At 38.7% G+C, this 226,409-nt stretch overlaps 5 protein-coding genes across 7 annotated transcripts; 4 read left to right on the top strand and 1 right to left on the bottom strand.

The window, feature by feature from the left end:
• The first annotated feature begins 45,311 nt into the window (after nt 1–45,311).
• On the top strand, nt 45,312–52,836 carry lfng (LFNG O-fucosylpeptide 3-beta-N-acetylglucosaminyltransferase). The gene is made up of 8 exons (XM_055190819.2): nt 45,312–45,839; nt 49,973–50,021; nt 50,253–50,355; nt 50,460–50,613; nt 50,704–50,789; nt 50,880–51,045; nt 51,127–51,212; nt 51,305–52,836. Exons 1-8 carry the CDS (start codon nt 45,438–45,440, stop codon nt 51,369–51,371), a joined length of 1,113 nt encoding a protein of 370 aa, XP_055046794.2. The 5' UTR covers nt 45,312–45,437; the 3' UTR covers nt 51,372–52,836.
• An 11,009-nt stretch (nt 52,837–63,845) lies between these two features.
• Nucleotides 63,846–130,041, bottom strand: ttyh3a (tweety family member 3a). 3 transcript variants are annotated; one of them, XM_073857049.1, is made up of 14 exons: nt 129,189–130,041; nt 113,734–113,903; nt 100,942–101,053; nt 98,698–98,918; nt 94,515–94,601; nt 91,497–91,578; nt 89,254–89,329; nt 86,179–86,234; nt 84,191–84,283; nt 81,849–81,941; nt 80,629–80,765; nt 77,546–77,714; nt 72,232–72,312; nt 63,846–66,480 (listed from the first exon to the last, which is right to left on the bottom strand). In XM_073857049.1, the coding sequence occupies exons 1-14, from the start codon at nt 129,312–129,314 to the stop codon at nt 66,406–66,408; spliced, it is 1,578 nt and encodes a 525-aa protein (XP_073713150.1). In that variant the 5' UTR covers nt 129,315–130,041; the 3' UTR covers nt 63,846–66,405. The 3 variants fall into 3 exon arrangements, with proteins under 3 accessions (XP_073713150.1, XP_073713149.1, XP_073713152.1); XM_073857048.1 differs by lacking the exon at nt 63,846–66,480 and adding an exon at nt 71,466–71,561; XM_073857051.1 differs by lacking the exons at nt 63,846–66,480; nt 72,232–72,312 and adding an exon at nt 76,827–77,160 and having other exon boundaries at nt 77,541–77,714.
• Nucleotides 130,042–131,743: 1,702 nt separating this feature from the next.
• Nucleotides 131,744–142,889, top strand: LOC141350831 (E3 ubiquitin-protein ligase rnf213-alpha-like). The gene is made up of 7 exons (XM_073856639.1): nt 131,744–131,916; nt 134,543–134,666; nt 134,926–135,080; nt 137,728–138,324; nt 142,096–142,211; nt 142,576–142,645; nt 142,755–142,889. Exons 2-7 carry the CDS (start codon nt 134,564–134,566, stop codon nt 142,887–142,889), a joined length of 1,176 nt encoding a protein of 391 aa, XP_073712740.1. The 5' UTR covers nt 131,744–131,916; nt 134,543–134,563.
• A 337-nt stretch (nt 142,890–143,226) lies between these two features.
• Nucleotides 143,227–146,714, top strand: LOC141350830 (E3 ubiquitin-protein ligase rnf213-alpha-like). Its single transcript, XM_073856638.1, has 4 exons — nt 143,227–143,467; nt 143,576–143,865; nt 144,237–144,496; nt 146,492–146,714. The coding sequence occupies exons 1-4, from the start codon at nt 143,242–143,244 to the stop codon at nt 146,712–146,714; spliced, it is 999 nt and encodes a 332-aa protein (XP_073712739.1). The 5' UTR covers nt 143,227–143,241.
• A 77-nt stretch (nt 146,715–146,791) lies between these two features.
• LOC129432378 (E3 ubiquitin-protein ligase rnf213-alpha) lies at nt 146,792–192,982 on the top strand. Its single transcript, XM_073856637.1, has 57 exons — nt 146,792–146,980; nt 149,456–149,511; nt 150,785–150,944; nt 151,063–151,227; nt 151,324–151,422; nt 153,127–153,249; nt 153,539–153,731; nt 153,828–154,001; nt 154,099–154,251; nt 154,342–154,973; nt 155,067–155,226; nt 155,306–155,523; nt 155,905–156,042; nt 157,547–157,711; nt 157,807–159,061; nt 159,189–159,370; nt 159,512–159,667; nt 160,925–164,506; nt 166,896–167,020; nt 167,102–167,197; nt 167,296–167,417; nt 167,564–167,686; nt 167,773–167,837; nt 168,357–168,492; nt 168,588–168,723; nt 171,782–171,973; nt 172,046–172,176; nt 172,252–172,409; nt 172,490–172,699; nt 173,114–173,301; nt 174,178–174,298; nt 174,377–174,477; nt 174,573–174,755; nt 174,847–175,013; nt 175,090–175,195; nt 175,546–175,660; nt 177,018–177,222; nt 178,161–178,357; nt 178,434–178,556; nt 179,104–179,214; nt 179,342–179,584; nt 179,669–179,744; nt 179,866–179,900; nt 180,007–180,107; nt 180,325–180,481; nt 181,176–181,347; nt 181,451–181,545; nt 182,461–182,712; nt 182,804–182,936; nt 184,781–184,864; nt 184,957–185,137; nt 185,374–185,575; nt 185,659–185,736; nt 185,845–186,042; nt 188,840–188,929; nt 189,029–189,207; nt 192,248–192,982. Exons 1-57 carry the CDS (start codon nt 146,792–146,794, stop codon nt 192,399–192,401), a joined length of 13,341 nt encoding a protein of 4,446 aa, XP_073712738.1. The 3' UTR covers nt 192,402–192,982.
• The last annotated feature ends 33,427 nt before the right edge of the window (nt 192,983–226,409 follow it).

The raw sequence follows: 226,409 nt of genomic DNA, 5'->3' as shown, positions 1-226,409 counted from the left end.
TGACAGGTCTTGGGCCTCATTTATAAAATGCTGCGTAAAAACCATCCTACATTTGATCTTACGATCATTTATCAAAAATGCGTACGTGTGATTCATAAACCAAACGTACGCGCAGAAAACGCGCGTACCCCTTTCAAATCTATAAATCGCAAATGAACTTGAACTTATGCGCACAGCCGAGCAGTTTCAGATCTCCGCCTTTAAACGATGCGCAATTAATGTCAGACATATAAAAGAGCGCTTATCAATGTTTAAACACAAATTCAAACTGCAAGAATGGCTAATATTTCCAAAAACCTGCAGCAATCAGACAAGCAAAAGTGCGTACGTCTGCTCAGACCCTGACGTGCATGGCGCTAAACACTTTTCGACGTCAAATACAGTTTTTATAAATATGGACTTTGCCGTGGATTTTTGCCTACGCACACTTTACGATCAAATCTGTGCGTACACACGCTTTATAAATGAGGCCCCAGGTGTGCATTTTACAAAAAAATAATCAACACCCATGACACATTTCTCAACCAATCAAAATAAAGCATTCAACAGCCCAGTTTCTCTAATCACTATGTGTGGCACAGTGTTTGTGACATTTCACACTTGTCGAGTCGTTGTGTCGCCCGACCCTCTATTTCTAGCACTTTGATAAGATTTGGGCTCTTAAAGCTGACAGGTGGTCTTGTACTACATCAGAAAACACTGCATGTTTGTCCGCTGCTGTCTGAAGCCTTGTCTCCTCAGTCATTTCCCATAGCCACCCCCAAGCCATTAGAATCAGTCAGTGGTTATATGTAATTGTTGAATATAAAAAATGTAAATGAATTTTATTTTTTTATTTGTATTTCATTTTATTATTGTTAGTAATCTGAATAAACAATAAATAATCAGTATGTTGTTTTTGCTACACAACAATGTAGCAGTTTGGTGTGGTTATGTGTATATTTACATTTATGCATAATGGCTTTGAATGTCTCTCATTAAATCAGAATTTAGAATCAAAACTATACATTTTAAATGTATGTACTAGCTGCTTACAGTAAATGCATAAATGTGTTTTAGCCCATTTTAACTCTTTTTGTTTATCAGACGAGCATAAATCTTAACGATTATGTCTACTGGGGCATAGGGAGGTGTCAAGGGTCAGAGTGAGGTCATCTGCTAAAATCATTAGATGTACACAAGCACATTTACTGTTCACAACAAATCAGATCTAGCGTGCTTATCCAATCCCCCCATCAATACAGGGCAGCAGAAATACCAACCAGGCCTCGAATCCCCCCGTTAGACATGTTAGCAAGATAAATGAATGGAAAAAAGCTAAACACACCTAAAGATATATGGCGACATGGTTCATATGGGTGATATGTTGATAATTAGTATTTCTAAGCATGTTAGCCGGGGTGCAGAGGTCACAGCTCATGGTCTGAGGTGTCTGTTACTGATGAATATACCATATGTGAATGCATGAGGCGAGTTGCTTTAATAATTTTTGAATGCTTTCCCAGATGCATCCAAAATTCTGCTGCCGTGTTTGTTTTGCAGAAATGCCGCTTACAGGACGTCTGCAATTTGGGGATGTTTATAAAACAGGCTGGGAACTAGAAAAAATGTGCATTGCTTGTTGAAAGTCAAAACAGGTAAAAGCACTTACGACTGCTATGCAAAATCTTAAAAGGGTACAAAAACTACGACACATCAGAAAATACAGCTGCCGCATGACCTACAAGCCCCAAGGGTTTAACTGTTTTGAAGATTATAAACATCTTTCATGCAAATTTCCTCTATTGTGATTGTACACACACGGAGATATTGAGCCTCTTGCTCTGAAGCCTGCAGGCCAGACACAAGCCTTAATTCAATATCGCTGATGTTCTTCTTGTGTGTTGTCATGTCTGGAGTGATGGTCCACACGTGTGTTAGAGGAATCATCGCTGGTTTGACACCTTGGCCTCAGATCAAAGGGTGGCCAGGATTACAGGTCTGTGTACAAAGCACTGAAAGATTCACGCTTTCACCAGCCGTTCTACCTTATAACTCGGATTCCCAGAAAAAGCTTGTGAGGATCCTCCACAAATCATTTTGAGTCATACTCCAGATTTGGACATGATAACCATTTTTCTTTATTTGAGGCTGTCCGGTCAGCCTTATCGCTCATTAAAATCTTCTAATCTTTTCTTTCTCCCTAAACATATAGCTGCACTAACTTTCCATTAAATATTTGCACAAAAGTTTGTGTTATTTTCTAAATGTCGACAAGTTTTTATTTTGCTATAAGTAATTCAAAAACTATGGGCAACGGGTGCGCAGACCGACGAGTGGACGATATCAAAATACAGTGAGAGTGATACTAGGAGTCGAATTTTACTGTATTTTGATGTCATGCGTTTGATTCTTATGACGCCACATGAAGTCAAACACACCTCCTCTGTCTTGTCCTCTAACCTAACACACCGCCCCATATTTAAAGAATGATCATGTGACTTTTAAGCATGTCAAGTGACCGGTTAATGCGAAAAAAACCTGCCTTGTTTTCATTGCAGCTTTGCGATTTATTCCTTTTTCGAATTGCCTTAAAAACCAAATCATCTAAGTGTAAAAACTTTTTTGAGACATATGGGTTTTATTCGAAATTTCCATTGGGCGCATTTTCAATTCACTATTTTGGGTTGCTCAAATTTAAGGGTAATGGAAACACAGCTACAGTCTGACTTTATTATTTTTTTGGTAGATATTTTTTCTTACTAAATAATTTCTATATAGATGAATGCATGTTTGAGACTTATTTTTAGTACAAAAATAACTGCTATAACTGTAAAAAAAATATTATTCGTTTCTCTTTTCTATCTAGATTTATCGGTTAACATTACATTAAACTGTCATTAAAATGTCATTAAGTCGTACTCTGTCAAATAATTTCTTCAAAATGCCACAGACAGATTATACTTATATGCACAACACACACAGGGGGTTCTAAAATTTTCTGAAGAAAAACTAACAAAATATTTAATTAATTTAATTAATTAATTTAATGTAATTAACTGTTTTTACAGCGATATGAAACCTACACTGTAAAAAAATTCCGTAGAAATTGCAGCTGGGTTGCCGGTAATTTACAGTAGATTTAAATTTATGTTATTTACTGGCAAGAGTTTGTTCAAAGTTAAATACATTTTAAATATTAAAAAGTCTTTATCTTTACAGAATAAAACCATACAATAACAGCCTCATGCAAAGCATTCTGGGAACCAGAAATCATCATTAACCTTTTTCTGTTTTTGCTTCAGATTTTGTTTTTCAGAATGTTTTGCTCGATACTGTTTTTTAGTTTTACTCTGTTAAGACAAAGAAAAAAATATTTAATGTTCATTTAACTATGAACAAAATGTTGCCAGTAAATAACATAAATTTAAATCTACGGTAAGTTACCGGCAACCCAGCTGCAATAACATTGTAATTTCTACGGAATTTTTTTACAGTGTACACTGCATATCTTAACCCAACATTGTAGTTGTTTTCATTTAATTTTAGGTGAATCGGTTTCCAAATGCAATAAAATATGATTTTATCAATTTTAATTATGATTTTTAACTTTTATTTTTTAAAATAATATTATTATTATTATTATTATTATTATTATTATTATTAAATCATTGATTTTATTTGTTAAACACTTGGAGGAAACTTAAAAATATATAAACTAAATAATATTAATGACATTGTTATTAAACTATTTGACAGAGTATTAACACTTAATGATATTTTAATGACAAATTATATTTGTACCACTGTAGTTGAGGTCAAGAAAAATATTCATGACGCTGTTATAAAACTATATGATATAGTATTAACACTTAATGACATTTTTATTACAAATTCAATTTTATCACTGTTAAAAGTGGTCATTTATATTGTCTTTGTAATGTCAAGTGGTCATGACAAGTTATGATGTATGAGTTAATGTCAAGTTGTCATAACAAAGACATCTCAAACATTGTCATCATTGCATTAAAAATGACATGATTGAACGAATAACACATAATGACAGATGTCATAAATGTCCATAAAGTCTCCTTCATGTTCATGGCATGCACGCGTCATATTATGATTATGAAGGTGTTATGTCAGTCTTATGAACACCCATTCAAGTAAAGTGTTATCCAACGATATTTTAAGATGTTGTGTTTACACTGTTGTGTAACTTTATCGGGGTAGTGTGAGGATATAGACAAACACTCTATGATTCTTCATTGCTTTTCCTATAAAAGAGTCACAAAGAGAACAACTGCAGAAACGGGTCAAACCTCAATACGACTCTTTATGTGGTGCTATCACTTTCAGCTTCCTTTGTCATTTGCTTTACTGCTTTTGCTTTTGTCATGTGAATGACAGCATTTGTCTTGAAAACAAAAATCATAAAAGATAGGCTGCGTTCAAGAAAGGGTGAGGTTTTGGAGACCCAGGTGTGTTTGGATACAGGAGAACAATCTCACAAACCTCTCATTTACCATCTCAATCATCATATTAACACAACAGGTGAATAACACAAAGGTCAATAAACAAATCCTTTTGTCCAAAGTGATCTATAAAACGGTGATTGTGGTTATACATCACGCTCAGAACGCCGTGTCCGAAGAGAGAGAGAAAAGTGAGGTAGGAAAAGAGAGCAATGCCAGATGGTTGGGCAGAACCCCTGGGGCCAAGAGCAATGCTATACCCTGGGACCAGGATACCTAATAACGCCCTGTTGAGCTTCCCACCTGCGGCTCACTAGCAGACAATGTTATCTCATCTCACTGACCTATTGTGCATCTCATTGGCTGTAATGATGGTGGAGAGACCCACACTACAATCCAGAGCGATCCCTGGAGAGAGGAACCCTGGGAACAGTACTGTAATCGATGCAGTCTCCCGATTACATCTAAACAGTGTTTGCAAGAGATCTCGATTGATCTGATGCTAAATCTGAGAGTTAATGCTCGGCCTGTGATTTATATTGATGTGCAATTGCATATTTCTACCCTTTTTAATTTAAATGTGTATGGATAGCAATGCACACATTTTATGGGCAGCCATATAGTATCCCTTTGTTCTCAACATTTCATGCTTTATTTTGAACTTTGTCTTGTTATTTGGAAGTGACAGGAAACAATGGGGGAAGATCAGGAAATGACCGAAGATGAGAAGGACACATGCTTTTAGAAAGACTGTATAATGCATATGAAAATAGTAAAACTATAAAACGGGGTTTTAAATGAATCCCAGTGAAGCGGATTGATCCACCAGTGCCTTTTTCACACAAGATAGATCAAACAGAAGAGATATGATTCAGACAGACACATCTTGGCCCAACACCCCCACTTCTTATCAGCTCTGATAGAGGCACTGTCCCAAATCAAATCCACTGACTTAAATCCTCTCATGGAATGTGAATGACCTGACCTGGAACGAGCCAAAATCATGCCCCTGTGGATATTAGCACTCCAAAAATGAATATATTTGACCTTTTGTTTAATTGGGTCTATCTTGAGGTATTTACAGTGTCATCTTATGCAGCATTGATATGGTGGGAGAATGATTTTCATGAAGCTTCTGTGGGAGTGTAAAGAGCCACGCTGATAACACTGCTAATCAGTGTGTGAGTCCTTAATCTGTAATGTAAGTTTGCTGTACAAAGACAGGCATTGTTCTTCAACAAGAAGGAGCTGCTAAGAGGAAACAAAGTGCTTCAAATGCTTCTGCTGTGCTGAGGGGATTTTGAGAGCACCTGGGTCACAGTACCATCACTGAGGATGAATGAATCATGAAGGGTGAGACGAAAAAGAAATCCCTACACTACCAGCGTTGAGTACCTCTTAAAGATGAACGGACTGTAAAAGAGAACGTTTGAAGAGAGAAAGTCTTTATATTTCACCTACTCACTTTACAGCAACTCTGAAACAAACGTCCATACAGTACAGTCTGAAACCAAATCTGAAACCATAGTCATTGACTGACACAAATTGGGAGTCATAATTTGCTATCAGGCAAATTGTTACACAATAAACCATTTTAAAATTAAACTTTTACTTAAATTATTGTACTAACAATATCATATACAGCGGGGAAAACAAGTAAGCATTTTTATCAGTAAGGGGATTCCTAAGTGGGCTATTGACACAAATTTCCACCAGATGTAGTCATCAAGCCAAATATTTAATTCATACAAAGAAATCGGAACATTTAAGTATACAAGTTGAGTCATAATAAATAAAGTAAAAGTACACAGGGAAGAAGTATTGAACACATGAAGAGAACAAGGTGCAAAATGGCATAGAAAGCCAGGAGATCACCTGAAATCTGTCAGTATTGAGAGAGAAACCCTAGCCTGGCTCCGCCCTCCTACGTGCTTCCGCTTAATTGTCATTTCGCTTCAGTACTACGTCTGGGACTGCTGCTTAGAGTTTCGTTTTCTCCTGCAATAATCTGCAGGTCCAATCAGTGATCAGATGGTGGTGGCTAAGAACGATGATGTTCAGTTTGAGTTGTAGTTCAGTAATGGCAGCGGAGAAAGACGTGAGGAAAGTTATTCGGTCCGTTGTTGCAAAACTGCCGAATATACAGGAGTTAAAGCCGGAGCAAGAACCAGGTTTGCTAAGTTTTGTTGTTCTGATTATTCTGACTTGTTGTTTCCGGACGTTTCGGCGCATGATATACATCACGACCACACGTTAGCGATTGGCTATGGCAGATCCTGAGTGACTCTGGGCAGATCCAATAGTTTTAAACTTCAACAGAGGACCCTCTTTAACAGAAGTAACGCTTTGCAATGGAGCGTGGCCAGACTCTCTGTACAAATGAAATGAATGTACGAGAGTCTGGTTGGACCAGGCTAGAGAAACCCTGCCCCCTATTCTGATAAAATCCCCTTACTGATAAAAATGCTGATGTGTCAAATACTTATTTTCCCTGCTGTATTTGGACTGATAAAACAAAGGGGTATCAAATAATGTTTTTTTTTATTGTTTTTTTTTTAAGAATTTTTACTAGTGATCTCAAAAATGTGGACCTGTTGTTTTTTCTGAACTAGAATAAAACTTGGTAACTGCATTTATTCTATGCTGTTAGCAGCATATGCATGCATCTCCCATACATATCTGTTCTTTCATTGGTTTTACTCCTCATTTCCCAAATGATCGAAATATTTACTGCATATCTTTATGGCACATTCCAATGAACATGCATAAGCTAAACTAAAACACAACACACCGCCTCATGAAATCCAATCTAAGTGCATAAAGAAGGAAGGTTCTCAGGAAACCAAAGCTTTGTGCTTTATCTTATCAGTAAAACTCAAGACACGACCCTTTCCTGTAGCATTCTCGCCTAACATTGTTTTAGTTTAAAATCATCCTCCCTGTTTAAAGAGCAATCGCTCACACTTCCCATATCAGGCGAATCAAATGCTCATTATGCATCACAATTGATTTGTAAATGAGCTTTTATCTTATTTACATTGTATCCAATCTACATAACATTCGGTTTGCTAAAGAGCAACATTTATGCAGCACTCATTTATATTTACAAGGAACATTCTCCTTTTGTTCTGTTAATGAATGGTGGTCTATTAAATGTAGGCCTATTATCTGCATTGGGAATTGAAGGGTAAATTGGTTTGTTAGCTCTTAATTAGTTTACCAAAGCCTTATTTACACCAAGGGTGAATGCTTGGTACAAACCAGACTTCTAAAAAGCATTCAAATCTAAAATCTAATCTTAAAAATCATACACTAAAAATGGCAGCATGAAGTTTAAACAACATAATTATGCAATTCAACCAAATTTTTATTTTTGACTTGACGAAAAAATTAAAATTGTTTAACTTAATTTGTTTAGTTAAACATTTAGTTAAGTAACATAAACATATATGTTGGTATGATATAATTTTTACAGTGTATCAAAAATTATAAGGGCAGTGGAGTGAATCTAAAGTGATATTTACATTTAATTGTTTTTGAATGTTTTTGTTTAAAGTGCATTCTAGCTATACATTTTAGCAGTATGGTTATGATACACTGTCAGAAAACAATATAAGTGTTTCTAAGCCACTTTGACAGGATCCTTTCAAAAAGTACACATTTGCACCTAAAAGGTTTACATCAGAGGTACATATGGTGCATTTTACTACCTGAAATGCCAATATTTTTACCAAATGTATACATATACCTAAATGGTACATATAGGGACCTTTTATAGAGTACTGCCCCAGTGATAACTTGGGATCACTTTTTGACCATTTTTCTGACAGTTTGAGGAACAAAAATATGCTCTGCAACCAGAAGTGATAACGCTTGTGCCTTTGTACCAAACTATCCTGGTGGTGACAGCCAGACATTAATCTTCTTCCCGCCACATTGTGTAGACAAAAACAAACTGTGAGTGCTCATGCCAAACTTGCTTGAAAGAGCAAACAAAGGTTTGCTCTTTTCTGATGTCAAAACAAACATCTCTCCCTCTTATCTTCAGATGATAACATCTACAGTCAAATTAACTTCAACAGTGGAATAAATTGGTTCATAGTATCTTCATGCAGTATTTGAGCGCTGATGGGAAACTAGAGATTATATCAACCCTACTAGTCTGTCCATCTTCGGCTGAAACTTAAAAAATATCAATATATAAAAAATATATCTCTTTAAAATCTCAAATGTTGAGTGATGGCATTAAACGGCTGCTTAAATTTTACTCCTGGGAAACAAACCATAATATAACATCCTATATAATAAAAACACCACATGTTTCAGAAGAGAGCTCAACAATGTCCCAAATTGTGCTCACACTTCGAGTCTGCATTTATAGGTAAATTAAACATAACTCACAACCACACAAAGTCGTCTAAGTTGTGATAAAGACACTGAGAAATCATAATTCATTTGGGATGTCATATCAAATATTTAAATAACCTTATATAGACTGTCTGACTGTAGAAGCCATGTGCATGAAGTACACCACGGTCCTAGTGAAAGTGCAGCCATTCACAGGAAAAGGAAAAAATAATATACAGGGCAGTAAAACTGATGAGCGTAGGCTTTAGGACAGGAAGCTGGTTTCTCTGCTCTTATCTGGTTCAGACCAGAGATGCTTATACACCCTGAGCGGAGACAGAGGTCAACACATGCCTTCAGCCATAGCATGTCTTTGTTTACATGCTCATACTGTCACAATGTCAATCAGGTATGATCTTAAGACCTTGGTCTATGAGGCTAAATACGCTGTTTAAAAGCATGTGACAAGTTTAAATACGGGAAATATTATTCTTTCAACAAAACACACCTTTTCTACAAACTGATCATAATGAAAATCATTAATTAATTGATAAAATTAACAAAGCCTTATTATTGCTTGGATATACAGTATATGTGCAGTAAAGTTCTGCAAAGTATGACACTGCAACCTGGATAAGTTTGTTACTTTATTAGCAGAAGCAACACAGAATATACATCAGTAGATGCCATTTGTATCTGGTAAATTATCAGGCCGGGAAAAATTATTCTTAGCCCCCCTAAACATTTTGTACAGTATGTTAGCTCCATAAACTTTACAGGAATTCGTGATAGCTTCAGTCCCCGTTAAATTTCTTTTGAAATTTAAATCCATCTACGCAGACCATCTATGCAATACAGTGGAATACTCCAATAAGGTGGCGGAGTTAGAGCGGTGTCTGGGATGTCCAAATTGAATGCGCTACTTTCATTCCCTGAAATTAATTTCTTGTTAATTGACGTGTTTTTTTTCCGACGTGCTGCAGCACCGCACATTGTTAAAAACAAATATTAAGAAAACATTAACGTACGTTGCAAATTTTACATAAGCCGTTTCTCAATATGCGTTCTTGTCTGTACTTGCGTTCTTGTGGACTTGTGAAACGTCATCAGTCGCGGCCCAAGTACTGTTCCAATTCAAAGTTCGCATCAAGCCCAAGTTCACATAAAATTATCGAGGATGCATCAGAGGAGACTTGTGTGGACTTATGACAGCGAAGTTTCCCAGAATGCATTTTGCGTCAGGAGTTCATTCTTCCGAGTCTAAACTTGCAAGTTCGAACTACGAAGGACACAAGTCCGAGTTTGGCGTACTTGGTATTGGGAAACGGCTATAATGATTTTATTGTAGGCTGGAGGAGGGTTCATAGTATTTGTCTTTCTGTGGACTGAATGAAGCAACATGATCTCATGGAAAGTCGTGTTATAGCAATGCAAAATGTGATTAATTTATTCATGTCCACCTGCACAAATTTCTATAAATAGTTTTTTGTGTCGGTGACACGACTTTCTTTTTCGTGTCATTTTATGTTTTTTGCCTATTTTTAAATCATTGTCGCTTGGGGTTAGAGTTGGGGTTTGGGTTAGGATGTCTAAAAATGTAACAGAAAGTGATTCTAACCCCAACCCCAAGCGACAATGGTAAGAAAATAGGAAAAAACTATGAGAAAACAGTACATAATATGAAACTAAAAATAAAGTTGTTCAATGGACACAAATTTTTTTATAGAAATGCGTGAGGGTGACACGAAAAAAACATTTGTGTTCAAGGCATGAAAAAAAGCTGAATTTTGTGCCATGGACACGAATAAATGTATCAAATTTTGCGTGACTTTAACACAACTTTCCGTGTGATCATGTGTCTACGCTTATAGATTGGGCATTCTTTTTCTCTTTGTACTGTTTTACAACAGAACTCGACATTTTTTATTCTTGAAGTGATCTTTTTACTGTGTTGATGAGATTAACTGTGTTGGACTGGACTGCTGCCTTGAACTTGAAAACGCATAAGCTTTTTCTAAATGTCAAGGATGCTTCCTTGGCAGGACTGGTCCTTCCAAGTCACGTCCTTTAGAGGATAGGCGATGCTCCTCTTTAGCATTCGGAGAACACATAAATGGAACAGGCTAGCGAGTGCACTTCATTGCGTCATTACGTCAGTGAAAATGTGTGCTTTCAGCCCTGTGCGCATTGGCTTGATGGCGATTTCAGAGTGCGAAGGCTACACATATGCATCCTTTTCTATGGGATATTTCTCCACCAAAGGACTCAGTCCTTGGTTGACATTCCGAGGATCCTTCCTTGACATTGAGAAACGCCTAGATAGTGTGCACACAATTTTTGATAAGACATGCACATTTATTTTGTTGGCAGCCAGCCATCAATCATTAATGTGTAGCCTATTTAAAACAACGGCAAGTATGGTGCTGAGAAAATATTTGTGCTTGGTAGGCTTGAAAATATTTTCACCCAGCGGGGTTAAGGGCTCGTCATAGTCGTGCGTAGGTCCTACGGCGTAGCCGCGACGGCGTAGGTTCCGCGTCGGTTTTCATTTGCGGCGTCGTCCGCGTCGACGTGCAAACATGCGCGAAGGCCGCTGGTGGGCAGTAACCACAGTAGCAGCGTGAAAGCCAAAGAAGAAGAAGTTTTGCAAGTTAAGCCACAAACGAAGAAGAAACAGCAACTTGTTGTGTATAATTTGGGAAGACCAGCAATGATGGATGTAAATAAACAGCGACTTTTGTTGCAGTTTGAGTTAAATCACTCCTCAACTTGGCCATTCTTTGTTTTCAACATCGCAAACAGAAATACCTATGACGCAGTTTTTTTACCTGACGGGAGGGGTTCTGGTGGACCAATCACAGCGCTTGCGGTCCGCGTAGAACTGACGCGCTTGTTAAAAATTTTGCGAGGTGCGCGTCAGGCTACGCAGGGCTATGCACAGGCTACGGATAGGCTACGCACAGGATACGTAGCTATGGCGTAGAACCTACGCACGACTATAAATCGGCCTTTAGTTGTAACACTGTGTTACAATTAAACCTGCTGGGGGAAAATATTTTCAATCCTACCAAAAAAGTTGCAAAGAGCCGCAGACATATTTCAAAACGATGCTATGTTGTAGTCAACAAGACACCGATTAAGATGACACAACATTGGTTTTGGTATCTTCCACACCCAACACAGAAACCGAAAACAACATATGATGAAAAAATTACTGTACGACTCCACCCCTATAACCTTGGATCCAAAATAATTCAATGTCTGTCTCACAATGGCACATAAGATTCCAAGTTTACTGGAGATCCTTCAAGCAACAAACTCAAGCACGCACTCGAGTCCTTTTGCATTTTGTCCTTCGGATCAGCTCGACTACACACAAGAAAAGTAGCTTTCAATGAGGCGTGGAAACCAGTGGAAACACATAAAAATCCCCTGATGTTCAACAACAGCACATCCTGTGCTCTGTGGATATCTTTGTCCAGCCGCACTGATCTGTTTGCTTAGTGGCTATCGAGTGGAAAAACTGATTCATGGTGTGACTCCGGGAGCCCATGGATGCTATTGGCCTGTTGAGCTGCTCCCAACATAAACACAGATTCATTCTGCAGCCCTGTGTCAATTTTCCACTATGTGCATGGATGCAAACACATTTCCTGCTGGGGGAACATTAAATTCCTTGCATTTATTCCGAGTGCTGCTTCAAACAAATAGAGCTGGTGGGAAGTCATAATTACAGGGCCGAATAAAGGTTATGTGCGCTGAGAAATGAGCCCTTCAGTCATAAATGTTGGAAGCATTTCGGTTGAATCCAAACACTCATCTTGCCATGGGTGCTTCGGTAATGCATACTTAAAAATATCATACCAACAACAGGGACAAAACAAGTTTGTTTATCTAAAAATGCTTTCTTTATTTAGAAGATTGCTAAGTATGTTGGAGCACAGATGAGCACTAACAGCTCGACACCACTTTTTAATCAATGCTTTGAAGTATTCTGATCATTTTTCATTTCCTGTCCTAAGAGACAGATGTATATCTGATATGGCACAAGCCCAATTGAAACAAACAGTATCTACAGTATGACGGCCGATAGGATCTTCGACCCGACTCCACGCCACTCGCCGCGCAGGCCCTACCCAGAGATGTCAGAGGTTACGGTTTGTGTGATTGGAGGAACAATGGCAATGTTTTGTGTGAGAGATGATGTGTACGGTCCTCCGTAGCCTCAAGGGAGTCCCACCCATGGAGAGAGGAGAGAGGAGGAGGTTGGTCAGACTCACAGAACTCACTCTGTTCATTCGCTCCTCTGTGAGAGACAGACACTGAGACTTTATTGGATCGAATCTCACGCTAATAAACTTAAGCCATGTTCCCACACAAAACCACAGCTTGCCAAACAAGTCAAAAAACAAGCGAGATGAACTCAGTGTTGCAGAAAACAAGGGAGATGAACTCAGACTGCATTCAGTGGTATAGATGCTTTGCACTATAATGGTGCAAAGCATCAATGATGCACATGTAATTACTTATCAACAACCAGTTGTTCAGTTTGGTTCTGTACACACTACTCAAAGTTTCTGTAAATGCGGTTGTCATTACCAGTATTTTGCGGGAGTTAATTTGGTAGTAGAATGCAGATCACTCCCGTAAGTGACTGAACGTGTGTGTTCAGAAAAGGATTAAACATTAAAAGTGAAGTGATAAACGAATTTAGCCGCAGTGTGTACAGGGCCATTATCTCTTTAAGTTTAAAATCTGAAATAATTTGCATAATTTCTTCAACAAATGCAAGAAAACATACAGTATTTATCTGGAGAAAACTACAGTGTTTGAAAACTAACTAGTGCAACATAAAAAGTTAATAAATAAAAGTTCTTATTTTAAAATTACACTTATGTGCTTGGAGTGATGTGAGCAAGCAGATCTGCAAAGCAGATGCCAAATTTGGAACACAATTTACATTTTATTTAAACTTTTTCATATAAAAAAATTATAATGACTTTAATATCAAGATGTTTTTTTTCTGTAAAAATAACTTGCTGAGATGCTGCAACCCAGTCTCACGTAGATGCGTATAAATAGCACGAATTGTAAAAATTGTGCAATACATACGCCAAATTCCACTTTGGCGTGCATATCATAAGCCAGTTCTCCCCATTCACTTAAACGGCGCATCTTTTTTTGACATTTTATTTATTGGTTTCTCAATTTTTTCTGCTTTTCTAAACCACTTTCTCTTGGGTTTAGGGTTAGATTTCAGATTTGCTTAAGGAGGTTATGTAATATACTGGTTTCTCCATGTTTTTGTCCATATTTAAGCCATGGTCACTTGGAGTTGGGGTTAGAGTTGGGGTTTGGGTTAGGATGTCATTTTTATATAACAAAAAGTTGTTCTAACCCTAAACCCAAGCGAAAATGGTAAAAAAATAGCAAAAAAAATTGAGAAACCAATAAATAAAATGACAAAAATGATGCACCGTTTAAGTGAATGGGAAGGACTTGCGTATCATATGCACGCCAAAGTGGAATTTGGCGTATGTATTGCACGATTTTTACACTTCGTGCTATTTATACGCAACTCTGTTGTCACGTTAATAAAAGAGGTGATTGAAGATGTAAGCCGCCATGCTTAGTGTTTTGTTTTTCATTAGTATGGTCTGTTAAAAAATGTGATGATAACAACAGCCAGCTAGCTGGCTCCTATGAGGTTTCATGTATTGCCAGGATTTATGGTCCATGCAGACAAATTAAAGTGTAAGTGAGCCAAGAGACAGCAGAGATGATGAATAATTCTTATACCAGTCCATTTAAATCTGTGGACAAATGTGAGAATCTGCAGAGCAGACAATGAAGCTCTTATGTAAATGCAACTGCCCACATGATCTCTAAAATGCTTTGAAAGTGTCTGTCTCTGCTAAAGATACCTACTATTGTTATTGTTGACCTGTAGGAAGCACATGAGGAATGTTTCTTTGACATCAGGAACCTCCAGGTCCATGTCCTGGCTAAAGAAGGAAACCCGGGGTGGAATCCAGACAAACGGCTGGGTGTTTTTGTGATCAGGGGTCGTCCTGGAAATGTAAACACATTTACATTCCTCGGGTCGGAGGAGCAGTGGGCTAGGTTGATATGAAAACACAGAGCTTCCTGTGGACATCCTAACCTGTGATTGTTGATGAACAACCCACCCCATGTGAAAATGTGTTCTTCTGAAAAAATATGACAAGATGTCAAAGGAGAGTGATGTTGCACTCCCCGTGCCTGGACCCTTGTTCTGTGATAAGGCCGTCATGTTTATGTTGGCTTACAGTAAAAATAGGGGTAAACTGGATTAATTCTCATATCCTGGCTTATCTACTAGACTGGATTATGCAGACAGTTTATGAATGAGTGAACTGTGATCCCTCACAATCTTTTTAAATCCATCACATAAAATAGGGATTGGTCTCCTTAAACCTTGAAATGGTTTCACAAGCGCTCAGCATGTTTGGTTAAGTCTGTGGTTTATAATTAAAACAGAGATACAAGACTTTTTCTAAAATTTGTCTTTCAGTTCTAAAATTATGTTGAAATAATTGAATCTGCACAAATATTAGTTCATTAAATGTTGTTCTTCCTAAAAAAAAAAAACACACCTATTTTTGTATTACTGAAATATTTATTTGCTTATTTAAAGAAAATATTTTTTTTCAGTCATCTATTTATCAAATAGATTGTATGGCATTAAAGATTTGAAAAGTACTACTAACATTGTATTCAGGCTTTGTCAAACCAAAATGAAAGTTCGTTTATTACAAACATTACTCAGATTAAAAATATGTACACTGTAAAAAATACTTTGCTGCCTTAAAAAGTCATGTCAACAGAGATGAGTTGTCACAACTTATAAAATATAGTTAAGAAAAGTCAACTTAATTTTATAAGTTATAAAAACTCACCTGTAGTTATAACAACTCATCTCTAGTCAAGATAAATAATAGTAAATTGAAATTACTTGTAAATCCGAGTTGATTCAACAAAATTTTTTAAGGCATCACAGTATTTTTACAGTGTAGATAAAAAATATCAGAATACTGTATTTAATTTCTTATTTACATGGCAAATTAATAATTTGCATTGTCTAATGGTATGAGTTTGGGGTGGGGCAATTTGTTCACCCCAGCTTGATCTCACGAGAATTCATACATATTTTATGAGTTGGCTAATTCGTATGAATTTGTACAAAGTTAATCGCTTGAAAACATACGATTTTCATAAAAAACAATAACGAAACCCCACCCCTAACCCCAAAGTCACAGGTATCAAGGCACATCATACAAAAATGTATAAATGTGGTTGTACAAATTAATTCGATCTAGCCACCTCGTAAAATACGTATGAATTGCCATGAGATCGTGTTGGTTGATCAAAATAACTAAAGGTGAGGAAACTAGTTTGTAAAGGACACTGTTTTTGCAGACAAAACTATCTATCTATCTATCTATATATAACACAGTACTTGTAAGGATATAACAAGAAATGAACCCAAGTGCAAACGTTGACACAAAAATGAATAATTTATTATACGAAACAGGGGAAAACAAAACCCACGAGGGGGCAAAACAAGACAAGATGAACGCAACACTAAACTAACACTAAACTAAACATAAACCATCAATAAACTCTTCACTACATATAACAGACTAGACTAGATATTCTTAAATACTCACAGATTATAAACACATGAACACGACAAGGAATGCAACAAGACGATCGCGCACAGTACATCAAACACAAGGACAATAAATAGAGAGAACTAATGAGGAGCTGAAATCAATGACAAGTAAGGGAGTGGGTAAAAAGTGACGAGACCCGGGAAATGCGTGGTCAGATAAATTCAATACTAAAACCACGCATCTCCCACATAAAACATGGTACTGACAGGACCCCGAACGCAAAGACTAGATCTAATTTAACACATGATTCTGACGGGTCCTGACAGTACTGTGCAAAAGTCTTAGGCCAAAACCACCAGACTTGTTGTTTTAGAAGTTTGAATGTCCATCCATATTTATTTTTCAATCTATATCATTAATATACAAACAGAAAATACATATAAATAAATATATAAACAAAAACATACAATTATCATAAAAAAATGAAACCCCACTCCTATCCCCACCCCAACGTCACAGGGACAAAAACAAATCGGACGAAAAAATGGATCCGTAAAATACATCTGATTCGCCATAAGATACAGTAGTGTTGTATAATCATCCGTTTTTAATTGTGCATCTACACAATTTTGATTTTCCACTGTCAGTCTGGATGATTTAGATTACAGCACATGTAAGCATGCTCCCAATAAAGTAGGGTGAGGTTCATAAAACTGTCCTGAAGCGTGTCAGATATCAGAGCCACTGGCTACAGCTGCCACTTGCAGCATGTAAAATCGGCCCTTCTGACCTCTGGCTAACTCGCACTTTCAGCTACATCAACATCCATAGACCAACATTTGAAAAATGCTGCCGTTGAGTTCAGTTTGACCTCGGGCTGATGTTGGCCTTTAGAAACCCAACCCCTCAATTCAGTTGCATACAATCACACTGTGAGAGTTGAGGATGAAAATCGAAAGTTAATCTAGTCTTGATATATATCTCCCTTTCACGCTAAAAGACAAAAATAGTTGATTTTCTTAATTAGCATTAATTTCCTGAAATACAAATAAGCATTGCTTTGTGAATTCAAAGCATGTATCATTTATTCCCTGTTAAAGGCCATAGTGTGCCGAGGGCAATAGCTTATTGGCTCCAGCAGAGAACAAAGAAAGAATTTATCTTTTAAGATCTCTTAATCCACGCAGAGCTCTCAGACCACCACGAGAACCAGAATGGCCCACATCTATGACTTTGCATGTTAAAAATCTTACCGCTTAAATAACAAAAGCAGATTTCGGATTCGTCAAACAGGATGAAGTTGTTTAAGTCCATCAGAAAGTTCTGGGTTCAGAACAAGGACTATGTTTTCATGCTTTCTTTTTTAGATACCGCATGGATTTGAAGTGGTATTGAAAGCACCAGATGAACACATGACTACAGCGTGAAGGTTCATTCAAGGCAAAAAAATCTGACCTGACCTGATCCTTTCCTTCAGTGGTTGAAGTTCATGCTCAATGCATTCATCTGAGCGATGCTTTTCTTCACTCTTTGACCTGAGTCTGAAGGGCTTAGCTAACATCATGCATCATCAGACTGACAGATGCGATACAAATGGTCACTCCGGGCCGCCGAGAACCACGTGCACCATCAGTAAGGCCTAAGAGAACAAACCAAACAATAGCATTTGTTGAGCAGTCACGCAAATAAAGAAATATAGTCAGTTACTGCCTTCCTGAGCCTGTCATGACCCTGTCCTGATGTCTTTTTCCTGTACCATAAAAATGTACAACATTAAAATTGAAAGTACACTCTTGAGAGAAGAGAGCTCCACCAACAAATTAAAGGATTTATCATTTTGACTTTCAATGTTTTAATGCAGTCATATTACACTGCAATATTTTTTTATAGTGCTCCAGTAATTAGTGTATCCTAATAAACTTGTACTCTTTGGCTTTGTTTCATGCGCTGCTATTCAGCCGCCCTGTAATGTTTCTCCTCTGATTGAAGAATTTTCCCATAAAGTTCCCATTCTCCTCACACGTTACAATTTTTAATTACAGGCATGATTAATAAACTAATTAAATCCATCCTTCGCCCCATTTCCCTTTCTTCCAAGCACTTAGTTCTCCAAATGACTTTCTCCTATGATTTGTGTAAATGCCATCCCGCCAAAAACCTCTTTGCGTGTTAGACTTTGATTTGATTATGTAGTTTTATATTTACCGAGGTCACTCTAAGCAATTTTTGCTCTTTCTGTTTGTTTATTGGCTATGAATGATGACATTTGGCATTGAGCTATGGAATTTACTGGTTCCTCTGGGAATGGTGATTGTTGTAATCATGTAAATCAAAGTCTCTTTGATGAAGTCTGTAAAAGTGGAGGAACATGCAGTCAGTAGCTCTTGGCCTTGGGTTGCCAAATACACACACAAAAAATATTCCTAAAAAGTTTTTTTAGGCTGTAAGGAACCTTTACCATCCACAAAATCTTGCATCATTGTGAAGAACTCTTTTAAGCACCTTTAACTTTGAAACTACATTTACACGACAATGACGAATTAAAAACTGAAACTTTTTTCCTTCGCACCCTTACGTACAGATGACAACCTTGTTAAAACTATCCTCATTCACACAGATCTGTAAAAACAACTTAAACGGTGTATTAGGCTCTCCAGAGACCAGTAGTTGGACGGTCATTTGCATGATGTCACAGTTTACACAAATTTACTTTTGTGTTTACAAAAACATTTAAATTTTCAGGACTCTAAAATACCTTTGTTGTGTAAATGAATGGCCAAAATGAAGTAAAAAAAATAAAACTAGTATGTGGACCTATTCTCACATAATCAAGTTTGATACGCATATTGGATGTTTATTAATATTACAAACACAACTGAGCAAGCTAATCAAGTGCTGAATCCCAATTCGCATACTATCCATCCTAAATAGAATTCGAAACTAGAATTAGTAGGTCCCAAATCGTAGTATGTTGAAATGAGTATCCCAAAGATACACGGATGGTCTACTATTTCCGGTTAGAATTCGAAGTGCAGATCAATGCACACTCTAACGGCTAATATTGCCCACAACCCATTGCGTGCAGGAGGAAGGAGCTTAACCACACTGACTTTGCAGTAATAAGGCTTGTTCGACTTCATGCGGCGCCGCAAGAACTGACAGCCGGATCACGTCGAAGTACCGCGAGAGCTAGACAAAATTAGACTTCGTATGATTGGTACTTTGACGTCATCCGGCTGTCGGTTCTTGCGGCGCCGCATGAAGTCGTACACACCTATACTATGGCTGTACAAATGTTAACTTTATTAGTCCAACGAAAGAAACATGGTTACTACACTTTTACTATAGTCATTTTCATCTGGGTATTTTTGAGTTATATACGTATAAAATTAAGTATAAAATACGTTAAACAATAGTTATACTCTAAACTTTAAATATTTTGATTTTAAAATAAGTAGCTTTCCTTACATACATTGCACATGAATGTCAGAACCAGCTGCCTCACAAACGACCTGCGTTTGGTTCTACAATGACGCTCTGCTTCACTCCTCAACTTGGTAGAACACATTGTAAAATGTATTGGGAAAAAAACGATGAGAAAAAAAGATGGGAATAGTAAATAAAATTATACTGGACATAAGTTATAAGAATGAATGAAATATTGTTAACAGTCGTGGTGTGCGTAACTAGGCAACCATGTTTTTGTTCACGTTGCATGACGTCATCGAAGTACGTCCCAGAACGTGCATACTCTTTTGCTACACACTCAAAAGTATGTACGTTTTCCTCACAAAAACAGTACATACTTTTAGGTCATAGTATAAGTAGGCGAATTGGGACTCAGCAAAGGTCTTCACGATCACTAGAAAATCACAGGTGGCTAAGTTTGATAAGGGTTAGCGCTAAACTCTGCTCCGGACCTCCAGGGTAAGATTTGAAGAACCCTGTGATATATGAATGAAGGTAATTTACTTGTTATCAGAAATAAACTAATGTAAAAGGACTTTTGTTATTATTGATTCTATGTGGAAGTCTACTGGAAGTTGCGTTTAGTCCACAAAAGCAGCGTTCATGTTGCTGCTAAAATGTCTATAAATCCCACTAAAGAGATTATGAGAGTAAAGGGGGTCGCACACCGGACGAGAAGCGCAGAGCCGCATCGCTTTGCGTCTAGGACAACTTGGAATTATTGTACACCGGAAGTGCACATAAAACAGCGCGAGCTTAGTCAGACAGCGTCTACTTCAAAATGCAAAATATACATTAGTAGCCAATGTTAATCGCTAATGATTTGAGACAAATACTGTATGATGTTATTTAATGTTAAACTGTGAGTGGCGCGACAGGGATTTGAGCAGTGTCCAGAGTCACAGCGGAGAGCCGCCAGTGTGTGTACATTCGTGGCGCTATGTGGCGCGGCACTTCTCGTCCTGTGTGCGACCCCCTTAAGACTGTATGTTCATGCCACAACATTACAACAAGCCCCTAACAACAAGCTGTGCTTTAAATCCTTATCTTGTGCTAGCAGCTCCCAACAGCTTTGGAGGTATAAGTATCCAATGATGGAATTGCCTGTCACCAATAAATCCCAAAGCCCCCTGTGTTAAGCAGCGCCAGAGACTTCACAAGATGAGCTGTCTATTGTAGACCACCAATTGAGCTTTGTCTCCTTCCAGAATAACTTGTAGTTTGCCATAAATGAAATAAGCCCATTGTGGCACTTCAGCTCCTAAACAGCTCCTCCAGCAATTTTGGCATACCTACTTAGAAATCCTAAAGAAGGTTTCCAGAAATTTTAGTATTTCGTAAGAATAATTTAATACCCAACCCACTAAGAAACCATCACTGTTAATCAGCCATGCAGTTGAAACACTGAACGCATAATAGATAATAATTTTGACACACTGTAGGGTGTAGTTTAAACTATTAACATGTAAAAGTATGTAGGACTGCAAAGACCAACAGGGTTTTGCTCCAAAAGCATTCACTGCTGTCGCCATGGAGACGGGCCTGTTTGTGTAGTGTGGTTTTGTGAGAGTCTTTCTCTATTGTATGAATGCCCTCTATAGCGACACACTTTCCCTTGGGGCATTCCCCATACAACATCTGCCCCCGTCGACTCCCCGCCCCTCATGCTCTGTGGGCTGGAGGAGGCGCCTCTCCCATGAAAGCCTGGTCACTGACACCTGCTGTGAGGGTCACAGGTCATACTGCAAGCATGCACGCATTACTGGGTCTTTGCTTGACTGCAGCACGCCATCATCCAATCACAACTCCGGGGTTTGACATTGTCTCCTTGTTAGAAGAGAATTTTCCACCAGGCACGCAAAACCCATCAGGTTTTTGCATTTGGCAAAGCGACTTACAGTGCATTCAAGCTGTACATTTTTATGACCATGTGTGTTCCATGGGAATCAATCCTATGACCTTTTTGTGCCGCTAACGCAATGCTTTTGAGCTACAGGGACTGTAAAACTCACCTAATTTTACAAAGCAGGGTCATTCAGTCTAAGAGACAGTTTATTTGAAACATTTGGCAGGCACCAAGTATTCAATGTGTGCTCTTATTTCTAAACCAAGCACCAAAGTACCAAAATCTCCAAAATAAATCTTAAAAATGACTTATGACTTTAAGACGGCTAGCTTTGATCTACGATATTAGAGGTCTATTTCACAGTGAACCAGAAAACTAATCCACATTCCTTGTGTTAATGATAAATCTTGGGAGCAATGCCATAACGAAGCAGAAGAAAAGGAAGCATACATGTGCTGGGTACACATTGAGGAACCCAGGATGCAGATATGGAGGACACATCTGCTGTATGGAAAGGGCCTGACCCCTGTTGCTCATACTGACGTCCCTGTAGGAATCACCCATGCAGACCCTCTTCATTCTGCCTTAACATTCCACTAGCCTGGACAATAGCAGCTCTCACTGACTCTGGCAGATGGCTTGCCTCGGGCTCTCCAAGCCAAGCCTCTTTTGTTCAGCCTTGAGCTGGATGCAAACCCTATCAGTCATCCTTTTCACTGTTTCTCCGTCACTCTGAGCAGCACACCAGGAGATGAGCCATAGATCTTATCTTGGTGGTTGTTTGTCATACAAAAAGCAGAGACTCTCATAGGTGCCGCTTGTCACTGTGGTGGGCAATTGAAGAGTGAAACATTCCAGCAGTGGCAGGGAGCCATTGGTGCTTTTCAGTTATATTTAGTACTGAGAATAAGATGCTTGTTAATGGAGGATTAGATTCATGCAGGTTCTAATGGAAAAACTATGCGAAATACTGAATTCTAATTATATTTATTTACATATTAATATCTTGTAGTGAATGTGAAATACATAATTCACCTTTGTTATTAACAGTAGTTCTGTATACTGTGTTTCTGTATAACTGTTCACGTTCCCTTTAAATGTTTAGAATGCGTGATGACGCATGACGCGCGCCTTTTGGAGTTCCTTCTGTTGTTTACCTTTAAAATAAATGACACACGCATTCGTGTGCTCAAAGTGAGAAGTTGTCTCTTGCAAATTCCACAATCTTATCCAAGTTTTTGTTTAACATAATTATTATTACACGGCACTCTAAAACAACATGATCTTACGGAAAGTCGTGTTAAAGTCACAAAATATTTAATTCATTTATTTGTGTCCATGGCACGAAATTCAGCTTTTTTCATGCCTTGAGCACAAATGTCTTTTCCGTGTGACTCAGCACGAATTTCTATAAATTGTTTTTCGTGTCCATGGCACGAGTTTTTTTTCATGTCACGTTACGTATTATTTTCTCATTTTTTCCTATTTTTAAATCATTGTCGTTAGATTTGGGTTTGGATTAGGATGTACTTCTATGTATTGGTTTCTACATGTTTTTCTTCCACTTTTAAAACTTTTCTCACCTGGAGTTGGGCTTAGAGTTGGGGTTTGGATTTATAAAAATGTAACAGAAAGTAATTCTAACCCCAACCCCAAGCGACAATGGTAAGAAAATAGGAAAAAACAATGAGAAAATAATACATAAAATGACACGAAAGCGAAAGTCGTGCCACGGCCACAAAAACTTTTTATAGAAATTCGCGCAAGTGACAAGAAAAAGACATTCGTGCTCAAGGCACGAAAAAAAGCAGAATTTTGTGCATTGGACACGAATAAATTAATCAAATTTTTCATGACTATAACACAACGTTCCGTGAGATCAGTCTGCACTAAAATGCTTGATTCTGATTGGCCAGTCGCGACAATCCAAAATATGTTATTCCAAGATATCAACCGCTTATAAATAATAATACACGGTAACCTGGATGCTACAAATAATTTTGACAGGTACAGTTTAAGTAAGCAATAAGGTACGAGAGGCTGTGCTGTATCGTGAATAAGTAACGGCTGAAGGGCGTTGTTAGGCACGACGCGAAGCTAGAAAAAATAGTCCCTGACTGCGAACAACAACATGAAAGCTCAAATAAAAACAACAAACTGTTCTCAGACTTTGTCTCATTATATGTTTATGTGTTGCTAAGGGTGTTGCTAAGGGCGCAGTGATATTAAATAGAACCGTTGGGTGAAGCGGTCTTAGCAGTGTTTTATTGTGAATAAAGCACACATATTGACCAATCAGAATCAAGGATTGGAACTAACCGTTTTATAATATTACACAAAAAATTCATATAAATTTATCTTTTAATAACGTGTATGCATTATATTTAAACCAAAAATTGTGTTCATGACATTTGTACATCGTGTCTTCCTCGTGGGTTTTCCTCAGGAAACATCTGCATTTGTAAAAAAAAATTGGCTAATAAAATATTTCAAGTCAATATTTAATGTTTCTTACTTTACTCATGATTTTAAAGGTGCAGTGTGTAATTTTTAGAAGGATCTCTTGACAGAAATGCAAAATAATATACAAAACTATATGATCAGGGGTGTACAAAGACCTTTCATAATGAACCGTTACGTGTTTATTACCTTAGAAAGAGACCTTTTTATCTACATACAAAGAGGGTCCCCTTACATGGAAGTCGCCATTTTGTGCCGCCATTTTTCTACAGAAGCCCTTAACGGACACTTTTTTTTACTAAGTTGTTTCCGACAATGACATGTTTGTACGATGACAGCTGCTGTAGCTTCTCTATGTGTTTCAAAAGCAAGGGATGAGCAGTAGACTACGCCGTTGGTTGCAATTCGCAACCTCACCACTAGATGCCGCTAAAATGTACACACTGCACCTTTAATAGCCACGTAATTAGCGGGATAACATACAGGAACTTGGTTGTTATCACAAAATAAGCACCTCACTGCCTATGCATTGTTTCTTACTTTAGGTAGAGGGTAGAGAGAGGGGTACAGGACCATCAAATGACATTAAGCCAGGAATCAAACTCTGGTTGTTGGAAACGTGTTAAAGCACTGCCCACTACAACATTATAAATGTAGACGAAATGGTTTATTGGGAACCAAAAATAGTTCTTCTATGACATCATTGTAAAGACCATTTCGTAGCACATATAGTTTTAAAAGTGCATTTCAAGTTGCTTTGAAACAATGCACAATGTGGAAAGTGCTATATGAATAGAAGAGAGTTTAAATGAACTACAGTACATCCAACAGAAAACAAAACAAAATCAATAAACAGTTACAATAGTAGTATTTTAATTGCACTGTAAAGAATACACAGATGTTTTTGGTTACTATGTGCATTGTGCTGTATTCCTTCATTTCAGCTGATGGTCTAATGAAATCAGACACGTGAACAGTTTAGCTGAGAATGGCGTCAATTCCCTATCCAGCTTTATTGGTGCATAAAAACTGTTGGTGCCAGTTTGCTGCTTAAGCGCGAGGGGAAAATTAGTCACTGCGGTTGAATTGGGTGCGCCGACCACAGGCCTAAAATTCAGAAGTTCTCTATCCGTCTGCCTGGAAATGAACCTAATATAAAGCTGCTTTAAGAGAAAGAAAGAAAGCTTCTTCAAAGTTCGTAGCGGCAAGCCGGTCTTTCTTTGACACATCTGTTGTGCATGCGTGCCCGTGCAGCTCACCGACAGGTTTGTTGACAGCATCTCTTTTCTTCTGGCCTGAATGGATCCTTCTCAAACCCTGATAGATAGCCTTCATTTAAATCAAAATAGCCTCCCCACCGAAATAAGAGAAAGGACGAGCACCACTCCATCGCCCTTGTGTAAAGCCCCCTAAAAGCCGCCTTCATTCTAAATAGGAGGAGGCCTCTTAAACAGGCTGACGCTGGAGCTAATCACATACAGCGTAAAGAAAAGATCTTTGTACGCCCTCTTAAAGCCGAGATCCTCTCCATTAACATCTCTACCATGACACACTGTAAACAACCACAATAAAAAGTGTTATGAGAAGAGAACTAAATATCTAAATCCAGGCCATGTTGTAAACAGCTTTGTTCTTCCCACAAGCAATTATGCAGCAGTAATGTTAATTATAAATTAATTTTTAAAGCTGTCCACAAAGAGAGCTTATATAAACACGAGATAACAACGCGATCTTACCAGGCTCATGCATAAATAGGAAAAATTATGTAAGGCAGCTGGGAATCAGAGCCAGTGAAGTGTCAGTTCAAATCACGGATACAGATCCAAGATCATTGCTTATGAGTTATTCTAACGGGAGAAGGACCAAGAAAAACAACAACAAAAAAAATGATATACTCCAATTATAAAACTTCTTATCAAACATCTGTCTTATGTCAGACGTCAACCTGAATACATGGGTTGCACATGAGGTGCATGTTTCCAAGATCTAACTCGCAAAGGAAAACATGTCTGTCTTTCTTCAGTCGTTTTATGGTTGCTACCCTTACAATAAAGTTGGTAGTAAATAAAGAATAGATCTATGGTTGTGGGTGGAACAGGATGTTTTTGTCTGAAAAAAACCCATTCATTTTTAGGATGGCCCTTAAGAATGCTTAACAAGATTTCAAAATAACACCTACATTTTCTTTGTAATACAAAATGATTTATTTACATTATTTACAAATTAATTCATCAATGATTGCATATGAGGAGCTTAGATGCAAAAGCTGCTAAATGTTACCTTCATCAAAAATTACATAATGATATTAAAGGGGTGCGTTCACATCTTCCGCTATAGAGGCGTCAAGCGCAAGTGATTTCAATGTTAAGTCAATATAAAGCTGTGTTTACGCGCTTTTGTAGGTCTCGCAGCGTGAATGAGGCGTTTAGCATGGCATGGTAGATGCGAATTGGCCTCATTTGCATGTCTGACGCGAATTGAGCGTTGCTGCCGGAAACGCACCAGTTAAAAAATCTGCGCCGTGTTAACCAATCAGGAGCTTGCTCTAGTAGCGACGTGATTACAGGAAGCAAGCGGAGTCGCAAAAGCCCCTTCCATGAAGCAAATTTCCGCGTGAATGTTTTGAATGACTAGAATTTCACGCACGGGTTTTATGTGCGAATGAAGCGAGTAAACTAAAAATGTTCAAGGGTCCAACTATGTGGGAATACCGTGTTTTTGCCGCCTCTACCGTGTTTGGTGTGAATCCAGCATTTTGATTGACAATGCTTAAAAGAACATTATTTTGTGTATTTGGTGTAATGCAATGTCTGCATTATCTGCAATATAAAAATCTGTCCAGTGCATTGTGATTGACCGAACACCTTAAGTGTGTGAAGGAAATTTTACGCCCCTTACCAAAACACACCAAGTTACGCAAGTTTGTTTTTAAGGGTTTTTTTGTTTATACATTTGGGCGGTGCTATGCAAATCTTTTTTCACAATGATGTAGATATGTAGGGGTGTGTTTCAATAGGGGTTCAGCTACGGCCACATCTCGCAAGATGTTGGGTTTAGGATCAGGTTTGGGAGTAGGATTAGAATGAAAACAGAACTCATCAGGCGAGATTTCACAAGATTTTGGCTGTAGCTGTATCCCTTCTAGCCACAATCGCGTTTTAGGAAGGCATGGATAAGACTTTACCTTTAGAAAGAATATTTCTTTGGGTTTGAGACTTTAATCATTGTGACTTTACAGATCTTCTATACGGACGTATTATACGTTCATCAAATACTTTCACTTCAAAAAGAAACAATGCTTTGTTGGCAGAATTTATCCAAATAGTAATTTACAAGAAAACATGTCAGACGCACCCAAGGTGTTTTGCATCAGAGTTCTTCATATACAAAACATTTCATTAGTTCTCAGGTAACATTTATAAATAGCTCCAGCATCCATCTGAACTTGTTTGCACTCATACATGTGTTGAACTGGCTATCAAAACAATGAATGAGCTTTGTCTTGTTTCCTTTAGAAATTAAGATTGAAAATGAAAATGTGAGGTCAGAGAGCGGCCTAGCATTTATCAGACCTCAGATCTGCGCAAACAGTCTATAGGCTCTGACTGTCAAAATAACATGATTATACAAACCGCATTTGACAGTGTAAAACAAACAGAGCGAGTTTACAAATGATGAAAAGCAAATCAAGTTTTCTCAAACACAATAACATCAACAACTGCCATACCGGAGTCATGCTAATTTAAAAAACAATCAGTCTTAACACGAAGAAAAACATTCTGTGTGGAAAGTTTCATGAGTATCAGTGTGGGAGCTTGTTTATCATATTTCATACATTCCATATATATCATAAAATCTAACTACACACACTGTAAAAACGGTTCCTATAGCTGTTACTGGGGTGGTACCATTTTAAAACGTACACATGTGCACCTCAAGAGTTCACATTTGTATCTCAATGTAGGTTTTGTCAGTTGATCAGGTGTGTAGATCAGCTGACCATTATAAACAGAGATATTATTGAATATAGTCAAGGCTGGAGGGTCTGTGCCTTGCAGCCTTAACTATATCCACAATATAACACAGCGTCTTTGAGTTTATTTCCAAACACATGGACCATCCTCTCCTGTGATCATTAGGACGTCTCCTCAGGACTCAAGCCAAACTTCTTGCATTGTCTCTCTGTTGGAGCCCCGTTCAAAATTAGAATGGACATATCTGGAGCAACACAATAGTGCTCATTGTTGGGTCCTGAAAGGCGAGCATGTGCTTTGCTAATGCTGCAATCACGGCAGCCAACCTCCAGGACAACTTCTACATTCAGCCTTTGATTAAGGAGGCACATTTAGGCATGGATGACTTCCTCTGAGGTGCCCGGGGGTTGTGGGAAAGAGGCATGAAGAAAGTGTGGCCGCTGCCGCCCGGGATGAATGGAATCAGGGGTTATTAATACTGGGTTTGTGTGCTATGAAGTACCACGAGGACCGTGTGGTTACCCCAGTTGGGACAGGAGGTGTTTGAAGCGGTTTATTTGAGGTTGAGAGATCTTAAATAAGGTCTCATAACTCATCGTTAGATCAAGTGATCTCACCAACCCGAGGACCGCAAGGAATGTGGGTGCATGGTAAAACCAACAGGTGGTGCTTGGCTAGTAAACATGTTCTTGAGGATTAAAGGGCATGTGTTTGGCATTGAGCCATAACTTCTGTCAGTATTACCAGATTCTTATCACCCTTGCCTTGAGCATCTTCACTGGCTCCTGGACAAGGACTCTTGTTGTGGCCATAACGCAGACAAGATCAGGCTTTCGGGACACATCACATTAACCCTTTGAAATTTCAATGGGACCAAAAAACGATGACTAGGACATAGACAAAGATGATTCAGAGTTACGGGCACTCATTTTGTATGTTTTACTTTCCAGCCACATTCCAGGCCAACAGTTTTATGATCAGCGTTCTGGCTGATACTCGTATGAAGGGCTCCAGACAGACATTAAATCACCGTCTACACTGCTAAACAAACCAGTATGAACTCCCAGGCTAGTTTATGCTGGTTACTGGTGGTGTGTGTTGGTGGTCCGATATAGCCATACAGGCGGTCAACCAGGGGTGCGTTTCCCAAAAGCATCGTTAGCCAATGAACATCATAAGTTTCCATCGTTACTAACATCGTTCAACGATTTGGTGTTTCCCGAAACCATTGTTCAAATGAACATTTGCAAACTGCAAAGCTAACTTGTGTCATTGGAACGACAGCTCTTCACCTGTCGTTAGAAGCATCATTCCTTGTTATTATCGTGTAGACTTACATTGATCGTGCTTTTGAACAAAATAAGCAAAAAACATGTAGTACAGTCTATATGCATCATTCTAAATATATTACAATTTTATTTTATGTCTTTAACAAAATCAGTCTTCCGATGCAATATATGTTATTTACAGCAATAATCTGACATTAAATCGATTTGCACAGATTAATTAGTACTTCACCTCCCACGTGACATCATCAATTAATTTGATTAAACTTACATGGTTAAAACGACGAATGTGCGACAAAGTTACTATGCTTTCGGGAAACAGTGGTGACAAGGTAGTTCGTTTCTCCAACGATGCATCGTACTATGGTCGTTCAGCAACAAGTTACGTCATTGTTTGGGAAACGCACTCCAGCATGATCTTACTGGTAAAGTTGGTTAATATTTGTACACCACTATCCAAGACATGGTACACTGCAAAAAATGACTTTCAAGAAAAATTTTACTTAGTATTTTTGTCTTGTTTTCAGTAAAAATATCCAAAAATTCCTAAATTAAGATGTATTTTCTTGATGAGCAAAACGACCCAAGAAAACAAGTCTAAATAAGTGATTTTGTGGATAAAACAAGTAACAAATATCTGCCAATGGGGTAAGCAATTTTTTCTTGAATTTTTCTTGAATTTAGAGTTTAAGAAAATTTTCAAGATTTTTTTTGCTTACCCCATTGGGAGATTTTTTGCAGTGTATGCTGGTCTTTCTAACACCTTAACAGCTTTGTCGTTTTCCCATCCAAACCTATATGTGGTCTCTTCACATGACATCCCTGATGTTTTTCTTCAAATATTTGTGGTAAAATAAGAGTTTTATATGCAGCACATGAAAAGCTCACCAGCTGACCTACAGATGTACATTTCAGTGATCTACAACAGAAAGAAAATAGGGGAAAAACTGAAACATCATAACTGAATTGCGCATCAGTCACAGGAAAAAATGAATTCATTTTGCCCTTCTGAGCAATGAGTAATCATAGTTGTGATGACTATCAGAGAAGATTGAACCCTTTTTACAGTTCATTTGAGTACTGTTCATTTATTTAATGGTCCCATATGCTTACAGCAGTTGTTGCAAATGGCCCAAATGTGGCGAGAGTTAACCTGCTCCTCTGTGATCCCTCTCATGGGAAATCAGGATTTCTGTAACCTGTGGTAATACAGCCTTTTCCCACGCTCACTGTACAAGCTTAGAAATCTCACATACATAAGAGTCGACCAACCTTTACTGACTGTGTAAGACTTCTTTATATGTGCTTAAGAACATTAACACCAGTTAAATCTAATTAGGCAGGCTTGACAAAGCCTTAATCCTACCTTCCTAATCCTCAAGACTACATTTTTCCAGCTTTGAAGTTATAATCATTAAATCCTTACAGCCTTTCAACCATTTATCTAAACTTATCCAACCAAATCTCAAAGTGTTTAAACTACATTAGGCCTGTGCAACTGTAAAAACTTTCAAACCCAGGTTTTTCCAATTCATGACAAACCGTTCATTTTAGGTTAAATAACCTCACTCCATTACCACAGATTAAGTGCAAGATAATTTAATGCTTTTAGGAGAAGAGTAAAAGCATTCGGCACAAGTCATTTCCATCTGATGCTGTCTTATGAAGATGGGGGACGGCAGTGTTAAGTGGCCAAAACCTAAACATAAGAGGTCCTGTTTAACTAACTTAAGGGGCCGGGTCGTGCCTGCTCTGCCTCATTCTGGCTAAAAATGGCTTTACTAAAAGCTGTCAGGTCTTATTGAGCAGCTTCAATGCTGGGACGACTGCTGCTGTCCACCCACCAGAAGATAACAGGTCTATGACCCAGTAGGTGGATACATGGGCTGGCATGTTTACTACTGACCCTGGGAATGAGCCAGTCTCCAGACCTGAGTGCCAAATAGAGCGTAAGATACAGTCAGCCGACCAGAGCAGCAGGTCTAGAGAGAGCAGACGGCTGCCTGTGAATGTGTGTTTGTGTATGTAATGAGAGGAGTGCAGCTGATGCTAGACAGACTAAATCTGTGCCCAACAGGTGGTCTCTGTATCACTATATGTTGTTTATTGCCTCATGCACACGACCTGACTTACTAAAGACGTAAGGCTTCGAGTAAAATTAATTTGGGAAGGATAATACACTGCAAAAAAAATGACTTTCTTAGTTAGTAATTTTATCCTGTTTTAGTAGTAATTTCCAAAAATGCTCAAATCAAGACGAAAGAAAACACCTTTTTCCCACCTTTTTTTGTCTTGTTTTCAGTAGAGATGGCTACAATTTTTTAAATTAAAGGTATAGCGGAGGATTTTCTCGAATTTTAGAAAAGAACCGCCTTCTCCCCTTTTAAAGGTGCAGTGTGTAAATTTTAGTGGCATCTAGTGGTGAGGTTGCGAACTGCAACCAACAGCTAAGTCCACTGCTCATCTATCGCTTTTGAAACACATAGAAAAGCTACGGTAGCCGCCACCGGACAAACATGTCATCGTTGGAGACAACTTATTAAAAAAGTATGTCCATTAAGGGCTTCTGTATGAACATGGCGGCACAAAATGGCGGCTTTCATGTAAGGGGACCACCGTGTATGTAGATAAAAACGTCTCATTCTTAGATAATAAACACATAATTGTTCATTATAAAAGGTCTTTATACACCCCTGATAATACAGTTTTATATATTATTTTGCATTTCTGTCAACAGATCCTTCTAAAACTTACACACTGCACCTTTAAAAAAATGCAATTGCAAAACACTCCTGATTGACAACTAGGAGGACCAAATAGTCTTGATGATCCACCCGGAAACAGAAAATCCTCAGCAATACCTTTAAGATGATTTTTCTTGATAAGCAAAATGGCCTAAGACAAAATATAGTTTTTAGACAAAAATATACAATTTAAGGCAATTTGTGCATATAACAATCAAAAATATCTGCCAATTGGGTGACAAAATATTTCTTGTATTAAATGTTTAAGAAATTTATTTTTTTTCTTACCTCATTGGCAGATATTTTTGCTTGTTTTAAGCATAAATTGACTTAAATTGTATATTTTTTGTAAACGAAATTCTTTTTCTTAAGTTATTTTGCTCATCAAGAAAAAACATCTTAATTTAAGAATTTGTAGATATTTGTACTGAAAACAAGACAAAATACTAAGTAAGAAAGTCATTTTTTGCAGTTTTTTTATTTCAGACAGCAACAAGAGTAAAATATAAAACAAATAGACATGTTTTTTGAAAAAAAAAAATTTCTTTAGAGTTTAAAAGAGATCTTAAAAAATTCTCACATTAATGAGCTCAGATTTGCCAAAATACCCAAGTCTGTGATCAAAATGACAAAAACTATACAATTTAAGTGCTTTTGTGCTTAAAACATGCAAAAATACCTGGCAATGGGGTGAGAAAATATTGCTTGAATTATGAATTATTAGATTTTTTTCTCACCCCATTGGCATATATTTTTGCTTGTTTTAAGCACAAATTCACATCAATTGTATATTTTATGTCTTAGACCTAGACTGTCTTTTTGCTTATCAAGAAAAAATATTTTTACATATTTCTACTAAAAACAGGGAAAAAATTTTTTTTTTGCAGTGTATTATTTCTCAAAATACATTTCTTAGTTATTTAGGTCTTGTTTTCCTGTACAAATATCTTTGATTAGATTTACTTGAAAAGCAAAATGACATAGGATATTTGTTTTTTTTATTTTATTCTAAATTACACTGTAAAAAATATGCAGCACAAACTTAAACCAACTTGGTTTTGCAAGACTATTCAACCTAATATTTTAAGTTTTGGCTTAAAGTTAACATAACTTATAAATTCAAGTTGAATTTGTTGAACTTAATTTTTTCATTAAAGTAACAAAAAATAAGTGTTGATTTGACAAAAATGGTGCAAATTTTTTACAGTGTGAGGTTGCTCACACAAAATCTGCCAATGGTGTAAGAAAAATAAACTTGAATAGTTTAAACCAGAAGTTTTACATATTTATGTTTTTTTTTCTTGTTTTAAACATGAATTCTGGTAAATTATAGAAGAAACATATAAACATATTTTCAAATATCATATATAATCATTGTAAAACAAACAAAAAAAAATTTATATGGTTGATGACCAGTAATGTAATGCCATTTTAAAGCCAGACGCCAGGAAGGAAATTACCCTAAAAAGCCCCATAATGTGCTAATGTCATTGCATTAAGTTCCTGTGATGAAAGAATGTTGAGTAAATAAACTGAAGACATACACTATTAAAAATAAAGACGCTTCACAATGCCAATGAAGAACCTTTCTGTTTAAAATGATTCTTCAGATTATAAAAAGAAATGGTTGACTAAATGGTTCTTTGTGGGACTAAAAAGGAACCCTTTAAGCACTTTTATTTTTAAGAGTACAGAAACTCATGTTAAAGCAGGCTACAGTTTGTCTTTGGTGATTATCTTGGCCTGGTTTTCTTTGTGTCATGTACTCAGCGTATGTCACACATGGTTGTAAAGTCATTCAACAAGCTCACATCTGCTTCACATAGAAAGGATGCAATTCCTTTGGCCCCCCATGGATCACCACATAAAAGCCACCCTACTCCTTTCCATCCTCAAAGAAGGGTTTTCCAAAAATCTTGGTGCTCACAATTTTGACATTATTTGAAGATCGCTTTACAAGACACAGAGGGGATGGTTATCATACGGACACTGCAGAAACCATGCGTCTTGTTTCATTAATGTTTTCGCTTTATTTTTTCCTAAGTGAATTATGCACATTACAGTCAAACTACAATAAATCAAATGCCCAAACGTTGACAAAGTTACCACAGGGGACTGAAATGTGAGAAGCTGGCTGTGAAGTGGGAAATAAGGCAGCCAGAACTGTAAAATCTAAAATGGATTACACGAGAAGTGTATTATTACAGATTGCGTACATTACTGACCTTAAATGGCCACTCCATCTGTCATGCTTGCTCTCTCTGTGGGTACAGAAGACACAGTGATGGAACACCAGTAGGGTTTAGGGCCCACATGTTTGGGCCCCTCTTGATGGGGTAAATTAGTCAACCTGGCTTCAAAAGCCAGCGGTTACTGTACCAAAGACAGATTGACTCCATGGGGCCACTGGTTTGTCCCAAGCCCTCGAGGGAAGGGAAGTCAGGGGGTCGTAAAGGCGGGTTCACTGGGAGGCAGATCAGGTATCGGGGTAGTGCAAGGCTCAGACCTTTATGAGCTCTGGGGGACTCAAAGAGGTCATGGTGGTGACATTGAGGCGCGTGAGACTGGTTCTGGTACTTTTTACCTGCAGAGAACAGCAACACAAGGAGTGAGACAAAGGCAAAAACGGAGAAGCAGACAGGCCTGGTTGAACAGAGCTGATTTTGGCCCCTCGTAACAAATTTGATTATATCGCAAAGTGAAATCTTGAATTTAAATGAAAACAAAACATGACTATGAAGGAGACTGTCTGCATTCATTTGTCTAATATTTCCTCCAAAGTGACTTTGTAATAATAATTAAAACACTAAAACTCATTTTTGTCATATATGCTTTCATTCTTTTGGCATATTCTGTTAAAGATAACAAAAATATTTCTTCTTGATAGAAATGTTTGGTTTTGTGCTACAACATACACAACCTCAGTCAAACCACACATCCAAACTTCCAATTGGTTATACTAGGGTAACCATTTTTCTGGGACGCGTCCTGGCCAGGATTTTGGGTGCGTCTTCCAAAAGTCGTATTTGTAAACCGCATACGTCATTGAGGTTTATTATTTCAGAAAAGCAATCGATACATTTTACAGTAAGAATGAAACTACAATGATTGTATATGTTTTTAACTGAAATGTGAGAACCTCAATGACGTATGCGGTCGACAAATACGACTTCCGAAAGACCCAAGTTATACACAGTGGATTAGTTCATCAAACTTAAAAGTATTAGTTGACTCAAAAAAAATTTGACTATAACATTTTTAGTTAAATTTAGTCAAAAATGTCCAAACTGATATCACAAATTTCCGTGGTATAGTCACAGAATGTTTTGCTCATTTATCCGTGTCATTGTCATGGTTCTCCACATTTTTCCGTGTCCGTACTTTTAGTTTCACGTATTGGTTACTCAATTGTTTTTCCTATTTTTAAACCATTGTCGCTTGGGTTTGGGTTAGATTTGGGGTTTGGGTTAAGATGTCACTTTACCTATTGGTTTATACTATATTTTACCAGATTTTTAAACAATTGTCACCGTGACGTTAGGGAGTTGGGTTTTGGTTAGGATGTCATTTTATGTAACAGAAAGTCGTTCTAACCCCAAACCCAAGCGACAATGGTAAGAATATAGGAAAAACAATTGAGTAACCAATACGATACGTGAAACTGACACGGAAAAGAAAGTCTTTTGTGCGGACACGGAAAAATGCGGCGATCCGTGACAATGACATGAATAAATGAGCAAAATATTTCCGTGACTACAACACGGAAATTCGTGAGATCAGGCTGACCTACTTTTAAGTTGAACAACCTTTTTTGTTACATTGGATTGACAATTCAAAACTTACATTTGGGGACTTCAATATAAACATAATTTTTTTTAAACATTTTCTGGCCAAGCATATGTATAAAAATAACTTTTTACATTAAATTGTTTTAGAAATTGACATTTTCGCTTATAAATAAATATAATGCACAAATTGTTTAAAATAAAATGTTAGAATCTATGACACACCAGTGCAAATGGTCTTGGGTTTGATCCCATTGAACACACATATTGATAAAATGTACCTTGCAATGCACGTGTAATGTTTTATCAATTTAAGGCTAAAAATAGCACTGTACACCGTGTGTTCATGTCAGAAGTCAGAAAAGACGTAAAACATGTGTTCAGTACTCCTGTGGCTATTCGAACACATTCAACCACATGTGCGTTTACACTACAAAAGTACTCCGATCAAAAGGGTTTTCGACTACCTCTGAATGTGGTTAAAAGTGGTTGAAAGTGGAAAACGTTTTGAACACCGTTTACTGTACACCTGGCATTAACGTCATCCACTTGTGATCCGATCGACGAAAACGCATATTAATGCCAAGTGTAAACAGCCTCTAAGTTGCTTTGGATAAAATCATCTGCCAAATGCATAAAGGTAAACATAATAGGACTTAAATAAAGTTGAAAATACTCAAAATATTTTATTAATAATTTAGTAATGCAATCAGTGTGCTGTTGAATCAGTGATGTAAACTTGGCAAACCTCACGTTATGTAACCTTAAAAGCATCCGCTGCTTTTCATAGTCTGAAGAGACATTAAATCTGGTAATCTTAGCAGTGAGCTTATTGAACAGTTTTATCAGTTTTTCCCACATCTAACGCCTTTCCCTCTGTGATAACTCATCACACACACAAAGAGACTCTCAGCGTTGTCCCAGTACATTCCCTCTCTTTCCAGCTCAGCACTTTATATGAGACGTCCCCCGTGAGATTCGCTGTCATTCTACCCCTTTAGGGCCACTCCGGTTCTCTTTGTCTTATATTATATTCGACTAAAGTATCGTTTCCCAATGGTTTCATTCTTGTGCCTCAGAAGATTGCGTCCCATGTGACCGCACGGATACTTCACATCACAAAGCCCTTCCGAAACCAAACATCGGTGAGACAAAAAGAAAAGATGTGAGCCAAATGAATCAAAGGGAAACAACCAGAACGGATCTCTGGTTCTCTATAGTGTTAATTGGTACTGTCTGGTGCACTGATTCCCACTGTTGTGGCCCTCTGTGTCCTCTAATGGAAATTCAGACCCATTTATATATACACAGTGTCTTCCCTTGTCTCATAAGGCTGCAAGACAGTCACTTAGGGTAACATGTCTGGGTCAAAGTTATGGGAAGGCAGTAGAAAAGGGTGATGGGTGGAATTAGGACAGTAATTGGGGGTTGAACGCAGAGACAGTTATGCAAATGTGCTAGTCCAAATTGCAAAACATTACTGACACCAATTACTGCAGTGAGGTCAGGCTCAACCTATTGTGTGCTGCATTTATGGACTAAGCAATAAAGGGGGCCATTAACAAGCAAAAACATCAAGACCGACATGTCTGTTTTGTCCAGGAATCCAGAGTTTTAGAAACTAGCTTGACTTGGGCAACATGTGGTTCTTGTTAGGGGAAAGCAAACGTGAAAACAAACAGATCAAGAATTCATTTAGGAGCTTGTTGCCGTTAATGAGAGCCTGCAAGGGTTTCATGTTTGAAGTTGCCGACTACTTAACAGCGCTGAGGTTTTTAACACTTCAGACAATGACTTTCGCGCTTGCACGTTCGACTCGCGTCGCCTTCATCATCAACTTGAAATGGACTTTTACGATGTTTAACTTCCACACGCTTGTGCCACACACCAACAGTCGGGTTTAGCGCGATTCCTCCACACCCTAAACCCTATGCTGAGCTTTCACACCCGACAGCAGATTCGCACCATCTTCAACAACACTCATCAAAACATGCTTTCATTGCAAAGCTAACCTTGTTAGGGAAACACACTTAAATACTCGATTCCCCTGTGTGCTCTTTATTAAGATTAACATTTGGATATCAACAGTTGCTTATCTCTCTATTAGTGACCATTGTGAGCACTGGGAGATCTGCATAATGGGAACTCTGATGATGATCTCCCAGCGGAGCCATCTCAGCATTCCCAAATGTCATTTAGCATACAAATAAGCGGAATGGGCTGGAGAAAAGGTAATTCACCTCAACAGTAGCAACCCCACCCAAACCCCATAGCTGCAATATCCCATTGTATTCAATGAAACAAAGGAAACTATTCAACATTTCTTATTGCCTGGTACCACAGGCTACTTTAAATCTACACTGTCAGAAATAAAAGGTACAAACGTTGTCACAAGGACGGTATCCTTTAAAAAGGTCTAATATGCACCCTTTAGGTGCAAATGTGTACTTTTTGAAAGGGTACCACCTCAGTGACAACTTTTGAACCTTTAGGTTTGTTACAATATGACTATACCCGGGTAATAGAACATTTTTGTAGGTCGACCCAAAAGTTAGGGGGACACTGGTTGTCTTGACAAACAGCCAAGTCATTTTCCTCTACAAAGTCTGTAGTCCCATGTTGCAACCACTCTTTTTAAGTCACGATAAAGCTTTAAAAAGTCACAAGTGAAGGGTATCACTGGTGTGTTTTAGGTCGTAGAATAAAACTTGAAAATATCTTGGGTTTCTCTTAACCCAAGATGTTATTTAAGGCACTTAACCAAACTTCCATTCGAAAAACACATTGACTTTGGGACGATGGAACCAGAAGTGCAAAATTGCTAACTCGCTTCTGGGTTTTGCCTACAAAAATATATCATCCCTGCAGCACTCTTTTAAGGGTTTGGCTGTACGGTAATGATCAGATAGAGTTGTAAATGTGGTTACTATGACAACAACATCTTTACCAGTATAGAAAATACATTATATTTATTTATTTGACAGAAGCTCTTATCCAAAGAGACTTATAGTGCATAATTTTTAGTTGTTTCCTGTGAATCGAACCCGCAACTCTTTTGCTGCTAATGCAATGCCCTACCGATTAAGCTACAGGAAGATTATAAAATGAGTTCAGATAACTTCAAAGCAAATCAATAGGGTTACATCATAACAACTGGCAATGTTTTCAGAACCAGAGTTTAAAAAATACCAGTTGACTTGTACCAGCTCTTATTTGTGGCTGGTATGCGATGGGTGCTTCAAGCAATGGGCCTATTGGCATGCGGCGAACTATTATAATAACAATAGAAGCCTGATGAGTGAGACCTACAGTAAAGCTTTAGAGTTTAATGGGCTCCAGGCAGCACCGAAACATGGCTCAGTTTTCAATTGCTGGCTCATTGTCCTGCTCAGCAAGGTAGTGGCAGGCTACAAAAGAGAAGGGTATAGGTTGAAGAGAAGTCTTTCAGAGAGGCTGAGTGATCCAGAGCCCGATTCATTCACAAACAGCAGCGTCCTTGTCCAAGCTTCACTGTTCCAACTCTATACAAAAAGAGCCAAACGGTTTCTTTCCCATCGTTTCACCTCCCACTTCTTCCTCAAACTGTAGTTGGCCACAGAACGTTACTGTTGACAGGCTGGAGAGATCATTTGCTTCTTGTATGTAAATCTTTCATATGGTTCCAGTGCTGCTCTTACACGTTTGAACAGACAGATATCAGCTGTTGTAGATGGCTATATTGTAAATCGTGGAGATGAATGACAATTTATCTCTTTTTCTGTTTCACAAAAGTTTTTTGTAGTGGACAACTGTTCAACAAATAATACAAATATAAGAAAGAAATGCTTGCCATACATGTTTCTAAAGAGGAAAAGACCACACTGATCTCACAAAATTTATATGTATTGTACAAGTTGGCAAATTCGCATAAATTCATAAGAAGCGAATCAGACAAAAACAAATGCTTATCCACCACTAACCCCAACGTCACAGGTGTGAAACCAAATCATCCAAAAAATAGTTAGCTGGTTGTCTTAAAATTTGTGTTCATTCAACTTAGTTGACTTTAAAAAATAATTGTGTAGAAATTGTGTCAACTAACCAGACTGATCTCATGGAAAGTTGTGTTATAGTCACGCAAAATTTGATCAATTTATTCGTGTCCATGGCATGAAATTCAGATTTTTACGTGCCTTGAGCACGAATGTCTTTTTCGTGACACTTGCACAAATTTCTATTAATAGTTTTTCATGTGACTTTCTTATTCATGTCATTTTATGTATTGTTTTCTCATTGTTTTTCCGACTTTTGCTTGGGGTTAGAATCACTTTCTGTTACATTTTTAGACACTCTAACCCAAACTCCAGGCGAGAATAGTTTTAAAAGCAGAAGAAAAACATGTAGATACATAAAACCTCCTCCTAACCCAAACCCCAAATCTCACCCAACCCCAAGGGACAAAGATTTAAAAATCAGGGGAGAAAACAATACATAAAGTGACTCGAAAAAGAAAGTCGTGCCACGGACATGTCACATTGAATATAACACGACTTTTCATGAGATCATGTTGCATTTTTTAACATTTTTAAGTTGAATGAACTCAAAATATTAAGAAAACCAGCTAACTTATTCTTTTTAAGTTAAACCAACTTTTTTGTTGTATGAATTAATATGAATTAGCCAGCTTGTAAAATGCATTGCCATTAGATTGCGGTAATCCCATATGTTTTCTCTAGTTTCTAAAGAGATCTCAACTTTCACAGTTTCCCTTACAATTCTGCCTAGATACTCTTAATAGAATATTTTAATAGGAACTTTCTAAATCAAATGACCTGAACTATGCTATCCACATTTGAATCTCAAGAACTATAAAAAAGTAACATCTGATCAATAAACGTTTAATCTGGATGGGTGCACCTAATGCTGCATATTGCCATACATTGGACAATTTGATGTACTGTAGTTGAAGACATGCCCAGACAAGCCAAGGGTGCAATCTGACCCCCAACCGCCACAGAAATACCCTTTAATCCATTGCTAAATTTCCCCTAATCCATTTGACATGGTGGAAACAAAGCACAAGTTACAGCAACTGCAACGGTCACTGCAGTACAAGCACTGGCAGCCAACATTGCAATAACTGACACTCAAACTACCCACAATTCAACGAAATGATGTCATGGTATTCGTATCCCCTCAGAAGAATGTTAAGATCTGATGGCGAGTCAAAGACTTGGAAGAGCTCTGAGAAAACGAGACATGTTTATTTGTCAAAGTTGTAGAAAAACAGAGGCGCAAACCCATGTCATCCAAAAGTATTTTCTCATTCATGTCTATTTAATCCAGGGTTGCATTGCTCTGTGTGAGAGAGGAACATAGTTTTAAAAGGGCAGTGGCAGAAGCCAATAGCTCTGTTTATTCTCTCAGCATGGCTGTGCTAGGATTGATAGGATTACAGGTCACACCAGAAGTGAGAGCCAGGGGACACCGCGGCCCCTCAGAAGCCGCTTTCTGTTTCTCTGTTTGGGACACAACTTTCTCTGCAGGACTTATCGTTTAAGAGATACACTACAAAGACAAATACAGAATGTTTTTCCCTCCATCTGGATCTAGCTTAGATGCATTTTCCATCGACTGAAATAGATTTTACCCAGATGGGATGAAAATTGTTTCATTGTGCACTATAACGTCTGAATCTGAATTCATCCTCTGTGCCTGTGTTTCAGGACTGATATCCAGGACCGTTGCTGTCTGGAATCTATGCTGTCATCCAAGAGCTTTGGAGAAAGAAACAGTGGACACAAAGACATTACATTTGGCAGGATGTGGTGCTTACATAATTCAATTGAAGATTTTACAGACAAGATCCAATTTAAAATGTCAAACGGCCATGACATCTAAAAAAGTAGGACTTTTTTTTAATGAGTTAAAGAATGAGATGACTGTGCATCATTTAATGCATTCAATATCGAAAAGTTTTTAGCGTTTCGGGGAAGCTACTTTCCAAGCTTCTCGTCATTTGAAAGATACACTGGAACCTTTGATTCTTACTACAAAAGCAACTCTGTTTTGAGTTACCCAAAATGTAGTTAATGGTAGTTAGCTAGTTACTCCCCAAAATCCATTTTCTAGTAGTTCAACAGGAACAAAAATCACACAAACCACAAAAAAGGTCCTACAGATTAAATGAACACGAGACTCAAGATGAATGAAATACATCTAAATGATTCATTATGTGGAATAATAAACAGGAGACTGTAGACTGATAGACAACCGCTAACCGACTGTGCGCGGGTCATATACACATTGCACAATGGATGCAGTGCAGACGCAGCTGTTGTGAATTTAACCTTCATCTTCAAAGAATCGCTCAGATGGTCAAAGCAAAAGAAAAAGATGAAAAAATAAATATGGTATGGATGAGGGAAGGAAGTACTCTTATTGACATGATGCCTTTTTACCGCTATGAACAGACTGCTTTCATTACCTATGTTTAAACTTGTGGCGCATTGTGGGTATTAAGATCAAAGCGACTTCATTTGCATCAAGAGGACTTGCCAAATCGAATAGTCAGATAGGACGACCCTCTCTGCAAACACAGCTAACTTGCTAAGATTGCTTTGTTTACCTTGTGCAAACATTCAGAACAAACAGCTGCGGCAAGCCTTGAAAGTTTGTGTTTTGGCAGGCGGGAAAAGGGGATATTCACTAGACCCATGCAGTTTCATTTATCCATCCAGAGGATGCCCACCACATGCAAAGAAATGCTGTACCTCTCATTTGTGCATTACACATAAAAGTGACTATAAATAGTTTGCCGATGATTATTCCTCTGAAGGTCTCCCTCATTTATCCTGCAGGATACTTGGAATGGATTGCAAGGACGTCATGTTTATTAACAAGATCACTGGGCATTCTTGTGGGGAAGTGGGTTGTGCCTGAATAGGATATTTCGTTTAATTGGAATTCAGCGGTAAGTTCTTCTGAGGGGGAAGAATCTGGGATGTGGTGTGGAGGGCAGATGGAGGGAGATTTTGGGGGGGGGAATAAAGGAAAGGATTGAAGAAGAAAAAAAAGTTCCCCTTTTTGTTATCCATCAGTTAAGGAGGGGGAAGGGGGTGTGACTGGCATGAATCTGGGATACAAGCGGAACTTTCACATTGTGTGGTTTAGTCCTGCTTTTTATTGCACAGATTGTCTGAGGAGTCCGACAAGGAGTTCGACCAAAGAATTCCACCATCCCAGAGTAAAAAAGATGCAGGTTCACAAAGGAATGGGGGCCAGGGGGAGTATGACCCCTCTGCCTGGTTTCTTATCCTTGTTTTAACACATTTGTTGTGGGCTGCATCAAAAGATGGACAAAAGAAGCTGTCTATCTGTTAGCAGCTCTGGAATCTTGACCTCAATGTAAAAATGTGTACAAATTCTAATTTTAAATTAATAGTAAACTCAATAAAACTATAAAATTACACAATTAATATAATAATGGGAATTATGGTGAGACAAAAAACCCTAACCCATTAGTAGTAACCCATTTAAAAAAAGCAGATGCTTTTATCCATTTGTCAATTTGTCAAAAGAAAGCATACACAGAAAATAACAACTGTAAATATACTTGTCTTTTTATCAGACAACTTCTTGATGATTCCCCCTTTGATGCCCTTTAAGCATTGACGTTCCCACCTGTTATGGGCTCTTGCTGGCTGCTGTAGCTCTTCATTATTCAGTCCAAGTAATGCATTTAAAAAAAGCATATTTTTTTATAAATGCAGTTTTTGTTTTATAATAAACTGTAATGATAATAAAAAATTGTGTTGCAACTCAACATTTAATAAACTTTTCTGATAAAATATCTAAAGCATCTCAGCTGTTGAGAGTAAGGAATACATGTTGTTGTGTCTGACTGTTGCTTATGTTTGGCTAAATAGCTGTTGAGAGTGCTAGAAGCAAGATCCAAAGCGTTTAAGTCTGTCACCAGCAGTTGCCGAGCTGTCAGCTGGCAGTCATGGCCATGGGCGCACACTTTACTCCACAGGCTCTTCACCGCCATTTAAAAAGTAAACAGTGGGGAGCATGCGGTTGTTTGAAGGCCTCACAAGGTCACCCTTTAAAGGATCGGAGCACACCATCATTATGAGACTGACTTGAATTTGTGGACATTGAGAAATGGCTATACTTCGTGTGATTCAACATGCCTATTGATGATATTCCCAGATGATATAATGGCATGAAAACAAGGTAAATAGTTTTGTAAACACCCTTAAGATTCTCATCAACCGGAATAATACACTGCAAAATCACCGGTGTTAAATGTACACTGCTTTCAGTAATTTCATTTATTCTTCATTTAAATTATGCACAAATATTTGTATTATTTGCTTTTAATTTTGGAGGTAAAAATTACCCCACAATGCATAATGCATTAAATGTTGGAAATGCATTAAAAAGATCATTATAACGTGGTATTTTCACACAAATAGTCTGCATTTGCACTTAATACAACATTAAATTTTACTAAAAGTTTATTTTGTTACTACTTATTAGTTTAAGGGGCAGTGTCCCAGACAGGGCTAGTCCCAGACTAAAAGGCACGTTTGAGTTGCCTTAATTTAAAAACATCTTGCACAGACATATCTTAACATATATCAGTGCCAGTGATTCAGATCAGTATTGTTTTTTGTAAGGATTGTTTGTAAAAACTACCTAAATGTCCCAATATAACTAAGGCCTAGTCCTGGATTAACATAAACCCTGTCCGGGAAACTGCCCCTATAAGTTTAACTTTATTACTTTACATTGAAATAACTATGTTTAAGGGGGCAGACATACAGATGTTTTACTTATTTAGACATGCATGCTTTAAATAGTATTCACTATGATTTACTATAGTAAATGTAATACATTTAGTATACTGTATTGTAATTAATTACTACATGTTGTTAATGTAAAGCATATAGTAATTTGATAATCTGTAGCAAATACTGTACTTTAATATTTACCATGATAAGCTTCAAAACACTAAAGTAGGGTTAACTGTAAATATACCACATAGTATGTTTTCATGTGCGTGCAGATAGTGATAATTGAAGTATGCAGATAACAGTGATTATATTAAATACAGACTCTGTTATCTAGAATATTAATTCAGTTTCATCCTCCCCCCACTGTGTCCCTCTCCTGCTGTTCTTCTGTCCCGCGTTCCCTCATTGACAGTCTCTCTCTCTCTTTCTCTGCGGTTCCCACACCACAATAGAAGCTCACGCCCCGCCCACTGGGCGTGACCGACGCTTGGGTAGTTTATAAAAGCCCCTCCGAGTTACGATGAGGGACTCTCATTGTTACAGATGAACAGTTAGGACGAATGACACTGAAGTGTTTTAGTTTAGTCTTTCGGAGGGAGGTTTAATGCAGTGCACACAAGACTACAGAGTTTAAAAACATGTCGAAAACGTACAGCAGAAAAACGCTGCTTTGCATCGCGGGCGCGAGCGTCACCTGCCTGGCGCTGCTGTTGGTTGTATCGCAGCATCAGCGCGTTCACGCGGACGGGATGCAGAACGGGAGTGAGATCGGTTTGCGCTCGCTTCAGAGCCTCGGGGAACCAGAGGCCGATGACGGAGAGCAGAAGGGAAAGAAAGGATTTTCCACTTATTTCTCCAAGCTGACGCGCAGCAGAAGAGAGGCGGATAAACCCGGCGACGCGTCCGGAGCGACAGACGCGACGCCCGCGGAGGACATCAGCCCCGATGACATCTTCATCGCGGTGAAGACCACAAAGAAGTTTCACCGGTCCAGACTGGACCTGCTGCTGGACACATGGATCTCCAGAAACATGCAACAGGTACCACAATATATGCTTACGCTTAGTGTTGCACTTTGTTACAGTGTAGCAGGTTGTAGCCTATCATCAGCCGGAAACGGGGGATTTTTTTTGTTGATATTATTTGTGGACACGAAACAGCGTTGGTGTGAATGTTCCGTTTATATTTTAAGAGCCTAGGCTTTTTATATTTACTTATATGCATTTGGCGACGCTTTTTCCAAAGTGTCTTACAATGCATTCAATCTATAGCCTACGTTTTATTGGTGTGTGCATTCTGTGGGATCGAACTCGTGCCCTTTACGTTACTTACACAATGCGCTACCAATGAGCTACAGGAGTACAGCATATAGAAAACAAATATTTATTCTATATTTAGCAATGTTTATCTTGTTTATAAACATTTAAAATAACATCCACTTTACACATAATTTAAACAGTTTATCCAAAAGAAATCCATACACATAGTTTAAAAATCTTTTTACTTTACATGTGACTGACTCATGTGAAACAGTGTAGAAATGGCTGTATTACTGACAGAGTGATGGGTGGCTGTAAGTCCCCCCTTCTCCCCCCACTTCACTCCAGCCTCATTGTTTGGTGGTGTCCCTGTGAAAGCGCCTGGACTTCAGGATGCATCACACTAGCAGAAGCTGTCCCCCTCTCGGCACTAACAAAGCGTCTTTCTGAAAGGGGAAAACCTTCGCCAGCCCCTTGTCTCCCACTCTTCATGGGAAGCCGGGATCTTGAGCGGAGGCTGGGTCAAGATACCCAAGCGGTGGGAAAAGGGAGTCTTGGTTATGGAGATGCTGGAGGCACAAAGGAATGGCATCTATAGGCAGGGAAAGCTTTTGAGCAGCACGCCGAGTGGCTCACGGCTTGAAAATACTGCTCTGAGAAACGGGCCTCTTTTGTAGCCCTCACAAAAAGCGCTATGGGCACCTCGGACGCAGAGCAGTCAAAGAAATTTTATCCACCATCTAGAGTAGTCGCTCATACATTTTACAAAAGTTTTATTTGCCGTAGGGCTTTGTCACGATCAATTCCCCTCAGGCCTTTGACAAGTAGGGGTTTCATGTTGCTGAAACAGACATGTTTATGTAAAACATTACGTTTCACGAATATTTAAGTATATGTAATTTAAAATTTTGACCGCACAGATTTTAGGGAAGATTTGAACATTATAACCTTGTGAGTTTGTGCAGTAGAGGAGATGATATAAGTTAACCCACAGTAGAAAGAGTTAACAGCAGGGATTAATAGCAGCAGCTGGTAGGAGGCAGCCGAGACATAAAAGACCAACACAGCCCAGAACACAAGGGGGAGTTCTCGGTGAATGGGTGCCAGGTGGCTGGGGCTTAAAGAACAAAAGACCGCTCCAATGCCAGATATACACATCCTCGCATTTTCAGCATATGTGTATGGCACACCGACCTATCAAGTTATCTCAACCTTCACCCATGCAACACCTGAGTACATGAAATTCACAGTTATTGTCATCTTAACGGATGGGGATTATCCCAAGGACTCCGGTGTGCCGCTTGGCCACTTGCCACAATGGCTGGCACCAGACAAGTGTTCAGTGGGGAGGCCGGTATTGTTAGACCCGCAGCATGGGGACTGTCACATATGTTGACTCAGAAGATGCGTGACTAGCATTGCGAGCATGCTCATAGGGGTCGAAATAAACTTACGTGATGAACTCATCTTTCCAAACCTCTCAAGCTGCTTCAGGTGCTGCTTTGACAGGTGATTAATAGCTCACTGTTTAGGTCTGTGTACATGTAAACACCGAGTGCAGATCCAATCTGTGCTTGCTGTTGACACGTATTGCAGCCTGCAACTCTTCTTACTGAGAAACTTTTGTCTTTGTTTAGAGTTAGTCAAGGTCAGCTAGAAACTCTGCAACCCTTTTTTCAACACACTGGAATTATCAGTACTTTCCAAAAACAGAATGTTTTTTTTTATCTATGATTATTAATGTTAACTAGATGAGTCAGGTCTCTTGAATTGAATTAATCTCTTTAGTCGTATCTGCTCCACTCTGTATTGTTCACGCTGCAGCTTCTGGTTTCCGGCGTTTCTCTAAATTTCCCCCCTGGAACAATGCGGCTTCCCCAGTGAGAGAAATTCACAACAATGAGAGAACAGCCTGTGCCGTGGCTGTGATATCCGGTGTCCTGTTACACGGACAGATCCCAAATGCCTTTAAGATCAACTGCTTTACTTTCTCAATGAAGTAGATGATGTACAATAAACATCATCATTAATTTAGTCCGAAACTGGGCAAACTGGGATTTTAACTGGGTAAATACTCAGAATCTCCAGTTTAGGAGAATGCTATGAGTCTATAGACTACAATTATAGTAAAGCAGTGCGGATCTGTTGTGGCATGAGTCTAGTAGTTATATTGGCACAGGTATAGAGCTAACTGGGCTAAGTGGTGTTTAATAGAGGGAGTGACATCTTTCTCCTTCCTTCCTGGGCAGATGGAGACAGACAGACAGGCTCCAGGCTTACCCTGCCCCATGCCAGACCTTGCTTCGGTGGGGTCGGAAGCCCAAACAAACTGCCCGCTCATCAGAGCACCACACGAAATCAAATGAAAACCCTCATCCGTATTTTATCAGTGTGCAGAACAAACAACTTTTTAAAGAAAATGCATTAAAGTGAATCTAAATGAGTGTGACTCACCAGGTCATTTTGGCTCACGATATCTTTTCATCACTCAATAAATGGGTAATCAGAAAACAAAGCGTGAGCCGCGAGAGGCCTCCCTTTAGTTAACCACTGCAGCTGTATGCAAATTCAAGCAAACATCTTTGGGATTTTTCCAGTGCCGGCTTTATCCAGCCTGAAAACACTCCTCATTGTCTTGTTGCAAAGGGATAGTTGGGGTAGGGGTGAATAGCCACACACACATACCTTGTAATACACTAATCAGCCCTGAGGTTTTTCTCCTCTGTCAGTGCCCAGCTAGTGTTTGGCAGCTGCCTGTGTGATTAGTCCGCTTTTCAGCGTAACTCTGCGCAAACATCGCCAGCCTCTGATCCTTTACCACCCCAACCGTCAGCCCTCCCTTAAACAAACAGCGGCCTTGGGCCTTGGCCTCAGTGTGCCGTGCTAAACATCTGCTCAGAGTTTGTTCTGTAAACCAATCAAACGTTATCTGGTATAGCTGATCGTTCCAAAAAATGTAACTGTGGAAAGAGTAGGCACGTCCGCGCGCGTGCTGGCATTCGAAAACACCAAAATAGCTAAAAGCGAAATCTGCCGTTAAGATAAAGAACAATAAACATAGCCTTATCATATAATAAAAGCGTAAGGTTTTCTAGCAAAGGCGCGCGTTTTCAAGGACAGTGGTGCGTGGGCAGGTCGACTTGTTCAGACACGTGGCCGTGATAAGGCGGCGGGCGGCAGGTGCTGTCTCACCTGAGGTAAAAAGCAAACAGGTTAACAACAGTGCACTGCCTACCTTTTGATAAGTCTGTTTAAAGCGTGTGGCGGCTTTTGCTCAATAGCTCCTTTGAGCCCGGGCTGCCGCCTTGCACCTGCTCGGTCTTATCTTCCACAATGAGCTTCTAAATCTCACCCTCCGTCCTACACCGCCCATCTATTCTGATGTTAACAAAACCCTAAGGGGTCAGACGTCAGTCCAAGGTGAATGTATATTCATCAGTTGGAGTATGTCTGGAAAGTTTAGGGAGAATGCGACCTGATGCTCTCTCTTTATTCTTCTGAATGATCTTTACAATGCATCTTGGGGCATTTTTAACAAGTGGATGGATGAGGAATGGAGAGACAAGGGAGGTGTTTTGGGGGGCAGTTGTATGGGGGGTGAGTCCTGTGGGTGGTGGGGGTAAGTAGGGCAGTCTGCTCCCCGCTTTGTTCTGGGTCTGGGATGCTTTGGGGTGCAGAGCAGTTTCCATGGAGAGACTGACAACTAGAACAAGGGGCCTTTATTTTTGGGGGTAGGGTTTGGCTTGTTTAACTTGCTAAGTTTTCCATGGCGTAAAACCCAGACAATGGTTCCTAATCAGGCCGGTTGGGATAAATAGCACTCAAAGACGCATGATTTCAGATTGGAACTCACCAATTCCTCTTTCGTCTTTGCTCTGGTGATTCATTGCGTGACTTTGTGTTTGTGTTCGCAGACTTACATCTTCACAGACGGCGAAGACGAGGAACTGAAGAAGAAAATCGGTAAGTGCAGTTAAAAAAGTCACATCGGCAGAAAGAAGCAAATATGACTGCATAGTTTGGACTCACTAGAAGCAGACATTTAATCCTTGTTATAAAATCTTGTGCTTTGCTTAAGGGGTACAGGGTTGTTGGGGGGGGGGGGGGTAGCATGTAGGCTCTTAGATAATGGGTTTTCTCAAGTGACAGTTTAACATCAGCACTCACAAAGTATCCGTTATCTCATCCACACAGGAAGTCACGCCATCAACACCAACTGTTCTTCTGCTCACAGTCGACAAGCTCTGTCCTGCAAGATGGCAGTTGAGTACGACAAGTTCATCGAGTCTGGCAAAAAGTGTGCATTGAAGGATTATTATTGTTCCATAATTACTTAAAAACTCTTTTGGTGTCGAACTGAACCCTACTAGTTGTTCTAATGATGTCTCTCCTCTGATTTAGGTGGTTTTGTCATGTGGATGATGATAACTATGTGAATGTGAAGACGCTGGTGAAGTTGCTTTCCAACTACCCTCATACTCAAGACATGTACATTGGCAAACCCAGTCTGGATAGACCCATTGAGGCAACAGAAAGACTCGGTGACAACAAGATGGTAGGTTTTCCAAATTGTCTTAATTTCTGTAATATTTTTGCCAATGTCAAGACTTGAACTTCTCTAATGATTTTCGTTTCTCTTTTCCAGAGACCTGTTAATTTCTGGTTCGCTACCGGAGGTGCAGGCTTCTGCGTCAGCCGTGGTCTGGCTTTGAAGATGAGCCCGTGGGCAAGGTGAATAAAACCTCTCAAGCTATCTTAATATGGAACATCTTAAATGTTACTAGACTTTGTTTTGACTCGAATCCTCACCTTTTTTTACAGTGGTGGCCATTTTATGAACACTGCTGAGAAGATCCGTCTCCCTGATGATTGCACCATTGGGTACATCATCGAGTCGGTTCTAGGTGTCCCGCTGACCCGAAGCAGCTTGTTCCACTCCCACCTGGAGAACCTGCAACAGGTGTCCAAATCAGAAGTACACAAACAGGTGAGATTTAAAGAAAGCTGGCTTTCAATGAAAGCATATATACACTGGAGGTTTGTTAACATATCGTTTCTTGTCATTTAGATTACATTAAGTTATGGAATGTTTGAGAACAAGAGGAACATCATCAACATGAAGGGGGCTTTCTCTGTCGAGGAGGACCCATCCAGGTAAAAACATACTTCAATACCAGTTTCAGTTTTGTTTGGATGTCATTTTACCCAAATCTTACATACCTCTACCGTTACGCTTTCCTCAACAGATTCAAGTCAGTTCACTGTCTGCTGTATCCAGACACTCCGTGGTGTCCTCCTCAGGTTGCCTATTAAGGTGACCGGCACCTCTCTTGTATCCTCGTCCCTAATTGCCTCGGTATCTGAAAGGCATGAGGGACCAGTGTGGTATTAGGCCGTGCGACCGCTGCGTTTACTCTGCAGTGGCGTGCGGCTTTTCGTGGTTATACTGGGCTGCTGTGCGGCCCGCCGTTAAACATTATCTTCTCGCGTGGTGCCTGAACTTCCCGTCCAACCCGGACCAGACAGAGGGCCGGCCGAAGGAGGCTTCAGCGCCAAGCTTTGCAGGCAATCAACTGTGCTTTATGTCATTACCATTGCTTGTACCCATTTGCAATTCTCATAGAATGTATGTTGTTAGAATACTCGAGCCTTTGCCAGCTTTATACGCTTAGTTTAAAATTCTTATTAGCAAATTAGTTTGTATTTTATATTTTCTTCTCTCCAAATATCATCCAGGATGATCCTTCCCTCAGGTTTGATTTGATTTTACTAGTCTTTGTTTTGATTTATTCGAATCGTAATGAAAGTTAAACAGGTGCTTTAATATTGTAAAGGACTCCGGACAAAATTAATGACATGAAGGTCCATTTTATTATCAGTTTATTTTTGTTAACGTCAGTGTTATTCGTTTTTTATGATGTTGTGCTGGCAAAAGGCAATTTTCCAAATATGTCCTCAGGTTATCTTAATCTGTGACGTATGAGGATTAAGCACTTTTATCCCTAAATTCTCTGGAAAATGTTTGATGATGAGAACTTAAAGCTGTGTAAAAATGCCCCAAATCTTTAGATGTTTATATTATTTAATGCCAATGCATTTAAGCAATCTTGGCAGATAGATATCAGATTTTTGGCATGATTTAGCTCTGTTCAGAAAACTGATGTGAAAATTGCACAGCTTGGTTTTATAAACTGTTTGTTGCTCATGCAAAGTGTCTCTCTGAGCAATGGCTTATTGACACTTACTCTCAGCTATGTACATTATTAAAACAGATGGCAGCTAAAGTTTAAGACGTGCTTATAGGATGAACCAAGTTCTCAGATCCCAGTGAGGTCTGGCTTACAGCCACAGTTCTTCTCATTCTTTCAAAAGTTTGGCCGACAGTCGGACATCACTATGCCTGCTATACAAAACGCGTTGATTGAGAGCTTTACATGAGCAACTGCAGTAATCCTAACAGATTTTTTTATTCTCTGTGGGAATAACCCATATTGGGTGAGCCTGTATATGTTAGTTTAAAGCGGTATTTATGTACTGTGACATTTTAAAACAAGTGAGTTTGTACAAAAATGTTCAGATATTTGGATCAGACATAGCTCTGGTATGTTCTAGTTTTGTAATGCTTTGAATTTTGCTATTGGCTGTAAGTTATATTCCAGTATCTGGATTTTCCGATGGTTCAAATGGTTTCCGCTCAGGGATCACAGTCCTGATATTGTTACCATGGCATGCCTTGGTAAAGGCTTTTGAATAAAACAGCATATTCGCAAAGAAACTATACTGTGCATTATCTCTTTTTCTTGCTGAAACACTATTCAGGCTTAATGAGATTTCTTGCATTTCTTCTGAAATTTGGGTGGGACACATCAAAGGGATTTAGTTACACAGCCATGAACAATGATATCTTGCTAGTCAGTGTAGAGGGTTTTGGGGGAGGGATATATTCTTATACTAGGGAGCATTTGATTGGACAAAGTCATTCATTTATTTGTATTTCATGGATTTTAAATGCAAAGATTTACATTCGTTAGCTTTTAAGAGTAATACATTAGCATACAAATGGCTACAAAGCTAATAGATTGAGACTGAAAGCCACAAATCCCAAAATTTGATTTCATGGGGGTCTAAAACATCTAAAACAAACAGAGAAAATGACACACTTAGTATAGCACAACATAGACAACTTCCATTAATCATTTCGAGGAAAATCATTTCCAGACCACGGAGGTTCAGAGGCCAATGTCTCGTACTCGCTCAGAACTGTTGTGAAGCATGCAAAGCAAACAAGCTCAGCCCCTCGTGGTTACAAACGCTGGCACTGACCCGTTACATGTCGCTTGTTGAATTAATGAAACGCACTTAAAAGTTTTGTGCGACTCACACGTAATTTATTATTTTACAACAATAGCCATGGGAAACAGCATTGCCTCACTACCGGCCCTTTCAACACCCTAAACAGTTATGGCATTTATAGTCTTAAAAATATATACAGTGGATAAATGAAATGGACAGAGGCTGCACAGGCATTTACATTAGGTAATGCATTAGGCATCTTAAAGTTTTTTACAGCATTTATGAATCTGGGTACCATTAATACACTAATGCTTATATTACAAATTAATTCTGTTTAAATTCCTGTTAGGTGTATGAACAAATATTCATATGTACACCATTGAAGTATTACAGAAAATGAAGTATAGGCTAAATATATAATGTAGTAAAGTGTCCAAATGATAATGAAAAAAATGCAAGTCTTTTATCCATTATTTCACCCAAATCCCTCAGGCACAAATGGCCTGTCAACAACGGAGATTATTTTAAGATTTAAATTCTTTCATCCTTTAAATTTTCATAATAAGCTTATTTTGACAATTCAACCACAAATGTCAATTCCACATCCTGATGTTACTATTTATTACACTTTGAACCCGCAAATCTTTTACATTCCAGTCAGAATCAAAAAGATCTTATTACAAACATAATCATGTTTTTATTAAGTCACATCTGTGTCTGTTTTAATGGTGTGAGAGTTTATGTTCTTGAGCCATGACTGCCTGTTTTCCCATGAGTCTCGGGGCAGAGATGAGATTTCTACATTCTTTAGGGTAAAAGTATATGAGGCACACATCGTCCCAAAATCTGTAAAGACTTCCTCAATTAGCCTGGAGCTGTTTTGTTTGGATGAACGATGAGAAATTTTTAATACTACAAGTGAACCCGGACTATAAAATGCCACTTTTTAAAACTTTTTGGACAAGCATTAATAAATTTTATAGTTATAAACGCTACAAGAGTTATTTACTCTAAAAGTATCTTGAGCAGCACAAAAGCAAGTCCTGTAGGTCGCCACTTTTGTTTTGGGTACTCACGCTTTCATATAGACAAACTGTAGTAAATACTGTAGTAACTTTAAAGGTGTAACGTGCAGTGTTGGAGATAAAGCATTACAAGTAACGTGCATAATATTACTTTTCTGAAGTAAAGAGTAAAGTAACAAATTACTTTTTAAATGTACACATTAATATTTGGAGTTACTTTTTTGTTTCATTAATTTGATTTAAAAAAATATGTACTGAATTAAACTAAACGTAGTCACATTATGTACTCAATGCGAACACGCCTGTGTGGGAACAGTTTGATAAATGCAATTTCTGATTTCAGAACTTTTCAGTCGTAAAAAACACCTGCAAGGCCTGAAAGAGATCAAGCCTCAGCCAAGAAAACGTAGCGCAACTAAAAAGTAAACTAAGCATTACTTTCCATGAACAGTAACTAAGTAACGAAATTAGTTACTTTTTTGGGAGTAACTTTATATATATTTATAATATTGTAATGCATTACTTTTAAAAGTAACTTCCCCAACACTGATAATGTGTATTTTTTAGCTTCATCTAGAGGTGAGATTGTGAATTGCAAACAACCTCAATTTCGAAACGCAATGAGGAGCTACGATAGCTGCCACAGGACAAACATGTCGTCTTCTGAGATGTAACGTAAGGATGAAACAAGTTCTTATCCATTTAGGGCTACTGTAGAAACATGACGGTGACTTGTAAGAAGACTTGCGGTGCATTGTAAATATACCTTGTTGCACGTAAATGTTTATGTTTAAACAGCTTGAATTAATAAGTAATTTTAACTTTTTTTGACAAGTTACAGACAACGTAGGGAAAAACACGCTCTGAAGAACAGTTTGTCCATTCAGGGCTACTGTAGAAACATGAACAGCGACTTCCATTAAGCACCGTGGTGTATGGAGAAAAAAACGACTCATTTTTGGGTAATAAAAATAAAATTTGTTTAAACTTAAAAATGTAAGTGCAACAAGGATTTTTTACAGTGTACAAACTCTTCTTTTTAGTACACCGTTAACCCAGATATTTTCTTTACTTAAACAATGAATACATTACTTAATTGGGCGGTTTCCTGGACAGGGACTAGTCCTAGACTAAAATAAATGTAAAAGCTGTCCAATTTGAAAACAACTTGCACTGACATATCTTAAAACACAGCAGTGCCCTTTGTTTTGCCTCAAAATGCACACAAGTAAGGGTTTTAGTAAGCCACATTTGTTAAAACAAGTTATATGTTCTAATTAAACTAAGCCCTAGTCCTGGTTTAAGATAATCCCTGTCCGGGAAACCACCCCAATATTTTGTGTTTTGGACCTTTGTTTAAAAATTTTAGTTCATTACATTTTAAGCGTACAAAATTAATTAAACTAAAACATTTAAGCAAAGTGAACTTAAAATGCTCAGTATGATGTTGTAATTATGTTTTAAGGAATACCTATAACGCTTTTAGCCTGAATATTTGAATTATTTATGCTTTATCACAGAATAAGAACTGAAACTTTAAATACCTGAAAATTTGTTATCAAAATGTCATATTGGATCAAGCTATTATGTTGTTTTGTTGTAAATGATAATTTTGTGAAGTCACCATTCAGGTGATCAGTGTTTACTTCAGCACATTTTTATTGTATTTCTCTTCACAGGACTGACAATTCATGTCAAAAATTCAGTTTTTGTGTGCGTTTCTGTGGAGAATCAAGTTTATTTAGTGATTCACTCAGTCAGTCATGAATTTTGTGTTATAATACCATTTATAACACCAAAAGTAATGTAAAATAATTAAAAATAGAAAATCTTTTAACTTAATTAGCTAAGTGAAGATGTTGGACAGAGCAATTGATATTACAAATTAAATCAACTTAAACTTAAGAAATGTATATTTCTAAATCTTATGTAAATTATGCTTTTTAATTTAGACTACTAATGGCAACTTGATTTGTCTGCTACACCCACTAAAAGTTCTATGTTAATACAACTAACCCCGTTTAGTTTTACCCTGTGTAAAAACTTAAATGATTTAGTGCAACGGTATTCCGCACAATTTTCTAGTAAAGTTAATTCGGGTTAAGAGTGTATAGTTTCTGGTTCAGGTGAGAGCACATAATGTCCAAATCCAAGTACTGACAAATGAACCGCTGAATGAATTATTGTTTAACTTTCGGGACACCCAGGAGACATCACTCAGCAGGCAGTTACATTTCAGTTTGATAACCCTCCATAAAAATCCCCAAAACAGAGATTTTTGCTCTGTGATGTAAAGCCACTTTGGCTGATGATAGCTGGATTAGGAGACAGTCACTCAGCTCCATTCAGCACATTCATAGAGGTTACAGCTCCGGCCAGCAACTGGGGGGGCCTGGAAATGTGCCATGATACTGGGAACGCTTGTTCCTTGGCGGTTAATGGGATCCGTTCAGGAGACAGGGTGCTAGTTACTGCTGTCAGATTAATCGTCTGCAGCATGCACCTTTATATGAACTCACAATGAAGTTAAAAGCAATGAATTATCCTTTCAGATCAGTCACAAAAAAATCTTTCAAAATGTGCTTTGTAAAGATCTTCTACTACCGCTTTTAGTGATCAGATGTACCTTCTTGGAAATAATGTATATAGGTACACAGTATTTAGATGAAGCAAATAAAGTTGTGAAAGTGGAAGTAACATTTCTGCATTGCCACAGAATCAACAGGAATTGAGAGCATCTGATCACTATCTCACATCAGCTTTCATGATGACTTTAATGTGAGAGTGAAAATTTAAGTATGGTTTGATATGAATGTCAGTTGAATAAAAATACAGGCAGTTTATGGCCAATGATCTATTTCGAAAGTTCAAAAGGTTTTAGTAAGTAAAGATGCAAGGCCCCCGGGCCCTCTGACTCATAACAGAAACGTAGGCATCTTCTTTTAAAGAAACTCGCAACCGTCGCTTTGCTTGTGCAACCATTTGTGTGTTCGGTAAACCACCATGTGGTCTATGGCTTGAGGCTTTCACATTTGTTTGGTTCCCTATATGGTTAAACTGGCATAAGAAAATGTCAAGGTCAACAAGTGTCTAAAAGACCCATATGAAAAAGTTTTTGAACCTTGTAAATATATAAGGTGCAATGTGGAACTTTTAGAAGAATCTCTTGATAGAAATGCAATATAATGTACATAACTATTATCAGTGATGTACCTTACATAATGCCTCTGAATGTTCCCTAAACCTGACTTTATGGAATTTTTTATGATATTTGATTTTCGACAGGAAAACTGAAAATCCCCTTTGGTTATAAAAATAAAACTTTCTCAAGTCAAAACTTAAACAAGTTGTAGGACTGAGCCAAGATGGTGGATGTAGCTGGAAAACTTCAAGAGCTACAGCGAGACATTTTAGTCATGGTGGTTTAGGGATCTTAAGTAAAATTGAGGTTTGTAGAAAAACAGCCAACAACTGACACAAAAATTAGATGAAATTTTTTACAGATAAAAGCTGTGCGTTGGATTTCACTTTTGGACACTGTCATTTCCTGGAATATTTTCTGTCATAAAGGTGCTACATGATGCCACAGATAAACCTCTGTTTTTCTTATGGAAGAAACTATTGCATAAGCAGCGTTGAATCATTTTGGAAGGTACAATCTTGCATTTTTAAGTAATCTTGAAAAATGTCTTCATAAATTCACATCCCCGCTGCTGTCAAATCAAATAATCACTTCTGTAATACTGGTACCACATACATTTACATAATCTATATATAATCAAGGATGGGCAGGGCTAATAGGGAACAGCACAGTTACATAACTCAATAAGTACAATATAAAACAATTTTAGTTACAGTAGTCTAAACTGTGATACAGTATGGCTAACAAATGTACTTAATGACTTATTAACAGTACTTATTTTGTAAATATGTGGTATTGCATTTTATTTAAAGGTTTTGCAAACTTGATTAACTTGTACTGCTTTATACTTTTAGGGGGGAATCTATTCCTCTCCCTGAATCTGACTGGGAAATCTAGCTTTCCTAAGGCTGGTTGATGACTAAAGGAAAGTGATCGGTTGGCCAATATATTTAAAAAGGATGCAAATAAGCAGCAAATGAGTTACAGATTTTTCCCAGGGTTTAAAGGATGCACCATGACTGTCTAACATGTTTATGTTGACAGTTACCAGACTAATAGTGGATCTTTGCAGACATCTATACCATTACAAACACCATCTTTCTTCCGTTGAGCAATTCAGATATCGGATTGCTTAACATTATGCAACTAGGTGACATGACATAGTAAATATTATTAACAGACAAACGGTTAAGCTTATAAGTGACGAGTAAAACAACAACTTCAGGCTTCTCAATTGAAGCAAAATCTATCCTATGGAATCCTATTCAAAATGTTTTGCCTGACTGAGGCTATAAGTATTGTAGAGGCTTAAACATCTCTGAGTTGTAGGGCATTGCATTAGCAGTACAAAAGTCATGGGTTCCAACCTATGTAACATACATACTGATACAAATATATATCTTGTACTGTGTAAAAATGTACAAGTAAAATGAAGATGCTGGGTTCTTCGTAGTGATGCCATAGAGGAGAACCATCTCTGGTCCGGTAGTTTCACATAAAAGATCTATACTTTATCACCTTTTTACAGTCTGCATGACCTTTATCCGCTACAAAGCACATTTAAAGTAAAACAATGTGTGGTTTTAACTAGCTCTCCTCCTTCTTCACACAAAATAAACTAAAATAACCTCCTGGACAGCAATCAGTCTGGCTTCAAGAGCGGTCACTACACTAAGACTGTGCTGCTTTCAGTCATTGAAGCCCTAAGGCAGGCAAGGGCAGCCTCCAAGTCATCTGTACTGATCCTACTGGATCTGTCTGCTGCTTTTTACCCTGTCGACCCCCGAGGCTATGGGTGTCTCTGGAACGGCACTACTATAGTCCAAGTCTTACTTCTCAGGCAGATCATTTTGAGTATCCTGGATAGGTGACTTTTCAATGCCGGGGTACCTCAAGGCTCAGTGCTAGGACCACTGCTCTTTCCTATATACATGACATCCCTGGGTTCTGTAATTAAAAAATGGCTTTATCTACCAATGCTATGTGGATGACACACAACTCCACTTGTCATTCCAGCCTGACGATCTCACTCTGGATGAAGGATCATCATCTCCAGCTGAACCTTGCAAAGACAGAACTGCTTGTGATATCGACTGACCCTAAGATTCATCACAATCTTTCTATATAACAAGGTTCTTCAACCATTACACCTTCCAGGACAGCCAGAAACCTGGGAGGGGTAATGATAAGCTTGTAGCTTCAAGGATCATGTTGCCAGCACCACCCGCTCTTGTAGATTCATTCTTTACATTAGGAAAATTAGACCTTTCCTATCTGAGCATGCACAAACAAACCCCTACAGATCATCCAGAATGCAGTGGCAAGACTGGTCTTCTATGAGCCAAAGAGGGCGCACGTCACTCATCTATTTGTCAGGTTACACTTGCTTCCTACAGTCGCTCGCATTAAATGTAAAGCTCTGCTCCAGGCCTTTAAAACCACAACAGAGTCAGCACCCCCTTACCTTTACTCGCTTATACAGACTTACCCTTTAGATCCCTGCGCTCTGCCACCGAGCATATGCTTGTGGTGCCATCCCAAAAACGGAAAAAAACACCACCACTAATCGCATACCTTCTCTGGATTTGTTCCTTATCTGTGGAATGATCTGCCAGTTGCGACAAGATCTGCTGATTCTTTAAAAATCGTCTCAACACCCATCTCTTCCGCGAACACCTCACTTACTAATACAGAGCTTAATATATTTTTCTATTATTGTATATTTATCTTTTCTGTCTTGAAAAAATTAACCCATGGCTATATATCTTGTGTTAGACTTGATGAGACTTGTGTATTACTGTTCTTGTGTTGCTCTAATTGCTTCTATTGTTAACCTCATTTGTAAGCGGCTTTGGACAAAAATTTCCGCTTAATGACTAAATGTAATGTAAAGTTTCTTTATGCAAACAAAAGAGTACATTTTATGCAGAAAACAGTAAGTCACAAAAATGATCATCGAGCCTCCTTTTAAAGAAATAACTCATTTTAGGTTTTAAAGAATTCTGGTGTCCTGCCCTTCACCACAATGACAGTTTTCGTGTAGAGACTGCCTTTATGTTGTTATTCATTCTTGAGGAATTCTGCTGTATTCAGGGGCAGCGTAGTGCACTAATGTAGGTTATACCTTGTTAACTCTCTCTTGTCTCCGTGCTGTGGTGGGAAAGAGGACCGAGGTATATAAATCGCAACAGTGCGGGGGAAAGCTGACAAAATGGGTAAGAAAAGGATGTAGGGTTCAGAATAAGCAGCTTTAGATGTTTGTGAATGGTGGGGTATTAAAGAAGAGCAAGGGGAGGAGTCAGAGAAGTTAACTGACAGCGGTGGAAAAATGGCCGGTTTCTCCACACCGCTCCTCAATAAAAGGCAGGAGACAACAGGATTGAGCCATTCAAAGTGGCCTGCTCCTTCCTGCTGGTGGAGAATTATGTTAAAAAGAGCCACTGGTGTGTGAGGAATGTGCATGCAGACTCAGTGAATACAGACGGCCCTTTGCATTGTCCTAGGCAACTCACCTCGCCACCACGACTCAAAATCTTGCCCTTTAGTATGCTTAAAGGCCTCACGCACGTAAGCACCGTCTCAGCCGAATCACACATGACAACAGAGCTGCTAAGAAAGTCCCAAAAAGTTTCCACATCATTTTTTAAGCTGGTGGTTAAAACAATCAGAAACTCACACCTACACCTACGATCATACAACACATTGATCTGTTTGGAAAGTGGTCACACTCAGATGTTCCTGTTAGATAAAAAAGGTCGCAAAGCAAACCCACATGACACTGGCACCAAGCCCTGCTTGATGAAAGACAAACGGCAGGGGGTCACAGAAGCCCGGCATCACCCCCAATTCCATTCACTTCACTGCACTCGCTGTGCATTCCACAAGACAACAATAGGGGCCAAACTCAATTTCCCAAAAAACTTGGCTGCACAGAATTTCATTAAAGATCATATAGTAAAAAAACCTGTGATGTTTTCTATTAGAGCAAAGAGGCCTTTGATTCATGTTCATTCAGCCTTTCCAAAAATAAACGCTTAAAATTTCCATAGACAATGCCTGGAATGAGACAAGCAGAGTGTGCTATGTGTAGAGATCTTTCCAATTTGTGCTTGTGGGTGCAATTTGTTTCACAAGAAAAGAAATCCACACTCTTCCCCTCCACACGCACGCACACACGACCAGACAGACAGAACACAGACCTCAGCGAAGCGGCAGCTGCCCCGCGGCTGACAGGAAAGGCGTTATGGCGCGTCTCTGTCCTGTTTGTGACACTGACCCCTTGTCTGCCGTCACACCAACGAGGTCACATACACAACCCTGTGATTTTTATTTTCCCCTGACAGCACTTACTGCATCCGACCCATTAAATACTCATTAAAATATATGCAAAATACTAAGCATTAATGAGAAGAGCAACTATTAAATAACCTAGTTACATTATATGCGTAACTATACTTGGATGCTTATTATTCACATCAGCACAACAAAAGGAAACAGCAGAGTAATGATTTATGACACTAAAGGTTCAAAATCTTGGCCTGTTAGTTAGGAAAATGTTTTGCTGAAATTACAGGGAATCTTTTAGTAGCATTAAAACGGCTCAAAACTTTTCCACATTCAGGGAAAAATAAACAACTAGGAATTTGTTGAAAAGCTAAGTTTGATGTCAAATCGGTAAAGTCTTAACAGATTCAAACATCAAAATCAGTATTCCGTTTCATGTTTACATTATTTATCAATATCAAGGACAAGTTATGTTATTTCAATCAGGATGTATGCTTTTTTAAATAATTTATAACAATGTAATTATAATTGTTATAAAATAATTTGGAACTATACTCATATTTGTAAGGTATTGTTGAAACAATTTTGATCATTATAAAGGAATATTAATGGAACCACATGTGATCTGAGACTGTGATTGAAATACCAATGAAAACAAAAATGTATCTTAAATATAAAAAAATATATATAAAATAAAAAAATTCAAGTGTATAATTGAACCTTTTGGATGAGCAAAAAAGTGTGTCTGCTATGAGTGGGTTAAATCTGAACTTTTAGAAAGTTACAACAGTGCCTTCTAGTGTCTCTACTTAGGAACTGACTTAAAAAAAAGAGCTTTGTATGAGCTGGGGATGCGTGAGACTTGAAGAAAAAATAGATTTAGAGGAATAGAAAAAAAAATGTATGCGATTAATGTTACTTACCTTACTCCGGATCTTTAACAAAATAATGTCTTGAACACTATTTACATAACACTGCCATTGATCTGATGCACAGTACTGTGCAAAAGTCTTAGGCCACCACCACCAGACTTGTTGCTTTAGAAGTTTTAATGTCCATCCATATTTATTTTTCAATCTATTTTATTAAGATACAAACAGAAAATACAGGAAATATGTACAAAAAAAAAAAAAATAGGAGTAAATGTCTTTAGGCATCGTCGGTGTTTAGTGTGACCTCTCTTTGCACTAAACACATTTGAGCGTTTTTGAGCAGAATGAAGTAAAAAGACTAACTTTTAAAAAAAATTAGAAATAAGGATTTAATTTTTATTTAGGTTTAAGAGATCCTGCAGCTGCCTGCTATTGCTCAAGTGGAAGTGGAGTTTACCGTAAAAACTTAGCACATCAGTTTACATTTTTATACAGTTTGTACTATATATACAGTTACTATATACACATTCCATATATTTTCTAGATGTATTCTATTAAAGAGACTGAGAAATATATATTTGATCACTATAACATTGCAAAAACAACAAATCTAATTCTGGCATGGTGGCCTAAGACTTTTGCACAGTACTGTATATAATGCAATGAAACGGTATTAAAAAATGTGTATGTGTATGTATGTATGTATGTATGTATGCACTGCAAAAAATGTTTTTCAAGAAAACATTTTTTTGTAGTATTTTTGTCTTGTTTTCAGTAAAAATATCGAATATTTCTTATTTGCTTTGTTTAAAATTTGCTTACCACATTAGCAGATTTTTTTGCTTGTTTTAGGCACAAAATTACTTAAATTTGATATTTTTGATCAAAAAACTATACTTATTTTCTTGGGTCGTTTTGCTCATAAACAAAAAGCATCTTCATTAAAGAATTTTTAGATATTTTTACGGAAAACAAGACAAAAATACTAAGAAAATCTTTTCTTGAAAATCGTTTTTTTGCAGTGTGTATGTCTATGTCTTATTAAAATTGGATTACTTAAAATTATTGTATAAAATGTATACTAGCATTTATGCTAATATGAACAATCACCAAAGTTTCTGCTACACTGCATATAAAAGAATAATCTCACACAGCTGTACACAAGACACCATCCGTTAATGTTTAGTTTAATCTGAAAACACTGAGATCAAGCTCATTGAAACCACAGGTTTTTACATGTACAATATATTAGTAACTGCAAATAAAAGAAAACAGGTTGTCCTACAGTAAAGTCATATCAAAACATCTCAATAAAAGACAAAAAATCATTTGCAAGAAAAAGACAAAATTTCTTTGTGCTTGCTAACATTTCTAAAAATATGCCACATGGACTATGATTTAAAAAGAACCACATTTTTTTGTACTATATTACAAATAATGTCCTTTTCAGAGGCCATTTTCTTGTTTTGTGCATGTATCAGTGTATCAATATGACATCATCCAAGTGAATGTCGACATAAAAACAGGCTGCATCATCACAAGCATGGTCATTTACAGAAAAAAAACATCTTTTCAGCCGTCTCATTTGGTTGTTCAGGCAAAGCAGAGCTCTTAAGAAATAGGTGAACATTTAAAAGATCCAAGGAAGGTTGTGGGTCATTGGCACATTCGAGGATACAAACCTCATCATTGATCACAAAGCAAACCAATGCAAGCGTCAGTAGCACACAATATGACTCCACTCCTCATTTTAAACTTGAGATAAAAAAGCTTCAGATTGATCTTTCCAAAGATTTTTTGCAGTTCATCTCCATGAAGTTCTTGCTTGCTTCCACAAAAGCCTTGCAGTCTCTGGGACCTCAGGAGCACCGGTTTGTCCCATTGGCATTTGTTATTAGTTCCATGTCTGCATGCATGCATCCATAAGTAAACTGAATATCTGTGTCCACAGTTTTTATTAAAATAAAAAAATGTTGTGACATGATCGATTCAGGTCTTCCGTATTCGACTCTCTTGCAGTATATATTTTGGAAACATAGGAGGAGGCACCCCTGAGGTGTGAAGGAAGGCGAAATGTTTGACTTGGAACAGTATGAGAACCTTGGCACTTCCATATGAGGTCCGGAGCAGAGACACGAGCTCATACAAAATCTAATAGAGGTCTTTTCAGGAGAACACTCCTTGATCCAGCTGAAAAACTGATCAGATGCCAGCTGTTGGCTTTGTCTCCGGTACTTTCAACAAGAAGAAATATTCCAAGTGACAGCGCATCACTTTCTGACTACTTGTGGGAAGGGGAAACTTTCCCCTTATTTTGGGAAATAAAGCAATTTGTGGCAAAAAGCAACCAGCCCAGGAAATTGTGGCATTTTTGAAGTCACACTCAATCACGTCTTGAGGTTAAGTCATCATATGTCTCCAAAAGCAAAATGAAGGTACATATGTCCAGTTTAGATTGTGTACAGTACAATAAAATCTTCATCACTTAGCACAATAGTGGCAATCGTGAGCAGTCACATATATTCGTGCAACATCAATGAAACAGATAAGAATAAAAAAAGAGAAAAAAATCAAAGCCTGTCCCAGTGGCACATGGTTCAGATAAAATCCCAGCATCAGATGAAGCAGACTGCTTCGGCTTTCAGATTCAGATTTCATGGGTAGAAACACATGGATGCAAACAGTAGTTTAAGGATGTCCATATCATCATCATCATCATCATCATGGTTTTCCAGTATTGGCAGTTGATGTAAATTTGAGGCTTACTGCAGTCATTAAGTGATTTGTGTTATCCATGTGTAATAATAAAAACCAGAATAGCTGCAAATCATTATTCAGCCATTGCTTCACACACCTACGACACAAACCTGTAAATGAGACATCTGAATCCGATTAGCCTCATTGAAGGCAATTTATGCTACAGGTTAAAAGCTAAAAATACCCTACTCGAGTCATTTTGTGCTAAAATGCAATTCATAAAGCAACGTGTTGTGCACAAATGCCACAATAATGCAAGTATGCATGTTTGGCATGTACATGTCCAAACATTTACGTCAGCATACTTCCACAGAGTATGTTTCCGTTACGTCCCTTATATTTATCAGCACGGGTCATTTTCATTATTTACAAAACAAACCGGAGGCGCCTGACGACTGCATTTCTCACACTATTTAGATTAGATAGGTTCCTTCATGGATACATTACAGTAGATGAGTCCAGATGATAGGGCTGGCAGTGTGTCCTGCATACGAAGAGGGTCACATTATTTCAAATCACCAGAGGACAGAGGCCACGCAGGAATGTAAAGTGAAGGGCATTACACCCCGGTCCGGTTCTGGAGTCCTCTGAACCTCTGGCAAGAGCACCACAAATGAGCAAGGTCAGCATGGACAGACGCACATGACTCAGGGTATATCAGGGTAATGGGAAGTTCACACTCATAACCTTCTGCTGCCGCCCGATGAACTAGCTGCCTGACCTCGAAGCCGGCCCATCTGGAAATTGCGTGAGAGGCTTCTGAAACGTTCACGTGACAGTAGTATTTACATGATGCAATGGTGTCCTTTATTAGTTGGAGAGCTTAAAAAACTTCAAAATCACTTGCTCTTCACTTGAAGCATCTGGATGGTGGGCCTGGAGGTGAATTTTTTTTGGTCTGTGGGAACAAGATGTGCGTGTGTGTGCATGTGTGCGATTTGTTGACCACCGGAGGAAGTGAACATAGGGTCCTTTTAGTTTGCAGAGGAGCTGCTGTTGGGGTCGGGTCGGGCGTTGGCTAGGTACTTGGCCCTCATGCTTGATGTGTACTGTGGGGAGACAATCATAAAGAACAATATATGTAATGACAAGATTGATTAGTAGCACCTAATTTAATATAATGTGAAAATGGTGTCTACAACATTATAATGTCCCGTTTACACCTAGTATTAAAGGGACTTTCCACTTTTTAAAAAAATATATTCATTTTCCAGCTTCGCTAGAGTTAAACATTTAATTTTTACCGTTTTGGAATCCATTCAGCTGATCTCTGGGTCTGGCGCTAGCACTTTTAGCATAGCTTAGCGCAATCCATTGAATCTGATTAGACCATTAGCATCGTGCTCAAAATAGACCAAAGAGTTTCAATATTTTTCCTATTTAAAACTTTGACTCTTCTGTAGTTACATCATCTACTAAGACAGACAGAAAATTAAAAGTTGTGATTTTCTAGGCAGATATGGCTAGGAACTATCACTGATTATTACGCCAGAATGAGATTATAGTTCTTAGCCATATCTGCCTAGAAAATCACAACTTTTAATTTTCTGTCGGTCTTAGTAGGCGATGTAACTAAAGAAGAGTCTTAGTTTTAAATAGGAAAAATATTGAAACTCTTTGGTTATTTTTTAGCGCAATGCTAATTGTCTAATCAGATTCAATGGATTATGCAAGCTATGCTAAAAGTGCTAGCGCCAGACCCAGAGATCAGCTGAATGGATTCCAAAACGGTAAAAATCAAATGTTTAACTCTAAGGGAGCTGGAAAATGGGTATATTTTTTAAAAAAAGTGGAGTGTCCCTTTAACAAATAACATCAATCAGTTGCTATTTCAATGTTGATTGCCATTTGAAACAAAATGAAGGTTTGATTTGTTTTTTAATGTGTGGTTTCACATTTATAGATGGACAAGTTCACAAGATGGACCAGACTGCGTTCACACCTGGGCTGTGTTAGAAATAACCCCCATACCATCTCTAATGCATTAGTCCAATAATATAGTCCACTTGAATGAGTTAAGTAAAGTCAGACACAGTGCAGGAAGTGCTGTGGGCGCCATCTTGTGTTGAGATGTGGAAATTCATTCAGAATTAAGTTTAATAAAGTTTTCAATGCTCAATTAGTGAACAGTGATTATTTACTTATTATTGCGGTGCATCATGGGATTGAACGAGTGCATTCGCTAATGTCCAATATGATTTTGGACACCACTACACACCACAAATGACTCTTTCCTCACATAGTGCACTATTTAAGGGTATAAGAGGGTTATTTTGGAAACATCTCTGTATTAGCTGTCCACTTATGATCACCCATAATGAAGATTGAAACCAGGTGTAAACAGGACCTTTAGTAATGAGTAAAATAGATAACATAAATCACATGGCGATGGCATAGCAAACACAGAATCATTTAGACAGCCTTTATGTTTTAGATACATAAATTGTGTGTCAAGTCCATACATTTGTCTTGTATAGATTGCAATTACATAAAGATATATTTTGCAGAATTGAATAACCGCAGAGCACTGCGATATACTGTAAAAATCGATGGCAAGCCCCTCAATACCATACTAACTATCTTTGAATTTCCTTAAATACACATCGCTAACATAACTTGGGATACATAAAGAGGATCAACTGGACAAAATGATTTATACCACTATTAATGTAAAAGCATGCTAGGACAAGGTTTTGGTTGTAGAAACATTCAATAATTGTTTAATAAGTGGTTCATGCAGTTCATTAAGTGTGTTAAAGATGCAGTGATCATAGTTTCCCACACACTGTCCTGAACTGTACATAACCTCAGCAGATGTTCCACTGAACCCTGACCCTTCTCCTCAAAGACACATGAACAGGCCTGTATGTGTGTTTAATGTGTGTCGGGCCATTCTGATAAGCCCCAATGACTAGCATACAGTGTGAATGGCAAAACCATTTCCGTTCAGGAAAACAAGACGAGATGAAGTCCAGCAAGGGACTAAAAATAATGAAAAGAAGTTTGAAAAGAACAGATTAGTGTATCTTCATCGCACCCGATGGTATCTTTATTAAATTTTCAAGGGAAATTATAGATTTGAATGAGATCATTTAAATTGTTCTGCTGGCGCTGTGGTCAACTAAAATCAATGCTACAATCTCCTTAAAACAGTTTGTGCCACAGGGAATCAGGAGCCTAACCCTAACTATGTATCCCTAATAGGAACACTTTGTAGCATGGTTAAATTGTTGGGCGTACCAATTTATCAGCAACTGAATCAAGAAATAAATATCAAGTCAGAAATAATACAAAAATATTGAAAAACTACATGTCAATTCTCGCTATCTGTTAACTAAGAAACTACAGGACATATGTCAGTCTATAGGGAATACAGCAGGGAATATGGCACTTTATAGGGAACATGGCATTCTACAGGAAATATGGCAGTCTATAGGGAATATGGCAGTCTATGAGGAATATGATATTCTTTAGGGAATATGGCAGGGAACATGACATTATATAGGGAATATGACAGTCTATATGGAATATGGCAGGGAACATTACATTCTATAGGGAATATGGCAGGGAACATGACATTATATTGGGAAAATGGCAGTCTATAGGGGTTACGGCAGTCTATAGGGAATATGACAGTCTATATGTCAGTCTATAGGGGATATGCCAGTCTATAGGGGATATGTCAGCCTTAGGGCATACGGCAGTCTATAGGGCAGGGGTCTCCAACCTTTCTTCATTGGAGAGCTACTTTCTAAAAAATAAAAGTGGTCGAGAGCTACTTGTGTCACTTTATACCTAAATAAGGGAGTTAATAGACATCGGTCTATTAACTCACTGTGATTTGAACTCTTTCCCCGCCAGCATTTTTTTTTTAAGTTGCCAGCAAGTGCATGCATTTTTTTATTTTTTACAAAATTGTAATACCCTTCAGAAAATGCTTTTCTTTAAACATAAACATACGATACATCAAATGAAAGAACAGATCCTACAACAACAACAAAAAAAACTTTCATGTTGTCTTTATTTAAACTTTTTTATCACCTCTTATATGGGTAGGATTCGTCCAAAAATACCACATTTTGAATAAAAAAAATCTATTATTAAAGATCAAATTTAGAAAGATGATCCAAACATAGAGTATTTACTGCTTTTGGATTCATAAAAGGGATGTGCATGTATGTCACGTATGGCTCTCTGGTATCTCTTGACATTTGATGTTTAAATATATATATAAGATGATAACCCATTGAACTTGTGACGACGACTGTATTTTCGTTTTATCCTAAATTAATCCGAAAATGATGACATCCATTTTAACCATAGTGCCTCGACTCGAGATGTGCGCGGATCGTCCGGTTGCCACGGCGCGAGCTTCACAGCGTTGCGCAGATCGTCCGATTGCCGGCTTCACAATTATTTGTTTGTTGTTGAATCATACATGATGTCATATGATACGCCGGTCTACACAGCTCAACGCAACGTCAAACATGTACCCAGTCTTTACTACCACAGGCGCTTGTAACACTAACCAGACATCCAAATGTGCCATAACCACAGAAAAGAAATAAAAAAATAAACCCACGAGCGAGCTACCTGCAATTAAGACACGAGCTACTAGTAGCTCGCGAGCGACGTGTCGGAGACCCCTGCTTGAGGGGATATGACAGTCTATAGGGGATATGAAAGTCTGTAGGAAATATAGCAGTCTATATGTCAGTCTATATGGAATATGACAGTCTATTGGAAGCATATTATCCATATGTCAGACCCCATTTCGCATATTGATGTGCTAAACATTTTTTTGGTAAATTTGCGTGTGGCTCCGCATCCAATAACAACCGTCATGATTTGCATATTAGTTACCATCCCCCGGATGTGCCCCGACAAATAAACTGTAAGTCTGTGGAAAACACTGTAGTATACAGGGAATGTTGTGGGCTTTAAGGAATATGCCGGTCTATAGGAAATAGTTAGTAAGTTACATTATTTATCCCTGTGGTGAGTTTGCAGCATATACACAATCACATTATTAATAAATTAAAGGAATAGTCTACCCTTTTGCCACATTAAACTATGTTATTACCTCAACCTAGACGAATTAATACATACCTATCTTTTTTCAGTGCATGCACTGTGCAGCGCGTTATGAATGTGTTGGCATTTGGCCTAGCCCAATTCATTCCTATGGTACCAAAAAGTTTTATTTTGTGGCACCATACTTACTGGTATAACTCCTCATGTAACAGTCTTTAAATAGGGAAAACACGGAAGTGTTTGGTGGCTTCCCTGTTTGGTACCATAGGAATGGGTGGGGCTGGGCTGAGTGCTAACACATTCACGACGCGCTGTACAGTGCACGCATTGAAAAAAGATAGATATGTATTAATTCGTCTAAGTTGAGGTAATAACTCAAATAGACTATTCCTTTAAATAAAACTAAAATTTAAAAATAAACTCGCTTGAGGTATAAAAAATGATTTTTGTGTAGCTGTTGTGTAGTTAAGTGTAGAGCATTACGTTAGCAGCACAAAAAGGTTATGGTATTCGAACCCAGGGAACACACATATTGCTAAAAACGTGCAGGCTACCTTGTAATGTACTGTATGTCGCTTTGGAAATAAGCATCTACCAAATGCATAAATGCAATGTATAGTTAGTCCGGTTTGTCATACAATGAAGAACACAGTACAGATGGCAGTATATCAAAAAACGAGGATGCAACATGCCATTTTATAAGGAATATACTAGTCTAAATATAGTCAGTCTATAGGGAATATGTTAGTATATAGGAAGAATATGTCTGCCTATAAAGGCGCATGTACCTTATGCATAGCGTAAGTAAGCTCTAAGGAACATTTTATTTTCTTAGTCTTAAGTGGTATGTGCTAGCTAGTGGATAGAGAACAAGACCAAGAAAGGATACAACAAAAACACTAAGGGTCAGAACGAGGGTAGTTTAGGGGGGAATGAGAAATATTATTCTTTTTTTAGGAAGGGGGCAGGCCAACATATGGAAGTAGGGCAATCGAGTACCTGTTAGCAGAGGCTGTTACCAAAAGGAGCGGGAACTCTCCGATGGCTTTAAATGCCAGCTGTGACGACTGTTACTGCCCGATGAAGTCAAATACAACTGTGTGGGTTTGCAAAAAAGAAAACGACAAGAAAGTGTAGAGCAGAGATACATGACTGACTCAAGCTGATGAAAAACACACAGGCACCACCATCCAGACACACAGAGGCAAAGGTGTGCATTTGTGGAGAAGGGACGAGCTGGTGAGGGGAAATTTACAGTGCGTGCAGGGTTCACTTACATAACCATGCCCAGACAATCTATACCTGCCCAATTTTACATCAACCTCTTTTACATAAGCAAAAGCATAAGGATTGGGAGTTTAGCAGTAACCAGTGACAGTTGTGTCATACCTAGTTTTAAGTTTGCAGCTAGCCCAAAATCTAAACTAAAGTCAAAAATTTCCCACTTTAATACTTATTAATATAAAACAATTTTTATCTGATCACAGTTGGCTGGAGCAGTCTTCAGTGTTCCCACACAACCAGCCACAATCTAATAGAAACTCTCTGTATTGACTTGTTATATACAGTGATTAAACTACAGTGGGGCGGATCAATGATTCACACAAGCAAAATAAAATAAATTGTGTTATTTGAGGTGAATATCTAAACATTCAGGCTGTCTAAATGACTCTGTGGTTTGTGTGTTAGCGTGTTTCTTATCGTCACGTGCATACGAGGGGTGTTTATGTGTGTCATATACATTAAGGAGTAACATAGATACTTACAGAAGGTGGGGGTGATTCTCTCCCAATGAGAGGAGTGTTCTCACAGCGAGGGTTTGGGAAGTTTGCATTCTGAGTCATGTAAATGACAGATACGGCAAACACAGATATACAATTTATACTGCTGCATCCATATTAATAATACATGTATTGTATATGGTTATTTGAGTCTTAATTAAAATAAGCTTTATAACGTAATCCCTGTACACAGCATAACATGAACATTGTTTCAATGCCATTTTCTGTGTGCTCCGCTGGACCTTCTTTCAGAGCCACAGCTAGAAAGGGGCAAAAGTTTTATCCTAGCAGACTTTATATCCTCATCATTGAGTCAAGACATTGCACATATGGTGGAGTCCGTGTCCAGCTGTTAAAAACATCCAGCTGATCTCAGTACACCAACATCATTCTGTCCAGCTCATGTGGAGCAGATTTAGATCGAAAGACAGTGAAGTGATCGGCTTGTGTCTGTGATTTCAATTTTAAGATACAAGACTTAACGTTATCTTGTTTATACAACCTACGCAATTACATTTTTAGGGTTTAAGTGTTAACTATTTTAAATGTACAAGAACCAATACAAAGAATAAAAAATGGTTTAAATTCAAATCATTTTGACTTAATAATACATTTCGCCAAATGTATTATTATTATAAAAAGACTAATAAAACATGATATGCATTGATAATATCCTAATAATAATAACAACAACATTAACATTAAAAAGCCATTGTGTTTATGCAATTTATATTTGTTTTGGGCCTTGTAATGATAAGCTTGAAGGCCCTAATAAATCTTCATTAAATTGTCATTTAGTCCATGTCTCAACTGCATAGACACTGTATTGGTTGTTGATTGTGTGTCGCTTTCAAAAGCCAAAAGGGTCAGAATTAATGGGATTTTTGCCACTGTATTAATATTAAAATGCAATTTTCTTAAGACCAGCATACATTAAAAATAAAACCATGTGGCATATATATTTGCTCATCTACATAGCCATCCTCTACTTAGTTTGAGGACTATATGGCAAGTTGTTCAAAAAAATGGTGCTCTAATATTAATATAGTGGCCAAAGGCACACAAAATCTGACTGTTCTGGCCAGGGCCGGCCCTTGGCATTGGTGAGATAAGCGGTTGCCAAGCCCTAGGGTGTAAAATCACTAAAGAGTATAAAATCACTAAAGGGCACCTCACAAAAGTTTTTTTTTGTCAGAAGTGTACCCTTCCGTGAACAGTGTATATTGCTGTATTTAGTATTGGCGCCGATCCCCGATTTGATGAATTTGAGTCATGAAGTGTTGCGCAGACCGACTGGCTCATGACATTAAAGGCAGGATAGGCAGGAATTATCTAAAAAAACTCTTTATATACCAATACATAATTAAAATGTAAGTACTCTGAAAAAGAGAGTATAAAACTTCGGGACGAAACAAATGATTGGCTTGCGCGACTATCACTTTCTCTCGCGACCATGGCACCACCCCTGTTGCTACGGGATCTGCCGACACATGCGCACACCGATTGATTTGAACGTGCATTAGGCACTCTAGGAAGAGCAAAAGTACGACAGAGAAAAAGCATTCAGAACTCACAGTATCTGCATATGCAGTCAGCGAAGGCAAAAAAAAGAATAAACGGAGAAATCAAACGAGAGTAAATTTCGCATGGCTTTTCCTCGAGTCAACGATGCGGTATTGTCTCTGGAGTGTAGTCCTCATCAGAGTCAACAATGCTTTCATAACGGAAACTCTTCCATGCAAAACACCTTATATGTTATGAATCTTCCACGAAATTCACCTTCATCACAGTGTAACTTGTATCAATGCAACCTGTTTTTAGCTTTGTCTTATAAATTTAACTAGCTTGTTTGTTACCAAATCAAACTAAATATATTATAAACTTTACCAGTATCGTATTTGTTTATATTCATAGTGATAAAGTTGGGTGTATTATTACATGTGATTCTGACATGATGTTACTACATGCACCGCGCTCCTTCCTCTCCGTTCGTCTGAGGTAAATGCTTCTCCCAGCAGAGCCGGTCAGAGTCGCGCATTCATGTGTTTTGGGGCATGGCTTTCGAAGAAACCCAGAAGGGAGGGGGTGGAGTGAATGGAAAAATTAGCTGCGTGAGAGGTCTACAGACACTCGATTTTTATACTCTCTTTTTCAGAGTACTTACATTTTACTTATGTATTGGTATATAAAGAAAGTTTAAACAAATTTGGAAAAAGTGTTTTAGACTTTTTTTAGACTTAAACCTGCCTACTCTGACTTTAAAATACCCAGAGAGCATTTCGAAAGCATTCAGGGGTGCGTTTCCCGAAAGCAACTATGGTCACAAGTTCTGTCATTACCAACAGAGTTCAATGGTAACAACGACCATAGTTAGCTAACAATGCTTTTGGGAAACGCACCCGAGAGCAGTCTGATCTTGAATGGCTTGTGTTACATTGATGTCGTACTCCGATTGGTCTGCGCAGCACTGCATGAGTCAAACACACCATAACCAATCAGATGCGTTTTGACTCATAAAGCGTGATGCTTTTTGAGGGACCCAAAAACGTTTTTGAGGAATGATCGAGTTGGCTATTATTGCATCTGTCAACAGTGAAGGTCTATAAAACATAACTTTAAAAAACTTCTAAAAACTAAAAAAGTCCTTTGCAACTCACGATTTGAAAATCTGGAACTTGAATCTTTGCCAAATATAAGACTATTTATTCAGCTTTCAGATGATAAATCTAAATTAAAAATTGACCCTTACAACTGGTTTTGTGGTCCAGGGTCACATATTGTTACAACAAATGTGACATCACTAAAACTTAAGATGTGTCATTATGGACTAATATAAACAGTGTCTGTATCCTGATGTGATTACAATCTACCACTAGCATTTGCCACTTACAATAAGCATATAAAAATGAACGAAAAAAAGAAAATTCTAAGTGGTAAAAAAGGTAGCATTAAACACAGAAATACAAGTAAGAATAACAAGTTAAGGACTGCTCATGTTAGTCATTGATGTTTATGTGCCATTTCTAAATAGCTTAACAGAATTTACAATGTATCAGAGTTAGATGTTACATTAGAATTTACAGTGTAATATCCAAAAACAGTCATATTTTTAGTTAGTCAAAAGGCTAGTTAGTTTTGTTAGTTTTTAGTCAAGTTTAAAAAAAAATAAAGTAGTCAAAGTTTTATTGTGAAATAAAAGTCTTTCTTTCTTTCTTTTTAACACCATACCAGCTTCTAAGGCTATATTCATGGTGAGAATAAAGTATAATTAAATCAAAGGAACATTAAAAATATGTTTAAAATGTATTTCCTCTAGAAATCTTAAAACAATGTTTGGGCTCACTTGATAATAAAAACCTTTTCAAAAGTACCAACAGAGTAAAAACGGTTTTTCACAGGGGTAAATATAATACAGTCTAAAAGAATATGTTTAATGGACAATGGATTTTAACAAGATGAACATTTTGGGATGGTTTTCTCCTGAGAGTAAAAATTGGTGTGTCATTTTTCAATGTCCTATTCTACAACTTGTATAAATAACTTGATTCCAACGTTCATCAAAACAGGAATTATGTTTTTTCCTCACGTCAGGATTTATTTCATGCAACTTATTATTTAGACATTGATCCCATTCTGATTGCCATTTATTTCTGTTGTATTCATTTATTGTTTGTTTTAAGTCTGTAAAAGGTATAGAACACTTTATTGATTCTGTGGAAAGTGCTTCTTTTGCTGCATTGTCCGCTTTCTCATTTCAAGCAATTCCTGAGTGTCCAGGTATCCCAGCAAAAGTAGATGTTAAAAGCCTTTGATTTCAGCAAAAAATTTTAATGAAGATCTTGACTATTGTTGGATGATCAGTTTTCATATTTTCCAGTGAATCCAGGCATGATTTTGAGTCAGTCATTATTAAGAATTTCTATTGATGTTTCAATAAATTTTAATGCCAACAATAAAGCATTTGCTTCTGCTGTGAAGATTGAACTTTGATCTGGAATATGTTCAGATTTGGACCCATCTGTGTATTTTGGAGTATACTGGGCTGCCCTACAAAGCCAAAGTGCAGTAACTACGCATTTGGTCAAAATTGAGTTAAGGGTTGAAATGGACTTTGTGAGATCTGTTGTGTCTTGTGACAAAGTCTCCTGGTTCAATTTTGTCCCATTTCAGAGAAACATGTATGCCAAAATTGCAGTAACATGTTTGACCTGCTGGTGTAAAAAACTTTAAGGGCATTTTTCTCAGTTTCAGTGTTTGCATAGTTACTGCACTTAGCCTTTGTAGGCCAGTGGGGATAAATAGCTCTTAATAAAAATTGTAGCTGATAATCATTTGGGTGTGTTTCAGATTTTCGATTCTTTGATAAATCCAACAAAATAAAGGGTTTTTTGATATCCCAAGGAGGAATTTTGCAAAAGTGGGTTTGTTCCAGGATGTTTAAATCTAATTTGAGATTATCCATATGAGGTTTTATTCGTAGACCAAATGGACGAATATGATTTGGTTTTCTTTCATACATTATTGTTAGTTAGTTAGTTATGTTAGTTTTTTTAGTCAAGTTTTAAAAAAAGTCAAGTAGTCAAAGTTTTATTGAGAAATAAAAGTCAGTTTATTTTTTAAACAATCAGAAGGTAATTAGTAATATATTTGTTATTTCTTAGTTGTCATTAATTTAATTCACAATTATGTTAATTAATTTCATTATTTATGTCATAGTAAACTGAAGTTAAAAAGTGTTGTTTTTAAAATGAGCATTTTCAGAATCACTTTTTAATTATTAGTATAGAAAACTCCAATGAGCATCTAGTTGAAAGCTCCTCCCATTTAGGACAGCTGAAGGACCCTTCACAGGCTTGTTTGGTAGTGCAGCAGTTCACTCTTTGTCCTGATGCTTGGAAAATTTTTCCTGTGGTGCTGTGTGTGTAATGTAAGTTTTGTTATTCTTGCTTGATTGTGTGTATATTTTGTTGAACCTATTTTGTATGTTATACAATTTATTATATTGGTTAACCTAATTTGTTTATCATTGATTTGCATTTAAGTAAAGAACCGCAGCTTTTTGAAGCACCAAATGAGATGAAATATGTACTGGCATAAATGAAATAAACGTTTGGACATTGCTTCAGCTTCCTGGTGTTTTAACTAAAATCCCAATTGAGATGCTCCCCTCTTACAATTACATTTCAAAATATTAATTTATTATTTTTTGTGTTAGGGTGACAATTTAAAAACTTGCATAGGGCACCTGGGCCAGCCCTGCTTCTGGCTTTCAGTAAGGTGTGTGTAAAACTCACATGTACTCCGTAACGGGAGCATTGCTGAGAGCGTGTGCTCCTGCAGGGATGCTGGTTTCACTGCCGTAGCTGCTACCACAGCTGTAGAGACTGGGCATGTGCACTCGATACAGATTGTCATGATTTTGTCTTCCTCCGTGAGCCACTGACTCTTCCTCACTGTCCTCATCAGGCCTGCAAACAACATCATCAACATTGCTTTTTATTTATCCAGCTCATCATAAGATACGCTTAATGACTTTAAATATATTGTAATGGAAAAATACTAAAGGGAAAACTTGTTAACTAATCAGTTTTATATTACTTTAACACACAAAGCCAAATTTACTGTGTTTTATTACAACAAGCAGTTGGTTGCATAGATGGTTTCTTAAAAGACATCTTGGCCGCTTGCCATTGAAAATTGCTATAATGTGGTCTGGGCTTAAAACAAAGATGAATGGCCCAGGGACTTGACAACAAAACAAATAAAACAAAGTGACATCATGACCAATTCAATGCCAAGATGAATGTACAGACATACCAGAGTTAAATTAATAAAGCTGCATTCCTTGGATCAAAAATAAAGGAATGTTTTAGTAGATATGCTTTATACATTCAATTAGTGGCAACCTGGTTTCATCACACATCATTTTCAATATAAAAGCCACGGTAGTAGTCAGTTAAATGACCAGCAGAGGGCGCTCTTTGCTTTGTGATCGCTGAAAACATGTGAAGCACACATTAGGGCCACATAGACGCATGCTCTGGCCATTCTTCCCCAGACTGGTTTCACCACCGGAAAAACAAAAAGCCCAATTTCCTCTTCAGAGGAATGACATGACATAACCATCACGAGCCAAAACACAGACATGCATCAATGACTAATGATCAAAGTTTGATTTCCACGTTTGACATGACCTTAGTTAATAATGTTCTTTACATTATGTAGGATGATTTTATGTAGAAAACGGTAAAACGCAAAAATGACTAGCGCTCTTTCAACCATGCAGATGGTGTCTTTTGTTTCCACTGAACCCATGATTAAGTAGTATATTATTAACACTGTAGACACAGACTGTATAGGACCCTTTGGTTTATATATAAATTGACCTGTGATGCCCCCTGCTGGGCACTGATGAGCAACATCAGTGGTTAAAGGGGAAGCTATTTAATGCATTCTGACTGATTAACACCGTTTAAGAGAAAGATCCCTCATGCTAAACATAAGTGTCAAAAAGCAGTTTGACATGTGATGATGTATTTCTGTGCCGAACAGTGGTGGCTCGTGACTGCTCACCCGAGGGGCGTAAATATCTGGCAAACGCGAGCGTCTCTTTTATCAAAAACCCCTATCTGCAGCAGGCACTTATTTTGACAAAACACGTGATGCACATAGGATCACTCGACGTGCAGAACACACACACACCACACACATGACGGGCTACATACATGTTGTGACAAACTTCGCATCAAGCGCCCTCGAAAAAAGAAGTCAACGGTCCCCACTTGTGCCAAATGCAATTTGCCAGGGTTCGTACAATTTACTGAAAGATTTTTTCGAACATGAAAAAATAATAAGTAACAATTTTGTTTTTTTTCTTTATGGGCACTTTCAGTGCTATTCAACACCGTGGAAGTTCATATCTGGGCTTTTTAACCAGAAAAGCGCGCGCACACACCCACACCAACAAAGGGCTTACATGAAATCAGCGTCACCAAAGAAGTGTGTTGTTGTTTGTAAGGAAAATTAAGGCTTGGTAAGCTTCCCAATAAACCCAGCCTTAAGGAAACAATGGATATAGTTTGTTTATCTGGGGTAGCAGCAGAGTTGTACCTGTGTGTTTGTTTAACGCTGGATTATGTTAAAATGGGGCTGTCCCAACCAGGTCATGAGTCGCAGGGCAGTAAGTAAACTGCATCAAATGTCTGTGTTTTGTTGGCAATCGGCGAGTAAGTGCATATAATGTAAACGACATGGACATGTAGTGAATCATAAGCTATCTAGAGATAATGGGATAATGTTTTGTGTGTGTTGCTTGCTTGCGACTCGCCCAGCCTGCGGTACGCCTCCAGGATCTCGTGTTTTTCCGAGTTGATCTGTCTTATAAATCTAATAAAACTAAAGACTCTTGAGAAATATGAAGGATGCGAAACTACTTTATAGGTACTCAATATTAACATGAGATAAGCAGAAACAAAGTGTGTTATGTAACCATTAAGCTTTACAAACTATGGGAATAATGAGATTTGTAAGCAATTCAAGGACAAATTGATTTGAAATAGGCACCATTCATTCAACAATAACATTATGTGGGGCCATAGTTTACGATCTCCGGGTATGGCGGTACCATTTTTAGCATAGCTTAGCATAATCAATTTAATCTGATTAGACCATTAGCATCGTGCTAAAAACCAAAGAGTTTCGATATTTTTTCTGTTTGAAACTTGACTCTTCTGTAGTTACATTGTGTACTAAGACTGACAGAAAATTAAGACTGACAAAAAAGTTGCGTTTTTCTAGGCAGATATGGCTAGTAAGGAGCTGTGCTCCCATTCTGGCGTAATAATCAAGGACTTTGTTGCCGTACCATGGCTGCAGGAGGCGCAATGATACCACACAGCAGCCGAAAACAGTCCCCTTAGTAACTTTCAATGGCAGGGGACTATTTTTGGGCACTGCGCAACATCATTGCGCCTCCTGCAGCCATGTTACAGCAGTAAAGTCCTTGATTATTACGCAAGAACGAGAGTATAGTTCCTAGCCATATCTGCCTAGAAAATCACGTTTCATTTTCCGTCGGTCTTAGTACAAGATGTAACTACAGAAGAGTCAAGTTTTAAATATGGTTTGGTTATTTTTTCGTGTGATGCTAATGGTCTAATCAGATTCAATGGATTATGCTAAGCTATGCTAAAAGTGTTACCGCCAGACCCAGAGATCAGCTGAATGGATTCCAAAACGGTAAAAATCAAATGTTTAACTCTAGCGGAGCTGGAAAATTAGCATATTTTCAAAAAAAGACATTTTTCCATGGTAAATATTTATTTTCCACATGGATCATGATTAGACCCAATTATGAAGTGTGTTTTCAAACATGTACCTCACCTTTTGCTATGCCACGTGTGTGGCACGCTGCAGATGACAGACGTGAACATGAGAGCCGTGATGAAGGAGAATAGCACCAGGTAGATCAATCCTTCCAGTCCATCGTAACATATACCGGTCAACGCCTGCACATAATCCTGCACAGAGACACAGCATTAAACACAATTACAACAGCCAGAGATTTAAACCAGAACATAAACACAGACAGCTATTAACAACAGTGCATAAAACTGCTCCATCTTTAATGGAAATGTGGATAATAAACAGTCAATATAAAACAAAGGTATTTGCTCAGCACTGTGCAGCATACCCTGTACACTACCTACTATTTTTCTAAATTCACAGTATATATACTATATACTACAAGAATGATAAAATTAAAGTATGCTTAGCTTTTGATAATATCCAGCGCTAGACTCTATTAACTAAAAACAGCCAGCAGTAGACGTCACCATGTGCTCCAGAGAGAAACAGGCTTTTAATAATACATACAGCTTCACACATGCTGCTCTCTTAAAAACATGGCAGTATCTCCTTCCTGCAAATTGCTGTCATTATTATCTACAAACTAGCTCAGCTTGTAATTACCGTCGGCACTGTTCTGTATCTTCAACACGGATTCTTTACATACAGTCCAGATGTACGGCTCTGACAAACGAGGGCTTGGACCGTAAAGTGTGTTATTGCTTTTCCGGTACCAAAACACTATTAATAATGTATAATAAATCTCCGAAAGCTCATATTTTTTGTTCCTTTCTACTGTTCTCGTGGGAAGGAGAGGCACTTTTTAGGACCACCCAGAGCGCCTAGACTTGAGGAGGAACTTAACTCTGTGGTCTTCATTAAAATCTCCATTATCGCAGATTGGAGGACAGCCTCCATGCTGCAGTACATCATATATGGGCATCTCTCTGTTGGGTGCCGTCTATATGGGTTTATATTGGTTTTAATACAATAATTTGTTCAAAGACAGGCTTTTTAATATCCCAGATGATCTTTAGAATGACTAACAGATATTAACTTTCATATAATCCTTAATTCTGCTATTCTTCAAATGGCTTTTATGTATAGACTGTTGACTAACTTTTGCTTAAATCTAAACAAAGAATAAAATAGTATTAAGCAACGTACATTTTCAAAGTAATTTTGTCAAATTAAACCAAAAACATGTAAGGATGTGTTCGTATACTCAAACAGTCTCTCAATATATTTTTTCTTACCATGTGTAAACTGCGGCAATCCACAAGGGCTGTGAGCTGGTGAAGTCCGACTTCAGTGCTGTTTAAAGCCCTCTGAATTTGCTCAAGGTTCCCCTAAAACACACACAGTTGGCAATGCATTGTCACTATACGAAATTTTACTATACCAAATTTTGTTTACTATACCAAATTTGACAACTTTTATGAACTTCTCTTCATTGTGAATGGGTCTGTGCATTAGAGGTCTTCACGGGTCCATTTAAATCCGAAAACCCAAGGTCCGACCTGAGACCCAATTGGGTTTGGGTCTAAAAGTTTCACGTGTGCCTCGGACACGGGTCGGGTACAATAATAGCGGCATCGGGTCTTATATAATAGTGGCATGAATGTGTTTTTGCCGAACGGAACAGAAGACCCAAACTCTCTCGCGTGTCAGTCAATGTCCTTTTCAAATCTCTCCTCTGTTTGCCAAGAGCGCTTGCGACATTGTGTGGCTGCCGGTAGGTTAATTTTCATTGAGACAGACATCTCAGTCAATTTAAAATGTTCATTTTAGCGGTTACCTTGGTGTGGTCGTCAGATAACAAAGTAAAACAAATGGAGCAGCTCGCCAAATTGGTTGCGAGACCAGACGGGTTTCTTTCTGTCTGACTGCTGCGCGTGGGGCTGCAGACTGCACACATGTCGGTGCCGTTTACAATCGGGTCCAGTCGGGTTTAAAAAAATTGGGCAAATTTTCTCGGGTCGGGTCTTTCTTTTAAAAAATATTTATGCACGTCGGGTATAAAGTGATTCAGGTCATTTCGGGTTGGGTACATTTCTTTGGACCCGAGAAGACCTCTACTGTGCATTCACAAAGTTAATAAATGTGGATATTGATCAATGCTCCTCAATTATAAACATCCATGTAGAGATGAAACACGTATGAAAATTTTACATCACAGTTATTGTGACTAAAATCAACACTATTATTAATATTATGATGTTTTTGTGAACGATTTCTATAAAAAGTACTGATGCAGGCAAATTAAAAATTGATTTCAGATGTAAGTGCACTTTTGTTAGCATAAACATCAAATAAATAACATTAATCATGGCACATTTGGGGCCGTGAGGTAAATGTTGATCTAGTTCAGATAAAACACAACTGAGTAAATCAGATTTTCATATAAACACAAAACAAATCAGCAAGTCATCTGTACTTTATGACCCAGTAGTAAGCTGCACAACACCTGCGCTCACAGCAATCGCTCAAGAAATAAGCTTTAAACTCATCAGATTACATCATTAAATGAAAAATAAATAGAAAAAAAGGATCTGTTTAAAGAAATATTAAACATGTGTCACTTGAAACTACACTACACTAAATAGCACTAAAACCTTGTAATCATAGGGAACCATTTTTAGTGCTATATAGCAGTGGTTCTCAAACTGGGGTCAGGGGCCATTAGGGGGGCCGCGCGAGATGGTGCCAGGGGGGGGCCCAGTTTTATGACATTTTATAAAATACATTAATTTATCATGATTTCTGTGAAATTAAACCAAAAAAAAATAAGGTAGCACTACTTTGTATGATTTAATGTTTTGTTTAATTAAAATGTGAAGTTTTAGAACTGTTTTTGTCATAAATTTCTTTGAGAGGGCTGCGAAGGAATGCACCGTACACAAAGGGGGCCGCATGTTTGAGAACCACTGCTTTATCACACCTATAAAGCACCTATGAAGAACCATATGGGGGTGATATAGCACCACTTAAAATGGTTCCCTTATGATTACAAGCCAGTGAACCACTTTTAGTGCTATTTAGCACCGTTTGTTTTTAGAGTGTACATTTCCCTAATTTTTAGGATTTAAATTCAGTCAGTGAAGCACTGTCATCACAAACACATGGGAGCAGACCTGAATGAATGTGCTTGACTCGCCTTATTGCTTAAATTGGTTGATGCTAAACAGGGTTAAACAGTAATAAAATATGATGTGGTAAACCGCGATTAACCAGTAAACCGGAATTCGTTACATCTTCTACATCCATGTATAAAGTTGCAGCAGTAAACATATTTTAGCCAGTTCCAAGCAATATAAATATTTTCACTTTATCAGCATTTTCTTTCAATGCCATGTTTCAGCGAAAGGCCAGATTTTTTTTCACATGTACAAACCGTCAGCCATCACTTTGTCCCAAAACACGCAGAAGTTGCACAATGACATGGGGGCCCAGGGGAAAACACACAGACAAATGCTATAAAAGAACTTGCAAAGCTTGTGTTTTTGGAATTTTGGGAAGCTTGGCATTTATTGCATGCGCATCTACACACACACACACACATGCATACACGCACAAATACGCACATACAAACGCTCACCTTTGTTTTGGGGTATTCTCTAACTGCAGAGCGCAGTAGTTCAGACACATCGTCTTGCATTTCTACCAGTGCTTTGTGACCTCCAGACAGCTTCTACAAGACATAACAGACCAGTTACATGCTGTGTAATAAAGTATTCATATAGTACATGTTAGGTGTTCCTGTAGCTCAAATGTAGAGTAAGGCTCTAACAATACCAAAAATTGATTCCCAGGAAATGCATAGAGTGATAAAACATGTTTTCTCATATGCACTGTAAGTTGCTTTAGATTAAACTGACTGTCAGATGCACAAATGTGAAAAAGGGGTCGTTGTGACGTAATGGAGGACTCAAATATCCCAGGTGAGGAGCACAGGTATCTTAAAATTAGTTTTTGGATTGTGGTTGTTTCATGAAAACTACAAATTGGACAGGTGATACAAACTGGGTTGTGCGTTGTGATTTCCTCTACAGTGCACTGTTTCCTCTCTCTAGTCTATATTCAGACTCCCGTGCTTACTGTACCGAAAGTTGCTTGCATTATGCAACAGCGCAGTTTCACTCAGCAGCAAAGGCGACATCAAGACATTTTAAATTGAAAAAGGGAAAAAAAATCGGTCCATTATAGCATTTCCACATCTGAGATCTTAACAACATAAATATTTAAAATGCCAAATGGCCACTCTGTCTGTCAACAGTTCTACATTTAAATGCTCAGCGATTATAAAACAACATGTTTTTATTTTCTGAGCTTAAAGAAGTAACCCTTGGGATGATTCTCGCAACAGTGCTGGAAATTTATTAGGTCACAACGCTAATGGCGTGTTCTGTCAATCAGCTTTCCCAACAGTGCACATTTTGGATGTGTCCCACCTCTGACCAAATTACAGTAGTTCCTCCATCTTGGAGTCTCTAGTAATGAGCTCATGAGTGGAAGTTTGAATAGGAAGAGTCGAAAAATGTGTAGTGTTTCTAAAAAATCCAACGGGGCAGGCCGAGCCAAGCCCTGGTACGGTGCGGAGCTCTCGCACTAGCCAAACAAACCATATATTGGGTAGTCTGGTGCAGTACGAACAATGCGAGTACGCCCTAAGAGCTGCTCATGCTTTTTGGTGTGAACACTCCCTAAAAGAGTAACTGCTTAGACATTTAAAAGCAAGAGAGCTCACTACAATTCACAATTGAAAGGTTTATTTTAACGAAGGAAAGGTATTAGCTTCAGGTACTCCAACATTTCTGTTTAAATGTTCCTCAAGGTTTATGGGTGACATTTTAAGTCCACTCCAAGCAATATCCACTTCAGTTAATGGTTGTCTCAAATGCGAAACGAGCTCAATTTCATCCGTATGCTGTAAGAGAATCAGACAAAGCCTATTTAGAGGCACCAGCTGACAAAATGAACCATTCAGTATCCATATGGGCATTAGCCGTCATTTAAATGAAATGACATCAAAACAATGGAGCTGTTACCCACGCAATCCATCAATCATGATCGGTTAAGAGCTGTGAGGTCCTCGAATTATGCACATGCATTATTCGCATAAAGACTTAAGGAGTCTGACTCCATTAACTAAAGGGAGGGGCAGGAAGCCAAAGCAACACACAGATCCATGGAGCTGCTCGGAACGAAGACAGAATGCTAATGTACAGGGACTCACAAAAAAGTGGGCGGCACTTTGCCCATAATAGTGTGTGTGAAAGGAGGAGCGATTGTTCAAATCCCAGTTAAATACCCAAGAATGAGGAAACAATCGTGTTTAAGGCTTATGATATGTCTTTACCATGTACAGAACTCTTATTAGGCATCTATGCCTAGGTAAATACAGTTATGGCACCTTTAAAATCTGGCACCTACTTTATTTTATTCATACTGCGGTTTGTAACAACCTTTGTGTTGACAATTTGAGTGTTTTTCTGTGTGGGAGGTTTGAAAAAAGGCTCTGGTAAATACTCAAGTAATAAAAAGAACCTTGAATGGATTTCCGAAGAAAATAAAAACTATGATTACCTGCTGGAAGGGGTTAACCTGGCCAACGCTGCATGTGAGGTAATACTGCAGAATATCTGTGAAGAGAAAAAGAAATGGTGGATCAAGAGCCATGATACTACAAAAGTCAAGGAGAATTCGTTGAACAGAAAGCATTTTCTATTTGGATAAAAACCTACTCAAATAAGATTGTGTGTTTCCACTTGATTGCCTCTACAAGCAATCTTATTTTACAACCTTTTCGACATACGCTGGCAGTCATAACAAAACTGTGACATGATAGTCTAATGAAGTTATGTTTCATGGTTAAGGTCAATAGGCCCAAAAATTAGGTTCTTGCAAGGGTTTTTGTAAGACTAGTGCCTTTTCTAAGTGCCAGTCAGCCATAAAATAAAAGTCTTTTGTTTACATGCATACACGTTCGCTCTTATTATTATTTATCCGTCTGTTAGCATATAAAATGCAGTTTCCAAACCAGAAAATAAAACGTCACACAAAGATCGTTGGATTCGTTATCTTATTATAAGTTTGACCACGTGTTTATGTGTTTAGCGGAACCTAAAGTGTAATCTCATGTTATATACAGTGTTACGACGTAAATAGTCCTCAGATTGTGTATTATATTCTATTACAAGACGTTCATGCGAAATCTGATGTAAACAACAGACTATATATCTATATTTCATGGATTATACGCATTTGTGGACAAAAATGGTCATTGTATGTATTCCATTAGATGGTTTTCATGGGTTATTTACACATATGAAACAGACTGGATTTGACTCGCGATCGTTATATCAACACAAAGGTAAGAAGTCCTGTTTATATTTTGCATGTTGTCATCTAGACATACTACATTTATGATGCTAGAGCATCTGTATCTCAAAACAAAGACCATGCACTGATGTTACACCCATAGACCTTTTAAACGATGTAAAGTAATGTTAATATTATTAATGTTTCTTGACAGTAGGCTATATAGATATTGTTAGCAGCGTTTAAAAAAACTGATGTAACCTGCCCACGAATTAGTGAGCGTCGAGAGGCTAAATAACTACATTTCCTACCAGGAGCCACTCTCAATTCAGTCTAACACTGTCATTCGCCCAACCTGAGATTCGTATGCAATTTCTCTCCCTGCAGAGGATAATCTCTGTGTCACTGGGCGCTGACACATGAATAAATGAAAAAAATCTTTTTGCATTTTCTGAACTGACTTTGGAAGGAAATTTACTCCAGAATGGATTATACATACTACACACAAGGGGCTGGGGGTTCGCCAAACATCAACTTGTGATGTGGAGAAATCTCAATGTGGACCTGATGAAGTCTGGAGCACTGAAATGACCATCATTCACATGTTCATTTACACTGTCAGAAAAAAAACGGTATCAAAAAGGTCATAGGTACATATTGGTACCAAATGTATACATATCTGTACCTAAATTGTACACATTAGGACCTAAAGGAAACTTCCCAGTGAGAGCTGGTGTACATATTTTGACCATTTCAGCAGTGTATTTAATATTTTGGCTCATTTGCTACTGTTTTAAGCCACCAATAAGAATCCCATTTAACACATTTGACCATGTCAAAACCCATTTCTCAGTTAGCTCTCATGAGCCTTTTAGTTATAGACATTACTCATCTACAGTCCAGAATAAGACTTGAGTGCAGCACAGGCTGCAATAAATCACATCACTGATGTGTGAATGTAAAGATTTAGGGCACGATGCCGTGCCAGACTGCGGCGATCAAAAACTCACTTTCTATTTCCACAAAGGAAATGATACTAAATCACACAGCCTACTGACAAACCTCCGCACGCCAACGCAGATGGAACTGTTGGCCACGTTCACGCGCAGCTTGCGTAGAGGCGAGCCTAAAACGGACACGTGCGTCAGAGTGGTGGGTTCGATTGAGGAGGAGTGATACTTTCATCATTATCATTACACAAACCCACAAGTGCGGGTGCACAAGGAGAAAGCGACAGCGATGGTCCTCGTAAAAGCCTCTCTGATCGCCTCATAAAAAGCGTAATGAGAGGAATGAACCAGCCTCTCAATTATATCCATGGATGGCTTTATACAAAAGACTGAAGTGGGCAGAAGTATTCATTTATGGAAGAGCAGTATAGTTTATTGCTATATTTAAAGCCTAAAGGTCCGAACCCACCAGACTCCTATTTAATCTGTAAGTAACCTCCAGTAATTGGATGTAATAGTGGACGATTATTGAAGCCTGTGTGTAAAAGAAAATGCAGTTCTTCAAATAAAACACTGTGATAAATGATCCTGATTCATGAACCTGTCAGCGTTTGTGCTTGAAAGCCTTCAAACAGGTAAATAATATATATATATTAAACCACGCAGCACAGAAGATATGACGCAAATGAAAGCCATATGATCACACAGGGATATGAATGCTATTTGTAACACACATAAATGTCTTGCATGCTTTACTGAGGACGAGTCGCGTGTTGATTCATGAGTAGGACAGTGATCGCCAGGAGGAAAACTTTTTTTAAGCTTCACTGATCTCTTTGTCTGTGGTTTCTATCTACAGACTTCTGAGCTTCAGGGTGAATTACTGCACCAAATCCTATTCTAGGACAGAAAGGAGAGCCATTGGTGAAAAGGTAACACCAATTAAAGTCTCTTCCATCTTCCAATATCTATCCATCCATCATTACTTTTTCCAAACCTGCCACCAAAGAAGAAAACACTAACATATACAAAACCGAGGGTGGTGGATACGCACTGATTTACCGAGAGCATCCAGTTTCCTGTGGATAATAAGGTCACATTGAAAAAGGAACCGCTATGTTGAGTAATGCCGATTAAACGAGGAAGAGAAAGTTTTTCTGCGAGCCAACAGGAAATGAAATTTGGCTTGACTGTGCTCAGTCCACAACGGGGTGCTGAACGACGTACAGTCTAAATGCAGCGAGACTCACACATGACTCAGGATAGCACCTGCTATATAATGCATCTTACTCACAAACCAGCAGGAGGTGGACAAAAATTATGCAATATCTGTGTGATTTCTAAGACGTCATTGTTGGTCTGTCATAAATGTGAGTGAAATAAAACGTACCTTTCTTGATAAACGTGTACTGCTTTGACACTTTTGTGATGAACATGTCAGGTGCTGCGCAGAAATCACTGATGCCCTGAAACAAGACAAAGAACAACCGGCAGGTAAAGTTTAAGCACAATGTTATACATTTTCTACAATAGCATTTTTATTTCTTATTAAGCAGCAGGGCTTGGTTTCTTCCAATAATAGACAATTTTTACCCAATACTATAGGCTATTACGGTTTGTTAAAATAATGAAATTTGGTAATGAAACTATTTATTATCCTGCATTTTACCAAATGCACCTGTAATCTAAATGCTTTGTTTTTTATGTAACTGTAATAGATTACACTTAATAGTTTTTCTGTACCCCGACTATGTAACTTCATTACATATTCCCAAGCCTGCCTATATATGTGACCCCGTCTGAACAAACACAGTTAAAGTCATTTTTATCTACTTTTTTGTACCTATTCGCCTATAAAAGCGTTTTTTCACACTATCGGATGATAGTTTTAAAACAGCTGATAGTCATGGCTGATATATCATCTAATTTAAAAGAAAACAGAAAATGCAATGAATTTAAGCTCTGTGCATTGAAAATGTAACAAAATCACTAGTTTAATGTTCAATATTAATGGTCATTATACACTAACCTAAAGGATTATTAGGAACACCATACTAATACTGTGTTTGACCACTTTCACCTTCAGAACTGCCTTAATTCTACATGGCATTGATTTAAAAAGGTGCTAAAAAGCATTCTTTAGAAATGTTGGCCCATATTGATAAGATAGCATCTTGCAGTTGATTTGTGGGATGCACATCCAGGGCACGAAGCTCCACCACATCCCAAAGATGCTCTATTGGGTTGAGATCTGGTGACTGTGGGGGCCATTTTAGTACAGTGAACTCATTGTCATGTTCAAGAAACCAATTTGAAATTATTCGAGCTTTGTGACATGCTGCATTATCCTGCTGGAAGTAGCCATCAGAGGATGGGTACGTGGTGGTTATAAAGGGATGGACATGGTCAGAAACAATGCTCAGGTAGGCCATGGCATTTAATGATGCCCAAAGGGCACTAAGGGGCCTAAAGTGTGCCAAGAAAACATCCCCCACACCATTACACCATTGCATTAATGAGAAATTGAACAGGTGTTCCTAATAATCCTTTAGGTGAGTGTATGAATGAATGACATTCAGAAAATGTAATCTTTAGAATTTAGGTAATGCAAGTTAATTAAACTACAAAACTATCAGTGTCGGCAGATATCACTCTGAATAACCGGCTATAGGTTTCTGTGGAAAAATGTGCTCCCAATTTACCAGTAAGACAGGTTGTAAGATTAACGTTAATTTGCCGGTAAGCGCTGTGTGTGAACGAAAAATATAGCATTACCGGCATTTAGATGACGTCAGACCACGCTGACAGATCGGGCGGGCCAATCAGAAAGTTTTTTATACAGGTGACGCGGTTTCCCCCAGACTGTTTACGGACGTTTCCACACACATGTGCTTAAAAGTCGAGCACACCTGAAGTTAACATCCACATTTCTTCACCAAAGTTGTTTAAAACAGCTTACCATCTAATTGCCGACGTCCTTAGCACACCATCTGTGAAGCCTAATGTGCAAACGCGCAGGTTCCGTTTGACGCCGCCTAACGCAATGTTGTTTGGTCACGAGCAACTTCGCGACCGTTTGCCACAGATGTGAAAACAACAAAATACGGACCGTGGATATTAATTCATAACCCGCCGTTTACAAATATGACACGGACGGAGCTCGCCGGCCGCGCGCCACAGGTAACTTCCGCTTTCTCTTCGAGTTTACCGGTATTTTGATACTGATGTGTGAATGATGTCTTACTGGTAAAAAGACGGAACGTCACTGCATGTGTGAACAGCACATTTATGTATTTACTGGTAAATTCATTCTGGTAAATTCATGGTAATTTACCAGAATTACTGTGTGAAAGAGGCTAATGTCTACATAATACATGAAATGTTTATATTTCATAAGAGTCAGAAAAGTTATGTGTTTGATATCTCCCCTTAAAAGTATGTTTAAAATACAATTGTGCTAAAAAGAAAAACATATACCGGCTGATTTATTGTTCAGTATGGTAATGAATGCTGCAGGTATGTGTCGAGTATGTGTGGGAGAGATCATAAGGAAAGCTGGTCTGTAACCACAGAAGCATCATTACAGTAATGTCCCGCCTCTGTATGGAGTACCGTTGCCATGGAGACACTTACCGAGGAGACAGACAGTTCCACGCCCAGTGAGCCCCAGCTGATTATCAGTGCCAACACACCCAGAATACACACCCCAATCAGAGACAAAGAGAAGATAATGATTATTCAAAACTATCATTAAGGCAACACATGACCATCCTCTGGGAGGTGTGGAAACCTTCACTGATGGAAAAATGCTGCTACTTAACAAAAACATAACAATCATATCAATAAAATTACAGATGAGATAAGACCTTATTTGTTTCTTAAAGTCGGCATAAAACTAAAGTAGCGGTTATATTATTTTCCCCGTTGTGATGCATATCCGAGTGAAATGGCTTTTGGAATGAAAAAAATATATATGTAGGGTGGGACATGAATTCGTCCATCGAGAATTGATTGGATCGTTTGAAGTTGCGTCATGTTGCTAATTGCTAATCGCTGCAATCTTTTCCCGGACCCCCCACCTGTCATACCTTATGACCGGAATTAAGGAGAGATTGTTTCGAGGAGGGGAGGAGATTTGCGTTTTTGATATAAGATTGTGAGGGCACATGAATTTTTTTTTAAAATGATGAAACTCATAGATAAATCATTTGTAAAAAAATATATATTCCCCGCAAAATTACAGTTTTAAATTTTAAAATTCATTACAACTTTAGTATTATGAAATGTCCTTGAGGTTATGGTTATGCATGTAGCAACTTTTATCACAGGAACGAATCAAAAATCTGACATTTACCTTTGACAAATGACATGGGCTTTTCTTTTTGCTATGTAATGTAAACAGGGGTTGACATTTACACCCTCCAACCCGCCAAATGCGGGTAGATTTCACTTGTGGCATGTAAGACAGCCACTCCCACTAGCCACTTAAGATTTTTTTTTCTTTAAAGCCATTTGAAATAATAAACAATGTGCGGTGCGACGCTACGAAATTACAACTCCCATGAGAACTCCCTGCACCAAGTTCAAGGTTTTTTTTACCATGGAGAGCTCCAGCGCTGATGGATTTGCGAACGCACAGGAAGCAGTCTGAGTGCACACACATGCACACTTTGCGCAAGAGGAAAGATATGAAACTGCACTAAAAACATTTAATGTGTGCACACTCTTTGAGCGAGAGCGGAGAGAAATTCATGGAGATCTGCGCATATAGACGGTTTCATCGGACGCACGTGTGGTGCTATAATCATGCTTATAAAATTCAATCTGCAAGTTGACAGTAAAAATCATGTGCATGTTCTGAGTTAATACATTTAAAATGTACACACGTTTTTTGTGTTTATCTTCTCAGTTAATCCTTCACACTCCGGCAACCGCTTTTATTATATTCACTAGAAGCTACACTATGCCTTACTGCACTGAAAAAGAAAGACTTTCTTACTTAGTATTTTTGTCTTGTTTTTAGTATAAATATCTAAAAATTCGTAAATCAAGCAAAAAAGTACCTTTGTGATAACACAAGCAAAAAAATCTGCCAATGGGGTAAGCTGATTTTTCTTGAATTAAGTGTTTAAGAAAAAAGTTTTCTTACCCCTGTGGCAGATTGTTTTTTTCTTGTTTTCAGCACAAATTCGTTTAAATGTTGTCTAAAAACTATACTTATTTTCTTAGGTCATTTTGCTTATCAAGAAAATGCTTTTTAATTTAAGAATTGTTAGTATTTTTGTCTTATTAAAAAAGTCATTTTTTTGCTGTGTGTAAACTGCATGTTTTTCATACAGCTAAATATATAATATGATCTGTATTAATATCAGGTATATTTTAATACCTATTTGGGTGTCAATCTTTAAAAAGTAATTTAAGCATGCCTAAATGTCTAAACTAAAGACCCCAGCATTAAATGTAAGTGCTAGCCTGTGGAAAACACTGCACTCTTACTAGTTTTGTAGTACTTGAGACTGCTCTCAAGACCATTTTTTGATGGTCTTGGTTTTGTCTCGGTCTCAATTGTCTTTGGTCTCATCTTGGTCTCAGGATTTTATTTCAAGACTGGTCAAGACCACACCTGCGGAAATTACGCTAAATTGCTGATGCATTGTCTGATTTATGTGTTAACATCATTAATGTAATTGGATTAAAACGTCTGCCTTTAAAAGTAATCATTGATTTATTTCTTATTTGATTTCTTTTGTTACTGTTAGGCTGGTAAAGGATGAATGGGGGATAGTCTAAAAAGTTATCTGTCAACAAAACTAAAGGAGTAGTCCACTTTAAAGATGGGGCATTGACTTTTCATACTATGGTAATGGGCCCCATTTTTAAAGTGGACTACTCCTTTAATACAAAGGCCCATAATACCAAAAATGTAATTAAATTCATTTTTAATGGTATTGGTCTTGACTTTCTTTGGTCCTGGGCTTGTCTTTGTCTCTGCCCCTAAAAGTCTTGACATTGTCTTACTCTTACCATAAGAAACATCAGGTTAACAAGAATCAATAAGACAAACTGTCTGTATGTGTCCCAGTGTTTTGGCAGAGATAGTAGATAAGTGTGCTACTTATTAAATGACTGAATGTGACCCAACCAACACCATACATAAAATTAACATGACAGTGAATGCGTCTCTTATTTATACACCCCATATGTCAGTTTTGTGGTGCTGCTCAGTTGCTGTCATGAGATTGTCATTCTCTTGAGAATGTGATGACGGGTTTTTATGTGACAGAGTTGAATTAATCTTCCCAAAGGAGGAAATCAGAGAGAAAGACAGATTACAATTCCTCTCCATGAGCTAAAAACAGAAGAGGATAATTGGCACTTCATAAAGTCAAAAACGATTTTGTGTAACTGCTCTGATTGACAGACGCAGTGAGGAATTCATTCATCATCACAGCCTTATGAAGAGGCATGGGGTCTATAGATTGCCACACAATTAAAAGATCTAATAGGATATTTAACTTTGTTGGTCAGTTTGAGAAGTAGATAACATATTGCTGGACATTTGAAAGTTTCTTCAAGCACAGAAGACTTTCATTTCTTAGTGAACCTTATGATCCAAAGACATGTCTATACAATCCATCTTACCCAATCAGAATTCCTTTGGAGTTACGGATGAGACCGAAAAGCACCAGTAGGCAAATCAGCACATCAAACAGCAGCAGACACAGATATCCCAGCCACCTAAAGACAACATTAACAATAAAACTACAGGAAAATCCACATAGCCTTTAAAATATAACAATGCTTAAAGCTATGACAATTACAACAAATATTTGATATTTTAACATAAAAAATTGTTAAATAGTTCTTTATTTAAAGTTTCAAAGCATTTTAAATAAGTTTTATTTGATTGCCTTGATTGCCTTTATTGTCATTGCATATAGCAACGAAATTTCAGTTTACACTTCCCCATAGTGGTAACACATAAAGTGACAAGACAACACTGATACATAAATAAGTGCATAATAAGAAATTATAACATCAAAAGAAGTTATGAGTTCAGGTATTTTATAGCCGTTGGGTAGAAACTATTCAAAAGTCTAGAGGTACGACCCTTGAAGGATCTGTAACGCCTTCCAGAAGGCAACAAAGTAAAGTGGTAGTGACCTGGATGGAAACAGTCCCGGATTATGTTTTTTGCCCGCTGCAGGCATCTGATGTGGTATATGTCAGTGAGTGATGGAAGCTGTATTTGTATCATGTTTTGTGCTGATTTCCTAATTCTGTCCAGTGCCTTTTTGTCAGTGGTGGTGCAGCTGCTAAACCACACCAGAATATCATGTGTGATAATACTTTGGACAGAACAGTTGTAAAAAGATAAAAGCAACTTCTGGGAGAGGTTAATTTTATTAAGGGACCTGAGAAAGTACAGTCGCTGCTGAGCTTTCTTCACAAGGGCTGTGATGTTGGTTGCCCAGGTCAAGTCCTCTGAGATGTATGTCCCTAGGAATTTAAAATCCTTAACCCTCTCCACAGTGTCTCCATTAATGTTAACAGATACAGGGTCGGTTCTCTTCCTGCGAAAGTCTACCACCACCTCTTTGGTCTTAGAGGCGTTGAGAGACAGGTTGTTATTGGAACACCAGGTGGAAAGTTTTTGGATTTCATCCCTATAGGCGAACTCATCATTGTTGTGAATAAGTCCAATAACAGTGGTATCATCCGCAAACTTAATAAAGGTGTTACTTTCATGAACTGGTGTGCAGTCGTGAGTGTATAGGATGTAGAGTAAGGGACTCAACACACAACCCTGGGGAGCTCCAGTGCTGAGTGTGAGAACAGAAGAAAGGTGGGAACCCAGACGAACTGACTGGGGACGATCTGTAAGAAAGTCAAAAATCCATCTGCAGATGTTTGTACTGATGCCCAGTCCATATAACTTGGACACCAGTCTTCCAGGGATGATGCAATTGAAAGTGGAGCTAAAATCCACAAACAGCAGTCTTGCATAGGTGCCAGGATGTTCAAGGTGGGTCAGCACACAGTGCAGGGCTGTGTTGATGGCATCCGCTGTTGACCTGTTTGCTTTGTAGGCAAACTGATGTTGGTCCAGTGTGGGTGGGAGGGAAGCTTTTATGTGAGGTAGCAACAGTCTTTCAAAGCACTTCATGATGGTAGAAGTAAGGGCCACTGGTCTATAATTATTAAGACTATTCACAGCTGTTGTTTTGGGGATCGGCACAATGATAGCAGATTTGAGGCACTTGGGGATGGAACAGGTAGACAGAGAAATGTTAAAGATGGAAGTAAATACCTCAGCCAGTTGGTCTGCGCAGTCCCTCAGCACTCTCCCAGGGATCCCATCAGGCCCAGCAGCCTTCCTGGGGTTCACACCAAGGAATGCCCTCCTGACCTCTTCTACACTCAAACAGAGTGTCAGGGCATCTGTGGGCAGGACTGTTGTTGGTGTGGTCAGTGTTGACTCATTCCAGGTCTCATTCACCTCAAAGCGCGCGAAGAAAAGATTAAGCTCCTCTGCCAGATTGCTGCTGGTGCTCGGGCTTGGGTCTTTTGAAACCTTAAAGTTTGTGAGGCGTTGAATTCCCTGCCAAACACGCCTAGGATCCCCCTCGTTAAAGTGCCCCTCAACCTTCCTCCTGTAGGCCGCTTTTGCTTCCTTAATACCTGTCTTTAGGTTGGATCTGGCTGTGCTATATAGTTCCATATCCCTAGACCTGAAGGCTTTATCACGGTTTTTCAGCAGCAACTTGACCTCATTGTTCATCCAAGGTTTGTTGTTTTGATAATATTTCACCTGTCTCTCAACAGTGACATTGTCAATGCAGGTCTTAATGTAATGTAGAACAGTACAGGTATAATCCTCAAGACTTTGCTGTGAGAAAAGTGCCCAGTCAGTGCGTTCGAAACAGTCTTGCAGTTGTGGAATCGCAGTAGCAGGCCATAGTTTTGTTAATTTCACTGTGTGTACAGATCTTTTAAACACAGCTCTGTATGCTGGTGTGAGAAAAAGAGTCAGATGGTCAGACTGCCCTAAATGGGGTAGAGGTGAGACCTTGTATGCCCCTCTGATATTACTGTAAACATGGTCCAGAGTTTTAGCACCTCTGGTTGAACATGTGACATGCTGGTAAAATTTAGGAAGGGCAGTACGCAAGTTAACATGATTAAAGTCCCCTGCCACAATAAAAATCCCATCTGGGTGGGCAGACTGCAGCGTATTAACACTAGTTTGCAGGATGTCTATAGCTACACTAGCATTAGCACTAGGTGGGATATAAACAGCTGTGATAAAGACAACCGTAAACTCACGCGGCAGATAGAAGGGCCGGCATCTCAAAGTGACAAACTCCAGGTCTGGTGAGCAGTGTCTTTCAGTCACTGTGGCATCGCAACTCCAGCTGTTGTTAGAATAAATACAGAGTCCTCCTCCTTTGCTCTTCCGGGAGTTGGCGGTTCTATCAGCCCGGTGTGCTGTACGGCCGGCTAGCATAATAGCTTCATCCGGAATCCCAGAGTGCAGCCACGTCTCGGTGATCACTACCAATGAGCAATCTTTAGCGTATCTGTTTGCCTCGATGCTCATTGCCAGCTCATCCATCTTGTTGCATAGCGATCTCGCGTTGGACATAAGTAGGCTGGGTAGCGCTGGCCTGTGTGGTGCCCTCCTTAGCTGGACCCTAATCCCAGCTCTGCAACCTCGCTTCTGTTGTCGTTCTTTGCGCCGCCTCCTGCGTTTGTCTCCCGGGATAATAATCCACCGACTCCCCGCTGGTCGCGCGATCTCTGGTGGTAAGTGTTCAAAGCTGTAAGTTGTGCTTACGTGTAATTCCCCATACGATGTCCCGATCTTTAAAAGTTCCTGTCGATTATATGTCCGAGTGTTCATAGACGCAGAAATAAACAAACCAAATGAACACAAAACGAATAAACACGACCACATAGGGAAGAGCAAAGCCGCTGCAGTCACCCGCGCCGCCATCTTCCTAAGACTATATTTTTATGTGCATAATATTACCATACATTAACATTACTTAACACTTTTAAAGATAATGAAAGTGGTTGTTGCTAATGCAAAACTTTGTGATGCAAGAATGTGATGAAAGTGTCACAGACATGACTGTGTGCAATTGTGTGGCTTTTTAAGAGAGGTCTGCTACTTTTCTTTGCAATCAAACTAATGTTTATCTTTTTTTGATGGATGATAAACCAGATGATGTAAATCCCATAGGTTTACACTACAGGAGGGACCCCATTCATATCTAGGGACCAGGATATCAAACATAGGGGTGGGGTTTATCTGACTTTTAAGCTAGTACAACCAAGCAATCACCTAGAGAACCCCAGTAACTATACAGCAACAGCTTGTAAATAACCCAAAACACCAAAGAATCAAAGGAAAAAAATAAAAATGTAGAATTATATCTATCTTAGATCATTTTTTGCAATTGTATGGATTTATCCTGCATTGAAAAGCTACAAAGGCTTAAAATTAAAGTGTATGTTTACTTCTTTTAAAGCTCTTAGGGAAACTTACAGATCCCACAGAGAATTGCAAATAGCTGACGAGAGGTTTAAAGATGTATGAACAGAATACTAATTTCCTTTCTCTCTAAGAGAGCTTTGTTCATGTCTGACAATCCTCTGAATTTTCTTCCACTGATTTGTTGAACACAAAAACAGTTTTAGACCCTTAAATGAACCAAAAACATTTATTGTACATATATCAAAAATACATTTCTTTCAGCTCTATCTTAACTTCCTGTGACAGACAACAATGCCTAACTTTATTTGATGCCGTCATCGCTCTGTAACGTACCTGTACCAGTCATATAGCTCGATGTTAACAGCCAGATCCTCCATAGACATGGTGAGATTGTTCCAGAAGGGTATCTCGGTCATCTGACGGACCATCTCGCCCCGCTGGACCTGCAGCTTCTGTATGATGGACACGTAGTCTGTGTGCTTTGCATACTGCTCTTTCAATAGCCGAAGATTCCCGTCCACGGTCTGACTTTGAGCTGATGTACTCTCGGATATCTACACAAACATATATGCGGTGTTAGCACTTTTCTCAAAAGCTTTTGTGGATCACATCTAGCTCTGGTAATTTAAATGTGCTCATGGAGAGCCACAATTCTTCAGAAATTAAAGGAAAACACCACCGTTTTTCAATATTTTACTATGATCTTACCTCAACTTAGACAAATTAATATACCTATCTTTTTTCAATGCGTGCACTTTTAATCTTTGTACAGCGCCTCGTGAATGTGTTAGCATTTAGCCTAGCCCCATATGGCTCCAAACAGGGATGAATTTAGAAGCCACCAAACACTTCCATGTTTTCCCTATTTAAAGACTGTTACACGAGTAGTTACACGAGGAAGTATGGTGGCACAAAATAAAACTTTTGTTTGGAGCCATAGGAATAAAACTTTCGTTTGGAGCCATAGGAATGAATGGGGCTAGGCTAAATGCAAACACATTCACAAAGTGCTGTACAAAGATTAAAAGTTCATGCATTGAAAAAGATATGTATGTATTAATTCGTCTAAGTTGAGGTAAGAACATAACCCACCTGCTTGAGATTTTTAAGGGGGAAATCTAAAACTGATACTCCGGCCAAATATTAAAAATTACCCTATGATTAACATATGTACATAATCTTTCAGGTGAACACATTTGGAGTTATTTCAGTAAATGTCCTTGCTCTTCCAAGCTTTATTATGCTAGAAAACATGAATCAGGGAACAACTTTGCATGAATCCAAGATGGCGTTGTTACCAGAAGCTAGATATTAACAGTTTATAAAGTTTGAAATATGGAAATTTTTCTTACAAAATCGCACCGATTTCCCACAGAGACTATTATTAACCCCTTGGAGCCGTGTGGATAATTTATGTGAAGGATTAATGCACTTTTTGGGGTTTACAATCAAACATTGTTCCCTGATTCCCGTTTTCTCCTATTATAAGTTTGGAAAAGCAAAAACATTTACTAAAATAACTCCAAATGTGTTCGTCTGAAAGATTATGGACATATGTATTGCTTGAGGTTGAGTAAACATGGGGTAATTTTGATATTTGGCAGGAGTATCCCTTTAAAGACCTTGACTAAGTGGTTCATGCCTGTTTACATATACATTCATGCATTTGGCAGACGCTCTTATCCAAAGACAATCAATGCATTCAAGCCAAGGTAGGGGTGTCACGATTCTCAAAATCCTCGATTCGATTAATTTCCGATTCTATGGCCACGATTCGATTCTCAATTTTTACATTTTTTACGACTTTTATGAAATATAATATCTGACCTTGAACCCGGAGATGCCCTGCCATGTTAGTCGTGCTGCCAGTGGAAAAATATGGTACATACCTGATAAAACGAAACTTTCTGGCAGATTAACATTCCTGTCAGTACTTTGCACCTCAGACGAGATTATGAGACTATACCCCAATAATATATTTAAATGCTGTTTTCAAATCTCTTAAGCAACTGAAATAACTTGTTGTTAAACTTAAACAGATCTCAGTTCAGAGAAACGACCAGTCCTATCACAGACGCCATTCTGCTGTGCACACATGCATGCTCTGTTCTGATTGAGTTCAACTGAAGGCAGGAGGCGCTTGCTGTTTTTTGTTTCCGGTAAAGAGCAGCTCGCGTGGTTTCTCCTGCATCTGCCATGCTATCTTTTGATTGGCTGCAGCTACCGAAGTTAGAGGAAGTTGACTCGCAGCATTCAAAACGTGTGCTTTTTTCCGCTTGGCAAGCCGACCAGACGTGACATGGGGACGTGGCAGCATCGACGATTCCATTTTTTAATTAGAAGTTGTGACTTAATTTCGGTCGCGTTCGATTTAAAATCGAAATCGTGACACCCTTAAGACAAGGTATACATCAATATGCATGTTTCCTGTGATTGAACCTTTCCGGTGTTAACCCAATCCAATCCTCTACCAATTAATCTGGAGCTAAACTGTGTCAGCCGGAGGGCCTCCAAGAGCAGATCAGAATCTGAAACTTTGGTCTAGGAATGAGACGTATATGGACATTGGGATCTCACCAGTCTGTTCACTCCGGCCAGTGTGCGGTTGGCATGGTTGAGGGAGTAGGTAAGCCGATTCACCCCGTCGCATGTCTCACCATTCCCGTAGAAACCAACGGCAATGCCGGCGCTGTAAGGAGACAAAGAGAGATCGGGTATGAGGAGGAGGAAAGAGTATAGGGTGAGATGGAGGACTTTAGCAGAAATGCTGTAACCATGTGTAAAAAGATAGTAATGCCCCAAACCCCACGCACAACAGAAGATGTAGGGAAGCCTACATTCAGATACCTGGGGGTAAACACAAAGTCCTGACACAAATGAATGAACTGATGTTATAATACAGAGTGTTCACAGATCCCTTCATTCTGGATGGATGATTTATTTTGGTGCTAGAGTAGTGAATAAAGCAGATGGAAAATATACAGTGAAATTTAAATATTTACCATGTCATGGTTTGCACAAACACAAACTAAAACAGCAGCTGTCAGGTTAACGCTTCACACTGAAGTTCTCTTTACAGTGAAACTTTGAGTAAAGTTAAAGTACCCAGTTCCCTGTGTATCCACATTGTATCTTCCTATGGAAGAGACTCACATCTTCATGAAACTCGAGTGTTACATAACTTGAATTGAAACTTGAATGTTACATAAAACTATTAGAGACACTTTATCATGGCCACTGTGTATGGACATGCGTATTAGATTATAGACAGAACTGAGTGCTGCTTATTTTGAGATTCACAGCATACACAGGATTCACTTATTAAAAAAAGCACAGCCTTTAAATACTGGTACAAGGTCATTTCATGTTTTCAATTTGATTCATTGTTTAGTCCTTCTAGCTATGAATCAAAATGCTTGCCTGTGGCTTCCCTGTAGGCCCTTAAAGGAATATTCCATTTTCTTAAAAGAAAAATCCAGATAATTTACTCACCACCATGTCATCCAAAATGTTGATGTGTTTCTTTGTTCAGTCGAGGAGAAATTATGTTTTTTGAGGAAAACATTGCAGGATTTTTCTCATATTAATGGACTTTAATAGACACCAACAATTAATATTTAACTCAACACTTAACAGTTTTTTTCAACGGAGTTTCAAAGGACTATAAACGATCCCAAACGAGGCATAAGGGTCTTATCTAGCAAAACGATTGTCATTTTTGACAATTAAAATAACAAATATACACTTTTAAAGCACAACTTCTCGTCTAAATCCGGTCGTGATGCGCCAGCGTGACCCCGCGCAATACGTCATGACGTCAAGAGGTCACAGAGGACAAACGCGAAACTCCGCCCCAGTGTTTACAAGTCTTGAAAGAGGACTGTTCCTACGTTGTTGTATGTCAACTGATACTAATTAATGTCTTTGTGTCAGTTTATTGTTTAAAATGGTCCGCAAATGTGCGTTTTATATATATAACATGTGACCTCCATACGTCACTACGCATTTACGTTAGGTCGCGCTGGACCAGACCTAGACGAAACGTTGTGGTTTAAAAGAGCATATTTTTTATTTTTCTTGTCAAAAATGACAATCGTTTTGCTAGATAAGACCCTTATGCCTCGTTTGGGATTATTTATAGTCCTTTGAAAAAAACTGTTAAGTGTTGAGTTAAGTATTAATTGTTGGTGTCTATTAAAGTCCATTAAAATGATAAAAATCTTGCAATGTTTTCTTCAAAAAACATAATTTCTTCTTGACTGAACAAAGAAAGACATCAACATTTTGGATGACATGGTGGTGAGTAAATTATCTGGATTTTTCTTTTAAGAAAATTGACTATTCCTTTAAGTCAATGTCTGTATGTGTGTGTACAACGTGCAAGTGTTTGTGTGAAAGAACCGATAGTGGTCAGATGATCGATAGCAGCACTGAGTGAAACCCAACACGACTCTCTCAGTGTTGGGCAACTGTAACAGCGCCACAAAACAAATTGATTGAGCTAACAGCTCTGACAAACCTGCCTGAGAATCAGGTCACATCAAACATGTGCTCCCTTACAAACCCACTGAGGCCATTTAAAGAAATGTACTCCCCCCAGAGGTCCACTTGCACCTTCTTAACTGGAGAGATCCAGTTATAAACAAAGGTAAAAGATCAGACCCAACCGTTGCCTCACCACCAGGTGGCACAATACCAAGCCAACTCGGTGTCCTGCGACTCATTTCCCATTCGACATTCCCCACCCTCTCTCCCTCTCAAGTATGTTGTAAAACCTTCAATAGTAGCCACCACCAGTGCCTCCGCGCTTACAAGGGTTCTGCGGTTAAACAAAGAGCCATTCACCGCAGGGCAGACCCGGCAGCCCTCAGCTAGAGTACATGCATTAAAGACGCATTCCTTGCGCCGACCAGCCTGATCTTTTATGCACCACAGCGCTGGCTGATGCCTAGATGTTAAGATTTCACAATTATGTGTGGATGTTATAAGGAGCCATTGTTGCTGGCTCATTGAAGCACTATAGGAAGGGAGTCACTCGAGCTGAACTGAGTGACAGTCCTTCAAACTCTCTCTAAACCAAGTTCAATATTTGGTAAAGAAGCTGTTTAATCTATGCATGCTCCATGTTCTGTGATGCTCAACTTGGGCGTGCTATAACACGAGCATACAGATAAGAAAGCAGATGTCACCTTGCAGTCCCCTGAGGCCAAGGACATGTGACCCATTAGTGTGGTCGCAAAGGAGTTCCCAGCATTCCAACTATACTGCAAATCTGGTGGCTAATACACAGGAACAAATTTACATGAAGGGTACTAACACATAGATATTCAGCAGACGCTTTTTTTTACAATATTTACAAAAAAAAATAGTTATACTTATCTAGTTACACTAAACAGAAATACATAATGCCTTCAAGAAAGAATTTGTTAGCACGAAGCGGAGGACTAATAATAACCGTTCCCAATGAGCCTAGTTTGTGCAAGCAAATTAGTAGTTATGGGAATTTTAGGTGCTTTCCTGTAATGAGTTTCATTTTTTTATTGAAAAGTACATTTCAAAAACCCATTTGAATGGAAGGCAATTTCACTTTGAGCTAAAACTAAAAACAAATGCAACATCATGAAGCTAATTTTGTAGCTATGTGCTACAACTACTGTGGCTGCCCTTTACTGAGATGGCATTAGTTGGTAATACCGCAGTAATGTTTGAATACCTATTTATATAAATGGCATTTAAAATGTAAAGTTTCAAATGATATCATAACATAAACCCCCATGATAGTCGATAAAGACAATGACTAAAGGACCCATGGTAGTTATTTATAACGGGTACCAGATTGGAGTGAGCTATAAAACTCAAAAATAAAAGAGGCCAGCGGTGAAATTCAATGGGTCAGATACATAAATCTGCAAATTGACAGCCGAGATAATGGTTATACTGAGAAATGGTATCTGGCGGTGGGCTCTATATGACCCAAGGTCAGATCAATGGTCCCATCGCTGTGGGCTGTTATCACTGTCACTATTATGACCCCTCGCTGCCCAATATCTCCAGCACATTGTTTCAGGTCTGTACAGATATACTGCCAACAAATCATAGACACAAATATGCCACGATGGCTGATGTTATAACACAGAGCGTTGCATAACTTATAGCATGAGTAATGAGCTGTGATTGTTAGCCAATAGAAACGGGGTTAAATGCTCCTTAGAGACTAACACTCCATTGACTTGAAGCATCACGCCAAGCACTTCAGTAGTGCCGACCTCATTGCTTATGCTGCTCACCCAGGTCTACCCAACCCCCTATTTAGCACAGCATCCCGAGTCAGAAGGGATTTGGTTAAGTGGAGTGTCACATGGTTACAATGACATGGGATTGGTAACTTAATGCCTGAGGCTGTGCATACACCTGGTATTAAGATGCTTTTGGACGATCGGATCACAAGTGTTTTAATAGTCTCTTTTGTCCACTTTCGACCACTTCTGTCCTGATTACTTTGAGGGGAGGGTCTATGGGCGAGTCGTTATTCAATGCACTGAATTATTTTATTATTTGTTTCGCAATTTAAGAATAAGCTTATAACAAGGCATGGGGGTAGTGTTGGGCGATATGCACCATTTTGAAATCATCCTATTGTCAGCCTGTGAAATCGATGATACATGATAGTATCGAGGGGCGGGGCAATAGTTAACTTATTTATTTGTTCATTTTTTACTCATTTATGACAAGTCACTTGATTGGTGGACAAAAAAGAAGCAAGGGCAACACTTTCATGAACGCAACCTTCTTATATCTGATGCCATTAATCTGAGCGTGTCATTAAAGCCCAGGCGCTCTAAAATTTCCTGCGTGCCAGGGAGTGAGAACAAGACACTCACGGCGCATTCACACGAAATGGAAATTTGCGTCATGGGAGGGCCCTTCATAGGCTTCTGCGACTCTGATCGCTTCCTGTAATCACGTCACTACTAGAGCAAGCTCCTGACTGATTAACGCAACGCGTTTTTCTGCCAAAGTTCAAATTTTTCAACTTGCGAGGTTCCCACGGCAACCCTCAATTCGCGCGAATGAGGCTGAATGCACTCTGCCGCGCTAAACGCCTCATTCGCGCCGTGAGTCCTCCAAACCCTCTTATGCGAGGAAAAGCATGCAATGCGCATTTTAATGCGAAACTATGATGATAATAATAATAATAACCATCGGCCACTATTGTCATGAAAGCCTGCTATTGGCAATATGTCTCACGATCATCGATACACAATACTATCATCTATCGCACATTCCTACATGGGGGAACTGCTTAAATGGATAGTTTTAAACCTGAGATTTTTATTTTGATGACCACAAAAGAAGATATTTTGATAAATGATAATAAGCACACAGTTGACGGTACCCATTGAATTCCATCGTATTTGATTTTCCAAAGATGCAAAGTCAATGGATACACTCAATCAGCTGTGTACACTCATTAATCAAAATATCTTCTTTTGTGTTCATCAGAAAAAAGAAATTCATACTAGTTTAGGATGAGAATACGAGGATGAGAAAATGATGAAAGAATTTTCATTTTTGAGTAAACTTTTCCTTTAAAACAGTAGGTGGACCACAAACTAATTGGACAAGACTTTGGCATCAGATAAACAATCTAAGTTTACAATGAGATTAAAATCAAATTCATCATTTGTATTGAGGTACCGACAGACACATAGATAAAATAGGTGCAAACTGTTTGCCAGATACAAGCTCATATATTCCCGTTTCAAGTTCTTCAAAATTCCCCAGTGAACTGCAGACGAGCTGCAGAGTGATGCTATCTGAGACTTTGAAGTGGCTTCAATGTCAAGCCAAGAGCTGATTATCATAAACACTGTAAAGGTTTCAGAGCCTTGCTCTGGATTTCCATAATCTTTAGTTATACAGCGTTACACTATGCAGTTCAAATGTGCCCCAAAGCAGCAGACATCTGAAGTCCAAGCATGCAACATCACAGGCTGTGCATTTGCAAGTCCTGTGTATAGGCTGGTTTAAATACCAAAAGCATTTCTTTAATTTGAAATCGATCAATGGAAGACAAAGCAAGTTAACAATAACTGCTTAGTCTCTTTGTGAATCATTGAGGATGGACAGAGGATTGCATGTTTTGTGTATTCTTCTTGTATATTTTGGTTTCTATGCGAAGGCTCATGTGTTCCTTTAAATGCATCCACTGAGACCTCTTGTAAGCGCTCAGAAATACTCGCTTCCATCAGCAGTACTCGAGAGATTACACCACCAACTTCCCTTCCAAACCCTACAATTCTATTTTAAAAGGAAACAGACACATTTAATATTAAATCTGATGGCATGAGTTTACATTCTCAAGTTCAGATTACAGATGGTAAACATTACAAGAGACTTTCACTAAACAGTCCGTCCATGTAGACATCCACAGGGTCCACAGGAATACAGTTCACTGGATGACTGCCATCAGCTTATTTCCTCCTCATTCACAAATGATGAACCCACGCAGAATCTGCGCACGTTACATGATTTCTGTTATAGGTTTCATAAATTTCATTTGCAGAAAAAGTAGAAATCTTTGTAGACCACAGAAATGTTGCGTGTATAAAATGTTTACTTTTGGCAATGACTCAAACAAAAAATAAATGTTTTTTTTTTATCCGATAAGCAATGAGCTATATATACCATTCAAGTTTTTCATTGGACTTTTATTTTTATTGGCCCTAGAAAGCTTTTTTACCCACTGCCGTCACTCCATAAAGCGTGTAGTCTTTGTTTGTTTGCCTCTTTGCCGGCTAACTTCGGGCTGAGGTGCTTACGTTTTGGGAGGAGTTATGCGCTGACACATGTGGTTTCATCAACCAGGTGTATTTCAGATTCGCCTGAAATGCGCCCCATACCACCTGCTGAAGTGGTTTGAGCGATCGGATTTAAATGGGAGGGCATTTACACCGCATGAAGTGACCAGGTGTAAAAAGTCCCCAAGAAACCTTAATGCTATATGGTAATATTCAGCTATATGATAAAAACAAATTTTCAAAACTACAATTAAGTTATTTAATGGTTAAAATGGACTAAAATTAATGAATATGACATGATGTTTTACCATTGTAAAGATTTTTAGTGGCATCTAGCGGTGAGAATTGCAACCAACGGCTCGAGGGTGAAAACGTAAAAATATTTGATCGGATGTGCCTTTCGTTTACATTGTGACAGCGTTTTTGGAGCTTAAAAACGCAAAAAAGTGTAACCAAGTAGAAATCTTAAAAACGCTCTAGCGTTGTGTTCCTGTCTAAAGGGTAAAAACGCAAAAGTCTGCTCACGATGGCTCTCGTCGTGTACGCATTTACGTCACAGGCATGCACCAGTTCAGGAAAATAACAACCAACATGTCGGATTATTCAATCCGTCGGACCCTCAAGTTGCCATAGCAGCTTTGATAAATATACAAGAGTCCTTCCAGCCGTTGTACGAAATAAATTCACAGCTAGTATTACTGATCAGAGAAGGTGCATTGATTACCTCTTATCAATTCGTCTGAGGCTAAACAGACAGCTTTGGGCGAGACCTGGGAAGAAGGTTGTACGCAGGCTTGGTGTTGTTGTGTGTCAGTGCTTCACATTGCCACCTAGCAACCTGGAGTGCATACTACATCAAATATGCCCATATAAACGTGAAATAAAAAGTGATAATGCAACACCACTTTTGTTTTCTCTCTTCAGATCGTTTCCGTGTAAACATAGCCTTAGTCCACAGCTCACCCTTCCCTTTCGAAATGCATGATATAGAGACAAAGCACACCGCGTCACCTGTAAACCACGCCCACCGGGGGGGGGGGGGGGGGGGGCAATCAATCCCCTCCATTGACTTTGTATTGCGAGAGACTGCCTTCTTGTCATTTCTGGCTTATATCAAAAAACAGAATAATGCCTAAAAGCTGCTGTATGACAGGCTGTACAGCTAACAAGCAAAAAAAACCCAGAAATAAGTTTTTATAAAATACTTGACTTAAATAGTGACATTTTACATTTAAAATATCTGCTAATGATGAGAACATTTAGATTATTATGTACATATAGAAAATCGGCCAAACATATTGTCCATCGGCTGCCCTGACTTCTAAATATCCGCATCGGCCAGAGAAAAAGCCATATCGGTCGACCTCTACAGGACATGTCATCACCTGAGATGATGTAGTGATAAAACGCATAGAAACATAACGGCAACTTCAGGGGACCTGTTGTATATGAAGATAAAAACGGCTCATTCTAAGGTAATAAAAACAATACAGTTCATTATGTAAGGTCTTTATACACCCCTAATAATATAGTTGTGTATATTATATTGCATTTCTGTCAAGAGACCCTTCTTAAAGTTACACAATGCGCCTTTAAAGGATATTTTCAATAAAAGACATGCAGCTATTAAAAACTATGCTTATAATAAAACTGATTTCATTGCCCACTGGGATTACTGACTGCGGCGGTACATTATGAGAAAATTATCATCATGTTATAAAAATCATGAGTCATGTTGCTTGCAGGTGTGATGGTTATTAATGGTGTTTGTGTTGAAAATGGGCTCATCTCGCTGCCCGTGGCTCGAATCAGGAGGGGGTCTGTGAACACGTGCCAGAGTGTGTTCTCCGTATTTCCACCTCTCCACAGGACCAGATGTGTCATGCTAGACTTTTACTTGCTCAACCTGCAAACTTACAGCTCAAAGTGAAAAAGACAAAGTAGCTGCGTAGTGATAAAAAGAATAAACTCAATGTGAGAGAGAGATCGCGTGCATGTGAAACTGCTAGACAACCAAGGTGGTGATGTGTGAGGAGCAATTCACACCTTAAAACTTATTGGTACTGCTTGTGGGGGAAAACCTGTGGAATTTTGCTAAATAGATTTACATAAGTGACGTGTATCTGTAATGGACTATTTTCTAACAACCTAAGACTCAGATGCAAATTACGTTCTTCAGTTGAATACAAACGAATCAGGTAATATTAAAATGCTGATGATTATGATGCTATGATGACAACTAAAGAAACGATTCAGAGGCGAAGGAAGTTATTTGATTTTAATAAACACGAATGTCCAATATGAAGCAACCCTTCTTTGTGTGTTAGCTACGTCTTTGAGCTCTTTACAGCTTTATCCCAGCTGGAGAAAATGGGCCATGTACGGGGTCTGAGATTTACTGCTCAGTGTGTTACTCACAGCGCCCATAAAGTTCTCACCTGCCATTCTGTCTGACATCTAAACTATGAATATACACAAAGAAATACAGACCCACATAAAACCACAGCAGGCGCTCTCCCATTCACACACAGTCATAGACGGGTTTCCTGAAGAGCTAGCGCATGTTAGCATGAACTAAACATGAGAAGCGGTCATCATGAGATGTGAGGGGTGTTATGGAGGAGGGAGTTGGTCTTTCTTGCGAGTCCCTTTCGATGGTCTATAATGTCAAGAACCACAAGCTAGGAATTGCCGAGAAAGCCACTGCCATAGCAACAGGGTTTATGTGAGACAGGATTGTCGAGCCGGACAATAGCCGAGCCAAAATTCCCACCAAATTCCTTTCATTTGTCTCGCTCTGAACATCATCATAACAAAACCCAGCATTACCAATTCAGTGTGTATGTTTGAATCATTTCGAGTGGTTCGCATTAAATTAGTGAAAATCAGAAGCAGCTTTGAAACAATGTGCATTGTAAAAAGCATTATACAAATACATTTATATTAAAAACTTGGAGAATCACTAAAATCTGGTTAAATCATAATGTCTTTATGATTGATATGCTCTTGAAAGGAAATTTTAATGCAGTTTTAAAAAGAACATTTATTAGGCCAATAGTAACAGACTTTTAGATTGTGCGGCAGCAGTACAAACTTGGCAAATTTTTTTGATTAAAGGACAAGTTCGGTATTTTACACTTAAAGCCCTGTTTTCAGATTGTTTACGATGAAATAGAACGATTTTGACAGAAATTTCGACATATGCGGCTGCCCCGAGAATTTTCGGGTGTTTGTGTTCCACCTCCCACCTCCACAATGGGTCCAATGGTGCACCGGAACAATCCTTCCCAAAATGCACCAAACCCTCGCCCACAAAGACGTGAAACTCACCGAGTGGTCAGGGGCAGAGGCGCGGGAAGATATTTTCGGTAGGGGGTGCGGTGGGGGGGGGGTTATAGAATAGAGTTATAGAATTCTAATGTTGTTCACAAGCTCTGTATTCTGCAGACCACTCTACCTATGTCTTCTTTTAAAAAAATCACTCGCCCCTCCCATCCATGAAGTAGCCTACAGCTGAGCTGACGGGGCATACAAACTGTATAGCCTATTGCAACATAGTAGAGATTCTCTGCCCAGGACGTTATTTTCCGCTATCCTCGGGCCGGGCCGATATAAGCATATTTTTAATCATTATTAGCCCAATTGGGGAGAAAGCTATAATCAGAAATATTATATATAGACTATATTTAGGTCAAAGTAATAAATGTCTCCAAAAAGTTACACAAATTACAAATTACAAAATGATTTGTAAAAGTTACAAAATGCAACGCGAGTCAGGTGCGGAGTCTCCTCTGGCACGCATCACGCACCGGGCATGCTGTGCGGTATGGTGGAGCTTAAAAGTGCAACATGGAGTTTGAAGATGTAAAGAAAAAAAGAAAAACAGGAGAACTAACTTTGAGCAAGTTTGGAGGAAAGTCGGAGGTATGGAACCAGTTTATGTACACATATGCATTCTCACTGGTCCCAGTAGTACCCCTTTTTGTTGTCCTTTGGTTAAGTTTGTAATATTTCTAAACTCTAACATAATAACTTTATTGACATTACTCGAGTTAATATACGCGATTATAGTGGACCTTTCAATTCACGGGTTTCATTTAATTCTATTTTTACACGTAAATGTAATATTTGTGTCTTTAAGTTTTATTTCACTCTGCCATGCCTCCTGCGGTGTAAAAATAAGATATTTTTCGACTTTAAAATTCAAAAATCATATCCTAAATTGTCGGAATATATTCCAAATGGATTCATTTGAATTTATAGACGTTTAACATTAAAATCGATGCATGGGAATAATTTATATTATTTTTTTGAAATACCTTTTAAATGTCGCATGCATGTTCCTTATTGTACATATATAATTTAGTTCCTTTTACGTCGTTTTAATCATTTAATTCAACCGTTTATACGTTCATTCAATAAAGCACATGTTCTGTAACATTTACAAGTGCGTTAAACACCGCAAAACAATTTGGCTATATTTTTTTATATTTTTGAAAAGATGACGAACTAGAAAATCGTTTACTGAATCTAGCTTAGCTTGGACGCATTTTTCCATTGGAATATGTTTAAAATATCAAAATGGGCCAGCATATTTTGATAAAAATATATTCTAAAACCATGCTAGACCTTCTCATATAGGGCAACCACACTCCACAGTTCATTCTTGTTCGTTTAATGTGTTTCATTGTTGCATGCACTTTTTACGCATGCAAACTAAAATGTTATTTATATAGTGCGACCATTGTAAATCAATGCGAATCATTGTAAAAATGTATTAGCAATACATGCCTTAATAACTAGTCCTCGGGAATTTTGCGTTGTGTGATTGAAAAAAAATCCAAAATTCTCTTTTGAGACATTGCGAAGCTGATAGATAAACTCATTCGGCGTTTAGTATGTGGCTGTGAGTCTGCGTGCTTGTGTGTTATGCTTATGCCTATTACAGCATATCGGCTGAATGCAATCACGTCGTCAAGACAGAATCTGATAGAATCTGGCTAATACACACTGAAATAAATTAAATCATTTTAAAATTACTAAAATTATCCCTCTCTTCATCACACACAAAATGTCTTTGTACAGAAACAAACCAAAATCAAGAGATATTTATAAGAAATAATTTTACTGTCATCTCAGTTTTAAATCTCTGCCACCAGGGGATGCTGCAGCACCCCCACTTCCCGCGCCCCTGGTCAGGGGTGTTCACTGGTTCACTGGTATGCTCACACAAAAATCGCTGCAAAATACGCATTCCAACACGTTTTATCTTAGTTTTTGCCAACTCCATTGCCTTGTATTAGATGTGCTGTGAGGTACGGTATTACTCCGCGCCGGGAACTTTGTTTGTATTCTTGCTATTGGCAATGGCGGATTAGCGCCACCACCTGGACTGGAGTGTCTATTATTCAAGCTCTCAGCGGAAGAATGTATGGGTGTGACGCGTTTGAAAAAATAGGTCCACAAGTTAACAACGAATGCTAAAACACCTGTTTGAATGCATCTTTTGCAGCGATTTTTGTGGGAGCATATCAGTGAACACCCCTGACCACTCGGTGAGTTTCATGTCTTTGTAAACGAAAGTTTAATGCATTTTAGAAAGGATTGTTCCAGTTCACCTATCAACCCATTGTAGAGGTGGGAGGTGAAACACAAACACCCTAAAATTCTCGGGGCAGCCGAATATGTCGAAATTTCAGTCAAAACCGTTCAATTTCACCATAAACAATCTGAAAACAGAGCTTTAAGTGTAAAATACCGAACTTGTCTTTTAAAGGGGCAATAAGTAGGATTTTAAGTGTTTTATTAATCAAAAATCAATGTCTTTATTTATAAATATGTCCTCGTTGGTGTCAAATGACCTTTGCCAGTGATCTGACTTTTCTTTGTAACCTTAGAATTTCGTCTCTTTACTTACATTGAATGGGTAAGTCCAAGGAGTCATCCATATCGTTCCACCGTATTGATAAACTATAATAGCATAGAGGGACAAAAAGCACTAGCCTACCTAAAAATATCACTGAAGATTTCAAATACTTTCTTTTTTTTAAACCCTAGGTTAAAAGATGATGTAATTTTATCAAGTTTACATTTTCTCTTTAGTATAATTCTTACATCAGAACAAAATTAAGAATTAAAACTCTCATATGGGGTTACAGGTGAAATTAAACCAACTATAATTAAACCAGCAATAGTGGGTGTTAAAACTGCATATAAGAGCTCACAGCAGTTGAGGGACAGCTTTGCATAAACTGCAGAAAGATTAGTGCACAAATGACTTTCCTTCACAAAATTAAACCCTACCCACAATGCACCACTACTGTTACACTCCAACAAGCAAAATGGCTTTTGCCAGCAGGGGAACATTTGATAAAGGCAATTCATTGGGGAACAAACTGCATGAGCTCTTAGACGGATCACAGCGGATCTCAAACAAACAAGTGACTACATGTGTCGTCCCCAACCTGAATGAGACACTGATAAAGCAGTTACAAGGAAAAATGTGACCGTTTCAAAACATGACACCCCACCCATATAGATGGGAATAGACAGACATGCCCAGACTCACCTGCAGACGAGGGTGGCAATGATGACACACCAGGCAGTGCAGCAGCAGTCTGCATTCGGCTGCTCTTCGCTCTTCTTACGACGGCAACACAGCCAGCATGAGTAGAAGAGGAGAAAGATAAGATCCAAGGCTAAACATGCCACAGCTATACTACCCAGCAGCAGGATGGACTGTAAGAGAAGAGAGAGAATTAAGAATATATTAAGAATACAGAAAACATAAGAAAAGAAACTAGATATTTCCTGTATTTTCTGTTTGCATCTGTAATAGAAAATATGGAAAACAACCGAGCTAGTGGCTTAAGACTTTTGCACAAAACTGTATATATTTATCTGCAGGTGCCTATAAAGAAACATCAAAGTCAGCTACTAAAGTCTTCAAGTCTAATGGTGCATTCACACCAAAAACGCACTATTCGCTAGGGGTGGGAATCGTTTGGACCCTCGTGAATCGATCCAGAATCTCAAAGCCAGGTTAATGTTTGTGCTTTTGCTACTAGTCTCTAAACTGTCATATACTGTACTTTAATGCAACTAAGGGATAAATAATGTCATTCTTATATACATATATGTCCTGTTTCTGTTGTAAGACATTAAAACCAGTAAAATAGTAACTAAACGTGACATATTAATTCTATATGTTAACCGTCATTAACTTCCACGCCTAGCATCATCATTATACACAGTGATCGGCAGTATTACTGTATTTATATAAGGCAGCGCATCCAGCGACTGAATAACAAACTATGTGCATATTTTTACAGAAGTATATTAATGCAGTGTTTCCGCTATATACATTCTACCGTGGCGGGCCGCCGCGCATAAAACATCCCCGCCACGCCTGCGGTTGTGGATAGAAGGGATACAGCAAACGAAATCTCGCCAGATGAGCATTGTTTTATCCTAATCCTAATCCTTCACCCAAACCCAACTCTAAACACAAAATTCACACGATTGTAGGATGTATTTGTATCTTATTTAGCCAGAGCCGCTGTGTTCATCCTAATAATCCTACCTCCAAATCTAATCCTTAACTTTTCGGCATTTGCTGTATCCCTTCTAGACAAAACCCACGGCGGCAGATCGCAAAATAAAGCTACCGAAATGTCCGACCTGCCAGACTGGCTGTCTAAGAAATAAATTCTTTTCTGGATTCGCGTTCACTCATTTATAAATAAATCTCCTAAAATATCATAATTTCCTCCCTGGGTTTAGTTTCATGCACAAATAGATTTACATCAACAGAGGATGATTAGGCTACGTCTCTGTTTTGAGAAATAATAATAAAATAAATAAGCCTACACGAAATATGTTACACTTAAATAATTATTAAATTGACAAAACGAATAAAAAAGTATTTGAGTTTGTTCTTTTTTTGTGACGCTCTAAAACCAAAGCAGCAGATCGAAGGCACGTCATGTTTTTAATGATTTTAAATAAGCACAAGGTTTTCTCCTTATTGTGAGTTTACACAAATAAAAATACATAATTTGAAGTTTCGAATGTTGTTTTACTTTTATCTTTATGACTATAACTTTAGGGTAATTTAAGGTGCAAGGTCATCACGCGTATTATGTTCACCGGCGCATCTACACGGACGCAGCGCAGGGCTGCGAGAAAAGACATGATTAAACTTTCGATTTAACATATTAGGAGTTTTTTGGACATTCATTTGTAATCACTGTACTCATATAATCAACTTATCAGGCCATTAGTTATTCAGAATATAGACTATAAGCGCAGCGCGCTGCTGACCGCTCAGCTGTCAATCTTCCGTTCTTCGACACTCACATTAAGTTTCATATTAAATGATAAGATATTTGTCCAAAAACAAAAGGCTAAATACTGAATACTACTCATATGCGCCTGCAAGACATTAATAGTCGAATCTGTTTGTAAGGAAACTTACATTATTCCCGTGGGAAGAGAAGAACGTTGGTAATAAAAACTTGAGGCAGACTGTGAATCTGTTTTATCTGTTTTCAGACGAAACGGCAGGGTCGGGGTACCCGTGGGTGAACCGCATAATATTGGATGTAACGGGTGTAATAATAGGCTATTCACGTGTCATTTGCGTTGTAGATGCAGGTCGGGACTCAATAGACAAGAGTAAAATTCGGGTCTAACATCCAAGACCAAAATTCGACTCGTTTTTAAATGGCCCGTGCTTATTTGTGTTTAAGATCTGTCTTAAGACCATTAAAGGTTTCTATTTAACTGCGCGATTTGCGGTGTGACCGGGTCGGGGTCTTTATGTCAAACGGGTCGGGTGTGGAATAAAATTGCTGCTCATGTCGGATAACTGGTCGGGTGTTCGGTCAATCACAGCGGTGCGGATTATCAAACAGGACTGTGCGTAACTTTGCAACAGCTCTGTAACGCTAAACACAAGCATGAACTTGCAATGCACACTACATTAAAACTACAATGAAATATCCCAACTACGTTGCTATATAACGTATTTTTAAGAAAATATGGTTTAGATCAAACATAGAAAAGCAATATGCTATAAATATAAGGAAAAGTAAATGACAGCATGAAAATGATAAAAAAAATACATGTTAGTTTACTGTAGCCTATATTCTACATAAAAAAATGTACATTTATAATCATCATGGGCGCCCCCTGCCGCCACAGCTGGAAAAAATCCTAGAGGAAACACTGTAATGTTATATATAAACAGTTAGCAGATGGTTTAGGGAAACGCTATAGCACAGTCAGAAGAGTCATTAAATTAAATGCGCTGTTTGTCCCTGCCGCTCACTGAACAGAGAAAAGGCAGAGCAAGACTATCCCAAAGTGTTTCTTGTTTTCTTGCAGTTTAGAATGAGTCAAACAGGGCTGTTCTAGATTTTATTTCTTTCTCTTCTGCTCTTGTAAGCTCCACTATGCGCTCGTGCAGTGCGCGCTCTCTTAAGTTGTCTGTGTGCAGCACCGCTCCCCCACTTGAGTTCCGCCTTTTGTTTCTGATAACGTATTTTGTAAACTAACATTTAAGAATCGATTCTTGACATTTGTGAATCGATTCAGAATCGGCCCACGTCCGAATCGCGATTCATCTAAGAATTGATTTTTTTGTCCCACCCCTACAATTCGCGCATAGTTGGACGCTTGAACATTTGAGTTTACTCGCTTCATTCGTGCGTGAAAGCCGCGCGTGAAAATTTTTGTCATTAACACGGAAATTCAACGTCATGGGAGGGACTTCTGCGACTCCGCTTGCTTCCTGTAATCACGTCACTACTACAGCAAGGTCCTGATTGGTCAACGTGGTGGGGAAATCTGCCAAAGTGCAGATTTTTCAATTCATGCATCTCCCGCGGCAACGCTCAATTTGCGTCTTTGCATTGACTTAACATGTAAATCACTTGCGCTTGCCCCCTTTACCGTGTCTGGTGTGAATCCTGCATAAAGATGACATGTAGACCACATCAGTCTCGCTATTCTGTGCAAGCATTTAACCAAACCATAACTATAACATGTTAATGCCAAGTGTAGACGCAGCCTCAGACGATGGTGCGTTTCTCCTGTGGTGGCTACCGCACCTTCACTATTCATTTCAAAGGGGAAGGGGGAGATGTGGTTTGAGCCATTGGTTGCAATTCACAGTCTCACCAATAGAGGCCGCAAAAATCTACACACTATTCCTTTAAACAAGACACAAAGCAACAACCATATGGTGACCACCACATAACTTTCTCAAGCTTATTTGTGCTATACTTTTAATAAACTGTGCATTTTTGTTTCCTGGCCTGAAATTACTAAATACGACTAAAACAACTTCATAACAGGCACCTCATGACAATTTCCTTTCATTTACATTGAAACTAGCATATGGGCTGCACTAAACCGAGCCTCTCCAACTGAATCTCTTGTGTCAAATAACCTTCACAGGCATTACTGTTTATAATGAGGTCAGAGTTATTCTTGGTTAAGACCCACACTTTACTCTGACAATCATGTTGTGACAACCACACTGGGATTTAGCACTTTAAGATCATCTGGAGTCAAATTCCTTGAAAACAGACCTAGTTTTGGATTACCAGTGGAAAAGGTCACACAGAAACACCCATGATGGGCTTGGCCATGCAGTATCCAGTCGGTTAATCTCCATAGACCCAGTGGACGCATGCAGGCATTTCAAATCTCCCAAATCGCATCGTTTCCATATGGCTTTCAACCTGAGCCAAGCTGTCTATCAAACTCACAGTGTGTGATCACAGCAGAGCTGGGAAAACCATTGTAGTGGCTGAAAAGGCCTTAAGCACAAGTCTATGCCCAGCAAGTCAGACTTGAAAAACTGGAAGATCTTAAAAGCACAGTCAGTAGGGTTAGAGGGATTAAAATAACTAAAGATTGCACAAATTGCATTTTCTAAGTGGGCGGTACTCTAATTGTGCCACACTATTCACCCCAAAAAAAGAAAAAAGTAAAAACTTCATTGAAGTTTTAAGCAGTTCGGCATAATGCAACAAAGTTTGCAAATGGAGTATACTATTTAGAGTGATGTGTTTCACATATTTGCATATACAATGGTAACCTGGTTATTTACAGACCTCACAGTCAATATTTAACCAAACTGCAGTTAAAAGAAATATTTAAATCCCAGCGTTCGGTGCTTTCGTCTTGCTATTCAATTATGAGAATGTTTATTATTTCATTCCTGACTGAGATTTCTGAAAAATAGAAAGAATTTCCAAAAAGCAAGAACCAAGATCTAATTTTAGCAACACGATTAAGGCTTTTGTGGTATGAGCTTTGAAAAAATGAACAAAGCACAATGTCCACTATTGACAGTGGCACATCAAGAGAAATGAATCTTTGTAAATTCTTTTGAATCTTTCTCTGTATTCACACATCTTGTCAACAAGCAGAATATGACATCATATGATACAATATTGACCAGAAAAAAGACAAGGGCATTTCACACGGTACGAAGCAAGGTGATGAAACCGCAGGGTGGTAGCCAATTTTCTTGTTTTGTTCAGTACAGGCGATGCTGGCATTGCCGAGGCAGAGCAGATGTTTGTATTTACTAAAAAAACCTACAAAAAATATATATTTGTGTCATTATTTGTTTATTTTAATTACTGTCTTTATTAAATAAAAACATTTTGTTTCCCCAATTAATTTATTTTAGTTAAAGTTAAAGATTTGAATAAAGTCAGATGTCACATGAACGTCTCCTCTGAGGGGCCAAAATAATATTGGATTAGTTATGCAGTGTTTCCCATACATTGATTTATTTGTGGTGGCCCACCACAGAATCAACACTGGCCCCCACAAATAGAATTTTCATGATTCCCATTTACATTTTTATTTCACTGTTTAAAACAGCTTAATTCGGCTTAAAATATAATTTGATACATAATACAGATCAAATACAGATACAGATCAAAGAGTAGAAGTGAAACATATTTCAGGTGCCAACACTAGATCAAACGCCAACACGACATGATGACGTCACATATATGCTAATTAGCGGGTGACGTCATCACCACCACAGTCTCTCAAAATCCTGTGGGAAACACTGGTTATGTATTGTGTAAGAAACACATACTTCCGAAACAATTCAATTCAATGAGTCATAACCACCTCATGAGCTGAACCGAATCTTCTGAACCACTTGAAATCACTCACTGCTATCACACTCGACAATGTTTGATTCAAAACTAACCAAAAACCCAAACACTTTAATCTCCCATACAGTATAACAATGGTTGTGAGGCAGGATCTACGAAAATGAGGTGTGAATTATGATGATGGGCGAAATGAAGAAGGAGGACGTGGAAATCTATGACTTGCTGCCAAGCCTATCTGGGAAAGTGGCCAGTAAGCAATCTCGATATGATTAATCAGTCTTTAAATACGCTCATTTACAAAGAATAACAGCTCTTGGACTGCATAGTTGACAAACTCTGATAATGTGTTTGTAGAATGTGATTAACAAAGTCTTTGGGCCCATCAAATCAACACAGTGTTTTATGGAAAATGCTGTGTGTTTCTACTTGACATCCTTCACTAATACAATATAATTAAATAAACTGCACTACTGAATGCATCTAGATGAAAATTCTTGACTAGAACTGAAAATATCTGGACACACAAGGCCAAAAACCTAAAGCAAAAACTCAATTAGGTCATTTTTTTGAATAACTATTAAAGGAACAGTGTGTAGGATCGTGGCCAAAATTGATATTGCAATCACAAAACTTGTGGCTAAAACTGGTACTGCAATCACACAACTGGTGGCTAATACACAACATGACAACATAAACATCAGTTGAGGGCTGTTACTCCATTTTTTAAATGACAATATCCTGGCCGGACCACTGTTATCAGTGATATAAGTATTTGAAATGAAAATGATTTCTTAATGTCTAATGACATATCAGGGCCATTTTATGATTAATTGATACAAATTTCTTACATGTTCCTTTAACTCTCAACTGACCACACTAAATACCTTTAACGGCTGGTATGACTTATTTAACATGAGTCTAAACTAGGGTTGTCCGATAGTGGGCCTTATGAAGATAGTTGGTATGTTTGCACATTATAGACTGTTTCATTGGACACACGTGCGGTGACGCAATTATGCGTCTGGTCGGAACTTTACTACCGGTTTCTGTTTGTTTAATGGTCTGACTAGTTGCTAAACTGAACTCTTGAGCAAATACCTCGTTCAAAATAACAAATGTTTTGGTTTCTTAGGTAATCTATGTGTTGTTTATTTTGCTTGTTATATAAATAAACTACTTTAAAAGGACTTTGTTGTTATTTATTTTTAGCAGAGTTTACCGGAAGATATGCGTGTTCCACAAAAGCCAAGTTTTTGTTGTTACTGATAAAACCGTCTATAGTCTTAAATTATTATTAATGATTTTTCTTGCATGAGAGTGCTTGTGGGTTTCTCTTTTTGCGCATGAAAGAGCTAGTAATGCACGCGGCATGGGCTCTGACTCTTCTTCGCAGCTGAGCTTGTATTATGCGCAGCAATGACATTTCCTTGTACTAGAGAGGTTGTTAGGTGGGCAGGGGTTCCCGCTCGCTGGCACGCAAGAAATTTCAAAGCCCCGGATTAATGGCATCAGGTTTAAGAAGGCTGCGGTCGTGATTGTATTGCCAGCTGCCCTAAGAGTAAATCAGCTTCTTTCTTTCCACCAATCTAGTGGCTTGTCATAATTAAATGAGTAAAAAATTAACAAATAAATAAATTAGTACACTATTGTCCCGCCCCCCATTACTATTGTGTATAGCCGATCTCACTATATTGGGAATTAATCAAAATCAACACTAATCCCAACAATGTTTTTTAAAATATTGTTTCTGAAAAAAGAAATTTGCATGACTTTAAACTAATATTCCCATGCAGGCATATCAGGCAATTGCAAAGTCATTGCACCTAAACTCTTGAGAGAACCTGTGCCAATGAGGTTACCGAAATTACACCATTTTAACATTTCTCTTCTTCCACTAACAGATCTGCGGCAGGAAAAGACCCAGACTCAGCTTTTCTAAACAGACTGTAATCTTCAGCAGATTATCTTAATGAATGTCCTCTTTGCATTCGCTGAATCAGGGCCCAACACAGAGAAACCCTTGAGGGGAACACCACAGCCCAAGTACAACGGCAGAATTTCAAACACAAGATCACTGTGCTAACGCATTTCCTGCTCCAGGCCATCTTCCTGATATTTAAAAAATACGTCACACCCTTTTTCCTGTCACGTTACAGGGAAAGGAAGTATTCTTTGTACACAAACATCTATCTTGGTGCTGGATTGGGTATAATAGGGAAAAACAGCAATGTCATGTTAACTTTACGCATTTGGCAGATGATTATATGCAAACTAGTGACTTACAGTGCATCCAATCTTTACATTTCTTTCAGTTTACATGACCATCCTGTTGCAAATGCAATGTTTTAGTATTTGAGCTACATCCTGTAGACACTCATGTTTCTATCTTCATCTATAGAAGCATTATTTAGAAGATCAGTTAAATGAATTTGCCTTTGTTAAGTGACTCTGAATTATTTATTACCAAGCTTTAGTTCATGGCTTTCTATGAAAGAGGCTTAATTCTTCTATAAGGGACTGTGACTGAGGCTCTATAAATGAATATAGCACAGCAGTCAAACAGAGAGACCGTTTCATTCGCTCTGGCAGAGTCTGAAGCACAAGAACTAATTTGTGAAAGTAGACCAAAGAAGAAGAACAAAAACCTACAATTAAAAAATAGGAATTATGCATTTGCCAAATTACATAAAGAAACGGCACAAACGTCACATGTTGGAATTATAATAATGTGCCCGGAAAAAAAGATCAGCTGCTGTCTGATATTCCTTGTATTGCTACAAAGAAAAATTCACTTTTAAAGTTTCCACACTGATAAACTATTCAAAAGCACTTTCATGGATTTAGATTTGGGGAAGCTCTATGGCTTCCTGAGTAAGAGTAAAGGCTCTTTTCATTTTGCGACTGGAGCAGCGAAAGTGACAAATGTGGGTCAGAGATTTCTTTGGAAAACCAGCAGTGATTTGGTGAGGAGTAAAGACTTGCGTTCAAAGACAAAGTTACAAGCAATTCAGCCTTTGAAGGCAAACTGGATGGCAATAAACATTCCCACGAACATCCACAGGAAACCAGTAGTTAACACCTGACTGTAAACTACCGTATGAAAGAAAAGCCTCAGTGTGATTCTGAGTCAAATACAAATTTCACAAAGGCTTGAGTTTAGACCGGTTCATGATCAACTCTTTAATAACCAGACGATCATGTGATGAATTCATTGGCCGTGTGCCACTGGGAGAAAGACAGCTTGTGTTTCCTGTCTGGCGTGATGATAGGATGGCATCGTCGCTCTTTGTCACACACGAACACGCTGACAAAACAGATTACCAGCATCCCTGCTCTCACTTCCTGTGTGCCGGCCGACATCCCTGTAAACGACACACTGGGATGACTAAAATAATTCATCGGCTAGGCTAGAATGAACAAAACTGGAAATGTTTCCAGCACTCCCCCACAACACGAAGAGACCAGTCACGAATATTTCAGCCTCCCCCACAGGAGCTTGTGTAGTCGGTGTGGGAGTGGGAAATCATGTAGTAGTTTTGCAAATATTCACTTCAGGCCGTGTGCAAGCCTAGATTCCCACTAGGAGTCAGACTATGTAACCAGTGAGGTCTGCAAAAATCCCCTGTGATGTTTTTAATAAAAGTGCTTGCATGACAATCATAATTTGAGTTAACAAATCCTAGGTGTTTTCAACCCATGGTTGAGTCAAATATGGACAAACCCAACGGTTGGGTTTAAATTAAATATGGACATTATCTAGCTTAATTTAAACCATTGGCTGGGTTTGACCATAATTACCCAACAATGGGTTGATAAAATCCAGCATTTTTTGAGCATATTGCTGTGACTAGTGCTGAACGATGTGAGGAAAAGTTGCGATGTGCGATGACATTGTTTAATGTTGCGATGACGATGTGAGTTGCGATAAATATACATATTTTTTCATGTTTTAGGGGCCAGTCACATGTCGTGCCTAAAAACAAGTGGAAAACACTAGACACGTAGGTTATTGTCACATGACCTGCACGCTGCGCTTGTGTCATTCTGAAAAGTTAAAATGTTTTTGAAATACCTGGAAAAAACGAGCGTGTCGCGACCGCGGCGCTTCCAGAGCACACATACATTTGAAATAATGAACTTGAGCGCGCAATAGACGCAATATGAGAATCACCGCTTCCACAGTACCTGTGTTCGCGGCGTCATCTCTCCTAAATCGAAAATAATTCCATGATATAGCTGAAGTGCTGTTCATTTTCACCACAAGGTCTTCGTCTGACAACACATTTTCCTCACTCTTCTCTCCTTCCTCTGCCATAGTTTTTGCTAACAGGCACAGCGTCGCAACTGACACCTCACAAATCAATCTGAGCGTAGCTGACTTGGGGGTTCCCCTGATTGGACTAATAGCATGAACGCGCAAACCATCGCTGCGTCGGAAACCGCCTACTTCCATACTATATATAGTAGGCAAAGTAGTGCTTTTTGCATACTATATAGTATGGTAGTAGGCGATTTCGGACGCAGCATATGTCTTCAGGACTAAACGTGATAGGTCAAATGTTTATTACATGCGCTTACTGTTTTCCCTTCATTCATTGCGTCAAGGCTGTCTGTTGCGATGTTTTCATCGCGTGAGTTCATATCGCAATGACGATGAAAATTCGATGTATCGTTCAGCCCTAGCTGTGACTCCAGCAAAATCAGCTTGGACATTCAACCAGTAACCGAACACGTCTCAATAAAATTGCTTATCATGTTGCCTCTGACTAAATATGAGAATGCCATCACCGAGCTGCAACTCGATGCCAAACCCAGCAAACACAAAGCTGAGCTCAGTTTGAGCTTGAATTTTCCCAAAACTACATGGTTAATCAATTCATGGCAGTCTACCCAATGGAAACACGTGAGCACGCCTTGTGTGCCCTTGGCATCCAATGGCACAATGGTTTTACCAAAACAAACCCCAGTCTCTAGTCTCATCCATCATCCTGCTGACTGGACCTTCTTTCTAAGTTTGGCTTTCATCCATGTCTTTGTAAGAAGCACTGCTCAAACTCCCACAGTCTCAACTTTAGTAAAACAGCCAGTCATGCTTTCTCAATGCAAGAACCATTAATAGTCCATGACGAGGGCTTGGTGATGGGAAAGGGTGAGGTTCAACTAGATAATAAGACACTGATTTGGGATCGAAACCAGATAGGGTTAGAGCTGTTAGATTGCGGATACACGATAGTATCGGGGGTGAGCTAATAGTTTACTTATTTATTTGTTCATTTTCTACTCATTTATAACCAGGCACTTGATTGGTGGACAAAAAAGAAGCTGATTTACTCTAAGGGCAACACTGCCATGACCACAACCTTCGTAAAACTGATGCCATTAAACCAAGCGCATCATTAAAAACGGCTCTCTAAAAATTGCCTGCGTGCCAGGGAGCGGGAACAACACACAGGCTGGTTTAAAAACCCTTGCGCGCCTAACAACCTCTCTAGTTCAAGGAAATGGCAGAGAATTACAAGCTCATGTGTGAGGAAGAGTCTGTGTCATGCGCATTAGAAGTTCAGGTGCTAGGAGTCCACGACCATGCCGCGCACATTCGGTTCAGGTCTGAGCAAGAGTCCAAGCTATCTCGCGCAAGGTGAAGCCCACAAACCCTCTCATGCCAGGAAAAGCACACAATGCACATCTTAAAATGAAACTATGATAAAAATAAAAAATAACTATTGCCAACCTTCAATCATATGTCTGACGAGGTTCGATACATGATAATATCGTCTATCAGCACAACCCTGGTTAAAACCAGTGGTAGAAAGGGCTGAGACAACTGAGAGGACTGTAGTTGGGAACATTTTTTATTTTCACTAATTTATAGACCCAGAAAATCTAATTTTGCAAGTTATTATGGATAAAAGATGAAAACTTCTACACTCGTAACTTAAAATCTTTCCCCCTTGAAATTCTCTCAATGGACTCAGTCCACCCGAGTCCCTCGATTTTAAGCCCCACTTATAACTTTACTAAATAATGATGCTAATAATTTTTTATTTTGAGTCATTTGGAATGCGATGACAAAACCTTCTCACCATGCTGCTTAGTCAATATATTGTTTGTGCAACTCCGACTGAAGTAACTGTGCTGTGCACATCAGAAAGTTTTTACGAAAGATCGCAACTGGGGTCTCACCATTTGAACTGCGCTCTGGCACGACTTGCGCCCACACTATTGGCGCTTTTCTATTGCATAGCACCCCGCGGCCTGGTCTGGGTCAGCTCACGTTGGCGTGGTTAGCTTTTCCATCGAGTTTAGTAACACTTTGGAGTAACACTGCGGAGTGGGAGGGATTACAGGCGTGTCATTATATTTGCGCTGCCTACTGCTGTAACATCATACAAGTGAGAGCGTCATTGTACATCCCCATACATTCATTTATTTCTCAGTCAGCCACAAAATAAAAATTGACCACCACAAATAGATGTTTGCACATTGCGTTTATCACTACCTCCATCTCACATGACAGTTTCTGTACAAACGCCGGTGGCGTCAGTCGACGCGCTCCACTGAGCCTCAATTAAGCATAATGCTGACAAAAAACTGCAAGTCTGGAAAAAACTGGTATGGTGTGTCCCTGATTCTCAACCTGTGGATGTTTTTCATCGCACAGATGACAACATGTTTGTTCGAGACAGCCAAGCTATCACTAAGGTAAAGCCAATTTTTTACATTATAATAGTGACGATTTCCTCAGACCAATCAGTGATCTACAGTGTTTTCATGTCACGTTTGGTATCAGGTCAGATCGCTTGGAACCCCAACCGAGGTGGTACGAAAAAAGTATCGGGGACTACGTACTGCACCCAATGGAAAAGCTCCCACAAGTAATCTGACCCGACCCAAAGCAAACCGTGGGGTACTATCCAATATAAAAGTGCCATAGCCAATCAGAAAACTTGAAAGCGTTTGGTTCTGCTTTATAGCAGGGTCAGCCGTTTGTCCAAACAACTTAAGACAAGGGGAAGGAAACCCGATTTCTTTAAGCACTAAACATTTGCCACCATTAGGGATCATTCAGAACTGACTTCAGTGTATGCATTAGCTTTGCAACTTCCCATTTCTTGGCATACTCTGCTTAGCAACATTAACAACCAGTCACATCATCCCTATTACGCAGTGGTATCAATAAATAATAATTCTGCGCAAAACGCATAGCTGCCTTTGATATTATGATAAAAAACAAAAAATATGAGCAAAAATGAAAAGTAGGACAAAGTTCACAGTTAAGCACATCAAGGAAACTCCTCCGACTGAGACATCAGGAGTGAGCTTAACCCCTAACTAGTGGTCAACCAAGATGACAACTCTAGTTAATTCCAATCCTTTGAATAAGCAGCATTCAGTGGAGAGCAGGTGTCCACTCTCCCCCATCCTCAGCTGTGCTGTCTGTTATCATAGACTATGTGCGGTCTGACCCCATGACAAATGCTATGGACAACAGACTGCTCATGCAAGCTGTCTGTGCGTTCTGGATTCGGCTTTTCTGTCATTTTCAAACGAGTGTTATTAAGGATGTTTAAAAAGCATTTTTAGTCAATGACTGGTCAAGATTTGTAAGCATTTTGTAAATGGTTTAAGAAGAGAAAACACAAACTGTTTTAGTTGAATGATTAAGGATATTATGGCTCAGATATTTTGGTAAGTAGAACTGTATTTTATATATATTTATATATTAACAAACGTGACACAATCTGCTGGTTAAGCGTCAGCAGCCCCTCGCTTCCCAAGCAGATGAGCTTCTAGACAGCATAAAAAGCTTCCCATAGACTAAGCTGTGAACGACAAACCTAATGTCTAGACAGCTGATACATTGGCATAGCTCATGGGAAAAATAGCTCATAGCACAACTGTAAAAACAAGTCTCATGTCATTTAGTCTGTTCCTAACATGCTGTCAGACAGCTGGCAATCTATCTTGAGCTTTATTATGATCATACAAAAAACGAGCTGATTTCTCCGACTCAGCTGCCTTCCTAAATAGCTTTTAGCTTCCTCCTTTATTTCATCTATACCACCCAGGTAATCCCGCTCTGTCTTAATTTCCTCTCTTCTGGGTGGTAAAGATGATAATTATGAGACCACCATAGAGAGTTATGAACACCATGTGGCGTTACTCCTTTAACAGGCAAAGACTAATGTGTCGAAATAAACACACTCATTCTTGCCTTTATACAACATCTAGAAATGAGAAGTAGTTTCACCATCATGTGAACACAGCTGCTGAACAAACAATTTTTATGACGATTAAAGCCGGACAATTCATTCAAATGTTCCTCTTCCTGGCATTAAAGAAACTAGTAACACCATACTAAAAGTAATGTTTGTGAAGATATAAGATAATGGAAATGTGCATTAAGACCATACAATCACAAAAAAAGGTCTGATTTGATGGTCAAGTCTAATATTTCAAAGCAGCTTTACAAATTAGAGAAAAAAAGACTACACGCCCTGTTACAATTGTAAAACTAGGTTAACTATGTTTTATTAATAATTAGGCATTACTTTACAAAAATGCAGTCATGGGAATAACTACTGTAGTTAATAAGTAATTATGACCACACCATTTATGACTACATAAGACGTACTGTACATACAAAACTGAAACAAGGCAAACATCTCATTCTATGATAAGGAAAAGCACACGAAAACAGATGCTCTGGAAAACTATACACATTATCAATAATAAACACCATGAATATTTCCTTATCTGTGTGGCACAACATGTTCGTGCATTCAGCTCTGTCCACATATTGTACAGGCTGACTCATTTGTCATTCAAAACCTGCAGTCTGCATTTGATTGGCTTGATTGTATTAAACAGATACACTACAATTCATTCCTGGATTCCTGTTTTGAGCCCTCTAGGCAAAGTAACCTACTAGTTTAACACCACACTGCACAAAGTCAGCAGCAGTAAGGCCAAGTGTGATTTAAGGAGCTTTAATTAAAGGTATTGTCATCGGGCTTATGGCACTCTTTAGCTCCCAGGCCATCTGTTGTCTCCCTATCATAAAAGCCAAGTAGTTCAAAAGGTCCAGCCACACCTCGGTGTGTATTTACCAATGAAGAGATGTGATGTGAGGGCCAACAAAAACAATTATGAAGCAATCATAAAGGTTTAAAAGATCTTTATTGACCCATTAAAAAACATAGTCATGTTTATGACACATAGAAATCCCAAAAGAAGAGAAATCACAAGTATGTGATTCATACGCACCTCCTATATAAACTAACTAACTATTCACAAATATGGTGTGCTTTTTTTTAGGTAGATTGGGACATGCAATTGAGATGACGTCACAAACCTTTCAAAATGTCCTGCCCTCCTCGGTAAATAACCATGGTGTTATTATGGTAAAGGTGAAGTAAACATATTATGGTTTACTGGTTTGTGAGACTACGGTAAATTTGAGATGATTATGGTTTTACTACCTAAAAAATATGTTTGTATAGTTAAACCATTGTTAATTATCAAAAAGCTGAATCTAAACAGGATTTTTTTAGCAATGCTGTATAAAGAAATGAGAAAATGGAAATAAAATACAATACATGTACTTTTTTATTAAAACATTTAATAAGACTGTGCTGCTGTATCGAGCAGTTAACAGCTAAACCCAGCGTAAGCTAGTTGGCTAGCTGGTCTCTCAGCCTGGTTTAAGCAGAGTTTTCACAACTTCTCTACCTGGACCCACCAGGCAAAACGATCTGAGTTCCAGCCTGTCCCAATTGTAAGACCAGTTAGTTTTGCCAGCCTGAGAAGACCAGCTTAGACCACCTGCTTAGGATGGTTTTAGCTGTTTTTCAGATGTAACGCAGAAACTTACCTGCTGGTATGATGAATCCTCTGGGCGAAAATCACTACTGGTTTGTTCAAACTGTAGGTTAAAGTGAGGCAGTCTGTGCAGCAGGTTAACCCACCACGGAGGAGAGTAATTCACAACGGCTGCCATGATTTTATGACAACTAGCCGACAACTAAAGCAGGAAGTTCACTTCAGGGTCTACACACTGACATTAGATACAATTTGACACGGTATTTATTGATAAAACACATTTATCGTTATCCGTCCATGACGAGATGTTTAAAATGCTGTCCTTGGAAAAGAACTAAAATCGACCGCGGTAAAATAAAACGAGTCTTTTATTAAAAAAAAAATCGGTTCGGTAGATAGCTAATTACTTGTATCATAACACATAACAAAAGTCTTCCCTATCCACTAACACAGTAACCGGCCGCTGCTGGTAAACAGAAGTGAAACGTGCAGCTACTTCCCTCTCCGAACTGCCTTTTGTTTGGATGCATAAAAACTACACGCGTTGACACGACAATCCTGAGATCTGCATGCATTCAGAGCCCAATCCTTTAAATGTGGGAAACACAGTCTCCGACTGTTCAGTCTGTTATACAGTGCGATGTATTTCCACTGCTTGATGTCAGTCGTTGACCGAGATTCATATCAAGGGTTTGCTCATATTTGCTTTGCGGTTGAGAATCTAGCGCTCCTTTGTCTTTATTAGTCCAAAATAACCGAGGAAGGTATTTATCAAGTCGAGATGTCCGTGCGTGGGTTAGCGGACGCCACGCAACTCCTCTCTGACGACAAAACTCGATGAGATGATCTGTGATCCAGTGTGAGGGAAGATTTAGCGAGCAACACCGAAACAAACCCACGTTGATACTGAAGGTTCATCGCAACGAGTGAACGGTTGGGAATGCTGCCATCTAGTGGCTAAAACTAATATTGCGCACACAGTACTTCACAGTCAGTATTTTGTTTCTATATTTAAATCCTTTCTTAAAACAATTCATATTTTAAACCTATTAAAGTATGATTTTTTTCAGCTTTAATATGTTTTAATAAATTAAGAATATATTTTTACCAAAAACTCCACATTCGAACATGGTTTGCTATTAAGCAATAATGCCAGCATGATTGCAACAGTTTAAAATACCTTCATGAGGATATTGTGACAAGTCACTACATGCTCTGGCCTTTTAAAATGTTAATAAAATACATTTGATAATAAGATATATGCAAAACAGTTTACATCCATACTGAAAATTTTGATGTAATGCGAACTTGGCACAATTACAGTGGTTTGGTGTCTAGCTCAAAACACACATTCAACAAAAACACTGCACTATATAGTCTTTTTCGTTGGGGAGCTCAGTTGGGAACAGTTATTTATCTTCTACATGCTTTGTTTAAATAATCTATTTTATTGTCAACATATCAGGTTATTTAATAAAATTTAATTATTCAAATTTGTTAATGTTCAGGATTAGATTTTTTCAAAAGCTTTAAAATACAAAATAGTAGGCCTATTTTGTATTTAAATATGTATTTTAAATACATGTATCTGAAATGTGTCCCTGATCTCAAATACCAAAATGAAAGGTTTCTCAAAGTTTCTTTTTATTTTTTTGAAACAGATCCAAATGTATTTATAATTATATTTATTTAATTTCCTATAGATTTTATATAGAGAAATGCAAATTCTCTATACATTTTCAATATATTTGCTATACCCTCCCCAATGACAGCTGCCCATTTTGCCTATCTTGACCATTTTTATGTGTACTAGAGATAAAGCATTTACTAAACTTAACTTTTGCTTTCACTTAATATTAAAGCACTAAGAACATCTGCATGACTTGCAAACTTTTACTGTATTTAGTCTGCAATTTTTTAGCTATGTTTCTCTATGTTTTTAACTATCTTTGTTCGGTTTTTACGTTAGTATCTACATTCATTTTCTGTCTTTAGTTGAGCTATATGGTAGAAAAAACTAAGTTTGTTTAAACTAAACCCAAACTTACATTAGAACAGATCACTGGCAACAAAACACAGCAGCACATTGTGGTTGTGAGATTTTCTTTAAAAAAATTGAAATTAATATTTGATTCTCAAATGAAAATAGTTCTCTAAAAAAACGCTGGGTTGTTTATTCAACCCAATCGTTGGGTTGAGCCAGTTGGGTCATTTTATTGGGTTGTTTTATCGGTGTTGGGTAGTTTTTGTGTAACCCAACTCGTGTTGGGCCAGGTAATACTAGCCTATATATTTAAAATATACGGGTTGTCATAGTTAACATTTGAACAATAAACAATACTTCAACAACATTTATTAATTTTTACTTCATGTTATTTATTTTTGATACATTTTAATTCATGTTATTTATTTATAAATTCATTTCAATTCATGTACTTTACTTATTTTTTAACAGTTGTTAAGATATTCACAATTAACTAACATCATCAACAAATAAATAAATGGAGAAAAATTGCATGCTAAGTGCTGGTTCATGTTAGACAATGCAATTTACTACTAATAAAAAACACGACCGAACTTTATTGCACTGTACGTTAACTTACAAGCCTAACCCAGTTTAACAGAAACGAAAGCGAGACAGAAACTACTTCATCTTCTTCCGTGTGTGCTGAGCTATGGACGTGAATCGAGCTTTGATATGTATAGTGCCATAATGCAAGTTTACATGGGCTACTGTGACCCGCGTGTCCATCTGTGAATACAATACACACCTGCTGAAGGTAAGAGACATACCTGAGTGCACGCGCATTTACTGTATATTGTGCTGCTCTTTAGCTTTAGCATGTCCATCGAGGAATACACATCAGACTGTATGTGTACGCATCCCTAAATTGGACATAAATCCTATATCCGATCAGTTGTGGCTCAGTAATACGTTTAGATGCTCTTAAGAATTTAAACCTGAAAGGAATTCTGGTTAGCTAGCTTGCTTAGCTGAAGTTTTGCGTTATCTTTTTGTAGTTTCTTATAACTTGGCGGTTGATGGGCCAGTTTACAGATTCGGTATCAGTGTGTTTTACATACAAAACGTGAACCTGTGACTTGTAGATAGAAATAAGGTGTCAAGGTTTATTTTGTTGGTTAGAATTTGTAAAATGCAGGTTTGCCATTCAGACACGCAGTCACGTTACCTGATGGTATTAACATAATGTTAAAGGAAAATCTCATCATATATAGCGTTTTATGTATTTATGCACAAATACTCTGCGTTTAATAATACAACTCATAATACCTTTACATTTAGACTTGTTTTTGTGGTCAGTTCCTCTTATTCGGAGTAGTTTCAGTCACTATTGAACTGAGCCACAGCGGCCTCCAGTGGAAGTTTTCATTATTGTGTACGAGTTATACATTTATGTAAACATGTAACTTTATTTTTCTTTTGCCAAGCAACATAAGGATACAACTTGAATGATGGTATTACACTTGACATCCAATGAATGAAGTTTGACACAAGAAATATGCTCAATAGAAAACAGTATGCATAAAACATTTATAAGTGAATAGATGCATTAAAGTTATATGCATGTTTTCTGAGTAACTTTTAGGAGAAAAAGAATAGTCATAATTTTCAGATAATTTCTATGGTTTTAGTTTGTTTTTAAATTGTAGAGGTGGAACATTTTCTGTTCCAGAATAATGACAGTGTCCCTGTGCACAAAGTGAGAACACTTACTTTTTTGGTACAGAAAACGACCCTCTGCAAATGAGACATTTGCTTTTATTAAAATTGCTTAATAGTCAAACTGGCAATTGCGCTGTAAAATATTTGCTGCCTTAAATGTCAGATTTACAAGTCATTTTAACACTTTAAATTTAAAATGACTGATTAAACAAACAAAAAAAATACAGCAGCAAATACTTTTTTAGAGTGCATATATAGTGTTTATTTATTACATTTTGAGTAGCTGGGCCAGGCATATTTCTAACTATGGTATTGCGTAATATAGGAAACTTTCATAAAGGGAGTGTTAAGGAAATAAACCATGTTGATTCACACAAAGAACTCACTGTTAAACATTCACATTTTTACACAGTGTTTGACATCTGATTGGATGTGTAATCAGGGAAAATAAAGATACACCAGTCAGAGACACAGGAGATTATATGTAATTTAGTACAAACAAAGATTTAGTGCTGCCTCACGATTAGTCGTGACTAATCATTTGCAGAATAAAAGTTTTTGTTTACATAATATATGTGTGTGTACTGCGTATAATAATTATGTTTATATAAATACACACACACACATAAATTTATAATTTTAAGAAATAATATATTTATTTAATTAATATTTATATTTATATGTAATATAGATTATATATAAATATAAACGTGTACATACACATGCTAATGTTTCTTAATTATATACATGCGTGTGTATGTGTGTATTTATACATAATTATTATACACAGTACATATATTATGTAAAGAAAAACTTTTATTCTGCAAACGATTAGTCGCGATTAATCGTGAGGCGGCACTACAAAGATTGCTGTCAGCAATCTCATATCATAGTAAGTTTTTTTTATTTAATTTATAACTTTATAAGTCTGATAATATGTTTTTATTTCTCAAACACTTTTAAGTGTTAGTCAAATATAAAAGTTCTCATTTAAGTTTATCTTTCCATGCCATAATATCTAAGGGCTCCAGACTGTGACCAAATGGTCCCATTTGTGAGCAGGTTTGGGGAACGAAGGGATTTTTTACAAGTACTTGCACATGTGCAACCTTCTGGTTGTTATTGTATGTTGAAAGACAATAGATTGCGAGCCCAGCAGTGTAGTAGGCCTACTGTATGTGTGTGAGAGGGGAGAGTCCAAAAGTGATTAGTCAGCAATGCTAGTCATATCTCTGAAATGAAAATAAAACTGCACGTTGTAGTTTGTGTGAGTAAAGTCTATCAAAGTATTTGACAGTAATACAGTTATTTTGAGAAAAACTAAATAAATAATTGCATTTGCTGGCTGATTTAAGCTGTGACCTAAAATTTTCAATTAGGGGTTATAGTGCTCCTAAAAAAAGTTAGCTGGAGCCCTGCATCTGCTTTTGTGTTGCATTGGTTTGGACACATGATTTTGGGGGGAAATAAAATGATGAAAATTTTTGGGTGAACGATCAGTTCGGGATATGATGTGTAATGGCTTTTTGCTTTCATTTTCCTTTTCACAGCATGGGTTTAACGTTGTCTACAGTTTCTGTTTTAGTTTCTGCATGGTAAACTTAGCTTTTTTAGGAGCAAAACTTTGTAGATTCCTTAGAAATCACCTGACAAGTTAGGCTGTGTGATTATCATTGAGTAATGAATTCTCTTTCCTTATTTGTTTACTCTTACTCTTTCAGTTTTGCAGGCATCATTCCAGAATGGAGTGTCCGCAGTGCAGTCACGTGTCTTTAGATACGTCTCCAGTATTCTGCAGTCAGTGTGGCTATAAGCTGTTGTCTAAGGCTTCTGAGCAAACACCAGGTGAGTGCTTGAGTCTTTATACATTTATATTTTTAGCTTGATTTATATCTTCTTTTTTTTAAATCTTTCCTGATCATTAAAAGTGAATGGAATAAAAATAAACTCTTTTTTGCTTTGTTTAGACAGGTGGGGAAAATGTTTAATTTTGTATTTTTGGTGTTTGAACCTCCTAAGTTGAGTTCATGCAACAAATTTAAATAGGATGCAGTGTTCTTACTTTTGTGTAAAAAAAAAACTTTGTTTTTTATGTTTTTATCAGACAAGGCGCAAGATGAGTCTCACATATCCACAAACATTCCACATTGCTTGGATGCAGAAATAACTGATCTCAGGTCTGAATCTTTGGATGACGAAAATGCAAATACAGCTCCAAAACGACGAAAAGAAGATAACAACCTGAACTTGAAGAAAAAGGTGCTCTTCAAATAATAATTCACTGTATAAATTAAAATTAGCCCATAATTTACTCAATGCCAACATTTATGTGCTTGACACATTTAAAGTTATATTAAATAATATCCTGGCTATTCCTAACTTTGTAATGGCATTGGATTGCAGAGTTTTTTTAAGCCCATCTTTCATCATTAAAAATGCCTGCACAGCGGACCACTTCGATATGTAAGACAATCGTACTTGTGAGAACTAATAAAGATCTTATGTACTTACCGTGTTTTCCGGACTATAAGTTGCACCGGAGTATAAGTCGCTTCACTTAAATATGTTTTGAACAGGAAAACATACATAAGTCGCACTGGAGTATACGTTGCGTTTATTTAGAAAATGATTTCACAAAATCCAAGCCGAAGAACAGACATTTAATCTGGAAGGGCAAGTTATTCAACTAAACAATAGCACAGAATAGCAGGCAGAATATGTGTCCCTACATGTTAAGATAACATAAACAGTTGTTTACCTGATACACAATTGCATACAGAACATACCTGAGAGGCTGAATAGGCTAAATTAACACGACAATCAAGTTCAAACAGGTTCCGAAGTCATTCCACATCCCTGAATCCATTGAATTACATAAAAACTGGAGCAGCTTAGAGCGGACTCTCGCGGCTGTAGACGTAATGGTTTTTCTTCGTTCATATGCAATAATTTTGACGTATAATTCGCACCTGACTATAAATTCCAGAACCCGCCAAACTATGAAAAAAGTTTGACTTATAGTCCGGAAAATACTTTTAAAAATAGCCATTTTTAATCTAGATTTGTTTGCATTTATATTTAGATTAAGTTTACATATACAGTAAAACATGATTTAGCGATCACTAAATACACTTAAAATCCAAAATGTTTTCTCTCAAAAAGTATTTTTTCACTTGAGAAGAAATATATTAACCCAATGGATTCATATGAATTCCTTTTTCTGATTATGGATGGGCTTAAAAAACAGCCACTATGTAATGCCATTACAAAGCTAGGAAGAGCCAGGAATCTGTTTTTTAATATAACTCTATGTCTTCGGCTAAAGAAAGGAAGTCACCTAGGATGAAATTAAGGCAAGTACATTTTTGGCTAAATGATTGGCTTATAACTGCCCAGTTTGCACTGGCCATAGCAGACATGGTGACTTCTTTGTTGTTTAGCCACTTCTACTGGTATGCCTTTTTTAAAACGTACTGTGTGCATAATTTAAACCGGTTTACCGTTTAAACTGGTATATTGACTAGCACTAAGTACTTAAAGGGACACTACACTTTTTTGGAAAATATGCTCATTTTCTAGCTCCCATAGAGTTAAACACTTGATTTTTATCGTTTTGAAATCGATTCAGCTGATCTCTGGGTCTGGCGGTTCCACTTTTAGCATAGCTTAAAAATAATCCCCTTGGTAACATATAAAAGCAGGGGACTATTTTAGGGCAGTGCGTAATATCATTACGCCTCCTGCAGCCATGTTACGGCAGCAAAGTCCTTGATTATTACGCCAGAATGAGAGTGTAGTTCCTAGCTTATCTGCCTAGAAAATCACAACTTTTAATTTTCCGTCAGTCTTAGTACACAATGTAACTACAGAAGAGTCAAGTTTTAAATATGAAAAATATCGAAACTCTTTGGTTATTTTTAGCGCGATGCTAATGGTCTAATCAGATTCAATGAATTATGCTAAGCTATGCTAAAAGTGGTAGCGCCAAACCTGGAGATCAGCTGAATGGATTCCAAAATGGTAAAAAAGAAATGTTTAACTCTAGGGGAGCTAAAAAATGAGCACATTTTCAAAAAAGTGGAGTGTCCCTTTAATTTATTTTTAATTTATTTCTCTCAGTTTCATTCTCTCTACAGGAAATATTAAAGTAGATAATTTTATCCTTCAAAAACTATAGGGATGTCCAGATCATGTTTATGTGCCACCCAATCGAGGCAGAATATTTTGAATATTTGTTGATATACTGTACATTCCTGATCAGAAACTTTTATTTTCCTATTGCTAGGTCTAGGTCTTAAAACCAGTCCAGTCTGATTAAGGTAGACTTTTATTGCAAGAAAGTGCTTTTATTGCAGCTGAACAGGATTTTTTTCTCATGAGGCAGCAGCAGCTGAGCTTTGTTCAATACTGCTTACAACACTTGACAGAATACAGCGAGTTCAATAAATGCTTATTTAGTTATCTGTAATGTAACTTACCCATTCCAGTCAGTTAAGAAATGCCTTGATCAGTCCTGATACCAATCTTTGCAGTTGGCTCAGACATTTATTGTGTGAAAAAGAGCAGCTTGGACATTTTGCTTTATATTCCACAGAAGATATAAGGCCATACATATTAAAAGTTAATTAAACATTTAATAAAGCTACATATAGCTCCAGCATTGCATGTTTTGATTATTCTAAATCTGAATGATAGTTTTGTTGCAGCTCATAGTGCAGATGCCATTTGGTTGTAAAATGAATTATAACAATAACTAATAATTATAAAATGTAAATATTTTACAGTTTGTACAACATTTTATTACATAGCATATCAAGTTTAGAACAATTACACAGCTCACTGCATGTAACACGTTGGAAATATTGCTGGTATTTTGTAGCTCATATTACTAATTTTTCGTCCACAGAAAAGAAAGAAAAAGAAGAAAAAAGCAAAAGCTGATGTTGAAGAGGGGCCATCATCTCTGACCTCTGACCTCTCTGAAATATCTCTGACTGAACATGAGATGAAAATGGATGAAGATCTATCTTCTGACAGTGACAGCTGCCTCATAGACATAACCAACCCTGAATCAGATGCCCATATCCACCCACCAGTAAATGAAACTGAGGCTGGAAACCCACAGCCCAATGTTTCTGCTGAACCTACAGATGCTGGTGAAGCTAGGTCTATTGAAGAGCCAGTCAACTTTAGACGTGACGGTGTAGCATCTGACATCACAGAAACAGCTCAGTCACAAGAGCCGGTCGGCACTAGCAAAGCTTCTCAACCCGATTCAGTGGAAGCAACTCAAAGGACTGAGAAAAAAATAACAAACTCCAAGAATAAGAAGAATGAGTCCACAGGGGCAGAAACACCTCCGGGTCAGAGTGCAAATATTGACCAGAATGCAAACACAAAGAGCGGTTCAAGCAATCAAAGAGATAAAGCTGGTCAGACCAAGAAGTCACAGGAACGATCCACTGATCAGAAAATGGTGTTTGGCCCACAGAGTAAACCTGAGGTAAAAAAACATTGCATTTATTGTAATTTAAAATGTATTTTTTTTAAAGCCACCATGTAATTTACATCGCTAGAGGTCACAAAGTAATATTAAAGTTATAGCTTGATGATGCTGTTAAGGAGCGTGGAATGATTGGAGTTGTCATCCTTACCTTCATTGCTGAACATACAAATCATGTTTATGGAGAACGTAGTTAAATAAAGTTTTATAACTGTTACGTTATAACATAAGCTAACAGAGTGGATTTATGGCGTACATGACATTAAAGTATCAGGACAGTACTGCTTTCATAATCGCTTTCATGATACTTATATACCTCAATCGCTTTGCTCAGACATTATACCATTGAGATAACAACAGAGATAGACTACACTGTTTTAAATTGTGAATTTCTCTGGATTCAAGCATTGTTGGAAACTTTTGAGATAATGTAAGTCAGAGGTTGCGTTATCAAATATCTGTCTTAGATTTTTTTCATCACTGCTAAGAAATTCAATCAAAGACTAGATTACACTAAGGGTGATTTGTTGTAACTTATTACACGGCTCTCTGGAATGCTTGATTCTGATTGGTCAGTTGAGGCATTTGCAGGTTCGTTCTTTTCAAATAATAACCGCTCCAAAATAATAACGCATAGCCGGCACTACTTGCACGAGTAAAATCGCTCCGCGCCAATAAAGATCAATAAAGATTGCTGTCTGTTTGTCGCCATCTTGTGACAAACACTCGACAACCACGACAAGACACAGACAGCTTACTGAGACTGAACTTGACGAAATAGAGCATGACAGTTACGAAGCCAACACACAAAAAAATACAGAATGGCAGAAGACTGGCTAAAAGAGAAAAAATGGAGACAAGTATGAAGCAGAGGATCTTAATAAGGTATTACGATCTTTTTATGCATCTGTGCAAAGTTTCGCGGAAGGATAAAAATGTTAATTTAAAACAAATATGCCAATAAAATGTTTCAAATTCATATTCATGTCCAGTTTTTTTTCTTATGTGGCAAGTAGCCGTGTAATAAGCGGGATAATGTAGAGGCAGCCGGTAGTTATTGGGAAATAAGCCCCTTCGGTGTGATACAAGACCCTCCGCTTCGCGTCGGATCCTGATCACACTGTCGGGGCTTATTTCCCAATAACTACCAGCTGCCTCTACATTATCCCTTACTTGTAACTGTAATTCCCCTCCCGTCCATGTGGTGGTGATTATGCATAATTATTAGCCAATATGTGTTTGACCTCATGCATTGAGCAGACCTACATTACAGGTAGTGACGTGAATGTAAGTTCAGCGAGAGCGATTAGTAAGCACTGGTCTTGAAACGCTCTTGAGATACTTTGATGTCATGCGATGATCGGTCTGCTCAGTGCAGAAAAGCTCAACACACTGACAGTGAAGTCATCTATTATGCTGTAAAATTTTCATTGTCTAGATAACAGTAAATGAGAGTTGTGTTGGGCAGTATGCCCCATTGTGAGATTGTCCTATCGTCAGCCTGTGAGATCACCGATACCTAATAGTGTAGGAGGGCCGGGCAATAGTTTACTCGATATAATAATACATTTATTTATTTGTTCATTTTTGACTCATTTATGATAAGCAAGTTGATTAATGGACAAAAAAAGAAGCTGATTTACTCTAAGGGCAACACTGTCATGACTGAAACAATCTTAAAACTGATCCCATTAATCCCAGCGAGTCATTTAAGCTCAGGAGCTCTGAAATTTCCTACGTGTCAGGGGGCGTGAACGACACACTCGCTGCATTTAAACCACTGATCTATATAAGTGACTGGATTGTTCATAAAATGCTTTACTTAACAGCGAGAGGTGAAGCCATCCCAGAGTTCAAGCGGCCATCTTGCTATGCCAAACCGACAGAGGGCCTCATTGACTTGTATTTAAAATCATGATCTAAATTAACCCGGTTTACAACGTATCAGTCACACAAGATTATTTTTTAGGAAATGCATACGCAACTTAATTGTTAAAGGAATAGTCTACTCATTTTCAATATTAAAATATGTTATTACCTTAACTAAGAATTGTTGATACATCCCTCTATCATCTGTGTGCGTGCACGTAAGCGCTGGAGCGCGCTGTGACGCTTCGATAGCATTTAGCTTAGCCCCATTCATTCAATGGTACCATTTAGAGATAAAGTTAGAAGTGACCAAACACATCAACGTTTTCCTATTTAAGATGAGTAGTTATACGAGCAAGTTTGGTGGTACAAAATAAAACGTAGCGCTTTTCTAAGCGGATTTAAAAGAGGAACTATATTTTATGGCGTAAAAGCACTTTTGGGAGTACTTCGACTAAGCGCAGTAACACCCTCCCTCTCCCATTATGAGAGTGAGAAGGGGAGCGGACTTTTCAGGCGAGTCAAAGTACTCCCAAAAGTGCTATTACGCCATAAAATATAGTTCCTCTTTTAAATCTGCTTAGAAAAGCGCTACGTTTTATTTTGTACCATCAAACTTTTGAATATAAAACAAAATTTATATTCCCTTGTCGTTTTTGAACTATACTAGAATCCTCCACCTCTCCCCGCTGTAAAAAAAGTAACTTTTACTCTGAGTAAAGTTAAAATGACTTACTTTTTACTTTTACTTGAGTAGATTTTTAGACAAGTAACTTTACTTTTACTTCAGTAAAATATTATTAAAGTAACTTTACTTTTACTTGAGTACAATATTTTAGTACTTTTTCCACCTCTGGTAAATCCAAGGAGGCTTCCATATCGTTCCACCGTATTGATAAACTATAATAGCAGAGAGGGACAAAAAGCACTTGCCTACCAACGCATTTCCACAACGCGTTTTCATTCAGAACACGTGAACCAGCTGCAACGGACAAGGAAATCAGCGATTACATAACGGCTACCGTAGTTGCAACACGCATTGGGAAAGGGGAGGCGCTAGAGAGCACTGTTCGTTTGAATGCAAAATACAATTCCACCACTAGATGGGGTAAATCCTACTTATTGCCCCTTTAACTGTTTCAAAATTCATTAACATTGTTAACGCATTTTACTGAACGAACAAAAACAATACTGTGTAACATAACATAGTTACAAAACTAGCAAATTATTGCATGCACAGTAAAATGCTATGGTACTAAAGCATGATTATTTATTTAGATTTCAAAATGAGCATGTTTGCCATTAATAAAAAATATGCTGCAGTTTGTCCACCGATCTGATACTGTGATGAAGATAAATGTTTAAAAGTAAAATGTACAACTTTCAATAAATATTTTTTGATTTAATAAAAATAAAATAAAAAATAAAAATAAAATTTCATTTAATAAAATGTTTGGGCATGCCAATATGGCGGTGCGCTGACTTCACAGTTGTGACGTCATGTGCAATCCAGTCATTTACATATATATCAGTTTAACCCCCTAACAACCTCTCTATTAAAAGGAAATGGCAAAACAAATTTGTGCGAGGAAGAGCCCATGCTGTGCACATTCAGGTCTGAGCAAGAGTCCAAGATGGGCGCATTATAAGTCAATGTGCGAGCGAGAAGGAATCCGCTCAAGTTACAAGCTCTCTCGCACAAATTGAAGCCCACAAACCATCTCATGTGAGGAAAAGCACGGAATGCGCATGCTAATGTGAAACTATGATGAAAATAATAATAATAACTATCGTCATGAAAGCCCGCTATCGGCCATATGTCTGACTATCGCCGATAGAGGATACTATTGTTTATTGGCACAACCCTAAATGAGAGCATGTGCATTATGTTTTTGCATTCAGAAGAACCAGAGGTTCAATGTAGATTCATCACAGAATCCTGAGTCCAGCCAGAAACTGCAGACAGCTAATGAGAAAAAAGAATCTGCTGCTGTCCAGCAAGCCTCGTCTCTAAAAACGTATGCTAGATGTTCGCATTTTCATAAAATATTTTTTCTAGAAATTGTGTTTTGTTATTGTTAATTGTGTTTTGTATTGTTATTTAGTAAAATTATATATTTTAATGTTATGTTCTGCTTAAAATATATTGATATATTAATCAGAGACAGTAGATATGAATTTTCTACACTAGCAAGTACACTTTGTTTTTAAGGTTTAATCCTTACACAGACAGAAACAACTGAAATTAACTTCTCTATAAACAACAGGAAAAGTCTAACAACTGGATTAACTGGAATATTTATCATCATTCAAAAGTATTTGTTAACTTGTGGAAACCCTGAAATGTTTTTAATTGTAAATTAACTTATTTTGGCTTTACAGAAATCAGCGTGAGGAACCCGAGAAGTCCCCTGAAAAGAAAATGAAATCTGACCCACAGAGCGCACCCAAGGCATGTAAAAGAGTTGCTAATTTACAGAAATGTAAAAAATTGCAAATGTTGCATAATGAGAGTATATATTTTTTTATTTGATACATTTATTTATTACTTTTTTTTTTAGAAGAATCCCGGTGCTGATGGAGATTCATCACTAAAGGCTGACACAGTGAAAGACAATGAAAGTGATGACGAAAGTGATGACACACAAATCAAGAAAGATAAATGCAACTTACCTCCAAAAAAGTATGGCTACTGAGACATTCTCCTAGAATTGTCTCTTGTGAATTTCTTTTTTCTTAAATATTATCATTTTGTCTTTTATCATATTAAATTGCAGTTTTTATATGAATTGCAGACATCCGGCATCAACTCAACATTTAAGCTCCAGTGACAGACTCACAATTTACTTTCATGCAGTTCTGTCAAAAGATTTCAAGTTTGAACCAGAACATGATCGTATCTTTATGAGGGCTGGTGATCACATTGGAACCTGGGATGAAAATTTGGTTGAGCTCTTTGTGTCACAGTTAGTTTATTTTTGTTTCTGCTATTCAAAAGTGTCTTCCATAATTTAAACAGATTCTGACCAATGTACCAATATTAAACCAATGTATGCATATTGTGTTTTTAGAAGTCTTGGAGAGCATGGATTACTTGTTGAAGGGAAATTTGTATGCAAAAGGTCCCAGGCTGAATCTGTGTCCATACCTTACAAGTATGTTGTGTATAAAGGCAAAAAGAAGGAGTATGAATTTGAATACATCTACAAACTGGATTCAAATGAAATCACCAACAGATGTCTTTTTGTCAAACCGCATCTTCTGAATGATGAAGGTTGGTGAAATTCATATCATTCAGATCAAAAGGAAATAGATATTAACCATATGCTTTAGGTCGATTACGGTGAAAAATGCAACGCTTAATACAGCCTTTTGTGTGCAGGAGAGTGGCATCAGTATGATGATATCATCTGCGCACAACCAAATAAGGGTGTGCTAAAGCGCCTAAAAAATGCTTTTTGGCCAGATGAGCGTAAAAGTGTAATTCAGGGAAGAGAAATCGCTGGACAAATGATGCTGGAAACGATATTTGACCTCTTAAGAGAGTGGAACAAAGTAAACCTCAAAAACTTCCTTAGTCAACTCAAACAGTTTTATGAAATTTATGGCAATCCTTATGTATTTGAAAAGAAGCAGACGAAATGGTTCTCCCTGAATTACAGTGAAAAAGATGTAAGTTGACACAGTTCACACCAAGATAGCATTTATGTAAACATATAAGACAAATAAAAATACATATCGGCCCACTGTCGGTCGGTGATATGTTATTGGCCGATGACTGGGAAAATTTGATTTTTTAGGCTTGATCTTTTTGGTTGGACAGTATTTAAACCCTGTTGAACACCTATACTATGTGCTGATTATTTATTTGTTACAGTATAATTACATAATACATAATTACATTATATTACAGTAAAATCTGTATAGGGCAACTTAGCCATCTCATTTTTGCAATGTAGGTTTTATCTCTTATGCTTGATCCATTCATATGTTGCCTTTTACTGTAAAATTTGAAAGGCTCCATGTGTTTATCATCATTTCAGGTGAGCAACCTTCTGAAGCGATTCATGCTACAGCGTGTGACTCCAGAGCTACAGAAAGACTGTAAAAATAAAAGCGACTTCATTGCGAATCCACTGAAGGCTGCTCTCATCATGCTTTATGTGTGGAAACAGTATAAACTTGATTTAGATAATGGGACTCTTGCTCGTCTCTGCACTGCCCTCTGCCTGCCAAATCTACCCAAGGATGAATTCCTGCCTTTCTGGACTGACATAACAGAATCATTCTCATTTATAGAAAGGTCAGTTATTTTGATTATTGTGTAAAAAAATAATGTACAGCTGATTGTTACCTCAAAATAAACCCTGGCCTTGTGACCTTGATGTGGAGGGGTGAAGAGGAGTGGTCTTGTATCACCATGAACAGGGTTATTTTGAGATAACCACTAGCAGGATTTACATGATATCCATTAGTGATTGGAAATATTTCATTAGATATTACATTAACTATTATATTTAATAGCTAATATTTCATTAGGTATTTTTCATTTTTCAGCAATAATATATGTAATTTATATAAAAATATGAGTGCATCTGACATGTTTTCTTGTAAATGAAGAACATTTTTTATCAGGCTCTTATGTTTAGTTTCAGTGCATTTACTTGAAATGCAATGAATAGTTAGTCAGTAATTGGCTTTATACCCAGCTGCACTACTTCCTGAACTTCAGCCAGCGCCTTGTTTCCTGTCTTCCATTATTGGACAAACTGATTAATCCAGGTGTGCCTGACCTCAGTAGTCACAAACAAACTGATTAATCCAGGTGTGCCTGACCTTAGTAGTCACAACAACAATAATCAGACACATCTGGATTAATCATTTTGTCCAATAATGGCAGACAGGAAACAAGGAGCTGGCTGAAGTTCAGGAAGTAGTGCAGCTGGGCATAAAGCCTATTGAAATGCTTTATTTTTAAAATGTCACTTTAGTCATTTTATTGGTATTTAACAAGCATGACTGTCTTTCACTGCAAAACTCTCTAAGTATATGCAATGCCACTTCTAAAATAAAGTTATTCTATCATTCTTCACCATCTTTTCTGAATTAAAGGAACACACCCAAATTTTGGGAATTTAACTTATTCACCATATCCCCCAGAGTTAGATAAGTCCATACATACCTTTCTCATCTCCGTGCGTGCTGTAACTTGATCTGACGCAGCCCCCGCTAGCTTAGCTTAGCACAAAGACTGGAAGTAAATGGCTCCAGCTAGCAAACTGCTCCCAATAAGTGACAAAATAACGTGAAGATATTCCTATTTATGTGTTGTGATTTGTATAGTCACACCGTGTACAAATTACAAGGTCATATGAGACACAGACATCTTTTAACAGTATACATACTGGGAACTATATTCTCAGAAGGCGAAGAACTGCTACTTGGGCGGAGTGATTTGCACAACTCTGACTGAACTCTGACGCGTCTCACCAGGGGGATTATCGGGTGCTGTGAGCAAATCACTCGGCCCAGTAGCAGTGTTTCGCCTTCTGAGAATATAGTTCCCAGTATGTATACTGTAGTTAAAAGATGGCTGTGTCTCATATGACCTTGTTATTTGTACATGGTGTGACTATACAAACCACAACACATAAATAGGAAAATCTTCACGTTATTTTGTCACTTGTTGGGAGCGGTGTGCTGGCTGGAGCCGTTTACTTCCAGTCTTTGTGCTGGGCTGAGCTGGCGGGTGCTGCGTCGGACGGAGTTGCAGCACGCATGGAGATGAGAAAGGTATGTATGCACTTGTCTGGCTCTGGGGGATATGGTGAATAAGCTAAATTCCCAAAACGTGGGCGTGTTCCTTTAAGGCACAAGGCTCAGAAATATGGTCAATATCCTAATAAATTCAGTAAACCGCCTTTCATTATAGTTTTTGTCTATTATAGACACCTAGGTGGTCAAGATGATTGGGAGTACCTGGATGAGCATGGTGTTATCAGTATTAGGCAGCGGGGACTAACAGACCTTGGAGTGTTGCAAGACCGCCATGTTATAAATATATCATGCATAATATGTAGGAAACCCAGCAAATCCTATAAGCCCTGATTGGCATGCTCCTGAGTCTGACACCATTTTCGTTGTTTCAATTTATAAAGTTTTAATTAGGAAGTTGCCTTAAAAACAGCTGTATATGTAGACATAGAGTCAGCTCACTAGGAATTGTAACAAAGTCCATGTTTCTAAGTTGTCTTTGATGACGATATCTACACCTTGATAACCTTTATTCCCTCTTCAGCTTGCCTGAGATGGTGATGACACTGATTAAAACAGTGAGAGACAAGAATATGCCCAGATGGATCATCGTATTACCCCTGCTGCACCTTCTTAAAGGCACTTCAAAACCATTTGAGGCAGTGTTGAACACAGTCAGCATAAATTATGAACAGAGCTGGGCTGGCCTGCAGGGACTCAAACCAGCTTATGAGCAGTACTCCAGATCCCAAGATCGAAGGTATTAAATCAGTTTGTTCAAATGTAGTTTTTAAAATGTTTATATGATTAACTTTTCATTGCTGAATTAATTTATTTCAGTGCCATGTTAAATCTCATGAAGTTACATGGATATTTGGTGAAGGTGGACAGACTGCTGGCTCGCTCATGGATGTACCTGATCAATTTAGATGAGTTGATCGAGTGCAGCTCTCTCATCAATGCAGAGCTCTTGGACATCCTACAGCTTTTTATCATGAAATGTCCCAGTGACATAGGCTACATGAGTTCTAATGTAAGTGACAAATAATGTTAAAGAAATCATTTTTGCATTTCGTTCCAAAACTGTTACAGGGAACAAATCTTTTTAGACATGAAAATGACAGAAACCCCAAATGTATTCCAAATCTACAATTTTAAAATCAATATCAAAACATTTGTAATTTTTTTTTTTTTGGAAGAAGTCGACGGCAGATAGAACCTTCTAATTCTAAACAATCACTTTCTGCTTGAAATTATAAGGTTGTATTTTACAAACCATTCATTAAATCAATTATTTAAAGGGGCCATGGCATGAAAATCTGACTTTTTCCATGTTTAAAGAGTAACTAAACCCTTTTTTTAGTTAATGATCTGTAAGAATGATGCTTTATTAGTGCTGTTCATTGATTTTAGTAAGTTTTTTGACATTTGGGTATAAAGTCTTTCAATACTACAATATATGGTGTAAAAAACGTCTGAGTGGTCAGGTTGAACGGTGGCTACTGCAGTTGAATTTTCCTATTGGATGTTTGGTCCAAAAAATAACTTGTGACGTAAGCAGCTTACCACGCCCTTGTTACGATCTCACTACACACTTGGTACGAGCTTAGTTCGTCCCCTCTATCTCCGTTGGGATCTGCCCACTTTTCTTGCATTTTTCAAATATTGCCAGTGGGTGGAGTCAGGCTTTGACCAGGGGTTTAGTTACGCTTTAAATGCTATAATTGGGTCCCCAGTGCTTCTATCAACCTAGAAAATGTGAAAAAGATCAACCCAGTAACTTAGTTTTGGGAAACCATTCTCTACAAGCACATGAAAAAATAGGTTGTTGAAATTTGGCTCTCCTTATGATGTCATAAGGAGCTCTTATTATAATAATACCACGCCTTAATCTTCACTATCCAACCACAGCACTGACATTTAGTGCAGAGAAAAGCACAATTGAGTTTTAATTGCAACAAACCACCATCATTATAATCAGTGTTTGAATTTCATCAGCTCATTTGCTTTTTAAAGGACACGCCCAAAACGGCACATTTTTGCACACACCTACAAAGTGGCAATTTAAACATGCTATAACAAATTATTTATATGATGTTTTGAGCTAAAACTTCACATATGTGCTCCGGGGACACCAAAGATTTATTTGACATCTTAAAAAACTGTTGGCTTATACTTTGGTTTAAATTATAAAATTAGTATTAGTATTGATCTTTACTCTTTAATATTGTACAATTTAAAACACTTAAGACTTAATTTTTTTTTTAGAAATACATACATATAAATACACATGATGGATCAAAATATAGCCTCCCAAGTACAACAATAATTTGAATGAAAAAATCAAATGGACTAAAAAATCTATCCTTTACTACTAAAAACCCAAATCTGTCCCTTACTGCTTGCCTCTTAGGGAGTTTTCACACCTTAGACTTTGTTTCAGAACATGGTGTGTTTTTCCCTTGGTTCGGTTTGTGTAGGCATATGTGAACCCGGCAATCGCACTCGGATCTGCACCAAAACAATTGCAATAAACGATTGCAAATACACTCGGGAGCGGTTCGCTATAAGTGTGAAAGCAATCTGACCCAACGGACCAGCGAACAGACTTTTTTGCTTTATAAACCATGAACACACCTGATAGCTCTTTGGTGACAAATTCTGCTGAGCACGTCAGACGGGAGACGGGGGAATCCCAAGCTTGCCAGCATAAATCGGGCACTCTGTGTAATGGGAGGTGGATCTGCCTCTACACAAGACCTGACGCCAGCAGAGGACATCGCTGCGTCCACCCTCACCGCTGAAAGCCAAGAAACGCAAGCAGTCCAACCCCAAAGTACACTTACAAATCAAGTTCATATACATTAAGGTTTCTTATGAAAACATTTTAATTATTATTTACATAAAATAAACGTAATACAGCCACACAATAAACTTATGAAAATATTTTAATCTTTATTTGCATGAGAATTTTTTAACGCAGCCACACAAAATAAATAAAAACTATCATCACAATGCTCACCACAATGGTTTCCCTTATCTTATGTGTTAATATTTTTTATTGTAACAATTTATGATTTGCAAAAATAACTGTTGCATCTGTGTAGATTAGATAAGCAAAGTGTGTGTGCGTTGTGCACGCTATACATTATGGTCAAGCATGTGCCCTTAAAATAGCATAATGAACAACGCGCAATGCGCCACTGACTTTAGACTAGTTTTTTTTGGTCAGTGGCGCAATTGTTTTTTGAAACTGCAAAATAGCATCAGGGATGGTTTGCGCCGGAACACGCCTCCTTTTTTGCGCTGAACCACACAGGGAGCGCAAGTTCATTCCCTAGTTTGCCGACGTGCGTCTGTGGAGGAAAAAACCCGCTGTGCGCCGGTGCAAAATACGAATGATACATGCGTCACTGACAAAGTCAATTGCGCTGGGTGCAAGATAGGGCCCATGGCCTGTAGGCTGTGTTCCATGGATACTAAAAATATGCATTTTATCTTTTCTCAGGCTGTTTCGGAAACATTGGCACATATTCAAAGTCAGCTGCTCGAGCAGAAATACAGGTAAAGTTCATCATAAGTATCAAAATTGTCTCTGTATTTGCTTTCACTTAGTATTTTTTTCACTAAGTATCTTAGTTTCTGTAGTGATTTTAGTATTGAATAATTGTAATAGTTTGACCATTGACAGAATTATTCAGATTCCTTTAAATGCCTTTCATGAAGCTTAGCTATTAGTAAATTAAATTATTTGTAAATAAAAATTAGACATTTTTGATTATGCGTCTTAAACTCTTTCACCGCCAGCATTTTTTTTTAAAAGTTGCCAGCCAGCGCCAGCATTTTTCATGATTTTCACCAAAGTTTAATGCCTTCCAGAAAATGTTCTTCTTCAAATATATAAACATACAATATACCAAATGAAAGAACAGACCCTCTGCTTTCAAAAAAAAAAAAAAGTTTCATCCTTGAGTAGTTCTTTTGTAATCAGCTTTTGAATATGGGTAGGTTTCTGCAAAAACACCACATTTTGAGCAAAAAGCAGAGATAATTCAATTTTTGTGACGGACTTCTCATAGAGATCCGATTCAGAGCGTTCTTTAAAACAGACAGGGACATGCAGCAGCTTGTCAGAGGGCAATACTTCCAGGTTTAAAAAGTTGCGGAAGGGCGCCACCTAGTGGATAATAGTGGTATTGCGGAAAGACGGAAATACTCGTCATTGGCGGGGAAGCTTTTTCTCTTGATTGACGAGATATCTCGTCAATGGCGGGGAAAGAGTTAAAATTCTGTATGTTAGCATTTGCACCAAATAAAAAGATTGTGATTGCAATGAAATATTAGACAAATTTGGGTAAATATGGTGCACTATGGTTTCTACAGTATGGTAAAGGCATAAATTAATTGTTTGTTGTAGGACTATGATATATGTTTGATAAACGGTTAACTAACATTAACATTAAATTAACCTACCAAGTAGCTAGTTTTAAATAATTTAAATGACTTTCCTTCTCCAAAGCTTGTATGTGCTCAATTAAATACTTCATTTATTTATTTAGTTGAATAGTATGTAATTCAGTATGTACAGTATGTAGTATGTAATACAGATGCTCTTGTATAGCTAAGATGTAAAGCATTGCATTAGCAGCGCAAAATGCGTTCAAATCCAGAACACGCTTACTGAAAATAAACGTATACCTTATAATGCACTTCAGGTCGTTTTGGATCATCATATGCTAAATGTATAAATATAAATATTAAAAAAATGCATTCTATTATGGTAATTGTCTAAGACTATGCATATGAAATGGTTGCTTGGATATCATTTATTTTGTAGCTGTCCCAGTGAGGTTTATGGCACGCAATGCCTGCAAGCAGCTTGCAAGCTACTAGAGAAGATCTGCAAAGAAGTGAAATACTCCACCTACACAGATAATTACACTGGAATTGCTGTTGCATGCATGAACCTAGTAGCCTCTGTTTCAGGATTTGCCCAGGTACTCCACTCTGAGGTCATACTGTATAATTGTTGTTTCAATTTATTGATCAAAGCAATAGACATACATTTTTATAATCCTATAATTAACAAAGCAAGTGTATTTGTTCAATCTCAAGACAATCCAAACACCACAGATGGGCACATCTCCTGAAAAGACTTCTGAATTACTCAACAAGGCCAAAGAAGTTGTCAGGGCTTGGATGAGAAATACTTTCAGAAAGAATCTTTTGAGTAGTGGATTTTCCTCAGTACTTAACACCAGTTTCACAAGCGAGATTGAGGTAAGCAGAACAACTACTGTCATACAAACTAACCAGCGGCCGTTGACGAGTTTTAAATCTATAAAGATTAATAATTTTTTTTGTCCTGACTTACAGATATGGAACAACATTTTAGCCATAAAATTCATGAACACAGACTTCACTAAAGAATGGAGAGAGACCTTTACAAGGGACTTTGAGGGGAAATTTCAGAAGGTATTAATGACAGGTCCAGTGAATGTGTCTGTACGCCTTGTTAAGCTCTATAGTAATGCTGTGCGCTATGTCCATTTACTGGAGAACACACAAACCTTCATGTTGACAGTTAGATGCGATACAATCCACATTACATGCTCGATCCACAGAAATAGTATTTTGACAGTTTGTTTATAAGTATTTTAGTAAGATATTGTTTTGCTGCTGGTCTAATAGTGCAGTTACAGAATTCTTGTCTAATCAAATTATTGAAAAACTCATCTGTTCCAATATAAATAATAGACAAACCTGAATTTTTTATTACTTCCCATATTTTGACTGCAAGCCCAAAGCTTTGTTTATTAAGATGTAAACAATGGTAAATCCAGTATTTTATAAAAACAACACATATATAAAAAATATGCTAAATTCTAAACAAAGTTAAAATTATTATGAATAAACTCTTAATAGTTACAGTTATATTATATTATTATAATTATATTATTAAGGAGCCATGAATGTGATATTTGCAAAAGTAGAAAGACTTGTGCATGCGCATAAGAAACTTAACCGTGGCGGTGCCTGTTATTTATAAAACAACCTTTACGTGGCACCATGTTAAATTATTTGTTTTGATACAAATTAAGAAACAAAAACATTGCTTGCCTATATATGAATAGTTTCGTTGCAAAACGAGATAAATCCATTTTTAACATTTTTGTCAAAACATTATTATTATGTTATCATTTTATTATTTTGTTTTATGGTGCTACTAAGCTGTATTTTTAAGTTATGATGGTTTAAATCAAAACAAACCAACTGCAGTTGAATTGAAATTAATTGGAATACAAAACCAAAAAACGAGATTTCTGAACAATTAAAAAAACGGTGGTTATCTTGTTTTGCAACGAAACTCTTCATATATACAATGTACATTCTGTTTGGTTGCATGACTTCTTACACTGCAAAAAATGACTTTTTTACTTAGTGTTTTTGTCTTGTTTTCAGCAGAAAAATCTAAAAATTCTTAAATCAAGTTGTAATTGCTTGATAAAGAAAATAAGTCTAGTTCTTAGACAAAAACTATACAATTTAAGTGAGTTTGTGAACAATTATCTGCCAATGGGGTGAGTTTTCCTTAAATTAAGTGTTTAAGAAAAAGAAAACAGATTTTTTTCTCACCCCATTGGCAGATATTTTTGCCTGTTTTAAGTTTAAATTTAGTTTAAATTATATTTTTTTGTCTATAAACTAGACTTATTTTCTTAGGTCATTTTGCTCATCATGACAAAAATGCTAAGTAGAAAGTCATTTTTTGCAGTGTATAAGCCAAAGTTGCTGTCGAGTTTCTCATGCGAAAGTGAAAGTCTTTCAGTTTTTTTATTTTTGCAAATGTCACTTCCACAGCTCGGTAAAAGTCATGAAGGGACAAACCTTTCCTGCTTTTTAACCACCATTAAAACATATCAATACTGGATTAAAAAAACATTGTGCAGGGTTGGAAATGCCACCATAAATATTAAAGCATCCAAAATTCAAGATTTTAACCCATACATTGCCCAAGTATAAGTTATTAAGGTTGTTAAGATAACTTTTTAAACAATTAATCTTTTTATTCATATTTTTTAACATAATTTTATTATTTAGTATAAAGTAATAAAAACAGTTATTAGACATTTAACCAATGACCTGAACATCTCTAACTGTTTTTTTTTCTGATTTTAGGAAAGTCATCTTGATCAAATCGAGGTTTACTGCTCAAAGATTGAGGAACTCAATGACTCAAAGCCCTTTTTAGCGGGTAGTGTAGAGAAGTGCGCTCTCCAGGCTGTTACCACAATATGCCAGGTAAGCAGCTACAGTAACTATTTTCATTGACATGGTGAGTTATTCAGAATTGCAGTAGAATTCATCATTTAATACCAATTTATTAGATGTTAAATTCAGATTAGAACTAAAACTTGTTCGAGTTTGAGAATTTTATTTGTTTGTAGAATACCAGCAGAATTTAGTTTGGTTTGAAATGTTTAAAAGTAGAAATAAATGTGGTGGCTTTTATTGTTACCTTTTTAGCATTGCATTGATAAAAGGTCTGCATTCACATAATTTCTACATCATACTTGTATATTTTTAACAGACTAAATCTGAGTGGAAACTGTTTGAGAGACTTGGTAAATTCCGGGTAAACTGGAAATTTGGTAAGCTTGTGTCTACAATAATCCTAAAGTCCTGGCCAAAAGATGACAACGGAATCTATGTGGAGAAGGAAGAAGTTGTTCTCCAACATCTTCTAGACTGGACAGCAGCCAAAGATATCTTTCAGCTTCATGGTATTTAATGTTTTCTATCCAACATGGCTCTTTTATGGTTAACAAGACAGAGACAGCCATACCAAAATAAAAAAAATTTACTTCTTTGCTTTGCAGGTGCAGATGAACACCTGATCAGTCAGCTTACTGAAGAGGCAAATGAGAAATTTGCCATGGCAACCTCATTGTTTGCAGACATTTTAAATCGACTTGTCAGAGGGAAAATAAAGATCAAACTTCTCAATCTCATCCTGAACAAGAAGAGTGTCTTTTTAGAGCTACTTCAATTAGGTAAGACATCAATCTAGGCCCATTTTCAGATATAAAAATTGGTTTGTTGGTTTACTATAAACTTAAGCGAGGAGTCAACACCCTGCTGTTTTTCCAGACTGTTTTTCAGAAAATAAGCAACTCAAGGACACCAATTCAATGAGGAGGCTTCTTCAGTTTAGACAAGAGGAAGTGAAGGCACTTTACTATGAGAAAACTTTGGTGGATGTTCTCATTACAATGTGCCACAATCTACAGGAGCATGTTATGGGTATATAAAGTTTATTTAATGTTTGATAAAACAAAAAAAATTATAATAAATATAACGGAATTGTAATAATAGACCTGTTCTTTGTTCCAGTTGACGTTAAAGAGTTGGAAGAAAAACAACGTATTGACATTGATGAAATGGATCTGGACAGGTTCATGGATGTTCATGTTTTAAATCAAATTTCCTCAGAGGAGTCTGGAGTAGTCACCTACTTTGATCTTGATGATGATGTGCGAAATATGGCAGTGGTTCTAAACACCTATAAAGACAGCTACATTTTTAAAACGTGTTGGGTGAAGGAGGCTGAAGAGTTTGCACAGGCTTCTAATGATGATGAAGATGATGAATATGATGAAGAGGAACTAGCAGAGGACAAATTGCCTATGACAACAAAAGACATTCAGTGTGACATATTTCAGGAATGCTACAATAAATACCAAGATATATATAAACAACTCAAAGATGGTAGCATGACGTTTGAAGATGTTGATGTAAAATTCAAAGCATACATCGGAAAATATGAAGAACTGGCAGCGGATGTCAAAATCATGTGCGGGCTTGATCCCAATGATGACCAGCGGTGGATACTAAACAGAATCCAGCAGATTGAGCAGTATCATGAGCTTCATCTGGCAGTAGAGTCAGCTCAGGTGGTCATGAGGGTCAAAAAGGCACTGTGTCTTCAGGGAGACTTTCAAGTCCTGGAGAAGTTGCTTGTTGCTGTAAGTCATTTAACAGTTGTTATCTATTGTCAAGTGAATAGTACAATTTGATTCAGTTAACGAGGTAAATGTAAAAATTTTTTTTTCCATCAGACACACTCGGATTTTAAACAGGAGCGTCTTGACAGCATGGACAATGAGTTGATACAGGCAAAAACTGTGCTTGTGGATATCACAGATTCACGGAGAGTTTGCCTCCAGGAGCTTGACCTAAGAAAGAGTTTTGTCATGTGGGTTAAAGAGGCCCTTGAAGGTAAATAAACGAATGTACTTTGTTCTATGCCGTTTTATTACTCTTCAATTTTATAACTGTTTCATACTCTTAAATGCAGACATCAATGAGTTGAAAGTGTTTGTGGATTTGGCCTCCATCTCTGCGGGAGAGAATGATTTGGATGTGGATCGTGTGGCTTGTTTTCACGATGCTGTTCTTGGCTACTCTTCAATGCTGTATGATTTAAAGCCAGATGCTGACTTTAAGGATTTTCAAAAAATGCTGGAAAAACTATGGAAGGCGCTTGAAAATGACGACAACCTTCCGAAGAAATTGGTAAGGTTTGCTGATCATTTTAACAATGAGAGGAGACAAACAATATTTGTCATATGTGTGACCCTGGACACCAAAACCAGTCATAAGGGCCAATTTTTTGAAATTGAGACTTATACATCAGCTGAAAGCTGAATAATAGTACAATATTTCTCTGAGATACAACTATTTAAAAAACTACAATCTAACGGTGCAGAAAAAAATCTTAATATTAAGAAAATCACCTTTAAAGTTGTCCAAATTAAGTTCTTAGCAAAACATTAATGATGATAAATACATTTTTATATTTTTACGGTAGTAAATTACTAAATATCTTCATGGACACATACAATGTATTTTTGGCTTTTGCTATATATACCTGTTCGACATTATATTTTATTTCAGCGTGACTCTGCAAGACACATAGAATGGTTGAAGACAGTCAAGGACAGTCATGGTTCAGTGGAACTGTCCTCTCTATCTCTGGCATCAGCTATCAACAAAGATGGGATCTACATTATCGGTGCACAAAACCAAAAGAAGGTTTGTTATTACTGTCGCAGTATGAATAAATTACAGCGCTGTAAAAATATTTTCTGCTAGACGTAATTTAACCTCATGTCGTTTGAAACCCATATACCTTACACAAAATAATTGGCTCCATGTAATACATTTTCACTTATTTTTATTCTTTATGAAAAAAGCGTTAGCAAGCACATACCTGTATACCTGGAAACCTGATATTTTTGACCCTTCCTGGAAGCCCAGCTAGTCATTTTAAATTTGATCATTTTTATAACATCCTCTATATAAAGTAAAGAACATTTTAATAAAAAATCACATTGATATCTTTAATATGAACTGAGAAAGGCCATGCCAAAGATTTAATGAAATTCAGACTCAGAAAATCATAATTTTAAGAGATTCCAGTGTAAACTTAAGTTTATATTTAAAGTTTTAGCACAACTGAACCATAATTAACATGTCTATTAAAGGGGACATATCATGAAAATCTAACTTTTTTCATGTTAAAGTGCTATAATTGGGTCCTCAGTGCTTCTATCAACCAGGAAAATGTGTAAAAGATCAACCCAGTAATTTAGTTTTGGTAAACCATTCTCTGTTAGCATGTGAAAAAAAATAGGTAATTGAAATTTAGCTCCCCTTGTGATGTCAGAAGGGGATCATATGACAATATCTCCCCTTAATCTGCATTATCCAGCTATAGCAAATGCTCATTTGCATTTTAAGAGGACACACCCAAAAACGCCACGATATTGCTCACACCTACAAAGTGGCAATTTTAACATTTATATAATAAATTATCTGTGGTATTCTAAGCTACAACTTTACATGCATACTCTGGAGACATCAAAGATTTATTTGACATCTTAAAAAAGTCTTGTGAAATGTGATGAGATTTTCCCGTTTTCAGTGATATGAGACATTTATGGAAAAAATCCTGAAGTGTTGTAAAACAGGTTTATTAATTATGGTTTGCTTGTCCAAAAAGCCTTAAAAAAAATCATTGAAATGAATGTAAAGTACCAAAACTTGAATGTTGCAATAACCAAGTCAATTCAAATTTGGTTAAACAAAAATACCCTACAAAGTCTCAATGTTAGACCATTCTTAAACAGATTTGAATAAATCTTTTTCCTCATTATCATTCTCATCAAAGTAATCCTCTGTAAGATTAGTTTTTGGTATTTTGCACAAAATAATAAAACAGTGTCAATAAAATCATTATTTTCAGTATTTTACATAAATAAATTTATGTTATAAATAAAAGTTTGAGTTTTGTATCCTCAAAGCTTAGTTAATGCAATGCTGCCCCTCTCTGTGAGAGGGCAGTTGCTCATTTGCATTTAAAGGTACACACATGCAAACAGTGTATTTTTGCTCCCACCCAAATGGGGGCATTTTGGACGTGCTTTAACTAATGATCTTTGGGATATTTTGAGCTGAAACAAACACATTCTAGGCACACCCGAGACTTAGACATTTTGTAAAATTGGGTATAATATGTACCCTTTATTTTTTTCAGTTATGCTTGGAAAAGGTTCTGAAGTTGCAAATTGTGGAAATGCATGATGACGGCTGTGAGACACGCACTTACTCTCTTGAAGACCTCAGGGAACTTCAGAATAAATTGATGCTAATGTCTGGCAAAGGAGATCAAGGCCAGTGTGAAGTTGATCGATTTGCAGAGGTAATTTTTTAGCCGTCAGCAGCTTTATATTGATAAACTTTTACAATGATTATTCCAATTGTCCTTTGTAAATTTAATTTTTGTTTGTTTTTAAGGTTTTTGCCAGTGTTCAGAGGTTGGCCTCTGCGTTTATTGATTTGTTTGCTGCTGGAAATCCATTGTTCAGACACTGGGAGGCAAATATCTGCAGTAATACCGAAGGCGGCTGCATCACTATTGACTTTAACTTGAGGGGTGTTGTCAGTGTTGTCATATTGGAAGGTGATATCACTCAACTGTTGCCTGAAGTCTGTCAGAAAATGGAGAAATGCTTATATTTCTGGCAGGATTTTATGGACAAGCAGAGATCTCGCTTTTACTACTTAAATTATTTCACTGCAGAACAAGTAGTCTACCTGTGCAGTCAGCTAACCCAAAACAAACTGACTAACCTGGACGATCAAGTTCTTATGATGCTGTCCTTTATTCACCCAAATTGCTCCCCTTCAGATCTGAGGCAAGCATGGCACAGGCTTCAATATGAAGTCATAAAGAGGAGTCCTGAACGGAACGATAGTTTAGACTTTCAGACCTTTGTGGAAGTCCCCAGTATAGTTGAGAATGACATGGAACTTGATGTCTTTGAAAATCAGTTGGGGGAAGCTAATGGGTCAGAAAAGTTGGATGTGATTTGGAATGCTTACATGCGAAACATGAAACATTTCTTGCCAGATTCTCTTGATGTCAGAAACCTTGGAAGTCTCCTTGAAATTTTGGCCAATGTTCCCAGTAAATGCGAAGGTGATTCCTTGCGCGATGAGGGAACGAGGGGCGTTCAGAGGGAGCTGCCAAGTGGACTGGCGTTTGGAAGACCAAATCTCATCATCTGCCCATCTGAAGAAATTTTGACCTCTTGCATTTCAATTTATATGAGCAGCAAATGTGAGTCTTTGCCAACCTATGATGAAGTACTTCTGTGTAATGCTTCCACACCATATGAAGAAGTGGAACTCTTCCTAAGGAGATGTCTCAATACTGGCTATAAGGGAAAGAAGATATACACAATGCTGTATGTAGACCAACTTACCTATGAAGTGAGCTACAAAGTTGAGCAGTTTTTTCAGCGTCAAAAGGCACTGAGCAGATCTGATTACAGACTGGTGTTGATCTGCAGCTCTAACAGAGAACATACATACCTTCCTTCAGCATTTAGTCAGTTCAGGTTGCACTTGGTTCCTCAAGAACCTATGAGCAGTATTCAGCAGTACCTTTTAAGGCATTTTACAGTCCCGGATAACGTATCCAGTGCTGCTGCTGTGTTCAAAAACAGCCAATTTGTCGGAGTTGTATCCTCTGAAAGATCTGGAGTAGGTAAGTTGACATTCTTGTAATAAATCTTACAGTTCAGAGTCAGATGTCTCATTTATTAGCCAAATAATTAATAAATGATTTACTTTATTTGTGTATTGTCATAAATAATTTGTGCGGTATGTTTTAGGCAAATCACTTTACATTAGACGAATGTATGAGAAATTGAAGACAATCACGGAGCGGTCTTCACAACTGAAGTGCATCAGGTTGATTGAGCCAAGAATCGATGAAAATGTCATTGTTAGATCCTTACTCAATACCTACAAGGAAAAGGAGCTTTCAGTCTACCATTTTGACATCACCACCATGGTAAGTATGCGTTTTATATTTTATATGTACTTAGCGATGACGGTATCGGGGCCAATTAAGGCATTTTTGAACATATGGGAATGCTGAGTATGTAAATATAAATGGTTATTTTCAGTATATTGCATTTTTACATATTTCCAGGTGAAAAAGGGACTCCATGAATTTTTATTCAGACTGTTGATCCTTGGATACCTCATGGACACAGAAGGAAATATGTGGAAAAGTAACAAAAAACACTTGTATATCATTGAGGTCCTGAGACCTGAAGGTGACACATCCCGAAATGTCCCAAAAGCTGTAAGTTACTTGTGTTTCCATAAATGACACTCATATACAGTATAGTTCAAAAGAACAGAAGTTACGACCCTTCTTTGGCTCTTAAAGGTGTAGAGAGAGTAAAAAGGGAAACATTAAGCCAGCCGTAACCATTGTTGCCATTTACACATTGAAAAAAATGAATAACAAAAGTAGGAAACTACACAATCAAGTGAACTTATATTTATTTTAAATATATACTGTGATTTAATATGATTTAATATGTATTTATATACAAACAAAGGTATAAAAAGTAATAAGTTATTACACAAAATTTACAAAATTCACTATTACTAGGGAGCTGGGGATGAGAAAAGCAAACTGGATCTTGCCAAAGAAAAGAAAGAAATAAAACAACAGATTTTATTCTAGCCCATTTCAGCTAAACCATAACTAATACAAAGAAAATATAAAAATATTCAAGGTCAGCCACACTGTATCTATCAGCAAAAAACAAACACTTGGGGGGGGGGTACAAACAACATCCCAATCACACCTTACACATCAGATTTGAAATGATGACTGCACCGAATATTTTAAAAAATCACCGAGAAAAATCAAGTTGAAGTGGAAGTTGAAGTTGAAAAGAGGGAAATTCCTTTAGGATTTTTTAAACTCTTTTCCAGTCAGCATTTTTTTTAAAGTTGCCAGCCACACCAGTATTATTTATGAAAAAAAAAATTGTTTTCACAAAAGTTTAATGATACTGTACAATAATAAACATACAATATATTAAGAATATCCAAAGAATACTTTTTTAAAATAATAACCAGACAAATTTTCCATCAGTGCCATGCTATCATACAGTATTTTTCTAATTAATGTCAAATTTGTACTTGATGTCAAATCATTTCACAAAATATACTGTTTTAACTTTCATTGCACCCCCTACCAACCCCCCTCGACCAGGTTTATTAGCAAAGTTAAGCAACAATAGTGGTTATTTCTGTGTATGATGAAATATCCCATAAAAAATATGCATCATTGCAAGAACAGATATTTTTATGCCTATATGTAATTCTGAAGGGTCCTAATAACTGTCAGAAGCAATCCTTTGCATAAATAACATTCTAATAATGTTGAAGAATTGGCTTCAATACCAAGGTTAACACACATTTAATTTAAAACTATATTTGAACCAACATCTATAACTACACTTATATCTAAAATAGTAATATAAAGAATCTAATAAAATCAAAAGTAATGTAAAATGTTTACTTACACTTTTTCTTTTTATAGCAGGGTGCAAAAGCCAATTCTTCTTTTCTGGATGTGTTTCCAAGTATCTACTGTCGTCCACCCAAAGAGGTCCTTGAATTGGAAATGAGATTCCAGGAAGATCCATTATCAGTGGAGTGTGATGACCCCCTCATGGATCACCAGGAGTTTCGAAGTGAGGCCTACCAACGCCCTTACCAATACCTGAAACGTTTCCACAATGGGGACAGTTTGGATAGCTTCACATACAAAGGAATTGAGGGCACCCCTGTTGAATGCCTGCAGATGCTGTTTGTGTATTGTGGGATCGTAAACCCCTCTTGGGCAGAGTTGAGGAATTTTGCTTGGTTCCTGAACTTACAACTGCAGGATTGCGAGAGATCTGTTTTCTGTGATTTTTCTTTCATAGGGGACACCTTGATGGGATTCAAAAATTTTGTTGTTGATTTTATGATTCTCATGGCTAAAGATTTTGCCACTCCATCCCTCAGCATCTCTGACCAGAGTCCAGGGAGACTGTACCATGACCTTTCTGGTGCCAGTGAAGAGGATTTGGCTCCCTTTAGGATAAGAAAACGATGGGAGTCAGAACCCCATCCATACATTTTCTTTAATGCTGACCATGAGTCCATGACATTTATTGGCTTTCATCTACAGCCAAATGCAGAGAATGGAGTTGATGCCATTGATCCATCAACACAAAGAGTGATCAAAAGGAACATCATGACCAAAGAGCTCTATGAGGGTCTTACACTACAGAGAGTTCCCTTCAATATCGATTTTGACAAGCTTCCAAGATCGGAAAAGATTGAGAAACTTTGTAGGGTTTTGGGTATAGAGTGGCCTCTTGACCCAGATGAAACATACGAGCTCACTACGGACAACATTCTAAAAATGTTGGCAATTCACATGCGTTTTCGCTGTGGGATTCCAGTTATAATCATGGGTGAGACAGGGTGTGGGAAAACCAGGCTAATCAAATTTCTTTGTGAAATACACAGAATTGGAGTTGCAACTGATAACATGAAACTGGTCAAGGTTCATGGAGGGACAAGTTCAGACATGATTTATACCAAAGTGAGAGAGGCAGAGGAAATGGCTCTTATGAATAAGACAAATTATGGATTTGACTCTGTGTTATTTTTTGATGAGGCCAATACAACAGAGGCCATTAGCAGCATTAAGGAAATCCTCTGCGACAACACTGCTAGGGGAGAACATTTGGCACCCAATTCTGGCCTACAAATCATTGCTGCTTGCAACCCATACAGGAAACACACAGATGTAATGATCAAGAGGTTAGAGTCAGCTGGTTTGGGATACAGAGTTCGTGCTGAAGAAACCGATGAGAAACTTGGATCCATCCCTCTTCGTCAGCTTGTATACAGAGTGCAGGCTTTACCACCAAGCATGATTCCACTAGTTTGGGACTTTGGACAGCTTAATGACCATACTGAAAAAATGTACATCAAGCAAATTGTTGAAAGAGTAGTGGAAACACATTCCATGGATGCAGGCTATATCAAAATCATAACAGATGTTCTGTCAGCCTCACAAATGTATATGCGGACAAGAGAGAATGAATGTAGCTTTGTGAGTCTGAGGGATGTAGAGCGCTGCATGCAAGTTTTTGGATGGTTCTATAAAAACAGCCACATGTTGATCTCAGAACTTGATCAGTTTGAAAATATTACAGAGAGAAATGAGCAAAGAAACCCCATTATATGGTCATTAATTATGGCTGTTGGTGTGTGTTACCATGCCTGCTTGGAGGACAAAGATAAATACAGAAAACGAATTTGCAAGTACCTTCCTACAGCCTACAGCCAAGCGAAAGTGATGCAGGAAATCTCGGTTGTTCAAGATCTATTTCTAAATGGAATTCCATTGGGTGAAACCATTGCCCGAAACAGTGCTTTAAAGGAAAATGTCTTCATGATGGTGATTTGCATCGAACTACGAATACCTTTGTTTTTAGTTGGAAAACCTGGAAGTTCCAAATCCCTGTCTAAAACTCTGGTTGCCGATGGAATGCAAGGCCAGGCAGCCCATTCTGATTTGTTTAAAAAGCTGAAGCAGATTCATCTTGTGTCATTTCAGTGCAGTCCTCATTCTACACCAGAGGGCATCATTAATACATTCAAGCAATGTTCCCGCTTTCAGGAAGGCAAGAATTTAAAAGAGTACATCTCAGTGGTCGTGCTAGATGAGATAGGCTTGGCTGAAGATTCACCAAAAATGCCCCTGAAAACTTTACATCCTTTGCTGGAAGAGGGGTGCATAGATGATCAGCCAGTACCTCATAAAAAGGTTGGATTCATAGGTATCTCTAATTGGGCTTTGGACCCAGCCAAGATGAACAGAGGAATATTTGTTTCTCGTGGCGATCCTGATGAGAAGGAATTGATTGAGAGCGCCAAAGGAATATGTTCCTCGGATGCCATGATTCTTGAAAGGGTAAGAGATTGCTTCAAGCCATTTGCCCATGCTTACCTCAGGGTCTGTAGGAAGCAGGGAAAAGGTTTCTTTGGCCTTCGAGACTATTACAGCTTGATAAAGATGGTGTTTGCTGTTGCCAAGGCCTCTGATCAGAAGCCTAGTCCAGAGCAAATTGCAAAGGCTGTGCTTAGGAACTTCAGTGGCAAGGATAATGTGGATGCTGTTTCAGTGTTCACCCAAGGACTAAGTTTCAAGCCCAAGCTTGAGAGCATCAGTGCCATTGATCTTGTAGAAGAGAATATCAAAGCCATTGGACAAGATGAGGAATGTAGATACCTGCTGGTTCTGACAAAAAACTATGCAGCCCTTCGGATTCTTCAGCAAGCATTTTTTTCAGAGCACTGCCAACCAGAAATCATCTTTGGCTCAAGTTTCCCAAAAGATCAGGAGTATACTCAGATTTGCCGTAACATTAACCGTGTCAAGGTCTGTATGGAAACTGGCCAAACCATTGTTCTTCTGAACCTGCAGAACTTGTACGAAAGTTTGTATGATGCTCTCAATCAATATTATGTCTGTCTGGGAGGTCAGAAATATGTGGATTTGGGACTTGGTACTCACAGAGTCAAATGCAGAGTACACAAAGATTTCAGGCTCATTGTTATTGAAGAGAAGGAGGTTGTCTACAAGCAGTTTCCTATACCCTTGATCAACAGGCTGGAGAAACATTATCTTGACATCAATACTGTACTAACAAAAGATCAAAAAGCACTTGTTGAAATGCTTGAAAAATGGGTGAAATTGTTTTCTTCTGCTAAACCCCAGCATTCAGCAGATCCCAGATCACGACAGTACTCTCCAGCTGATGTTTTTATTGGCTACCACTCGGACACTTGTGCTTCTGTTGTCCTGCAACTTACAGAGCAGTTCAAAGGGCAAAAGCAGCTTTCAGATCCTGGATTGGTCTTTGAAGAAGCTAAATTAGTTCTTCTAAACTGTGCTACACCAGATGCTGTGGTCCGACTAGGCTGCACTAAACTCTCCAATGTAGAAAGTGAACAGTTGTCAAGGGTGTACTTCGAAGACCAGAAGCATAGTTCTCTTGCTGACTTCATCCTCCCTCATTCACAACAGGCAGAGCATAGCAATGCATGTTTCACAGAGGTACTGCACTAATTTGCAACAGTCAGTGACTGATGTTGAGATCTGTTTTTTTCATACAGTGGACAATTATGGGTCTCAATAATCTTCAAAGCGCAAACATTTATTGATGCTTAATTAGGGGTGTGACGAGACACTTAATCCACGAGACGAGACACGAGATTGGGTTTACGAGAACGAGACGAGACGAGACGATTTAAAATTTTTTTTAAGAAACCCTCAAAGATAAAATAAATGAATAAGAAACTGAAATCATATAATTTTTAAATGTTTTAACTAATCAAGGACTGGCCCTAACAATTATTTTTCTAACTGATAAGGAAGTAATTTGTTATTTTTGAGTAATAAAAATAGACACAAGTGAGCAGTAGCCTTTAAAATTACATAATAACGAATATGCAATAATAATTGGTTCAAATAAAGTATTAAAACCAAGTTACATTAAACAACATTACATTAACAAACACATTACATTTGTGGTCTATAAATAAAAAGCATTATGTTATAACAAATGCCTGCAGGGGGCGATTGTGGACTCGTCTCGCGAACGCTATCTTCACTTTCACTTTAGACGGAGAGAAACGCTTATATTTAGCCAAACAATGTTTAAATCCATTTGAATATTTAATATACGTCCATTTCTTTACAATAGAAATGATACAGCTACTGTCATTTTTGAGCAAGAACATGCAGACATTAAATCATGTAAACTCTGTGATGGTTTAATCTGCTGAGACTTCACATCTGACACTGATCAACAGACAAACACAATTCGGCTCAGACTTCATATGAGTTCCCAAAAGAAAATTATTGGAAACCCAAACAAAAAAGCAAACGCAGTAAAAGACAGAATATAATGCATGCACTGTAAGGGGCTAATCACACCAACCGCGCTTTAAACGCTTTCGAAACGCAAGGCGCGACGCACTGCCTTTTTTAAAAAAGAGCAGTGCGACACGGATTTTTATATTGCTAAGCAACCACCGAGTCAGCTGTCTTGTCAATCAAATTCTGAAGCGTGCACTCTATTGCTGTTAACTGTTATATTAACATAAACTTTAAAAAGAGATGCTTGCTCTGACCTTGTTAGAGGGTGAGAGGTGCACAAACACGCAGGAGAGAGTGAGCGAGTGGAGTCCGGTTCTTCAAAGCAACTGTAAACTTCCCTTACCACAACGTAAGGCCTGCCTCTCCCCTCATTCGATTGGACAATGGAAAGACGCGAATGACGTTGGGGGCTTCTCCGCTCTCAGCGTTCCTTCAAAGGCGCGTGCTGCAGCCGGCGGCAAAAACCGCAAGACGCTCAGCGCGCATAAACAGCGTGCAAACGCTCCCTGCCCATAGAATATCATTCAAAAAAGGCGCCTGCAACTGCCATAAACGCTTTTGGTGTAACTGGCCCCTAAAAGGGTCAAACAGTAAGCTGCATCCTCCGGAGGTCGCATATGCAGGCTGCATACGTCATCAAGGTTTATTTCAGATCATTAACTAAGCATTACATTCGCAAGTCGTGAGCATATTACAAAAATTTGCAATTAACTAAATTATTAGTAAACTTTATAATTGTTAATAGTCTCTAATAAGACAGTCTTTATAAAGTAAATGCAGTTTAAAAATGCGACCTCCGAAGGATGCAGTATTTTATTTTAGAAATGGCCAGCATTTCACCTCCACAAGAAATCTCGCGAGACACACTTAGTCTCGCGAAACACATTTTACAGACGCACAAGATCTCGTCACACCCCTATGCTCAATGTTTTGATGCTGGAACAACAATGAATGTGCAGGATGTAGATGATTTTAAAGACAGCAAGTAAGAAGTATAATGGCTCAGATCAAACCAGCAACTCATGAAAAACTTTGACATTACATAAAAACCGTGCTTCACTTTCAGAAAAAATTTACAAAACTGTACCTTTTTTGTTGCTGAGGTGCCTAAGGTTCCATTTTTACCTTAACAGCATTTACAGGTATACTAAACACAATAAAATGCTGTACTTTTTTGGGTACATAACTGTATCTTAGGGATCTGTTGTGTACCTTTTAAAGGTACAAATAACTGTTTTGCACCCCTAAAATGTAACTGATACACAGTTGTTTCCTTAAGGTACACAATAGGTCCTTATTGTATAATATTGAACCCCAAAAGGTACAGTTCAATGTGTTGTATACTTATAAAGGTACAGAAATTAACCTTTGTGGGTACCCGGTGCCCAGTTTGTACCTTTTTCTGAAAGTGCTGAGGTAGAGGTAAATTCTAAACACTGCCAAGCTCCCATGTTGCATTTTAGTCTTTAAGTCTTGGCACATGATTTTGCAACTTTCTTTTTTAGTTTAATAAAGCAGTAAACAAAAAACAGTTGTCACATAAGATTTTGTTTCAATGCTGTAGGTTACCACATTTTCAAGACTTCTGACCGCAACAGAAATTGAGGAGCTACGGGACAGAGTTCAAAACATTGAGCTCATTCCAATACAGCAGTTTGAAACAGAACATTCATTCCTAAAGAAAATCAGGTTTTCACCCGCACTTTATAACCAAACCTTGCATCACATACTTTCTTGATTGCATACGTTACAACAGTGTTCTGTATTCAGGAACTTTTTGGAAGGCACCACTGGTGACAAGACACTTATCATCCAGACCGATTTTGATGAAGGTTTACAGAGTACGAATGTCATTGCATCTGCAAAGTGAGTTCTGGTGTATCTGGTTGATGGCATCTCTTCAGCTGCATGATCATTAAGTCCAGTCAAGACACTATGATGTGAATTTATAAATATATTTTCAGGTATTCTTCTATCAACGAAATCAACAAATTTAGGAAAGAGTGCAATTCAAAGATTTTTGTGTACTTCATCACTAAACTACCGAGAGTGGACGGTGGAACTTCATATGTTGGATTTCATGGTGGTAAGACAACACTTTGACTCCATGACTGGACATGATTGGGTTCTTAATTTATACAAAATATAAACATACTTTTTTAAGGTATGTGGAAATTAGAATTGTTGGTGGAATAAAAGCAGTGCAATGTCTGACTAAATATTATTTTTAAGGTCAGTGGAAGTCAGTCCACATCGATGACCTTAGAAAATCTGAAGATATCGTCTCTGATATAAAAGCATTGCAATGTCTGACCATCAGCCAGCTGTTTGAGGAGAAAGCCGATGAATCTGAAGGTGATGTTTGAAACATTTCACTCTATTGTCAGGGATCTGGATGCATTTTCAAGATTTAGATGAATGGTTGATTTGATTGCTTACAGCTATGGAAGTTGAGAACATGTACACAGAGGATGAAGAACAGAAGATGGAGACAGAGGAAAATACGGTGAGTTGCATCTTCACAAGTGCAAACATATTTCTGTTGTTATCTAACTTGACTGTTTAGTAGGCCATAGTGATGTGGAATCAGATGTTAAAGAGTAACTAAACCCTAAACCAACTTTTTTTAGTTAATGATCTGTAAGAATGATGCTTTATTAGTGCTGTTCATTGATTTTAGTAAGTTTTTTTGACATTTGGATATAAAGTGTTTCAATACTGCAATATATGGTGTAAAAACGTCTGAGTGCTGCCCTCTTCAGGTTGAACGGTGGCTACTGCAGTTGAATTTTCCTATTGGATGTTGAGTCCAAAAAATGACTTGTGACGTAAGCAGATTCAAGCTCACCACGCCCTTGTTACGATCTCACCACACACTTGGTACAAGCTTAGTTCGTCCCCTCTATCTCCGTTGGGATCTGCCCACTTTTCTTGCGATTTTCAAATATTGCCAGTGGGCGGAGTCAGGCTCTGAACAGGGGTTTAGTTGCGCTTTAAAATTAAGTTTCTTGTGCTTTTTGTTCAGGGAAATGTTTTGGACACCACAGCTCTTGTGCGTAGCTGTGTTCAAAGCGCAGTTGGTATGCTAAGAGACCAGACAGAGGCAGGCACCCGTAGCACCAGGAGAGTAGAGATTCTGCTCATGCTCCTGACTGATGACGGTATGACAGATTTAACTGTTTCTGTAGTCATTGTTTAATAGTTTTTATTAGCTTTCATACAAATATGACTAACATTTATATGATTATGTTATTAGCTGAATTTCTAAAAACCGTAAAGAAAAGACTTCATTCGCTGCTGTGTACACATGATCAAAACACACTCTCAGCCAGTAGCTGGGTCTCCAAGGAAGCAATGAATATTGATGCCTTGCACGAGGGTGGAACTTTCAGGTATGTGTGAGAGACAAAATATACATTCTTTAAAAATGTTTTAAGTTACCTTGGATGTTTTGTTACCCTGTATCTCATACACTCTAAGAAATGATGCTAAATAGCACTAAAAGTGGTTCACTGGCTCGTAATCATCTCGGTTATGGATGTAACCCTCATTCTCTGAAGGTAGGGAACGGAGACGATAGTTGATGACCAATGAATTGGGAACTCGCTAGAGAGACCAATCTGATTTGAGTGTAACTACAAAGAAGGGTCTCTTATGCTCAGCTGAAGAGACCTAGCCACCTCAGCAGTGGTACAGTAACCGTGGCGAAGAGACGTGACATCTTCGTTCCCTACCTTCAGGGAAAGAGGGTTACATCTGTAACCGAGATGTTCCTTTTCAGTCGGTCACTTCAACATCACGTGTGGGTAAGGGGAATGCTGCGGAAGCCACGCCCTTCTAAGGAGGTCCTTCAGTGGAATGAACAATATGAAATTACCGGGTAGGGTTTTACTGCATATTGAAGTCTCTGATGTGGCTTCATAGAGACTACACCAAACAGAGATGGCAGATGGGCTCTGCCAGGGAAAACGCGGGCTCGTGGCTATACCATGGAAAGCTGGGTCTCTCCATGTTTCTACCCACTTAGGGTGAGAACACGGGAGGATACCGGCTCGACGCGGAGGCTGTAGAACCTAGCAAACATGTTAACTGTCGCCCACCATGCAGCTCTACAAATGTCTGTTAGCGAGGTGCGCACGCTAGTCCCAGGAGGAGGCAACAGCTTGGTAAGCCAGAGCAGTAGCGTCCACTTTCCAGTAAGATATTATTGCTTGGAGATAGCTTTTTCCTTCTGCTGAGCTCCATAACAGACTAAAAGCTGTTCTGGTCCTGAGGTTTTGCATTTAGTTAACATATATGCAGAGCATGGATAGGATAAAGCAAGGCCAGAACCTTCTCCAAATTAGCTGGACCATACGGCGGTGGAGTCGCCACTCGCCTGAAAGTGATGCCCTTGTGAGCTTGTCGGTTGCGTGATTAAGCGTGCCTGGGATGTGAATGGCTTGAAGCAACCTCAGATGCTTCTGACTCCACCGAAGGACATGGTGGGCGAGTTGCGACATGCAATGGGAGTTTAGACTACCTTGCCAGTGGATGTATGCCATGGTCGCAGTACTAGCACGTCTTTGTCTTGTAACAGCCATTTGGTCAATTAATGTGCCAATTCAGCTGGAGAGTCGTCCAGACCCTGGAGACTGCATGCCCGTTTTAATTGGCCCCAGCCCGTGGCTAAGGCATCTGTAAATACAACAGTATGCCTTATACCTATTCTAAGGGCACACTGGCCGAAAAAACGAGGGGCCCGACCACAGAGTGAAGGTTCGGCGGCAGACCAACATGCCATGCCCATCTCAGGACTCGGCAGTGCAGCTAATGTTGGAGCCATAATGTCATATTGAGCAGCCCAAGCGGTGTTACAGCCGCTGCAGCTGCTATATGCCCCCGGAGCTTCTGAAATAACTTCAGTGGGACCGCAGTCCTGTGTTTAAATGGATTCAAGCAGTTTAACATCGACTCAGCATGTTCCTGTGTAAGGCGTGCTGTCTGTGCGACCAATTCCAGTTCCATACTGAGATAAAAGATCTGCTGCACAGGTGCAAGTTTGCTCTTCTCCCAGTTGATCCGAAAGGCCCAATCGGCCAAGTTCCTGAGCACCAGGTCACTGTAAACGCATAACTGCTCTCGAGACTGTGCTAGAATAAACCAGTGGTCCAGTTAGTTGAGTATGCGAACGCCGTGTTCTCTTATGGGACAGCCTGAAGGGTAGAACTTTGTATTGGTATGCTTGCCCCTCTTATGCAGAGTGCAGAAACGGCCTGTTTTGTGGGGAGAATCGAGACATGAGAGTACCCGTTCTTCTGGTCACTAGCTGCAAACTAAATGTGGAGATGAACATGTGTGCAACCCCAAACATGTCAGGCAACCATCCGTAGGTGCCACATATCGACCGCATCCAGAAACACAGGGTCTTTAAAAAGACATAAACACACTGTGTACACGGGTGAAATGCTGTCTTTAAAAAGACACAAACACCCCACTCTTTTAGAGGAAAACTTTTGCTCTTTAGTTGCTGAGGCTAAGAGTTAAAATTACTTAATAGTTTTAAGTTGTTTACATTTTAAACATGTAAGTGCACCAAGGAGATTTTGGGTGTTTTCACACTTTTCATGGGTCTGAGCGCAGTTCGCTCTGTTTTAGGCCCATATGTGAACATGCCAAACAGTCTCAGACCCCTTTAAAGTAAATCGAAACAAGACCTTCTAAGGAGGGGGTCTGAATATGGTTCATATTTGAGTACTGGTGCAGTAAACGTGCAGTGTGAACACAAACCGCCCCATTCCCTTTTTTGTTTATTCCTGTATGTCTCTCCCAATAAGCTATGTAAAGCTGTAAAGAGCTGTCCAACACAATGCCATACAGCAGGGTTCCCCAAATCTTACCCTGGAGGACCGGAGCACTACAGAGTTTAGGTCCAACCCTAATCAAACTTACCCACCTGTGATTTTCTAGTGATCATGAAGACCTTGATTAGCTTGCTCAGGTGTGTTTGATCAGGGTTGGAGCTAAACTCTGCAGTGATCCGGCCCTCCAGGGTAAGATTTGGGGAACCCTGCTATACAGCATCACACAATTAAAAATCATTGATGCTACCCTAGTTTCACCGCATAGTAAGACTATATGTGGTCACATATTGTAATACAAACAGTAATTAATGTGCCAAAAACATTGTTACTACCCTTTTACTATAATACACCTATAGTAAATGTTTCTAGGGGTTGTTAAAAAATAAGTGTGAACATAAAGAGATCTAAGACCCCATTATTGCTTGAGTGTCCTCTTTCAGGGACAGAGACAAGAACTCTGTCTTTTTTGACTTGGTTCACCTCATGGTCCACTATCTGGGGGTCTGAGTTTGGTTCTCAGGAAAGAGGAATCAAGTGTGTAAACACCATTTTATTTTTAATTTTTTTAAAACAACTTCTGAATATTTGTTGTGTTTTTGTTTCTCAGACATGCTCTTTGGAAGCGAGTTCAAGTAGTAGTCACTCCATTCTTGGCACAACTTGTGTCAATTATTGATCGTGACTGCAATCTCGACTTGTTGCTGGATAAAAACTCTGGAGAGTCAATAAAGAAACTGTGGTTGGACATTTTTGGCGATTTGAAGTTTTTGGATGTTCCTTACGCAAGAGTGGATAACAAGTATGTCATTCTTTGATTTATTCTAACCTCTTGAAGGTATTTCTTTCATGACTAAACAGCCATTTTTAACAACTCAGAGACAAAAACGATCTTGGTCCAGAGCTACCTTTCAGTTGAGAAGAACATGGGTTGCACCATGCCTTTTAGCTGGAGAATTAAAGACTACCTAGAAGAGCTTTGGGTATACGCTTCACAGCGAGAAGGTATATTATAACTTGATGGTTTGCAGTTGAAATAAAGTGTGTGAAATTAAACTCAGGCAAAATTTCTTTTAACAGGACAAACACTTAAACAATTTGAAGAGTTTTTTTCGACGACCCCTTTGGGCAGGTTCATTGCTAAAGCAACCCAAGAGATGCAGGAGGAGTTTTTCCACAGGTATCTCCAGGATTTCATCTCCATGACCCTGGATGTAAAATCAGATGTGGATCTTGAGGTGGGTATAAGACTCTTTTATTGTTTATTCTGCATGTTAATATAACCGTGTTAATGATTGTGTTGCTGTTTATCTTTCAGCTCTTACGTGGAGCTCTTACTTGCGCTGTTAATGAGCTTCGAGCCGATCAGGAAGCAAATGAGATTGGAGTCATTTCTTTGCCATGGGTTCATGCTGCTTATCATCATTTTAAGAGCCGTATGCAGAACCTTAACAGAATGATCACTATAGAGCCTCAGATTGCTCAGATACTCCTGAAAAAAAGAGATTCCAGAGAGGGCATGGAACTGGTGGGTGCTTCTTTTCTACTGTATGGATGTTGACTACATCACAATTTTGCTTGAAATGCTATTCATATAATTTTCATGGGTTGTTTTTGATCTTGTTTGTTAAAATAGGGCTGTCAATCAATAAAAATGTAAAAAAACAAACAGATGAATCACCCTTTTTTGTGTGATGTATGTATGACAAAGCTCTGCCAGAGCGTTTTTAAAATACTCTGCTCTCATGGAGCTTTGTCATACAGTGCGCTAACCAGTGCGTTAAATTATTTAAATGCGTTAATGATTAGTGAATGAATCGCATGCATTAACGTGTTAGTGATTAATGAATTAATGTAATGCATTAAATCGTTAACAGCCCTAATACAAATGTATGTACATATTCTACTTTGGTTACTTCCTGACTGCCTGTTTGTATCTTAGGTCTTAGATGTATATGCTGCTCTAGCATGTATTGAATACTTGGAGCCCCGGACTCTGGATGGAGATGCTCAAAGTCTCGTCTGGCTCAGATGTGTCAAGAAACTACAGGTGCCAATTGAGCTGGTCTGCTCTGAAGAGAACCAGCGTCACTATAAAGAGAGGAGCCGACAAATGGTGGCCCACATTCAGTGAGTTATGAACAGTGCTGTTACCAAGTTAGTTTGGACAGTTTTAATATTCAGTTTTTGAAGGGCCTAGAATTCAGTACGGATTGTGGGTATTGCACACGATTGTATAAATTCCCGCAAGTTCTGCACTCATAACTGATGGGCAACCTTCCAATCTCTCTGAAGCCAATACAAAACTGCAATTCATTGACTGGCCGCTAGAGGCTAGCTCCAAAAGGGAGTCAATCCCCATAGACACCCATGTTAAATGGCTCCCCTAGAGTTAAATATTTGATTTTTACAGTTTTGTAATCCATTCAGCCGATCTCCGGGTCTGGCTGTACCACTTTTAGCATAGTTTAGCATAATCCATTGAATCTGATTAGACCACTAGCATCACGCTAAAAACATACCCAAAGAGTTTGGATATCCTTCCTATTCAAAACTTGACTTTTCCGTAGTTACATTGTGTACTAAGACCAACAGAAAATTAAAAGTTTTGATTTTCTAGGCAGATATGGCTAGGAACTATACTTTGATTCTGGTGTAATAATCAAGGACTTTGCTGATGTAACATGGCTAATAAAATAGTCCCCTTAATAACTTTAAATAGCAGGGGACTATTTTCAGGCAGCATGTTACGGCAGCAAAGTCTTTGATTATTACACCAGAATAACTAAAGTAACTAAACACTAGATTGTTAAAGTTTATATATAGGTTTATGTTATACAAATTGACCTTTTCTAAAAGCCCTAGGAGAATTGAACTTTTCTTTTTTTTATCCCATTCCCGTTTTCACACCTTTAGTTACAATGTTTTTGCAATTTCCTGAAAATTAGCAGTTTTGGAGATATAAGCTTTTCACCTGATGCAATAAATCTCCATTACTTGATTCAGGCATGGCTGGCATCGCATTTACTCTCTGGCCCTGTTCGTGGAGCACATGCTGCTGGGTGTCAGTGAAGTACAGTTGAAATTGAGGCCGCTTGTTCTGCAACACACTCGACGTCTAGCACAAGTACGTTGGCTTATACCGTCCTCTTTTGCAGTCATTCTTAAAATGTTGTTTCTTCATTATTTAATATTTTTCTTAAAGGTCCTAGAGCAGAACTCAGACCTGAAAATGAAGCAGCCGTTTGAGGCAGTGATCATCGTACTCAAAGCATGCAAAGAAGATGCATCTCAGAGCATTTTTAGGTTCAGATTGTTACAATTTTGTAGAAGACATAGTATAATATGTAGCTAACGGTAGATAGGGCTAGACTAGCTTGTGTGTGTGTTTGTTTACCCAGATTTGGCATTCAAAAGTGTCCTGTGTGCATGGAAGACCCTAAGGATCCTTTGAGTTTGCCCTGTGACCACATCTACTGCCTGGCCTGTATCAAACAGTGGCTGGTGCCTGGTCAAATGCACTGTCCATTGTGTATACAAGAAGTGCCTGATGACTTTGAGCTCAAGTCCTCCCAAGAAATACAGTAATCCTGCCTCTCGATATCAGTTCAATATCATTTGTGTGCCCATATCTGTATAGCATTTTGAAAGACTGTATGTTTTTTTGTTAATTAGGGGTCTCATCAATCAAAATGCCATGTTCAGGAAGCGTTGTAATGCTTTCTTCATTGATCTGGTGTCCACCATGTGCTTCAAGGACAACATTCCACCCAGTAAAGACATCATCCTGCACCTGCTGTCACTTCTCATGGTAGAGGCCCGCACACTCCCTAACATCAGAGGTATGCCTGTGTCTGTAGTGTATGTTTTGTTATTGAGCTTCAATAACAGTTTGATCAGAATGCTTTTTTGTTGTAGGACAAGACCGGCGATTTTTGACAAAGGCTCTTTCTCCATTTGATGACTCCGTGGATAAAAATCCAGTGGTGCGTTCTGTGGTGCTGAAACTCCTGCTGAAGTACAGGTGAGCACAGAGCTCATTCACACAAATAACCATAGCTAACGATAACTATAACTTTACATTTATTAACATCCAGATCAACGAATGATAACATTTTATTTATTTTAAGTTCGTATACTGTAGTGTCACATTTTAAAGCCATTTAAAAAAAAATGACCTTAATTGGCTGCCCGTGTGTGATTGTGCATGTGTATGGTGAGCTGTGGTGTGACGGGGCCTAAAATTGACTTTTAAATTTAGAATGAATTGGACGATAATTTTATACTTCCTTGATGTCAATGAATCTTAACAGCCGCATCATACTCTCCTCACATATAAATCAAATTAATATCCTTCATATTTTTCTCCTTCAGTTTTGATGATGTGAAGCACTACCTTCAACGTCATCTGACAGAGGTTGAGCAAAACAACATCATAGAGGAGTCGGATAAAACAGAGCTTTATTTGTTGTACATAAACTGCTTAGAGGTATGTATGTCACTGCCTTTACAGATGTGTGACCATGTTTGACTGACAGATGCTTGAATGTCCATCTTGATTTAGTTGTCTACAAAATCGGTGTTCCTTATACTGATCTAATTTGCTTACTGTATTAAAGGGGACATTTTACAAGACTTTTTAAGATGTAAAATAAATCTTTGGTGTCTCCAGAGTACGTGTGTGAAGTTTTAGCTCGTAATAGCATATAGATAATTTATTATAGCATGTTAAAATTGCCAATTTGTTGGTGTGAGCAAAAATGTGCCGTTTTGGGTGTCCTTTTAAATGCAAATGAGCTGATCTCTGCACTAAATGGCAGTGTCGTGGTTGGATAGTGCAGATTAAGAGGCTGTATTATCCCCTTCTGACATCACGGGGGGGCAAATTTCAATTACCTATTTTTTCACATGTTTGCAGAGAATGGTTTACCAAAACCCAGTTACTGGGTTGATCTTTTTCACATTCCATAGGTTGATACAAGCACTGGGAACCCAATTATAGCACTTAAACATGAAAAAAAGTATGATTTTCATGATATGTCCCCTTTAAATAATTTTTTTGTCCCTAATGAAGAAATTCGTATCTACATTGGGTGCACATATATAAACGAAATATATGATGAGCTTGGATGAAAATCGCTAAACGCCACCTCTGTAAAAAATGAGATAATGATATTAACCGAATGCTCTTGGCATGTATTCTACATTCCTCAAATACCTTCTCTTTATATCCACTTAATCTCTACATCAGGTCCTTCCGAAATAGTGGCCTGTTTGTTGGCAGAATGCTTTAAATGCCACTTCGATTAAGTGCACAGTTAAAGATATGTATAATCAGCAGCATGTAAAAAGAATGTGGCAGTGACATGGATCACAGCAACCCAAATGTGTGGTTTCTTCACTTTTACAATGTGACTTTCATTATTTGCATCTTTAGTGATTTTGCAACAGTTTATTATGCAAAAAAAAAAATCTTTTGAAGTGGAGGTTTTTACCACAAAAGCTTGCATGCACTTAGAGGGTTTTGCACTGAAAGACAGTCAAATTTGTTGTGACCAATAAGGCATTTCAGTTACTGACTAATAACCTTTCTATTGCCATTAAAGTCTAATTACTCAACCGAAACATAAGAGCCTGATAAGTGCTCTTGTCAGACACACTTAGAGGGTTTTGCAACTGAACTTCTCGATTCACTTATGTTAAATTATTTTATGAAGTTAAATAAGTAAAATTTTTCAAAACAGTGAAATTAATTGTGCAAATTGTTCTTAGGAACTTTCTCTGATTTTTATAACAAGAATTTAAATAGAGTTATTGTTACATTTGATTGTCTCTTGTGTGTTCAGGACTCAATGTATGAGCGGACGCAGTGGCACTCTTTAGGCGAGCAACAGTTGATTCTTCAGGAGGAAACACACTTTCTACAGGGGTTCCTTCTCTCAGAGTTTGTGTCCTCACAGGTTGCTTCTATAGAGCACCTGCAGTACATGGCTCGGGTGCGACTCTGCCTAGATATGACCGCTGACTTGTTTGTCAACAAACTGACTGATGGTAATGCTGAGGCTTTAATATTTAGCATAACTGATAAACTGTTTAACAAGATTATAATAAAAAAGAAATAATTTATCTACAAATAACATTTCTCACATTTTTTTATAAGACTAAACATGTTAAAGATCTGTGACTCAACAATTATTTTAATGGGGCAATGACATCTAAAATTAAATGAAAATTCTTGCATGTCTTGTGACTAATTATTATATTGAGACAGCTTGAGTCATGAGAAATAATTTCCATTAAGATTTGATTTTATATGTTAATTAATTTATTTTAAAATATGAATAATTTCATATCATAATTTACTCTTATTCTACAACGCAAAAAATATAAATACTGTACAGAGTAAAGGCCAGACTAAAGTATTATCTATTTTTTACACATGACACAGTTTACGTACTGTACAGCCTAGAGTATAGTCAGTTTTTTACGTGTATGTGAATGTATGGACACGGTCGAACGCAGAGCCTTTTTTTTACTATATCTACACATGCGTATTGCAACAAAATGCATTGCATCTCCTGGGCTACGTACTACATTCTACTGTAGGCGCATGCGCGACTTATGGGTACAAGGTGTGTGGAGTTTCAAAAATCCGGCGGTGCGCATATAGTACTTGCCAGATACATTGTACATTACAGATTTTAAAAACTACTTAAAAAAGTAGAAGTACACAAAAAACTACTTAATTACAATAATGTAACTGTAATTCGTTACTTTCCACCTCTGGGTATTACAAATTATCGCAATGCTCATGCAACAAACATCAGCGCACATGTATGAGTCAAATAAACTATGCTTTGCAAGGCTGTGCAAACAGACTATATCCAGAGCTTAACTGGCACTAAGCTTTTAAACGGTTTAAATTTAGTTTTATAATATTTTTATTAATGAGTTTTTCCCCTGATTTTTATTGTAAACCTTATGTTTAGGTGTACATGAGGAGCTGCCAGCTGGAAACTCGGCATTTATGAAAAGTGTGGTGGATCTGTGCTGTCGCAGTAGGAATGACTGGTACAGGGTTTACCTCATAAGAAAGATTTGCAGTCTTTATGGGGTCGAGTGTGCCCAGAAACTCCTACAACTGGATCAGTACAAGTGGCTGTTTCCTGAGGAGATTCTTCAATCTGTGAGTTTTTAGGTTTTGAAGGATTAACAGGGCACCCTGTATGTTATGCTTTAACAATATATTACATGTCTTTCAGAAGCAAGACAGCAGCCAGATTGATCAGTATCTAGTGTGTGGACCAGACTACAAAAGTATTAGAGATGCAGTAGCCAAAGCTATGCTGGATGGCAACATGGAGAAATTACAGAAAGCCATTAAGGTACTTTTTTGAACACCTCGTGACAATAATGTCAATAGACAGCATTTTCAGGGATCGAAGGCACTTGCATGCAGCAAAAATATACCTCATTTTAAAACACTTCATGTATCATTCTTGGGTAAGCCCATGTGATGAGCTCTCTGAAGATTTCATCCAACATGGCAAACAAATAAATATATTTTTATTTAATAATTAAACATCTCAGGCATTTTTTAAACTTAGTAAAATCTCTTGACCCAGGCTGAAATTACACACATACAGTATACATATGAAGAGCTCAGATGCAAAACCTGCTATGTGTGTTTTCTGTGACATGTTTTCTTGTAAATTCGCTTTTTTATCAGACTTTTGATAGATTTAGATAAAAGTCTGTATTTCTGGATGGCCTGAGGAAGTAGATTTTAAGCAAAAGTATTTGATAAACGTATAGTATATGTGCAAACAGCATTCAGTTAATATCTTTTGCTTTTTGAAGAGTCAACATTTTATGGACCTACAGGTATTTAAATATTTTTCTAAAAGTCTTATTTTATATTTTTGCTTAAAGGACTGCAACTGCACACCGATGAAAAAGGCTGTTTATCTGCTGATGGCTTTGTTCAGAGAGGTCACCTCCCTGTACAGAACAGACAATTTGAGCATGCACCCTAACCCTGTGGTAAACCCGACTACATGACAAGAGATTTAATGCTGCACATATCTAAAGTTATGATCGAAAAGTTTTGAAGGAACAAAAAATAAACGTGCCTTATTTCATTTGTCCCTGTTGTTTTTGTGTCGTGTAGCTATGTGCTGCATTTGAAGAGTTTATCAGGAGTTCAGATGTCCTGGTCAATAATGAAATGAGAGCATTTGCTCAGGCACTGGTGATGAATCGGTTGCATGCCCTGAATGTACAAGCACAGGCATCATCCAGAGATCCCAGGCTGGTGGAGATTACAGTTCACATGGCTGCAGTGTTGCTGTGTGGAAATCTGCCTGTACTAAAGCCACTCCAGCAGCTGGCTTTCTCCCCGCAAAATATGACGGTACCCTTTGAATTTTCACATTGGGACATCATAGAGTCACTTTACCACAACTACAGTATGTTTGAGTCTGATATTTCCCCACAGGCTTCATTCATTCCCACTATGCCTGATGATATGTTGATTGTTGCCCAGCAGGCCATGCAAAATCTTCGGTGGTACTGTGAGTGGAGTTATTAATTGTTGATTTTAATTGGTAAAACATAGATAACCTACAATTTTGAAAAAAAGAGGTGTTTTTAAAGGTGGGTTCATTTTAAGATTTTCTGTTTTGTTTTTGACAGCTTGTCCTAATGGTCATCCATGCACAGTTGGTGAGGTAGGGTCATTTGGCACAACACACAACATATTAATAAAATTTTTAAAATCATGATTTTATTATTATTATTATTATTATTATTATTTTCTTCTTGGTACCTTTCCAGTGTGGTCAACCCATGCAGGTGGGTCGCTGTCCAGACTGCAAAGCAGATATAGGGGGCGCAAACCACATACCTCTTCAGGGTTTCACAGCCATGCAAATACAGTGAGTTACTCTGACAGCAGATCCTTGTTGTTCCTATTATATTTTATCTAGCTGAATAAAGAATATTGTGACAATGACATTGTGTAATCAGTTCGTAGCTGACAATGTGTTAATCAGGTAGATTATGTGTTTATTTTTTTTATCTGATTGATTCTTACTTGGTTATGTTGTTTTGTTATTGAAGTTTTTGATGTAAACACTTTATTTCTTTTGATAGAGGGGACCGCACTAAGTCGGGACACATTTTGGGAGATGCACAGCGCCGTGACCAACCTGACATGCAGGACACTAAGAATATGTCACCAGCCCCCTTTACTCTTCTCAGACTGTTTACACACATGTCCATGTTGCTGGGAGCTGAAACCAATCAGCCGGTAATATGTTTTTGAGTGTCACATTAATAGCATGGCAACATTAGTGTGTAGCAAACTTCCTCTATCTGCAATTGGTAGATGATAAACCCATATGATGCATATTCATACTAATATTATGGTAAAAGGCAAAACCTTACACTACGTTGGATCTTCTAACATACAGCCCATTGCCTTACAAATTGTTCCTCTTAAAGGTTTCGAGACTTTGAAAGAACATATGCAATTATTAAATAAAATAATGTACACTGCAAAAAAAATCCAGTAAAAATATTAAAAAAGTTAAGATACAGTTACTTTAGAAGTGAAATTACTGATTTGCTGAAAAAAGTTCATGAAGTAATTTTAATATTTTTTACAGCCCCCAAAAGCATTCTTGTAGCTTATATGGATCAACCCCCCCTGATAGAGTCATAGGCCTATGGAGTGCCATAGGGATGATGCATTTTTGTAGGCCAACCCAGAAGTTAGTGGGACACTGGTTCCCTCGCAAAAAGCTTATTAATTTTAATTTAATAAATAATTCCTGTGTTTAACAAAAGTTTGTGACACTTACACGTTTTGTCGAGAATGTTAATATTCACAGATGAACACAACTTTTATGATTTTTGAAGTCTGGATGCATTTACTAGAAAAGCAAAAAATTTAAAATTTCATAATAATATTAATAATATACTATTTGTTTTTATTTAAATAGAGTATCATTCAGATGATCCAACCTGCTGTACCGGATCCTGGACTGTTCCTTATGGCTCATCTTTTGAAGGATATGGAGCAGTTAAGCAGAGCTCTAGGAAAAGGGGTGGATGATACGGTCAACACAATCCATCTCGCCATCCACAGTCTGCTGGAGCCCCATCCCAGCCAGTGTAAGAGTACACACCCCTCACCTTACCTTGTGTTACTGTCATATTAATGCCATCACTCAGAAAATGCAGTGGTTGAAAACATATAATTATTACTTTTAAACAGGGCCTGCTGCATACGATCCGATTCTTTCTACTAAAGAAGCGAGAAATGGTTGGGAAAATGCCATGAATACTGATGTCATCACACATGTGCTCAAGGTAATGGGTTACACTGCAAATAATTACATTATTTCTTAGTATTTTTTTCTTGTTTTCTGTACAAATATCTAAAAATTTTTTATTTAAGATGCATTTTCTTGATGAGCAAAATGACCTAAGAAAATAAGTCTTGTTTTTAGACAAAAAACATAAAAAATTTAAGTGAGTTTGAGTGAATAACTAAGTGAATAACATTACTACAATAATGAACATAAACAATTATTTTAAATCAGAATTAGATGCAGCAAGTTTTCAGTTGTGTGTAGATGTAGTAGTTTGCTTGTAATTTTAAAAATATATAAATATTGTTACGCTATAATTCGTAAAGGTTATGCAAACTACATACAAGATAATGCGTTACTATCTAAATCCATCAAAATCGAATAATGCCATGTACCTGTCTGTCCAAAAGAAGCACTGCAACCATGGCATCATCTTATCAGACCATTTGCTTCCCACAGCTTGGCCGTCTCCAACGCGGAAAAGCAATACCGATGTTAAATCGGATTTTTTATCTTTTTTTGTTGTTGCTGTTTCACTGCCTTTCTCCCCCAGTTTACACAGCGGACGTGAACGCGCTGATGATGTCTGTGTGTACAGGGTGCGCAATGGTATGCAAAAACATGTTGACAGAGGAGAAGCAAAATTGCATTCGTCCAATCTTTGCATTTGGTCCGAACAAAATTATTGGTTGAACATTTTTTGGTCCTATGACATATATTTACTTACCGTAGTGAATGCAATTAGGATGTAAGAAGACTTTCAACCAGCTTAAATAAAAATGTTTCTGGATCCAATCACCTACACTGCCTTTAAGTTGTAGTTGCGTTTGGAAACATGCTCGATTTCCTTACTTTCCATTTTCTGATCGTTTGCATTTCTGATCTTTTCTGTTTCCATACACTTTTCACTCAGGGGTTGGAGCATCAGCTAAAGGAAGTAAATAGCTACATCAGTCAGGATGAGCGTGTGTCTTCTAATCCGGTGTTGAAGCTGACCTATGGAGAGCCTGCGATTTTCCTGCGCTCTCTGCCCCAGAACTCCCTTATTCATAACTCATCTGTCTGGAGCTGCAGAAGGAAGGTTTCATTGTTAAGTCTGGCACATATTGTGGAGCAGAACAATGGCAGAGACACATTGCCTGTTCTCTGGAGGTTCCTGCAGAGGGTAAGACATCCAGCAAAGAGAGTGTTTCTCAAAACATGCAGTTAAATAGTAGTCATTCCTACTTGATGATTCCTGCAAACCGTTGTTTTAGGAGGCGGAGCTAAGGCTGGTGAGGTTCCTTCCTGAAATCTTAGCACTCCAAAAGGATTTGGTAAAGAAGTTCCAGAACCTGACAGACTTACCTTACAGCACCATAGCAGAGTTCTTGCAAAGTCAGAAAGCAGGTACTTACCAAAAACATAATTATAATAAATAATAATAGCTTATTATCTGTATATGTACATTTCATATTTTTATGCAAAAAGGGACACTCCACTAAAAAGGGACACTCCACTTTTTTTGAGAAAAAAAAATGCTCATTTTCGAGCTCCGCTAAAGTAAAACATTAGATTTTTTATCTTTTTGGAATCCATTTGGCCGTTCTGCGGGTCTGGCGCTACCAGTTTTAGCATAGCTTACCACAATCCATTAAATCTGATTAGACCATTAGCATCACACTAAAAAATAACCAAAGAGTTTCGATATTTTGCTGTGACTTTGCTGCTGTAACATGGCTGCAGGAGGCCCAATGATATTACGCAGCAGCTGAAATAGTCCCCTTAGTAACTTTCAATGGCAGGGGACTTTTTGGGGCACTGCATAATATCATTGCACCTCCTGCAGCCATGTTACAGCAGCAAAGTCCTTGATTATTACGCCAGAATGATAGTATAGTTCCTAGCCATATCTGCCAAGAAAATCACAACTTTTAATTTTTTTGCCGCTCTTAGTACACGATGTACAGAAGAGTTTTAAATAGGAAAAATATCAAAACTCTTTAGTGCGATGCTAATGGTCTAATCAGATTCAATGGATTGTGCTGAGCTACGCTGAAAGTGCTAGCGCCAGACCCGGAGATCAGCTGAATGGATTCCAAAACGGTAAAAATTAAATGTTTAAATCTACGGGAGCTGGAATATGAGTATACATGGCAAAAAATTATTTTCAAGAAAAAAAATTCTTAGTATTTTTGACTTTTTTAAAGTAAAAATATCAAAAAAATCTTAAATTAAGATGCTTTTCCTTAATAAGCAAAACGACCCAAGAAAATAAGTCTAGTTTTTAGACCAAAAATATTAAATTTAATTGATTTTGTGCATAAAACAAGCAAAAAAAAATCTGCAAATTTTCTTGAATTTTTCTTGAATTTAGTGTTTAAGAAAAAAAATCAAGATTTTTTTGCTTACCCCATTGGCAGATTTTTTTGCTTGTTTTTATGCACAAAATCGCTTAATTTTGATATTTTTGGTCTTAAAACTAGACTTATCTTCTTGGGTAGTTTTGCTCATCAAGAAAAAGCATCTTAATTTAAGAATTTTTTGAAAATATTTTTTTTGCAGTGTATTTTCAAAAAAGTGTCCCATTAAAATTATGATTTACAAATATAATTTTTGTAGCATGGATGTTATGTTTTCCGGGGTCTTTTTGACATTTCACAACCTGAATTAGCCTGGTGATGTCATTACAAGGTTGACTTACAGAACCTGCAAAACTTTTGAAGGTCCACATTGCAAATGACATTCTTGCTTAGTATTTTTTTTCTTGTTTTCAGTGCAACTATTTATTTTTTGATGAGCAAAATTACCTAAGAGTCTAGTTTTTAGACCAAAAAAAAAATAAAAAATACAATTTAAGAAATGTTGTGCTTAAAATAAAATAAAAAATCTGCCAATGGGGTAAGAATTTTTTTCTTAAATTAAGTGTTTAAAAATAAAGTTCAAGATTTTTTTCTTACCCCATTGACAAGTTATTTTATTTAAATTTTCTTACATGTTATGTTTTTTGTTGTAAAACTAGACTTTTTTTTGCTTATCAAGCAAATTCATTTTAATTGAAGAATTTTTAGATATTGAAAACAAGACAAAAATACTAAGTAAGAAAGTCATTTTTTGCAGTGCAATAATGAGGGTCTTCCAGGGTTGTCCTTTAAATTTTCTGTTTTATGGGTTTGTGTCATGGTTTTTTACACTACATTCGACATTCAGAAAGTCTAGTAAAAGATTTTAAATCTCATGTTGTCATTCAACAGCCTCACTCCCTGCTTGGTATGAAAAACGAATCAAAATCTTCTTGTCTACATGGAACCAACTCAGAGTCTCTCTGGACACCACAGGTAAACCAACTCCTAATGCTGAGTATTAATGGCACATATATTTTCTCTTTGCTATGGGCAGTGTGAAAATACATAACTTTTGTGTGTGTCAGGGGAGATAAAGCTGCCAGCAGAGTACACCCAACAAGATCTGGGGTTGGATGCTGATCTGCAGGTGTTGCTGCCGCAGAGACATGGTCTGGGCTTGTGCTCCACTGCCCTTGTCAGCTACCTCATCGCCCTTCATAATGACCTCATTTACACTGCAGAAAAACACACTGGAGAGGACACTGGGTAAAAACATTCCGGCAAACATTTGCAGTCAAATGAAAATTAAAAAACGAATTAGCAAAGAGAATAAAATTAATTTAAACGATTGTGGTATCAGGCTGCATAACAAACGAAATTAAAAAAAGTGAAGGGTGTGTGAATACTATGCACTGTAATACAGTCCATTTGATCTGTATTTTGATCAACCAGTTGCCCATCCCTGAAAGATCAAATGCGTAATGAAAATATTTATCTTGCAGATACACGGTAAGCCCAGCTGACCTGACGGAGCAGCATGTGATCTGTTACGAGTATGAGCGGGATCTCCTGCCCCTGGTGCTGTCTAACTGTCAGTATAGCATGGAGCGAGGCCAGGAGACACTGCTGGAATATGACCTGCCCAAAATTCAGCAACAGATCCTCACCCGCTTCCTACAGTGCAGACCACACATCACCTTAAATGTACGTCACCAACCTGTTGCATTAATAGAAAACTGCCATTTGTAGTAGTAATGGAGTTAAAAATATCTGTATTTGTTTTTCAGGGTATTCCAACACTAGTGAGCAGACAAGACAGGAATTATGAGATTATATTTAAGGATGTGAAAAGCAAAGTTCAACAGGTAAGTTGCATAGTAAAAGTGAAATTGTTCACTCAAAAAGTTGTTGTTGTCTAATAATTAGTAGTAAACTTTGGTATCCATGTGACAAGCGCGATTGTGTATCCACAGGAGTCATTACAGCCTCTCATGCAGCATGACCTTGTGAAGGAGCTCCAGTCCTACAGCGACGTGTGTGAAGCCCTGTCCATAGTCGAGCTGGCCTTGGGTTTCCTTGCCATGACGGGCGGAGAGCCACACGTGCAGCTGGGCGACTATCTGAAGGAGGTGTTACAGATGGCCGACCACACGGCTCCACACGTCTTCAAGGTTAATCATGAACACATGCTATCATAAACACTAGGGTTGGATTGCAGTTGCAGGACTGTATTAGGCTAATATATTTATCCTATGCTAAGAAGAAGCTACCAATGTATTTTATATTAGTTTGTTTACCATACACCTACATTTGGGTTGAAACCTGTCACTAAAAAGCCCATTGAAAGCCCTGTCATACCACTGGTCATAAAACCATCAGAAAATATGCTTGGGTATGCATTATTTTTGAATAATTCAATGGCCTGTCGAGTTATTCAATGTCCTGATGCATGACATCCTTAAACCTTAAAATCTATCATAGGAACCCAGACATTGCATATGTTTATTAAAACTTGAAAATCATGTTATAACAGGGTTACATGGAAAATGTATTCAAATTTTGTTATGTTCAGTTACTGGAATTATATATCACTTAAAGGGATAGTTCGCCAAAAAATGAAAGTAATGTCTTTAATGACTGTAAGGTACCACCCACAAGCCCAACGACAGATACAAGTGGAGTGGGTGAAGGGGACTCGTGTTCGTTCCTTCCTCAGCGCTTCTAGAAGAATAATTCCATATCATGATTAAATTAATGTCTTTGATCTCTGTGTTTAAATTATAATCTGACTCCAATTTAATATATTAAGAATTTAGTGCATTATTCCAATTATCTGTTGATCATAATTTAGATGTTTGATTATTTATTAATTCCCATAGTCTTAGTTATTCGTTCATTAGGGACCCGGTATCGCACAGAGCATACGCCGGCCGTTTGCGTACATCTCACGGACACAAAATTGTCAGTCTGATCTTAGTCAGAGGTTACCGGGTAAACTAATATTTTTATGTCTGGCCGCTCCATGCTTGCTCCGATCATAAAAATAGTTACTTTAGTTTAGCGCTCATGCAACTTGCTAAGGCAGGTGATAAACATAAATCTGAGAGTTGTAATGAATGTGCCCCATGCTCCATTCGACCATCAAAACCTCAGTTTGATAATATCCTGACAGGATAATCTTGCGGTAATACCAGACTCCTTCTAATCTACTGGTCATAACAATTTCTGAAAGAATTAAAATAAATCAATACAATTTCTGAAGAATTCAGATGAATCAAATGTAACAATTTATTATACCAGGCAGGTTTCAGCTTCAAACATAAATTAAACAATATCATACAGAATTTGATTCAATTCCAATTAATTAAAATGATCAACAGTTGCAAAAGTTACAGTCATACCTGGCAATAGACACTCTGGCTACAGAGTACTTCCATCATGAATATAATATACCCAAAATGGTTTAGAAAGATTCTTGTTAAAGAATACTTCCATAATGTCTGAATACGCACACCCAAAGTGTGGGGAAGATTCTTGCTAAAGAATACTTCCCAGAGTCTCTTGCCAAGCCACCTTATATACACAGAATGAGACAAAGAATAATAAAATCTCAAAACAGGATCTGGTTGGTCGGTTCTCGTGACCTGAAGGAGCACCAAATGGGACTGTTAACCATCTGTAATCTAGATCTCCTCATGAGTTGACACCCATCACAGGAGTACAGATTATGTCTTAAGTTTTAAACTTTGATATACTTTCTCTTAGCATTATAGAAATTAGACCTTTTTAACCATCGCACCATGACCTTTAAAACAACACCAAACATGAAGATGAAACCTTTGTAGCATCACAACATATGATATATCCAATGTTACATGTGTTTAGTATATTTCCAGTAACCAAAACCTTAAAGGAGAAGAGAGAGGGGGTGAAATACAGATCAGTTCCTGTGTATCCGTGACCCCTGTGGAGAGAGACAACACGTCTCTCAAAAATAGACACAGAATGTGTTTTTTATTGTTTTATGGTCCAGCTCCAAATCCAAAACTTGTCCACCTGTCCTACAATGACTCACCCTCATGTCGTTCCAAACTCGTAAGACCTACGTTCATCTTTGGAACACAGTTTAAGGTGTTTTATATTTAGTCCGAGAGCTTGTTGACCCTTCATTGAAAATATACATACAGTAAACTGTCCATGTCCAGAAAGGTAATAAAACATAATCAAAGTAGTCCATGTGACATCAGTGGGTCAGTTACATTGTGTTGAAGCATCGAAAAATAAATTTTGGTCCACAAATAACAAAAATTACAACTTTATTCAGCATTGTCTTCTTTTGTGCATCTGTTGTGAACCGCATGCGCAAGACTTAAGTCACTTGACTGCAGTGACGCCCATGACGTGTTATCTTCAGACATGTTTGCACATTTTTTTCCCCAAACTTACAGCATGTCTCCCTCAGACTGTAAACGAAGCCCGGGCCCACAAAAACAAAACAAAAAACAGCTGGGGCGCACCAGATAACACGTCAGCCGTGTCGTACATCATCCGCGTCGCTGCAGTCGTGTGACTTTGGTCTCGCGCATGCGCTTCACGGCAGACGCGGAGGAGTAGACAATGCTGAATAAAGTCGTTATTTTTGGACCAAGATGTGTTTTCGGTGCTTCGACACATTCTAACTGAGCCACTGATGTCACATGGACTACTTTAATGATGTTTTTATTAACTTTCTGGACATGAACAGTATACCGTACATGGATTTTCAATGAAGGATCAACAAACTCTCGGACTAAATCTAAAACATCTTAAACTGTGTTCTGAAGATGAACGAAGGTCTTACGAGTTTGGAACGACATGAGGGTGAGCTATCCCTTTAACCGATAACTAAATGACATTATTCTGCCATTTTTTGGTGAGATATTATTATAGAAATATACCTGAGTGCTAATAATGAGTGTTTGTGTTTAGGCTTTGAGCAGGTGCAGTCTGAAACACTGTGTGGCACTCTGGCAGCTGCTCAGCTCTCTGAAATCAGAGACTATGCTGCACCTCAAGATGGTGAGACATTCAATGCCAGACAGCATTTTACTTTGTGCTTGAAATGATTTGAAATGTTACAAAATAACTCTGTGAAATTAACTCTCATGTGCTCTGCAGGACCCGTTTGTGGGCATCAATGAAGAGTATAAACACCATCTACAGGATGAACACAAAACACTCCTCACTGGTTTTTTCAGCAAGGCTAATGCTTATTCCTTCCTTCTGGAGATGCATGAGTTTCTGCGGCTGGTCCTGAAGAACCCACAAGCAACAGAAACCTTCAGACCTGACTGGGGGTGAGATTATACGCTTAATTCAGTTAAATTAGGGGTGTGAAACTTGCCTGACGGTACATCGATAAAATTATTGATTCATTGGTTTGCATTGATGACAAATGTTTTGTGTGCCAGGCTCATGACAGGCAAGTTTGTCACCTTATATCATTACCAGTTCTGTGCTGTAGTTTGCATGATGCCTAGTTTACTGAAATATAGTGGTCAAAAGTTGTTGGCCCTTACAGTCCCCTGACCTATACATAAGCCCTTTTCACACAGGTATTCCAGAAAATGCACCTGGGATTTTTCCGAGCTCGTTCGATTTTTTTGTTCATTCACACTGCCACTGATTGGCCGGAATCCATGTGTGCATTAACACAGATACTGGAACGTCCTGAAAGACACGTGACGTGTTTAAAGTGTTTAAAGTTTTCAGTTTTTTTCTGCAACACCCTTAAGTTTAAGGGAAACATAAGGGTGAATTTAAAGCAACACCAAAGAGTTTTTTTACCTTAAAATAACATTTCCAAAAAAGTTTCAGTCGTTCATCCACTCGAAACAGGGTGAACGGCACTTTCACATTCGCTTTGCAGCCCTCTATCGGCCAAAACCGCACTAAAGAAGTTTCCAACCATCGGGTCGCGGTCCTGTAGTTCAAGTGAAAAACTACAAAAACTTGCTTTACGGCAGACCTACAATCCAATCAGAGCCAGCTTTGTTGCAGTAGGCTAAATTATTTACGACAGTGGTAATGGACAATTCTGCTTCCAAGCTGTAGGGGGAGCAAAGAGCAAAAACTCTTTAGTGTTGCTTAAGGGAAAATTACACTTAAGGTGCTTTATGCAACCGGACCCTGCACTTAGTGTCTTCTCCGCAGTGTCTGAAGTTTGCATATTATTTCTCTCTCCAGAAACCACTTATTTTTGTTCATGATAATATTATAAAGGAGGGCGTGGTGCACCGTTCTATGCTGGTGAATGATCTCAGCTTAAGAGTTGATATTTGTAAAGCTCCTTGATCTCTGCTTTATTCCAATTTGCAGACATTTCTCATCGTGATTGTTAATATGCATTTAAAACCCCCGTTTTGATGAGCTGAACGATGTGTTATGATGACGTGTGGACATTTTTGTTTATTATAAGCTCATATGAGTACATGACGCACTATTCTTTTATGCTGCTGAAGGATCTCCGCTTCAGCGCGGTAAGTGACAAGCTAACTTACCTGATATCTGCTTCAGTCCAGGTTGCTGATGTTTCTCGTCGTGAATGTTGATCTGCATGTAAATTTCTTGTTTTAAAGAACTGAACCATAACTTCATTGTTGTATTAACATGCACATACTCTCTACGACCAATTACGGCATTGTTTTCTTCATCTTGTTCACACTGAGGGATTTCAGGGTATCTTACAGCAATGTTACTAGGCCCTCTTTCCGGGAACGATCCCAGAAGATTTATGGGATCTGTTTGCGTTCACACAGAAGCTTGTCTGACAATTTTATGGGTATTTTGTGTAACCAAAGTGCTGTCAGAATGAGGTTATAGAGTAGCAGTTTTACACCGATTATACTTAATGAACTGATAACATTTGAGTTTGTGTAAATCTTTTTTTTGAAAAAAAAAGAAAGTTTTTGCTCATTACACCGATTTCCCATTGCATGTAAACACCTTAACGTGGCTTTTTTGCAGTTTTGTTAATGTGCGCATGGTTCCACGTGTAAAAGATAAACAGAAAGTAATGCGTAGATGTCACACTAGACTTTTCTATCTATTCATACACATGCGAATGAGTCAGCGTTGTGACCAGTACAAAACATGGATGTCACTGCATGACCTTTCTCTCTACTGAAAAGCACAAATGGACAAAGCCAAAGATCCATTCCACGCAGCAACGTCCAACAAATACTCGCATGCTAAAAGTCTAGTGTGACCGTGCTCATGCAGTTGGCAGGGAAACTGCAAAAATAAAAGTTTTTGTTACATTTACAGTTTCTGCATACATACAAGATGAATTATAGGCAGTGACGTCACTGCCTGCGAGAAACCTGACAAATCTCCAAAAAACTGTAAATGCAGTTTTCTGCATAGCCGGTTTATTCATTTGCATATGAACGCATAAAAAGGTTTCTATAATAAGCAGATTTTTGATAGTTATCCGTTTATTTTGTCCATGTAAATGTACTCAGTTACAGTTTAAGGATAGACCTCAAGAGCACTGCATGCAAAATGTCCCACAAAACTCTCTACTGGAGTTTTTCCCTACTGGAAATGGTCTCCCAGCTTGGTTTTAGCTGGTTTTGCTGGTGTAGCAAGCTGGTCTAGCTGTGTTTTGGTCACTTTGTAAGCTGGTCTAGTTGCGTTTTGGTCACTTTTAAGCTGATCTAGCTAGACTTAGCTGGTCAGGCTGGAAGAACAGCTTGACCAGCTTTGCCAGGCTGGGAGGACTAGCTTAAACCAGCTAAAACCAGCTACCAGCTTATGCTGGTCTTTGCTGGATTTTTCAGTACACTCTTGGAACGGATGTGTTAAAAACAACACATTTTGTGTTACTTTTATTTGAACACAAAATCAAAACAAATGACACATAATGTGTAAAAATTGCAACACAAAAATGTGTAAAAAATTAACACATCCTTTCTAAGACTGTAGGGTTAGGAAAAATAAATGAAAATTTCCCAAACAAGAACCGAGAAACTACAAAATTGCCAAAGGGGTGTTACTACCCTGCAAGATGCAAATCTGAATATGTAAAATCTGAATTAAAAAAATTATTCGTCATCATTACCTTATCAAGATTCAGGGATTTTTATTAGCTCAACTATTTAGAGTTGGACAGAAAGATTAGTGAAACCTAGAATATTTTTTAAATGCATGCATTAATAAAACAAACAAAAAATACACTGAAATCTCACTTGCACATAGGCTTACAGTATATATTTTTTTCTGGTTTATAGTCATGGGCATTAATTGATCAAAATTAAGGGAAACATGTGAAACGTGGAAACCTGTATTAACAGTTAAGTTCAGGTATGTTAATTTGTTTCTGTCTATTCTTTCCAGTCTGAAAGATACAGTTGTGTCCTACATGGAGCGTAAAGATCTGGACATTCCAGAAGAGGTGTTGGAATTCTTTCCTGAAGAGATCCTGCTCTCACAGTACATTGAAGCATGGAAGTTCTCCGTTCTCCTCAGACAAGAAAGAAATCAAAAATAAATCCTGGATGGAGCAGTTCTGTCATCCAGAATTCATATTTCAGGGAATAAAGCTCTTAAACTATAATCGACAATAAGATTATTTAAAACAATCACCTGATACGACTTTGAGAAACTGTGCCTTTTTCCCATTAAAGTGTTACGTGTTGGTGTATACTTAATGCACACATATATTGCACTGTGTTCTGTAACAGTAAATAGTGATAGTCAAGTACAATCTGTCAAAAACATTTTAAGACATAATACAAAGCATCAAAACAATCTAGAAGCTACTATAAGCTTGATTTGAATTGCCCGACAATGCTTTATTGTTAGTTAGCTATTTTACTAATTTTCTATTTTGAAATGATCATCATTTTGCTTAAAGTAGTTCTTAGGTGTCCTATAAATGTTTATATTTTACATCTTTTCAGGGTTTTGTTCTATCTTGTTCGTTTGCACTCTCTCTATTTCAGTACGAATTGTTAATGTGAACAAACATGTTTTCTGGACCAATGGTGCACATAATTTCTCTGTAACTGACACTGATTTTACTATGAAGTTATTAAATATGTTTACTGCAATTAAAATGTGTGCGTTTTATGATGCAATTTCATTTTATGAAAATTATTTTCAAGGAATTCTCGGATGTTTCAGAAGATGGCGTGGTACAATGTGTAGCACTTGTACGAATGTCTACCTGGTGATGGGATGTGTGAGGTGCGGTAATCCTCAAACACGCAAGAAGATTATGTTTTGATGTGGATGATTTGCTTTTCTGTGCTAAACCAAAAATTATAAATGTTGCATAATTGTATTACGTAAGCAGTAAGCTTTATGTAGGCTTTTATAAACAGTTACCACACATTACAAATACTAAAGGGCACATATTATGTCCAGTCTTGTAAGATTATTATAGTTATAGCATGTCCAAAATGCCCCTGTACATGCAAATGAGCAAAATCCTCCTCACTCCCTTACCAACAGTGGCTTAATGTGAAGTTGCTGTGTGTTGCCAGATTTCTTGCTTCCATCTACTACTGTACTGAAAACGATGGTTGCAAAACAGTATTTGTGAATCTGTTTGTGGGATTACAGCATCATTTTTTATTTTTACATAGAGAATGGTAGATCTGTTTCTAGAATCTATTGAGTTTAGAAATCCTTGTTGCATTTTTTTTTTTTTTTTTGCAAAGTTTGCATGCCTTTATCTTAGTTTTTCTGAATTGCTGAAACACTCCAATCTCTAAACCAAATTCATAGTGACTTAAACCCATTCGTCAAATCATGCACTCTTTTTGCACAGACTTCTCACTAAAACACACATTTTACACTGCAATGCACTTGTTTTATAAATGCTAAACACAGGCAGGCAAAATTGAACAAAACTACAACACAGTTGTCATCAGGAAAACACAACAACTCAAAATTGAACACACTTTTTTGGTAATGGTATTTTTGACCAGTTGTGTGGAAACAGGCTGAGAGGCAGATGAAGAGTATGAGGAAGAGCAGGGCACCAGAGACGATGGTGACTATTGGCAAAATTTGCAGTTGGATTGCTGAATTTTTACAAAATACAAATGCTGCTTACAGTAATATTGAAAATTACACTGTAAAAAAATGTCTGTAGAAATTACAGTATTAATGGGTATTACTGGCAACTAGCTGCCAGTAACTTACTGTAGATTTTACATTTATGTTGTTTAGTGACAACAGTTTGTTCAAAGTTAAATTAACGTGAAACATTTTCAGTCTTTATCATCTACAGTAAGTTACTGGCAACCAGTTGCAAAATTACAGCAAATTTTTTACAGTGTATGGTTACTTGCAGTACTAACAGTAAAGTATTCACTATATAAACTATATAAACTTGGAATTACAGTTGTAGAGTGTGTTGTTATATACAATAAACACATCCGTTTCGGTAAGCAGATGTCCTGGATGTTGTGTTTTCCATGATGGTGAAGACATGTTGTGATGGCTTCACCTCTCGCTGATACGTTACTGTAAGTGTTCTATGTGCAATCCAGTCTTTTATATAGATCAGTGGTTGGCCCCCGTAAAGTGTCACGAGGTGACGACTTTTCAGGGCGGAACCAAAAATTGAAGAAGTTGGTTCCGCCCGGATGTTTCCGCCCCGACCGGAAAAATGGAAACACCGGACATCCGGCAGTTTTGCGAAGGCTGTAATCAGCGGATTGAACACAGCTGTGCCTAGTTGACGAGATCGCCGGGTAATTGGATAACGGGAGTGTAAGGAGAAGTACAAAAGGCACAGTTAGATGACAGTTGGAGTTCGAAGTGTGTGCTGAGGAACGGAGCTGTGCTCATTATTAGACGTGGTGACTGGATATATCTCTCTCTCTTCCCTTTTCTCTTGTTGCCGTTACGGTGGACCGGCTGGATTTAAGAAACAACCCTACGGGTATCGAAGGAACTCCGGTCCAACTAGTAATTTGGAAGGAGTGAAGCAAGAAGCGATTTGATCACATTGCACAACGTACACAAAGGCTATCCGCTGTGAGTATACCCGTGGTGTAGTACAACTAGCAGAAACTTGCATTGTGGGATTCATTGGAATCCTCCAGGATTAGGAAGGCGGCCCTACCCCTATCATTAGCGTGGTGGGCGAGCCGCTAGGAGCATACATTTCATACAGCCACCGCGACGCGACTTTGGTCTGGTCGTTTTGTCATCGCCTCTACGTTAGCTCCAAGCACAGTGGAAGAGACCGGGCGTTTCCCTTGTGGTGTTGCACTTGCAGTGTGGTGAGTGAGATTTTACATATCATAAGCTTTTTCACGTTAGAGTGGTGCTGTGCATTTGCTGTGGGTTGCTGTGTGTCTTGTCAGAGAAACCCCGCACCATCCATTCTCTCCCCTGGAAGGAGGACGGAGGGGCCAACGACCGTAGACCTCATTGCTATTATACACGGTGTGCTGTTCTACGAGTAAGAAGAGACGCAGGCCAAGAGCTGTGGAGGACTGTGAGTATTATATTAGAAGCATTGGTGGTGTGAGCTTATCTGTGTTTGCATTGTCGCAGAGTTGGAGGCGAACGGGTCCCCTACCCCCGTGGTCTCTACGAAAGGGCGCCCCTATCTGGGATTCGATCAGCCTACGGACAGTGGGGATAGGGCAGCGCTCGACCCGGCGAGGTGGTGTGTGGCCTTCGCCCCCCTGCTGACCTACAGAAGAAACGACTGTGAGTAACATCTTAAAAGCATTTGTGGTGTAAGCTTACCTGTGTTGTATTGTCGCAGAGTTGGAGGCGAACGGGTCTGCTGCCCCCGTGGTCTCTACGAAAGGGCGCCCCTATCCGGGATTCGATCGGCCTACGGACAGTGGGAATAGGGTAGCGTTCGACCCGGCGAGGTGGTGTGTGACCTTCGCCCCCCTGCTGACCAACAGTAAAGAGCCGACTGTGAACGCGATACTTACCCAGAGAGCTGTAAGCAGCGGAGCTGGTGAGAAACATTCAAAGACTAATAACAGTGTTTCTGTGTCCGAGCGATCACCTGTGGAGAGAGAGAGGAAAACGAGAGAGAGAGAGTCAGTAAAGAGCCGACTGTGAACGTGATACTTACCCAGAGAGCTGTAAGCAGCGGAGCTGGTGAGAACCATTCAAAGACCAATAATAGTGTTTCTGTGTCCTAGCGATCACCTGTGGAGAGAGGAAAACGAGAGTAAGAGCCAGTAAAGAGCCGACTGTGAACGTGATACTTACCCAGAGAGCTGTAAGCAGCGGAGCTGGTGAGAAACATTCAAAGACCAATAACAGTGTTTCTGTGTCCTAGCGATCACCTGTGGAGAGAGAGAGGAAAACGAGAGCAAGAGCCAGTAAAGAGCCGACTGTGAACGTGATACTTACCCAGAGAGCTGTAAGCAGCGGAGCTGGTGAGAAACATTCAAAGACCAATAACAGTGTTTCTGTGTCCTAGCGATCACCTGTGGAGAGAGAGAGGGAAACGAGAGTGAATCAGTGAAGAGCCGACTGTGAACGTGATACTTACCCAGAAGCTGTAAGCAGCGGAGCTGGTGAGAACCATTCAAAGGCCAATAACAGTGTCTCTGTGTCTTAGCGATCACCTGTGGAGAGAGAGAGGAAAACGAGAGTGAATTATAGAGGAACCGACGGTGAACGTGATACCTACCCAGAGAGCTGTAAGCAGGGAGCCGGTGAGACCCCTTTCAAAGTCAGTAACAGTGTCTTTGTCGTCCTAGTGGCCGCCTGTGGAGAGAGAAGAAGGCGAGAGTGAGCCATTGGGTACGAACAGTGGGAAAGATCCCTACCAGCCACACCAGAAATTGTCTGCCTCCAGGAGAGAAGAAGGAGGGCGCCACGGCCAGCAGGGTCCAGGCGGGAGCCTGACGTTTCCCCCTCGCCCCCGTTGATGGTGGTTGGCACCCCTGTTGTTTCCATCCCTGTCACCCGTGGCTGTAGTCCCCTGGAGGGAGTAGAAGAAGCCATTAGTTTTAAATTTCCCTTCCCCAATTTCCCCAGTCCTTTTAAGTATTTAAAAATTCAATAAAGCTTGTTTTAAATTTTACTCACCTGTCTCCGTGTTTGTCTGCTCATTGGGTCGGCTTTGGGGACCTCCTCGAGGTGGGAGTTAAAAAAAGGGCGTGGCTTAGTCAAACACAGCCAGCCCCTAGTGGTGACAGATTTTGGCGTAGTCGGCAGGATCCCACCTCGAGTTGAGTAACCAAGGTCACCCAATGACTGACAACGCGGGGCCAGCAGCCCCACCCCGTGCCACACCCGTTATCATGGGCAGTCCATGGGTCCAGAGATATGGAGGAGCCGAGTCGGAGGTACGCCTGACCGAATGGAAGGCCCAGCTGGAGTACTTGTCCGACCTGCAGGGCCTTAGCGCCGCCCAGCGGCTCCAATTTGTGTTAAACTCCCTAGAAGGAGAAGCACGGCGAGAGGTACAAGCCGCCCCCGAAGCGATCAGAGCCACCGCCCAGACTGTGTTCCAGTTCCTTGCTGAACAATATGGTGACCATACCCCCGTAGCTGTCCTCCGCTCACAATTTTTTAATTGCAAACAAGGCCCCCGACAACCTATTCGAGCTTTCGCCCTCAGGCTGCGGGAGCAGTTCACTCGCCTGCAGGCCCGACGCGACCATGGGCTAGGAGATGGAGAAGCTTTGTTACGCGACCAGTTCCTCCTGGGGATGAAAGAAGGCCCCGTGAGGCAAAGTCTGAGGGTCCAGTTCCGGAGGGACCCCGGGCTGACCTTCGAAGATCTAAAGAAGGAGGCGCTAGCCCTGGAGGGTGATGAGGCCGAAGTAACCGAAGCCCCCGTGTGTGCAGCCGTAAGTGGAAACACAGCAGCGCCACTTGAACATACAGACTGGAAGCAAGCCCTGAGGGTGGAATTGTTGAAAGATGTCCGAGAGCAGATGTCGGAGCTATCTAAGACCCTCTTGGGAGAACTTCGCCAAAGTAGGGCGCGAGAGGAACCGAGGCCGGCACCCCGAGAGCGAGTCTACTCTGAGAGGGGCCGAGAGCCACCGGGACGCCCGAACCGTTTGAACCGGCCCCGCTTTGAGTGGGATGACCAAGGGCGGCCAATCTGCAATCGGTGTGGAGAACCGGGGCATTACAGTCGCCAGTGTGGGCCTCGCAGGGCATCAGAGGGGGGTTTTTAAGACGACCGGCCACAGTGGGTCGTGTGGCCGGGACCCCCAGAGAAGACCCTGGAAGACGTGAGGATTCTAGAGACCAGATGGTTGGGCACAGCCCTGTGGCGGAGGTGAAGGTATGTGGCAAGACAATACAGTGCCTAGTAGATACGGGCTCTCAAGTGACACTGTTTGCGGAAAGTCTCTCGCAGGAAGTATTTGGGAAGCAGAGTGCCCAAGGAGGGGAGGCCCCCTGGCTGACGCTGCGGGGCGCCAACGGCCTAGAGATCCCTTATATTGGCTATCGGCTGACGGACTTAGAAGTTCACGGGGTGTTGGTTCCCCAAAAAGGAGTGATTATCGTGGAGGACAGATGTTTGGGTGCCCATCGAGCCCTATTAGGGATGAACGTCCTCTCCGAATGTTGGGAGAAGTTATTTCGGGCTAAGCCCGGCCCTAGGATCCCCCCTGTCGAGAGGCCCCTATGGGAGCAAGTAGTGGCCGACTGTCGTCGGGTCCAGATGACCCAGGTCCGCAGAGGCCGGGAAGAGGTAGGAAGAGTGATGTGTCGATTTGCTCTGTCTATTCCCCCTAGGAGTGAGGCCATGGTGTGGGTGAGAGTAGCCCCCCGAGGAGTTGGCCCCGAAGAATGGGTATTGGTCGAACCTCACGCCGATTGCCCCCAAGTGGAAGTAGCCCGAGGCCTAGCGGCGGTCCGCCGGGGGAGGGTCCCTGTGAAGGTCCGAAACGACCACCCCTACCCAGTATACTTACACCGACACCAGCGGCTGGCCCGATTAACGGGGGTTGCGCCCCACCAGGTGAGGGAGGAGAGAGACGTTAGGTTCCGTCAGGTGTGCCCCACTGTCATCGAGGTGGCCCTGACCCAGATGGAAGCCCCTTCGAACAACAGAAGGAGGGACGTGCCGAGGCACTTGGCAGGTGAGTCCCTGCAAGGGGAAGAGTTGGAACAGGCGCAGACACAAAGACTCCAAGCCCTCCTTCAGAAATGGCAACATGTATTCGCAAGACACGAGGAGGATTATGGGTGTACGAAGGTGGTGGAACACCATATACCGACTGGAGATGCAGGACCCAGTAGAGAGAGGTACCGGCCGATCCCACCCACCTTGTATACAGAGGTACGCTCACTACTGCAGGGTATGCTGGCGCGAGGAGTCGTCCGGGAAAGCAGTAGCCCCTGGGCAGCCCCCATCGTACTTGTGCAGAAAAAGTCAGGAGCTTGGAGGTTTTGCGTGGACTATCGGAAGCTTAACCTGGTGACTAAGAAAGACGCGTTTCCCTTACCCCGGATTGAAGACTCCCTTGCCGGTCTCACACGGTCCGCTTGGTACTCCACCTTGGATCTGGCCAGTGGATATTGGCAGGTGCCAGTGGCCGAGGCCGATAGAGAGAAGACCGCCTTTACGACCCCGTTCGGACTATTCGAGTGGGAACGGATGCCTTTCGGGCTCTGTAACGCTCCGGCCACGTTCCAACGCCTCATGCAGCGCTGTCTTGGAGGTCAGTTAATGGAGTCAGTCTTGGTATATTTGGATGATGTAATTGTGTATTCCCCAGATTTCGATTCCCACCTCCGACACCTCGAAGAGGTTTTCCAGGCGATGGAGAAATATGGGCTGAAGTTGCAACCCGACAAATGCCATCTGTTGAGGCGGGAAGTCCAGTTCCTGGGCCACGTGGTCAACGCTGCTGGGGTGGCCGTAGACCCTGGGAAGGTCTCCGCGGTGAGAGACTGGAGTGCACCCAAGACTGTGAGGCAAGTGCGGTCATTTCTAGGGTTTGTGGGGTACTACAGACGGTTTATAAAAGACTTTTCAAAAATTGCCAAACCCCTTAACCAGCTACTGGTCGGCACAGGGCGAAACCGGGGGCGGGGGTCGCCCTCTATTGATTGGGACGAGTCCTGTGAAGGGGCATTTCAGAGGTTGAAACAGGAATTGTTACAGGCTCCTATCTTGGCCTATGCAGACTTTACCCAGCCATTTCTTTTGTATACAGACGCTAGCAGCCTGGGGCTGGGAGCAGTCTTGGCCCAACGACAAGCGGGTACGGAACGGGTGATCGCCTACGCAAGCCGAAGCCTCCACCCAGCAGAGAGGAACGACGCGAACTATAGCTCATTCAAGTTGGAACTGCTGGCCCTGAAGTGGGCCCTGAGCGAGAAGTTCAAGGACTACCTCTGGGGTGCTAAGGTAACGGTGATTACAGACAATAATCCTCTGGTTCATTTACAGACAGCGAAGTTGGGGGCTGTGGAGCAGCGCTGGGTGGCACAACTTGCCAACTTCGATTACCAACTGCAGTATCGGCCCGGCCGGGAACACACGAACGCGGATGTCTTGTCCCGATTGCCAGAGGTGGACGGCCCCGGTGGCTGTGATGGCCAAGAAGAGGAAGGCCAGGGGGAAGGCTACCTGATAGGGGTTGTGGAAGCACCAGGAGGCCAGCAGGAGGCGGTACCCGGGAGCTGGGGTTGGGACCCCTGCCGGTGGAAGGAAAGACAGGCCCAGGATCGGGATTTATGGCAGGTGAAGATGTGGGTGGAGCAAGGCCGGCGACCAACGTCGTCCGAGAGGCTGACCCAGACAGAGACGGGAAAGAGACTGCTGGGACAGTGGGACAAGCTAGAGATACAGGAGGGGGTGCTTTGCCGAAAAGTAAGTGATCCGAAGCTGGGCGAGGAGGTGCGCCAGATCGTGGTGCCCGCCGACCAAACAGCAGCCCTGGTGTCTGCCTACCATGACCAATTGGGACACCAGGGACAAGAACGGACCGTATCCCTGCTACGCAGGTTCTTCTACTGGCCGGGGCTGGAAGCATCAGTGCGTAGCTTGGTCCAAGCTTGCCCCAGGTGTACGTTATTCAAGTCTCGACGAGAGGCCCGAGCGCCGATGATACCCATATGTGCCAAAGCCCCCCTTCACATCATGGCGATGGATTTCCTGACCCTGGGCCGGCCACAGGACCGTTATCCGAACATCTTAGTAATCACCGACCTATTTACGAAATATGCATGGGCAATTCCCACCCTCGATCAGACGGCAAGTACCACCGCAACGGCTTTATGGCGGCACGTCTTCCAAACGTTTGGATGTCCAGAGTTTTTACACTCAGACCAAGGGGCAAACTTCGAATCAAAGGTGATCCGGGAATTATGCCAGCTGTATGGGTGCACGAAGACCCATACGACGTCCTACCACCCTCAAGGAAACGGCTGCTGCGAGAGGTTTAACCAAACCCTGCTGGGGCTCTTAGGGACCTTGGATCAACGCAAGCAGAGTGATTGGGTGAGTGCTCTACCGAACCTCTTACAAGCTTATAATAACAGCATCCATAGTACGACGGGGTATGCCCCCACTTATCTGATGTTCGGCAGGCATGTGCGGATGCCGACGGACCTGGTCTTGGGAGCGGCCGCGAGCCAGGAAGAAGGAAGCGTGACTGAATGGGTAGGGCGCCACCACCAACGGCTGCACTTTGCCTATGAACAGGTGTCCCAGAAAATACGGGCCACCGGAGAAAAGAACAAGCGGTTGTACGACCGAACGGCCCGAGAAGCCCCCTTGCTGCCAGGAGAGAGAGTCCTGGTACGAGATAACCGGCGACAAGGCAAAGGAAAATTGAGCGACCGTTGGGAGGCCACCCCGTATGTAGTCTGTAGGCAGCAGAGGCCGGGCCAGCCGGTGTATACCATCCGGCCGGAAGGAAAGGCCGGCCCGGAACGGGTTGTTCACCGAAACATGATCCGCCCTTGTCCAAATTTTCCCGAGGTCACGGAGGAGGTAGTTGCGGAGCCGGCACCGACGGCCTCCTGGATGGAAGGATGGGCTGTGGTACCAGGTTTACCTGTGGTGGCACCACCCCTAGCCGCCCCAGGAGAGCCAGAACTTGCACCTGAGCCAGCTGAACCCCCAGCCGTCCAGAGGCAGCCAGGACCAGCACTAGAGCCAGCCGAACCCCTGGCCGCACAAAGACAACCTGAGGTTGTGCCCGAGCCCGCTGCACCTGACTCCCCTGTAAGACGCTCCCAACGGGAGAACCGCGGCCGGCCCCCTTCCCGCTATGGTGAGTGGACTACTCAAAGGCATTCCAGGGACTGGAATGTATTGGCGGGGGAGGATGTCACGAGGTGACGACTTTTCAGGGCGGAACCAAAAATTGAAGAAGTTGGTTCCGCCCGGATGTTTCCGCCCCGACCGGAAAAATGGAAACACCGGACATCCGGCAGGTTGGCGAAGGCTGTAATCAGCGGATTGAACACAGCTGTGCCTAGTTGACGAGATCGCCGGGTAATTGGATAACGGGAGTGTAAGGAGAAGTACAAAAGGCACAGTTAGATGACAGTTGGAGTTCGAAGTGTGTGCTGAGGAACGGAGCTGTGCTCATTATTAGACGTGGTGACTGGATATATCTCTCTCTCTTCCCTTTTCTCTTGTTGCCGTTACGGTGGACCGGCTGGATTTAAGAAACAACCCTACGGGTATCGAAGGAACTCCGGTCCAACTAGTAATTTGGAAGGAGTGAAGCAAGAAGCGATTTGATCACATTGCACAACGTACACAAAGGCTATCCGCTGTGAGTATACCCGTGGTGTAGTACAACTAGCAGAAACTTGCATTGTGAGATTCATTGGAATCCTCCAGGATTAGGAAGGCGGCCCTACTCCTATCATTAGCGTGGTGGGCGAGCCGCTAGGAGCATACATTTCATACAGCCACCGCGACGCGACTTGGTCTGGTCGTTTTGTCATCGCCTCTACGTTAGCTCCAAGCACAGTGGAAGAGACCGGGCGTTTCCCTTGTGGTGTTGCACTTGCAGTGTGGTGAGTGAGATTTTACATATCATAAGCTTTTTCACGTTAGAGTGGTGCTGTGCATTTGCTGTGGGTTGCTGTGTGTCTTGTCAGAGAAACCCCGCACCATCCATTCTCTCCCCTGGAAGGAGGACGGAGGGGCCAACGACCGTAGACCTCATTGCTATTATACACGGTGTGCTGTTCTACGAGTAAGAAGAGACGCAGGCCAAGAGCTGTGGAGGACTGTGAGTATTATATTAGAAGCATTGGTGGTGTGAGCTTATCTGTGTTTGCATTGTCGCAGAGTTGGAGGCGAACGGGTCCCCTACCCCCGTGGTCTCTACGAAAGGGCGCCCCTATCTGGGATTCGATCAGCCTACGGACAGTGGGGATAGGGCAGCGCTCGACCCGGCGAGGTGGTGTGTGGCCTTCGCCCCCCTGCTGACCTACAGAAGAAACGACTGTGAGTAACATCTTAAAAGCATTTGTGGTGTAAGCTTACCTGTGTTGTATTGTCGCAGAGTTGGAGGCGAACGGGTCTGCTGCCCCCGTGGTCTCTACGAAAGGGCGCCCCTATCCGGGATTCGATCGGCCTACGGACAGTGGGAATAGGGTAGCGTTCGACCCGGCGAGGTGGTGTGTGACCTTCGCCCCCCTGCTGACCAACAGTAAAGAGCCGACTGTGAACGCGATACTTACCCAGAGAGCTGTAAGCAGCGGAGCTGGTGAGAAACATTCAAAGACTAATAACAGTGTTTCTGTGTCCGAGCGATCACCTGTGGAGAGAGAGAGGAAAACGAGAGAGAGAGAGTCAGTAAAGAGCCGACTGTGAACGTGATACTTACCCAGAGAGCTGTAAGCAGCGGAGCTGGTGAGAACCATTCAAAGACCAATAATAGTGTTTCTGTGTCCTAGCGATCACCTGTGGAGAGAGGAAAACGAGAGTAAGAGCCAGTAAAGAGCCGACTGTGAACGTGATACTTACCCAGAGAGCTGTAAGCAGCGGAGCTGGTGAGAAACATTCAAAGACCAATAACAGTGTTTCTGTGTCCTAGCGATCACCTGTGGAGAGAGAGAGGAAAACGAGAGCAAGAGCCAGTAAAGAGCCGACTGTGAACGTGATACTTACCCAGAGAGCTGTAAGCAGCGGAGCTGGTGAGAAACATTCAAAGACCAATAACAGTGTTTCTGTGTCCTAGCGATCACCTGTGGAGAGAGAGAGGGAAACGAGAGTGAATCAGTGAAGAGCCGACTGTGAACGTGATACTTACCCAGAAGCTGTAAGCAGCGGAGCTGGTGAGAACCATTCAAAGGCCAATAACAGTGTCTCTGTGTCTTAGCGATCACCTGTGGAGAGAGAGAGGAAAACGAGAGTGAATTATAGAGGAACCGACGGTGAACGTGATACCTACCCAGAGAGCTGTAAGCAGGGAGCCGGTGAGACCCCTTTCAAAGTCAGTAACAGTGTCTTTGTCGTCCTAGTGGCCGCCTGTGGAGAGAGAAGAAGGCGAGAGTGAGCCATTGGGTACGAACAGTGGGAAAGATCCCTACCAGCCACACCAGAAATTGTCTGCCTCCAGGAGAGAAGAAGGAGGGCGCCACGGCCAGCAGGGTCCAGGCGGGAGCCTGACGTTTCCCCCTCGCCCCCGTTGATGGTGGTTGGCACCCCTGTTGTTTCCATCCCTGTCACCCGTGGCTGTAGTCCCCTGGAGGGAGTAGAAGAAGCCATTAGTTTTAAATTTCCCTTCCCCAATTTCCCCAGTCCTTTTAAGTATTTAAAAATTCAATAAAGCTTGTTTTAAATTTTACTCACCTGTCTCCGTGTTTGTCTGCTCATTGGGTCGGCTTTGGGGACCTCCTCGAGGTGGGAGTTAAAAAAGGGGCGTGGCTTAGTCAAACACAGCCAGCCCCTAGTGGTGACAAAAGCTTGGACTTTCTGTCTCTACTTAAAGTCATTATATCTCACTTCAGCTTACCATGCAAGAAATTGTGGGCTAGTATTTGACACCAACCTAAACTTCGCTAAACAAATCAGTCCATGGCTCCAGTTTTTTCCCTTTAGCTCACTATCCAAAATAAAACCTTTTCTTCTCCAAGTGCTCTCAAGAGATGGCATGCCTTCATTACATCATGGCTGGACTCCTGCAACTCTCTCTATATGGCATCTCAAAGTCTCATCTACTGTATGTTATCAGAATTAAAACACGGCTAAACTTTTCACTTTTACTTGGCTTTTATTAAACCTTTTTTTTTAAATATTACAGATTTTTTTATACGATTATGTGTTATTTCGTAATTTAATATTGTGGAATTTTATGTATACTTATTCTATATTTTTACTCTGTACGGCTCTTTGGAAGGTTCCTACCTTCTTTAAAGCACTTTATAATTAATCCTTGTATACCAGATGGCTTTAAAACCTACGAAATAGTAGTATTTTACAGTTTTTTTCAGTTGCTAACAAGCGTTTGTCCAACCAGTTGTCACATTTCCAAACCCCAAAACACAATTAGCACAGCATCGGTCTTTTGTGGCTATACAATTTACACATTTCATGTTGTTTTCACAAAATACGCAGTCAGTAAAAGCTATACCTCCCAACAAAATTATGGATTGTTTTTGTTACGAATGCTAACACACAACATCCCACAATAGCAAAAACAATATTCCAAACCTTAAATACAGTATAAAAACCTTTATGTTTGGTAAATTGGGCCAACCACAGATGATTCCAGTCTGGCTTTGACTCAGGAGCAGTGAGAGATGCAGTGAGAGGTGCAGGAGCAGTGAGAGGTGCAGGAGCAGTGAGAGATGCAGTGAGAGGTGCAGGAGCAGTGAGAGGTGCAGCAGCAGTGAGAGATGCAGTGAGAGGAGCAGGAGCAGTGAGAGGTGCAGAAGCAGTGAGAGATGCAGGTCAGTAAAAGATGCAGTGAGAGGTGCAGGTCAGTAAAAGTTGCAGTGAGAGGTGCAGGAGCAGTGAGAGATGCAGTGAAAGATGCAGTGAGAGGTGCAGGTCAGTAAAAGATGCAGTGAGAGGTGGAGGAGGTGAGAGATGCAGTGAGAGGTGCAGGAGCAGTGAGAGGTGCAGGAGCAGTGAGAGATGCAGTGAAAGGAGCAGGAGCAGTGAGAGGTGCAGGAGCAGTGAAAGATGCAGTGAGAGGTGCAGGTCAGTAAAAGTTGCAGTGAGAGGTGCAGGAGCAGTGAGAGATGCAGTGAGAGGAGCAGGAGCAGTGAGAGGTGCAGGAGCAGTGAGAGATGCAGTGAAAGGAGCAGGAGCAGTGAGAGGTGCAGGAGCAGTGAAAGATGCAGTGAGAGGTGCAGGTCAGTAAAAGTTGCTGTGAGAGGTGCAGGAGCAGTGAGAGATGCAGTGAAAGATGCAGTGAGAGGTGCAGGTCAGTAAAAGATGCAGTGAGAGGTGGAGGAGGTGAGAGATGCAGTGAGAGGTGGAGGAGGTGAGAGATGCAGTGAGAGGTGCAGTAGCAGTGAGAGGTGCAGCAGCAGTGAGAGATGCAGTGAGAGGTGCAGGAGCAGTGAGAGATGCAGTGAGAGGAGCATGAGCAGTGAGAGGTGCAGGAGCAGTGAGAGATGCAGTGAGACGTGCAGGAGCAGTGAGAGATGCAGTGAGAGGAGCAGGAGCAGTGAGAGGTGCAGGAGCAGTGAGAGATGCAGTGAAAGATGCAGTGAGAGGTGCAGGTCAGTAAAAGATGCAGTGAGAGGTGCAGTAGCAGTGAGAGATGCAGTGAGAGGTGCAGGAGCAGTGAGAGGTAGAGGAGCAGTGAGAGATGCAGTGAGAGGAGCAGGAGCAGTGAGAGGAGCAGGGCCAGGAAGAAGAGCAGGCCCAAGGAGAGGGCAATGTAGAGGTGTAAGAATTCATGGTGGTGGCATTCCAATGGCTGCAAGAACAGTAGTCAGTGATGAAATTCACTGATTTCATTAAGAGAGGCTGGTGAAAGAGTGCAGCCCAATTTGAGGCGGTCATCGGTTGTGCTTGATTAGGGTTGGAGCTAAACTCTGAAGGACTGTGGCCCTTCAGGACCAGAATTGCCCACCCCTGGTCTGGGTGAAGAGGTAGCTCCTCAATAATGATCAAGATCAATACTGTAAAACTTTTTCTGTTCTATCATACTGTACCTCCAGTAGTCAACAGTAAAGGGAAAACAACTGATTTGCCTTTTACTAGAATGCTTGAATATGAACAGTGCTGTACATGTGGACATACAGTTCCCAACCAAGAAATTTTGTGTAAAAAAAGGTTAATTGCATGTTGCATGATAATACCTGTAAAACTGAAACATAAAAGTCTATGCAGTTTTTGTCAACAATAGCCAGTATTTTGAAACATGGTGTACTTTGATTGACTGCATGTACCTTTTGTGAAGTGAAAACAAGTGTTATTCTTTGACAGAATAATTTTATTTTGAGTCAGATTTCCAGTGTTTTGGTTATTGTGTGCAGAGAAAGATGTGTTCTATTTTGAAATGAAGAGTTAGTATATATTTAACAAAATGTGTTTTTGAGAAATAAATTTGGCTAATTGTGTTTTACAGGTGTGAGTCTGTGTTAAAGGTGCCATTTGTAATAATTGAGGTAAAAGATTTTTAAAAATGAGCTACATGCATCAAAAGAATGAGAAGAAATAAGGGCAAAGATGTCATTAAAAATGACAAGGTATAGTGCTGCAGAGATATCAATCTGAATTAGCATGCTAAATTACTAGCTACAGCCTGACAGGTGTTGTAATACCAGTCTCGACCATGGGAGGCGGTATGCGGGCCACGTACATACCCGCCAGCCAAACTGCAATGCACGAATAAGTCGCATGTGTGAGGAAGTACAGCCCTCTTCTACCGCTGCGTCCGAAAACTAAGGCAGCTGACTTGTTGACTTAAGAGGCATGAAGGCAGCTCAGAGAAATGCAATTCGGACAGCCATGGATTCGGACATGCCTTGATGCCTTCCTGGCCTGCAATAGGGTTTTCGGACGCATTTCAGTTCAGGGAAGAGAGTGGAAGAATTGCTGAAGCAAGAGACATTTACCACTACCACAACCATTCGCTGCAGGGATAAAACGCGCTCGGAATCACAAATAAAATTTGATAAATAAAGGAACCGAACCAGAGTAAATACTGGCACTGCTTTTCATCGCTGGAGACAACTAATGGACATGAAAGAAATGAGGTTCGACTCCGAAATGACAACATTTATTTTTGATTGGTAAGTAAGATGCTGTTCGTATTTCGCTAGAAGTTCACTTATACTTGGGATAACCTATGCTCAGCTTGTACATGAACTACGGCTTTGTGCAGTAAATGTGGCTCCATCTGAAAGCAGCTGATGGCGATTCACCTTTATTTAAGAAACCGGCTTCACTGACGAGAAGTGCAATGACTATCGCATGCAAATTATCGCGCATCCTTAGCTGTTATCGTTTAATAGTTAGCTCTACCCACGGATCCGATCCGGTTTTCACCCGTTATCTACCAAGCTGATGCTAAAATGTAACATTAGCTAAGAAGCTTGAAATGTCTTCGATGATAATGAACACCAAATGGACGCACGAAACGTAGCGGAAAACATTGCAATTTTAATAACACCGAATGTTTTTTTTTGTGACTAATGATAACTTGGTTGCTAATGTAAATCAAACTTGATATATGCTGCTAAATTAGCAGCTGCTAAATTAAAATAGACCAACTCACTTTCTGGAGGTATACTGCCCCCGTCTGTTTGGAGTGTGGAGTATGAATTGATTTTTTTTTTGGCGGACATTTTAAATGGTCCCTTTAAGTGTTTAGAAAAAGTATCTGAAGTATGGGTAAGGGCTTGTTAGTGATTGAAAAAAACTGTAATAAACTAAAAAATGGCAAACGTTTTCTGTAAGGGTTAGGTTTTGAATTTGGGTTAGGGCAGAGAATACACAGTTTGTACAGTTTGTAAAAGTCATTATGAGGAGTCCTCGTGCATGCATATGTTTATCTGTCTCTATTAATCGAATGTAATCTACCCCACTGATCATAACCACATTTACGAGAAATGCCACTGGCACAGAGAGAGCAATTCAGTGTTGTCACGAAAAATACACAGATGAAGAAAACCACAGCAACCTGATCATGTTGGTGACTGAATAATTTCTCAATAATAATGTCCTAGCTGAACACACACAACACCTGTATGGGACAGACTCCCACGTGATATTTCATCAAATATGGATTTTATTATTGATATATTTTATTTGCAAGCACACTGTAAAAAACTTTGCTGCCTTGAATTTTTTTCGTTTAATCAACTCAGATTTACAAGTCACGTCAACTAACTTTTAATTATCTTGACTGGAGATGAGTTGTTATAACTTCTTATAAAATATAGTAACTTCATTTTATAAGTTGTAACAACTCATCTGTAGTCAAGATAAATAAGTTGAATTGAGTTGTTAATCTGAGTTAAGCAAAAAAAAAAGTTAGGCAGCAAATATTTTTTACACTCCATCTTACCCTAGTGTTTGTGTTTTCACCCCTACATATTAAAATATATGATAATTTTCATTATTGTAAATCATGTGGAAATGAATTGTTCTTAAAGGAATTATGTTTTTTGTCATATATTTACACAAAGTAATACAAATATTTGAAGTTATATTAAAACTCTTGAATTCTTGACATGTGTTGCCCCAGGTCTTATTTGATAAACCTATATCAAATAACCTGTTTACCACAACAAGTCTTAATATTGTAGGCCTATTTTTAAGTTTAAGTTTAATATTAAAGCTTAATATTTATTTAGGCTCCATTGCTTTTTCTGCTCTTGTTCAACATCAGCTGAAACTACAAAACATTTACATATACAATAAAACCTGACCACGCATTGCCCCAAATGTGCAATTATTTTAAATAATTTAAATAAATCTTTATAGTGACAGAACAACAGTAAGATGACAGAAAGCAGCAGGTGGAGCGTGTTTGTCACTCACAGTGTATAAATAAGAGCAAATGAAAATAATGTGTACCAAAGTAAATCTTCATCCTCCACCAAAAGTATCTCAGACAGGTTTTTATTAAACTACTGGTCATGTACATTCACTGGGTAACCTTTTCTCTTGCATTAATCTGTAAGTATATCTTTTAAAATATATTTATCTTTTGTGTTGTGTATTGTGTTTTTATAATAGTTTTTTTCGTAAATATAACACATTCAGTTAAAAGCAACACACACATTTGGGATACTTTATACTTTGATAGAAATGTATATAATGTTTACTTTTTAACATAATATACATTTGGTTACTTGTCTGTATACAGTCTGTGTGGCCGACCAAAAGTATGTTAAAAGTATAAAACTTTTAACAGAAAATAAAAACTACTTGTTTTACTGTTTGCTTGGAGAATATGTGTTATATGAAGTGTCTTGTTTGCAGGTTGGATGTCTCCTGGTGGAGAATTTTGCGGTACTGATGATTCTGGTGCAGCTTATCGTAGACTTTTTAATGCGCTTAGCTCGAGGGAAGACAATTTGTTAAATAACACGCGACCCTTAACTTCAGTTACAGTCACCATAGTTAATGTGATCTTGTATGTGACCTCCATCACAGATGTGGTATGAGTCCAGTATTGTTTACTCTCTTTATATGGGTCATTACAGTATGAATCTGAGATGTCAAGCAGTTGTGGTTCATCACATTTGCTTTTATCCACAGAATGAAAAAGCTCAGAGCATCTCAACACAAGTAAAAATATACACTGTAAGTGTTCTAAAACTCTTGTTTTACTCAAAACTTTTAAAACTTATATAATGTTATGTTATAAGTTATATCAAACACTTTCGCAGTTTTGGAAAACAAGGAGACAATTGTGGATCCCTGCAGATTATTGTGATATTGAAACAATTACAGTTCGAAAAGATTTGCTTTGGACTCCAGACATTACCATCAGAGAAAGGTGAGAACGTTTTAAAACGTAATTTTTAGCATTTTCCCCACTTTATAATAGTAATAGTTACAGTGGTCTGTAAAGCAAAGCACAGCAAAGTTTGCAATATTAGGACACAAACAGGAAATGAAAAACACTTAAGCCACAACAAAATTGACACTTATGCCTAACCACTGGGCCATTGTAGTTTATTTTAAACTTCTCCCAGCATTATGAATAAAATAAGGTAAAAGTGTAGTAACCATGGTTGCCAGGGTTTTCTGATGCTGCTTCTGAGATTTCTGGAACTATTTTTGGTCCCCCACAGAACCATTCAGTCAGAGGTACTAAAAATCAAGGGGGTGCCCAGACATTTTGGGGGGCAGAGGCTTTGGCCAAATGTATCACATTTATTTTCAAACTTAAAGGCTTTTTAAAGATGTAAAATAAATCTTTGGTGTCTCTAGAGTATGTATGTTCTAGCTCAAAATAACATTCTATTATGTTAAAATTGCCACTTTGTAGGTGTGAGCGAAATTTTGTCGTTTTTGGGTGTGTCCTTCCTTTTAAATGCAAATAAGCTGATCTCTGCACTAAATGGCACTGCTGTGGTTAAGTGCAGATTAAGAGGTGGTATTATCCCCTTCTGACATCATAAGGGGAGCCACATTTCAATGAAATTTTTTCACATGCAGATCATGGTTTACCAAAATGAAGTTACTGGGTTGATCTTTTTCACATTTTCTAGGTTGTTTGAAGAACTGGGGACTTTTTTGTTTTACTTGTTGATTTTTATTACTTGTTAATATGTTTTATCATTATTTACAATCTAAACATAACATAAGCCAACTAAAATATGTAATAAATAAATATAAAAATTAATAGACTCCATGCAGAGACCACCCCAATGAGCAAGGCATCTCAAAAAGACATCATCTCGATGTCAAGGGGACCTCCACGCAAAATAAAACTATTTAAAATGTGGCTATTTTAGGCATGATATGTGTATATATAATCTTTATATATGAATAAATGCTCAAAAATATTGCTTATAGATAATTCCCAAATATACAAGTTCCACCTTAACTGTCTGCGTCTGCAATCTCGCTCTCTCATGCTCTTTCTCTCTCTCTCTATCGTTCAATAATTGAAGTGAAGTGAACTTCACTCTCCCTCACTCACTTGCTCTCGCTGGATAATTGTTACATGTACATTCTCTAAAACAATGTCATCACCGTTAAAAAGTTGTTTTAACAAAGCATTGTTTTGAAGTAGGACCATACTGACTAAACAAACCAAATTCACTCAATTTTTTTTTTTTAATTTCTACTGCTCATTTTTAAGAATTTACAAGATTCTGATGTTTTATTGAACATCTTTTGTCACCATCATGATGATCAGTGTTTCCTGTAGTTGGGTAGTTTGACTCTTTGTTTTTATATTGTAGTGTGTGTGCTTGATAATGGTGTTTGTTAAAACACATTATTATTGCATCAAGTGTTTGTTACCAATGCAACTTACTTGTGGCTCACAACATCACTGTAAAGTGCACATTAATCACATTGATGGTCTGAAGTGGTGGTATAATATAACTTTAATTACCCACACGTATAAAACATAATACATTTCATTAAAAAGTAAACTTCTCTCTCAGTTTTGTTTGGAGCTGCAATCAACATATTTCAGTGCATACTAATGCCTACTGTAATTGGGAAATGAAACCTTGTGGCTGTAAATCAAAAATGTAAAGTGTAGATTTTTTTTGACACAGATGCAGACATCAAGAATCAGCCAATGAAACACAACGATGGTGAGTTTTCTACATGTTGCAATGCATTGCACCAGCGTATTATAAAAAACTCATGAGTCCAGAGAGTGTCACCACTGTTGTGATTCATGGGCTGAGTCTTGATGTCTGAATCAAATCAATTGAGAAATTGAGACAGTACTACATGGTATAGAGAATGAATGTACAGACATATGTGGTATTACAGTTAGTTAACTTTCAGTGAAGTTGTAAGACCCACGCGAGCTTTGTTTATAACAAATTTTCTTTGCAATAAATAACATGTTTTAGCAAACACGCTTACAAAGACCAAACACTACTATGAAACGTCAAAGTGTCAAACTACCCAACTAAAGGAATCACTGATCGTCATTGTGGTGGCAAAGCATTTTCAATAAAACGTCAGCATATACCTCTCTGTTAATTAGAGAGAGAGAGAGAGAGAGAGAGAGAGAGAGAGAGAGGGAGAGGGGGAGAGAGAGGGAGAGAGAGAGAGGGAGAGAGAGAGAGAGAGAGAGAGAGAGAGAGAGAGAGAGAGCATTTAAGGTGGAACTTTATCTATGAGCAGTGCTGTTTTTGAACACACATTCATATATAAAGATTACATTATTTTATCAGCTTAACAAAATTTTCCTACAAAAATGTACGAGATGTTTATGTTTTTTGACTCAGAACTCATAGACCAAATTTGTATAAAATGTATTGATTTCCGGAATCCCTTTTGGACGTCTGCCCTGCATAGTTTCAAGAAATGTGTTTAAGCAACCGAGAAAAACTGTAATGCAGCATTTTACAGTGTGTAAGGAGAATGAGAAAAGATGCAGAAGCCAGCTTTAAATTTTGTTTTGCTGATATGACGGGTCAACTTCAAAGGAAAAATTATAATAATCAAATCAGTAGCTTCTCTTTAATATTTGTCTCCAGTCATTAGTATTTTTTATTTTGTTTTGTTCATTTAGCATCAAAACCGAGTTTGGATCAAAGGAGTGTCCATATGTGCAGTTAGATTATCAAGGCGTACTATTCACAGTGGATATTTTATCTGTGACCTCAGCCTGTAAGATGGACTTGTACAGGTTCCCGTTTGACACACAAAGCTGCAATTTAACACTTCAATCTTTAGTCTATAAAGGTAAAACAAACACATGAATTGTTTAACTTTAAATTAATAAATTTCCAATGTATGTTAAATTGTTTGCTTTTATTTTCCCACAGATGTGGAGCTAATCTTTCTTAACCAAACTGATTCACAGTATCTTACCTTTAGATCTCAGCAGATCTTTCAGACCCAGGGAGAGTGGGAACTTCTCAATATAAATGTATCTATAGCTGATTCCGGTACTATGTGGTTCACACAAAATCGCAAAATATTTCAGGTACAGTTCAAAGGGCTATATTGTTTGAGGAAGGGCAACACTGTCCTACCTGATTGTTACTAAAAAGTAGGAGGGCACACACTTCCGATTAAGCAAAGTAATGTAATTTTGTAAAATAAAATAATGTATTTTTATAATTCCAATGAAAACAAATGGTAATGCTGCAATGGTCCAGTTATGTATGGAGCTTTAAATATGACAAAACAATTTAAATTTGAACTCCATACACTTGAACTATAGACAAGTGTAATTTAATAAAACTGAATAATTTGATGCCGTATTTGTAAAGATATGTATTTTCAAAGAGTGAATTTACAGTTTTGACTATGACAAAACGATTTGAATTTGAAATCCATAAACTTGAATTATAGACAAGTGTAATTTAATAAAACTGAATAATTTGATGTCGTATTTGTAAAGATTTTCAAAGAGTGAATTTACAGTTTTGAAAAATACAGCTTCAGGTTTTCAAGATAAAGAGAAAATTCAAAACACCAAATTCAAAAAATTTTTTCTAAAATTCAAAGCGCAGAAATTCGCTCGAAACGTTTCGAGCATTTAAATGACGCGTTTTCACGTGTCCGTGGCACGACTTTCTTTTTCGTGCCAGTTTCACGGATTGGTTACTCAATTTTTTTTCCTTTTTTCAAACCATTGTCGGTTGGGATTGGGGTTAGATTTGTGGTTTTCGTCACATTTTTAAACTATTCTCGCGCGAGGATAAAGTTGGGTTTGGGTTAAAATGACATTGTTTGTACATTTATTTGTCAGAAAATTAAATTGTTCTTGCTTGGAGTTGGAGTTGGGTTAGGTTGTCATTATATGTAACAGAAAGTTGTTCTAACCCCAATCCCAAGCGACAATGGTAAGAAAATAGGAAAAACAATTGAGTAACCAATACCTGAATCTGGCATGAAAAAGAAAGTCGTGCCACGGACACGTGAAAATGCGTCACTTAAATGCTCAAAACGTTTCGAGCAGAATTCAAAAACAGTCTCATTCCTATCTTACCATATCTGCGCTAGTCATCTGACCAACGGTGAGCTCAAACTGCTTCACTGCAGAAGCTGCCTTGGAGGCTCCGCTGAGGGCTTAAACCAGTAACGAGCATTTTGATTGGTCGTTTTTGTGAACCAATCACATTCTTTCTGCCCTCAGAACATGTTTGAGTAAGGAAAACTCCTACGTGCTACGCGCTGTCCCAAATGGCACACTCTGGACTTGTGGTCCTCCTCAGAGTCCACACTTTGATGACATCACGTAGTCCAGACTTTAGGGACCCTTGATGCGAGTCCACCTGGGTGCACCGGAGTCGTATTTTGGGACAGACTCGAGCATCACACTGGAAATAGGTTGAGAAGTTGCCCGTCAGTGTGAACTCCTCCCTTCCATCGGCTGATTGCCCTTTCGCAAGGACTTCTGGGTTGGCAAAGTGCGCGAAGCCTGCTGCAGTGCGGGCTTCGCTGAAGACCGCATCAAGGGGGCAAAGGAGGCGCTGATGAGCACACTTCAAAGCGTAAAAATGACAGCTGGGACACCCTACGGACTCATAGACTAAGCGAGAACGCGCAATTTAAGGCCACGAGACCGAAAGTCCACATGAAGTGCGCCATTTGGGACAGGGCCCTAGTTGAATCGACTCTGAGTAGGTTGACTCTGAGTTAAGCGCGTGCACAGCCACAATAAAAACCATCATCATTGGAGCTCAGATATTACGATTTACCATGGCAACAGCACGTGACAAAGAGGTCGTAATAATTTTTACTACTAAAATTGAAGGTGTTACTGCAAGTGTAATGCAACTACGAGCATATATTTTAAAGAAAAGAGTTGTTTTTGTAAATTGCTACTCTAGTAAATGCGTACATTTAATTTTTCATCACAGTTAAAATATCCGAAGTAAATAAACTGAGGACTGTACGTTATTATATTCATTTACATGCACATGCAATCCCATGGACAAAAAGATGACAGCAGCTCTGCTAAAAATGAAATTAAGCATAATACTTTGTCATATAAGGCTACGAACTTTACAAATGTTTGTCATGAATAAAACAAAAGTTTGCCAAGCAGGGATTCGAACTCCGATCGCCGACACTACGTCTGCCCTATCTACTGCACAGAGCTAGACCAACGGTAATGACGAGTAGATGCGTAAGAAATGTCAAGGCAACTGTAAAGATGTAAGAGCACCACAAAGACTGATATTAGTCATAAGGATATTTATATATCTAAAATGACTGCAAAAATTACAATTTTGCTCACATAAATGTAAGTGGATATGACAAAAAAAAACACTCGGGGTCTCAAAATCCACTCGCAACAAATCTAACTTTCGACAAATGAATGCAACATCACCATCTACAGGATTCTCTATAAAAGTACATGACATTTTAGTCACTAAGACCATGCACCTAAGTATATCATACACTGAAAAAATGAACTTTTTGGTGTAGTAATATTTATTAGATTAACTCTCATAATTTCTACATAATAATATTAACATTTATTGAGAACTAGATTTTCCTAAGTAAAATGATGATAAATACACAATTAATTCATGTAAAAAATGAACTGTGTGGGAATAGTAAGTCTTATTAGATATTTTCTTGTATTATTTAAGTAAAATGACTTACATTTATTTGCACATGTTGTAAGGAATACCCACAATTCTTTGCGCCTGAATATTTTTATTTTTTAAGCTTTATCACAGAATAAGAACTGATAAGAACTTTAACTACTTAAATATTTGTTAGCAAAATGTCAAAAAGGTTTAAAGGGGACATATTATGAAAATCAGACTTTTTCCATGTTTAAGTGCTATAATTGTGTCCCCAGTGCTTCTATCAACCTAGAAAATATTAAAAAGATCAACCCAATAACTTAGTTTTGGTAAACCATTTTCTGCAAGCATGTGAAAAATAGGTCATTGTAATTTGGCCCTTATTGTGATGTCAGAATAAGGTAATACCGCCCCCTTTATCTGCACTATCCAACCACAGCACAACCATTCAGTAGGGAGAGAAAGAGAGAGATAAAATATTTCACAGCACAATTGAGTTTCAATTGCAACAAACCACCATCATTGTGATCAGTGGTTGCACTTCATCCGCTAATTTGCATTTTAAATGACACACCCAAAACGGCACACTTTTGCTCAGACCTATTTTAGACTTAGTTTTCATCTTAAAAAAAATCTCATAATATGTCCCCTTTAAGCTCTTATATTATTGATGTTGTTTTGTTGTAAATAATAATTTTGTGAAGTCACCGTTCAGGTGATCAGTGTTTCTTTACATGAACCCTGTTCAGAACATTGTATTGTAATTCTCTCCACAATGCTGATAATGCATGTCAGAAACACAGTTTGTGTGCGTTTCTGTTCCGAATCAAGTTTATTCAATGACTGGCTTGTTGTCAGTCATGAATTTTGCGTTATAATGCCATTTATAACACTAAAAATAACTAGGTCCATAGGAATATGTTAAAGAAAATAACAAACAGAAAATACGATTTATTTAATATTATTAGGACAGTAATGCTTCAATTTTCAAAAAAACCCTCATAGACTTTACCTAAACGATTAAAATAAATCTAACTTCTAAATAAAATAATTAAGTAACATTTAATTAATTATTTAAAGGGGTCATATGATGAAAATGTTAGCGTTGCCACTTTGTAGGTGTGAGCAAAAACAGGTCATTGAAATTTGGCTTTCATTATGATGTCATAAGGATATCTTATTAGAATAATACCGCCTCCTTAATCTGAACTCTGAAAGAGAGAGAAAAGAAGGACTTGACAGCACAATTGAGTTTGAATTACAACAAACCACCATCATTGTGATCAGTGTTTGCACTTTATCCGCTCATTTGCATTTTAAAAAACACACCCAAAACGACACATTTTTGGACTTGACAGCACAATAGAGTTTCAATTACAATAAACCACCATCATTGTGATCAGTGTTTGCACTTCATCCGCTCATTTGCATTTTAAAAAACACACCCAAAACGACACATTTTTGCTCGGGCCTACAGGGTGGCGGTGCTGGCATTTTCATCATATGACCCCTTTAAAATATGTTTTATCATGCAATTTTGAGTAAATTTTATTTGATTTTAGTAGGTAAGTTTTACTTATAAAAAAGCAGTAAATTTTACTTAAAAAAAGTTCGTGCAAATTGTTACGAAGATTTTTTTAAGTAAACTTTACAAGTTGTTTTTTTCAGTGTATTAGCTTTACAAGTCATTTCAATTTACTGTTTTAATTTTTTTGTTGAAAGTTTAGTGTAATATACAAATATATAAAGTAGTAAGTTAAAATGGTTTGCACTGGCAATTTAATTATAACTTAAAGACAGCTAAAAATATTTTACAGTGTACCTAATAAAAATGTGCGCAATGATTGAATGTACTAAAGCAACTAACAAGATTAAACACCGCTACTCCTTTAAAAATGGGGAGGAGACCACAAGAAACTCAGAGTTTACAGGATAAAACCTGCTCCCGACCAGGGGCCCGTACCATGAAAATGGTTAAACAAACTCAGGGTTACAGGATTAGTTTCAGGTTGACAAAACCAAGCCAATGTGCAGGCCTTGTTGGTAAAAGCTATTTTCATGGTACCCAAAACCCAGGATTTGCACAAACTAATCTTAAACAAAGCTGGCTAACCAACTAAACCAGCTTCATGGTATAGGCCCCAGGTTAGGTTCAGAGTTACTCCGGAAACAGACTCTGAGTATAAGTTACCTCTCCTTCTGAAACAGGCTTGACTTACCCCGCCATCTCAGGTTTAACCTACCTCCCTTTTCGAAACGGAAAACTCAGAGTTTCCCTTATTTCAGGGTTAACAAACTCAGAGTTTTCACTTAACCACCTTTCTGAAACGGGCCCCTAAAGCTGTATTTTTCAAAACTGTAAATTCTCTCTTTGAAAGTACAAATCTTTACAAATACGGCATCAAATTATTCAGTTTTATTAAATTACACTTGTCTATAATTCAAGTTTATGGATTTCAAATTCAAATCGTTTTGTCATATTTAAAGCTCCGTAGTTATGTTGCTACAGTTTGGAGAGGCACACTTCTGTCCCAAAATGACCATCCATGGCTAAATGTTCACTTTTAACTTGCATGATGATAACTAATTGGGCAGTTTCAGCATTACAGAATAGACAGACAGACAGGCTATGACATCATGAATTATTTTCACTTTCACTTTGCTGTATTGTTCATACAATACTCTTATATTGCAGATCACTATCAGGCGGAAACCTCTGCTGTATATCATCAACTTAATTTTTCCAGTATTTTGTTTTCTTGTTCTGGATGTGGCCTCATTCTTCATAAATGCATCTGAATCCGAAAAGCTGGGCTTTAAAGTGACTTTACTGCTGTCCATATCTGTGTTACTGCTGATTCTTAATGACAAGCTGCCATCTACTGCCAGTGAAATGCCACTGATTGGTAAGTCTACATGACAGTAAACGTTAAAAAATAACTGTTAAAAATCTTTGATTTAACACATTACCACACTTCAGTTCAAACACACATGGATGGTATTTCTTCAAATATTAGAATCTGATGATGTTAAATGCAGGCCCCCTTAAAAGATTTCTGTGGTGCTTATTGTTACGTTACATGACCTTGAGATCACTACGACATAACCAAAAATAGCTGCTTTCCAACAAAACCCACCACAGAAACCAATGATATACTCAATAATGCACTATAATTTCTGTTCATCGAAACAAGCATGGTATTAATTACTTTAACAGCCTGATCTACATACAGTATTTAAAAAGATGGCTTATTTATATGAAATCGTACGAAGTTAATCGTTTAAAGCATATGAGTATCATAAAAAAACAGTTATAAAACCTTTATCAACATATCAACTACTACACTATGTGCAGTAAACTCTAAAATCATTAAATACAATGTTGGTTACAGATCCTTGAAATCTTGCTTGGTCTTGCCATTCTCTTTGCACAGCAGTGGTCTATGCTTGAGGTTCCCTCCTCTTTTGGAAACTAAAACGTTATTTTTTTTTGACAAGGTATTTGTTCCAAAACTCAGTGTAAGTGTTAATGTCGGGGTGCGTGTGGAGAGAGAGTGATGAGGAGACAAGGGGAATCCAAATACGAATAAACTTTAAAGTGCAACTATTTCATTGCTAAAAAACAATGTTATTTTGTGTATTTGGTATAATACAGTGTCTTCATGTAGTTTATGGTTAAAGAAACACATTATTTTCCACATACCGTATATTTTTGTAGCTCCAGATTTCACACTCTTCCTGAAACACACGGATTTGAAAAGCTCTGTGTCCTTGATTGGCCAGCCAATCTGTATGTTGTGATTCGCCTGAACACCTCCGACGTCAGCCGGAAATGTGAAGCTCCTTACCATGTTTGAAAGATTCACGCACAATGCAATGCTAACAGGAGTTAACCTACAGGCTGTGAGTCCAAGCAGGAGGAATTATGATAATGTCGGTCTTCTCTACATCACCAATCCCAGGACGTAAACTGTTGCCTACAATCCGTGTGTTTGTTGTAGTCCAAGAAAAGAGATTTACGTTGGAGACGATAACTCGTGTCATTGTTTACGTTGGTGTCTGTCAGGGCCGCTGGAAGTCATTTTGAACAGGGGGTGCTGTGAATTTTTTTTTAACAAAAAACCTATGAGCCTATAGGCCCATTTAAAATACATTTTATAAATAAATACATTGAGTTTCACACTACTTTATTTTCATATACACTTTAGTGCACACAGCCAGGGTCTGAAACACACAGACATCATCAGTTTTCAGATGAATACAGTTTGCGCTATTAATCAGAAGCAGAAATACTCTTAACAATTCCAGGGGAAATTACTTTCGTTACAACTTCAGATATACATTACATACATATATTTACATACAACATATAATATTATAACAACATATAATATAAAATAAACGTCATCATTTTCAATGTCCAGACGAACATATTTTACTTTCGTTTTTAAGTTAGGATCACACGTCGATTAACAATTGTAAAATATTCTCAGTTACATACCTAGTATATTTTTATATAGACCTTTTTTTACGAAATAGTACTATTGCTGGCTTTTTTTAACTTATAAATAATTCATACATTGAACAAAAATAATAATGGGTTTAGTTCTAATATTGTATAATTTTATAAAGAAATACATGGTGTATAATTATTTTTAGAATATATTAGGCTTTATATAAGGTTTGTACTCTAAAAATACTTTATTTGTTACAAACAAGAGATAAAGAATTTACAAACGATTTCATCTCACCATATCCACAGGTACAGAGTCATTACATACAATAAATTTGTGGGGAAGCATTTAAAAACATTTAAAAATAGATGCATTTGTTTAAAAGCAAAGCATTTATTTACTTAGCTACAGATGAATCAGTTCTTTACGCCTTCTAACGTCTCATAAACGGTCATCATTGGTGTCCAAGAGACTCAATAATAATCTTTTACATTTTAATCCTTTAATTTTTCATATTAAAAAGGTGTGTTTGTGCTGCTTCGCATCCATGTATGTCATCCCGTTAATACTGTATGCGCATTATCAACGCGCTCTTTACTCTAGCAAAAGACACTCGCGTCGCGCATTGCGCCGGTTGTATAATAAAGCCCAAAATCTCTCATGAGGGGACGAATGCCCAGGGAGTTCAGAATTTCTTTGTGGGCATGCATCAGCCAAAGGTGTGTGAGTCTTTTCTGGGTCCTGGTGAGTGCGTACCCATGTCTTCAAAAGACGCAAGGCGGAGAAAGTGCGCTCGAATGAGGCCACGGAGATGGCACAGACAGTAATAAAATTAAAATCCAAAATACATGTAATAACCTACGTGTGTCAAAAATAATTTCCTAAAATATTCATAAGTAATATATAGACGGATTGCCGGCTTACAAACATTACAGGGTGCGCGTGCATCCAGGAGGCAGAAAGATTGCAAAAATTTTTACTTAAAAAAATCTCCCTCTCGCCAACAGGGGGTGCTGCAGCACCCGCAGCACCCCCACTTCCCGCGGCCATGGCGTCTGTACCTTTTGCATATCGTTAACATGTACTACACACTTACACACCAAAGAAAATGTAAAAACCTGAATCGGACAATAGGTGCTCTTCATACAAATGACTATGAACAAACAAGGGGAAATGGGACGCAGGGCCTGAAGTTAACTTTTTTGACCACCAGCCACTGTGGCAGGTGGATTTAGAAATTCACCTGCCACAGTGACTTTTTACCAGCCATTTTTTTGCCTGAATAGTGAATGATAACACTGTCTTTATTGTATGAATTAAATATAATTATTTTTTAGAGCTACAAAAGTGATTTTGTCTTTGTCTTAGGTTGTTTGATTAACATGACACAGACTTAAGTATGTTAATTGAGGTTACTGTCTCTTTAAAACCAAATAAGCACAGACTGGTTTTTGACTCTCTATACATACACTTAAGACACACTCTAAAAAAAATCCGTAAAAAACAGACAAAAGTACTTTGTAAATATGAAGGTATTTTTCGTATTTATGTTTTACAGGCGTATTACATGTTTTTTTTATAACGTTGCATTATGGGTGCAATTACTCCTCCTGCAATCTTTCACTTTTGCCTCTCTATCACCATCTCTGTTTGAAACCTAAAATTACAACTTGCTTGCAGAGTTATTTTCTAACATGGATGATGTTTAAAGGGGACATATTATGAGATTTTTTTTAAGATGTAAACTAAGTCTAAAATAGGTCTGAGCAAAAGTGTGTCGTTTTGGGTGTGTCATTTAAAATGCAAATGAGCGGATGAAGTGCAACCACTGATCACAATGATGGTGGTTTGTTGCAATTGAAACTCAATTGTGCTGTGAAATATTTTATATCTCTCTTTCTCTCCATACTAAATGGTTGTGCTGTGGTTGGATAGTGCAGATAAAGGGGGCGGTATTACCTTATTCTGACATCACAATAAGGGCCAAATTACAATGACCTATTTTTTCACATGCTTGCAGAAAATGGTTTACCAAAACTAAGTTATTGGGTTGATCTTTTTAACATTTTCTAGGTTGATAGAAGCACTGGGGACACAATTATAGCACTTAAACATGGAAAAAGTCAGATTTTCATAATATGTCCCCTTTAACTTCTAAACAAATGCTGTCAGAACAAGATACAAGTGTTAAACTATTCCAGCATCCACACATGTGATTTAGTAAACAAATCTTCTTTCTGACCTGACGTGTAAGTCAAATGGATATTTACCACAACATTTATCACATTAAATCTACAGTTTGTGTTTGTGTTAGATTCATTTGAAGCCACCACTATGGTGATTACGGTTCCCTTTAGTTAGGCTTTTGTCCCTTGACCTTCCAGAACTGACTCTGCTCTTTTAGCAATGCAATACTGGTTTTGCTTGTAGCAATTGCAACTTGTTTGTTGCTTGAGGAAGGAGAATTGTCTATGATGTCATCTAAGCTTGGTTGTTTTTATTTTATTGCTGTCTAACATTTAAATATGAAATGATAAAATAAGAATAAAGAACTGAAATGTATAAGAGTGACACTCTATGCTGATTTTAAAAAACACAGTATTGAATAAGATTGCTACAAACGTGTCAGCTGTGGTTTATGTTTCAGATACATCAACACTTTGGATACAAATCTCAACAATGGTGAGAGTAAATGTTGAGAAAGAGTTTCTACAATCCTGGTACCCAGCATGCATTGCGGCATGAAGCTTTGTTGTTGATTGTCACCATTGTTGCTGATTGTCACCATTGTTGCGTTTCATAGGCAGATTGAAGTGTCTCTAAAGGCTACGGACAATGTTCTGTAAATCTACGGATAGTGTTTTATAAATCTACAGAATGTTCAGTTTTTGTTTAAACAGAAATGTCTGTAAACATAAAGGAAAAAGTACCGGTAATTTTTCTGCCAGGACATTATCCATTTTTTACGGATTATTTTTTTAGCGTGCATAAAGAAATGTTTTTATTAGAAAAAGAATACTGTGAAGATCATTTTGTTTATATGTGCCCTGTCAAGAACAGAAAGATTTTATCTACGCTTGCTTTTTGGAACGCGTGTCTTCGTATGTGCACTATTGAGTGCCCTTAAACCCGCGCATGCACACACACAGATGGAGGGGTAATTCCAAACTGCGCACATAAACAGTCGCCCCACATACGTTGTTTCAGAGGTGGGTAATCCATGTGCCATGCGTAAAAGTCCTCTCCAGTATTTTGTTGCAATAACCTGGACTAGCTAATTAGCACAGTTTTTCAGCAGGAGGTGACCTCCTGGCTCGCCGGTGTTTTAAGCCAGTGGTTCTCAACTCCAGTCCTCGGGACCCACTGCTCTGCACATTTTGGATTTCTCCCTTATTTAACACACCTGATTCAGATCATTAGCTCGTTAGGATAGATTCCATGAACTAAACTGAGTGTGTCAGATATGAGAGACATTCAAAATGTGCAGAGCAGTGGGTCCCGAGGACTGGAGTTGAGAACCACTGTTTTAAGCCCTCAACGAAGCCTTCAAGGCAGCACTGCCTGGAAGAAAGGGGTATAAACGGAGGTCAGAGCCAGCTGCAAATGGGTGGGTTAGCAGCAAGTGGGTGGAGCTGCACAAACTTCCAGAGGATTCACCACGTCCCATTTGAAGCGTAAACTCCTCCTACTTGCACATTTCTGAAATCCCTCCTACTTGCGGCATAAGCTCCTCCCACTTGCGGCATAAGGTCCTCCCACCTGCAGTCTCCGGGCTACAGCGATAGCGTGATTTTTCCCCCCAAACCAGTTCAGATAGGAGTTTTACTTAAACATGAGATCAGGGGCAGAAAGAAATTTGATTGGTTCACAAAAATGACCAATGAAAGTCCTCAACCGGAGCCTTCAAGGCAGCTTCTGCAGTGAAGCAGTTCGAGCTCACTGTTGGTCAGGTGAGTAGCGCAGATGGTTTAGACGTTTAAGTTACATGTTTCCACGTTTTCAGGTGTCCGTGGCACGACTTTCTTTTTCGTGCCTGTTTCACGTGTTGGTTACTCAATTGTTTTTCCTATTTTCTTACCATTGTCGCTTGGGATTGGGGTTAGAACAACTTTCTGTTACATATAATGACATTCTAACCCAAACCCAACTCTAACCCCAACATCAAGTGAAAACAGTTTAAATTTCTGACAAATAAACCTATAAACCACTGCCATTCTAACCCAAACCCAACTTCATCCTCACGCGAAAACAGTTTAAAAATAAAAAACCCACAAATCTAACCCCAATCCCAAGCGACAATGGTTTGAAAAAAGGAAAAAAAATTGAGTAACCAATACGTGTAACTGGCACGAAAAAGAAAGTCGTGCCACGGACACGTGAAAACTAGGGATGGCTGATGCAAAACAGTCGTTCCGAAGCGCAGATGTGTTGAAACACTGATCCGAAGCGTGATTCAAAACACCCATGTCATGTGACTATGACCAAACGAAGCCTCGAAGTGTTTCACTAAATGTTTCATCAGGTGTGGTCTGCCGAATCAGCGTTTGATTGGCACGGTCGGGAACAGACACCACGATCGCACATCTGTATAAAAGTGAAATAAACCCATATTGACCTTGTGGGTTTTTGTGAGAGGAGTTTTTCAAAGGCTGGAGAAATTATCTGTAAAAAAAGAAGTAGGCTAATTCCTTCCACACACAGCAGATATTTATTTATATGTGACATGGTGGCTTGATATATTTTATTAATTTCTTATTGTTTATGTGGTATTTATCTCTATTCAATTTATTTATTAAATAGACCAGCTTATAGTTATTGACAATGATGAGCCTAAAAGCTCATGTAGTTGTCAAACAGATGTTAAAACAACAACAAAAAATATGTAATTTCATTGTGAAGATGGTAATAGTAACACGATTCCCGGGGATCGATCCAAGGGTTTTTGTATGAGAGTCGAGGAGACTATCCACTCTCCCACCTGATCACTTGTGTCAATCAATCAACATGTGGGATACAATTTGTCGTGACCACTAGGTGTCACTGTGGAGGCGGTTTCAAACGATGTTTCGAAGCCTCGACACAATTTATTCAACTGTTTCAGTGTTTCACAAAGCCTCGCTCTGCCCATCACTAGTGAAGACGTGGAAACACATAACTTAAACGCTTGAAACATTTCGAGCTGAATTCAAAACCAGTCACATTCCTATCTAACCATCTGCGCTACTCACCTGACCAACGGTGAGCTCAAACTGCTTCACTGCAGAAGCTGCCTTGAAGGCTCCGGTTGAGGACTTTCATTGGTCATTTTTGTGAACCAATCAAATTTCTTTCTGCCCCTGAGCTCATGTTTAAATAAAACTCCTATCTGAACTGGGGTGCGTTCCACTCCAGTTTTAGACACGCACTCGCAAACTTCCCTAAGCACTTCCCCTCGGGGGAATCCCTGTCGCCATTTTGAAGTGCGTTCCACTTTGTCAAGTGGACGAGGGAAGTTTGTA

This window comes from Misgurnus anguillicaudatus, chromosome 19 (assembly GCF_027580225.2).
Source record: "Misgurnus anguillicaudatus chromosome 19, ASM2758022v2, whole genome shotgun sequence".
Taxonomy (NCBI): Eukaryota; Metazoa; Chordata; class Actinopteri; order Cypriniformes; family Cobitidae; genus Misgurnus; species Misgurnus anguillicaudatus.
The sequence above is the reverse complement of the archived record's forward strand: the minus strand, read 5'-3'. Positions and strand labels throughout refer to the sequence as shown.

What these genes read in the sequence shown, in the direction of transcription:
- lfng (XM_055190819.2), top strand. Translation starts at nt 45,438, where the DNA reads ATGTCGAAAACGTACAGCAGAAAAACGCTGCTTTGCATCGCGGGCGCG. An exon ending in GACTCGGTGACAACAAGATG is followed by an intron (nt 50,614 to 50,703) that starts GTAGGTTTTCCA and finishes TCTCTTTTCCAG; the next exon opens with AGACCTGTTAATTTCTGGTT. An exon ending in GTCGAGGAGGACCCATCCAG is followed by an intron (nt 51,213 to 51,304) that starts GTAAAAACATAC and finishes TTTCCTCAACAG; the next exon opens with ATTCAAGTCAGTTCACTGTC.
- ttyh3a (XM_073857048.1), bottom strand. Translation starts at nt 129,314, where the DNA reads ATGGCAGCCGTTGTGAATTACTCTCCTCCGTGGTGGGTTAACCTGCTG. An exon ending in GTACACGTTTATCAAGAAAG is followed by an intron (nt 86,235 to 89,253) that starts GTACGTTTTATT and finishes TTCTCTTCACAG; the next exon opens with ATATTCTGCAGTATTACCTC. An exon ending in GCAATGCTCCCGTTACGGAG is followed by an intron (nt 72,313 to 77,545) that starts TACATGTGAGTT and finishes GTATCTGTCATT; the next exon opens with TACATGACTCAGAATGCAAA.
- LOC141350831 (XM_073856639.1), top strand. Translation starts at nt 134,564, where the DNA reads ATGGAGTGTCCGCAGTGCAGTCACGTGTCTTTAGATACGTCTCCAGTA. An exon ending in GCCCACAGAGTAAACCTGAG is followed by an intron (nt 138,325 to 142,095) that starts GTAAAAAAACAT and finishes TTTTGCATTCAG; the next exon opens with AAGAACCAGAGGTTCAATGT. An exon ending in CAAGCCTCGTCTCTAAAAAC is followed by an intron (nt 142,212 to 142,575) that starts GTATGCTAGATG and finishes TTGGCTTTACAG; the next exon opens with AAATCAGCGTGAGGAACCCG.
- LOC141350830 (XM_073856638.1), top strand. Translation starts at nt 143,242, where the DNA reads ATGTATGCATATTGTGTTTTTAGAAGTCTTGGAGAGCATGGATTACTT. An exon ending in GCATCTTCTGAATGATGAAG is followed by an intron (nt 143,468 to 143,575) that starts GTTGGTGAAATT and finishes TTTTGTGTGCAG; the next exon opens with GAGAGTGGCATCAGTATGAT. An exon ending in TGAATTACAGTGAAAAAGAT is followed by an intron (nt 143,866 to 144,236) that starts GTAAGTTGACAC and finishes TCATCATTTCAG; the next exon opens with GTGAGCAACCTTCTGAAGCG.
- LOC129432378 (XM_073856637.1), top strand. Translation starts at nt 146,792, where the DNA reads ATGTTAAATCTCATGAAGTTACATGGATATTTGGTGAAGGTGGACAGA. An exon ending in CTGCTCGAGCAGAAATACAG is followed by an intron (nt 149,512 to 150,784) that starts GTAAAGTTCATC and finishes TTTATTTTGTAG; the next exon opens with CTGTCCCAGTGAGGTTTATG. An exon ending in ATCCATGCACAGTTGGTGAG is followed by an intron (nt 179,901 to 180,006) that starts GTAGGGTCATTT and finishes GTACCTTTCCAG; the next exon opens with TGTGGTCAACCCATGCAGGT.